We start from the raw sequence: 288,358 nt of genomic DNA on the forward strand, positions 1-288,358 counted from the left end.
CCTCTCTGATCAAAAAAATCTCACTGTGGGTTGTAACAAATTTCTGGTACTGGGAGTTCTAAGCCAGAGCCAAATGTTTTAGGGTTAGGCTTCATTCTGTCTTCTCCAGTGTCCTTCTTAGCAGATGATACTACCATACTCCTGTTGAGGGGTATCTCTCTCTCTCTCTCTCTCTCTCTCTTTTTTTTTTTTTTCGAGGTAGGGTCTCACTCGGGTCCAGGCTGACCTGGAATTAACTATGTAGTCTCAGGGTGGCCTCGAACTCACAGAGATCCTCCTACCTCTGCCTCCCAGGTGCTGGGATTAAAGGCGTGCACCACCACACCTGGCTGAGGGTTGTATCTTTTAGTCTACTCTGCATGAGAAAGGTTTCTGTGGTACTAGTTCATTTTGGGTTTAGTTTTGTCAGTATCTCCCCCAGCCTTTCATTCTCCTCGTCCCAAACTCTTCCATCCCTACTGTCTGTCCCTAGGGTTGCCCATCAGGAATGCCCGAAACTCAGGAACATTTGTCTTTCTGTGCTCATGTGAATTTGCTGAGTATGATCTGTTCCAAGTCTGTCTGTTTTCCTAGAAATTTTTTTTTAAATTTTTTTAATTTTTTAATTTTTTTATTTGAGAGCGACAGACACAGAGAGAAAGACAGATAGAGGGAGAGAGAGAGAATGGGCGCGCCAGGGCCTCCAGCCTCTGCAAACGAACTCCAGATGCGTGTGCCCCTTTGTGCATCTGGCTAACGTGGGACCTGGGGAACCGAGCCTCGAACCGGGGTCCTTAGGCTTCACAGGCAAGCGCTTAACTGCTAAGCCATCTCTCCAGCCCTTCCTAGAAATTTTATTGTATCATTTTTCCTTACTGCTGAGCAGAATTCCATTGTGTGAATGTACCACATCTTCACGATCCATTTGTCTAATGATGGGCACCTGGGTTGATTCTAGTTCTTAGCTATTGTGCATTGAGCAGCTATGAGCCTGGCTGAGCAAATATCTCTGCAGTGAAGCATGGAGCCTTTAGAGTTGATGCCCAATAAAGGAATATCTGTGTCAGTTGGTAGCTCTATTTTTATCTTTTCAGGAGAGTCTCCATAGTGATTTCCATAGTGGTTGTACAACTGGAAGGAAGCCAGCTCCCACCAATAGTGAGTGAGGGTTCCAATTCTTCCTTCTTTTTGTCTTCAGGGCTTATCTGCTGTTGTAGTTACTTGCCTACTGCTTGAAAGAAATACCAAAAGCAACATGTGGAAGGAAAGGGTATTTACCTATTTATTTATTTATGAGGGACAGAGAAGCAGATAGAGAGAGAAGGAGAGAGAGAGGGAGCGAGAAGAAGAAAGAATGGGCACACCAGCACCTCCAGCCACTGCAAATGAACTCCAGATGCATGTGCCACCTTGTGCATCTGACTTACATGGGTCCTGGGTCCTTAGGCTTTGTAGGAAAATGCCAAAACCACTAAGCCATCTCTCCAGCCCCTTAAATTATTGGGTTTTTTTTTTTGTATTTTATTTATTTATTTGAGAGGGACAGAGAAGAGAGACAGAGAGAGGGGGGGTTTATTTTGGCTTACAATCTTATAGTCTCACGGGGAAATTTCATCATGGTGGGGAAAGCATGGCAGAGCAGGGAGGCCAGGGTGTCACATCTTGTCACAGCAGCAGGAAGGAAGTAGTCCAAGTGAGGTATCTCTGAACACCTAGTGGCCTGGACCAATAAACCACAAGGGCCACTCTCAGTGACACACCTCTGCCAGAAAGACTCCACTTCCCAAAGGCTCTAAACTTCCTCAAGTCACCACCATCTGTGGACCAAGCACCCAAAATACATGATGCTATGGGGGGCACTTTATACACTCAAACCACCCTATCCATGTTAAATGTTTAGCACTCCCAGACATATAAGGTCCATTTAGAGAAGAAATTCCAGGGCTGGAGAGATGGCTTAGTGGTTAAGGCACTTGCCTATGAAGCCTAAGAACCCAGGTTCGATTCTCCAGGTCCCACATAAGCCGGATGCACAAGGTGGCACATGAGTCTGGAGTTTGTTTGCAGTAACTAGAGGCCCGGACATGCCCATTCTCTCTTTCTCTCTACCTCTCTGTGTTTCTAATAAATAAATAAAAATAAATCAGAAAAAAATTATAAAAAACGAAATTCCAGAATATCAAGTTGAGCAGTAAGTCAGTAGGTGGAAAGGGGAAATTCTGTTGTTCTGAGATTTGGCAAAAATTGTACACATATATTGTTCTCTTTCAAGTTGGGATTTCTAAGTATTAATTTCATATTTTTTTTCAGAATCTGGTGAAGTAGCCTTTTAAAAATTCCAAACCTCTCTCTCATTCTGTCTTGTGGTTTTTGTAGCTAGCTGCTTGACCACTTCTGAAATTACTCCCCAAAGTCACATTGAGGACCCCACCTCAGACATGACTGTCTGGTGCATTTGCTGAAGACAAAAATTTCTGGCACAAGCAATGTGTCTTCATGGAAATATTATGTTTTCCAAAAGCAAACAAATACACACAGTGAGACCTTGTTTCCTGGGTCAAAGCTTTTGGGCACTTTGTGCATCATTTTTGTGAGTGTGGGTCAAAGACCATCTATGTGAATTGCTCATCTTGAGGTGATTAAAAGCAATCTCCCTGCATGCTGACAGAAGAGAACGCAAACTCACAGAGACTCTCTACACTCAACCTTGGCCCCGCAGCAGCAGCCACGGGTCAGAGGTTGCACTGGAAATGAGTTGTATTTCATAATGCCTCCCATCTGTCCACAGATGTGTGGGCTTGCTCAGTTGTTTTATTAGAAGAAGTTTATTACACCACCATAGAGGCCCAGCTCATCACATTCGACAGCCTATTTATCACTTCTAAGATTTCCTACTGCATTAGCTAGTCAATATATGCAGCTATGTACTGAGATATGTTCTCTGTGCAAGTCCCTACAGCCAGTGAGGTGAGACTAACGCATGTTCTAGGGACATAAACAGAGTTGAGAAAGCAGGCATCTTTGGCCTCATGATGATTGACGATTACAAGTCCGTTGGGATTATCTTGGTTCCAAAGGCTCTGAAGGTGAATTAGCGTTCAGCGGTTCACCATGTTAAATCTCCAATCTGTGTGTGATTTCATCTGTGAGGAGAGAAGACAGCAGAATGGCAATAGCAACAAAACCCGAACAAAGCCCAAACAGTTCACACCTCCTCCATAGGAATTCTTCTTAATAACGGAAATTGTTGGAGCATAATCCTCCTTTTGCAACTACATCCATAGTTTTGCTTTGAGAGAAATGGATCTAAGGACTTTGCAATGGTGATGGCACCTTTTTCTTTTTGAGAGAGGAAGAGAGAGGGAGAGAGGGAGGGAGAGAGAGAAAGAGAAAAAGAGAGAGAGAGAGAATTGGTATGCCAGGGCCTCAGCTACTGCAATCCAACTACAGACACTAGTGCCACCTAGTGGGCATGTGCGAAAGGTTACTTTCTTTGTGTGTCTGGCTTATGTGGGATCTGGAGAGTGGAATATGGGTCCTTAGGCTTTGCAAGGGAGCTCCTTAACTGCTAAGCAATCTCTCCAGCCCACATTTTTCTTTAAAAAATTTTTTTAAAATTTATTTTCAGGGAGCAAGAAAGAGAGAGAGGAAAGAGAAAATGAGAATGGGTTTTGCCAGGGCTTCCTGTCACAGAAAATGAACTCCAGGTGCATGCATCACTTTGTATAACTGGCTTTCTGTGGACACTAGAGAATTGAACCTGGGCCAGCAGACTTGCCAGCAAGCACCTTTAACCACTGAATCATCTCCCCAGCACCTCTTTAATCTGAGTTGCCACTATCACTTACTTATCACATAATAAGAACTTGTGACCCTCCATGAGAAGAGTGCAATGTCTATCTTGATCACACCTCAGCTCCCCACACAGTGTGGAACACATGGTGGTTCCTCCACAGAGATGTATTGAATAGGTGGCCACGTAAATACGGTTTGTGTTGAGAAAGACTTCTCCAGCTGGTTTGTAGCTACTGAATGCCCACTGATGGCAAGTCCACCTTAGCCTAAAATGTCACGGAATTTACCTTTATCATAGCCATCATTTATCATGAGAAATCCATTCTTAGAACTCCCTGAGGTATTAGAACCTTCATGCTATGTGGATCTTCATGACTTTCTTAGACTGAGCTATTCACACACTGAGCTAGAAAGGTCTGTATACTATTGCTCAGGGATTTTCTTTTCTTTCTTTCTTTTTTTTTTTTTTTTAGAGGGTCTCGCTCTAGCTCAGGCTGACCAGGAATTCACTATGTAGTCTCAGTCTGGCCTTGAACTCACGGCAATCCTCCTATGTCTGCCTCTCCAGTGCTAAAATTAAAGACGTGTACCACCATGTCAGGCTGCATCTTTGTTTTTTGATTTAAAGGATTTGAAGACATATATGTATATATATATATTTTAGAGAGAGACAGAGACAGAGAGGCAGAGACAGAGGGAGAGTGAACTGGTATACCAGAGCCTCAACCACTGCAATTGAACTATGTTGAACTACAGACTCTTTTGCCATCTAGTGGGCATGCACGACCTTGCGCTTGCCTCACTTTTGTGTGTCTGGCTTACATGGGATCAGGAGAGTCTAACATGGGTCCTTTGGCTTCACAGGCTGGCGTCTTAACCGCTAAGCCATCTCTCTGGCCCCTGAAGAAGATGACTGTTTGTTTTTTGACTTAAATTGGACAAAGTCTTGGATTTTAATATCCATTTTTGGCAACGCTCTATGAATGAATGGAATCTGTCTTGTTTCCTAATCTCATAAGCAACTGTTCTATTCAGATATCACTTGCGAACATGATACATTTCCAGGCTGTTGACTCTAGTACAAAATGTGTTTCTCACATATTGGAAGGTCAAGAAGTAATGATTATTCTTTTAGATTTTTGCCACGTGTGGAATTCATTGTGATGATATCATATGATTCTTAATTCTGTTTTCATTTTATAAAGAAGACAACGACCACACGGAGGCCGTCCTGACATAGTGATCATCTGGCATGCATCGCCCCTCTCCCATTCCATGCCCTGGTTCTGTGCCAAATCCACTTAGAAGAGGAGGTCCGGTTTTTCAGGTGTCATGAAATTTCGGTGATTTATCTGTAGTGGGTCAAACCAAGGAAAGAGACTTTCTGTGGATGAAGCTACACCATTTTGATTTCCCCAAAGAAAGCGTCCTTGTATCCCAGACTGAAAATAAGATATTTGGTAGTATTAGCAGAAGAGCCCGGCTGTGGGTAAACTGGCGGGAGATTCTCCTCTGAGAAATGGTGGTGATTTTCACATGGAAGAAAAAAAATTATTCAGATGAGTATCGTTTTCAGTCCTCTATCAGACTAAACTCACCAACCAGACACGCATCCACCTACGTAGTCTTAAAAGAAACCCAGCTGGGCTGACAGCGTGGAGCCACTTTCACTGACCTTCTTTTACTAGATGTTTCTCACACTTATGTGGCTCTCTATTTCCATGTTTATAAGATGTGTTCCCAAGCCCTTTAGGATAAAAATTCACAATGGTACCCAGGGCTCCAGCAAAAGGCTCCCAGTGGGAGGGTCTGAGCCTTTTGTTTGGGAAGATCTAATAGAGTGCGAAACTGACACAGAAATGGAGGGATCACTCAGCTCAAATTAAAGTCTTTGTTCCTTCATTAGTTGAACTTGAACTTTGCAATTCTGAAGCTCTGCTAGGTTACTTTTTCTAAAGTTCTGATTTAATCAAGGTGAACAGGGAAGCTCATTAAAATCTGTTCCTCTCCGTGAGCCTCTCTCTCTTTCTCTCTCTCTCTGTCTCTCAAATGAGATTGCAAAAAGTCCAGTTTGTTTTCGGTACAGTTGGCATTGTTAATTCTTGATGATTTTTCCAGGAAATGGACCTAAATCTTATGTGTACATTCTTCTTAATCATTAAAGAAGTTTTGTTCTTTTTTTCTGTATTCTCTTTTTCCTTCCTTCCTTCCTTCCTTCCTTCGTTCCTTCCTTGCTTCCTTCCTTCCTTCCTTCCTTCCTTCCTTCCTTTCTTTCTTTCTTTCTTTCTTGCTTTCTTTCTTTCTTTCTTTCTTGGTGTTGCATAAAACAATATAATTTATAACAAAATAATATAATCCATTGCATGTATTTCTAAAATTTGCCATGAAAAAAATTATGTGTGGGCTTATTTTGAGAGCCAAAGATGTTAGTGTGTCTGCGTGTGGGAGATCTCAAGGGACTCAGGTCAGAACATGGAAAGATCTCTGGACCCTTTCTCTTACACAGATGGTTTATGTTTAGCTGCTGTTCTTTAAAAGGTAATGTAATTTATTGATATTTAAAAAAAAAAACACAGGTTGTGCATATAGAGCCCCGCTCCCCCACCCCAATTATGCTGAGGGTCTTTGGTGGGGTTTTTGGTATTCATCATGGGTACCAAGAGGCCTCAGGTAGTCTCTGCAGGCATGGGGGAGACACGGTGTCTCGGGCTCTTCCCAGCCTCCCAGAGGCTCTCACGGTCTTTCCTCCTCCTCTTCTGCGAGGCTCGCTGAGCCTTGGCGGGCAAGATAGACGCTGATTTAGTGCTGCTTCCTCCGTGGACTCTAGACCTCTATTGTGATGAGGTTTGCGTCACCACAGTGACGGTTGCCACCTCCCTGCTACTGGCTTTCAGGTTAGCCAAGAGAGCGCTATTGGTGTCATTGCTTCCCCTGAAGTGACTTCTGGGCCTGAGTAGGTGAGGTCGGGGTGACCCATCTCCTGGTAGACAGTCAGCTGTTATTTTTTTTACAATTATTTTATTTTTTATTAATTAGTTTTGTATTCAGCAAATACAGTCAGTTTGGTACCATTATTAGGCTCATCCGTGACCTATCCCCTCCCCTTGGCCCCTCCTTGTTGAGGTAAATGGGTCATGCATTGTGGAGTTAGCCCACAGTTATTGGTACAATAAATGTCTCTGCATATCATGACCCAACATGTGGCTCTGACATTCTTTCCGCCCCCTCTTCCGCAAACTTTCCCTGAGCCATATTGGGTTCATTTTTGGTCTGCTTTAGTGATGAGGTGTTGGGGGCCTCTGGGGCTCTGGCTCTCTGATTTGGTAGGAGTTGATTTTTCTCTGTGTTGATCTCTTTCACCCTTGTGCTGGTACTCGGTTCACCAGGAAAACAGCACCCCTGCTTGTTTTGCCAATTTTTCTTAGTTTCAGTTGGTTCCCTTTTGAGGTATGATGGGGTGGCTCTCTCCTTAGGATCTACATCTACCTGAAAAAGAGAAGCACCAGGACAAAGAAGGCCTCGCATATCCAAACATATCCTCAGCAAAAGAAATACCTCTGGAGGCATCACCATACCTGATCTAAAGCTATATTACAAAGCCATAGTAATAAAAACAGCATGGTACTGGCATAAAAACAGGAGTATAGACCAATGGAATAGACTTGAGGACCCAGACTTTGGGTCAAGCAACTATAGCTACTTGATATTCAACAAAGGCCCCAACAATATAGGCTGTAAAAAAGACAGCATCTTCAACAAATGGTGCTGGAAAAAGTGGATAACCATATGCAGGAAACTGAAACTTGATCCACACATTTTGCCATGCATTACACTCAAGTCCAAATGGATCAGAGACCTCAATATAAGACCAGAAATTCGAATAGTACTGGAAGAAAATTTAGGAAGCACTTTCCATGATATAGGAATGGAAAAAGACTTCGTGAACAAAACCCCAGTAGCTCACAATCTTAAACAGTCACTCAACCAATGGGATCAGCTCTGTTTTGATGCATTGGTGTATCCATGTTCTCCCCAGTAAGCTCCTCCACCTGTAACATAGAACAGATTCTCCATGTCTGACCAAGACTCCATGTTTCTTTTTTTTTTTTTTAATTTTTGTTTTTATTTATTTATTTATTTGAGAGCGACAGACACAGAGAGAAAGACAGATAGAGGGAGAGAGAGAGAATGGGCGCACCAGGGCTTCCAGCCTCTGCAAACGAACTCCAGATGCGTGCGCCCCCTTGTGCATCTGGCTAACGTGGGACCTGGGGAACCGAGCCTCGAACCGGGGTCCTTAGGCTTCACAGGCAAGCGCTTAACTGCTAATCCATCTCTCCAGCCCTCTTTTTGTATTTTTTGAAGGCTCATGTGTTCTTTGTATGAAGAGAACTCCATGACTTCACTGTGGATGCACAAATTCTGCTGCTTACAGCAGGAAATGGTCAAGTTTCTGCACTGTTCTTGGTCTCTATGCATTAGATATGTGACAGTCTGTGACTGTCTTATTCCTCTGATCAGAGCAGATGGTTAGGGAAATGACAGTGAGCTATGAACAGAGTACAGTGATGGTATACTTACAAATTACAACAAGCGCTTATTGAGAAAAGCCGAGGAAACTATCTATTTTCTGACACGTTGATTCTAAGTATGAGGTTAATTAATTTTTTTGTAGATTTTTGTTTCTTTTTGTGGATAGGAAAGTTCTCATCTCTTACTGTTTTACTCTTTACCTTTTTGTACCAATCATCAAACTGTGTCATCTCAAGCCGTTCTTTATTCTGTGTTCTAAGTGAAGAATGGTGAGAAAAAGTGTTAGTAGAACTTGATCAACTGAAAAGGACAATTCTTTTCTTATTTTTCAATACACACACACACACGCACATATATATATATATATATATATAGTTTTTTTTCCAAGATAGGGTTTCCCTCTAGCCCAGGCTGAACTGGAATTCACTATGTAGTCTTGGGGTGGCTTTGAACTCCTGGTGATCCTCCTACCTCTGCCTTCTGAGTGCTGGGATTAAAGGTGTGCACCACCATGCCCAGCTCTTTTTTTAAAAAAATATTTTTTGTTTTATTTATTTATTTGAGAGCAACAGACAGAGAGAGAAAGAGGAAGAGAGAGAGAGAGAATGGGCCTCCAGTCACTGCAAATGAACTCCAGACACGTGTGCCCCCTTGTGCATCTGGCTAACGTGGGTCCTGGGGAATCGAGCCTCGAACCAGAGTCCTTAGGCTTCACAGGCAAGTGCTTAACCGCTAATCCATCTCTCCAGCCCTCTTTTTGTATTTTTTGAAAGCTCATGTGTTCTTTGTATGAAGAGAACTCTATGACTTCACTGTGGATGCACAAATTCTGCTGCTCACAGCAGGAAATGGTCAAGTTTCTGCACTGTTCTTGGTCTCTATGCATTAGATATGTGACAGTCTGTGACTGTCTTATTCCTCTGATCAGAGCAGATGGTTAGGGAAATGACAGTGAGCTATGAACATGTTTCTGGGTAAAACAGAATCATGTCTGGATTGTTTAAAACATTTTCACCTACAGGAGCTGAGGAAATGTCCCAGTGGGTAAAGTGCTTGCTATGCAAGTGTGAAGACCTGAGTTTGGATTCCCAGAACCCATGCAAATGCCAGGCATGGTTGTTCATGTCTATAGTTCCAGCCTTTCTACAGATAGCAAGATGAGAGGCGGGTAGAGGACAGGCAAGATGGGCAGTGGATACAGGAGAATCATGCGCACTCTGGGCCAGTTTGTCTGGTATACTCAATGGTGAACATGAGACCCTGCTTTAAATAAGGCGGGAAGGTGAGGACTGACTGGAAGTTGTCTTCTGACCTCCACACATGCCTGTGGCATGAACACACACACGTTAAAAATTAAAAACGGGTTTTCCCATGTAAACAATGACTTATTTCAAGATCCAGAATAAGTACATAAAATAAAAACGTCAGGGCTGGGGAGATTGCTCAGTGGTTAAAGGCACTTTCTTGCAACATCCCCAGGACTGGGCTCAATTCCCCAGCACCCACAAAAAGCCAGCCACATGTGTCTGGATGTCATATGCAGTGGCATGAGGTCCTAGCATGCTCTTTCTATCTTTTTCTCTCTCTCAAATAAATAAATAAACATATTTTAAAAATCTTTCTTTTTGTGTGTTTCTCTTTTAAAATTTTTATTTATTTGAGAGAGAGAGAAAGAGGCAGATGGAGAATGAGAGAGAGAGAGAGAGAGAGAGAGAATTCATGCCAGGGCCTTCAGCCTCTGCAAATAAACTCCAGATGCATGCACCCTCTTGTGCATCCGGCTTACATGGGTCCTGGGGAATTGAACCTGGGCCCTTTGGCTTTGCAGGCAAGTGTCTTAACTGCCAAGCCATCTCTCCAGCCCTAAATTAAAAGAAAACTTTTAAATACTTCAGAAAATTCTTAGAAGTTACCAGTTATGTACAGAGCCCAGGACAAGGTATCGGGGGGCAGGGGTAGTGAAAACGTGGTTAACACAGAGTCTGAGCTCAATAAGCTTATTTTTTAGGGGAAAAAATGGTGTCTTTAAGCAGGTATGGCAGGAGGCAAATAATTCTCTCCTTTTTTTTTTTTAAATTTTTTAATTTATTTGTTTGAGAGCGACAGACACAGAGAGAAAGACAGATAGAGGGAGAGAGAGAGAATGGGCGCGCCAGGGCTTCCAGCCTCTGCAAACGAACTCCAGACGCGTGCGCCCCCTTGTGCATCTGGCTAACGTGGGACCTGGGGAACCGAGCCTCGAACCGGGGTCCTTAGGCTTCACAGGCAAGCGCTTAACCGCTAAGCCATCTCTCCAGCCCTAATTCTCTCCTTTTTCTCTTTCTCCCTCCTCCTCCCCTTCTCTCTTCTTCCTCTTCCTTTTCTCCTTCTTCTTCTCCTCCATTCCCCTTCCCTTACCTCTTCTTCTTCTTCTCCTCCTCCTTTCTTCCTTTTCCCTTTTTCTTTTTTCTTCCTTCTACTTTCCTGTTCTTCCCAGGAGGACACAAATTCAGATACCCTCAAGGAGCAGGAAGGGAGGGAGAAACTGGAAGACCATCAGTGGTCATTCTAATGGGTTGCTGCTGCTTCCTAGCAACAATCATTGCTAAAGGGCCACGTAGCCTAGTATTGTACTTTCTTAAGAAAAAATAATTTTTTTTCTGGGTAGAAACCTTCCAACTTTAAAAATTTTGGAAAATAGCATAATTTTAAAAATTATTTATTTTCATGTAGAGAGATAGAAGAGAAAGATAGACAGAGAGAATGGGCACGTCAGGATCTCTAGCCTCTGCAAACAAACTCCAGATGCATGCACCACTTTGTGCATCTGGTTTTACCTGGGTACTGGGGAACTGAACCCAGGGCATTAGGTTTGGCATGCAAGCACTTTAACTGCGGAGCCATCTCCCCAGCCTAGTGTTTTGGTTTTTTTTTTTTTTTTAAATAAAACTTTGTGGGGCTGGAGAGATGGCTTAGTGGTTAAGTGCTTGCCTATGAAGCCTAAGGACCCCGGTTCGAGCCTCGGTTCCCCAGGTCCCACGTTAGCCAGATGCACAAGGGGGCGCACGCGTCTGGAGTTCGTTTGCAGAGGCTGGAAGCCCTGGCGCGCCCATTCTCTCTCTCTCCCTCTATCTGTCTTTCTCTCTGTGTCTGTCGCTCTCAAATAAATAAATAAATAATTAATTAAAAAAAAAAAACTCTGTGGAGGCCAAATCAAACTCACTTGTCAGCTCTGCCAAGAACCTTCTGCCATTGTGACCTTTGTGTGCCCCCCCCCCCCACCGGGTCTGATTGGCCACATGTGTCTTCATGAGTGTTATCCTGTCACTTACCAATTAGGTCTATCTCAGTCACCTCTGGTGGTGGCTGACCCTCCCACATAGCTTCTGAAGCTGTCTCTTGGCCTCTCCACTGACCTTGCGCCTGCTCTCAAGAGCTGGTTAGTTCAAAGGAGATCGATGTGCCTGTGGCTCATCTGTAGGAAGTGTATGGCGCAGACGAGAAAGAACGGAATCCAGTCCTGGTGCCAAAGCTTTGCCCTCAGCCCCAGTTCCTGCCCACCAGTGACGGCACCACGGCCGCTGCTCAGAGAGGAGAGACTGACAATTCTTCAAGTACCCTTGGACTAAGGCTTGCATTCCTCAATATTAAATTCCTCAATATTAAAGATAACCTCAATATTTTCATGGTTGGAATATATGTAGAACCATCAATTTTCTCTTATATGCCTCAAATTCCACACAATTTATAGTAGACAAATCCCAAATCTTCAGTGCTTATTATTCTTCTGGAGCTTTAGACTGCTACATATACCTATTACCGAATGTGTCCTAAATGGGATTTTATTTATTTATTCATCCATTTATTTATTTGACAGAGAAAAAGAGACAGAAAAGAGAGAGAGAGAGAGCGAATAGCTACACCAGGCCTTCAGCCATTGCAAACAAACCCCAGGCGCATGCACCCTCTTGCGCATCTGGCGTACGTGGGTCCTGGGGAATCAAACCTGGGTCCTTTGGCTTTGCAGATAAACGTCTTAACTGCTAAATCATCCCATCAGCCCCTAAATGGGATTTTTAAAATCTTGCCTCTCAGATATGTTCCTTGCTCTTCTCTCCTCAGTGCTTTTTATTCATTATTTTGTCCTGTTTTCTCATCTTCATACTTAACCAGTCTGTAGGTCCTGATGAATTTCCCATCCAATCCCCTCCCCTTTTGGATGCTTATTTCCCATTTCTCTGGCATCACCTTACACCAATCTTTTCTCCAAGCTTAACCCCTCTGTTCTTTGCCATTGAGACTTCTCAAATGAAATTTCTGTTTTGCTTTTTCTTTACTCAGAAAACTTGGTGGTTGAGTCTCATCTGTTGAAAATGCCAATCCCTAGCATGGACCATAAGGCTTCACTACAGTGACTTTAATTTTCTTCAGTTATTTGTCTCACATGGCATAACTGTGTATCCCAATTATATGCATACAGGGGACATGGAGATGGAGATGCCTTACGCTGCAGTGGGTGAACAGGGCACCTGCAGTAAGGGCTGTGAATTGCTGGCCGAGGCTCATTTTCCTCTTCTTTGCCCCATAGCCCGGCTCTGTTATGAGTCTCTGCTGTGGTGGGGTATGGCCACACGACCGAGTTTTAGCCAATGTCCCTTCCTTTTCATGAATGCAAGTGAGGCAGTGGCCACGCTGACCGTAAGCAGAAGTAGTCTGAGCTTCCTTTACCCCTGGCACAGAGGGCCTGGCACTGCCCTCCTGAGCTCATCACAGAACCAAAACCTCAGCAAGGCAAGACTTCTATTACATTGGGCCCTTGTCCACCTGGTCTTCTATGGCATAATGGCCCACCTAAACAGGCATGGCACCTACAGTGCCAGGGCATTGGTGGTCACAGTCTGCGTTTATGGTCTACACTGGGCAGCAAGGGAGGTATCTGGCATCTTATCTTTTTTTAATATTTTATTTTTATTTATTTATTTGGTAGAAAAAGAGGGAGGGAGAGGGAGAGAGGGACAGAGAATGGGCATGCCAGAGTCTCCAGCCACTGCAAAGAACTCCAGAAACATGGGTCCTAAGGAATTGAACCTGGGTCCTTCAGCTTTGCAGGCAAGCACCTTAACTGCTAGGCCATCCCTCCAGCCTGTGTCTTACTTATCTGGGTGTTTATCCTGTATGAAGAGGAGAAAGAGAGAGAGGGAGAGAGCTGATTCTTGGTCCTTTATCCTGGCAACAGAAGTAAATGTAATTTCTATTGTTCAGCATGTTCTGACTGAACTACTTAATTCCATAGGCTCCTTGGTTGTCAATTTTCCATGAGCAAAGTTTCTGTGTTGTTATCTGTCCCTCCCGCCCTTCCCCCAGCCCTTCTTTCTTTCTTCTTTCTCAGTTCTTTTTCTCCCTCAGACCTCTCACCTGCCCTACCTTAGTTCCCATCCCATTTGCTGTGAGACCGGGCCAGCTGGTCCAGCTCAGATCGGACATTCTCTCTCACAGGGCTTAGTTTTTGCTTGTAAAAAATGTTGCTTTGGTTAGCCTACCCATCACGCTCCACCCATAAAATAAATCCCAAATGTGAAGAGAGCTCCAGTGTGGCTGGTTGGTTGCCACTAAACACCTTCATCCTGTTTTCCTGGCCCCTTCCCCACCTGCCCATCTTCATTTTATATGAACTGATATTAAGCAAATCTATAACCATCTAAAGCAGAGGACATATTTAAAACCAGAAAGACAGGCTGGTTGACAGAATTAAAACAGATGAAAGGGTGAAGCATTACTTCAAATGTTTTCTTAAGGATGGGGAAGTTGGGCCCAACTCCTCTGTATTGCCAAATGTTACACGGAGCGTCGTAAAATCAAATTCTCACATCTCCTCCTCCTCCCATTAGATCACATTAAACTCTGGCAGCCGGACCAGCCTGCCTTGGTGGTTTTCTGATTTGTGGTTTGCACTTGGCTCTCCTCATAGGCTTTTTTTTTTTTTTTAAATGATTTTATTTTGTGAACAGCCAGTGATGGTCAGGCTCCTGAGTCAACTTGCCAGCGCCAACATTTGCAGTAATAACATTTCACATTATCAAGAGTTTCCGGCAAGACTGAGATGAATCAGAACAAGGGCGAGCTCTCCCCGATGGCTTTTCTTTGCTTTTCTGAGGGGTCCCCTCCTGCCTCCTGCCTGGAGAGGCTGTGGATCTGGGAAGGGCGCCTCCCAGGAACCCCTTCTCGGAGGCCTTTAAGGTGAAACAGGAGAACTGGGGCAGGTTGGGAGTTTCTTTTTCCTGGCTTGTTGAATGTGTCACCGACTCTCCCATTTGATTGTCCTGGGTGGCTCTTCGGATTATCTTGTTTGGTTTTCCATGGGACACAGGGCGGAGGCCAGTGGACTGGAAGAGATGGAGTGGGCTCAAGGGAGCAAAAGCTAAATTTAGAAAAGTCCAACCAAATTTACTAAATAAGGCCTTCCTCAGTGCTCTTTGTAGCATTTTCAACAAAACAAAACACCTAGGCTGCTTATATAAAGGAAAAGGAAAATGACCATTGGAACAAACATACAACTGTGTTCCTAGTTTGATGATGAAAATGGTGGCTATAGTTATGATTCAAAACTGAATGGAAAATAATAGGTAAGTGAACTTGTGAATTTAAAAATGAATATTCACCTGATAGGTACACAGTACCTTGAAACATTTATAGACTAAATCTTTTAATGTTCTGACTTTTATAATTTTTTTTTCATTATGGTTTTCTTTTTAAAGTAAGGTCTCACTCTAGCCCAGGCTGACTTGCAACTCACTCTGCAATTCCAGGCTGTCCTCGAACTCACAGTGATCCTCCTACCTCTGCCTCCCAAGTGCTGGGATCAAAGGCATGCACCACTGTGCCCAGCCACACATTTTTAAAATTATTATATAATACACATGATATAAGAATTATCATTTCAAACATTTTACATATGGTTCTGTTGTGTAAAACACACATTGTTGTGGAACCATAAACACCATCAGTGGCTAGAATTTTTTTTTTTTCAAGGTAGTGTCTCACTCTAGCCCAGGCTGACCTGGAATTCACTACGTAGTCTCAGGGTGGCCTCAAACTCACGGAGATCGTCCTACCTCTGCCTCCTGAGTGCTGGGATTAAAGGTGTGAACCACTACACCCAGCTAAATTTTTTAACTTTATAATAATTTTTAAAAAAAAATTAAAATATTTTATATTTATTTATTTGACAAAGAAAGAATGAGAGAGAGAGAGGGAGAGAGAGAGAGAATAGCTTTCAGCCACTGTAAACGGACTCCAGATGCTTGCGCCCCCTTGTGCATCTGGCTAACGTGGGTCCTGGGGAATCGAACCTGGATCCTTTGGCTTTGCAGGAAAATGCCTTAACCACTAAGCCATCTCTCTAGCCCTATAATAATAATCCTTTATTATAGAGAGCAAGTGAATGTGAGAGAGAATTAGCATGCCCAGGACCTTAGCCACTGCAAATGAACTCCAGACATATGTGGCACCTAGGTACATGCACCACCTTGTGCATCTGGCTTATGTGGGTTCTTGGGAGTCAAACCTGGCTCCTTAGGCTGTGCAGGCAAGTGCCTTCACTGCTAAGCCATCTCTCCAGCCCTAGATATTTTTTCATCTTGCAAACCCAATGACCATTCAATAACCCATAATTTCTCCCTCCCTCCAGCTCCTGTCAATCACCATTCTACTGTGGTGCTTATTATTTGACTTAAACATGTGAATGAAATCAAAATGATGTCAGAAAGCATTTGCTCTTCTGTGATCAACTTCTTTCATGAACACGGTGTTTTCAAGGTTTATTCTTGTGCTGTCAGGACTCCTTATTTATTTATTTATTTATTTGATGTAGGACCTTGCTCTAGACTCTGACCTGGAATTCACTATGTAGTCTTGGGCTGGTCTTAAGCTCACAGTGATCCTCCTACCTCTCTGCCTCTTTGTGCTGAGATTAATGGCATGCAGTTCTGCCCAGCAGAACACACTTCTTTTAAAAGCTGGAATCATACTGCATGCACGCATATGATTCATCAATGAAAGACAATGTGTAAATGGAACTTATGATATCAATGTTTAATGCAATCGGGAAACATGGTGAACACTTCATCTATTTGTTAATCTGTGAACAGATCCTGGGATTTGCAGGGTTAATTTTCTCAGGATCCCACCAACAGTGTTGGGATGACAAAGACTGGTGTTTTTGGAGGGAAGAAGGTGAATAGCTATGCAAATTCTTTAAACCGCCCTGAGCCATGGCAGGTGTGTTTTAAGTCTACTTCAGTGATGAGTTCTCAGCAGCTTTGGGATTTCTGCTTTGGTGTCTGTTGAGTACTCTCAGTGTCTGTCTCCATTACCCTGATGCAGGCTGTCAGGCTCCTTGTGGAAGCAGCACTCTTGCTCATCTTATTAATTCCTCTGTGGTTTCACCTGGGGCCTTGCTGATGTGCAAGGGATGGTTCATCTCCTGTCAGGGCATCATCTATCTTTTCTTGTCTTATTGGTAGAGTTTAGTTGTCCTCAGTTCTCATTGCCTTCTGAAAAAGAAAAACTGATTCTCCAATGGAGAGTGAGATCAGCATGGTTAAAGGGGACAGGCATTGTTAATTTAGAGAGATTTTGATTTTGACGAGTGAGATTTTTTCAATGGAGTCCATAATCTTGGTTTCCGTAGTTCCAGCTGTGGGTTACTTTCCATTAAGTGGATCTCTTAGCCCATCAGAGAACCACTGGTTCCCCACCTAGGCTGGGCACCACTATTGCACAGGTGTGTATAACTTGTCAGGCTGGTTCAAACAGATAAAACTTTATTGATCCGTCAGTTTGCTGAATGCCATGTGTCCTCTTGAACTCCTTAAAATAGTGATAGTGGGCTGGAGGGATTTCTCAGTGGTTAAAGACACTTGTTTTCAAAGCCTGACAGCCTGGGTTTGATTTCCCAGTACTCAGGTCAAGCCAGATGCACAAAGTGGCACATGCATCTGGAATTTGCTTGTGGAGGCAGGAGGCCTTGGCATGTCCGTATTTGTTCTCATCCTCTCTCTGTTTGCAAATAAATGAATGAAAATATTTTTAAAGTAATGATAGTATTTTGTTGTTATAAAGACAGATGACAAAGAAAACCATACAATATGGGAAATATGAAAAAGAACGTAAAAAAATCATGTAAAACTGTAGCCCTGTTAACACCGTAAATATTTAGTAATACATTGTACCAATAAATGGTATCAACTTACATATTAAGTACATATCAATTTAGTCAAATGTCTTTTATTTATTTTATTTAATTGAAAGCAACAGTGAGAGTGAGAGCAACAGAGAGAGAAAGAGGGAGGGAGAGAGAGAGAGAGAGAGAGGAAATGGGTACGCCAAGGCCTCCAGCCACTGCAAATGAACTCCAGATGCATGTGCCCCCTTGTGCATCTGGCTAAAGTGGTCCTGGGGAATCAAGCCTCGAACCAAGGTCCTTAGGCTTCACAGGCAAGAGGTTAACCACTAAACCATCTCTCCAGCCCTGGTGTCTTTTATTTTAAATACTTTAATGTATTTATTTGCAAGCAGAGAGAGATAGAGAGAAGAGGATAAAAGAATGAGTGTGAGAAAGACAGAAGAAAATAAAAGAGTGAGTGAGTGAGAGAGTGAGAGAGAGAAAGAGAGAGAGAAAGAGCATAGGCACACCAGGTCCAGGCCCTCCCGCCTTTGCAAACAAACTCCAGATGCATGTGCCATTTAAGCATGTGGATTTACATGGGCGCTGGGGAATCAAACCTGGGTCATTTGAAGGCAAGAGCCTTAACTGCTAAGCCATCTCTCCAGCCCAAATGTCTCTTAAGAGGATGAGGATATACTCTGAAAAACAGGCAGTTAGCTGAGTTCATCATTGTATGGACAACCTGGAGTGTCTACATAAAGCTAGGTGGTGTGGGTAAATTGCTTAATGTAGTTTATTTTTTCAAAATTTCTTATTGACAGTTTTCATATATGTTTATAATTATTTTGATCATATTCATCTCCCTTTATTTTCCTTTGTCTCCTTTCCCATCCCCCTTTCACTGAAACCCTTTTAAAAAACTATTTGATTTTTATTTATTTATTTGAGAGAGAATGAGGCAGATAGAGAGAGAACGGGCACACCAGGACCTCCAGTCACTGCAAACAAACTCCAGATGCATGTGCCCCCCTTGTGTATATGGTTTATGTGGGTCCTGGGGAGCTGAACCTGGGTACTTTGGCTTTGCAGGCAAGTGCCTTGACCACTAAGCCATCTCTCCAGCCGGGAAACCCTTCTTTCCAACTAGTCCATCTTCTACTCTGATGTCTTTTCTTGGATTTTTGCTTTCCTGTATCATCTATGACAAAACGTTGATGGGCCTAATGTTGTGAGGTCTTGTACAAATGACGATGGTGGCTGCAAAGTCATGAGTGCAATCACCATGTCTTGTGTCCTTTTATGTTTTCTTTCTGCCTTCTCTTTTGCCATGCTCCTGGGCCTTGGAGGTCAGGAGAGAGGTGTCTCATTTTAGCTCTGGGCACTCTGCAGTCACTCATTTTTAGCATGTTAATGAGTTTTGAGCCTCCCCAGGAGTTGCTGCCAAAAGAAGCTTCTCTAACCACAGGTGAGGATAGCAGTAATCTGTTGGCATAAACATAAATATTTAGGTGGGAATTTGATGGACACAACATATCTATGCTCAGGAGTGGTAGAGTTAGATCATATGGAAGTTTTATTTTTAATTTTTTGAGAAACTTTCACACTGATTTTCATATTAACTGTCCCAATTTATACTTCCATCAACAGTGAATAAGAGTTATTTTTTTTTCCCACACTCTCACCAGTATTTTTTTTTTTTTTGTTGATAGCCATCTGCCTGGACTGAGATGGAATCTCAAAGCAGTTTTCGATTGCATTTCCCTGATGGCCAAGGATGTTGAACATTTTTTATTTATTAGCCATTTGTATTTCTTCTTTTGAGAACTCTCTGTTCAGTTCCTTAGCCCATTTTTTGAATGGGCTATTTTTTTTCTTGATTTTTAAAATTTCTTTGTATATTTTATTAAAGTTGTCATATGATTTTTAGCCTTGAGTCAATTTATATGGTACATTGTATTTATTGATTTGTGTATGTTTCAAACATCCCTGCATCTCTAGAATAAAGCCAACTTGATCATAGTAAATGATCTTTTTGATGGGTTCCTGTATTTGAGTTGCAAGTATTTTATGGAAAAATTTTTGCATCTATGTTCATGAAAGAGATTGGTCTGCAATGTGTGTGTGTGTGTGCACGCTCACGCGTGTGTATGCATGTGTCTGTCCGTCTTTTTGTATCCTTATCTGGTTTTGGTGTCAGGGTAATACTGGCTTCATAAAAGCTGTCTGGTCCTTTCCTATTTTATGGAATAGTTTGAGAAACATTGGTGTTAGTTCTTTGAAGGTCTGGTAAAATTCACTGGGCCCGCACTTATTTTAATTAGAAGATTAAAAAAAATTATTTCATTTTTTATATATGAGAGAGAGAGAGAGATTGAGAGAGAGAATGGGCATGCCAGGGCCTTCAGCCACTGTAAATGAACTCCAGATGCATGTACCACCATGTGCATCTAGCTCACGTGGGTTCTGGTGAATTAAACCTGGATTTTTTGGCTTCACAGGCAAGCACTTTAGCCACTAAGAAATCTCTCCAGCCCTAGAAGACTTTTTAAATAACTGCTTTGAGCTCATTGCTTGTTATTGGCCCACTTAAATGGTTTATCTCACTTTGATTTTGGTATGTCATATGTATCTAGAAATTAATCTATTTTTTGATATTCCAATAAAGTAGAATATATATTTGAAGGCATGCATCTATGATTTTCTGAATATCATTGGTATCTCTTGTAATGAGCCCATTTTCATCTGCCCTGATATAGGACTTATTTCACTTACAGTTCAAATTTACAGAATTAGATATGTCTAAGAGTACATATAACTTCCCCACATGGGCATTATCCTTGTATCTTCTAAATCTGAAGTTAATTTTAATTCTTATCAAAGAAATGCATGGAGATATTTTTATGCATAAATTTACTTTTTACATTATTATGCCTTTCAACAGCATTTGCATCCAAGTCATGTGCTATATACTTCAACACTATTACTTTTCAGGTTCTTCTTTTGGATTATTTTTCAAAGTAATCTTTTGAGTTCACTTTAGTTGACTATTAGTTAACTAGTTAAATTTATTTTCCTTTTTTAAAATTTATTTCTTTGCAAGCAGAGAGAGATAGAGATAAGAGAGACAGATAGAGAGAGAATGGGCACACCAGGGCCTCCAGCCACTGCAAACAGACTCCAGGCACGTGCACCTCCTTGTGTGTCTGGCTTATGTGGGTCCTGGGGAATTGAACCTGGGTCCTTTGGCTTTGCAGGTAAATGCCTTAACCACTAGGCAATCTCTCCAGCCCTAAATTCATTTTCCTAACTTCCTTTCCTGTGTCCCTGTGTTCATGGGAAATCTTGCTGCCTGAAGTCTTTACATCTCCATGATGCATTGTAATGCTGTGCTTGCTATCAGTCTGTTTTCTTCCCCTGGAGCTACCACTTACTTGTCCTTGCTCTTCTCTCTGTGGACATGCTACCCATCTGTCACTGTGAATTTTCCTTCACTGCGATTTTTGCTTCTGGTATCTTTCATGTTTTATTTATTTATCACTTTTTCTATTTTAATGCAATTTTCAAAGTGCTTTATTTCTTTGCAAGCATAGAGATTAAAGATACACACACACACACACACACACACACACACACACACACGGGAGCGGGGAGAGGGAGAAAAAGTGAGAATGGACACACCAGGGCCTCTAGCCACTGAAAACAAACTTTAGATGCATGTGCCACTTTGTGCATCTGGCTTTATGTGAGTACTGGGGAATTGAACCCAGGTCATTGTTAGGCTGTGCAGGCAAGTGCTTTAACAGCTGAACCTTTTCTCCAGCCTTTAAAAACAATTAATTTGTTTTTTTTTGTTTTTTAATGAGAGAGAGAGAGAGAGAGAGAGAGAGAATTGGTGTGCCAGGGCTGCCAGCCACTGCAATTGAACTCCAGAACCTGGGTCCTTAGGGCAAGGTGTGGCTCTATAGCCCAAGCTGACCTTGTACTTACGGTCCTTCTGCCTTCACCTCCTAAGTGCTGGGCTGACAGGTGGATGGAGGGCCCAGTACCCACCCTGTCTCTCTCTTTCTCCCCTAGGTGACTGCCTTCCTCTCACAGAGTGGTTCCTCCTCAAGAAATGCCAAAGTGGCAGAGCTCCTCTTCTGTTTTAACCTAGCGGGAGGAGTTTTTGTGACATACAGGAAGCATCAGCTAGGTTTCTGATCTTGACTTCTATCAAGTTGAGCAAGAAGTTTATCCAGAGTGATAGTTAACAAGTATCTTTTCATAGGCATTGAGATAATGATATAATTATTCTCTTGTAAGCTGTTACTGTAACAAATTATACTGAAAGATAGCCTTAACCTAGTCTAGCTTTTCTGTGAAAAAGTACTTCCATTTTGTGGTGAAATTGTCCTAATACAGTACTGGACTTCCCAGGTTCCTCGGAAGGCACTTTTGCCTCTATTTGACTTTGGGGTGGTTGGTACATGTGTGTTTCTTTCTACTTTTACCTAGTTACAATTCAATGTGATATGAATAGTGTGAACTGAAAACTTTTCCTTCCTATATTCTGTACCAGTGTAAACACACAGGCATCATCTGCTTTTTGTAGGTTCAACACCACGTAAGCATTAGCTTGTTTAGGCATTATGTATGCCCCTTTCATAATTGTGAATTTCTTTCAATCTTTTAAAACAATTACGTGGCCTTTTCAAAGCTTGAGTTCCTTTGTGAGTCAATTTTGCCCACTCACTCAGTTTTTCCTACCAAGTCATCTGTTTCAAGTAATTTTCAAATTTGTTTGGTATAAGCTTGTATTTGGTCTGCTTATAATTTTAAAACATTCCTACTATCCCTTCAGTTCAAACATTGGTTGTCTTTCTTTTATCTGGACCACATTTGACACAGTTTATTTAATTACTTAAAATATATATCACAGAACCAGATTATTTTATTTTATTTATAAATATTTATTACACACACACACACACACACACACACACACACACACACACACACAGAGGATATGAAATAAGCACACTAGGACCTCCTGTCATTACAAATGAGCTTCACATGCATGCTCCACTTTGGTTTTTTTTATTGGTTTGTTGAGGGAGGGTCTCACTCTGGCCCAGGCTGGCCTGGAATTATGTAGTCTCAGAGTGGCCTTGAAGTCACAGCAATCCTCCTACCTCTGCCTCCCAAGTGCTGGGATTAAAGGCGTGCGCCGCCACTCCTGGCTACACTTTGTAAATGTGGCTTCATGACAATCCTGGGGAATCAAACCTGGACTGTCAAGCTTTGTAGAAAAGTGCCGTTTGCCATGGAGCTATCTCTCCAGCTTAGAACCAGTTATTTTAAATTGTCTGCTCATTTTCCACTTTTATTTTTAATAACTCATTTTTAATTTTGTCATATTTGATTTTTCTCTAGCTTCTTGAGTTGATTCCTTATTTATTTTCAGCAACTTTTACCCTCCCCTCTAAATGAAGAGCATGCTCTGGGTTTATATTCTGGGTATAAGCTCAGTGGGTAGCTCATCAACATAAACATTATCAACATAAATGTTCTTTAGTTCTACTAATGATTTAAAAAATTATCTGAGAGCAGAAAGAGGCAGAGAGAGAGAGAGAGAGAGAGAGAGAGAGAGAGAGAGAGAGAGAGATTGAGAAAGAATGGATGTGCCAGGGCCTTCAGCTACTGCAAATGAACTCCAGATGCATCTGGCTTATGTGGGTACTGGGGAATTGGACCTGGGTCATTAGGCTTTGTAGGCAAGTGTTTTAACCGCTAAGCCATCTCTCCAGCCCTACCAATGATTTTTATGCTTTCCTAATGTCAACACTCCAGCATTCTTTCGATTATTTATCTTCCTGGCTGACAATATTGTCATTGACTTCTACACACATTTCTGAGTGTCATGTAGCTGGTGCCTGACTCCTTTATTAGCAGTCCAAGCGCTTCTATCCTTAATGTGATGATTAGCAATGGTGGGCTTCATTACATTTACTTTGCATTTGCTTTTTGTTCCTGATTTCTTGCCATCATTGGTGCACGTCTGGTGTTGGGGATTAAGATGGATACCAATGCAGTTCTCATTTGCTTGTGAGCCATTCATTTTTTAAATTTTATTTATTTATTTTCAAGCAGAGAGAAGAGAGAGAGAGAAAATGGGCACTCCAGGGCCTCTAGAAACTGCAAACGAACTCTAGATGCATGTGCTCCTTGTGCATCTTTAGTAGAACTAAAGAACGTTTATGTTGATAATGTTTATGTTGATGAGCTACCCACTGAGCTTATACCCAGAATATAAACCCAGAGCATGCTCTTCATTTAGAGGGGAGGGTAAAAGTTGCTGAAAATAAATAAGGAATCAACTCAAGAAGCTAGAGAAAAATCAAATATGCCAAAATTAAAAATGAGTTATTAAAAATAAAAGTGGAAAAAATGGCTCATGAGGGTCCTAGGGAATTGAACCTGGGTCTTTTGGCTTCACAGGCAAACACCTTAACCATTAAGCCATTTCTCCAGACCTTGTGAGCCATTCTTTAAATTTTTATTTACTTATTTATTTATTTGAGAGCAACAGACAGAGAGAGAAAGAGGCAGAGAGAGAGAAAGAGAGAATGGGCTTGCCAGGGCGTCCAGCCACTGCAAATGAACTCCAGACGCGTGACCCCCCTTGTGCATCTGGCTAACATGGGTCCTGGGGAACCAAGCCTCGAACCGGAGTCCATAGGCTTCACAGGCAAGCGCTTAACCACTAAGCCATCTCTCCAGTCCATGAGCCATTCTTTATTGCACTTTGGACACATTTAGGTTTTGTTCTTTATGATCCGCGTTCATGCATTTCCTCAGCCCGCGTTTAGTTGTTAATTGTGCTAATGCTGAGACTTGAAAAACTTATGGATTAATTTATTTATTACATATATCTCTGGTATATGTAAACATGTTGCTATTTTTTTTTTTGTTTTGCTTTGAGTTAGACAGGCATTCAGCAGTAGCATTTTTGGCGCCTCCCCAATGAGTGCACCTCGCTGAGTGAGGCATCACTTCCATTTCAGCGTGGGTCTCTGTCCATTGAAGAGAAAGAGCCATTGCAATTCACACCACACAACTTCTTCCGGTTAGGTCAGGCACTCTGCACTGGGGTCCTTTGGTGAGTACTGAGAGGCACGTTAATGTTCTCCCATTTCCCACCCTTTGAGGAGTCCATCAGCAAGCATTTTTCTCCAGACCCCAAAGCCAGTCCTTTAATCTCATCCCTTTTCTATCCATGACTGCATGACTCACTGTTCGCTCTTGCCCATGAAGTGGTTTTTTCACCACTCCCGGGCTCTCCTTCCTGTCAAAGTAGACAGCCAGACATGCTGCCTCCGCTGTTGCCCATTGAGTTGATTTCTGAGATCGTTTGAATCTGAAAACTCCCCCACGGCTTATGCTTGAGTGCTGACTCCCTGATGGGTGGCACCGTTTTGGCAGCTTGCAGAAGTCTGTCACTAGGGGAAGGCCTTTGACAGTTGTGCCAACGTCTGGTTCTGTCTGCATTATCTGAACACTCCCCGGTTCTCCCACCACCACGGACAGAGAGGCTCTGCTAGCCTTCCCTGCCGGGATGAACTGAAAACCCTGAAACCCTGAACCAAAATAAGCCCTTCTCCCTTGCATTGCTGCTCTGAGGTACTGTGTCCTGGTGGGTAAGAAATGCTTCTATTAAAACTTTTCTTTCTCATCATCTTTCTACCACTTCCTATGGGGTTTCAAGTGCAGCAGTTCTGGTTTTGCTGGTGCTGGTACATCTCTAAGCCAGGGTAATATTTTTCTTTACACTACTGGTAAAAAAAAAAAAAACAACAAAAAAAAACCAGACGTCCTTCTAAAAAAATAAAAGAGGTCCTTCTAGGAAGCCTGTGAGTTCTAGGCCAGCCTGGGACTGCTGAGTGAGTTCCAAGACAGCCTGGGCTACAGTGAGAGCCTACTTCAACCCTCTCCCACCACCCTGTAAAAAAAAAAAAAAAATCTCCCCCTGAGGTCATGTGATCTAATTTGGGAAGAGTCTTCAGTGTAGCAGAAGCATTTGCTATTTTGTATTTACCAAAGAAGATCTAACTCATTCTGAAATGCTCAGGCTTGTGGGGGGCCCACTATATCTGTATCTGAAATGGATTATTTTTAAAAAATTATTGACACCTTCCATACTTACAGACAATAAACCATGATAATTCCCTCCCCTCCCCCACTTTCCCCTTCACAAATCCACACTCCAGAGCTTTGGCAATAGCCTGTAATGTTTTGGGCATCAGGAGCCTCCCTGGCCAACAACTCACTGAAGGTATCCCATCCCTGGCACTGAAATTTTTCTAGTAACAATCTATGGCTTCTGGGTGTGCCATTATCCAAAAGAGTAGGTTTTCATATGGTTTATTCACAATATCTTAAATTTTGATTAGTTCTACCCCCACCCTTCTTTTATTCAATCTCTTCCCCTGACCTCAATTAGGCTATTCCATCCCCAGTAATCTGTTCATCTACTTACATATAAACAATACCATCCCCTCTCCTCCCTCCCTTAAAACCCTTTTCTAGCTTAGTAGTCTCTGCTACCATTTTTTCCTCTAACTCACACACATGTCTGTACATTTGTAGCTAGAATCCAGATATGAGAGAGAAAAATGCCATGTTTGGTTTTCTTGGGGTCTAGGTTACTTCATTTAGCATAATCCTTCCCAGATCCATCCATTTCACTGCAAATTTCACAATTTTGTTTTTCTTTATTGCTGAATAGATCTCCATTGTGTAAATGTACCACATCTTCATTCTTCATTGATCAGTTGAGGGGCATCTAGACTGGTTCCATTTCCTAGCTACTGTAAATAGAGTGGCAATAAACATGAATGTGCAAGTATCTTTAAGATAGTGAGACTAGTCCTTGGGATATATGCCTAGTCGTGCTATAGCTGGAGCATATGGTAAATGTATTTTTAGCTGCCTCAGGAACCTCCACATTGATTTCCACAATGGCTGTACCAGATTACATTCCCCCCAACAGTGTAGAAGTGTTCCCCTTTTTCCACACACTTGCCAACATTCATTGTTATTTGTTTTCTTGATAATAGCCATTCTGACGGGAGAGAGATGGAATCTCAAAGTAGTTTTAATTTGCATTTCCCTGATGGCTAAGGATGTACAACATTTTTTAGATGCTTCTATACCACTTATATTTCTTCTTTTGAGAATTCTCTATTTAGTTCTGTAGCCCATTTTTTAATTGAGTTGTTTGATTTCTTATTATTTATTTTTCTGAGTTCTTTGTATATCCTGGATATTAATCCTCTGTCAGATGTGTAGCTGATAAAGATTTTCTCCCATTCTGTAGGTTGTCCTTTGGTCTATTCACAGTGTCCTTTGCTGTACAAACCCTTTTAATTTCAAGAGGTCCCAGTGATTGATCTGTGGTTTTATTTCCTGAGCAACTGGGGTTCTATTCAGAAAGTCTTTGCCTATGCAATATGTTGAAGGGTTTCCCCTACTTTTTCCTCTAGCAGTTTCAGAGTTTCAGGTCTGATATTAAGGTCTTTGATCTGGTTGGTCTTAATTCTTGTGCATACAGAAAGACAAAGATCTATTTCCATCCTTCTACATATAGATATCCAATTATCCAGTACCATTTGTTAAATAGACTGTCTTTTCTCCAATGAATATGTTTGGCATTTTTGTTGAAAATCAGATGGCTGTAGCTGCTTGGATTTACATCTGGTTCCTCTGTCCTATTCCACTGATCTACATGTGAAACAGACTTTTTCTGCGTGTGCATGCACATATGTGTGTAATGTGGTGTGTGTGTGTACATTTAAGGTATGGTGCCCTATACACTCTCTGGCATTGGCGGTGTTTACCTATGGTGGCTGGAGTGAAGCAATTCCCACTCTATTGCCCTTCTGCGTGGACTTGTTTTGAGCCAGAGTCTCTTTACTAATTCCAGAGCTGGCAGGGCTCTGGCAGTTCTGAGCTCCTTGCTCCCCCGTGGGACTGGGCTTACAAGCACGCGTGACCAGCTCTTTGTGTGGGATCTGGAGATTTCAACTCTGCCAGTCTCAGCGCCTCCCCCCACTCCTTAGGCCCTCATGCTTGTACAGGAAGCCACTGAATTGCTGAGCCACCTCTCAGCCCAAAAGCCGAATCTTTGAAAGTCATTTAAATAGGGCTGGAGAGATTGCTTAGTGGTTAAGGCACTTGCCTGCAAAGCCTAAGAGCCCAGGTTCGATTCCTCAGTACACATATAAGCCAGATGCACAAGGTGGAATGAGCATCTGGAATTTGTTTGCAGTGGCTGGAGGCCCTGTTGTGCCCATTCTTATTCTCTCTCTCTCTATATATATATGCCTCTTTTTTCTCTCTCACCGAAGGAAAGGAAGAAAGAAAGAAAGGAAGGAAGGAAGGAAGGAAGGAAGGAAGGAAGGAAGGCAGGAAGAAAATAAGTATACTGTCATGAGCTGAAGAGATGGATTAGAGGTTAAGCACTTGCCTATGAAGCCTAAGGACCTTGGGGGAAAAAAAGGGTTGGAAAGATGGCCTAATGGTTGAGCACTTGCCTGTGAAGCCTAAGAACCCCAGTTAGAGGCTCGATTCCCCAGGACCCACATAAGCCAGATGGACAAGGTGGCACATGCATCTGGAGTTTGTTTGCAGTGGATGGAGGCCCTTGTGTATCCTCTCTCTCTCTCTCTCTCTCTCTCCCTCTTTCTCTCTCTCTGTCTGTCTCTCTCAAATAAATAAATAAACAGAATTTAATCCAGGAGTGGTGGCGCATACCTTTAATCCTAGCACTCAGGAGGCAGAGATAGGAGGATAGCCTGAGAGGCCACCCTGAGACTCCATAGTGAATTCCAGGTCAGCCTGGGCCAGAGTGAGACTCTTCCTTGAAAAACCAAAAATAAATAAATACATAAATAAACAACAACAAAAATATATCTACTCAGTCATAAGGCCAGAGCTGCTTGACCTTGACCTGCATTCAGGACCAGATACAGAGCCTTCTCTCAATCAGGACCCTACTCAAAGTGAACAGCTCTAAAATTTCTCCAGGTAGGTGATTGCATGAAAGGCGCCAGGTGGGCTCCTTGTAGCGAACATTTGCCTTGTAACTTTGTCGTCTCTTCCTTTTCTGCCCTTGTTCTTGGCATTTCCATGGTCCATGAGATAATTGATGACTCAAGAAGAGGTGTAAGATGGCGCGTGTGCCTTTCATTTCCTCTTCTGAATCTTGTATCAGGCTTCCGGAGACTGCAAAATCACTGGAGGAGACCTGCTTTTACCAGTCAAGAGAATCCTTGAACAGCCACATCCCAGCTGAAACAGAAATAAGAAACAACTCTCCTATTAAGCCATGACATTTGTAGATGGTTTGTTTTGAGCCATATTGAGTGGACGGATAATTGAGACACTTGGTAAGTGGATAGGAATGGGCACACTGACCTATGTATGATTCCAGGCACTGCCCTTTCATAGTGGTAGGGGTTCAGTGTGTGGCCACATATTACCTACTTTGAATAAAAATCTCTATAGGACCTTAGAAAACTGAACTTCTGAGAGTTTTCCTGAAGTATCTTCCAGATTTCCCATCTACTTAGCTGTCTCTGCCAATGCCTTCCTCCTGCTATCCAAAGTCTATGGGGCTACATTGTATTGTCAGAATCTAAGTGCAATCTTTGGCTTTTTTTTTTTAGGAGGGTGTGGTGCTTTCAAGGTAGGGTCTCACTCTAGCACAGCTTGACCTGGAAGTCACTATGTAGTCTCAGGATGGCCTCAAATTCATGGCGATCCTCCTATGTCTGACCCCGCCCCCCCGCCGAGTGCTGGGATTAAAGGTGTGTGCCACAATGCTCACCACTATATTCAGCTTTTCTAAATTTTATTTTTATTATTTATTTATTTTATTTTAGAGAGGGAGAGAGATACAGAATTGGCACCAGGGCCTCAGTCACTGCAATTGAACCCTAGATGCCTGCGCCACCTAGTGGGCATGTGCGATTTTACACTTGCCTCACCTTTGTGTGTCCGGCTTAAGGTAGGATCTGGAGAGCCGAACATGCATCCTTAGGCTTGGTAGACAAGCACCTTAACCACTAAGCCAACTCTCCATCCCTATACTTGGCTTTTTTAGTGCACAAAGGCATATGGCAACAGGACATAGAATAGAGAGGACCATGAATTGAGCAGATAGCACAATCATAAATCATATTTAATATGCTCATAACCTACAGCTCAGAGAAATGCCACAGGCTAAACCTACTTTTACAGTGCTTTAGCACTCATTCCTCTTTTCCCCAGCCTCACCAGGACGACCAGGGCATCTCTGGGCATGCCCTCTCTGTATCCCAGCTCTTTTCAACTCTGTCTGTTGAAATCCTGTGTGTCTGTCAGGGGCTAACCAGAGCACAACTGCCTCTAGCTAGCTTCTACAGATATCTTTGGAAAAAGAAGCTTCCTCTCTCCCTTAAATTGTTTTCATTTTGTAGTTTTCTTATGATACTTCTCCACCCCCTCATTATCACAATCTGTATAGACCCCCTAATGTGCAAGGTGCAGAGTTCTGCTCTCTGCCTGGGGAACAGGGATCATTCCTCAGTCACCTAGATGTTCATGCAATACGAATAAAGCATTTTGGAGGAGGGATCTCCCCATTACATATTAGCCAACTGAAATATATTCTCAGACATTAGGAAATATTATATGAAATGTTTCTGTGAATATACATTGCATCCATCCTCAAGTAGTTTAGAGACTGCTGGAATTTGACCATCTCTCAGTCTTGCACTTTCAAAAAGAGTTTATAGTGTTTACCATCACCATCATCATCATTTGATACCAGAGTCAAATCCATTGTATATACTAAGCAAGTGCTGTACTAATGAATTACACGCACAGCCCATATGCTACTTAGAATAGGATCATAATTAGTGAGCTGGATTCTCTCACCACCCACTGGGGCATGCTTCCACAGAAGTGTGAGAATTAATGAAACTTGTTCCCCTTAAAGTTCTAGTTTACCTAAAAACATTTTTTCCCCCTGTGGGAAGTACTTGAATTAGAAGAAAGAACTAATAAAACAGCTCCAAATTTGCATTGTAACCTAGCCAGCCATAGCTTATGCATTGTGAAAAAGAGACCTTTTGGCTGTTGTTACAGCATATATCCTCTAGCCTTGGTTCCTTCAGGGCATGCAGCTTATCTGGTCCATCTTTTTCTTTTGATTCCTTGACTTGGTGAGTGGTGAGTAGTGATATTCCTCCTCAGATTCTCTTTCTCCCTCTGATGGGAGAGACTCCGGATTGACATTGACTTCAGATGGACCACCTTTTTTTTTTTTAACCCTTTTTAAAATTTTATTTTTTATTTTTGAAAGAGAATTGGCTCGCTAGAGCCTCAGCCACTGCAATCGAACTCCAGACGCTTCTGCCATCTAGTGGTCATGTGTGACCTTGCGCTTGCATCACCTTTGTGCGTCTGGCTTACGTGGGATCTGCAGAGTGGAACATGGGTCCTTCAGCTACACACGCAAGCGCCTTAACCACTAGTCCCTCTCTCCAGCCCCAGATGGGCCATCTTAAATTGAGTTAGTTATTGAGTTGACATTTATGGGATTTTTGCTTTGCTGTGTTCTATTAATAGGAGACAATGGGTGGAGTGGAGTGGTTTGTGTCACTTTCTATTCAGGTGCTGTTGGTGCTTGGGGAAAGGGAGGGAACCAAGGAGGAGGTGAAGAGTGCAGTCATGGCCTTTGATTGTACCACACTGTGGCTCTATACATTTCTCTGCGCCGTGGGCCTCTTGAGACGATGTCTTACAGGCCCACAGAGGATGAGCTTCTCTCTATGAAAAACACGGATGTCAAGCGTTGTATTCAGACATGGGAGATGACCGACCTCTGTTGTTTCGGGGTCAGGAAATGGAGACTTCCAAAGGCCAGGTGCCAGTGGAAAGGCCACTGAGGAGACTCATCTAGGTTTTGTTTTATCCCTTGCAAACCACAACTCACCAATGTGGGGGCTACCTGTGTTTAGAATTAGCAAGTACTGTTTTAGCCTTCATCTCCCCATTGCCCGTGACCCCAGCTCCCGACTCTTTCAGTTGTTGATTTAAAATGAACCTAAGGTTCCAGGTTTCTTGGATGTCACCAAGTCTCCATACAGGTGCAGGAAACAGCCCCTCCACACTTAACCCTTGCAGTTGACCACTTTCTTCCCTGGCTTCTCGTTAGGCCAGGACTTGCTTTCTTTTCTGAGGTCTCTTGTGGACTAAGGGGCTTTTAAGAAACACCTGCAGCAGTTCCAGACTCTACACTGACCCCTAAGTCTTCAGCAAAGGTTAGTGTAGCTCACTGGCGTTGGCCAGTTCCTTGCTCAGAAAAATGAAACTGCAGCCATGAGACCAACTCAAGCCCACATCCACACTCACTTTTTTTTGTGTGTGACTGGGATGCCCTAGCTCTAATTCCTTCTTTTCCTCCTCATTTGCAATAGCAAAGCCTCCTTGACCAGAAAAATAAATGTGCAGTTGGCTGGAGCTGAATAGAGAGGTCAACTTAAATGATTTTTAATTTATGTTAAAATGCTAAGAGCAGTTTTCATACCCCCACTGAATACTTGACAAAATGAAGTTTTTCAAAGCCTACCTTTATAAGGGGAACTAAAAGTTTTAAGAAAACATCCATTTTAATTTTAGCTTCCCCAACTCTGTCTTTTCCTACAGGGATCAAGCAGCTGGTTAGGAGTCTAGTTAGTCTTGGAGCGCTGGTCTGGAAGGCAGGGGTCTACTATAATCTTTTACCTGGCATAGTAGACCACATTTTTGTTTCTTTTTATTTTCTTTTTACTGACACCCTCTGTACATTTAGACAATATACTATGATCATAATTCCCTCTCACCACTTTTGCTTTTATTTCCTTTAAGCATTTTTATTTATTTATTTGAAAGAGAGTGAGAAAGAGAAAGAAACAGAAAGAAAGAGAATGGGCATGCCAGGGGCTTCAGCCCCTGCAAAACTCCAGATGCATGTGCCACTTTGTGCATCTGTCTTATGTGGGTCCCGAGGAATCGAATCAGGGTCCTTTGGCTTTGCAGGCAAGCACCTTAACCTCTAAGCCATCTCTCCAGCCCCATCTCCCCTTCCCTTTTTTTTCATCCCAAGTCTCTCCTCCAATGAATCCATTCTTTCCAACTAGTCTCTATTCTATATTTCATCACACACACACACACACACACACACACACACACACACACACACACACTGTCTGGAACTTAAGACATAGTCTACCCTTGCACAAATGGCAATTTACCTATCTTAGCTAAAAAAGTACTTGGATTACTACTGTAATCCCAGTGTAACTTGGCTTGGTCGACTGAGTTAATTGGTTTAGCCAACACACTCTCCTTGGGACCTGTGAATGTGACTGTGTAATTTGGATGTATGTGGAAAGGATATTGTGCTAACTCAGAGATGTTTCCAAAGACATGGCCAATTTCTGCCTATTGCTACCCGTGACCTTCTTAGGACCCACAAATACAAGAACCTGGTCCAGAGGGACCATTGCTTTTTCCTCCTGGGTCCTGAAGTAAAAGTGCATGGAACCCACTTGAACTTGCCTGAAGCCAAGCAAGACTTTTCCAGCCCAAGTGAGTGAAAACCAACCACTGGTAACTTACAGAGCCTTGGGTAGGAACAGTTGTTATAACACACTTTGGCTGGTGCATTTCTGTACAAACACCGGACTCGTGTGCCTGAAGTGCTTTCTGTGAAGCCCTCCACCCATCTCCTTGGCTCCATTCTGCCCTTCCTCTCATTTATCCTTTATCTTGGAATAAATAAACATTTTTCATGAACTACCATGTCCCAAGAGATAAAAGGCCGCTTGGGACCCTTACCTGCCCACCCTCACCTTCCATAATTCTCTGGCTTGTATTTTACACTCTCTTGTTTTACATTCTCACTACCGCCTGATGGCAAAGTCTTCTGACTTTCAGCCATTCTATTGGACACGTGGATTTACTGATGATGGAGAGTGCTTCGTGTGTGTGTGTGTGTGTGTGTGTGTGTGTGTGGAGTGTAAGGTGTACTATATCATGTGCATGGGTGTGGAGTTCAGAGGAGGATGGTATATTTCCCTATCACTCTTGACTTGTTTCCTGGAGACAGGGTCTCATTGAACTTGGAGCTTGTAACTTTGCAGTTAGACTGTCTGGCCAGCCAGCCATGTGGTTCTTCTTGTCTCTGCGCTCCTTGCTGCTAAAGCTATAGGTGTACAAGGCTATGCCTGGCTTCCTACATGGATACTGGGGATTGAAGTGAGGCCCTTCTGCTTGTATGACAAGTGCTTACCCACTGAGCCATCTCCCTAGCTATTCACAAAGAGGAGAGCCAAATGATTTTTAAATTTTTAAATATTTAAAAATCATTTGGCTCTCCTCTTTGTGAATTCCCGTTTCCTACTGGATTGTCGTCTTATTCTTTTATGTGAATTCCCTGAGATTAATTTGCTAATAATTCTATACATTTGCTGCTGTCTGTCTTCCCAAGAAATATGGACACATAATTTTCCCTTCTGGTTATATCTTTGTCAGATTTTGGATAAAGGAAATTCTGGTCTCATAAGTTAGTTGAAAAATATTTTCTTGTTTGTAGAAAGGCTTATGGTAGGTGACATTATTTCTAATTTCTCTAAGAGACTGTGAACAGAGTTCATATATGTATGGGTTCTGGGATCTGGTTGCTATCAAATCCTGACATCACCATTTAAAAATATATTTTTAAATATTACATATATATTTGGGAGCATGAAAGAAGGAGAGAGAGAGAGAGAGAGAGAGAGAGAGAGAGAGAGAGAGAGAGGGAGGGAGAGAATGGGCACACCAGGGCCTCCAACCACTGTGAATGAACTCCAGACGTGTGGGCCACCTTGTGCATCTGGCCCATGTGGGTCCTGGGAATCGAACCAAGGTCCTTTGGCTTTACAGGCAAGCGCCTTAACCACTAAGCCATCTCTCCAGCCCCTTAAAGATATATATTTTTTTATTTTAGAGAGAGAGAGAGAGCATGTGTGAGAGAAAGAGGCAGATAGCGAGAGAGAGAATGGGTGTGCCAGGGCCTTTTAGCCACTGCAACTGACCTCCAGACGCGTGTGCCCCCTTGTGCGCATGTGCAACTTTGTGCGCTTATGTCGCTGTGTGTCTGGCTTAGGAGAGTTCATAGGTTTCACAGGCAAGCTGCCTTAATCAGTGAACCATCTATCCAGCCCATTACCATTTTTTAACTTTTTATTGGCAACTTCCATAAGAATAGACAACATACCAAGATCTTACTCTCCTCCCAACCCTCTGCTTTTCTCCTTCCCAAATCCCCCCTCCACCAAATCCCTTCTTTCCAACTAGTCTCTCTTCTATTTTGATGCCATCATTTTTTCCACCTGTTATTCAGGCCCTGTGTAGGCAGCATTGGCCCCTGTGAGGTCATGAACATCAAGGCCACTTTGTGTGTGGACGAAAGCATTGTGAGCACACCTCCCCTTCCTTTGGCTCGTACCTTCTTTCCACCACCTCTTCTGCAGTGGTCTCTGAGCCTTGGCGGGTGTGATAGAGATGTCTCACCTAGCGATCAACACTACAGTGTTGTTTCTTAACAGTTTGGCCAGTTTTGAGTCATCCCAGTGTTCGCCGCCATCTGACGAAAGAAGTTTCTCTAACCAAAACTGAGAGCGGCATATGAATTTTGGGGCATAAAAATAAATGTTTAGAGGGCTGTTTGGTGGTCATACTATACCCATTTAGCCAGACAATAAGAGTAGTTTCCATAAGCTTTTGACTAAGTTTTCAGTACCAGGTATCAATTCCCTCCCATGGAGAGGGCTTCAGATTTAATCACAGAGCAGTTGCTTTCCCTCATAACAGATATGCCACCATTGCCCCAGTTGTTACATTTGGTCTGGGTGGCCAGACATAAAGCTTGCAGGATCCACTGCTGGTGAAGGCTGTTGATGATGTTTCTCCTAGTGCCTTGGTGCTGTGTAGCTCTTTCCACCATCCTGACAGCTGGTCAACAGGAGGAGGGCTTCCAGCTCAGATCCAGCTTGATTTCTGGACCTGATGTCCAGCATGTGAAATCTTTAGCAATAGAGTCTTTCCATCTAGTTCTGGTGGGCACCCAAGAGCCTTGGCAATGGCCTATGATGCTTTGGGGGCATTAGGAGCCTCCCTGGTCTACAACTCGCTGGAAGGTATCTCACCCCTGGCACTAAAATTTTTCTAATAGCAATCTATGGCATTTGAGCATACCATTATCTACCTTCCCTGGATACTTCTGCAAAAACTCTGTTTTTCCTTTACCACTTCTTTATTGTGTCATCCTTTGGAGCCATTATCAGTCTATATGTCTCAGCTTCCTCTTCTATAACAGGGGGATAAGAAAAGAACTTTTAGTTTATAAAGTCATTACCAGTATCTTAGGAGTTAAAAGTAGAATTCTTACTATCACTTTTTATCATAGTAAGAATTCAATTATCAGTTGTTAGGGCTACTTATCCAGTTAATTAGTGCTTTTTTTGCTGTAATTAAAAAAATTTGTTCATTTTTATTTATTTATTTGAGAGCAGCAGACAGAGAAAGATGCAGATAGAGAGAGAGAGAGAATGGGCGCGCCAGGGCCTCCAGCCACTGCAAACAAACTCCAGACACGTGTGCCCCCTTGTGCATTTGGCTAACGTGGGTCCTGGGGAATCAAGCCTTGAACTTGGGTCCTTAGGTTTCACAAGCAAGCGCTTAACAGCTAAGCCATCTTTCCAGCCCTGCAATTTTTTTTTTAATAGAAGCCGAAACTGTCTCTTCTTTATGGTGTTGGATAAACAATAAACCATAGATGGCTTGAGGAAGCAAGTGGAACCTTTTAAAGTGATGCCAGAGTTGAGTTCTTCTTGACAATTGGCCTTTCCTCGGGTATAGTTTCAGCTCCTTTTTACTGTTTCGTGAAACTCCAGGGCAGAGACATAAGAACTTTCCATGGAAATAGCTCCAGAGAAAGGCTCGGATCTTAGTCATGGCACCTTCTTGGGGTTTTGGCAGTGTCCTAATTGGGTGTGGGTTCATGTGGTAAACATTCTGGTGGTTAGAGGGGAGTCAGGACATTTGATTTTTTTTTTTTAATTGCCTGTAATGGACTTCAGATTATCAGGTGTTTTTTGTTGTTGTTGTTGTTTTGTTTTTAATAACAAAGGACAGCTCAGGCCTCTCATGGACAGGCTGGTGTTCCTGACTTGGAGATTGTGAGATTGTTGAGGGGCTCTGAGCACTCCAGGCAGTTTCAAAGCACTGAAAGAATCATTACTATGGAAATATTTTTTAAAAATAAATTTATTTGTAGGGCTGGAGAGATGGCTTAGCCATTAAGGCTCATGCCTGCGAAGCCTAAGGACCCAGGTTTGATTCTCCAGGTCCCACGTAAGCCAGATACACATGGTGGCACATGCGTCTGGAGTTCGTTTACAGTGGCTAGAGGCCCCAGTGCACCCATTCTCTCTCTCTCTCTACCTCCCCCTCAGAGAGATACAGACAGAGAAAGGGAGGGAGAGAAAGAGAGAATGGGCGCTCCAGGGCCTCCAGCCACTGCAAACAAACTCCAGATACATGCACCCCCTCATGCATCTGGCTTACGTGGATACTGGGGAGTTGAACCCAGTTCTTAGGTTTTGCAGGCAAGCGCCTTAACAACTGAGCCATCTCTCCAGCCCACTTTGGAAATATTTTTGTTTGTCCTTCAGTTTCATGTTACTAAAATGCCACTCAAAGAAGACTGTGGCAATGGCTCAGTCAGTAAAGTGTTTGCCATGCAATTTTGAGTGCCTGAGTTCGGCTCCCCACCACCCATGTAAACGCTAGGTGTGATGCATTGAAAGAAACGTTCCTCATAGACTTGTTATATGTTTTGAATTGGTCCCCAGCTGGTGGGAAGTTGTGAACATTGTGAGGCCTTTGGGAAGGGGAGCCTTGCTGGAGGAGATGTGTCTGTGGGGGCTGGCTTTGAGGTCATCCTGCCCAGCTCCAAGCCTAGTACTCAGGTCACTTCCTTTGAGCTTCTTTGGAGATTTGATGTCCTTTCCTATCTGCTCTTGCCATGGTTTCCTATCATGGTAAAACCTCCCCTTGAAATTATAAGCTGAGGGCTGGCCAGCTGACTCACGGATTAAAGGAATTTACTTGTAAAGCCTGATAGCCCAGGTTAAATTCCCTAGCACTCATGTAAAGCCAAACTCTCAATGTGGCACATGCATCTGGAGTTTGTTTGCAGTGCCAGGAGGTCTTGGCGAGCCTGTTATCTCTCTGTCTCTGTGTGTCTCTCTAATAAATAAATAAAAATATTTTTAAAAAGCATGAAGCCTTGGTGTGTAACTTCTGCTGGTATCTGGCTAAATGTATATACTATGCTCACCAAACTGCCCGGTAAGCACTTCTCTTAATGTTCATACCCATATATTAATGCTACTCTCACTTTTGGTTAGAGAAGCTTCTCTTTTCAGATGGAAGTGACCTTGGGATGACTCAGAAGGCACCATGGTGCCAAAAAGTGACAGAAGAGTGCTCAACACTGAAACATCTCTATCACACCTTCCAAGGTTCAGGGTCCATTGTGGAAGAGGTGGCAAAAAGAATGTAAGAGCCAGGGCTGGAGAGATGGTTCAGTGGTTAAACGCTTGCCTGTGAAGCCTAAGGACCCCGGTTCGAGGCTCGGTTCCCCAGGTCCCACGTTAGCCAGATGCACAAGGGGGCGCACGCGTCTGGAGTTCGTTTGCAGAGGCTGGAAGCCCTGGCGCGCCCATTCTCTCTCTCTCCCTCTATCTGTTTTTCTCTCTGTGTCTGTTGCTCTCAAATAAATAAATAAAAAATATTAAAAAAAAATGCTGCATCATTTAAAAAAAAAAAAAAAAAAGAATGTAAGAGCCAAAGGAAGGGTAGGACTGCTTACAATGCACTCTTCCAGACACAAAATGGCCTGGATATCCATGACCTTGTAGTGCCTGACACTACCTACACAAGACCATCATAATAGGAGGAAAAGATAATGACATCAAAATAAAGGAGAGACTGAATGAGAGGGGGAAGAGGTATGATGGAGAGTGGAGTTGCAAAGGGGAAAGTGGGGGAGGTAGGGAATTACTATGGTTTATTGTCTATAATTTTGGAAATTATCAATTAAAAATTAAAAATAAGGCCAGGCGTGGTGGCGCACGCCTTTAATCCCAGCACTCGGGAGGCAGAGGTGGGAGGATTGCCATGAGTTCAAAGCCACCCTGAGACTACGTAGTGAATTGCAGGTCAGCCTGGGCTAGAGTGAGACCCTACGTCAAAAAAAAAAAAAAAATTGAAAATAAATAAAATAAAAAAGAACCTCATAGAAGCCAACAAAGTAAAAGAAAAAAAAAATTAAAAAGAAGCTGTAGGCTGAAATAAACCCTTTTCTTTTATAAACTGCTTATGGCCGAGTGTTTGGTACCGGAAGTGAGAAGGGAAGGAACTTGCTACCCTGGGCGTGGCAGAGCTTGTCTGTGAGCTTAGCCCTGGGGGTGCGGAGAGAGGCTGATCCATGGGGAGAGCTTGCTTGCCAGACTACCTGGATTCTAGGGGAACTCTGATGTTCAGTGTGAGAGCCCCCCCCCCCAGTAAATAAGTGGGAAACAACTGAGAAAGACACCTGATGTCCACCTCTGACCTTCAGGTGCCCATGTACTTATGTACCCCCACACAGCGAGCCCACATACAGATGAACACACACAGACATACATGTGCACATAGCACATGCACATAGAGACAAATTTTTTTTTCTCAAAAAATTAAAAAAAATTTTTTTGTTTATTCTCATTTGTTTGAGAGTGACAGATAGGAGGAGGCGAGAGAGAAAGAGAGAGAGAGACTGGGCATGCCAGGGCTTCCAGCCACTGCAAACAAACTCCAGATGCATGTGCCCCCTTGAGCATCTGGCTAACGTGGGTCCTTGGGAGTGAAGCCTCGAACCGGGGTCCTTAGGCTTCACAGGCAAGCGCTTAACCGCTAAGCCATCTCTCCAGCCCTCTCAAAAAGTTTATTAACAACTTCTATGATTATAGAAAAAAAATCCCATATAACACCCTCCCTCCTCCCACTTTCCCCTTTGAAACTCCATTTTCCTCATCTCAATCAGTCTCTCTTGTATTTTGAAGTCATGATGTTTTCTTCTCTTATGATGGTCTTGTGTAGGTAGTGTCAGGCACTGTGAGGTCATGGATATCCAGGCCATTTTGTAGACACAATTTTTTTTTTAAATAAAACTCAGGTGGGAGGTCTGCTTTCACGTGACTTATTTCTGAGACTTAAGATATATGGGCTTCTGAGTAAATCTGAAGCCATTCACAGTACATCCTGGGCTGGGAATGTTGCCCAGGGGTAGCCTGTTTGCCTAGCATGCACAAAGCTGTGGGTTTGAATCCCATCACTGTACACACTGGGCATGGTGGTGTCGTCCTGTAATCCTGGCATCCAGGGTGGAACAGAGGGTAAAGCAGGAGGGTTAAGAGTTTAAGGTCATCCTTAATTGCACAGAAAGTTTGAGACCAGCCTGGGATATATGAAACTCTGTCTTCAAACAAGCAAACAAACACAACAAAGAAACACACACCAACTTACCCAAAAGAACAACAACAAAAGCACCTCATATATTCAGGGAAAAAGAAACAATTAAAACATTAAAAAAAATAAAAAATCTATTGGTATAAATTTGGGGTCATAAATCATTCAAAGCTTTAACTTTGAAGTCTCAAATTCGATTCCCTTTTTATACTCAATTAATGTTTTGTGGTAATGTCTTGTTAGCAGAATGGGGCAGGCTTGGGAATAAAAGAAATTTATGGAGGAAAAAGCATGCATATGTTAATATTGAAAACTGCTATTCTGGCACACGTTGTATTCCCAATAAATGGAATTAGGAAATATCACACATGCACACCTCTCTTTATAAAATCTATTATCTATCTATCATCTATCAATCTATCTATCTATCTATCATCTATCTACCACCTATTTATCATCTATCTATCTATCATCTATCTATCTAAAAACTTTAAAAAATATTTTTATTTATTTATTTATTACTACTTTTGGTTTTTCGAGGTAGGGTCTCACTCTAGCCCAGGCTGACCTGGAATTCACTATGCAGTCTCAGGGTGGCCTCGAACTCTTGGCAATCCTCCTACCTCTGCCTCCCAAGTGCTGGGATTAAAGGCATGTGCCACCACACCTGGCTGAATTTTTTAAATTTCTTATGAAGTAGGAACTTTATATGGTCACATCATATGTTGGTGCCATCATTTTCCTCCTCCCTGCCCCCACTCCACTGAGGGCCCTCCTTAGTGGGATTTCTGGTATGCCCCATGGAGTTGTGGGATATGAGTTTTGAGAGCCGCAGTCAGTCACCTGCGGGGCGGTGGTAGGGGGCGGTGTCTCTGGATATTCCCTCCCAGCCGAGGCTTTTACAATCTTTCCGTCCCCCTCTTCTGCAAAATTCCCTGAGTCTCGGTGGGTGTGTTTAAGTCTACTTTAGTACAGAGCTCTCAGCAGTTCCTTGATTTCTGATTTGATGTGTTTTGAGTGTCCTCAGCGTGTCTGTCTCCATCACCCTGGTGCAGGTTGTCAGGCTCACTGTGAGAGCAGCGCTCTTGCTCATCTCCACAATGCATCAATGTGATTTCACCTGGGCCCTGGCTGGTATATGAGGGGTGGTCCATCTCCTGCCAGGGAGTCGGCTGTATCACTATTTTTATTACCAAGTAATAATATTCTACATTTTATATATCTACTGATCGATAGATATCTGAGTTCTTCCCATTTTTACCTATATTGGTTAATGCCATGATGAGCCATCATGTACAAGACTTTATGGGTTATGAGTTGTTAGAGCAGCAGTCAGGTTTTGGATTTATATGTATTTAATTTTTGAAAGTATGAGCCAAAAATCTGCTCTGACATATATGATTTCCTTCTTTCTGGACTCATTTAGTTATTCTTGCTTTACTTCCTTGGGAATGTAACCTTTAGGTTGTTTGAATTCTTTTGTTTGTTGATACAGGAGTTTATTTCTGATCTTTGTGCATGCATGTGTATGTTTTCTGTTTTCATTTAATATTTCCAATTTTTCACTTCAATGCAACAATATTGTGGATTGTTTTGCTGGCTTCTCAAAATGTTTATTTTGCTTGATGTTTGTTGAGCTTTGTGGTGTTTTTATTTCTCCAAATTTGGAAAATTTGCATCCAGTTTTGCCAATATTCCCTGTGCCTTTTTTTGTGTGTCCATATGTGTTTCTACTGAGACCGTACTTATGTGAATGTTAGCTTGTTTAATAATGTCTGCTTTATAGCAAAGCTCATAGAAAGATCCTTTTTCTCTTTTTACATTCACCATCGCTTCTTCTGCTTATCCTGCCCTAGGTACTTTGATGTTTTGTCTCTGAATGTTCCATTTGGGTTGTCTGTACATCTTATGTTGTCCTCATTGTATTTTTATATTCTTTCAAATCTTTGCTATGCTTTCAATAACTTGAAATATACTTGTAATTCTAATAGCCATATTTTCATTTATATTTGTGCATGTTTATAATATTATTATTTGTGTTTAAGGCCTGTACTACATTAATCATATTTATTATTTCTTTTTGTTTGTTTTTTGAGGCAAGCTGTTGTGTGTATGTGTGTGTGTATGTTAGAGAGAGAGAGAGAGAGAGAGAGAGAGAGAGAGAGAGAGAGAGAGAGAAAGAGGGAGGGAGGGAGAGAATTGGCCTGCCAGGGTCTCCAGCCAGTGCAATTGAACTCTAGATGTGTGTGCCACCTTGTGTGCATGTACAACTTTGCACACTTGTGTCACTTTGTGTGTCTGGCTTATGTGGGATCTGAAGAATTAAACATGGGTCCTTAGGCTTTTCAGGCAAATCCCTTAACCACTAGGCCATCACTCCAGCCCATGTTTGATTGAGGTAGGGTCTTTCTGTAGCCCAAGCTGACCTGGAATTCACTATGCAATCTCAGGGGTGGCATCAAACTTAGGGTGATTCACCTACCTCTGCTTCCCAAGTGCTGGGATTCAATGCATGTGCCAACCATGCCTGGCTGTCATTATTATTTCTTTTTTTTTGTCAGCTTTGTGAGTGTGTATGATATGTGTGTGCTCACGTGCATAAGTGTGGACCCAGGTGTACGTGTGAAGGTTGGATGGCAACTCTGGGCTCCAGTTCTTGCCTTCCACCTTGTTTGAGCAAGGTCTCTTGTTGCTCATCCCTGTGAACTTGGGGCTGGCTGTCCTGTGAGCTTCCCAGGAGTCTCCTGTCTCTGCTTCCCATCTTGACATAGGAGGGCTGGATTCACAGATGTTTGCAACCTCGCCTTTGTCTGGCTTTGCGTGAGTTCTGGGGATCTGAGCTCAGCTGATCATGCTTGCCTAGCAAGTACGCCACCCACTGAGCCATCGCCCCAGATCCCTCCATCATTTCTTGTTCTGTTTCTTTCTATTGACCTTTCTTCTAGATTGCGTCTTAGTCTGATCTGGTTGCTATAACAAAATGCTATAGACTGGGTAGTCTTACTAAACATTAACTTCTTACATTCAGGAGGCTAAGATATCCAAGATTAATGCATCATGCGAAAGCCCTATTTCTGGTTTGTGGGTGGTTGTTTTCCTACTGTACCTTCACATGGGAGGGAGGGAGGCAGAGGAAGTGGGGAGGAAAAGTTCTGGGCTCTTCCTCTTCTTATAAAGTCACTAATCTCATGGTGGAGATTTTACTCTTCTCATCTCATGTATGCCCAGTTGACTTCCAAACACCCTGCCTCCTAATACTACTATGCTGTGTGTTGGAGTCTTCAGATATTGTGCGAACACGTTCTACCTGTAAGAACTTCTTTGCATACTTGGCCGTTTTCTTTTTTTTTTTTAATTTTAAAATATTTTTTATTGATAACTTTCATAATTGTAAACAACATCCCATGGTAATTCCCTCCCTCTCCCCACTTTCCCCTTTGAAACTCCACTCTCCATCATATCCTCTCCCCCTTTTAATCAGTCTCTTATTTTGATGTCATCATCTTTTCCTCCTATTATGATGGTCTTGTGCTGGTAGCGTCAGGCATGGTGAGGTCATGGATATCCAGGCCCGTTTTCTTATTGGGTTCTACATGCTAAATTTTATGTTGTTAAGGATCGGATCCTGTCTTGTTCCTTTAGGGATCATTCTCTTTTATTCAGGCAAGCCCTTAAGCTATGCAGACAGTTGAGTCCTTTCAATTATTTTACATTTTGCTGAGTTATTTTAAATTTTGGGTCTAGACTAGTCTTTGGTGCTAATTTAGCTTTACTCCTTAAAGTCTGACCTTTTTGAAGTCTCTACCAAATGTTCCACACATTATGTCATTTCTCCACTGTCACTTGTTAATTATTCCCAGCCTTGCTTGAGGACTGGTTAGGCTCTCCTCCTTTGAGTCTCAAGGAATCTTTTCCTACCCATGTGTCCACCAGCATGTTCTGCTGAGCTCTCTAAACTCTTGAAGAATTTAAAGCTATCTCTTGGTGGTATTTCCATTTCTAGTATTTTCTCTTTTGTTCTACAAATCTGATCACCTTGACTTTCCTGAGCTCTCATATGGGCGTCTCACTCACAGAGGAGACAGGCCACGTATATAGGAGACTCTTCTGGAGTCGCCTGGAAACGGCCACCAGCCAGAGAGCTGGTGACTCAAGGGGCACCTTCCAAGGAGCCCACTTCTGTGTTGCCTGTTGCCCACGTCTGGGAAGAGTTGCTTCACATGTTTTACCAACTGTCAAGTTCATATAGCCATAATGCTTTTATTTCTCAGTAACACCTTTCAGAATTGCCTTATTTTTCCCTTCTTCTGAGACAATTATAGTCTTTTCTAGACTTTTGTTGGCTTGTGAAATATCTTTTTCTCCTAACAGATGAAGGCTTTTAATATTTACTTTTATTTATTTAATTATTTATTTTTATTTTTTAAATGGTTGACAACTTCCGTAATTGTAAACAATATCCCATGGCAATTCTCTCCTTCCCCACCAATTATTTAATTACTTTGAGAGAGAGAAGGAATGGACACACTAGGTCCTCCAGCCACTGCGAATGACCTCCAGATACATGCGCCCCCTTGGGCATCTGGTTTAAAAGGATACTGGGGAATCAAGTCTGGGTCCCTAGGCTTCCCAGGCAAGCACCTTACCTGCTGATCCATGCCAACTTTTATGTTGAAGGTCATTTCCCTTAAAACTTTAAAGTTATCAGTCCATTTGTTCTATAATCACCTGTGTTGCTTTTGATATCCTGACCAGGTCTGATTCTGTTTTCATTGTGGATAATCTGCCTCTTGTCCTGGTGGGTTTTAGAGCTTGTGGCATATCCTTGATATTCTTAAATTGTAGTGCTGTAATATAAGCTAGAGCTTTTGGAAACACTTTTTCCTGCTTGGCAATCTGATGGATTTTCTGTTTAGAAGATTTTCCTGTAACCTGGCTCGCAACCATCAGGTTACTGCATTTTACTGACTTATAAAATTTTTTCTTATCAAAGTATTGGTGAACAAATGTCAGTACTTGTACATCTGCTTTCCATATCATTCAAAATATTTTTAATTTACAAAACAACTTCCATTTCTTTTGGTTTAGAACTCCCTAGCTACACTTTTCCCACATAGTAGTTTTCGTTATAATTTTGTTCTACTGGGAATTACCCCACCTGATTTTTGTAAAAAAAATTTTCTTTTGAAATAATTTTAAGCTTATAATGTTATAGAGAGTTCTCATGAACTTTGTTCCAGCTCTCCTTAATGTTAATGTTACATATTTTAATGCAATTAACATACTAAGAAATTAATACTGTCGCTGAAGGAATGGCTTAGTGGCTAAAGCACTTGTCTGCAAGGCCAAATGACCCAGGTTCGATTCCCCAGCACCCACATAAGCCTGGTACGCAAGGTGGCATGTGCATCTGGAGTTCATTTGCAGTGGCTGGAGGCCCTGGCATGCCCATTCTCTCCTTCTCCCTTCCTCCCTCCCTCCTTCTCTCGCAAATAAATAAAAATATTTTTTTTTAAAAAATTTTATTTATTTATTTATTTGAGAGCGACAGACAGAGAGAAAGACAGAGAGAAGGAGAGAGAGAGAATGGGCGCGCCAGGGCTTCCAGCCTCTGCAAACGAACTCCAGACGCGTGCGCCCCCTTGTGCATCTGGCTAACGTGGGACCTGGGGAACCGAGCCTCGAACCGGGGTCCTTAGGCTTCACAGGCAAGCGCTTAACCGCTAAGCCATCTCTCCAGCCCTAAAAATATTTTTTAAAAAGAAATGAGTATTAATATAATGCAATTAAGGTACAGACTTTGTTAGAGTTTGGATATGAAATGTCCCTTAAAAAGCTTCACGTGGGCTGGAGAGATGGCTTAGCAGTTAAGCGCTTGCCTGTGAAGCCTAAGGACCCCGGTTTGAGCCTTAATTCCCCAGTACCTATGTAAGCCAGGTGCACAGATTGGCACATGCATCTGGAGTTCATTTGCAGTGGTTGTAGGCCGTGGTGTACCCATTCTCCCTCTCCCTCTCTCTATACCTCTTTCTCTATCTCTCCCTTTCAAATCAATAAATAGCAATATTTTTAAAATGCGCACATGTTGAAGAACTGGTCCATAGGCGGAGGCATTATTTTGAGAAGTCATAGAAACCTTAGGAAGCAGGGAATAGCCAGAGGAATAGGTCACCGAAGGCATGCTTTTGAAGGCCGTGTTGGTCTATGGGCCCCTCCTCTCTCTCTGCCTCCTGTCTGTTGTGAGGTGAAGAGCTTCTTCCCCCACCATGATGGGTCCACCATCAGTGGACCTGAGAGCTACAGGTTCAAATCTCTGAAACCCTTAAGTTGCTTCTGTCCCCATTGTGAGGTGGTGAAACCTTTAGGAAATGGGACTTCTGAAACTGCAAACCAAAATAAATCTCTTTGTCATGTGGCCTCTTTCTCTGTATAATTATTTTATGGTTCATGCATGTTGTGGTCTGGGCTGACAATTCACCCCTTTCTCCTGCTCATAGTATTTCATTGTACCAATATACCACAGTTTGTGTATGAATGCCCTTTCGGAGGGACATTTGATACCGTTTTTAGATACTGATTAAGCCTAACATTCATATTCTGAAATTCATTGCATCAATAGACAAATTTTGAAAGCATAAATTTTTAACAGTCCTCCAGTTTCTGTAGTCTGCCCCATTATATTTCTCTAAAATATTAAATTTATTTTTTCAGTAAGTGTGCTTTTTGTCACATATGACTTTATTAGATTCAGTGCTATGTATTTTTTTTTAATGAGACTGTCAGAAGTGTCTTTAAAGTCTTATTTTTCAGTTATTTGTTGGGTCATGGACCCATCATTAACTTTTGCATGTTAATTTCTTTTCATTTCTAGTGACAACCTCACTTTTATTTGTTCTAATGGTTTGGATATTATCTAGAGTTTTCCACATATATAATTATATTATTTGCAAATAAGAATGTGTCTTCTCTTTTGCTCATTTTCCTATTGAACTGACCTCCACGACTTGATGATGGTGGATTTTGTCATTATTAAGGCACCATTAACTGTCACCTCTCAGGGGAATGGTGCCACTAACATCTACTGTGTACAGTCCAAGAATGCTGCGAATCATGCTGAGGCATGCAGGCCATAGTCCCACGACAATGAACTATCTGACCTACAAGGTCCATGACACTGAGGTCAGGAGGCTTCGGTGTGAGGGAAGCAGTCTGTTTCTAGAAGTCTTATTCTGAGCACTGGACTTCACTGACTAGATCATTTGATCATGCTCAGAGCACCCCAAAATGCAATGTATTCTAGAGAGAGTTTATGCAAAAGTGGTTAATGAATTGCAACCATTTAGGATAAAGATGGGTTTCAACTGTCTGAAACATTAATTTATGTAGTAGAGCTCACTTCCAAACAATACCAAATGCACGAAGAATTATAGAAAGGCAAGACTTTGTTGCAAAAGTTTTATATTGCTCATCAACAATTAAAAAAAAAGCATTTCTGGCTTACTGGTTTAATATTTGCACAAAAAGATTGTTGAAAAGAAAAGTTCTAAAACAAACTGCGGTTAGGTCCCAGAACTCCAGCGAGCATTCTTCCTCCCTATGGAGACTTTGCACAATAGTCAGCCAGACCTCCTCAGCATCTGGCTCTCAGCTGGGAGCTCATTCTGGAAGATTCCTCCTTCAAGCCATCATCCGTTCGTGTCTTCAGGGCTGGGAGACCCTTGGCTGGAGCAGAGAAGAAGCAACTATATTCGGTGGACTTGTAGCAGCTTTCAAGAATTTGCCTGGTTGGGGTGGGTGAGGATATGGAAGGGGGATTATGCAGAGGTTCAGGAAAGGATAAAATGTGCTGGAAATAAAATGAGTAAAGTAACAACATCTGGGCATTGATTGAAAAAAGACAACTGAAAGTGCATCTGGGAAGAGAAAATGGGACCCAGATTCCTATGGCTAGAAGGACTGAGAGCTAGAGAAAGTTCTGTTGACAATAGCCCACTAGTAACAGACCCGTGGCTGGTGATTTGCATCGGGAAGTATGGCTACCTTGTCTTCCTGATGAAGAAATCTCTACTTGTACATAGCATCTTTCTGAGCTGTGAACTATGAGCAGGAAGGAAGCTAGACAAGGCAGAAATTCTAGTGGTAAGAAAAGATGGAGCCGCTGGGTCAAGATGCATCAAGGTACAGAGCTGAGTGAAGCTGGTCTCCGTGTAGGCACACCATTTGGCAGGCAGAGTTCACAAATGTCTTCACATTCCACCCATCGCCTCAGTGAAAGACTTCCTTGGGTTCTGGGTCATGACATAATTAAGCTTCTCCGATAACATTGGCTTGTGATTCAGAGTAAGAAAATGTATTTCTCAGTCTCTTCATAACTTAACACTTAAATAACAGCTGCATTGGACCATTGGTTATAGATCATGTTATCATCACGTTCTCTAATTATTTGGAGCTGGTCATCATTTTCCCTATCTTTCTACAGAATGAAGTGGCCTAGCCTCGTCCACTGGCCCCCAGTGTCCTCATTTAGGTCTTGGAGGTTTGAATGTGTGACATGATCTTCAGGCCCAACATGAGCCTGTCTTGTCAAAACTCCAAGGTGACAGGGTCCCTGCTAGCATTTGATGTGGACACTCAAATCAGATCAGAATGTCTTTTATTATGAGTATGGTGGTGGGAATATTTTCCAAGAATTACCCAGAACGCTCACAGATTTCTTCTTACAAACCTTTAGTTTTCTTTCCTTGAGTTTATTTTGGTGGAGAAGCCTGAGCACACTTGATGCTAACCCTTGCAATTTGAAGAAAGGAGATGACCTTGGAGTCCACACTGTCCTAATCTGTGAGAGGGGCAGGACAGGAGAGTCGGCTGTTCATCAGTACACAGGCATTCAGTGTTGTGGACTAAAACACATCTCTTCTGCATGCTTACAAGCTCTTATCACTTAGAGTGTGACTGTATTTGGTTATAAGACCTAGAAAGGAGTATTAAAGTTTTAACATGAGATCACTTGGGTGGTTTCTAATTCCTCTTTCTTTCTTTCTTTCTTTCTTTCTTCCTTCCTTCCTTCCTTCCTTCCTTCCTTCCTTCCTTCCTTCCTTCCTTCCTTCCTTCCTTTCTTTCTTTCCTTCCTTCCTTCCTTCCTTCCTTCCTTCCTTCCTTCCTTCCTTCCTTCATCCCTCTCTCGCTCTCTGTCTCTCTTTCTCTCTTTCTTTCTTTCTTCTTTCTTAGAGAGAGAATGGGTGCATCAGAACCTCCAGTCATTGCAAACAAACTCCAAATGCATGACCACCATGTGCATCTGGCTTATGTGGGTTCTGGGGAATTGAGCCTGGGTCCTTAGCCTTCACAGGCAAACACCTTAACTGCTAAGCCATCTCTCCACCTCTCTAATTCCTTTAAATGGTCCTTTTAAAAAGTGGAAATTGGGAGACAGATACACAAAGGGAAGGCTACATGAAGACACAGGATGAAGAAAGCTTATCTACAAACCAAAGAGGGACAAGCTTCACAAGGAACCGACTATAAAACTCTGACTTCCAGCCTCCAGAATGGTGAGAATGCTGAAGCCACTTGGTCTGCACAGGGCCATCAGTACAAGAAGGATGTTCCAAGACCCTTTTCACATCTGGAGGCCAATGGAGAGTATGAGTTCACCATGTTGTGAAATTGCTCTCAGTGAGGAAGATGCGCTTTCCTCCACAGGAAATCAGAGCCTGGTTAGAAAGAAGCTCCTGGAATCCACAGTTTGCTTGCTTGCTTACTCAAATACTTGGATGAGCAACGAAAGCCCCTACATTAGATCAATAATTGCGTTATTAGATAGATGCATCTCAAATTTGAATGCATGCATGAGTCTTTTGGGGATGTTGTTAAAAGATGGATCACAGTTCTGTATTTGAACTCTGAGATGAAGGCTTTTCCTGCTAGCCCCTGAACCATGGTGGGAACAGGTAAATTGAGAGGGTATGTGATACTTGTGTCTTTTTTTTTTTAAATGCTTTTTCATTTTATTTTATTTGCAAGCAGACAGAGACAGAGAAAAGTGTGTATGGGGGAGGGTGGGCATGCTAGGGTCTCTAGCCACGGCAAACAAACTCCCAGACACACGTGCCACTGTGTGTCTGGCTTTATGTGGGGACTAGGGAATAAGAACTCAGGTCACTGGGGTTTGCAAACGGCTGAGCCATCTATCCAGCCTGTGCCTTTTAATCTGTAATGCTACAGGTAATTTATTCCTAAAATTTCTTTTGCATAGGGTGGTGGTACATGCCTTTAAATATATTTTATTTATTCATTCATTTATTTGAGAGAGAGAAACAATAGGCATGCCAGAGCCTCCAGCGACTGCAAACAAACTCCAGATGCATGTGCTCCCTTGCACATTGGGCTTACGTGGGTCCTAAGAGTTGAACTGGGATCCTTTGGCTTTGCAGGCAAACATCTTAACCTCTAAGCCAGCCTGGTGCATGCCTTTAATCCCAGCACTCGGGAGGTAAATTGGAGGATCAGTGTGAGTTCAGGGCCAGCCTTGGATTGTGGAGTGAGATCCAGGCCAGCCTGGGATAGAGTAAGACACTTCTTAGGAAAAAAAAAAAAATTCTTTTGTTGAGATAGAAATCATATGGCTCAGACTTCACCTGTTTAGAGTGTATGATTCAGTCACTTGTGATTTATTAACAAGGTTGGGTAATGTCAGCACTGTTGAAGTTCAGAACGTTTTCACCACCCTGGAAGGAATCGCCATACCATTAGTAGACGGTCAGCATCACCCTGCTCCCTCTGTCATTAAGCACCCTCTTCCTCCAGGGATTTGCTCATTCTAAACATTTCATATGAGTCTAATCACACAATATATGGCCTTTTATGTTGGGTTACTTTTTTTAAAAAATTATTTTATTTTATTTTATTTGAGAGCAACAGACAGAGGGAGAAAGAGGAAGAGAGAGAAAGAGAGAGAATGGGCGTGCCAGGGCTTCCAGCCACTGCAAACGAACTCCAGACGCGTGCGCCCCCTTGTGCATCTGGCTAATGTGTGTCCTGGGGAATCGAGCCTTGAACCTAGGTCCTTAGGCTTCACAGGCAAGCGCTTAACCGCTAAGCCATCTCTCCAGCCCATGTTGAGTTACTTTTACTTAGATGAATGTTTTCTCTGGTTTCAAGGTCTATTCACTTAGTATAAGCCTGACACTTTATTTATTTATTTTTTCCAAGGTAGGGTCTCTCTGTAGCCCAGACTGACCTGGAGCTCACTGTGGAGTCTCAGGCTGGCCTCAAACTGACAGTGATCCTCCTACCTCTGCCTCCCGAGTGCTGGGATTAAAGGCATGCACCACCATTCCTGGCTCACCTCATATATTTTTATGACTGAATAACATTTCATTGTATGGATATAGCACATTTTATTTTATGTATTTGAGAAAGAGAGATAGGGAGGGAGAATGGGTACACCCGGGTCTCCAGCCATGGCGAGTGAACTCCAAATGCATGTGCCACCTTGTGCGTCTGGCTTTACGTGGATCTTGGGGAATTGAACTAGGGTCCTTTCGTGGGCATTGGGCAATTGAACCTGGGTCCTTTGGCTTTGTATGTAAACACTTTAATCACTAAACCATCTTTCCAGCCTGGATATACTACTGCATTTGCTTATTAACTAATGGATGTTTAAAAAGCACATATTATTTAGCTATTATTAATAGTGATGCTGTGAATATTTAAGTATATGTTTTCTGTGGCAAAATATTTATTCAGATCTTTTACTCATCTTGAAAATGGACTTATGTTCTTGTCTGTTGGTTGTGAGAATTCTCTTAGTGTACTGCACGTCACACTATTATCAGATATATATGAGTTACAAATATTCTTTGCCATCCATGTAGGGTGCCTTTCCCTTTGTTCACGTTAATAACAAGCGTGAGACTTTTAACTTTGATAGGGGAGATTCTCTTTTTTGAAGGAGAAGGAGGTGGTGTTTTTGGTACCAAAGTTAAGAAACCAAGTTTATAGTTTTCCTTTTTTGAAACTTTAGCTCGAACATTTATGCTTTCAACTAATTTTGATTTTAACTTTGTATATGATATGAAATAGAGGTACACATCCATTCTTTTTATTTTTTTTATGTGGGTAAGGATTTGTACAACCATTGTTTGTTGGTAAAACAACTCCGGTGGGGGGGGGGTGTAGCTAAGTATCACGACATTTGTCTAGCATACATGAGATCCTGCACTGGATCCCCCACTAAAGAAATGAAATAAAAAGTCTATTATTTTCCCATTGGGAAGTCTTGGCATCTTTGGTTTGGTTTACCATATGTGTATGGATTTATTTTTGGACTTCCAATTCTATACTGTTGATCAGTATGAGTATCCTTATGCTTGTCTGTGTGTGTATGTATGAAAAGGATAAGTTAGTTCCTATACTTACAGGGGCTAGAAAATTCCATGATCTCCCATATGCCAGCTAGAGAATTAGCAGAACTGGTGATGTAATGTAAAATCCAAAGGCTTTCGTCTGAGGACAGAGACAGATAAGAACTCATTTCAGGCAATGTGCAAGAGGGAAAGAATAGGCATGCCAAGGCCTCTAGCCACCCCAAATGAAGTCCAGACACGTGCGCCATCATGTGCATCTGGCTTTACATGGGTTCTGGGGACTTGAACCTGGGTCCTTGGGCTTTGCAGACAAGTGCCTTAACCACTAAGCCATCTCTCCAGCCCCTGAGTTTACTTTAGAAGGATCCCCATGCAGTGTTAAGAGTAATCCGGGAAAGCGTTTTTCTTGTCCTTGCTCAGGTACCTCCCCGTTCAGAACAGGAAAGACTTGAGTTAAATACATTGACTCAGGACTTTCTTTTGTTCTGTGACTATGAAAAAGGTGGCGACTCCTTCTTTCGCAAGCTTTCATTCTGTCTAGTGGTTTCTGAATCTCATCCAGAAATGCCTTCTGAGACATAACGAGAAGCAAAGTCTTACCTGGTTAGCCCATAGTCCACTTCAGCTGACATAAACTAACCATTATAGTGTCTATGAAGGCAATCATGTTCTAGTGTGTGTGTGTGTGTGTGTGTGTGTGTAGACCAGACATTGATGTTGAGAGTCCTCCTCAGTTATTCTCCAACTTATTTTTTAAAATATTTTGTTTATTTATTTAAGAGAAAGGCAGACTGAGTGAGTATGCACACACCAGGGCTTCCTGCCAATGAACTCCAGACATACGTGCCACTTTGTGCATCTGGCTTCATGTGGGTAACTGGGGATTTGAGCCACGGCTGTCAGGCTTTGCAAGCAGGTGCCTTGACCACTGAATGACCTCTTTAGCCAGCCATCTTATTTATTTAGTTAGTTCCTGAGAGACTTAGTCCCCCTCCCTGAGCCTAGAACTCCTTGATTTGGTTAGTCTAGCAAAGAAAAGTCTCAGGAACCCTTCTGTCTCCACAACCCCAGTGGGTGTAACCCACCAGATTGCAGGAGCTTGTCAACACACTCATTTTTTTCATGGTGAACAGCACTTTTTATATAAATTACTAGAGTCAGTGATATAGAAAAACATTATTCACTTTTTGTAAAATTTTCCCTCTATATCATGAGAGATATTTCATAGTTTTCTTGTGATGCCTTTGTCTGATTTTGGTTGAAGAGTAATCAATACTGACTTTGCTTCATAGAATAATTTTAAGAAGGATGCCTCTTTTTATAGTTTTGGAAATAAATATATATTTTGAAAGTGTCTGATAGACTTCATCACTGAAGCCATGTTGTTGTATACTGAAGGTGTCTGGTGAAACCACATCTACTTTGAAGAACCTGCAGAGTACGGGACCTTGGCCAAGGAGCAAGCACACTGTGATTGTGGAGAGATGGAACGTTGTAGATCAAGAGCCAATGCTATTTTGGGCTATCTTTCATCCCTTTCAATAGCCATTTACCTCTATGTTGGACCCAACATATCCCTACTAGATAAAACTTTTGGAATGCATTGCAACCTGATAGACTTTTAACTTCCATCATTCCTAAAGTTAAGTACACCATGATAACATCTGAATCTTCTACAAGACATTTTCCCAGCTTGCTGTAGCCAGCCTACCTGGTAACTCCACTAATGTGTTTTTTTAAATACATTGACTCAGGACTTTCTTTTGTTCTGTGACTATGAAAATTCATGTAACTTCTTCACCAGTATGCCATGCTTTTCATGGTTATTTGGGTCTGGATCCACAGGCTATAGTCGCTCATATTTGGCTCAGCATAAACAATTTTCTTATTTAAAAATATTTTTATTTAATTATTTACAAGGAGAGAGAGAGAGAGATTGAGAAAGGGAGAATGGGTATGATAGGGCCTGTAGCTGCTGCAAAGAGTATCCATATACAGGGGCCACTCTGTGCATCTAGCCCCATGTGGGTATTGGGGAATTGAACCCAGGCTGTTAGGCTTTGCAAGCAAGCACCTTTGCTGACTGAGCCATGTCTCCAGCCCATCACTGACTTTTCAACAGGAATTTGTTTCTTAATCTTCATGCATGACTGAATTGTTATTCTTTCTGTTACCAGTTTGTCCTTTTATTCTGTTGTGATTTGAGATTCCACTTTATGAGAGTTCAATCCTATTAAATTCACTGAGCCTTGGTTTGTGTCCTTATATACGATATAATTTGCAGATTTTTAAATTTCACACTTGATCCTAGAATACATTTTATTTATTTGTTATTTATTTCTTTATGTGCCGTGCATGGTATGTGACTGCATACGGGCGTGTGTGTGTGTGTGTGTGTGTGTGTGTGTGTGTGTGTGTGCCATAGTCCATGTATGGAGGTCAAAGGTCAGCCTTGAAAAGTCGGTCATCACACCAGGTCATCACACCAGGGCCTCTAGCTACTACAAATGAACTCCAGACACATGTGCCATCTTGCACATCTGGATTTGCACGGATACTGAGGAATTGGGCCTGGGTCCTTTGGCTTTGCAGGAAGTGCCTCAACTGCTAAGCCATCTCCCCAGCCCCCATTTATTATGTCTTTTTCAAATATTTTTTCAAAATTTTATTTATTTATGAGAGAAAGGCAGAGAGAGAGACAGAGTGAGAGCACCAGGGCCTCTAGCCCCTGCTAATGAACTCCAAATGCATGTTTCACCTATGCATCTGGCTTTACATGGGTACTGAAGAGTTAAACCTGGGTCCTGTGGCTTTGTAGGCAAGTGCCCTAACCATTAAGCCACCTCTCCAGCCCTATTGTTGTGTCTTTTTAAAGTTACTTTTACCAACAGTGCATTTTCCCCCCCTTTGTGAGGAAGAAGCACTCGGGTTCATTTATTGGTATATCATGAACTTCTTTTATTTTTTTTTAATTTTTAAACGTTTTTATTCATTTTTTATTTATTTGAGAGTGACAGTCAGAGAGAGAAAGGCAGAGAGAGAGATAGATAGATAGATAGATAGAGAGAGAGAGAGAGAGAGAGAGAATGGGCACACCAGGGCCTCCAGCCACTGCAAAGGAACTCCAGATGCATGCGCCCCCTTGTGCATCTGGCTAACGTGAATCCTGGAGAATTGAACCTCGAACCGGGGTCCTTAGGCTTCACAGGCAAGCGTGTAACTGCTATGTCATCTCTCCAGCCCATGAACTTCTTTGAGAAAGGAAATCATGTACCTCTAGGAGTAGTTCTGAAAACCATTAGGAGTTATTGATAAAAATGATGAAATAATAATTACCCTTTGTTTAAAATGGGCTTCACATGCTTTGGAAATGGTCCAGCCCTTTTCTTTTGAATGAGTTTTCAAGGTTCCATTGTTTTAAAAACTTTCAGAAAGTTATTATTCTGTAAGAGAGATGGAAAAACCCTTCTTGAATGTAGCAATACTAATAATTAAATTATGAAAAGCACTTTGGCCTTAAATTGTGAAATAAATTCTTTATGAAATCAAATCTGGATCTGTAAACAATGGTGCCTGTTTTAGAAAACTGAACAAATAATGGAAAGTTTGGACAAAAGCACAGGGTATAATTCTTGAATATTGAGTAGTGAGATTGTCTTTCCTCACTCCTTTCAAGGCATTTTATGCATATTAATTTAAACCTTACACATGCTCATCTGCAGATGATTTATCCACGCGAGTCTGCCAGCAGATAAGAGATGGAATTCAAGATTTAACTAACAGATTCTAGAATCCTAATAGTCCAACTACAAGAAAACATTACCTCTCTTTGAATAGCCCTGGACTTACAGAATGAGCCAGTAGACATTCGCTTCCTGCCGTCTGCACTTAGCGGAGGGTGGAACGTATTGTCTAATATATCCTCTGACAACGTGCTTCGTGGCCTATGTTGTAGAAACATGCCCATTCTAAGTGTGCAGCAATCCCATTTGTTTATGACCTGGCCTGTGACAGACCCTCCTGTTTTTTTTAGCCAGGTAGGCAAGGAGGCAAGTCTACTCCTTCAGGCCACCAAGGAATTGGCATCTGTTGGCATCACTGGGGCCAAGCATTGTCACTCTTACTCAAGAATAGAAGTTTGTGCAAAGCTTTTCTGGAGAGTTCCTTGGCCTGACTCATTATGAAATTTTCTCAGGGACATACTGGCTATCTGTGAGGTCTGGCTACTAGTGATCTACCTTCCCATTCATGCAGGATATTTTACCCTCAGCCAACTTAAAAAGCAAAGCAAAACAAAAGACCTCCCACTGAGCCTTTGGAGAGTTAAGTGCCTAGTTTAAGGCCCCTTCACTTGGGTGGGGGGGTAGTACAAACTTGGTTTATTTTTTGACTCTGAGGAATCCATTTTGCGAACTGTCAACCAAAGCAGATTAACAGCGTGATTTCTGGAAACTCTCTGTGCATTGATTCACTGGTAGTTCCCCAGGCTTGAACTCAAGTCTTTCCTGTTCTGAACGGGGAGGTACCTGAGCAAGGACAAGAAAAACGCTTTCCCGGATTACTCTTAACACTGCATGGGGATCCTTCTAAAGTAAACTCAGGGGCTGGAGAGATGGCTTAGTGGTTAAGGCACTTGTCTGCAAAGCCCAAGGACCCAGGTTCAAGTCCCCAGAACCCATGTAAAGCCAGATGCACATGATGGCGCACGTGTCTGGACTTCGTTTGGGGTGGCTAGAGGCCTTGGCATGCCTATTCTTTCCCTCTCTCTCTCAAATGAATAAATAAAAAGCTAACTCGATGTGACTTCTCTCCATCTGGTAGTTTACCCGAGGTCAAGTGTATTTATGTCTGCCACTAGGTGGCGGGACTTTTGAAGCAACGTGCTGTGAAGTGTCCCAGTAAGTCCTCTTGGAACAGAACAATTACAACTGTTGACATTTGATGCTGGTAAAGGAGTTAAACTTTCTCTGGCTTAAAGTTAAAGTCTCTGGCTTTCTGGAGTTTCCTTGCTCTGAATTCCTCTTGGTGATGCACCTTATTTCTCCATCAGACAAGGCACGGAGGGTGTTCTTTCATGGCTGGCATCGTGTCTCCATTGCAGAAACGATTCCACGGGTGACATCTGTAGTCTCTTGTTTTCAGAAGGAAGGACTCTAGACCACTTTGAAATGACAAAGGATATGATCTTTCCTTTCCATCGAATGAGGCAAGGTGTTGTGAAATGGTCAGTGTTTGAGCCTGACTGCAATGAAAACCCTCATAAAGATATAAAAGGAAGGATATTAAGATAGATCAAGTGCGACCCTGGGAAGAGAGAGGAAATTACTTCTGTGGATCATTGAGTCCAAATGATGTTTCGCTAAATTTTTATTCAAGAATGGTCTTTTGGCTCACGGCAGCACTTGCGTGGCATTTGGGGTGATCTTGGCTAATTGAGAGATTAGGCAAGATGCTTTGGAAATCATGTCATCAAATACAAGTGGAAAATATCTTCCCATCTATCTGAAAATAAACCAATGAAAAGGGAAAGGTCAGGTTGCCATAGAGCCTTTTAGATTTTTTTTTTTTTTTTTTTTGTTCTGGGCAGTTGGGAGCAGCTTCCCTCACTCTTGGGTAAGTGGAGCTTGAGTTACATGAAACAACCCTTTGGAATTAAGTTGATGGGTGGTCTTTACTTCAGTTTGTTACTCTGGCACTTGGGTACCAATACTTAATATTCACGACTAAACCCAAGGAGGAAAGTGCACGAAATGATGATCTTTTGTGTTGGAGTAGAGTCTAGTTTCAGCCAAACTTTTCATCTCATCAACATGTTTTGGCCTTCCTTAGTGTAGTTCCAAGTACTGTTAACTGTTTACCCTTTGGTTCACTTGCTATAGAATGTGGAAGTTTACAGATGCATTTCTAACACAAAGAACAAGAATGTATGGCTCTCTCTCTCTCCCTCTCTCTCTCTCTCTCTCTCTCTCTCTCTCTCTCTCTCTCTCTCTCTCTCTCCCTCCTCTCTCCTTAACACCTAATCTCACAGAAGCCCTATGGTAGTGGAGGTACAGGTGCTAGAAAAGTCCAAACAGGGAAGCTTCCCAGCTATGATCTGTTGTCTCCTCAGCTGCTCCCCTGAATGTTTGGCTTTTCATAAAGAGGTGCTTTTCTTTGCAAGAGCCTCCTGCGATGACAGTCAAAAGGGGAAGGTGTACGTCTCAGAGTGAGTGACAGGTACAGTAAGAATCAGTAGACGGATGGTGAACGGTTCAAACCTGAGCTGTTCTGAGATCCTTTACAACAGGACACTGGGAAACTCTTCTTGCCATTCAATAGAAGATTGTGGAGAAAAGTAAATGTCTCGTGTGTTTATGTGGGCAAGGGATGGGGTGAGAGGATGTCTGGGAGTTTAACTCCAGCCAGGGAACTTCAAAAACCCTCTCCTGGTTGGAAGCACAGCCACCAGGAGATGGTTCTCTGAACTTCACTTTGGTGGCCCATACATGTGTGATATACAATTTATATTATGTAACATATGGCTTTAACCCATTGTCCTGACAGCTCCGTTTCTCTGCTCTGCCTCTCTTGCCCTAGAAGCATTCTGAGTTGAGGTCAGGGTCGGGTAGAGAAATGATTTTTGGATAAACATGACTACTGGGAAGTCGGCTCATTTTGATGTCCCAGAGTCTTGGGTGACTTTTGCATCATGGCTTGTATCCTCTGCTGGAGAGAACATACTTTCATTTAACTCACATATGAACTACAATATTCATTTTCTCTCTTATTTTGACTTTATGTCAGTACTCGCCAAATCCAATAGTCGGTGCCTGATAGTGCTTTGAAGGCAGTGTTATAATTGCAAGTTTCTGCAAGGAAACTTGAATTAGATACTCCTAATGAATGAGATCTTTTGCAAGAGGCACAACACTGTCTGCATTGATTGAAGAGAGAAAGTTACGGAGTTAGTCAATTTGGTTTGAATTTGTCACATTTATTATGTATGCGAATTTAGATGTTTATTAAATTCCTTTGTGCTTTGGTTTTCCACCTCTGAAAAAATGGGATAATGCTATCTATTTTTATGTGGTGGGGTGATCAGACGAGTTCATGGGGGGAGGTTAAACACAGAGCACTCTCACAGATGCACAATGTAAGCTTAACACAGGACCACCTTCTTCCTAGCATCCACGGTAGAATTTGTTTCAAAACAAGGATTAACCATGAAGCAATACATTCAAAAAGTAATGTGGGGGCTGGAGAGATGGCTTAGCGGTTAAGCGCTTGCCTGTGAAGCCTAAGGACCCCGGTTCGAGGCTCGGTTCCCCAGGTCGCACGTTAGCCAGATGCACAAGGGGGCGCACGCGTCTGGAGTTCGTTTGCAGAGGCTGGAAGCCCTGGCGCGCTCATTCTCTCTCTCTCCCTCTATCTGTCTTCCTCTCTGTGTCTGTCGCTCTCAAATAAATAAATAAATAAATGAACAAAAAATATTAAAAAAAAAGTAATGTGGGTTAATCATTGTAGATAAGATTTTAAAGTTTCTAGGGAGGCATTTGAGTTTTTTTTTTTTTTTCCCCTGATTATACACTTTCCTGGAAGGAGTGGAGAGAGCTTTGATAAAGACAGTGTTGTGGGTGGAAAACACCAGAAACCTGAGTAGTGTTCTAATCGGGAAAATATTTTTTACCCTTGCTCATAGACCCTGTCACCCCATTAACATCATTTCCTGAGATATAAACCTGTAAGCATGTTCCTGTTGCCACAAATGTGACAGCTATTTTTGAATATATTTATATACTCTGGCTTATTTGGTACAAAGTTAATTTCAGTGATAACAAAATCAAAATGTTAAGTCTGGAATAGACCACCCCTATTAATTTTTTAAAATAATTTTTTGTTCATTTTTATTTATTTGAGAGTGTGTGTGTGTGTGTGAGAGAGAGAGAGAGAGAGAGAGAGAGAGAGAGAGAGAGAGAGAGAGGAGGCAGGTAGAGAGAGAGAGAATGGCCTCCAGCCACTACAAACGAACTCCAGACGCGTGCGCCCCCTTGTGCATCTGGCTAACGTGGGTCCTGGGGAATCGAGCCTCGAACCAGGGTCCTTAGGCGTCACAGGCAAGCACTTAACCACTAAGCCATCTCTCCAGCCTGAGACCATCCCAATTATTAAAAGAGTATGTTGGAGGCCACAAGGGCTTTGGGAGTCTGGAGATGACACACACTGAGTTCATGGCAGAGAAGGGATTAAATTTTAAGTTTTGTGACTTTAATCCAAATCTCTATTTCAGGAGGATTTCTGTTTTTCTCTCACTTTCTTTTTTTTTTTTTTTAATTTTTGTTTTTTGAGGTAGGGTCCTACTCTAGCTCAGGCTGACCTGGAATTCACTATGTAGTCTCAGGGGGGCCCCAAACTTATGGTGATCCTCCTACCTCTGCCTCCCAAGTGCTGGGATTAAAGGTGTGCTCCACCACAGCTGGCTTCACTTGTTTTCTTTGACAAGAAAGACGAAAGCCAACATTAAAAAAGTGGTTTATTTTTTATTTTATTTTATTTTTTTTTAATGTCCCCAGTTCTCTTAGTGCTTTGGAAGAGGACACAGTAAGTCAGAAACAAGAGAATAACCAAGACTGGTTTTCCCTGTCCTGAATTTCAGCACAACACGACACAACACAACACACACACACACACACACACACACACACACACAGAGCAGTTTCTTCGTGGGAGAAATATTGACAAACTGAATCTCAAGTTTGCCATTTTTCCCCCTTACCAATTGATGATAAGTACATACTGACTAAGTTGGGGAGTAATTCGATCAATTTGTGGGGAAAACTAGACGATATAGTCCTTCACATTATATGGGGAACTATCTCTTCTACGGATTTGTTTTGATTACTGTTTAAATCCGAAGCAGAGGGAGATTTCTCAGGCTTTACAACTATGAATTAAAAGTTCGCAAGCCACCTCTGGCCAACATCTTCTCTCCAACCTGTATTCTACGTCTTGTTCCAAGAGCTGCATTTGCTGCCAAGCCTACCGGATGGGGAATCTGCAGCAAGGACTGGAAATGAGAATCCGACTCTGAGTTTGAAGGTGTTATTTTTCCCATGGTTTGATTTGCCTGGCATTCTATGCCTGGCATTTCTCCCCCTCTTTTCCTTTGCAAAGGAAAAGGGAGACATGAGAAGGAATAGTTGCTGACGAAGTCCAGAGGGCGCCGAGGCTGGCTGCGTTTATTACTTTTGGCCCATGCATGGGGCGATGCGGTTTTACTTCCTATTTGTAGAGCCTTTCTAGAAACCTGGGCTCTGATCTTCAGTGAGTCCCCCTTGCTGGCTGATATGTATTCTAACAGAGAGTGAAAGTCCCAAGGAAGGACAGGAATCTTCAAAAGCAGATTCCTGAAGAGAAGAGCCCTCCCCCCACCAAATTAAAGTGATGGGCCCAGAAGAGGGAAGGCATGGGAGCTGCCAGCATGGAATCTGTCCTCTGTCGAGACATAAGACCCTTTGGCTGAAGGCACCGTAAACTGCTGACACAGACCATCAAGAGATATGTTGGAATCTGGAAGGAAGCCAGCTCCCTAATGGCTAGCTCTCACAGTGCTGGAAAGTGCTATGTGAGCTGCTGGGGGAAAATGGCCACCAACATTGTGAACAAGAAAGGAACCCTGCTGGAGACAAAATCCACCACCCAGACAAGATGCACGCACCTCTGCAATAGTGGTACTTAGCCTAGGTGGGTAACCAGTGGCTCTCAGATTGGCTAAAAGACCTGCTCAATGGGAAGGAGCTGATAGCTGGTACTGGGAACCAAGACAGAATCCTATAAAGATGAAGGTCAAGACTATTCTTTAGCCAACATAGAGGATACACTCATCAAAATATCTCATAAATAACTATGCTTATCCCCTTCAACCAATGCTACTCTCACTCTCTGTTGGACAATCTGTTTTCTCTTTTACAGAAGGCAGTGAAAACTGGGGAGAACCCAAATCCACCAGCATGACAAGAAAAGATAGCTGGCTCCCTATCACAAGATAAGCCACCTCTGGCACATGAGCCAGCATCCAGGTGAAACCACAGAGGAATTAGCGAATTAAGCAAGAGTGCAGCTCTCACGGCGAGCTTGACAACCTGAGCCAGTGCTCTATAGACACTTGAGGACATTCAAAATGTTTCGAAGCAGAAACCCGTAAGTTGCTGAGAGCTGAACACTACAGTTTTAATACACCAGTCAGGGATGAGGGGACATTGCGAAAGAGGGAGCAGAAACATTGTGAGAGCACCCCCCCCCCACACCATGACTGACTGCTGCTTTCATAACTCATAACCCGTAACCCTGAGGTGAATAACCACTCTGAGGAGGGCCCTCAGTGGAATGGGGGCAGGGAGGAGGGGCATGGGACCCACCCTTGATTTGGCCATGCAAATAAAGTTTTTTAATTCATAATTAACCACAATAATAATAATAATAATAATAATAATAATAATAAACCTGTCCTCTGGGGCTGAGGATAAAACTCAATAGGCAGAGTGCTTACTTAGTATGTATGAAGCCTGGGTTCATCCCCAGCACTGCAGAAAACCGAGTGTGGTAGTGCACACCCTCAATTCCAGCACTTGGGGAAGGGTAGAGGCAGGAGGATCTGAAGTTCAAGGTCATCCTCATGTGCACAGGGCATTTGTGGACAGCTTGGGCTATGTAAGAACCTTTCTCAAAACTAAACAAAACAAACATACCCTCTGCTCTTCTGTGCCATACAGATACAGAATGGGCATGCATCACTCTTACAGACCAATCAAGATAGGAACCACAGTACCACATCTGAAATACTGTGTGCGTGCTGGACTTCCCAGTTGTCCACATGACTTTTTTTTTTTTAAGAGAAACACACAGAGGGAGAATTGGCGCACAAGGGCCCCAGCCATTGAAATTGAACTCCAGACGCTTGCGCCACCTAGTGGGCAAGTGTGACCTTGCGCTCGACTCACCTTTGTGCATCTGGCTTATGTGGGATCTGGAGAGTTGAACATGGGTCCTCGGGCTTTGCAGGCAAGTTCCCTCACTGCTAACCCATCTCTCCAGCCCCACTTTACTTTGTTCAGGGTAAAGAAGGTATGAGACACAAAGCCAGCTCTTTAGAACTCACGTTAGGATTCAGGCAACAAGCAAATGTAACTGGCTTGGTCAGCTACTACCTCCTTCTGAGCTCCGCTCAGACATTCAAGTCTTGGATAAGGCACAGAGCCCAGGCCTCAGATGTTTCATCTGTAATTAGATAAAGTGATATTAGATGATCTCTAAGAATCCTCCCAGCCCTACTGTTCTCTTTCTGTGGCCCATTTCCCTAGATGGGGATAAATTTTCATCTTAAATAAGGCACCATTTGGATGTTGAAAAGTTAATTCTGCTCTTTGAGGAAGTCGCCTATCGCAGCCAGCAGTTTGGTCAGAGGTTTACACTTGGTTTACAAAAACCATTATCTTTTCAAGCTAGCTCAGAAAAGATTGCTTTCATCACCAACGTTTCTATTTTGAAACAGAAAATTCTCCTTGAAAAGAGTTAGATGGGTGAGTGAGCTGCATGTATTGTGTAACTTGCTCCACAGTATAACAATTCAAACAATGACAACAGCAACAGAAGAATCACTTACTGGCTGCTGTAAGCCCAGTCTTTTTGAATATGATTCTAACCAGCAATATCTATAATCTGTACCTACAAAGGCTTTTTGTGTGCTTTTTTGTTTTTTTCAAGGTAGGATCTCACTGTAGCTCTAGGCTGATCTTGAACTCACAGTGATCCTCCTACTTCAGCCTCCCAAGTGCTGGGATTAAGGGCGTGTGCCACCGCGCCTGGCTGTACCTATAAATGCTTGAGAATTTACTTGAAAAGAAGTTTCTACATGGTCAGTAAAATGGGAAAATGAAATGTAAATTGCAGACAGGGAAGACAAGTTAATTGTGACCTAGGGCATATGTGTGTGTGTGTGTGTGTGAGAGAGAGAGAGTTGGGGGAAGGGGAGCGAAGAGGAGAGAGGAGAGATAGAGAAAGAGGGAGAGGGAAGAGGGAGAAAGAGAGTGAGCTAGGCAAGGTGATAGTGGGCTAAATGTCAGGCATTTAAATTCTGGAACTCAGGTACTGTGATCCTTCTATACAGCTCGTTCTCTTGCACGATCTTGGAACGCATGCAGCAAATGCCAAGTGTCACGGCAGAGAAGAAAAAAATCCAGTGAGAACACTGTCAGTCAGTGGAGTATCTGTTGCGGGCTTTGGGTTTCTACAGCCATGTTTTCATGGTCACAGAAGAGACTTGTAGCCTGTGCATTTCCCATACCATCTACTTGCTTCTGTTTATTTATTTATTTATTTATTTATTTGAGAGTGACAGACACAGAGAGAAAGACAGATAGAGGGAGAGAGAGAGAATGGGCGCGCCAGGGCTTCCAGCCTCTGCAAACGAACTCCAGACGCGTGTGCCCCCTTGTGCATCTGGCTAACGTGGGACCTGGGGAACTGAGCCTCGAACCGGGGTCCTTAGTCTTCACAGGCAAGCGCTTAACCGCTAAGCCATCTCTCCAGCCCGCTTCTGTTTTATTTTAGTAGCTTGCGTTATTCATTTTATGGCTCCCGTTTCACAAGCAGTTGTTGAAAATAACTTGTGTTTTGTTTTGTTTTTCGGGGTAGGGTTTCACTCTAGCCCAGGCTGACCTGGAATTCACTGTGTAGTCTCAGGGTGGCCTTGAACTCACAGCAGTCCTCCTACCTCTGCCTCCCGAGTGCTGGGATTAAAGGTGTGCGCCACCACGCCTGGCAAAAATAACCTTTTCAAAAACAAAACAAAAAAAAAACACAACTTTGTATTCATTTGAGAATTATAGAAAAAATACAAAAATAACAGCAAAGTAAATCACCCTCACCCATTTTCCAGCTTAGCATCTATGTTGCCATGACACATTGGTCAAGTCTAAGGCACCAATATTGGCATAGTGCTATTAAATTTCTAGACGTTGTGCAGATTTCACCTGCTTTTCCATTCATGTCATTTTTCTACTCAAGGATGCCACTTTGCTGTATGGGGACAAACTGAAGCCTTGAGGAAGGACCTATCCACGTCTTTTAAAAATATTTTTACTGGGCTAGAGAGATGGCTTGGCAGTTAAGGCATTTGCCTGCAAAGCCAAAGGATCCCAGTTCCATTCTCCAGGACCCACGTAAGCCAGATACATGCGTCTGGAGTTTGTTTGCAGTGGCTAGAGGCCCTGGTGTGCCTATTCTCTTTCTCTCTTAGATAAATAAATAAAAAATATATTTAAAAATATTTTTACTATGGTGAACTGGGTACCAGCACAAGGGTGAAGGAGATCAACACCGAGAACAATCAACTCCTACCAAATCAGATATCCAGAGACACAGAGGCCTCCAACACCCAATCACTGAAGCAGACCCAAAATGAACCCAACATGGCTCAAGGAAATTTTGCGGAAGAAGAGGCAGAAAGAATGTCAAAGCCACGCTTTGGGCCATGATATGCAGAGGCATTTCTTCTACCTATAACTGTGGGCTAACTCTACAATGCATGACCCACATACCTCAATAAGGAAGGGCCAGGGGGAGGTGGGTAGGACATGGATGAGCCTGGCAATGGTACCAACTTGACTGTATTCACTGAGTACACAACTAATTAATAAAAAAGTAAATAAATTAAAAAAATAAACGAAAAATATTTTTACTAATTTATTTTATATAGAAGAGGGAGGGCGCATGGGTGTGCCAGGGCCTCTTGCAGCTGCACGTGGACTTCAGATGCATGCACCACTTGCTTTGTGTGTCTGCCTGCACAGATAGTGGAGGACGCAAGCAAGGCCAGCAGGCATTGCAAGCAAGCTCCTTTAACCACTGAGCCATCTCACCAGCCCTGCACGTGTTTTCTACCTTGTTCTAGAGGCTCCGTTGCCTAGTCACTAGCTGGACTTTGCTTTTGTGACTGAAAAGTCAGTGAATCCAAGCGATCTGTTCCTCTGTGATGGTTGGGTCCAGGTTACCTTTGAAGCCTCCGTTCATCACCCTCGAAGTTATAAACCCCACCAGGTGAGAGATGGCGTCTGTTTTGGCCACCGTTATCTTTCCAGACCCACTTGGTGGCCGGCTCATAGTGAGCAGGATCTCGTTAAACATTTGTTGAATGACCAAACATGTGGAAAGACGAGAAAAACTGCAGGGAGTGCCAGCGGAGGCAGGGAACACCACGGTTGGCAAAGAAAAGGCCTTTGGCTCGCTCCGTCCCCACCCAGGCAGCCTTGGCAGCATCTGGGAAGGAATCCTCTCTGGTGGGGCAGCTTTGGCCTCCATCGGCTGCTCGGCTGCTCTCCGTTGGAAGTCTCGTTTCTCTCACTACATCACACCTGGCTATATTTCAAAGACCAATGGGCAGCTTCTTGTCAGCTTTAATACATTGCACTTGGGCAGTTTGCTTTGACGATGTAATCATAAATTCCCCGAGCTGCGAATTATACCGTAAGGACTTAAATGAAGTTCTAGTGAGAATTCAAGAAACAAGAATCACCGTAAAATGTAAAAAAATAAAAAAAGAAGAAGAAGAAGAAAAAAAAAAGTGCCAGTTTTGAGAGAAAACTGTAAATTTTCTAGGACATTAGGTTTCAAAAGAAGGATTACACACAGACTAAACAAAGTAGAAGTCATAAAAATTTAAAGACACCACAAAACATAACAAAAATAAGATTCTTTTTAGTTATGACAGAATTCTAAAAGGAAACTTACACCAAATTATGCCACCCAAGCAGAGCCATTAATTAACCTAATGAGAAACTATGTTCCATTTCCATGGCCAGTGTGTGTCAGGAAGCCTTTGACATTTTAAAATGGGAACGAAGAAAATAAAAGAGAGAGAGAGAGAGAGAGAGAGAGAGAGAGAGAGAGAAGAGAGAAGGCAATTGCGGTGTTCTAAACAGCTTTAAATGTTAACTTATCAGCTTAGAAACTCTGAGGTACTTTTGATAATATTCTCAAGAACCCTCTAGGGGGAAATTTTGCAATTGTTGCATAAATAAAAACGTGGATTTCAGAAACAGCATTGGGAAAAAGAAGTCAAGAGTCAAGGGGACCAAGTGGAAAGCAAGGACGAAAGATTTCAGTAGATACTTAGCTTCTAACCCTGACCCCCACCCCGGGGGCAGAACTTCACAAGAACTTCAGCCAAAGGGGAGAGAGAAGGGCCTGGCTCCCATTCACCTGGTCTCTCCAAAGTCCCACTGACCCGAATAAAGACTAACATTGGGGGCTACAAAATTTTGTATTGTGAAATAAAATTAAAACAAAATCTCTGTCCTCTAACCCTGGGCATTGCATTTAAAAGTCAGCACTTTTTCTTAGGAATTTTGTTGTTTGCAAGATTAATGTTGCTGATATTATAAACTCAAGTTGCTTCTTCTTGGGTTCCCTTTTCCCTGAAACCTTTCACACCCCCAAAATCTTTCTCCCTATTCTTAGGGAGTCTTGTGCATGGATCCGAGTTCCAAGTGACCCCCGGGTAATCCTCATGTGCGTTCTTCTTTTTCTTTTTTACCTCTTGAGAAATGGAGGTAATAATATTTCCCATCTATTTCACAGAAGTTGCTTCAAGGATTAGTGAGGTCATATGGGTAGAACCTCTGCTTTGAGGACCCCAGATGAAAAGGGTTATGGTAGTTCTAACATGTTATTAGTCAGTGATCTTCAAACTGCGCCATAGTCTCATACTCACATAGTTACAGTTGGAAAGGTATTAGTCAGGGGTTTATGTATTTCTCTCTAAGATTACTCTTAAGGCTGAAATTGCAAAGTGGTCCCAGTTGTGAAAGTTGAAACCAGAGTAGGTATGAAGGCTCTACGCCTGTTCACAGGCGTCCCAGGTGGTGGTATGTGGCCTGGACAGGTTCCAGGTTCCACCTACTCTGGTGACCTGGGGGATAACCTGCCCTTTTGCACTCTCAGAGGTGACAGGCAGTTAACGTGGTCCTGGAAATTATGCTCAAAGTCTGAGGTCTGTGATGTGTTCCCAGCCTATCCTGGGAAGGCAGCCTAATTCTTACAAGCCTTACTGACCCAATCACTTCAGTAGGGTATCTATGTGACCTGTTCCATTGGAGCCAAAAAAAAATTGACTCCTGAGTCTGCAAGTTTTTAGTGTGGGTCAGCACTGAACTTCCGGTCAACCTCCCTACAGAGCACTGGACATGCTCAGGGATGTGTGTAGACTTCAAGAACCCCAGCGCCCCTTGACTTGAGTATGAAGCTTCCAGCCTCCTCTCTTCTGGACATGGCCTGGCCTTTGCATTCATGGCCTCACAGAGGCCCTTGTTAACCGCACAAGACCTTTACAAGGTTGGGCCCATCAACATTTCGTTGTGGACGGGGCTCCCCTTCCCAAGGAGCTATTATTGCCAATTAGTGGCTGCTGGGGGCTGGGGGAGGGAGGATTACGCGCTTTGGTGGCCTGGCCACTGGTAAGTTATCCAATCACTCACCCCCATTGTATGTAAGCCAACCTAAGTAAAAATCAGTGCATCATGGGCTGGAGAGATGGCTTAGTGGTTAAGCGCTTGCCTGTGAAGCCTAAGGACTCTGGTTCAAGGCTCGATTCCCCAGGACCTACGATAGCCAGATGCACAAGGGGGCGCATGCCCCCTTGGAGTTTGTTGGCAGTGGCTGGAAGCCCTGGAGCACCCACTCTCCTCCCTCTCTCTCTCTCTCTCTCTCTCTCTCTGCCTCTTTCTCTCCCTGTCACTCTCAAATAAATAAATAAAAATAAACAAAAAAAAAAATCAGTGCATCATAAAGAAAAAAGACAGCAAAGTAGATGTGGGACCAGCTGGGGAGAATAAGTGTGTGTGGGGGGAACAGGGTAAGAGAAGATGATGGGAGTGAATATAGTCAGAATACATTGTATGCATGTGTACAAATTGTCAAAACAGGGCTGGAGAGATTGCTCAGTGGTTAAGGCACTTGCTTGCAAAGTCTAATGACCTGGGTTTGATTACCCAGTGCCCACATGAAGCTAGACGCACAAAGTGGCACATGTCGCTGGAGTTCGTTTGCAGTGGCTAGTGTGCCCATTCACTCTCTTTCTGATTGCAAATAAATAAATATATATGTATATTTTAAAAAAATGACAATTTTTTAAAAAGATAATGAGTTATTTAAGATCATATTATTGGATTAGATTTTTTTTAGATGAGGGCCGAGGGGATTTTTAAGTACAAACAGCGGCTATAAACCACCACTAAATTGAGACAGGTTGGAATTCCGAACTCCAGATTTGTGTTAGATGTACCAAACGTTCCCATCCCAGAGCCACTGGAGAGACAGTGGCTGAAATTCTTCCATCCATCCAGAGAGGGTAGCTTGGGCCCATCTTTGTCGACAAATGGCCCTATCCAGAACACCAGATCAGCAGGTCTGGGGCAGGGCCCGATGACTTGCATTTATTTATTTATTTAACTTTTTGTTGTTGTTTATTCTTATTTATTTGAATGCGACAGAGAGAGAAAGAGGCAGAGAGAGAAAGAGGGAGAGAGAGAATGGGCGGGCAAGGGCCTCCAGCCACTGCAAACGAACTGCAGACGCCTGTGCCCCCTTGTGCATCTGGCTAACGTGGGTCCTGGGGAATCGAGCCTCGAACCGGGGTCCTTAGGCTCCACAGGCAAGCGCTTAACCGCTAAGCCACCTCTCCAGCCCGACTTGCATTTGTTGACAGGTAACTGGGAAAAGTCGATACTGCTGCCTGTGAAGCTGTGTTCTGAGAATCGCCGCCCTCAGAAATGAGGTACCGAAGCTGGCCTGCACCCGTAACAGTCCTAGGATCGTCACCATGTCGTGGGGAAGCTTGGTAGATGTGCAGTTTCAGGCTCCCCTCCCAGTGGGTTTTCAATGCACTGTCCTTGATTCTATATGTCACGGTATTGATATGGGCATGATAGTGGAGAAGTACCCTTCTGGAAGCCCCTGCGTGTTTGCCCTTGCCCCACGACCCGTGTTGTGTTCCAGAGCTCACGATGGCCAGCCTGAGCTGTGTTAGTGCATTTTCAGAGAAGATAGCTCGGACTGCATGTGGCCCCTGAGGATCTACTTGACACAGTCGAGCCTGAATTTTAGTCACCTCTCAGGTCTCATCGAAGAGTGAATGGAGACCTGTTTTTTTGTTCGTATGTTTTTTGGTTTTTCGAGGAAGGGTCTCACTCTGGTCCACGCTGACCTGGAATTAACTCTGTAGTCTCAAGGTAGCCTTGAACTCATGGCGATCCTCCTACCTCTGCCTCCTGAGTGTTGGGATTAAAGGCATGCGCCACCACACCCTGCTCTAGACCTGTTATTATTATTATTTTTTTTAAGTAGAAATGGTTGGTGACCACAAACCAATGGTTTCTGAACTTGCTTTACCGTGGGGGTGAAAGCCCCAGGGGATCCGGACCCTTCTCTATTCAGAATGGCATGGCTCCTTTTCAGCCAGCATCCCGCGAGCCACACAGAGCCCACGGTGTCCACATTTCGGCCCACAGGGCAATTCTATAAATTTTATGCAGCAGAAATGTCAATACTGCTCTTGGCAGAACTAGCTGCAGCTCTGTGTGGAGAGGCAGGTGTTCAACATCAAATAACACTGCCTTGGACCTGAGCAACCCGGAGAAAAATGTAAATGAAATTTAAACAGTTATGATAAGAACCAGTCGACCACCCGGGTCCACCCTTTCTCAGCTCATCCACCGGCCCCCACTCCTCCACCTTTCCACCACCCACCACCTCTTCCTTTGCTCCCACAGATGAGAGTCCTGGCAGCATCTTTAGAATTGCAAATGATGTTTTCAAAAAGAAAAGGTAGGGGGGGAAACAGACCCCACAACCCTTAGACATGTGGGCTGATTAATTAAAGATCCTCAGGCTCAAAGCACTCACCTTGAAGGATTCATCAAGATATACAGTAAGACGGGACTAGAAGATTACAGCTCACTAAATGTGCTCATTTTTCTATTAATTCAAACAATTGTGACTATTTTACTGTTTTGCATTGCTCCAGCAAGTCATTCGTGCACCATGTGTGATTCTTGCTAAGATCATGGGGAAATATAAAAGATATAGAAGTGAAACTCCTTGGATGGAACATAAAACAAACTTTGGTCCAGTCTTAAAGGTATAGACACATAGTGTGGAGTGAGTGAGGTTGCACTTTCTCCTAACGTCACCCCATCTCGTTTCGCTATTGCTTCATTTCATTTCAATTTCAATTTCATTTCATTATTTCCTTTCATAAGCCTCTAATTTGGGCTCCCATACATCAAGAGAGGTGCAGACAGGAGGAGACCTTCAGATCCAATGCAAGTGGAGTAATGAGTGTGAATTGACACACACTAGTGGCCCGAGGGCTTTCCGGTGTCCAAACTCCCTATCGGTCCCAAAGAAAGGCCTTGCATAATCGGCTCCTGCCTACGTTTCCGACTTCATTCTTGCCTTTACTGCCAACTCCTCAGCCTTTCCAGATCTGCCCTTCTGTCTTTTCCTCCTTCCTGCTCTTGGTTCCACATCTGCCTGCGACACACTACCTTAAATTCCTTCTCTTGCAGCAAGTTTCTGTGGCCTCCCTCTTTAAAGTGGCTCAGCTCCCAGTAACTGAACTGTCATCACCCTGTTCCTTTCCTTTCCTTTCCTTTCCTTTCCTTTCCTTTCCTTTCCTTTCCTTTCCTTTCCTTTCCTTTCCTTTCCTTTCCTTTCCTTTCCTTTCCTCTCCTCTCCTCTCCTCTCCTCTCCTCTCCTCTCCTCTCCTCTCCTCTCCTCTCCTCTCCTCTCCTCTCCTCTCCTCTCCTCTCCTCTCCTCTCCTCTCCTCTCCTCTCCTCTCCTCTCCTCTCCTCTCCTCTCCTCTCCTCCCCTCTCCTCCCCTCCCCTCCCCTCCCCTCCCCTCCCCTCCCCTCCCCTCCCCTCCCCTCCCCTCCCCTCCCCTCCCCTCCCCTCCCCTCCCCTCCCTTCCCCTCTTCTCTCCTCCCCTTCCCCCCTCCCCTCCCCTCCCTTCCCCTCTCCTCTGCTCTCCCTTCCCCTCCCCTCCCCTCCTCCTTTCTTCCCTCCCTCTTTCTTTCTTTCTTTCTTTCTTTCTTTCTTTCTTTCTTTCTTTCTTTCTTTCTTTCTTTCTTTCTTTCTTTCTTTCTTCTTTCCCTTCTCTCCCCTCCCCTCCCCCCTTCCCTTCTCCCCTTCCTTTTTTCCTTTCCCACCTCTTTTTTTTTTTTTTTGAGGTAGGGTCTCACTCTAGCCCAGGCTGACCTAGAATTCACTGTGTAGTCTCAGGATGGCCTTGAACTCACAGCCATCCTCCTACCTCGGCCTCCCGAGTGCTGGGATTAAAAGCAGATGTCACCATGCCCTGTGCTTTCTTTTCTTTTCCTCTCTTTTCTTTGCTCCCCCCTCCCACTCTCTTTCTTTCTTCCTCTCTGACTTCCTTCCTCTTCCCATGTATGTGTGGTGTGCCTGTGTGTGCATGGGGGCACACATTTGTGTATGTGTGCACAGGTGTGCATGAATGGAGACCAGCAACTGACCTCAGGTATCTTCCTCAATTGCTCACCTCTCCTTTTTGTTTTACGGAGATAGTTTGTTTTTGTTTTTGTTTTTGTTTTTTTTTACTTAGTTTTTAAAAATTAAGTAGAGAGCCGGGCGTGGTGGCGCACGCCTTTAATCCCAGCACTTGGGAGGCAGAGGTAGGAGGATCGCTGTGAGTTCGAGGCCACCCTGAGACTCCATAGTGAATTCCAGGTCAGCCTGGGTTAGAGTGAGACCCTACCTCGAAAAACCAAAAAAAAAAAAAAAAATTAAGTAGAAACTTTGTAAGGACAATCATGTGTTGGTACCATTATTTCCCTTGTCCCTGTCGCCATTCCACTGAGGACCCTGCTTAGTGGAATTGCTGGTGTTCACCACGGAGTCGTGGGTTATGAGTTCTGACAGCGGCCGTCAGTCACGATGGTGAGGGCGAGGGCTCCGGATATTCCCTCCCGTTCTGTGGCTCTTACAATCTTTCCACGCCCTCCTCTGCGAAGTGCCCTGAGCTGTGGTGGGTGTGTTTTAAGTCTGCTTTGGCGGTGTCCTCTCAGCAGCTTCTGGATTTCTGCTTTGGTACGTTTTGAGTATCCTTGGTGTAGAGACAAGTCTTTTTTAAAAAAATACCTTTTTTAAATTTTTTTGAGAGAGAGGAGAGAGAGAGATGGGGGGGGGGGGGGAGAATGGGTGTACCAGGGCTTCCAGCCACTGCAAATCAACTCCAGATGCATGTGCCACCTTATGTGTGTCCTGGAGAATCAGTCCTGGGTCCTTTGGCTTTGCAGACAAACACCTTAACCACTAAGCCATCTCTCCAGCCCCAAATCATGGCTTTTCGCTTGAGCCCAGAGCTTGCAGATTGAGCCAGCCTAGTCTAGCTAGCCAGCTAATCCTGGGTATCCCTTGCCTCTGTCTCCTTCTAGCTAGAATCACAAGTAGGTTGTTACATCCATCTAGCACTTAAACAGACCCTGGGGGATTCAGACTCAGGTCCTCACACTTATAGGACGAGTGCCTTAGTGACCAAGCCATGTCCCTGGCCCTTCGTTTCATTCCCAACTGTTCTGCTAACCACTTTTTCTGGTGTAGGAACAGCCGTTTTGAAATCCAGTTGTTTAAAGCAAAAGCCATCATTTGATGATGTTTCACATTTATTTCTTTGGGGTAGAAATGGAGGAAAAGGTGTGGCCAGGTGGTTTTTCTGCTCCAGGCTGCTGATGCGATTTCAGTCAGGAGGTAAATAGGATTAAAACAGCCTGAGGTTGGAAAAGCTGGGCAGGCTAGAGATGGCTCTTTCTTCTTGAAACTTCATGGTCTTTCCAGGTAGGCTAGTTTTGCCATCTTCAAGATTTCATAGCCTCAAGGTAGTCCAACAGTTTACATGCTAGCTGAAATCTTCAAGACCCAACCCATTCCTGTGGGTGATATGGGCATCGCATCACCTTTTATGGCCTAGCCTTGAAAGTCAGTTAGCTACACCTCTGCTTTTTACTGGCCCACTTCCTGCGTGAGGGACGAAGACCCCACAGTCTTGATCAAGGATGACTCCAAGAAAGTTTAGGTGTTGGTTATATCCAGTGCAGTTCATAATGCCATTTACTACAATCTGTGATTATAGAGTCCACTGTTAATTCCTGTGTGGTGTCTCCTCTAGGACGCATGTCTTCTGAGGGCTGGAGCCACATCCATTTTAGCCATTACTATACCACTAGCCCAGCATTGGTTAGCTGAGGAGGCTGGTGCCAATTCTTTTATGGAACATTATTTTTTTTAATTTTATATATTTATTTATTTATGACAGAGAGAGAGAGAGAGAGAGAGAGAGAGAGAGAGAGAGAGAGAAAGAAAATGGGTGCTCCAGGACTTCCAGCCACTGAAAATATGGGTCCTGGGGAATTGAACCTGGGTTCGTAGGCTTCATAGGCAAGCACTTTGACTGCTAAGCCATCTTTCCAGTCCTGGAATGTTATTTTAAAACAGCCTTTCTCCCTTGATCTACCGATTTTCTGAAAGAGGGAGCAGAGACATCTCCCTTGCCCCTTTTACCTTTGAAGCGGACACTTATCCAGTGTTGGCTGGTTTTTCTTTGAAAGATGGAGACATTCTAAGGCTCTTGCTGTGGTTCTTGGCTTGCTTAGCGCTGTGTGCTTTGCACGTCTGCATCTCCCTTTCCCCCTCTTCTGCCCAGTCCTGTGCTCTGCTACTTCAAGTTCTCCAGTTCAGGGCAATAACCGTATAAAACAAATTCTTGCGCTGGAGGGATGGATTAGTGGTTAAGGCGTTTGCCTACAAAGCCAAAGGACCCAGGTTCGATTCCTCAGGACCCAAGTTAGCCAGATGCACAAGGGGGCCCATGTGCCTGGAGTTCGTTAGCAGTGGCTGCAGGCCCTGTCACACCCATTCTCTCTCTCAATAAATAAATAAATAAAAATGAAATAAAATATAAAGAAATTCTCTGCCACTGGTACTTAATCCACTAATTACTGGTTATTGATTGCCCAACCAGATACTGCTACGGTTGGCCAGGGGTTACATTCCTCATGTTGGGTAAGGACAATGTTATGAATATATCCTCAGCCCATTTAAGCTCTTTCCTTCAATTAGCATGACTTGCTACTGCATTTGCTTCAAGTGTTCAACAAGTGGAATTGAAAAATGAATAAGTCTAGGCAACATTTTCCAAAGGGATTTTTGAAATTGTAGTTGGGAATCTTCTGAACCATTCACAGGAACGCTGTGGAAAGTGTACTTTGATCATCTCCTTAAGGGACAGCGAGGAAGCGTCTTCACATGGAGGCCTTCAGACGAGGGTTCCTCACAGAGCCTAGCGCTGTGGTTTGTCCCCCAGACTGCGTGCAGACATTAATTGGATCATGAAGTCAGGCTGGCAGTATAAACAGCTGATCCTGAGAAACCACATGTTCTAGTTTTTCATCTGTGACAGCATTCACATGTACCCTTTCATCAGAGAATGTGACTTTGTAGGAAACGAACTGACTATGCTGTTTGCAGCAACATGCCAGTGCCGTCCTGTGATTGGCCCAGACCCCCTGACTGGAAGTGACTTGTGTTTGCTTTTGCAAATCGGAGTATTTATCTTGTGTTGTTCATAAGCAAAATAGACAACAGAAGAGCAGCGGTGATGAGCTGGGGCTGAAAAGACAAGAGGCTGAAGTTGAAATTTTTTTTGGCGGTGGGAAGATGTTACTTGGTTGGCCCAGGAGTCCAGCAAGCCTGGCTATGGAATATGGCAAAACTAGAGAATCTTAACAATGTCCAGAGTGACAAATGATGCTGGTTTCATTTAATGGACTAAGTGAAAATCTCACCTGGAATCCTGATCATGACACGAGAAAGAGCTCACCCTTTTCTCTTGACCCAGGCCCCAAACACAGGACTTAAGTAAATAACCAAAGTGGGGCTGGATATAAGCCAAAACTTTTGCTTTGCCTGCTAAGTACTTTTAGACGCTAATAATGTTATCTTTTCATGTCTGGATATTGTTTCTGCTTTCAGGAAAATGAAGGGCCTGCTGTCGACATCTTTACCTTCCCAATAAAGCCCAGCCCAGTCCACAGTCATCATTTATCAATTGAGTGGTGGGTGGGAAAATGTCCTTCACATGAGTCTGCGATGACATCAGTGTTTCCTGGTCCTGATGTTAGGTGCTAGTGTGTGAATGAAAAGACAGAAATTACACAGGGAGGAAACCTACAAAGTTATTCTCCCTCTCTCTTCTTCCCCTTTTCTATTCTTCCCCAATTTTCTCTCAATGCAGAAATAAAGGGCTGTGTTCCTTTTGCTTGTACTTTCCCCCTAAACTCCTTTGACATTTGCAGTGACTCTAGCACATTCATATAATTTCTTTTTAAATCTGGCACAATAGAGAGAATAATCAATGAGTGGGAGTCTGCTAATGAGATCCTAAGACAATGTAAGTGTAAGTGAGATGCTTTTAAAACAAGATTCTATGAGACCAACAGAGGCGTTTTCATGAACTAAAAAATAAAATAAAATAACATAAAATGAAGGACATTCCTCACATACAGGGAAAGATATTGAAAATAAATATGAAAAAATATGAATGCGTTCTGCCTGGAATGCTATAACAATGCACTGTGATTTAAATGCAATACGCTTTCCACGTGCCTGCTGCGTGATTCTCAGCATGCCTTTGGGCAGCCATGTAGACTGCTTTTACCAAAGCTGGTAGCATAGTGAATTCAGCAAGATGAGAGCAACTTATCGACCAGGTGTGATTGCATGGTTGTTTATTAAACTCATCATCAGAAATAAATGTTTGAAAACAAGATGAAAATAAATATTATTGTTAACTTGGCAGCCCTATTACAGGAGGTGCCACAAATACTCAGAAGTTTTGAGAAATTAAGTCATTGTAACCTCAGTTATCTTTTTCAAACAGGCAGATACACTTAAAAAAAACTTTAGACCTCCTTTCACCCCTTTCTCCTTATCATTAAAAATCCATGTTAGGGGCTGGAGAGATGGCTTAGCGGTTAAGCATTTGTCTGTGAAGCCTAAGGACCCCGGTTCGAGGCTCGGTTCCCCAGGTCCCACGTTAGCCAGATGCACAAGGGGGCGCACGCGTCTGGAGTTCGTTTGCAGAGGCTGGAAGCCCTGGCGTGCCCATTCTCTCTCTCTCCCTCTATCTGTCTTTCCCTCTGTGTCTGTCGCTCTCAAATAAATAAATTTAAAAAAAATTAAAAAAAAATCCATGTTAGTTCTTAGGGCAATGAGTTCAAGGGCCATCTGATCTGTCAGGATTTTAGCAAATTCTATTTATGTGGATGGAATACCATTGTCAAAAGTACTTTCAGCGCTGGAGAGATGGCTCAGCAGTTAAGGTGCTTGCCTGAGAAGCCTAAGGACTCGTTCAACTCTCCAGATCCCACGTTAGCCAGATGCACAAAGGTGAAGCAAGTGCTAGGTTGTACATGCCCACTAGGTGGCGCAAGCATCTGGAGTTTGATTGCAATGGCTGAGGCCCTGGCAGGTCAATTTTCTCTCTCTCTCTTTCTCTTAAAAAAATACTTCCACTGTGTTTGGTGTTGGGAAAAATGTAACAGTTATTTTTATTTTGTCCAACATGAAATAAAGCACAGGTGATGATTTCTTCCAAATGTTGATGTTCCAACGCCCCGAGTATGACAGAGGCCACCAACCAGTGAGAACTGAGGCTCTGGCTCATTTCCACTGCCGACCATGGAATTCTCTGCCTTCCCATTATCTAGTCCACATTAAACTGCAGACCCTGTAGTTAAAGAGGTCAACATTCAATCACAGTGTGGCACATGATCTTGAGTGACATTCAGAGTCAAAGGCACAGAAGCAGTGCCACACCCCTGGTGTCTCTTGCTGTAAACTTTTCCTGAAAGAACTTCTTCTCTTGAAGAATCCATCCTTGGGCTGGACAGGTGGCTTAGCGGTTAAGGCGTTTGCCTACAAAGCCAAAGGATCCCGGTTCAACTCTCCAGGGCCCACATAAGCCAGATGCACAAGGTGGCACATGCATCTGGAGTTCATTTTCAGTGGCTGGAGGCCCTGGTGTACCCATTCTCTCTTTCTCTCTCTGTCTGCCTCTTTCTTGCTCTCAAATAAACAAATAAATAAATTATATATATGTGTATATATATATATATATACAATTTATGTATATATAAATAATATATAATTTATAGTATAATATATATATATATTTGGGGGGGGGGGTTGAGGTAGTGTCTCACTCTAGCCTAGGCTGACCTGAAATTCACTCTGTAGTCTCAGCGTGGCCTTGAACTCACTGCAATCCTCCTACCTCTGCCTCCCGAGTGCTGGGATTAAAGGTGTTGCCACTACACCTGGCTCAAAAAAAATATATTTTTAAAAAGAATCCACTCTTAAAATTCTGGTGTAATGCGCTGCCAAGGTGCACCCGCTTCAAGATGGCCTGAACCATGGAACCACTGGCAAAGAAGATCTTTAAAGGAGTTTCAATAACTGAACTTGTGGGTGTTTTTGGAGCTTATTTTTTGTTTAATAAGATGAACATGAGCCAAGATTTCAGGCAAACAATGAGCAAGACATTTCCCTTCATCTTGGAAGTCTATTACAAATCCATTGAACAGTCTTGAATGCATGGAATCAGAGAACACGGTCATGAAAAAATGGTTGGATAGCAAAAATTAGGATTTCATCACTGATTATTTAATACACACAAGTACCACAGGACAAAGCAAGATTAAAATTCCAAATGTTGTGCTGGTAGAATTTGGAAGGTTTAAGGCAAAATGCAAATTTTAATTCAGATCTTATTCTTTGAAACTGAAAAAGTTTAGGGTATGTTTATGTTACCAATGAATTTTTTGTTTATGCCACTGAAAATAAAGATGTGTTCTATTTTCAAAATAAAAAAAATTCTGGTGTGTTTTGACACACACACACACACATACTTTCTTCAGGGCTTTCCTGTGTGTCTACAAGAAAAGAAAGAAGGCATCAGAGCCCTTAATTCTGCATCATTTCCCTATCCTAGGAGTCTGGCATTTCCTTTAGGAAAGGTTTATCTGACAAATAGAATTTCCTAAAACACTCCTACCCAAAGAGCGTCCTGTGGCACCCTCCTTTAATCCCAGCACTCGGGAGGCAGAGGTAGGAGGATTGCTGTGAGTTTGAGGCCACCCTGAGACTCCATAGTGAGTTCCAGGTCCGCTTGGGCTAGAGTGAGACCTTACCTTGAAAAACCAAAAATGAAAAAAAAAAAAAAAAAAAAAGAGGGTCCTATGGTGCAACAGATAGAATTACCTGAGAACTTCAGATGGACCCCTCCACACTTGAGGAATGACGCTAAAATGCATTTTAACCTGATCCCCAGATAACTGGTAAGTGAGGATGTTAAATCCCGAGAAGCACTGGCATCAAAATGGTGAGTACTAGTTTACTAGTTCATGGAACTGGGAACTGGGAGTTTGGGTCCCATAGAGCGTCTGAGGTTGAATTGGTGTTCTAGTGGGTTGGTCAGCGCTGCCTGCTGTTCAAGGGTTTTGCCACTAGAGGGCGACATTGGACTGCACTGCTCAGTGAACTTGCCGGTCTCCAGAAAGTAAATGCCATCTTGAACTGGCCAAGGATGAAGTTTTTGTCGGGCATTCATGTTAAATTTACTCCAGGTCTCATTGATAAGTAACATTTATTTAGCATGAACTATGTCCCAAAGCTTTACATGAATCATCTTATTTTATCCTTTATCTTATTGGTTAGATATTAAGAGAGCTGTCTCACTCTTCCTCCTACCAATAGATAAACTAAGATGAGGCCTGGAATTCTGGAGTTTTCTATTGTTAGAGTAACTGAGTAAGCCCCAGTGAACCTGGGCTGAAAGGAGGGAATGCTACCTGCCCCCCCCACCTCAGTCAGTCACTTCCCACACAAGGCGTCCCCCCCTTGCAGTGTGAAAACCCAACCCCTCTCCCCCAAACTTTCAAACCTGCCACCTCCTCATTTCCAGCATTCTAAAGCCTCTTTCTCTTTGGCTTCAGATCCCGCCATTCTCTCCTTCCATTAGATAAAAATCTTGGGCCCAAGAAACAGCCTGTCTTTGGTCCTCTATATTTAGAACCATGAACCTGATTTGAACATTGCTTTTCTTAATGATGAAGACATTAACTGAGCAATCAGGGGGCTAAGCTACCCAGAAGCAAACACCCAGACAGGATGTACATGCCAGTGCAATAGTGGCACACAGCCTTGGTGGGTAACCAATAGCTTTCTGATCAGCTAAGAGATTCACTCAGTGTAAAGGAATCCATATCTGGAATTGGGAACCAGATCAGAATCCTATGTAGATAAAGATTAGGCTCTCCACTGTCAAGCTCTCAGTAGTCTTTGACTGAAAGAAGGGTTACATACATCAAATTCTCCCTAAATTAATAATGCTTATCCCATTTAACCTATGCTGACTTCATTCTCTTTTGGAGAATCTGTTCTTTTTTAGAAGGTAGCAAGATTGGAGGAGATAAACTACCAAGCCAAGCCACAGCTGAAACCACAGAGGATTTAGGGAGACAAGCAAGAGCGACAGGGTCAAGGAGACAGGCCCCAAGGACACTGAACATGTACGAAAGCAGAGACCCAGAGGCTCCTAAGAGCTCATCACTGAAGTAGACTTAAACCTCACCCACTGTGGCTCAGGGAATTTTGCGGAAGAGGGGGCAGAAACACTGTAAGAGCCACAGATTTAAGATATCATGCCCAGAGACATTCCCTCCCCCTGCCAAATAACTGACCTCTGCTCCCACAAATAACTGACCTCTGCTCCCACAAATAACTGACCTCTGCTCCCACTACACATAACCCACAGCCCCACAGGGAAAACCTGCAACCCCACTGAGGAGTGTCCCCAATGACATGGGAGCAGGGATGGGGGAAAAGAGGGTACCAACACATGCTATATGCATGCAAAACATGTTCATAATAATAATAATGATTTTAAAATAAAAGAAGATGAAGTGATTAGGAGGCTGAGGAGATGTCCTAGAAGTGGGTAAAGGGCTTGCTGCACAAATATGAGGACCTGAGTTTGGATGTGTATCCCCAAACATAGGGACATGTATAAATGCACGGATGTACACCACACACACACACACACACACACACACACACACACACACACTGAGGAAACTAGAGCTTAGGGAGGCCAGGAAATAATGCTTAATGATTACACATCCAAGAAGAGACATAAGTATAGGAACATGGATGAAAACAGGTCTGATTGACCATATGCCTGGCCTGTACTTTTCCTGTTCATAGCGTCTCCTGTTTACTTCTGTTAACAACCTTTCAGGGCAGAGATACCGAAATAAGCAACTGTGACTCTGATAAGCAGAACAACAAGGACTGGGGTTCAGTTCGGCACTTCCTCAATGTACGGTCTCTGGAAAGCCGATGATCTGAGATTGGGCACAGGCCCCAGAGCTGTTCCGGCCAGTTCATAACTACTCGCCACATGTAGCTATTGTGCCCTGGGGATGTGGCTACAATGACCGAAAATTGAACATTTAAATTGGTTCGTTTTTATCAGTTCACTTGCAAAAATAATTGGGGCTGGAGAGATGGCTTAGCGGTTAAGCGCTTGCCTGTGAAGCCTAAGGACCCCAGTTCAAGGCTGGATTCCCCAGGACCCACGTTAGCCAGATGCACAAGGGGGCGCACAAGTCTGGAGTTCGTTTGCAGTGGCTGGAGGCCCTGGTGCGCCCATTCTCTCTCTCTCTCTCTCTCTCTCTCTCTCCCTCTTTCTTTGTCATTTTCAAATAAATAAATAAAAATAAACAAAAAAATTTTAAAAATGATAATTGATTCAGTTATTAGAAGGCTTTTACATGTGTTTGGAATAATTTGGAAAGTAGTCTGTTTTTAATTGACTCTTATGCAACTAAATAAGCATTAGGTATTCTGATGAAAATTTCGTGTTTGAATTGGGTAGTGTTGTAGATGTAGAATATACACCAGTGTTTAAAGACAGCACATAAAAATATAAACTGTTTAATAGCTTTTTTTGATATGGTACATATGCATTGATTTTACAAAATATACCATTCAAATCGGTTTTAAAAATTTTATTCATTTATTCATTCATTCATCCATTTATTTATTTATTTTATTATTTGAGAGAGAGAAAGGCAGCTAGAGAGAATGGGTGCACCGAGGCCTCCATCTGCAAGCAAACTTCAGATGCAATGCACCACCTTGTGGTGGCTTTATGTAGGTTCTGGGGAATCGAATCTGGGTCCTTTGGCTTTGCAAGTGCATGTCTTAACTGCTAAGCCATCTCTCCAGCTCCGGTTTCGATTCTTTATTAAGGATCTAGTCTGTGGTATTCTGTAATCGCAAGACAAAGTGGCCTAAAGCAATCAGCATCTTAAATTTAAATTGAATTAAAACAAAATATTCAGCTCCTCAGTTGCACAGGCTACATTTCCAGTGCCGTACTCACAACTTGGGTGATGCTGCCACACGATATTTTCACCATCACACAAGCTTATCGGCCAGCCCTGCTCTAAAAAGTGCACAGGTGTTGGAACAGGTAGTAACTGTTGTTCTTTAGAGATAAGCACTAAATATGCATCTGGGCCATTTTTTTTTTTTTGACATTGCAGATAGATATAGACACAATTCTAAGCAATATATCTTGGAGTTAGAGCAAAGTTATAAAACTTCATTTCTGAAACGTTGGCACCCACCGGCAAATCCAAATGCTGGTTAGGACGTGGAGTCACAGGAGAGGCAGTTCAGCACTGCTGGAAATGGAAAACGATGCAGCTGCTTTGAGATTTTTGGCAGTTTCCTATAAACCTAAACATACTCTGGGCTTAAGGCTTAGCAGTGAAGACGTTTGCCTGTGAAACCTAAGGACCCAGCTTCAATTCTCCAGGACCCACATAAGCCAGATGCACGAGGGGGTTCATGTGTCTGGAGTTGCAGTGGCTGGATGCCCTGGTGTGCCCATTCTCTCTCTCTATCTGCCTCTCTCTCACACTCAAAATGGATTAAAAAAACCAAACCAAACAAAACTGAACATACTCTCTATATATTGTGTGTGTGTGTGTGTGTGACATGTGTGCATTTGTGCATGAGTGTTCCTAAGTGTGTGGGTGCACTGGGTGTGCATGAGTGTGGAGGTTAGAGGTTGATGTTGGGAGGGATCTGTCTCAAAAACTTTCCACTTTATATATTGAGACACTTGAACCTAGAGTTCACTAATTTGACTAGTCTAGATAGTCAGTTTACCTCATGGAGCCCCTGTCTCTGTCTCCTGAGCGCTGGGATTCCAGGCAGGCTGCCACGAGCTCTTGTCATTTGTGTGGGTAATGGGAATCTGCATGTGGATCCTCAGTCTTGTACAATAAGTTCTTTACCAACGGAGCCTCCTCCCCAGCTTCCAAACCAAACATATTCTTATGAATGCGATCCCATGACGGTGATGCAACAATTGAGTGCCTTGGTATTTACCCAGAGGTGCTTAAAACGTGTCCACACAAAATCCTGCTCCCAGGTTTGCAGCACCTGTGTTCATAACTGCTGTGCTTAAAAGCAATGAAGATGTGCTCCTGTAGGTAAGTGAATGAATAAACGGTGCTACATGGCTGTATACTGGAATACTATTGCGCACTAATAGCAAATGAGCTGTGGAGTCATTCAAAGAAACACAAGAAACTTAAATGGACATCACTATGTAAAAAACAAAAAAGCCAGCCTGGGCTGGAGAAATGGCTCAGTGTTTAAGGCACTTGCCTGCAAAGCCAAATGACTCAGGTTCAATTCACCAGTACCCATGGAAAGCCAGATACACAGGGTGGCACATGTGTCTGGAGTTCATCTGCAGTGGCTAGAGGTCCTGGTGCTTCTATTATCTTTCTCTCTATACCTGGCTCTCTCCCTCTCAAATAAATAAAGTATTTTTTAAGTTTTATATTTATTTCTATTTATTTATTTGAGAGTGACAGACAAAGAGAGAAAGAGGAAGAGAGAGAGAAAGAGACAGAGAGAATGGGTGTGCCAGGGCCTCCAGCCACTGCAAACGAGTGTGCCCCCTTGTGCATCTGGCTTACTTGGGTCCTGGGGAATCGAGCCTCGAACTGGGGTCCTTAGGCTTTACAGGCAAGCGCTTTAGTGCTAAGCCATTTTTCTAGCCCTAAAATATTTTTTAAAAGCCAACCCCAAATAGTTATATGCTGCATGGTTCCAAGTATGTGAAATTCAAGAAAGCAAAACCATGGAGATAGTACCATGGCTGGCGGGTACCAGGGCTCATAGGAGGAGGATGGATGAACTAAACACAGAAGACTTTTATAGCAGTGAGACTATTCTGACAGTGTAGGAATAGCCAATGTCATTTTCCACCATCACAACCCAAAGAAGGTCTAACACCAGAGGACGCCCTGACATAAACCATGAAATCAGTGCATGTGATGTGTCACTGAAGACACAAGATGTCACTTGTGTCAGATGAGTTTTGATAAGTGAGCCAATTTTGCAGGCACGTTGATAATGGCAGAGGTCATGCATACAAAGCAGAAGGGCACAGTCTGTAACTTCTGCTCAGTTTTGCCCTATTCTAAAAGCCAGGTTTATTAAAAATGGTCAGTGGTCAAAATGGACTAATATTCGGAAGCTCATGGTCTTTTTTTTTTTTCAGCATCTATGTATTCGTGTAAGCATATTTGTCCCTGGTAATATTTTCCACTTTGATTTCTTCTTGTGGTTGTGTATGTGTGCGTGGTGGGACGTGTCTGATATATGCATGCGTATGCGCCCTTGCAGTGCCCCACGTGCCCACAGCAGGGGGCGCTCCCCCGCAGTGGCCAGAGCAGAGCGTAGGGTGTTCTGATCCATGACTCTTCCACTTGGTCTCGTTCTGAGCTGGAGTCGCTTACTGATATCAGAGCTTGCTGTTTTTCAAGGACCCAGGTGATCCCTTCTTCTCTGCTCCTATTTGAGGTCCTGGGTTTTACGGGCACACATGGCCATCTCCATAGATTTCTGTGGGAGGTGGGGATTCAAACTTGGGCAGTTTCAGGCTTCATGTTGGTACAGGAAGCACATTTGATCACGGAGCCATCTCTCCAGCCCCATTTTTGGTTGGTTCAGTCTTAGCAGGAATCCTTGTTACTACACACGATCTTTTTACTGCACACTCTTCTTACTACACAGTATCTTGTTAGTACATGCCACCTTGTTACCACACATTATCTTTTTACCTCATTGTATCCTGTTACTGAATACTCTCTCTTCTTGTGATACACTATCTTGTTACTACAAAGTATCTTGTTAGTACATGCCACCTTGTTACCACACATTATCTTGTTACCACTTAGTATCCTGTTACTGAATACTCTCTCTTCTTGCTATACACTATCTTGTTACTACACAGTTTCTTGTTAGTACATGCTACCTTGTTACCACATGGTATCCTGTTACTGAATATTGCCCCTCTTGTTACTACACAGTATCTTCTTATTACACACTATCTTGTTGCTACATTTTGGCACAGTTTACATAGCTTGATGTTAGTCTACGTTTCATTTGTTGCACATACTGTTTAGTATCCCAGCTTGTCTAATTGGGACCGACAGATGAACCCAGCACAGAGAACTGGACTTGTCTGTGATTCTGATGCTGCTGCTGATGAGCTGCTGGTATAGTGGCAACAGGCAGAACCAGCATCCCAAGAGAAATGACTGTGCACCCACGTCTACCTAGTCCTACTGAGTACGTTATATACGACTAAGCCCAAGCCTAGAACATTATAGTTTTAATCTAGAAAAGCACATAAGCTCAAATGTTGGTTCGCAGTCTGGCTCTATTGGGAGGCTGTGGAAGCACTAAGAGGTGGTAGGTTTAGGAAGGTTTCAGGTGATTGATTAGGGGTGTGGCCTCTTAGGGGATTTTGGGAAATGGGCTCTTTCACTTCTCGATATGAGCAGCTTCCTCTAGCACAGATCTCTCCCCACGGTGTGTTATCTTTCTACAGGTTGAGAAGCAGGGAGGCCAGCTGACCGTGAACTGAAACCTCTGAAGCGGTGTTCCAAAACATGTAGCTAGGATGCTATTTGCTTTTGGGCACTGTGCCCACAGCAACCCTCTTAGGGGCATAGGTCATGAGAGAAACAAAGACGTTCCTGACAGTCACAAACCAGACACGAAGGACCCAGCAGAGCGGGGCGCTGTCCTTGTGAAACTGCTTCCCTCCGGCATGGAGGAAGTGAGGGGCAGAGAGCACGCACTGTTTAAAAGTGAGAGGGAGGGCTGGAGAGATGGCTTAGTGGTTAAGCGCTCGCCTGTGAAGCCTAAGGACCCCAGTTCGAGGCTCGGTTCCCCAGGTCCCACGTTAGCCAGATGCACAAGGGGGAGCACGCATCTGGAGTTCGTTTGCAGAGGCTGGAAGCCCTGGCGCGCCCATTCTCTCTCTCTCCCTCTATCTGTCTTTCTCTCTGTGTCTGTCGCTCTCAAATAAATAAATAAATAATATTTAAAAAAAAATAAAAAAAATAAAAGTGAGAGAGGCCTAAAAGGATTCAAGAGTGGGATAGAACAGAGCTAATTGAGTAAAAATATCCTTCATAACAATGTAGGTACCACTAATTGGTGAGATGGTGTAATTGATGTATTTCTAGCTAAGATGTATAATTTCAAATCCCCAATTCGCATGGTTCCTGAATTAGTAAAATTTCGTTATGATTCCTGTCAGAGTTGACGCTGACTCTCTTATTTTATTTATTTATTTATTTATTTTGGTTTTTTTGAGGCAGGGTCTCGTTCTAGCTCAGGCTGACCTGGAATTCACTATGCAGTCTCAGGGTGGCCTTGAACTCATGGCAATCCTCCTACCTCTGCCACCCAAGTGCTGCGATTAAAGGTGTGTGCCACCACACCTGGTGGTTGACCCTCTTATTTTTTAAAAAAAATATTTATTTGCTAGAGAGAGAGATGAGAGAGAGAGAGAGAGAGAATGGGTGAATGGGTGAATGGGTGCACCAGGGCCCCCAGCCACTGAAAATGAACTCCAGATGCATGGGCCCCCTTGTGTATGTGGCTTTTATTTGAGTACTGGGGAATCGAACCTGTGTCCTTTGGCTTTGCAGGCAAGTGCTTTAGCTGCTAAGCCATCTCTCCAGCCCAAACCCTCTTATTTTTAACACCAGGAAGCTGATCAGCAGTGCAGGGAGAAATGTGCTAAGTTCTAGCTACCCAGTGATTTGGAGACTCAGACCTGGCACCCACAACTCTGTTCTAGATGAGGGTCCTTGCCAGCGTAGCTGCCATGCATGGCTTTTGGTAGCCATAGATCATAGAATGGGGCGTCTATGATAAGCTAAATTGCTTTACATGAAGCACATGGATTTTGCATCAAGGAGTTTTAATTATAAGGCTATAAATATGTCAAAGGGATCTGGCGACATCTTATTAAATTACAAAAGTGAGCTCAAGTAGTTTCTGAGACTGGCGTCATCCCAAAATGAGTGTTTTATAGTCAAGACCAGCCCAGCCTTTTCTGTTCTTCTCCCTGCCTTTCTGTTTTCCCTTCTCAATTCTGGTTTAATCATATAAAATGTCACCCAAGAATCAAATATAAATCACTTGTGAAAACGAACAAGGACAATTTCATTCACAATGGTTTCCTTCCTTTCATCTTCTCATTTCTGTGAGGGACAAGGGACTTAGTCTCCAGAGAGACCTCTTTGGAGCACTGGACAGAAAAAGCAAGATTTATTTTCTGACATGCTACTAAATCAAATCAGTTATACTAAGTGTGGCTAATACTTTAAATTGTATTTCTATCGCATTTCCTCTGGAAATAGGGTGGGGGCTCCAAATTTTCTGGGTTTAAGGAGAGAGAGTGTGAGACGCTCGTATCTACACTTGTCACTCTGGCGGGCTACGAGCGGGAAAAGCTAACAGCTGGTGCTTATCGTAGCGCAAACGTGAGCTTTGAAACCTCTGTGACAGCAGTGGAAATGATGGTTTTTTCCCTTAGTTGCTGCCTCGGAGACTTACAGGTTCCCTGTCAAGTTCAGAAGGAAGATTCTCTCCAGCCCCGACTTTCTGTGTTCATACTGGGGTCCAAGAAAGGCTTATTAGTGCGTTCCCCTCAAGAGCATTTCATCGTGTCTCCTTTTTGCTTTGTTTTCACTATTTTCTTTCTCCATTTCACTGGTGTCTTTTTGTGGTGCTGAGGGTGGAACACAGAGCCGCGCACGTGCTACGCAGGCACTGTACCCCTGAACTGTGCACCCCGCCCCGTGCCCTCATGCTTCTTGTCGCTTCTACCACATCCTTCTTTATTTCTGAATTTTAATTTATGTGTTTGTGTGTGTGTGTGTGTGTGTGTGTGTGCACGTGCGTGCACACATGAGCACACCAGGGCCTCTTGCTGCTGCCATTGAATGTCTGTCCAGCTTTACCACAGGTGGCTGGGGAATTAAACCCACGGAAAAAGGCTTCCCAACAAGCACCTTTAACCATCGACCTTATTAATGTATGTAGCATTTGGGATATAAAAGGGAGACAAGGAGACCACTTAAAATATTTACAAGGGCTGGAGAGATGTCTTAGCGGTTAAGCGCTTGCCTGTGAAGCCTAAGGACCCCGGTTCGAGGCTCGGTTCCCCAGGTCCCACGTTAGCCAGATGCACAAGGGGGCGCACGCGTCTGGAGTTCGTTTGCAGAGGCTGGAAGCCCTGGCGCGCCCATTCTCTCTCTCTCCCTCTATCTGTCTTTCTCTCTGTGTCTGTCACTGTCAAATAAATAAATAAATAATTTTTTAAAAAGTCTTAAAATATTTACAATACAGGGAATTTTGAGCAGGAATTAATTTAACTGTGGACAGCAGAGCTGAGAATTCACACCAGAGACAGCCAAGAACCCAGAGAGATGGGCCAGAGGGGGAAGCCACCTCCCTTACTAGACTGTGCCTGCGTGCGCGTCGTTGACTCTGGACTGCAGTCGCTCTGCTAAGTCTGGTAGGGACTCAAAGAATAGAAGAGGTAGAGGAGAGAGTCCAGTCTGTAACCTGAGATCAGTCTTTAGAACTCATGTGAAAATGCCGGACAGGGTGGGGCACACTTGTAATTCCAGCGCTGCGGAGATGGAGACAGGTGGATCCCGGTGACTCAGAAGCCAGCAAGTCTAGCCTAACTTGGCGAGCTCAGGTCTAATGACAGACCTTGTCTCAAAGAAAAAAAAAAAAAAAAGAAGGACTATGCTTGTGAAATGACATCTGAAGTTATCCTGTGGCCTCAACATACACACAAACACAAGTGCAGGGACATTGCACACGTGTGTACCCACACACATGAATACACACACACACACACAAAATCACATACATACAAAGTAGAAGACACATCCAGGAATCAGAGGGTGTTCCAGGCTGGGTCGGGGGGCATATTCTACCACTTATAAGGTCAGTGTGTAAAGGAGCACCCTGGTACTTCCGAGGCCGTTATGGCATGATGTGACTTTGCCTGAACTACTAAGGCTCTGGACCACTTTGTGAATGATCTTTGTCATACGTCATATCCTCTTGGACATAATAAGCTGTTCCAGAAAGAGAGAGCTTTCTAGCCAGTCAATGAGGTGATTAATCATGAAGAAAGGGAACCGGGATGGAAGCAGACTGCTCTGCTAATGCATGCACAGATCCACGTTGTGAATGGCAGGTCAGACATCACAAACATGTTTGCTTGGATGAACTGGAATCCACAGAGCAAGGTCACAAAGTTGTGGGGTACTATAGTCACCATTTTCCTCACTGTACCCCACCCTACACCTTTCCCCCTCTGTTGATGCTTGATATTCCATGTGTTCTTTTTTTTTTTTTTTTTTTTCTGAGGAAAGGTCTCACTCTAGCTCAGGCTGACCTGGAATTCACTCTGTAGTCTCAGGGTGGCCTTGAACTCTCAGCGATCCTCCTACCTCTGCCTCCCTAGTGCTGGGACTAAAGGCATGCGCCACCACACCTGGCTTCCATGTGTTCGTATACCCTCTTTATCTGTTTTTTTTTTTCTTTTTTTTTTTTTTTACTTGAAAATCAGGTTTAAGTAATTTACAGCTTAGAACAAATGTAAATCAATGGGATAGATTCATGGCTGTCTAATACATCCACACAATGACACTGACCCTGGAATTAGCATGCATTTGGGGGGGGGTGTTGTATTAAAATTAGAACATGAGTGATGACAAAAGACAATAATATGAGGAAGTAGCTTGAATATAGAATATTTTAAAATTAGTGCTTATATAATCAGTGTGAACACTTATGGAAAGGCTTTTTAAAGTTCTAAAAATAAAAACAAATTTTAAAATAGCACATATACAACGTTATAAGATAAAGTTTAATACATTTGATCACGTTAAAAGACACAAAACACAGCCAATCTAACCAAATTTCAGGCATGCATTTACATAAATATATTAAATTAAGAAAAGAAATTATACACTTAAACATCCTTTTCACCTAAACATCATTAAATCCACAGATCAACAATAAAACCAATTCTCTGCATTTACCACTTCAAGATACATTTGTTCTATTTTAAAGATAACACAAATACACTTGTTAGAATTTATATGCATTATACATATATTATATATTACATAGATAGTGTGTATACATATGTAGTGTTTGTACAGATAGATAAATATATATATATACATGGGTGTGTGCACGCATTCAGATACACACAGATGTACTTTTGGCCATCTGTACTACTTATTACTTATGGATTCTAATGTTGAGCTGAACTGGGGCTATTTGGGCGTGAAATTGTCTTTTGCTTCAAACATGTTCATATCTAGCAAACTCACAACCTTGTCCTTGTAGATGTCTTTGCCTTTTCTACAGCATGTGATCATGTGAGACACTTCAATATGTTTTTTTTTTTTTGAGTTAATGAATGGATGGATGGCTGAACAGTAATTAATAAGTGAGCACTACATATTATATATCTTGATTAAATAAACCAGATTAGTTCACACACAGATATTATGTGAACCAATAAGTTTGCCTTTTATTAATTTTTAGGAGAGCATTTATATGATATGTTCATATCATAACTCTGATCCTTTAAACTCGTACCTGGTTTGACTAACCATTCATATAGTCTTCTGCCTCTTATTAATATATTAATCAAAATCCAAGCATGGATTGGTTCTAGACTCTTTAGGATTACAGGTAAACTATACCTTACAACAGCCTGAAGGAAAAGGGATAGTTAAAAAAAAATCAAAATACGCTAGAAGAATAAAACATAATTGTTCTTTAGAACTGTACAAAATTCATCACCGATGAAGCCAAGGACAATATAAAATTTTTCCACTAGGATCCTTTCATTCTTTTAAAGTATAATGATTTAGTAATCTTTTCCTTACAACTAGATGGATTTCTTTTAAATAAGTAGTCTGTTGTGGCATGTTCTAGGGAACCACGTTCCAAACATTTCAGAGTGCTTCAGTATTTATCTTACTTCATGGATCTTAGTGACACGCATGTCTAAACACATCTTGTGAGTATGGTGAGATTTGGGAAATATCTGGTATCTCATAAGCTGTCTCATTTATTAATAACACTATTATGAAATGAACTCTTTTGTACATGAAGTCTTAGCTTATTTATAGGAAAGTCACATGTCAGATTTTGAGACTATGAAGTAAAGAGACATACAACATACACTTTGGCACACATCATACCAAACCAAACCTGATCATACCTTGTTCACGTGAATGGAAATTACTTGACTATTTATGTTCTGGTAGAGAGGGAAGTACTCAAGAAGGAGCTTCTAATTTTTAAGAAAAAGCTTATTTTATATTTGACAATTATGATTTGACCATCTCTGTCTTTGTTCAGTGTTTTCCTATACTACATGTACTATGTGCTAAAATGTTTTTCCCACTTAAAAGAGTGTAGCCAACTGAAATAATGCATTATATATGTATGTGATTTTCCTGTATATGAATATATGTATGCATTGAATTTAAGTATAAATAATCTACATAATCAAGAAGAAAAGAAAATGAAAAGCTGAATGATAAATAACGTTTGACTGGATGTACATAAACCTTAGAATTACTGTTGAATTGATACTTTTTTTTTGAGGCAGAGTCTCACTCTAGTCCAAGCTGATCTGAAACTCACTCTGTAGCCCAGGCTGGCCTCCAACTCACAGTGATCCTCTCACCACAGCCTCCCAAATGCTGGGATTAAAGATATGCATCTCCACTGCTGGCTGGTACTTTATTTTTCTTATATCACTATTTTCTGGCTAAAAGAGAATGACAGGTTTTATGTTTTTTGTTGATATACGGGATGCATTATTTATTTTCATCTTTTCAGCTGGATGATATATGTCCTATACTAATGATATGGGAAAATAGGGAACATTTTGATTTCACACTTAATAAAATGCTAATTCAAAGATGAACAATTCTCTCCAGAGAAAGCAGGGAAAAACCTCAGTATGGTCAAAAAGAAGACATCTGTCCAACACACTCTCATACTCCCATAAAGACATCTCATTCTCTTTAATAGGCATTTGAAGTCAATTTCTTTCTTTTTAAAGAAATATTTATTTACTTTCTTATGAGAGAGATGGAGGCAGATAGAGAGAGAAAGAGAGAGGGAGAGAAAGAGAGAGAGGGGGGAGGAGGATGGGTACACCGGGGTCTCCAGCCACTGCAAACCAACTCCAGATGTATGCACCACCTAGTGTATCTGGCTTATGTGGGTCCTGGGGAATTGAACCTGGGTCCTTTGGCTTTGCCAGCAAACACCTTAACTGCTGAGCCATCTTTCCTACCCCTGAGCTCAATTTCTAGAAGCTACTCAGAGGGATGAAGCATTGAAGTTGGCTGGGAATTGTATTTCATGACCATGTTTTAATATCTGAATGCATCTAATCTTAGCTTTCCCATTTTGTTTGAAATATTAATTTTGGAGGAGCAAGCATATGTCTCACGTATTCTAAAGATACTTTCTGGTGGTATCCCATCAGCATTTCAAGAAACAGGCTCATATTAACGTCCTGGGAATGATAGAAAAATGTGTACTTTTTTTTTTGGTTGGTTTGTTTTTGGAGGTAGCATCTCAGTCTAGGCCAGGCTGACCTGGATCTCACTCTAGTTCTCGGCTGGCCCTTGAACTTGCAGTGATCCTCCTACTTCTGTCTCCCAAGTGCTGGGATTAAAGGTGTGTGCCACCACAGCCAGCTCAGAACATGCACCTTTTTGGAGGGCATTGGATTTTGCTCCGAGTTCTCTATAAGTTCAAGTTTCCTTCCCCGGGTAAGGGAAAGAAGATTCTGAAGTCATCTTTGAGGGACTACTGATTTGGAATAATTGTTTCTAAAGTGCAGTGCACAGAAATGGTTGTTGCTGCGGGAGGAAATGACTACTGGTGTTTCCTACTGCTTACACTCTGTGCTGGGTCACTTGTCATGGGCGGTCACATAGCCTTCCCATCATTGTTTTAGTGACTGTTGGTAGACCAGTCTAGTATGCTGTTCCTTTGCTATGTCAGTGATCAGGAACGTGAGTCAGTGTGACACCAGAAGAGGGTATTCCTCACGAAAATAGAGAGGAAGTCACAGCCAGCCAAGTCCACCACCTGCTTCAGTATACCTTGCTGGGCACGGAGATGTGTCTGTTTAGTCAAAACCAGTGGAAAACATAGAAGGAAAGGATTAAACAAGAGGCAGGGAGAGCAAGAGAGGTGGAGATGACAGAGAGGACAGAGGGAGAGGCTACAGGTATTTTAGGTAACATTCTACGCAGGTGCATGGAAAGTAGTTTTTCCTCCTAAAAGCTTGTTGTGGTTTCTTTAATGTGTTAAAATCAGGAGACAACGGACAGCTGAAAGACTAATAAAGGTTTGGACTAACGTGCGCTTTGAAAGACTCTAGTTGCTGCATCTGGCCTATTTTATACCTGTCAAGCTTGGTTTATAATTTATGATGCAGAGATCAAAATAATGCCAAAGCAAATGGGTTGCAACCTGTTAGTTCCTTATTCAGTAATAACTTTTCTTTTTTCTTTTTTTTACTTTTTAACATTTTTTTAAACTTATTTATTTGGGAGAGAGAAAGAAGGAGAGAGAGAAAGAGAGAGAGAGAGAGGCAGAGAGAGACAGAGAGGGAGAGAGAGAGAAAATAGGTGCTCCAGGGCCTTTTGCTGCTGCAAATGAGCTCCAGACACATGACGCATGCACCACCTTGTGCATTTGTCTTACGTGGGTACTGGGGCATCGAACCTGGGTCCTTACGCCTCCCAGGCAAGCCCCTTAACTACTAAGCTATCTTTTCAGCCCAGTAATAAGTTTTCAAATAAATGGATAGGGAAGCAGTAATTATTTGGAAGCATGATAAACAAACTAGCTTTCTAGGCACATTGAACAGATAGGAAAAGTAAAGTTTTTTTTTTTCTTTTGCTTTATGAAATTGATCCATTAAACTGAGAAAACTTCTGTGTCTACTTGGTGACATATAATACACACACACATGTATATATTGAAATTCTTACATTAAAAGAACATTCCAAGACAAAGGGTATGATAGAAGCTTTTTTGCCATCACTTAACTTTCTTAAACTGTTTTTCCTTTCCACTATAATGTTCTATGAACCTGGGCAAAAATGTGCCAGCAAGAGTGGTAAGGGAGTTATTTCTGGCTATTTAAAACAACCCTAGCATTATTTCATATACAAAGTTGTCACCAAAGCTTAAGTTCTATAATGGGCAAGGGATAATAATATATATGTGTGTAGCTTTTATTTCTTACATATGTATATATATACATTTATATATATACATATATTATCTTATACACAAAGACTCAGTAGGGGACATCTTTCTTCCATTTTTGATTGTATGTTTTTTCATGGACTCCTTAAGATAATTCCTCAATCACGCATTGGAAAAAAAAAAAACTACTCAAAAGAAAGGTCGAAGAGGTTCCCCCCCCCCCCCCGGAATTGGCCACTTAGTTTAGAATATGTAGCTATCAATTAGCCACTACTCTCTACTTTTCTCCTGAGACCAGAAAGAAAGGAGGAAATGGCTTCACTTTGTTTGCTTGGGTTTAATGTCCTTGGGTCTCACTATCTTCTTTTTGAAATGATTTGGTCTATTCTAATGACTCACTATAGAAAAGGTAATGACATCTGGGGTACACATGCTTTTCTAAGTCCCTTGACACCTTTTCACTTGGGAAAGGACTGGTTTTTTTTTTTTTTTTTAACCTGGGTCTGGTCAGCTTCATCTAGAACATTTTAAATCGGAGAGCTCATGCCAACAGAACACCTGTTCCTTGTGGGAAGAGACAGAAGGGTTAAAGATAGAAGGAGGCAGCACTTGGTTTGAAGATTTTGCTGAATGTATGGTAGCATGCTGTTGGTTTCCACTCCAACTATGAATGGGTGAGCATGTCATAACCCCCCACTCTTTGATAGATTTGAACAGCTGGCTCCCTCAAAGATGTTCACATTCTGCTAATGTCACCCACATGGAATACAGGTTGATTGGATAATAAGGTCCATTTACAAAAATGGCTGTCAGGACATTTTATGTTATTGTAATTATCAAACTTCCTGTGATGGAATCAAGTAAAAGGAGGAAGCAATGGAGACAAAAGATTGCTATTAACCTACAGAGACTACTGCAGGGTTCACTGTAAGATTTATCACACTTTTGGGCCAAGGATGTGTTAGTGAGACGAGAAGGGACCACCTCTTTTCTGGGCCAAGAGGGCAATTTGGTCTCCATGCTCATTTAATCCTGGGACTTCTTTGAATAGACTGTCAATTGAATCTAAATTGTGTAAAATTATGAATGCACCTTTTAATGCAGGCTATTGTACCCTAAGCAAGCGCTGTACCAGGACTTCTTTCTCTTTTTTTGAACCAGGATTTCTGAACCCATTTCCATTTAGTATGAGGTCTCTAGAAACCCAAGTAATCAGACATGGAAGTCAAGGGCAGTGGACTTAAGCAATCTTTCTATATTGTGGTTTTTATATAAATGCTCACTGTGCTTTCATTATACCCCTCTCACTTTAAAACAATAGAGAAATCCTAGTTACAAGGCTTTTATTTTTAAATTAAGGTTCATTTTTATAAAGATCAAGGAGCAGGTTTGGCAAGTTGGCCAGTACATCATCTATATGGTTCTACAATTTAGAGACTGGAGGAAATAAATGAGGTTCACAGGAGGCCATACAAAAGATGGGAACATGTCCTGGGTAGATGTGCTATATCAGTAGAGCAAAAAGGCCTTATAATTTGTCAAAATCCAAACGTGGAGAGATGGCCTGGAAAACCATTCAGAAAAATGTCTGCCAGACTTTGCAACTTTAAGCTAGAACATGCCATGTTTTTTTAAAAACCTGCAGAGAACAGTTAGAGAAAACTTATCGATACATTCACCGAAGCGAATCTGCATGGACTTCTAAGGAACAGATACATTTTAAGTCATCATTGTCAAGAATGAGGATGTTCAAATTTTGCACCAGTGACAGTTTGCGCAGCTAAAAATTGACTGGGCTCTTCACTGAGATTCAGCTCAGTGGGCACTCAGCAACATTCTAGTTACATGTGTGGTGATCTTGCTGTGGTGAAAGGCACTTTACAAATGATTAATGCTGGGATTTTTTTTAAATGATGGGCTGTTTTCTTGCTTTTTCATCTATCGTGAATGATTACATGTTGGCAAAAGAATACATGCTGGTAAGGGGAACATTAAAGCTCATTTGCTTTCTGACTCTCCTTCTTTCCAATTAAGGTGGTGAAAAATGTAACTTGAGTATTTTACAGGACAGGGTAAAGGTATTTCATCTAGGTGATGTCTATATTATAAAAATAAAATAAAATATATAAATATGTAACACAAACCCAGTGCGTATTGTTACATAAAATATACAATAAAAGCAGACCTTTCTGGAAGACTGATTTTTCAAATAGGTTGTTATGATTTAATTATAAAACATTTGCAAACAATCTTGAGATTAAGCTGAAGAAACCAGACTGCTCTCCAGATAAACAGGTAAGCCTGTAATGTTCTGTAATCGGATACATTGGTACGAAATGAAGATCACAATTTCATATCAAGTTGCTCATTTAGAAATTCATCAAGGAGTTCTGAAACATGCTCTCATATTATAGACCTTTAATATAAAAATATTTCCTTTTTTATTCAATCCATCAGATTGCACAGTTAACGTTTCCAAACTCCATTCAAGTTGACTTTAGTCATTACAGATAGAAAATTCATGGAGAGTCAAACAGTGTCTTCTGATGACATAGAAATTCTGCTATCAATTGACAGTGGAACTTCGGTGTAAATTATTCCACACAAGGAAGCATATATTAAAAAAAACCACATCTGTTATGCAACCATGCGTATAGGGGCTGTGAGTGTGGGCGTGTATGCGCGTATGTGAACAAAGGTGCCAACATACACACAGAGGATCTGCACATTTCTGGAAACTTTTTTTTTTAAATTAATAAAAGAAAATGAGATCACAGGAGTGTATAGCAGGATAGGAGTCTTTCTTTTTAATGACGGGATTAAAAATAAATGCCCATTGGAAAGGAATAGTCAGACAGTCCCGGAGAACTATACAATGTAACTTGTTAGGTCCAGCAAATAAGATGTCATGTCAATGATCTGGTCAAGAATACCTGTCCTGGCCACTCTGCGGATGTTCCTGTCCACTTGTTCGCACTGAGGACCCAGGTAGCCTTTTTTACAGAGGCACTTGTTCGGTCGGATGCAGACACCTCCGTGACGACACGCTGGCTCACACTTTGCTGCAGTAAAGAAACGACAATGTCACACTCTAGTTCTTTCTGCTGTCATTGGGGATGTGTATGGCATCCACAACTGGGTAATGAAAGGGGGAAGAGGATGGGCATGGAATGAGCTGCAAGATGACCGTACAAGCAGGAGAGAAAGGACTTATGTGGACTTGGGGGAGAGAACCAGGCAGAGCACAGCACCCAGTTGCAGAGGATGACAAACAATAAATCTTGTTTTCTCCAAAGTGGCTCCAGGGCTGGAGAAATGGCTTAGCGGTTAACGGGTTTGCCTGCGAAGCTAAAGGACCCTGGTTCAATTCTCTAGGACCCACATAAGCCAGATGCACAAAGGGTACCTGCATCTGGAGTTTGTCTGTAGTGGCTAGAGGCCCTGGCACTCTCATTCTCTCTCTGTCTGCTTCTCTTCTCTTTCTCTCTGTTTGCAAATAAATAAAAAAATTTTTTAAAAGTGGCTCCAATGTGAAGATTTGAGGCCTTTTGAATCTCCTCTCTGTAAAGCATTTCAACAGAGGGTCTTCCAAGCTCTGTGATCCATTTTTCCAGGCTTGGGGCCTGACTAGGGAAGAGGTCTATCTTGGGAAGGGGGCCGCACAGGCAGCTCCAGTGTGCCACTGAAGTAAGGCAGGCTGTGACTTTGGGTTGGATGGAACATCTGCCCTCCAGTCTTCCTCTGGCTCCTGCTTCCCTTGCTTCCAGGGGATACCTAAAACACATCACTCTCTGATGATGCTGGAGCCCTTTCCTGGGCAGAGTGCCTGAGGCTGGCAAATGAGTAACCCTTCTCAAGGCTGTCCTAAAGCAGAGCATCTCTTCATGAAAGGATCTTTACATGAGGTTATAGGCAGAGCAGGCAAAGATTTACTGCTGAATTGCGACAGAGATATCCAATAAGATGTAGAAGTTAAGTGCTGTTTACTGCTAAGTCTGGTGCATGCAGCCACCAAATTCCTTAAGCATCAAATTCCTTAACTATGGCACCTTATATTTTGAGGACCAGGGTCATTTTCACCTTTTCAAACACATTATTCAAGACCCATGGTTTGGGCTGGAGAGATGGCTTAGCGGTTAAGCGCTTGCCTGTGAAGCCTAAGGACCCCGGTTCAAGGCTCAGTTCCCCATGTTCCACATTAGCCAGATGCACAAGAGGGCGCACATGTCTGGAGTTCGTTTGCAGAGGCTGGAAGCCCTGGCGCGCCCATTCTCTCTCTCCCTCTATCTGTCTTTCTCTCTGTATCTGTCACTCTCAAATAAATAAATAAAAAAAATTTAAAAAAGACCCATGGTTCTATGACTGACCCATGGAAAATAGAGAAAATAAGGTGTATTTTTCAAATTTGTAGAAGATGAGTAAACCATGTGGGTATATGAATAAAGCTTCTGCTTGGGTTATCCCAGATTGCTTTGATAAAATGGCTTTGGGTTATTATCACATTACAAATAGTTCAGTTTAATTAGGAGGAGGAACTTACAACTGAAAGACTACAGTATTTTACTGAAGTAAAGACTAAATGTTAAGTCAGTGGACATCCATTTCCATTTATATCAGACATTGTCATTAGTATCTATTAAGATGGATAATGCCCAAGTACCCAAAATAGTTGGCTCATCCTTGGTTGAAACACACTGCCACCAGAAGACAACATATATCTGTTAGTTGATTATTTGAGGTGACTCAGAGGGAAGGCAAAGTATACAGTGAAGAATCAGTGGGAATGGCTGCCGGGTGATAGAAACAGAGAGAGCCCATATTGTGAGATACCAAAGGAAGGGGAGGGATGATGTAACAGTCATTTGGATATCATTATATTTGAACATTGATTCCTGAAAAGGAAACAGAATGGGTCAATAAAATGTGTGCACTTCTTACAGATGATTACTGAGCTTCTGTTGACTTGTAATTATGCTAGCTTTATTTCCAGATAGGTGCCATAAAATCAGTGATTATTTAATGTCAATAAATTGTGGAAGCAACTTAAGCAGAAAATCTATTTTACATAGGTGGTTCTAAGTATTGGCTGTTTTGTCAGGCAATATATAAAGTAGACAAGTTATGACTATGCTTTTTAAAAAGATTTTATTTTTATTTATTTATGAGAGAGAGAGAGAGAGAGAAAGAGAGGGAGAAAATGGGTGTTCCGAGGCCTCTAGCCACTGCAAATGAACTCTAGATGCATGAGCCACCATGTGTATCTGGCTTATGTGGAACCTGGAGAATCGAACCGGGTTCCTTAGGCTTTGCAGGCAAATGCCTTAACCACTAATCCATCTCTCCAGCCCATAACTATGCTTTTTAAAAAGTAGATGCTGGCTTAGACCAAAATAGCATTTATGAATTAAGAATAACATTAAATATTAATTTGGAGTGCTGATTCTCATTGACAGGGGTATACTTTATTGTGAAATAGGGATTGATATCATTTGTAAGCAATATACGCCATTTGTTGCATAGACATTTATTTTTTTTTAATTTTTTAATTTTTTTACATTATTTATTTATATATTTGAGAGCGACAGACAGAGAGAAAGACAGATAGAGGGAGAGGGAGAGAATGGGCGTGCCAGGGCTTCCAGCCTCTGCAAACGAACTCCAGATGCGTGCGCCCCTTGTGCATCTGGCTAACGTGGGACCTGGGGAACCGAGCCTCGAACCGGGGTCCTTAGGCTTCACAGGCAAGCGCTTAACCGCTAAGCCATCTCTCCAGCCCAGACATTTTAAACATACACATCTTACACTCTAGGTTTCTAAATGTATCCAATATTCTTAGTTTATACCAATTAGGACTTACACATTGCACAAAATTAAGGCAATCTCATGTGCATGGATAGGAAAACTCTGAATAAATCTCCTTTGCTCCCTTTGAGCAGCTGCACACTTCACTGATGGTTCACAAGGCAGGGGCAAGCAGAATTAAAAATTCTCATAATATGTCTCTAGATAATTGCATGTTCCCCTTTTATTTAGCGACACCCACTGAAAACCACTCTTTTTAGTGTGCCACAGCAAAAAAAAAAAAAAAAAAAAAAAAAATCAAGCAGTAAAACCAGGGGCAGCATTTATGGGGTGTCTGGAAAATGCCGGCAGTTGGTGAGGGGCTTGGCAAACACTAAGTCATTGGTTGGTGTGAATGTTCAGAATGCAGGGCTGAGCCCCACAGGGATGACCAAGGTGTGCGGTTCGCATCTGCTAGACTTTTTGAAAAGACTCAGTGGTTTAGAGAGCTTTTCAGAAAATGGGAAAGATTTAATTGACAAGTTCAGAAACAGATATCATCATAAAGTGCTGAACACCATGGCACACTATGCGATTCTAGAAAGGAGCCAGCGATGCTAATTTCTCAAATGGGCCAAGACCACCCCCATTCCCGGGGTGTTCAGGTGACAGCAGAGATACTCACCGATTCTGCAGAAGTCCCCTTCCCAGCCTGGGCTGCAGCAGCACTTTCCAGTGGGGGTGGAGTAGCCATTCCGACAGAGCCGGGAGCACTCGGAGGTCAGGGGCTGGGCAGGTTGGACTGTGGTTTTGCATTCCTCAGGCATCAAAGGTCTGCACCCAAAGACAAGAGTTGAAATTGCATTTTGGTTGAAAATTGGTACTGGAATGAAATATGATTTTGAAGCTTCAAGAGTGTGTGTTGCTTTCAAAAGAGACCTCGCTCTCTCTTTTTTTTTTTTTTTTTTTTTTTGGTTTTTCAATGTAAGGTCTCACTCTAGCCCAGGCTGACCTGGAATTCACTGTGTAGTTTCAGGGTGGCCTCGAACTCATGGCGATCCTCCTACCTCTGCCTCCCGAGTGATGGGATTAAAGGCGTGCGCCACCATGCCCAGCTTGAGACCTCTCTTTTTAAGGGACTGGGTCAATTCATAACTTCAGAAGAATAGGAAAATGCATACCAAGGTGGAATCAAACACAACATTCTAAGAAACTTCATCACAATCAAAATTCATTAAGAAAAAATGTATTTAATTATAACAATTATGTCTGCTAGACTTTCCAGCAACTACAATTTAAAGTAACCATAATGGAAAAAGAATGTGATTTTAACCTGTTATGAAGAAAGGAATATTAATAATAGCAAACAGAAATGCTATCTGTAATGTAAAAGTCATAGATTTAAAAAAAATTGGTCTACAACTGTCACCATGTACAGAGTGAGTGAAGCAGTAAGTCTTGAAAGACTTTTATGATGCTTTCTGTCTTTGTAAGGCTGTCATCCAAGCTGGCCCAGGCTGGCATCATGGTGGCAACCTGTCATTACCCAAGCACAGTGGTCTTTCTCTATAGTTTCCTATAGTCAGTAGTCTTGGTGCCACAGTGTGGTGAGAAGCCCTTTCAGCTAAGGAATGTCAATAAACATCTTCCCGTCAAGTCGCTTGCATTAGGATGGCAAAGTGGTTGGGGTCCTTAGGAACCATAACAAAAGAGGGGGTTGTTATGGGTTAAACCACTAGAACAGCTAAGTTACAGGAGTTTCAGAGATAAGCAAAGAATTAAGCCTTAGACCCTCAGTGCTCTTGTGACTGCTTTTGTTCCTGTGGCAATCTAAGCAATGACAACCAACAATTAAGCCCTGGGGACTAAGGAGATGGCTCGGGGGATAAGGTGCTTGGAAGAGGACTGGAGTTCAGACCCCCAGCACCTATTTAATTGCATAAATGCAGGATAGATGTGGCAATTGTATGTAGCCCAGTGCTAGGGAGGTGGAGAGAGGGGATCCCTGGGAGAGCTGGCTAACTAGACTCGCTGTAATGGTGAGCTCTGGCTCACAGGAGAGACCTTGCCTCTGTAAACAGAGAGAAGAGTGATTGAGGAAGATGTCCCATGTCAACCTCTGGCCTCTGTATGCACATACACACTAGCATGTTCACCTGTTAACGTGTGTGCCCATGTGCATATGCATGCCCACATACACGGACAACACACACACACACACACACACACACACACGCACATGGTAGGCCTGTTTCTTTAATGACTCAAATCCATATATGTTAAAAGCCAAAATCTGGGCTGGAGAGATGGCTTAGCAGTTAAGCACTTGCCTGTGAAGCCTAAGGACCCCAGTTTGAGGCTCGATTCCCCAGGACCCACGTTAGCCAGATGCACATGTCTGGAGTTTGTTTGCAGTGGCTGGAGACCCTGGCACACCCTTTCTTTCTCTCTCTCTCTATCTGCCTCTTTCTCTCTGTGTCTGTCACTCTCAAATAAATAAATAAATAAAAATAAAAAATAGTTTTAAAAAAGCCTTAAAATCTTAAAGTCCAACAGCAACTTTTCTAGCTGCTCTCCCCCGTAGAAGCCCTACTTTATGTTTAAAGCACTATATGTTGGAGGCAATGTGAGTAATTCAGAAAACCTCCTTTAACCCACCCAACTTCTTATTTAAATCTGGAAACAGTCAATGCATGTGAAAGGTCCTTCAGGCATCCCCTAGTTTATTTCTATCCAGACAGCATTAACAAGTATTTTCCATGTGTTCCCCAAGAGAGTCTTTCCGGGAATAGAAGTTGGGTGAGAACAGGTAGAGAACGTTCGATGGTCATGCCAAGAAGAGTGAGGACATGTCTTCTTCACCGCCTTGCTGAATAATATCCTTTCTACTTCTTTCTCTTGTACACTTCTTAATGTGTTCTTGAGACAATGCTGGTATTTCTGTAGCCACAAAGCTCACTGGATCCTTAGTCTTTATTATTGAACACGGAATTCAGGGAGCAGGGATGGTTCCAGTTTGGTGCCTGTGGATGGCTGCTTCTCTAACTGGTCTTGGTTAGAGCTTGTTCACTTTCTTCCTGACTCATCCAAAGGCAGAGCCCCAGAATCAGAGTGTGTCCAAAGACTTCACAGATTGTAGGCAGCACAAGGTAAAGGCAGACCCAGTGCCTGTGGGCCAGCGCACAGAGTGCTGTATTGTAGACCACAGAACTGAATGGAGAACATGTCTTGTGGATGAAGAAATTGGTGGAATTCAGTTAGGGAACTAGGAGACGTTGCTGGCTTCAGCCTATGTCTAAGGATACTTATTCATGTGCACTGGGAAAAGGCAAGAGGACAGGACAATCAGGGGTCCAATCCTAAGGGGTTCTTTAGGGTCAATATCTGACCTTTGGTCCCTGGTGATTCTCCAGCTAGGTACTTTATTTTTTCACCAAGCACCCAGATACATGGAAACTTGGATTGTGGACAGAATTCTATTTATTACCCTGGATTTAATCACTGCCTATCTGAGGATATTATTATTTCATACTCAGGCTTATTTTATTTATTTAGTTCATGTAAGACCATGGGACTGTCACCTATGAACATTATGATTCTCTCAAGGTTTAATCCGGATACCTGGGAAAATTATCTTCATTTTTCTCATGCAAAGTTAGTAACTCACAACTGCTAGCAAGTTAAATAAGTCTTCTGCCTCTCTTTTAAGCTCTTGTTTTGTCAAGATAAGAAAATTGCCTCTCTCTTACAGTACGTTACTTCAATTAAGGAATGGGTGATTCTGTCCTCTTCCTCCTCGGTCGGAGTGAAAGTTGTCTGAGAGCAGAAGCTAATCACCCAGTGATCTTCAAGTAGACAGACTTCTTCCCCATTTAAATGCAATGCGCTCAACATAATTTTTCTAGTAACATATTTGATAACGTCTAACAAAAGAGTTGGTGACCCCAGACATTCCTCCTCTGCATGATGTTGGTTCTGGTTATATTCTCTTTTGTAATAAAAAATAAAGAAGAGGACCTCCTCATACAGAATGAGGAGTACAGTGCACTTGACCTTTATAACTCTTGTCACATTGAACTAGACCATCTTCAGAATGCACAAGCATTACCTATACTACCTAGGTGACTCCTAAATGAAAAATCATAAGTATGCATTTGGGATCGTTTTAACTCCTCTTAATACTTACTGGAAAATCTTGTGCTTAGAGTATGGTGTTAACAAGAAATCAATGTAAAAGTTTGGTTCTGCTTTTAAGAAATCACTTTTTCACTTTTGACACCCCCCCCACCCCAAGCTCTATTGATTGGAGTCAGAAGTAACTTTCAAAAAAAAAAAAAAAAAAAAAACTTAGCCAAGAGGATATTTGAGTTTGTAATAAAGAGTATATTGAGCCTATTTGTTGACAGCTATCCCCTCAGCCCTTAAACTTAATTTAAATCAGAAAAGCCCATTTCCTAATCTCCTCACACGACACATAATGAAACATCGAGGGGCTAGTACAGAAAAATTGCTCAACATTCTTTAACACATAAAGCATTGTTTTGAGAAAGTTTAGCACATTTTCTTAGAAACCTCCTTTGGCTGGCTTTGTGTGGTAGTCAAAACGTCTGTGAAATAAAAAGAGACACTGGGAAGTGGGAGTGATTTATATCATGCCTCATATGTGATGACTTTCCGAGAATAGGAAAGGTCAGTAGTGAATGTCTCTGGATAGTGAGTTTCTGGGTGGTTTTCATTTAATGGAATTTAATTTAATCAATCAATCAATCAATCCACGGATGAGAAGACTTCTTGCAACTTGTGTTGAAGCCCAGGCTAAATCCTGTCCTTTTGGGTGAGCATTACTCACATCTGTCTATTTTGTTTTTCACACTCAAAAAAGGGCTCATTATTAATTTTTTGTTGTTGTATACCAATGACAATTTTATTTTACTGTAAATGAGGTACACAGATCACAAGTAATGCTTATTTATAAACTTCTGGCTCATGTGAACGTTTTAGAATGGAGTCATTGTAAAGGTTCTCTCTTCCTCAAGAGGAAGGCGATGGAAGAGCTAGCTATCTTACTCCTTCATCCACAGAGAAAGGGGTCTTCTACTGTTACATTTATAAAAACTATTTCTCCTTCATGCTCCCCCCCCCCATTTTCATGGGTTAGGAAAAAACCATAAAGTCTAAATTTTCATGGCTCACAGTGTGGTCCAGAGGAGTGGTGCTAGCAACCGGGGAGAGTTTAGAAATGCAGAATCTTGGGTCCTACCCAGGCCTGCCGAATTCTGATCTGGATGGCACAGGTTTGCCAGGTGAATCACATATGTACACACTCTCAGGTTTGAGAGGCATTGTTCTAATGAGGGCCATTTCCCAGCCAGGAGCAATTAATGTGGCCACTAATTAGCGTGTTCAGGAGCTTCCAAGTGCAGAAAGCTCTGAAATCCTATACTGGGTGGAGACTGCCTGTGCTCTGCCCAGGAGACGGCTGTCTTCCTGTGCAGCAATGGCAACTTCTAGGGTTTAATGGATTTCCTCACATAGTAAGCAATGTGATGCACAGAGGTCATGGTGAATCACTTGTCATTTTAAAACCAGTACTCAGCACTTTTACCTTAAAAAGGGTAAGGGAGTAGGACATTTCTCATGATGGGATTGACCAATTTCCCATGGGTATAGACCAAGGCAGAGAAATGAGACCTGGCTATTACCTTGTAGGTAAGTACTCATTTTAGTGACTTTTCCCAAGATGAATACACAGATTGATGTTGTAACTCTTCTGTTTTATTTTTCAGCCAAGCCCAACAGACTGCTTTTTTTATGAGAAGAAGAAGAAGAAGAAGGAAGAGGAGGAGGAAGAGGAGGAGGAGAAGGAGGAGGAGAAGAAAGAGAGAGAGGGAGAGAGATAATTGGCATACCAGAACCTCCAGCCACTGCAAATGAACTCCAGACATATGCTCCCCCTTGTGTGCATGTGTGACCTTGTACACTTGGGTCACTGTGCATCTGGCTTATGTGGGACCTGGAGAGTAGAACATGAGTCCTTGGGCTTTGCAGGCAAGTGCCTTAACGACTAAGCCATCTGTCCAGCCCTTTTAATTCTTTATTCTGGTTGCTCACTAATTTCCCCCCCATCTTCAAATTTTTATTTTTAAAATTTATATTTATATTTATTTATTTATTTATTTGAGAGAGAGAGGCAGAGAGAGAGAGAGAGAGAGAGAGAGAGAGAGAGAGAAAATGGGCATGCTAGGGCCTCTAGCCACTGCCGATGAACTCCAGACACACGAGACACCTTGTGCATCTGGCTTACGTGGGTCCTGGGGAGTTCAACCTAGATCCTTAGGCTTCACAAGCAAGTGCCTTAGCTGTTAAGCCATCTCTCCAGCCCCAAATCTTCTCATTTTTCTAGTTCAGTGTTTAATCATGAGACATAGCATTCCAGAGTCTGATGGATTGGTGGAAGCATACTGAACACAATGGAGCTGAGCTAGTGTTAACTTCTTGGACCAACAGTGCCTTCATTCTGAGGGCTCCTGAGGTCTCAGTCCACACCCTGGACCTCCCTGCTCACCTACCGCATGCTCACTCGGGGCGCTGAGAGACTGACACCTGGGTGGTTTGACATGAAATGAACAATGAATAAAATGATAACGGACGGCTGCAGAGACAAGACACTGGCATGGAGCTCAAAGGCCACGGGAAGTAGAGCTGTGTGAGCTGAGCTAGAGGTCTGGCTGCCTCATGCTAAGATCCTCAGAGAGTTTACAAATACCTGTTTAATTTTGTACGTGGTTAAAGACGCAACCATGGTAAAAAACAAATGGTGCAGCCACTTACTTTCTTTGGTAGCTTTCACATGTTTAGTTTTATCCCCATGGTAAAGGTCTGGCTTTGTCATTTCCAAATTTGAAAGGTCAGGAAATAAAGAGAACTACTGGTCCTCTATCTTAACTCAATATTCTCCCCACTCAGCCCTCCTTACCCTAGGAAAAAAATAGCAAGGTCCTCACATTTCAATCCCTGTAATGTGACTATTCAATCATCAACCCAATCTATAAATACCTAAAATAGAACAGGAATCTCTTGCACCCAACTTTCTTGCTTTAAGCAACCTAAATATGCCCATGGGAAGATCAAGACATGAAAAGTTTTGAGACTTTTTAACCTGGGTAAAGGGGAACAATGAAATCAAATAATAATGGAGGGCTGGAGAGATGGTTTAGCAGTTAAAGCGCTTGCCTCCAAAGCCTGATGACTTAGGTTCGATTCCTCAGTACCCGCATAAGGCCAGATGCACAAAGTGACACATTTATTTGGAGTTCATTTACATTGGTTGGAGGCCCTGTTGTGCCCATTCTCATCCTGTCTGTCTGTCTGTCTGTCTCTCTTCTATCTCTCTGCTTGCAAATAAATATTTTTTTTAAAAAAATGATAGAGTTGTTACAGACTGAGATTTTGTGTCTTTCCAAATTCATACACTGAGTACTGAGCCTCAGTGTGGCGGGGTTGGGGAATTGGGTATTAATTAGGCTTGCATGGCATCATAAGGATGTCCTTTCTCCATTCATTGCCTTGAGGACTATGCGAAGGCAGCTGTGCTCGGTTAGGGAGTCTGGTACCAGAACTTGGGTTTCCCAGCTTTCTGAATGATGACAAATCTATTACCTGTTACGTAAGCCCCCAAGATATTTTGTTATAGCACCTAAGATAATTAAGGGAATCATGTGGATGAGGCTGACCCCTCAGATCTCGGCAATGCTGTCACTGAGGTGCGAAACAAGACAGAAAAGTGGTAATTTGGAGATAAGTGGGGAAAGTCAGGCTGATGCTTGGCACAGCGAGAAGCTGCCTTGGGGAGAGGAGACGCTCACACCACAGCGGGTTTGCAGTAATGCTCTGAGCTCAAGAGCAAGTACAAATCTGACAGCCTTGCCATGCAGGTCCCCCCTGGTGGGCCAGAATGGGTACTTGTCTTTTGTCTGATCCCTTAGGCAGTATCTGGTGGTTCATTGCTTCACACACAATAAAAGATATTCAGAAGGTTTAATATCAGTCTTATAGTACTGAGCCAGGGGGTACTGGTGGAAGTGGACAGGGGTCTTAAAAGAAATGTTTGTAATAGTTTTTGACTCTGTTTTTGGGGTATATGTGTGTGTGTATGTAGTGTGTCCATGAGTGTGTGAAAATGCTCCTGCCCATGCCCACACATAGGTAGGCCAGAGAAGGGTGCCTTTTGTCTTCCGCTATCATTCTAAAACTGTGTTTTCTTAGGACAAAGTCTCTTATTGAATGAGAAGCTCACACCACTTTTCAGTTAACAGTACGCTTCTCGCTGCTGGGGTTGCATGCATGCAGGTTATGTGGGTGCTAGAGATTGAACCCAGGTCCTCATGTCTGAGCAGCAAGGCCTTCTATCTGCTGAGCCATTTCCCCAGAATTTTTGACTCTTAATAGGTGAAAAAAAATATGGTTTCATTCTTTATATTCCCCATTTTCTATGTTTTTTATTTTTAATATTTTAAAATATATTTGCAGAGAGAGAGAGAGAGAGAGAGGGATAGAAAGAAAGAAAGACAGAGAGAAAGGGGGAGGGAGAGAGAGAATGGGAGTTCCAAGGCCTCCAACTACTGTAAACAAACACCAGATGCATGTACCACTTTGTGCATCTGGCTTTACGTGGTTATTGGGGAATCAAACTAGGGTTGTTAAGCCTTGTATACAAGTATCTTAACTACTGAGCAATCTCTCTAGCCCCATTTTCTATGTTTTTAAGTAAATGCCATTTGTCCATGGCAATTCTTTCAAGTTGTCATGGCAGTCTGTATCGTTAGGACAGAGGTTAATATTCCAACATTCAAAATTGATTGGTTAAATGAAACTGTCCTTAACATAAAATTCCTTTGATGTGGTCATATGTCACATCTCCAGGAAATAGGGTATACATATAAAAATACTTATATATGTTCTCTCCATAAAAAAACCTATGAGGTGATGATAGATATGTTCATTAGTTTGACTTACACATTTCATTTCATATACTTTTATTAAGTATTATGTTTATGGTTACTCTCCCTGATAGTTTTCTGCAGTTTCAGTTGGTTATGGTTAATAACTATGGCCCAAAAATATAAGTGGAAAAATCCTAGAAGTGAACAATCAATATGTTTTAAAATATCTTATTACAGTATATGGATAACTTTTATACTTTACTGTTATTTCTGTTATAATTCTGTGCCTAATTGATAAGTTAAACTTCATACCATGTATTATTGGAAAACCACCCACATATAGGGTTGGATGTCATTGATAACTTCCGGTATTCACTGTATTGGGGGAGAATCTTGGCAAAAAATCCCCCAAGGGCAAGGGAAGGGGCTGTATAGTGGAAATGCATACAATTCCTTATTGGTCAATTATATCTTAAAAATCTAGGGACACATAGTTTAGTCATTGTTATGGTTATGGAAAAGTGGTAAGGGATTTAAAGAGCTGAATAAATAAAAATAATTTTGAATTTTATAAATATACATTATTAGAATTTTGAGTAAGTTATGATTATTTTCAAAATATGGCATAAACATATATACAAATAGCATGGTCACAGCAATTTTTAAAAATAATTTTCTTTAAAAGTATTTTGATTTGTTTTGGGCTGGAGAGATGGCTTAGCAGTTAAGTGCTTGCCTGTGAAGCCTAAGGACCCCGGTTTGAGGCTCAACTCCCCAGGACCTACGTTAACCAGATGCACAAGGGGGTGTGCACGTCTGGAGTTCATTTGCAGTGGCTGGAGGCCCTGGCCTGCCCATTCTCTCTCCCTCTCTCTATCTGCCTCTTTCTCTGTCTGTCACTCTCAAATAAATAACTAAAAATATTAAAAAATATTTTTATTTATTTATGAGAGAGAGAATGGACATGCCAGGACCTGTAGTCAATGCAAATGAACTCCAGATGCATGTGCCACCTTGTGAATCTAGCTTTATAGGGGCATGTACTGGGGAATTGAGCATGGGTCTTTTGGCTTTGCCAGCAAGCACATTAACTGCTAAGCCATCTCTCCAGCCCAACAATCATTTTTAAAATAAATTATATGGCTCTATGTAACATTGCATGCCATACCTGAGAATGTTTCCGTGTGCCTGCAAATACATGTACGTACACATATACAAATCTTGCCAAAGTGTGAGTAAAATTGCAGTTATATTAAATTCATAACAATATAGTGATCACCCATTCATTAGAAGTTTTGACTCTGATCTTTACCTAATTCTTTTATAAAACATCTTTCAAGTTTCAGATGTTATGTGGCAGCTTAGGAGAGATTTGTCAATGACAATGACATGCTTTGCCACACATGAAATGCAGTATGTGAAGAATGAAACAGGGGTAAACAGATAGGTGTACATCCAGTTTTAGTTGCTGGATATGCAAAATAATAATAGCAAAAAATGTGAAACATGCTTGCCTGTCCTTTAGGGTTCAAATCCACCATGCGGAATGGATTTTTATAGGACATATACTTCTTAATGACCTCTAGTGTTAAGAAATTCTGTCCTGTTTGGAAACTAGCCCCTTGTGGAGCCTGTATCCTTGTTAATAGCTAGAAGGTCAGTGGAGCCGCTAAACAGTTTGTATTACTGTCCGGGTGGCCATGAAACCAGCACCTGCTGCAGGAGGACTTGGCAGCTGGGTCAACAGGCACTGTGGGAATTTATCAACTTAGGGGGGCCACTTGCATAAAACTTTGACTGATGAATTAGGACTAGACTGGCTTATTGGGCTAAAGCTGTTCTATTATGTATGACTTTCTTGAAGATCATATGCAGCGGGTAAATAGAACTGGTTTCCCCTTATGAAGTGATTTTTTTTTTTCCTTTGAAAACAAAGCAACCCTTTAGCATCAATCACAATAAGGAACAGGATGAAGATATTAAGAAAAAAACAAAACAAAACCGGGAGTAAGTGGCACCTAGTGCGGGTGGAGAAGTGGCATCAGGGGCTGTTTTTTGGTATTGGTCAGAGAGGAGCTTGGGGACACATCATTACTGAGGAATGACGTCTCAGGCCTGGCATTGGCTTTGTTAATTTACAGACTTCTTACAGGAAATGTCTGCGTGACATGGTTGGGTAACAGATAAGCAATACACCGGTCAACGAGGCAGCATGTTAAAGGGCATCCTTGTTTTACAAATTCCTGGAGAACTAAGCCCGGGGAACATTTCCAAGTTAAAAAAAAAAAAAAAGTCATTGGCTTTAAGTTAATCTGAAACAAAAATTAAAGAGTCTCTGTCATTATTGACAGAAAAAAAAAATTGTGCTCCATGGGGACAAATAGATGGAAGCCACAACCCCAAAAGCATTTGGTTAATTCTGGTACAATCTGGTGCAAAGCAAGATTAAAAGGTAGGGGCTGGAGAGATGGCTTAGCGGTTAAGCGCTTGCCTGTGAAGCCTAAGAACCCCGGTTCGAGGCTCGGTTCCCCAGGACCCACGTTAGCCAGATGCACAAGGGGGCGCACGTGTCTGGAGTCGTTTGCAGAGGCTGGAAGCCCTGGCGCGCCCATTCTCTCTCTCTCTCTCTGCCTCTTTCTCTCTGTCTGTTGCTCTCAAATAAATAAATAAAAATAAACAAAAAAATTTAAGATTAAAAGGTATCACTGGAATATTTGAAAAGTAGGTATTAAAAGTTCTTTAAAACTCCATAGATAACTTCATCCTCATTTTGGAGTAAGAGAACCTCAAAAATCCAGAGATCACCTGAAGATAATTCTGGAATGCAAAGAATGAGCCAACAATACCAGATAGTTGAATATATATTTTAAATATGTTATTTCACTCCCTTTAAGGTCCCTGGATAAAACGAAGCAGGAAAGAATGACATCGGACACTTTTTGGGGGAACCAAAGTGCACAACATATGGAATTAACATGTGTGGTGCCCTACACTAAGCTAGAAGACTCCAGGCCACACCAAGTGACTGTCCCACCAGTCAGTCCAACTGACTAGTTTCAGATGGCATTACTGAGTGACACTCAAATCACTGTCCAAATTGGTGCCCAGTTTAACTAAACCTGTTTCTTGGACTGCTAGCTGGCAGAGACCCCAAGATGAGGGCATGCTGAACTCAGCACTAGAGGGACCCTGACCCTCTTGAGCAAGACTGTTATTGACTTGATCTAAATTCCACTCTAGCATTAGAGGTGACTTCTGATGATATTCCTGAAGAACGTTCAGTGTTCTGACAAGAGACAAAATCCACTCGTGTGCTGTCTCCCTAGGGAAAGTTTTCCAAACCAACTTTACACTTTTTTGTATGTGTATTTATTTGTGTGTATGCATGTATGTGTGTGTGTGTGTGTGTGTGTGTGTGTGTGTGTGTGAAAGAGAGAGACTATAAGTGTGTCAGGTCCTCTTGCCACTTCAAACAAACTCCAGACACATGGGCCACATTGTGCATATGGCTTGATGTGGGTAAAAGGAATTGAACCTGGCCTGGAAGGCTTTGCAAGCCAACACCTTTAACCACTGAGCCATCTCCAGCTCTCCAGCCCCTGAATATCTTTTGAGTTCCATGTAAGCTTGTGGGAAACCTGGGCTGTGATCTTTTAGTTTTGAATTTTCATTATCAATAATTACCAGTGAGAAGTAGAGAGGAAGGGACAAGAGGCAGTAATTGGGGTGTGCATATGAATATGAGCAAAGTACAATGACTATATAGGTATATATAAGCATATATATATGTATATATATTACATGTTATATATAATGATTGTGTATATATATATATATATATGCATACATTAAAATGTCACAATGAAATAGTTTACATGCTACCTGAACAAAAACAGTAAAAAAAAATCAATGACCCTTGACACTTATAAGAGGCTATCTAACCATACTTTCCTGAGGAGGTTACCCCATTGTGATTTGAAACTCATGTAACTGATTATGCAATTTATAGCCTTAGACCAAATTGTCTTTATAGATAGATGTGGCAATGTTGGAACCTCGTGTGATTTTGCCAAAATGACTTAAGATATGTTACATATGACTTCTAAATTTTCTCATCATGTGCCCATAAGGAAACATAAAAGACATAAAATCCTGGGGTAATAATGCAACTTCTATGACACTTCATTTAGAAATAAATACATTATGGTCTATAAATACATCATGACCTTCTATTTTTCTCTCCCAGGGCCATAAGTTAATAGACATTTGAAAGTCATTATGAAAATATTATTCTAACAAGAGTAAGGACTTCTCCACAAGAATATGATTAACTTAAGTGTTTAATTTGGGTTAGATTCTTGACATAACAAGAAATGTCTGTATATATTTTTATTATTTGATAAGGTTCTTTCTTCAAGTTCTGCCTGCAAAGTTTTAGAGAAACAATTCCTTGCTGACGCAGACATCTTGAGCAGTCCTTTGCTAGCAATTAGCTTATGTTTCCAAATACCTCTGCTCATACACTAAAGTGTCTGCTTATACAGAACTCTAACTCATCGAGGGAGAAACACTGTAATAATAAACGCTGGTGCCCCAATCGAAACAGACTGAGGCTCCCAACAAATGTTTATGAAAACATTTGTTTTCTTATAGTCAGTTTAATTTTGAAATTTATGTCTCTGCCCGTGTATGGTGTCTTGGGGACTCTGTCACTTCCCCCACCTTCTGAAAAGCAAACACAGCTCTTAACCCTGGCCTCACACATGACATGACTCACCACAAACTGGCCCCATAATGAGAAGCCAGGCCTTCAGGTATGTCACTGTGAGACCACCCTACTAGAGGCCCCAAAGATCACAAAGCCAAGGTCGCTCACGGCAACCCTGGTAATTAGACACTGATAATGGACTAAAGGTGTAAAATTAACCTCTATTCACCAACAGACTAAACAACTCAGATGAGGAGAGATTTTTTTTTATGCATGTGTGTATGTGAGAGAGAGAAAGAGAGAGAGAGAGAAAGAGAGAGAAGAGAAGGAGGAGAGAGAATTCATTACAATGCTATAGGGAAGCTTGTGAAAACAGCAATTTGGAGTGACAATGGCCATGTTGGAGCTAATTTCTTAGATCTGAGTGAAATCATGCCCTCATTATGGGTCATCCAAGTAGTTCTAGATTATGAATTAACATTAGTTTGATTTGTATTTCAATGTCTCCAACTTCAACAATTATCTAAGCATTTAATAGCATTTTCTTTTTTCATTTTGTTGCTTTTCTCAAAGAGGACAATGATTTCACATTCAGAGGGGGGAAAAAAGTCTACAGTGGGCTGGAGAGATGGCTTAGTGGTTAAGCGCTTGCCTGTGAAGCCTAAGGACCCCCGGTTCAAGGCTTGGTTCCCCAAGACCCATGTTAGCCAGATGCACAAGGGAGCGCATGCATCTGGAGTTCTTGTGCAGCGGCTGGAGGCCCTGGTGCACCCATTCTTTCTCTCTGTTTCTCTGGCTCCCTTTCTCCCTGTCTGTCACTCTCAAATAAATAAATTAAACAAACCCCCCCAAAACAAACAAACAAAAAAAAAAACACCTACAGTGTGTCACCATGTACTTTTTTCATTGTGAAGGAAAGCACATACTATATAAACAAGGGATGTGACCAGACTGTACCACAAGACAGGAGATAGTGCTGAGAGAATGCCCAACATTGATTCTTTCTGTTCAGTATTAACCAAAGTCAACCAATATTTCGCTCGGGAAAGAAAATGTGTTGAAGCATGAGAAAAGGGAATGGGAATTGCTGGTTTGTTACGTCAGTGACTTTCCCAGGGAAACACACACAAAGGGACAATTTATAAATGACATTTTAAAAAATTGAACCACGTTCATGCCGTGATTAACGTAAGGCAAGCACCTTAATCACTGAGCCATCTCTCCAGCCCCAGCCACGATTAACTTCAGTTGCAGAGAATTTATTCTCTTGAAAGAAACAAATTCAAAGAAGTTGATGTAGAAGCAATTTGAAATTGGTATGTGTAGGGAGGTGTGTTTGTGTGTGTGTGTGTGTGATGTGAATGAATGTGTGTGACCTGTGCACGCATGTGCGTGCATGCACAGGTAACAGTAGAATACTGGCCTCTCTCCTCTATCTGCTCTGTTGTTTCCTTGAGCTAGACTCTCTTGCTGAGCCTGTAACTGGCACTTTACAGTTAGCTCACCAGGGAGCCCCAGTGCTGCTTCTCTGCCCCCCACCCCACCTCGGGACTGGAGTTACAGGTATGCATGGCCACGCTCTGCTTTCTACGTGGGTGCTGAGGTTCTAACTGAGATTCCCCACGATCCTGAGGCAAGGACACTTACCTACGGAACCATCTCCCCAGCCCTGGATTTGAAATTTGGAGTGGGACGTTACTGGGGGAAAGTACCAGTGCTCCATACCACCTGGTTGTATTTGTGATGACAACCGGAGTTTTGGGTAGTCATTTCTGCCTGTGTGACTAATGTCTATGCGACAACGTATAACTTGAGCAGTTTCTGGACGGTTTGGTGTCATGCCTGAAATTAACCACCTAGCCATGATTCAGGGTGACTGAGGGTTGTGGAAGTGATGTTGGATGAGCACAAAGGAAAGAAGGAGCAGTGGTGGAATGGACTTTTTTTTTTTTTAACTGTTTTATTTTTATTTATTTGAGAGAGACAGACAGACACAGAGAAAGAGGCAGACAGAGATAGATAGATAGAGAGAGAGAGAGAGAGAGAGAGAGAATGGGCACACCAGGGCCTCCAGTCACTGCAAAGGAACTCCAGATGCGTGCTCCTCCTTGTGCATCTGGCTTACGTGGGTCCTGGGGAATCGAGCCTCTAACTGGGGCTCTTAGGCTTCACAAGCAAGTGCTTAACCATTAAGCCACCTCTCCAACCTTTCTTTTTTTCCAAGGTAGGGTCTCGCTCTAGCCCAGGCTGACCTGGAATTCACTATGTAGTCTCAGGCTGGCCTTGAACTCATGGTGAGCCTCCTACCTCAGCCTCCTGAGTGCTGGGATTATAGGTGTGTGCCACCACATCTGGCTAGACATACTCTTTATAGCATGAGAACCACCAAACCTTCCCTTTGCTGAGTCAACTAGCATGATTATTTCTTAAGTTTTCACTTTCTTGGTCACAGCAGTCTTCATGAGCGGTGCAAGCTCCCAGATTGTTTTGAAACGAGGCTCAGATGTGGATCTGCCCAAATCACTTATCAGATTACCTGACAAAAGTCCCATTGAGTGGGTAAGGGAGATGGCTCAGCGGATGAGGCATTTTCCACCCCAAAACAAGTCTCTGAGTTCATGTCCTCGGACCACACGTAAAAGCTGTGGCTGGCTTCTGTAATCCCAGCATGCTGACAGGAGAGAGGAGGCGGAGACTGGGAGAATTTCCCTGAAGCCCGGCAAAGCCAGCAGTGAACAGCAACAATGATGAGAGCCCTTACCTACCTCCACGTGAGGAGCAAGGTGAGGACCAAGCCTGGAACGTTCTTCCCTGACCTCCACATGCCAAACACCCTACTCATAAACGTGAATGTGCATGCATGCGTCCACACATGGCACATACACAAACCAAAGAAAAATTTAAAAAGTAAAAATTAACCTGAGCACTAAACTCCTGTGTTGCTCATTTTCTCAAAGCCAAGGGTCTGTTGCTTGCATCACCAAAACCCAAGCTGTTGCTTCACATATGGGGGGGGGGGGGTTGTCCTCTCCTTGGCTTTTAACTGAGACCTCTGATTCCACAAAGCCACCCTTATTCGGAGGGGACAAGAGGGATACAAACGAGCTTTTTCATCTAAGAGTTCAGGTCTAGCTCTCACAGCCTAGAGTAGAATGTGCCATGAGGACAGCTCTCATCATCTGGAAAAGACTAAAGTTCTCACCTCCGCCCGTTGCTGATGTGTCTCTTCTATCACCCCTTGGAATGAGCTCAACTTGAAGGTAAATCTTACGTTGACTCCAATCTTACCTTTTTGGGTCTATGATCTTGTAGAGTTTTCCACTGTGAGTCTGCGCCATACTCTTACTGCTTGATAGAATGTAGACTTCGCCTGCGGGGAAGAGAAATGACAAGAAGCTAATTCCCTGCATTTCGGTGTTGCCGATATGACTTGATCTTCACCTATTTTTCAGGAAGATCAATTGTTGCAGCCATGTCTCGCAAGTCCACCTTCTCAGAACTTCCGGGTTCTAGTGACTTCTTCCACATCCTGCCCCACTGGCGCCTATGCAAGTGGATCCCGCCCCTTGCCTGGGTGACAGCAATGACATTCTCCCTGAGAGCCTTGCTCTGTGTTCATGCTCAGTGTTCCCATCTCAGTGCCTCTTTTCCCAAGAGCTCAATTGTGCAAGTTGGATCAGCCTCCTTGGTTGCAACACCCTCCGAATGGCTTCTCATCTCTGAGCGAAGGTTCTGGCGTGTGCAGTAGTGCCCTGTTGCCGGTTGGTCCTCATCTGCAGTCTTCTGTCCCCTTGTCCCTCACTCTCCAGCCTCACTGGCTTCTTGCCTTTGAACATGGGAGGCGGATCTTCAACTCAAAAACTATCCTTTTAAAAATATATTTTTAAAAATATTTTTATTTATTTATTTGAGAGTGACAGAGAGAAAGAGGCAGAGAGAGAGAGAGAGAATGGGCGTGCCAGAGCCTCCAGCCACTGCAAACGAACTCCAGACTCGTGCGCCCCTTTGTGCATCTGGCTAACATGGGTCCTGAGGAATCGAGCCTTGAACCAGGATCCTTAGGCTTCACAGGCAAGTGCTTAACCACTAAGCCATCTCTCCAGCCCTTAAAAAATATTTTATTTTAATTTATTTATGAGAGCGAGAAGGGGCGTGCCAGGATCTCCAGTCATTGCAAACAAACTCTAGACACATGTGCCACCATGTGCATCTGGCTTATGTGGGACCTGGAAAATTGAACCTGGGTCCTTTGGCTTCACAGGCAAGTGCCCTAACCCCTAAGCCATTTCTCCAGCCCTCAAGAACTAACTTTATTTTTTAATTTTTGAATTTGTTAAAAATATTTTTATTTGAGACAGAAAGAAAGGGAGAGAGAGAGAGATAGAGAGGGAGAGAGAATGAGTGTACCAGGCCTCTAGCCATTGCAAATAAATAAAGTCCAGACACATGTGCCACCTTGTGTATCTGGCTTACATGGGACCTGGAGAATCAAACTTGGGTCCTTAGACTTTGCAGGCAAGTGCCATCTTTCCAGCCCAAGGACTATCTTTCTAGAGGTCTTCACTGGGTTCTTAATATATATTAAAATAACTTTTAATGTGTAAGATATGGAGAGTGAGAGAGGAGGATGGGAGAGAGAGAGAGGGCAAGAGAGATTGATAGACTTAATCTCCACTTTAGGTCTCAGGGCCAATTGTGCTGGTGATAAAACTACAACAGAAGATGATGGACCTTTATAGGAGAAAATCACCCTTGTTTGTCACCATGACTTTGATAGCTTAAGAATGGATTACCCATACAGGAAATTAAAATGTGTATTTATTATTATATAATTATAAGGTCTTAAAATGTATGCTCAGTTTTTACAGATGAAATAGTCTTGGATTGAATTTGTTTCTCTCTATACTATTATTTTTCACCAAGTACGTCAAACTGCTATTTTTTTTTTTTTTTAAACTTTTCGAGGTAGGGTCTCACTCTATCCCTGGCTGGCCTGTAATTCACTATGTAGTCTCAGGGCGGCCTTGAACTCATGGTGGGCCTCCTAACTCTGCCTTCCGAGTGCTGGGATTAAAGGCACGTGCCACCACGCCTGGCCTATTCTGTTTTTGAAAAAAAAAGTCACAAGGTTCAGATGAAAATTATGAATACAATGGAAAAAATGCAGTTAAAAAGTACAAGGATACAAGCAGAAGGATTAGTATTTATTATGTCAAGTACTTTATAACTTTACCTTATTTAGTAAACAAATCTATACTGATTTTATGCTTTAAAAAGGCACATGTACAAAACACAAAACTAGCAATACTTTTTGTCTCAAAAGGTGTGTAAACAACACATTCTCTTCTAAGGGTCTTCAGAGAATGCGCGAATGTTTCACGTTAAAAATTAAAGTATTTTATTTATTTATTTGGTTTTTCGAGGTAGGGTCTCACTGTGGTCCAGGCTGACCTGGAACTCACTATGTAGTCTCAGGGTGGCCTCAAACTCATGGCGATCCTCCTACCTCTGCCTCCCGGGTGCTGGGATTAAAGGCGTGCACCACCATGCCCAGCTAAAATTAAAGTATTTATTTATTGAAAATATATTTATTTTAATTATAAGACATATAAAAGATTGAAGTATTGGTAGGGCTTAGATGGTATATGCTTTCCTTTTTGCTTCTTTTCCCAACACAACACAGTATTAAGTGCACACAGGCATTGGGGATGTTTTATCCAGTGGCAGTGAGGCTCTGTGACTTCTGATAAATGTGCCAAAAATATGTTACCTGATAGCTTACCAATTTGAGAATTTGAATATTAATGGGAAGAATAATAGTTTTTTTTCTGTTTTTTTTAATCAGAAAGAAGTTCTATAACTCCGGGTATCTTTCATAAATTTTATGCCTCAATAAGTAAATTAAATGAATAAATAAAAATAAAAAAGCATACCTAAACTTGAGTCCTCCAACCTTTTATTTATTCTAAGAGACAGCAATAGTGAAGGTTTTTAGTTAGGGAATATAAACAAACTGCTTTGGTACATATTCAGAACTATTGGTTGGCATTTAAAAAATTCTCACTTTGGGACTGGAGAGATGGTTTAGTGGTTGAGGCACTTGCCTGTGAAGCCTAAGGACCCAGGTTCAATTCCCCAGTACCCAAGTAAGCCAGATGCACAAGATGGCACACGCATTTGGAGTTCATTTGCAGTAGCTGGAGGCCCTGGCACATCCATTCTCTTTGTCTATTTGCCTCTTTCTTTCTCAAATAAATTAAAAATACATATTTTTAAAAAGATAAAAAGAAACTTGAAACTTCATGTTTCTCCCTTTAAAAAAATTCTCTTTTGCTTTAAACATTTTTTTTCTAATTTCTAATTCCATTTTCTAATGTTTTATTATCTGTACATTCCTAGAATGTAACCGAGCTGTGAAGACCTCCAGGGGAAGGTGACTGAGAAGGGCTGCGTAACTGGACCACCTCCCATCTCCCCTTTTCTTGATTACATTTCCAACCAGTGGAAGATGAGTCTGTTATTCTTCATGGCACAAGAAAACTTCTTGAACAAGGGAATGAGATCGGAACTTAATGGAAGTCATTTATACTGTACCTGATTCATCTTCTCCAAATCCCAGGATGTGACCTGAAAAGTAGCCTCGACAGGAGCCAGTTGTGCCAAGACAGAGTGGCTTCTCTTGCCATTGCTTGGTCACAGGGCTTTGTTGGAGAGTTAAGAAATTCCTACAACAAAACACAGTGCAAATCTCTAATGAAAGCATGCTTTCCCTTCACGAAAAGATTTCAAAAGAAATTTACAATGAATAATTATTGTGCCACAGACCTGACTTCTCAAGGAAAAAAAAAAAGTATTATATATGGGAATAGTGTGAAATTCCCAGAGATGATATTATGTTGCTAGGGCTGGGCAATGAAAGTACTGGACACTGAGAAGAGCCCTGCTCTTCATCCAGAAAGGACACTTCCCAGCCAGGATTCAATTCTGTGCTGTGCTATTGGGTCACAGAGGAGCTTGGAAGAACACAAGGTCAGAACAATTTCCTGGATCCTTGAAGCAGCCCAGCATTTCAGCTATCCCATGGCTGTATATGCCAGCAACTGAGTTAGGTAACAAGATTCTTAACGTTCATGTCACCATTTTCTTATAATTATTCACTAAGAGACCTCAAAAACGTAAGCTTAAATGTTTGCAGTTGTCCCTATTTATGTAGACAGATTATGTTCTGCTGCTCAAAGTCCTGAAAGTTTTGTAGAACCAAAAGATGATTAGTTATCTAAGATAGTTTTTATTGTTACTATTCTTATTTTGAGGTGAGGTCTCACTCTAACCTAGGCTGACCTGGAATTCACTATGTAGTCTCAGGATGGCCTCGAACTCACAGTGATCCTCCTACCACTGCCTGGCTAGTGTTAAGATTAAAGGTGTGTGCCACCATACCCAACATAAGACAGTTTTATTTATTTATTGGCCATATATATATATATATATATGTATGTGTGTGTGTGTGTGTGTGTGTGTGTGTGTGTGTGTGTGTGTGTGTAGAGAGAGAGAGAGAGGGCGAGAGAGAGCATTCCAGGGCCTTCAGCCACTGCAAATGAACTCCAGATGCATTTGCCACCTTGTGCTTGGTTTATGTGGGTCTTGGGGAATCGAACCTGGGTAATTAGGCTTTGCAGTCAAGCACCTTAACAGCTAAGCTACCTCTCCAGCCCCTAAGATTTTTTTATAACTCATGGAAAGCATTAATTTCCAAATGATTCATTGCAAATGGAAAATCTAGGCTGAGAATGAAGGGAAAACCCTAAGTAACATGGAAAGCCCACCTGAAGAATTATCTACCACTAAAAATTATCTTATGGACTTGATCAAGCCTGCTGAAAAGCCTTGTCTGAAGTGCTTTAATTAAGCTTCCATATATGGAAGAACACAGAAAGCGATAACGTGTGAGTCCAAGGTCGCACTTATCAGGAAGACAGCCTCTGGAATGTTCTCAGGCAGGGTGCCAGCAAAGAACGGCAATGTCATCTGGCATATGATTGTGGTATATCCCATAACGCACCCATTGCGATCTCCAAACACGTAGCTTCCATACAGTCTTTCAGACTGACAGCCTCGGTAAACAAATCCACCAACCAAAGGACCGTTACTGAATGGCTTGAATTCTAAAAGTGATGGCTCACTTTCTAGAAAGAAACATAGCATTAGATCAAATGAAGCACATATGCATTGAATAAAAGTAACAAAGAGCGAAGGATGAGGATGACAGTAAATTCTGAATAGCAGTTCATGATGCAAGAGATGGATCCCTGTTATAGACACTGAATGAAAATAGTCTTTATTTAAACTATCACAATGTAAGCTTAATTCCCTGCTATAAACACTGAATGAAAATAGTCTTTGTTTAAATATTTTATTTATTTATTTGCTGGAGAGAGAGAGAGAGAGTGAGAGAGAGAGAGAGAGAATGGACACACCAGGTCCTCCATCCACTGCACAGGAACTCCAGATGCATCTGCCACCTTGTGCATCTGGCTAACGTGGGTTCTGGGAGTCAAACCTAAGTCCTAAGTCTTTTGCAGGCAAGTGCTTTAACTGCTAAGCCATCTCTCCAGCCTGAAAATAGTCTTCATTTAAGCTATCAAAATGTAAGCCTAGTGAAATGAAAATGCGCTTCACATGTCTGCTGTGTTTTCCCTGACAGGACTCAGTGAGATAACAATGAAATTAGAATCTGAATATTTTGAAATATTGTGACCTCCTTTAGAATTGAAATACTAAAACCATTTTAGTATTTACTCTTTGTAGAAACGGTACTGCTTATGTTTAGTAAACCAAACCAGACCTCTGTCAAATTATATGAAACATTTAAAAGTTCACAGTTTAATGAAAATAAAAGCACGGTGCATAAAAGATCATTAAAACCACATTTGTTGTATGCTTAAAAACACTGTCACTTAGTCAAGTAATATCTTCACTTAAAATGTTTTAATGGTTTTGTTTATAGGGTTGCGTGGTGAACAGTCACTCCAGTAATTCCCTCTGAATCACATGCGTTGAGTCACGTATCTGTCTTCCCATGCCTGCTGCTTAGTACTTGAGTATGCCTATGCTAAGTGCAGTGGAAAATCTTTCCAGCTAGTGACAACTTCTTTTGAACATTGCATCTTAGGCATTTAATGTCAACTAAGTCACCATCAGTAGGCAATAGTTTGTGCAAAAGCTCTTATATTTTGTGGAAATATAATAATTTTAAAGCCCTTTGCTTCTCCTGTGTGATTATGATGATGACCTAATGGAATTAGAAAATAATAAGTGTTTTATTTATTTGATAGAGAGTGAAAGAGAGAAGTAAGCAGAGATGGGGAGAGAGAGAGAGAGAAAGAGAGAGAGAGAGAGAGAGAGAGAGAGAGAGAATGGGCACTGGGGCCTCTAGCCACTGAAAACAAACTCCAGATGCATGCATGACCATGTGCATCTGGCTTTACCTGGGTATTGGGGAATCAAACTTGGGTCCTTGGGCTTTGTAGGCAAGTGCCTTAACCACTGAGCAATCTCTCTAGCCCAGAAAGTGTTTTCATATTTACTTATTTACAGAGGGAGAAAGGAAAGGAGAGAGAGAGCAAGCAGGCATGTGTGAGAAAATGGGCAAATTAATTCCTGATGGCACCATTTTGTGCTTCTAGTTTTATATGGCTAGTGAATTGAACCCTGGCCATTAGGCTTTGCAAGCAAGCACCTTTCATTGCTGAGCCATCTCCCTAGACCCCAAAGAAGTTTTAAATGCCCAGCCCTCCAAGAGAAGGCATGATTGTATAATTGCTATGATTGTGAACACTAGTCAGGTTGCTCCAATGCAAATCCACCCCTTACCACTTGATCTTGCATGACAATTAACCTTTCTGTGCCTCATTTTCCTCCTGTGCACAAATGTGGCCAGTGACCGTGCCTGTCACCTGGAACTGTTGTGTGACTGAAATGAGTCAAATTCACAAGTGCTATAGAGTCTGGCATGTAGTAAGCACCACAGATGTGATGGGTGTGTATGTAAAATTTTTCATAACCTAACTAGTTTTGTCTGAAACTCAATTGATGTGATTGTAGAATTTAAGGTACTCTAGATATAGCTGAAATTCCATCAAGCCACCTAGTGGTTCAGCAGATTTTTTTTTTCCAAACCACATCATTCTTTGGTTTGGCTTTCATAAGGTACATAATCACACACACACACACACACACACACACACACACACACCCACAACACACCATAAAAAACACAAACTAACTGAATGCCACATGAACTCCAAGCTATTTTATTCCTCATGCTCAGTAAATATCACAATTGAATGAGTAAATATAAAGTACAACCAATTTAATAATTTTAATCTACCATGTTCCCCAAATTGTAATGTTTAATAAATTGTGTCCTTCAAAAGGAACATATGCTAAAACACTGAAAAAATGTTAAGTACTAAGAGTTTTAGACTTCATTATCCAACTTTATATTTTTATGTTCTCTCTAAATATTCTAGTAATTGTGGTATTGAGAATAATGTGTAAACATCCCATTCCCGTGAGTTGTTTTTACAAGCCGATTACTTAGTTTTCTGTAAAATCAACTCCTTTAAACATTATTATTAGAAACACATTATTTTCCTAATTGCTGAGACTTGCATGTTCACTAACTAGAAATTTATTGCCTTAAAGAATTGTTTCTCTGTATATAAGCTCTTAGGACAAGTTTTTCCTATATTATATTAAATAAATAGATGTTATTCACCTTGATTCTCTGGTGAGCAAAGTATACCAGCTGGTGACTTTTGAAGCCATTAAATTCTTTGGGCCTGCAGAGACCCAGTCGATTCATGGAAAAGGTAATTAACTAGATGGAACCCTCAGGGTTTGTAGGACTCCATGAGCCTTCAAAAACTGTAATTTACTCACTGGCCTCTTATTGGGTCAATGTTGCTATGCGTTTTGAAATGCTCATTATGCAGAAACCCATTTCAATCAATATATTAAAACCCATCGCGGGCTGGAGAGATGGCTTAGCAATTAAGGCATTTGCCTGTAAAGCCAAAGGACCTCGGTTCAATTCCCCAGGACCCACATAAGCCAGATGCACAAAGTGGCACATGTGTCTGGAGTTCCTTTGCAGTGGCTGTAGGCCCTGGCGCACCCATTCCCCCTCTCTCTCTTAAAAAAAAAAAAAAAAAAAAAAAAACCGTCGCAAATCTGGGTGTGGTGGCACACGCCTTGAATCCCAGCACTTGGGAGGCAGAGGTAGGAGGATCACTGTGAGTTCAAGGCCATCCTGAGACTACATAGTAAATTTCAGGTCAGCCTGAGCTAGAGTGAGATACTACCTTAAAAAAACAAAAAAGAAAAAAAGCATCACAAAGGAAAGCCAAATCAGTCAATTATACTTGACTTACCATAATCTTTCCCCTTTATTATCTGCAGGATTCTGGCTGATGATCTGTTTTTTCCATTGGAATCTGAACACAGTATTGTTAAATTGATGTTGATATCAGTGGGATGTCGATCCACAGCACATCTGCATGGGAAAAGAGGCAGAGGCCCATTAATTCCTACCAGGGTGTCTTCTCAGCTCAACCAACGTCGGGCGGTACTCATCCTGGACTGGGAAGGACCCTGTGAGCAATTTAATCCGGATTTTCTAGAAACCACCGATGGCAGCATCCTGATGCATTTTTGTTTACTGTGTTGAAGCTCAATGATCTCTGGAATGTATTTCTTTTAAAAAATTGTTTATTTATTTGCAAGTAGAAAGCGACAGAGAGAAGTAAGAGAGAGAGAGAGAAAGAGAGAGAGAATGGGCACACAAGTGCCTCTAGCAGCTGCAAATGAACTTCAGATGCATGCATCACTTTGTGAATCTGGCTGTGTGTGAGCACTGGGGAATCAAACCCAGGTGGTGAGGCTTTGTAGGCAAGCTCCTTAACCACTGAGCCATCTCTCTGGCCCATGGAATGCATTTCTTAATTTCTCTTACTGTCTCCTGCCTTATGCGAGTGAGATTGTCTTAACCCCTCTGTTAGTTAGCCTGTGGTAAACTTCATGGGTAACATGCTGGCAATGTCTGGGAATCAGTCAATGTCACATGACTCACACTGCACCCCACAATGAGGCACTGGTTAGAGCACTAATTGGTGTTTCACACGTGGAATCATTGCATTCTAACGCTCGGGATGCAGTTGTCAAAGAAACCACGTGTTCCAGTACAGGGAATCACATCAAGCTGGTTGTTGTAGGCACAGAAGCCCTCTACATTGACTGATGGTTTCATGTGCCCACCTCAACTAATGTGGAGGTCAAATGTCACCATGGTCCCAACCATCGACTGAACTGCATGAGAACCACTTCCCATGTCCATCGCTGGATTCCTGTCACCTGGTTTTAAGCTGAATCTAGGAGGGGCTCAGTATTTGTTGAGTGTCTGTCAAGAAGGAACTGGGGGCTGGAGAGATGGCCTAGCACCTAAGGTACCTGCCTTCAAAGCCTAATGACCCACGTTCAATTCCCTAGTACCTGCATAAGCCAGATGCACATGAGGGCGTATGAGTCGGGATTTCATTTGCAGTAGCTAGAGGCCCTGGTGCCCCTCTCTCTATCTGCCTCTTTCTTTCAAGTAAATAAATAAAAATAAAAACTTTCGCCTTTGCCTTTAATCCCAGCACTCGGAAGGCAGAGGTAGGAAGATCACCGTGAGTTCGAGGCCACCCTGAGACTGCATAGTGAATTCCAGGTCAGCCTGGGCTAGAGTGAGATTGGGGAGCAGAATAAGGTTGCATAATGTAATGTTTGAAGTACTCAAAATGATAAGAAGTAGTCTTGTTGATAGTTTGGGCTAGGTAAACTCTGTTGGGGGGGGGATACAGATGTGTCAATTATAGGAGGCTTATCAGTGACCTTGGATTTGATCCATTCAGTGACTGCGGGTGTGTTCCTCTGCCCTTGGCCCCATCTCACTGCAGTTGTGAAAACCAAAAATGTTTCTAGATACTATAAAATGTTCCGAGGGCAAAACTCTTTAAATCAAGAATGGCTGTTCCCCCCGCCTAAACATATTAACTACTTAAAAATCAAACCACTGGGATATTAAATAAGTTTAAGGTGCTAGGTCCTGAGAGATAGAAGAGTCATGTAACTAAACAACAGCTGTGGGCTCCAGAGGATCTCATTCACAATCAGAGAAACTGCATGTTTGACCTGCCAAGGATGGGGTGGCTGCTCTGTGGTAACAGTCCTTCGACTGTCCTCTTTAACTCAGTGAGTCACAGAATACAATGTCTGGCAGGGATCACGACACATACATGCTGTGACTTAAGGTGGAACTAAATCCACAAAGGGTGACCAAAAAAGAGGTTTGACTTGTTTATAATGAACAGCAAGGGCAGAAGAAGCAGAGCTCTCCCCGTGGTCATGTTGCTGGGGCCTAGGCACTAGTCACAGCGAGGCGATGGGGGTAGGTACATACATGTCATTCATTTGTCTAAACCAGAGTGTGTAATGCCAAGGGGACATCATGGGTTCCTGGTGACGGTTGCTCCTCAAGAATTGCTCACAGAATGGACTCCTCTACCAGGGAGGATGATAACGGGAGAGGCTATGCTATTGCGAGGGGTAAAGCTTAGACCTATTCATAAATGTCCCCTGGGACTATGATGAAAACAACTACCCCATTAAGAAAAGGGGTGTTGGGGCTGGGAAGAGGGGTCAGTGAATCAGGTTTTTGCTGTGTAAACATGAGGAGCTGAGTTCCTATCTCTAGTACATGGAAAATGAAGGCTGAGACAGAACACACTTGTAATCCCACAGCTGGGGAGGCAGTGATAGCGAATCCTTGGGGCTCAGTGGCTAGCTTGGCTAGCCCAATTGGCAAGTCTTAGGATGAAGGGGACAGAGAGAGAGATAGATGATAGATAGATAGATAGATAGATAGATAGATAGATAGATAGATAAGATAGATAGAGAGAGAGAGAGAGAGAGAGAGAGACCCTGTCTCAAAGAATAAAGAGGATAAAGTGATTGATAGAAGAGCTTGACATCAACCCGTGGCCTCCACACACATGCACAAACATGGGCACACATACCCTCCCCCACATACATATAGAAACATGAATCCACCCATGCACGCATGCCACAAACATATACACACAAAAGAAGGTACGGGGGACACAATTATCTGAGAGAACTACTGTGAGGGTACTTAGTCCAGCACCTCATGGTGAGGTGCTTAATAACAGTTGGTTTTACTTTTAGCTAATCATTATGTTACTTTCTCTTCTTTTTATTAAAGCTCTTTTTTTTTTTTTCCTGCTTAAAATTCTCTTGGAGAGAGGAGGCAGAATATAAACACAGATTTTTCTTTCAGCTCCCGGCCGCCAGAGGAGGTAGGGCTTCACGGTGCAGGCATCTTGCCACACGAATGGTCTGGAAAAGCGCCTCATCTTGTGTTTTTACACCGAGGCTCAGACCCCCAGGAAGGTTGCGAGAAAGCTCCGGCGGGACTGCGGTGACTCGGGCCGTTCCACTTCAAAGTGCTGCCTTGTGGCATCTGCATGTTCTGAGCTATAGGAATGGAATGTGACAGTTTCCCCCACATCCTGAACTCACCTTAAGTATTCCCTGTCGAACAGATTTTAAGATCTGTGGAGATGCCAAAAAGGAAATGAACTGTAGACTTGGGCTTTGAAGGAAGGGAGATGAAGGGCACGAGGGATTATAAAAGTAAAAAGTTTGAGAAATATTCACCTTGCACATAGTGAACACTCAATAAACATTAAATAGCAATAATAACTAAGCTAGTGCATGAATGGATGTGGCCGCATACCCCTTAGTATGAATACCAAACCACAGACTGGATGGGGCTTTCATCATAGAATTTCAATGTTATACTTCATAGAATTTCTAAAGTGTGCCTACAATTTCTCACCCTACATAGTTCTTAGCTTTCCTTTCTTTACGGCTCACGATAGCATAGTAAGCCAGCAGCTGGCATAAATTCCTTTAGTACTTGTAATTTCTTTCAAGTATAAAAAAAAAAAGTTAACATTTACCTCAATTCCTTACAAATTAACCTATATTAAATGAAATGGATGTAGGAAGAACAACTTGTTAGACACCATGCTTTGTGCTCTGTCTATAGATTTTCATGTAATAATGACGGCACGCTTACGGTATAATTACAATCACTACTATTTCATGTATGTGCAATGGTTTGAATGTGTCTGGTAAAGTTCACGTGATGGCAACTTGATCCCACTAAATCCATCAAATGGAAGAGGTGGGACCAAGGGAGTTGATTAAGTCATAAAAAATCTGCCATTTGTGAAAGAATTCATGCTGTGATCATGGGAGAAGGCCCGTTACTCCAAGAGTGAGTTCTGAATAGAGGATGAGTTTGGCAATTTCCTTCGCCCTCTTTCATTCATCCCTTCCACCATGGGGTAAGGATTCTAGAAGTTCCACACCAAGGCACCATGCACGACCTTGGAACTCCCAACATCCAGAAATCTGATCCAAAGGAACTTCTATTGTTTATTACTTAATCAGTACATGGTATCCTGTTATAGCCACACCAAACAAGACTATACCAACAAGTAACATAAATATAGTGGTGTTTACGGATTATCCCAGTCCACCCATTTTTAGATAATAGTAAGCCCCTCAAATTTTGTGGTCAGCTATTCTCCATGAACTTGTACATTTTTAAGGAATTAAAAAAATGTTTTTTGTTGTTTCTTTTTATTTATTTGAGAGCAACAGACAGAGAGAGAAAGAGGCAGGTAGAGGGAAAGAGAATGGGCACGCCAGAGCCTCCAGCCACTGCAAATGAACTCCAGACGCGTGTGCCCCCTTGTGCATCTGGCTAACGTGGGACCTGGGGAATTGAGCCTTGAACCTTAGGCTTCACAGGCAAGCGCTTAACCTCTAAGCCATCTCTCCAGCCCAAACTTGTGCTTTTTTTTTTTTTTTTTTTGCATAGTCTGTTTTCTCAGTCTGCTTCACACATTCATAGATGGAGAGCTATAAATACTTAGTTAATGACGCAGTATGATTTTAAAGGTACAAGTGGATTCTACCCAGGCCATCGCATCTTTCTCCTCTTAGGCCCCAAACCTCCTCCCTGTTGTAAGCAGGAAGTTGGTGCTCTTACCTGCCTGGGTCATGAAGTCCGTGTGCGAACACTTCTGGAGGCTGGTTGGTACTGTTGAAATGAGGGTTGCTCCGTGGGATGGAATAAGGCGCACTGCACATGTCTGTGTCCACACCCAGCCGAAGCACTGAGCCTGTGAAGTCACTGAGAGATCGAAGGAGCCATGAGGGGTCTGGCTGGTTCTCTGGCCTGCACTAAGTGGAATGTGTTGCTAAGAAGAAAATGACCAGGGCTGGAGAGGTGGCTTAGTGGTTAAGGCGCTTGCCTGCAAAGCCTAAGGACCCAGGTTTGAGTCCCCAAAACCCATACAAGCCAGATGCACAAGGTGGTGCATGCATCTGGAGTTCATTTGCAGTGGCTGGAGACCCTGGTGTGCCCATTCTCTCTCCTCTCAAATAAATTAAATTTAAAAGAAAAAATTTTGTAAGAAGAAAAGGACCATCCCCTCATTTGAGTCAAAGTTATTTTCTTTAATTTTATTTATTTATTGGGGAGGGGAGATAGAGAGAATAGGCACGCTAGACCTCCAGTCACTGCACGCGAACTCCAGATGCACGTGCCACCTTATGCATCTGGCTTTATGTGGGTACTAGGGAATCAAACCTGGCTCCCTTGTCTTTGCTGGCAAGCACCTTCGCCACTAAGCCATCTCTCTGTCCCTGAGACAATGTTACTAAAGTTCCAAAATTTACATGTTGGTGTATTGAGACCAGGGACACTTGGGCTGTTGATGGGGCACTGGGCCAAGGCATAGCTTCAAGGTGGCCCAGGACTGCATCATCAGTAGCACACTGTTTTGTTTGCATCTGTCCTTTTTAATTTTTGCCAACCCATGTGTTTTGCGTCCCCCAAGATGTCAGTTGATTATGTGGGGGGGGTTGCTTCTGTCCAACAGCTGTGGCCCAGAGGAGGAAACATGCCTTCCTTAGCACTGCGCAGGGAAGGCAGCTCCCACAGTGCCGAGCCATCCAGCAGCAATTATGACAAAACAAAGCATTGCCTCAACATGAAATCAGCCCAAATTACACCGACGTTAAGCCCTTCTGAATGTCATAAATATATTGACAACACAAGTGTACTATTTCAATCTTTACACATGGCTCCTAGGCACTAAGTCAGACCCCGGGTCTGTATCTCGGGATTGACAGCATGTTAATATCAAAAGGCACTTGTTGGGTGGTCAGTTTTTTCTTTTTTCTTTTACCTTAGTCCGTCCATCTCCTCCATATCATCCAGAGTGATCATTCCATCTCCGAGGATGATGTACAGAAACCCATCAGGACCAAAAAGCAACTGTCCTCCGAGATGCTTTCGGTGCAGTTCAGCGACTTCCAGAAACACTCTGGCTGTCCTCAAATCCACTTGATGGGGATTTTTTCTACAGGATGGGAGGATAAATATCAAGATTATTCAAGGTTCAAGGTGAATCCACTAGAGAGAAAGTAGCTCACAGACAGGGAAACAGACATCTGACACACACTTGAGACGGAGCTAATCAACAGTATTCGGAAAGTAGGTGAATTTCTAAACTTTAGGAACAGCATTTAGGCTGAAAGACAATTGAGGAAAAGTACTAATGCCATTCATTTTTCTCAATTTCTCTTATAAAAACATTTCTCTTACAAATTTCTTATGACAAGTTCTCTTACATAAACATTTCTCTTATAAAATGGGGTTCTAAGAAAGGGTTTTGCTTAAATTACTATCACCTTAGAGCTAATTATTTGTAATTACTAAAGAAAAAACATATGAAGAGAGGAAGAGAAAATAAGATTGCAAAATTCATATGCTTCAATGCACGTTTAGTCAGTGATACCTGGATACTGTGTATTCCACAACCCTAAGAATGTGGTCATGAGGCCCGATAGCCCACCGCTCTTGGTTAGTGGTATAAGACACATATAGCTTTCCATTTTTCTTGTAATTGGGATGGAATGCAAGGCTTAGTAGCCCCCTTTCATCTCCTCCCTGCAGTCAAATGAAAAACACAAAGAATCGCGAAGTTAATTATGTTCTTGATTGTGTTTCAACTGGACCCCAAGAGTCTCTTTCTTTCTTGTAGATAATCTTTGCCCAACCTCTTTTCTTTTCTTCCTTGCCTACTGCACAAAAAAAGGATTAGAAAACATTTCAGTGTGGGCAACCCTTTAAGGGTTAGAATAAGACAATCGTCTTGTGTGGCTATCTGTGCGTTGGGGTCTTACACCACTGTAGTCAAGTAATTTGTGTGTGTAATCTTGGGAAGCTAGGAAGGCAAGTTTAAGGGCTGTGAGGAATTCTCCCCCCCTTCCCCCCCCCCCCCCCGGGTTACTAGGTTGCTGGTCGTTCATAGAAGAAAATATAAAGGTTCACATTCAACAGCCATTCTAATCCAAGTCTCCCAAACCTAAAACAGCGTGGGCTGCCAAACTCCCACTGTCTTGGCAATATGTTTAGAAAACAGTTAAATTGCTTGTGTAATATGTAAACCTTTGTTTCACCCGGAGGCATTGACATCAGTTGTCACAACGATGGTGGTCTGTACATCATAGCTAGGTAACAGGCAGCCTTGGTCCATCTATACAGAGAGGGGGTATTTTTACATGCATCCCTTCACTGCATAGAAGAGGAGGATGATGAGGTGGAAGGAAGCGAGCAGGAAAAGACCAGAGCTGGGGTGGAGGTGGGGGAGGGGGAGAAACACTACAGAAAGAGGACACTAGGAAATAAAAGAAAAATCCCAAACAACTTTCTTTTGTTATTATATGAATGTCAAGGACTGTATACGTTAGGCATGCCAAATGCTAAAACAATTAAAACCTCATCATGTTCTGAAATAGAAAGGCATCTTATCTTTATTTTCTGCTAATTCAGCTTGCTGAAATTCAATATGGTCTCAGCATTTGTTTTATCCCACAAGTAGTCTAGGAATTTCTATAATGAAATCAAAGCATTTAAAATGATCTAGATCAGAGACTTAAGTTTCATATTCGAGGAAGCCAGTGAACATGAACCCTGCAGTCTGATGAGTTACCCGCAGTGGAGAAAACATGGCACTGAAATTGAAGGCTACAACTGCCTGTCATTTATGCTCCAACATCCCAGCTGCTTCGGCAAAAGCTATGAAAAGTTACTTTTGAAATGTTAAGTGACGGGAAAAAAATCTGTAATAGTTCAAGTTCTTTGCAAGGTCACAGTCAGTGAAGGATGTAGTCTTAGACCCCACTGCAGAGCAAATATAGAATTATTTATACTTATATCCTACAGCAGTTTAAGAACTTTTAGGTGGTAAAGTTTAATTTTAATAAATATTGATTTGTTTCCTGGCTTAGAGATAGCTGCTTTGGATATACAAACTTGGTGAATATGTCAATATTACAATCACCGGAATAACTTGGAACTAACAAATCGCTATTCAAATGTCAAAAATGTCACTTTTTTGCACATGACAATATGCTTAATTTTAATTTTAATCAGGCTAAGGCTTTCTTTCATGCTTATGACTTATAAATGAGCCTCAGGGTTTTTTTTGGATGATTTTATGCTGGTGATTTTAATACCGGCTTGATATTGCTGGTTTTCTTGTCCTACTATTATTAAATAAGTGTCCCTTGTTTTTCTTAGGAGAGTTTAGAAGCTGGGATCTGTAACCAAGATAAACCATTGAGAAGTCTCTGCACAGCTACACTTCTGTGAGGTATTGCGTAAAGGAGACGCAGAGGTGGGATTTCAGTCTGTGGTTAATTCCCCTTCCCCACGCGTTTCTCCCTGCAGCTGCCGAGTGGCGGAGAGCACGCCCGCCTCGCCAGCTCACTGCGCGGAGCTTTTGTTGAAAGCAATTCTTGGTATTTTCTAGTCAAATCGTCAGAAATACCGTTTGAAGAGGATAGCCAGGTGGTTCCAAATCGTGCTGGGTGCTTTTCAGGAACTAGGGATGTAGAACTAACATGTGGTAGGAAGACAGATGTGAACACCTGTGCAAGTGGTCGTGGACAATTGTGCACTTCGGAGCTATCAGGGCTCACATGGACGAATTCCAGAGCGCCGCTGACATTTAGTGGATGCCCAAATATAGAAACGGAATGAGGCATGTGAGTGACAGGGAAATAAATCAAGAACACAATGTAAAAAAATGTCAGGAATCTTGAATGTTTTCAGTTATAGGATGAATACATGATTAGTTGAGTAGTATAATCTGATTTTTAATACCACTTTCCAGGTATGAAGCAGTGTTCTGACTATCTTAGAAACTTGACTGTATTCCATTCATTTCAATGAGAAGCTTTACAATTATACTGAGGAAAAAATTAACATCTTATGTAAATAGCCTAGATTGTCTCTCTTTTATCTAAAGGACATCTTTGTGCTTTGTTTTGTTTGATTTTCATTTTCATCTTATTTAATTTAATTTAATTATGAGAGAGATGTAATGGGCGTACCAGGATCTATATGGCCACTGCAAATGAACTCCAGACACATGCGCCACCTTGTGCATCTGGCTTACATGGGGGAGAATTGAATCTGGGTCCTGAGGCTTCACAGGCAAGTGCCTTCACTGCCAAGCCATCTCTCCAGTCCTTATTTAATATTTATTTGTGTGTGTGTGTTAATGTGCCAGGGTCTTTTGCTGCTGTCAATAAATTTCAGCGCCTATTCCACTTTGGTGTCTGGCTTTATGCCGGTACTGGGGAATTAAATCTGGGCCAACAGGATTTTCATGTACCTTTAACCGCTCAGCCATCTTCCCAGTCCCTGGGTTGTCTCTCAAGATCAGACTTTCAATTGTCTAGGAGGAGCCTAAATATTCAGTGATCAGGAAGGGCAGATATCCTCTTACTGTGCTAGGGGCTGAAATGTTAATGGTTGCACATTTCACTTGGTTTCATAGTTTCACAGTTATGCTGTCTATTAAATTAAAATATGCCACAGACAAGTCATGATTTAACTCTCAAATGCAAACCTACCTTTGAGGTCTGGTTCATTTTTTAAGGTCTATATGGAGAAATTTTTTAAAAAAAGTATTTAATTCATTTATTGATTCGTTAATTTATTTTAGAGAGAGAGAAAGAGGAAGAGAGAAAAGAAGAGCCGCACACCAGGGCCTCTAGCCACTGCAAAGGAACCCCAGGCACATGAGCCATTTTGTGCACCGGGCTTTACGTGGGCACTGAGGAATTGGACCCACGTCCTTAGGCTTTGCAGGCAAGCGCCTTAACTGCTCAGCCAAATCTTCAGCCCAAATAAATATTTTTGATTGTGCACTGAGTGTACCAGGGTCAGTTAGAGGCCATTCCATCAGGACACCACCCAGCATTTAAGATTCCCGTGACTTTGAAGGTTCTCACTTTGGGACAAAGTCCTGGAGAAAGCTAGAGCAGCCTTGGAGGTCATGGGCCGGACCTCCCAGGCTGGCTGCATCTCTCCTGCTTTCTTGGGTCCCTTTCACCCTAGCTCTGGCTGTGTTGACAACCTTATTCTGTTGTCCCCCAAAATCCAGAGGTTCCCTTCTCTTCACTGCGTTTTAAATTGTGCTAATGCAGTTTTAGAGGCTCAGCAGAAAGGAACAACCGAGCACCCAAGTGAGCCAGATGCACGAGGGGGCGCGTCCGGCTGGAGTTCGTCTGCAGTGGTTGGAGGCACGCCAATCCCCTCCTCTCTCTTTCTCTCTCTCTCTCATAAATAAATGAATAAATAAATATAAATAAAATCTTTTTTTTGTTTTTTAAGAAAAAGTAAGGGCTGGAGGGATGGCTTAGCAGTTAAGGCCTTTGAGTGCAAATCCAAATGATCTCGGTTGGATTCCCCAGGACCCACGTTAGCCAGATGCACAAGGGGGCGCACGCGTCTGGAGTTTGTTTGTAGTGGCTGGAAACCCTGGCGCGCCCATTCTCTCTCTGTATCAAATAAATAATCTCTCTCTCTCTCTCTCTCTCTCTCTCTCTCTCTCTTTCTCTCTCTCTCTCTCTCTCTCTCTCTCTATATATATATATATATATATATATATTTTTTTTTTTTTTTTTTTTAAGAAAGAACCAAGTCTTTTTGTTAAATCAACGTCAATGACGTCTCCTGATTCCCGTTCTTTCCCCTTGTGATGGGTGGCTTTGTTGGCTCAGAGTGGATGGAACTGTAGTCATGCATTTGACCCAGAAATGTCAACGCTAGGAACTAATACTGGGGAACATCGGAGGAAGATGAGTCTTTTAATGATTGGTTGAGTCAAGCTGGCCAAAAAGGGAGAAAAAGTTCATTACCGGAGAATGGCAAATGGAACAAAGACTGAGTCTTTTTAAAATGCTGACTTGTGGGGCAGGAGAGATGGCCCAATGGTTAAAGGGTTTGCCTGCAAAACCTAATGACCCAGCTTGGAGTCTCTAGTACCCACACAAAGCCTGATGCACAAAGTGGCCCATGCATCTGGAGTCCCCCTGGGTCATGCATTCTCTCAGCTTTCAAAAAAAAAAAAAAAAAAGCTGACTTGCGTTTTGTAGGATGGAGCAGGACTGAACTGGAAGCTAGAAGCACCATTGCTCTTTTCTGTTTTTTTAAAAATAAAAAGTGTAGGGCTGGAGAGATGGCTTGGCGGTTAAGCGCTTGCCTGTGAAGCCTAAGGACCCCGGTTCGAGGCTCGGTTCCCCAGGTCCCACGTTAGCCAGATGCACAAGGGGGCGCACGCGTCTGGAGTTCATTTGCAGAGGCTGGAAGCCCTGGCGCGCCCATTCTCTCTCTCTTCCTCTATCTGTCTTTCTCCCTGTGTCTGTCTCTCTCAAATAAATAAATAAATAAAATGAAAAACAAAACAACAAAAAAAACATTTAAAAAAATAAAAAGTGTAGCCTGGCGTGGTGGCGCACGCCTTTAATCCCAGCACTCGGGAGGCAGAGGTAGGAGGATCGCTGAGAGTTCGAGGCCACCCTGAGGCTACAGAATGAATTTCAGGTCAGCCTGAGCCAGAGTGAGACCCTACCTTGAAACCCCCCCCCAAAAAAAAAAAAAGTGTGCGCATGCTCACGCGTGTGTGTGCACAGGTACCACTATCACGCGTGTGTGTGCACAGGTACCACTATCACATGTAGAGGACTGAAGACAACCTCAGAGTGTTCTTTCCTTCCGCTTTGCTTCAGACTGAATCTCCCCTACTTTTATCTATCTGCCTATCTATCCATCATCTATCTATCTATCTATCTATCTATCTATCTATCTATCTATCTATCTATCTGTCTGTCTATCTATAATCTATCCATCATCTATCTATTATCTATGTATCATCACTCTATCTCTATTATCTATTATCTATCTATTTATGTATTATCTATCTATCTACTATCTATTATCTTTCTATCATCTATCTCTGTATCATGCCAATGTATGATTTATTTTTGCCACTGAGTGTGTGCGAGCCTCACTGGCCTGCAGCTTCCAGATTCTACTGGCTCTGCCTCCCACTGCCATGGGTATGTGGGCACTCACAGATGCACATGCCGCTTTTTGCCCAGCTTTTTGTGGATGCTGGGGAACTGAGCCGTGGCCAGCAGGCTTACGAGCAAGCACCTTTAACCTTTGAGCCATCTCTCCAGCCCCCCTATTACTCGTTATTGCAGTTTTTCTTAGTGACCTTTTCTCTTTTTTTTCTTTTATTTATTTATTTGACAGAGAAAGAGGGGGAGAGAAAGAGGGGGAAGGAGGGAGAGAATGGGCATGCCAGAGCCTCTAGCCACTGCAAATGAACTCCTTGTGGATCTGGCTAACGTGGGTCCTGGGAAATTGAACTGTGTCCTTTGGCTTTGCAGGCAAATGCCTTAACCACTAAGCAATCCCTCCAGCCTTCTTAGTTACCTTTTAACACCTGACTGACTTCAAGTTCAGCCTCAATTCCATGTCTCCTTGGTTGTCCTTCACAATCAACAGCAACACATTTGCAATATCTAAGGAGTTACCAAGGAATCTTTTGGACAGGGAGATTATTGTGCCCATTACATGAATATGTGTGTGTGTGTGTGTGTGTGTGTGTGTATACATATATATATATATATATATATATATATATATATATATATATATATGTATGTATGTATATATATATATTTTTTTGAGGTAGGGTCTCACTCTAGCCCAGGCTGACCTGGAATTCACTATGGAGTTTCAGGGTGGCCTCAAACTCAAGACGATCTTCCTACCTCTGCCTCCCAAGTGCTGGGATTAAAGGATTGCGCCACCATGCCAGGCTGTGAATATTTTAATCCAGTTTTTTAAAAAGGATAACCAAAGCAGCATGGTGTCATGTGTCTGTACTCCCAGGAAAATTAGGGGTGGAAGGAAAATCTCAGCTAAATAGTGAGTTTGAGGCCAGTCCAGGCTACATGAGATCTTATCTCAAAACCCAAACCAAACCACACATCACAAAAGGATCCACAGCCCTGTGAGACAGCCAGTTTGGCCCTTGCTTCAACTCCATAACACAGCTCTATGGTCACAACAAAGGAATGAAATATAAATAATAGTTTTGTAATCAAGAAATCACCCATTATTGACTTACCACTTAAAACATAGTCACATTTATTGTGCAAATATTTATTGAATACCTTTTAGGCATTAGGCATTGCTTGGTAGTTGGGATAAAACAACCAATAATCTTTGTGGGCTGGAGAGATGGCTTAGCAGTTAAGGTGCTTGCCTGAAAAGTCAAAGGATCCAGGTTCCATTTCTCAGGACCCACATAAGCCAGATGCACAAGGTGGTGCGTGCATCTGGAGTGAGTTTGCAGTGGCTGGAGGCCCTGGAATGCCCATTTTTTTTCGCTCTCTCTCCCTTTCTCTCTCTTTCTCAAATGAATAAAATAAATTTTAAAAAATGTCATAAATACATCTTTTTATCACTGAGTAGTTCTCTAGTGTTTCATTCTTATCATACTTCTTCATGGTGCTGCCTGGGTTTTTTTTGTTTTTGTTTTTTGATAGGTTAAGTCATGCTGCAGCATTGGGTATGTACATGACTGACAAAGCAGTGTTAAAAAGAGGAGAAAATTATTTTAGCCAGGTGTGGTGGCGCACGCCTTTAGTCCCAGTACTTGGGAGGCAGAGGTAGGAGGAGCGCCGTGAGTTCGAGGCCGCCCTGAGACTACATAATGATTTCCAGGTCAGGCTGGGCTAGAGCGAAACCCTAACTTGAAAAACAAAAACAAAAGAAAAAGAAAAAACAGTGAATAATTATGCTGGGTAACTGACCAAAAATTTGTTTGTATATTACTACCTGAGTTTACACTACTCAGGACTTTACAAGAGAAGGAAAATAAAATGCTCGGTTACCTGAAATTAAATTCCATGAAGAATCAGGCAGGTTTCTACACACACAGATCATCTTCCATATGACACAGAGCACAGGTATGAAGGGCAGCCTCTGGTATTAAAATAGTGCTGGTTTCTTAACACTGAAGGAATTTCTAACAATTAACCTAAGGACAGGATAGTGGTATTTTTCTCCTAAAACATATTTACTATTAAGACAGACTTTTTCATTTCATCTTTATTACTAATATTCATTATTGTTATTAGCTATTATTAGTGTTATTATTATTTTGGTGGTGCTGCATTTTGAAGCAGGACCTTGCACATGCTATGCAGGCCCTTCTACTGAGCGACATCTCCAGTCACTTAATCATCACTCACTTGTCAGTGCTTCGCTGGTATATGACATTAAAGAAAGAAGGAGTCTTAGTAACTATTAGGATCCCTTGTGCAAGCTTTTACTTTCTATTAGCCTGGAACCTTCTGCTCTTCACAAAAGAGATAACACATTGATTGGAAAATTGTCTTTCCAGCCCAATACCAGATTATACTAGTCTTTTGTATTTTTTTTTTTTCTGTTGTTTTTGTGGCTTGAAGCCCCAGATTCATTGATTCATTGTCTTGGGTCTGTAAGTTTGGGTACAGTACGGCTCTCACGTGTTAAAGTAAACGTCAGCATGGCTGGGTCCTTTCCTCCAGACTCCAGGGGATGATCTATTTTCTTTGCCCTTTTCTAGTTGTCTGTCTTTTCTCCCCTCCACTCCCAGAGCCAGCAGTGATAGGCTGGGGCCTGATACTATGTCAGCTGGACTCCCTCGGTCTTCTGCCTTCAAGAATTTGTGATGACCCTGAACCCACCTAGCTTATTCATGATAATTTCCCTACTGATATGCTAGCTTGTTTTATTCTATTGCCACCAATTCCCCTTTGCTACCTATAGTAATGTATTAGGGGGTCTAGAGATTGGGGTGGGGGCATATTTTTGGGCAGGGGCATTCTTCACCTACCACAGGAATAGTTTAATCTGTATTTTAAATTTTTATTTATTTATTTGAGAGAGAGAGAGAGAGACAAGCAGAGAGAAACAAAGGGCACGCCAGGGCCTCTAGTCACCGAGAACGAACTCCAGACACATGTGCCACCATGTGCATCTGACTTATCCGTGTGCTGGGGAGTCAAGCCCACATCTCTAGGCTTTGCAGACAAGTGCCTTAACTGCTAAACCGCCTCTTCAGCCCTATTCTGTCTTTTGAGAGGGATCCTAAACACTTAGGACTTGAGCTTTTTCTGGCTATGGCCTCTGCTGATGAAGTTCATCTAGAAGGTCACTTGGAGGTAGACATACATTAGGAAAACTCAATCACAGCACAAGCAGCACTACAGCCTTCACTACAGAAAGAATATCCCGTTGTGTTGGAATGAACTGAAAGACCCCACTGGAATAATGGAGAAGGAAGAAGCAGACTGATGATGAATAGTGGGTAAATGATGTTGGAATGCGTGAATTCAATAAAGAGAACCCCCCCCCATATTGATTATAAGATGCAGGAGGCAAAGTTAATTAAGAAAAAGTCTGCTTGATGGACCAGCTTTCCAATTTGCACATGTAGAACCATATTTTATTTTTTCTTTGGAGGCTTTTAAAAAAGTTTGTTTTCTTGAGGTAGGGTCTTGCTCTAGCCCAGGCTGACCTGGAATTCACTATGTAGTCTTAGGGTGGCCTCGAACTCTCAGCATTCCTCCTACCTCTGCATCCCAAGTACTGGGATTAAAGATGTGCATCGCCACACCCGGCTGCTCACAGGTTCTGAAATACACTGTAGGGTACGAATTTCTTTACACTGCTTTTCTACAGTTCCAAAAGTCCAACGTGGGTCAGAAGAACCTACCCCCGAGGACTGTGAGTGAAACCCATGGAAGGGTGTACAAAGTTGGGGTCTTATTTCATAAGAGCGAGAAGATGTCTATGTCCATAGTTCCTGGCCCTCAGCACTATACAGTTTGCTGAGGGGTAAGATGTCTTTCCATTTATAAGGAACTCTTTCAACTACACCAAAGTTTGTGCTAATAAGCTCACTATTGATGGACTATCTACCAGGAAGAGTCTGGTAGTCAGAGAGACCAACCACCTGGTAAGAGAATTGGAACCTTCAGGTCTCCTCTTCCTCTCACCTTAGAGGAGAATCTCAAGGCTGAACTTGATCACTCATATGCAATAACTACATCCATCATGCCTACGTAGTGAAACCTCCACAAGAACTCCTAAAATCATGGAGTTAAGGGCTGGAGAGATGGCTTAGCAATTAAGGCGTTTGCCTGCAAATCCAATGGACCTTTGTTCGATTCCCCAGGACCCATGTAAGCCAGATGCACAAGGTGGTGCATGCATTTGGAGTTTGTTTGCAGTGGTTGGAGGCCCTGGCATGCCCATTCTCTCTATCTCCCTCTCTTTTCTCTGCCTCATTCTCTCTCTCAAATAAATAAATAAAAGTAAAAATCATATAAAAATATCATGGAGTTGAGAGAATGTGGTGCTCCAGGGAGGGCCAGAGAAATCCATGAAGCCCTTCACCCCAGTTTCTATGCATGTCTTCTGTTAGACTGTCCCTCACTTGACTCCTTTATATTAATCCAGCCATTGCAAATACAGTGCTTTCCTGTGTTCTGTGGGTCATCCTAGTAAACTTCAGAGACTGATGGAGGGGATCAAGGAATCCCTGAATTTGTAGTCATCTGGGAAGAAATGTGGGTGGCCTGGGTACCCCATTTGTGGCTGACCTCTGAAACAGGACTGAGCCCTGCATCTGTGTGGTCTGAGAGAAGCCTTCACAGAGTCAGAACTGACCTGAAATGTTGGACTTCATGACTGTTGGGCCACAGATAGTGCGAGAAACAAAACAAAATAAAATCATTCTTATTTGGTATCAGGAAATAACCTAAAAGTTCTCCGTGTGTCTGCCTTATCTGTCCTTTCTAGGGAGAAAAGAGATCATGATTAAACCTACAAAAGGAGATAAAGATAAAATCAAGGAACATTTGGAGTTATTAAGTAATTTGCTAGCTTTCCTTCCAGACCAAAATCTTCCTCTGAAATTTATGCTTTCTAAATTTAAGTTTGGGAATCACACAAGTTATCTTTGCTCATCTTGTTATTCATCCTTCAGGCTTTTTTTTTTTTTTTTTTAAATTGCTCTCTGATGATGAAACCTGCCACAATATGGCAGGGGACTTATCATGTCTGGAACTAATTCTCCCCTTGTTTTCTTAAAAGCATTTCTCCACCTTTTCAGAGTTGACCCATCTTTTGGGTCGCTCTAACTTCTCTCATCTGACTCACTGTTGATGGCCCACTGGCCTCTGAGGCTTCATCCTATTTTCACACTAGTCCAGTTTCTTGAGAAAATCTATACCATTTACAAATGTTGGTGGAACATAAGGACACCTCAGTCACACTCACCTACCCAAGAACTCTGTCCTTCCCCCCCCCCCCCCCAGTGAAGGTGTTGGGCTTTTAGGAGTTCACACAGGGCATATAAACTCAGTGATATACCAATGCCCATGTCAAGCTGGGTTTAGGAATATATATCACATTTTCTCAAGATAGTAAGGGAAAGACAGATTAGAAAAAACCAAATGGAGAAGGGAGAGAGAGGTATTTTACCTGAGACCAGCTACCTGAAAACGTCAGTAGCTATCCTGAACCATTCCCTTCAGTACCTCTTCAGACATGTATGTATGAACAAATACATAACTCATCTTATATAAAACTTATCTTGGCCAAATAAAATAAGATGAATTCCATTTATAGCCCTATTTTTTCCCTAGGCTTTTTATCTATTTGAACCATGACATTTACTATGTTATGGCACATTATATAATGGATTCATTTGTACCTTGGCCAAACAGTGGCCAGCTACTCTAGTGCTGTTAGTATATGTGTGCATGAGCTGTAGAGATGGCTTAGTGGTTAAGCACTTGCTTGTGAAGCCTTAAGGATGCTGGTTCGAGGCTCAGCTCCCCAGGACCCATGTTAGCCAGATGCACAAGGGGGTGCAAGCATCTGGAGTTTGTTTGCAGTGGCTGGAGGTCCTTGTGCACCCATTCTTTCCCTCTCTCTCTCTCTCTCTCTCTCTCTGTGCTTCTTCCTCTCTCTGTCACTCTCAAATAAATAAATAAATAAGAAAAATAAGAAAAATTTAAAAATATATATGTGTGCATGAAACCTAATACTAGGTCAGCAAATAGCTTAAGCACTAGGGGCTGTGTGCTTCAATATAGGTCACATATTGATCATTCTGTGGCATTCTAAAGTTTGGTTTTCTACAACATCCCCAAAAGACAGCCTTCAATTAAATTAAACTGTGTGAAACACCTAGTTGAAATGACAATAAAACAGTAAGCTTACAGAAGTAACATCCTCCCCAAAAGCAAAGTCTTAGCATGAAACATTCTTCTAATTAAAAAGTGTGTAGGAATATTGGTGAAATTCAAAGAATATGAAGACCTTATTCTACGCCTTTAGGCTAAATAAAAGTAAGCAAAGGTTTAAAGAAAAATATAAGAATATCCACAGAAATGAAAAATAAAAATAAGAGGAACATTTTTTAAAAAAGCATTGTACTTCACCAAATTCTATTATTACCTACAGTCTGAGAATTGTTGGATCTTAGAGTTTGGAAGTTATGCATTCCTTTCTCCTCCTCTTTCTTCTTTTTTGAGGTAGGGTCTCACTCTAGCCCTGGCTGACCTGGAATTCATTCTGTAGCCTCAGGGTGGCCTCGAACTCACAGTGATCCTCCTACCTCTGCCTCCTGAGTGCTGGGATTAAAGGCATGCACCGCCACACCTGGATAAATTATACATTTCTAAGGAGTTAGCTTGGCAGTGGTGTGTTGAGCATGCACAAGGCTCTGGGTTCAATATATGGCATGTGTCCATTCATACATTCCTATATACCATGCACTGTAACATGGAATTGTAAAATATCAGATAATTGCATTATTGGACACAACCGAATGTCAGTTATCTAAAATAGGCATCGGAATAATTCTCCCTTAGGCTGAAAACTTCTTGATGATCTGCCTCTTAACCTCCAGTGGAAGGCCTGATGGAAAAGCGACCTGGGGTTGGAGAGATGGCTCAGTGGTTAAAATCACTTCCTGTGCAAGCATAAGGGCCTGAGGACATCTGAGGAGCCCACAGCTCACATCCACAGCTGGGTGTGGCCACGCGCATCTGTAACCTAGGGGAGCAGAGACCCAGAAATCAAAGCTCATGAAGAAATGGCAAACTCTAGCATCAGCAAGCCCTGTCTCAAACAAGTACAGTGGAAGATTGATGGAGTCGCAGGATATCTGGCCTTCTGCTCCAGTCACTGTGGGAGACAACACCCTATTGCAGGTGTGCACATGGATGCTGCATGCACACATATATGTGCATACACACACACACTCCACACATACCCTCCACATTACACACACATACACACATTCCACACATACACACACACACACACACACACACACAAGCAAAAAGGAAAAATAGTCTTTATTGTGTCGCAAAGGAATCTCTATTTTTAGTGTTTACTTGAGCGTTTAATACTATTTTTATTGTTACCCTTGTTTTCTGGATAAGGACTTGGAAGCATAAAGGGATGAAGAAATTTGTCCAGACCACACAATGAGAAGTGACAAGGTAGAGGTCTTCTGGGAGCGTCACACTGTTATTTGTTTAGAGAGGACATGTACACACGACAATAGCTTTCCTGCCTTGGCGCTTCTTATTCAGGAACTGAGGCAGCTTTGAAAAAGTTTTACTTTTACTTTCTGAAGTTCTGGGGGACTGGGGGACTGAAACCTGTATCTTAGTTATTTTAGCTTATAAGTGTTACTTTAACTTAAATGACTCAGTGATTTTTAATTTACATGCATGTAATCAAGCATATGTCTTAGTTATCTTAACATAAAGGTTAACTAAGTTTTTTCTTTTTTTGCTTTATTTATTTATTTGCTTATTTTGGTTTTTCGAGGTAGGGTCTCACTCTAGCCCAGGCTGGCCTGGAATTCACTATGGAGTCTCAGGGTGGCCTTGAACTCACGGCGATCCTCCTAACTCTGCCTCCCGAGTGCTGGGACTAAAGGCGTGCACCATGTCCGGCTTTGTTTTTGCTTTTTATTTATTTAATTTAATTTTTTCTCAATTTTTAAAAACATTTTCCATGATTATAAAAATATCCCATGGTAATACCCTCCCTCTCCTCCTTTTCCCCTTTGAAATTCCATTCTCCAGCATATCTCCTCCCCATCTCAATAAGTCTCTCTTTTATTTTGATGTCCTTTTCCATGTTTTTGCTTTTTGAGGAAGGTTCTCACTCTCGCCCAGGCTGACCTGGAATTCACTATGCAGTCCTCAGGCTGGCCTCGAATTCCTAGCGATCCTCCTACCTCTGCCTCCTTTGTGCTGGGATTAAAGGTGTGCTCCACTATGCCTGGCATCTGAGGGGGTTTAGGGTAATGTTGTGCTGGTATGTGGGCCATGGGAGGAAAAAAAACAACAACAACAAGTCCTCAGTTGTATAAATTTCTGTGATGAGAATATTGTCACCATGGCTGGCTTCAAATTGGCCCCTTGATATCATTACTTGTCATGGTGTGGGAACATGTATGCAATCAGCTCTTGAAAGCCCATGAACTCCCCCCGCCTCCCGACCATTCTCTTCTGGACTTGCTGTCCCTCCACTATTACTGTATTCCTTCCATTTGTCTCCCATCTTAAAATTCTCCTTCTGGGCTGCAGAGATGGCTCAGCTGTTAAGGTCTGCAAAGTCTTATGACCCCTGGTTTGATTCCCCAGTGCCCATAGAAAGCTGGATGCATGAGGAGGTGAATGCATCTGGAGTTTGTTTGCAGTGGCTGGAGGCCCTGGGGCACCCATTCTCTTTCTCTCTATTTGCAAATAAATAAATAAATAAATAAATAAATAAATAAAATATTTAAAAAATTCAATGTTTCTCAAATCTTTTTGTGCTTGTGTGTGAATCAGGCCCAGATTTGAAAGAATTAAATAATGGTTGGCAGTGGCTCAGTGGATAAAGTAATTGCTGTGAACACGTGACTGCCTGAGTTTGGCTCCCTGGATCTCATGGAAAACTGGACATTGTAGCGTTGTAATCCCAGAGAACCTGGGGTAAGAAGGGTTGTGGGGACAGAAGAATCTTCTGGAAGCTTGTGGGCCAGTTAGCCTAGCGAAATTAGTGTTGAGCAAAGTACGATGACAGACCCTGCTTTAAACAGAGCAGAAGGCTAGGACTCACCCCTGAAGTTGTCCCCTGACCGCCACATGCATGTCACAGAGGCCCAGTGCCCCCCCCCCACATAAACATGCTGACCCACACCTTCACCTACAGAAAATGCCACCCCCCCACACACAAATAAGCATTAGATAATCCATGAAACATGAGGGCAGAGGTATGCTTTACTGGTTTTTAGACATCACATACAAATTAGGAAGTCACCTCCCAGAATAAAGAACACTTAGAGAATCTTTCATGGAATTTGTTATGTCCCCCAACTGATTCAGTTTTATTTGAGCTTGTAAGTCGGTGTCAGTGTGGGTGGATCCTAGGGACCAGCCCTGAAGCGTATTTGGCAGTGTATCTGCAATTCCAACCGAAAGGTCTGTGAAGTGCTAGGGTTCTTGGGGTAACCCTACTTATGGCGCTGGCAGTGTATCAGTCCTCTCAGTGTGGACCTGTGAAAGGAGGCCAGCTCTTCTACCTTAGAGATCTTCCCCTGGCCCTATGAGCTTCAAATAAATCCTTTGCTCCCATGACTGAGTCTGGTCTGGAGGTTCATCCCAGCAGCATGAAGCTCACTGCGGCATCTATCTTTTATTTATTTATTTATTTGAAAGAGAGAAAGAGAGAGAGAAAGAGAGAGAGAAAGAGAGAGAGAGAGAAAGAGAGAGAGAGAGAGAGAGAGAGAGAGAGGGAGAGAGAGGGAGGGAGAGAGAGAGAATGGGTGCTCCAGGGCCTCCAGCCACGGCAAATGAACTCCAGATGCATGCCTCTCCTTGTGCATCTGGCTTAAGTGGGTCCTGGAGAATCGAATCGGGATCCTTTGGCTGTGCAGATGAGTGCTTTAACTGCTAAGCCATCTCTCCTCCAGCCAGGCATGGTGGCGCACGCCTTTAATCCCAGCACTCGGGAGGCAGAGGTAGGAGGATCGCTGAGAGTTCGAGGCCACCCTGAGACTACATAGTGAATTCCAGGTCAGCCTGAGCCAGAGTGAGACCCTACCTCGAAAAACCAAAAAAAAAAAAAAAAAAAAAAAAATCTACCTTTTAGATTGCTCAGATAGTCCAGGAAGAGCACAAAGGTCAGATCGCTGAACTCCAAAGCAGTATGTAAATTCAAGACAGAGCTATGACAGGGTCAGGAAGGGAAGTAACAATACACCCGATTGTTCCCTAAAATAAAAAACGATGTGGAAGATGGGAATGTGATTCTGAAGTAAAGAATGTGAAGGCCTACAAGTTAATCTGATGAGAAATGCATCTATCCCACAGAGAGGAAGCATTGTCTTGCTCCCAGCCATCTGAGGAACTTTTGGACTTCGGAAAATTGCAGGCATGGAAAGACCCGTTTCTACTTATGTTTAGCACCAGGCTCACCACATAGTTTTGATAAAGATCTATGGATGTCTTCTCAGAAGATTTAGGTGGTGTGCGTGACCGGTAGTTTATTAATATTTTGCAAGGCTTAAAGTAATCTTAATTATTATTCTAGAACTGAAGCATACATACTAGGACATTGTAGGAATTCAGTGTTTTTTTTTAATTTGAATTCAGTTAAAAATAGACAGTATCTATTCGAAAGTGAAACATAAGGCAAGATACTTTGTAACTAGAAACAAGTGTTCAGAGAAACAAATGGACCCTTATATTTGTAAGTTTTCTACTAAGAGTGTTGGCAGATCAAAATGTTTCTTTTATGTCAAAATTGTTCTCTGTGATGGCTCAGTTAACACTCTTGCCTTCAAAGCCTAGTGAGCAGGGTTCCATTCCCCAGTACCCACATAAAGCCAGATGCACAAATGGTGCATGTGTCTGGAATTGATTTGCAGTGGTAGGAGGCCCTAGCATGCCTATTCTCTCTCTCTCAATGCTCTCAAATAAATAAAATATTTTCTACATAAAATGTACTTCAAAGATATGAATGTATATCAGAATACATTCATATACATATATTTTTATATATGAATAAAGGAAAAATGTATAAATGCACCCTTCTGATATGAAGATAGCTCTGAAAAGTAGAGTGATAGTGACTAATATAACATATTTTTTAAAAAGATACCAAATTTAGATTCAAATTTGGATCTTCAATTATATACTAAGGAAGAATATAAGAGTTTTTAATGCATAGGTGATAAAATATACATCATCCTCAAAAATTAGATGATGTAATAAAATAAAAGGAACTTTATTTATGATTAAATAGGTTCAATTTTTCCTTCTGTCACTCTCTCAAGGATTCTCCTTAGGATTTTTTTTTTTTTTTTTTTTGGTTTTTTGAGGTAGGGTCTCACTCTGGGCTGACCTGGAATTCACTATGTAGTCTCAGGGTGACCTCAAACTCACTGGGATCCTCCTACCTCTGCCTCCTGAGTGCTGGGATTAAAGGCATGCACCACCATGTCAGGTTTAGGATCATTCTTAAAAGTAGTTAAAAACATTAAATTCATAAATAATGGGTAAACTATATCAGAAAGGTAAATTATTCCTGTGAGCAAAGGAGGAAAGTTGGAAAACATTAACTTTTTCAAACTTCCTTATAATTCTATTTTACTTATTTATTTGTTTGTTTGTTTAATGAGTTTTGTTGAGGCAGAGTCTAATTCTGCAACCCAGACCAGCTTGGAGCTTGTTTTGTGGTCCAGGCTGGCCTTGAATTTGTGTTCCTTCTAACTCAGATTCCAAGTGCTGGGTACAGGTGTGTGCCAATGAGTTCAGCTTCAAATTTGTTTACTGAATAAGCTGTGTTATTCTATTGTCTTACAACTTGGAAGTATCTTTCTTAAAAAGAAACAAAAACTGTTCATGTTTTATTAGCAACAACTTTATGAACATCAGGACTTTACAATAACTTTCAAAAGAATGACAATTTTGTGGAATTATATGGAATTTCAAATTTTTATAGTGGAAACGGAAAGGGATTTTATGATTTCATTTACCATTTTGATGCTAAAATCTCTGAGGCAATAGTCTATTCTGTTTCCAATGTTAAACTCAGAAACATAAAGTATAGTCCTTTCAGAGTTTCAGGAGATTTATTTCTCTGTAATTGGAAAAATAATTTTTTTTCTTGTCAGCAAATGGAAGATTTACAGCCTTTCCAATAAAGAAAAAATAATCAGAATACTAAGATAAATGCTTAACTCTAGCAAAGGGTAAAACTTTGTTCCGAGTGAATTTGACCTCTTGCTTTTATAAAGTTTGTTTTTGATGATGTGTGGCTAATATGGTGGTCCTGCAGCTAAAAGCATTGTTTTCCCATCATCATGCACAAATCAAATGCTGGGGGACTTGTTTCCTAGTCAAGTTTCACTACTCTTGCCCATTCTGCACTTCCTATTGTGATTCTAAATAAGAACTCTTATTGACTTATATGAGTTACAAACATTAAGCAATTAAAGAAGATTATTGCTTTGAAAAGGAACCTTGACAAAAACCCCAGCGTTCAGACCACCAAGGAACACTAATTAATTTAAGGAAATATGAGGTTTCCTTCATGTGACTTCTCTTGAAAAGTTATGCAATAGGTTGCTGGAACTTCAAGGCCACATAAAAAATTATGGTACTTTTAAAATTATTTTCTGAGTTTGAGCTTGGATGAAAATGATTCATATGTCAATTAAACTTTGCAATTTGCCAAAGGAGCAAAATCAAATTCTTTGAATTTTTGATATTTTTGAATTAAGAACAATTTTATTAAATGTCCAAGTACTGAATTCTCATAACACAGCAACTAAGAGACTGAAATGTAATCATTCATTTTACATAAATCATTTCTTACTGTTGTAGTTGCCAATCAATATTTAACAAGTAAACCTTTGTTATGGCTCAGATATCTAAATTAAGGAATACCTGATTGATTTTGATATCATATATATATATATATATATATATATATATATATATATATATACTAATTCTGTTTTTGGTGAGTTTTTATTTTTAAAATTCTTTTAATGTATTTATTTATTAGAGAGAGAGAGAGAGAGAAAGAGAATGAGAGAGAGAGAAAATGGCACACCAGGGGTTGTAGTTACTGCACACAAATTCCAAATGCACCACCCTATGCATCTGGCTTAAGTGGGGACTGGGGAACCGAACCTGGGTCCTTACGCTTCGCAAGCAAGCACCTTAACTGCTAAGCTGTCTCTCTGTCCCTGGTGATTGTTTTGACACGATCTCCTTGTGTAATCCAGGCCAGCCTTGAACTTGGGATTCTTCTGCTCTATCTGTATGCCACCACACCTGCCTTCTTACTCATTCTGAATTCAAGCAATAGGTGCATGTCTGTAAGTACACATACCTTCAGTGTAAAACTGCAAAGCAGCATTTGTCGGTTTTCTATTATTAGGAAAGGCGTGATGCTATTTCTATAAAAAAAAAAAAAAGATTGTGGGAATTGCATGCATGTTATGGATAACTGAAAAAGTTGGATTAAAGCTTACAAAATTATTATGGGGGCTGGAGAGATGGCGCAGCTGTTAAGACGCTTGCTGAAAAGCCTAAAGACCCAGGTTTAATTCCCCAGTACCCACATAAAGCCACATGCACAAGGTGGTGCATGCATCTGGAGTTGGTTGGCAGTGCCCATTATCTTTCTACCCCTCCCTCCCCCTCTCTGCTTGTAAATAAATAAATAGAATATTGAAAAAATAAAGAACAGAATTCAAATAGAAAGACTAAAGGCAGGAGTTAGATTCATTAAGCTTTGAAAAGGAAACCATGTGAAGGGGCACACAGAACCTTTACTATGTACATTAGGATTTAGTCTAAGGGAGACATTGCCTGGCTTTCTAGTTTCCCCACAATTTTCAGTGGGAAAGCTCTGTTCCTCACAGTTCTCCACACAATAGAAGTTGTACTTTGAGGACATAGAGGCAATATGATTTTGGACCAACGGGCACTTTAGAGGGAGAAGTTCATGAGTCTGTGCTCTCATTAACTGCGGAAGAATTAATGAAGGATAGCCAGTGCTTTCTCAAATATTCATAATACCATACATGAGGCAAAGCTTTTACAAGATGGAGGATGAATGGATGCTTTCTACTGTTTTGTTTATTTTTGGTAAGTGTGTATGTCCCTGAGCAAAGATCAGAGGAGAACATCAGATGTCCTCCTGTATCTCACCTCCTTGTTTTTTCTTGAGACACACTCTGTCAGTAAGCCCGGAGCTGCTGTTTCTTGTCAGACTGGCTGATCAGTGAGCCTGCATGATTGTCTGCCCCTCACGGTTCAGGGTTGCAGGGGGTCATGGCCATGCCCAGCTATATACATGGGTGATAACTAAGGAACTGAATTCAGGGTGAATCTGGCTCTCTCTGGCTCTTATGCTTGTTCAGCAAGCACTGTTCCCTGTTGAGCTCTCTCCCCAAGTCCTTGGCTTCCCATCTCAATTCCCATAATCACTATGGGCAGTCAGACAAGGTCCTGATTCTAAACCACTGGGCAGGTGAAGTGTTCATTAGGGGCTCCACTTTCCCATCAGGACCCACGCTCATCCATATCTACAGTGTCATTGACATTTATCCTTGCTCACTCACAGAGATTGTTCTGGAATTCCAGCCTTTCAGTCAGTCATCAGGAAGCAATATGGTTAACCAGTTGCTTCTACAGCCTTGTGCATCATATTTCTATGAATATATTGTCACACTGAGGAACATTAGCCTCAGGGTTTAGACACCAAGGTCTGCAATTACGCTTCTCACTTGCTGGTCTCCGACTGCTGGAAAGTTCCTTACCATCTCTGTAGTCACTTACAAACAGGAGGCTTTCCCTACCTCATAGGTTGTCCTGACTATGGAGTGGCTTTGATGCATTCTTTTGTTTTTGTTTGAGGTAGGGTCTCACTCTAGCCCAGGCTGACCTTGAATTCACTATGTCGTCTCAGGGTGGCCTCGAACTCACGGTGATCCTCCTACCTCTGCCTCCCAAGTACCAGGATTAAAGGTGTGTGCCACCACACCCAGCTTACATTCTTTCTATTAAATCAATTTTATTTATTTTCAAACAGAGAGACTTAGAGAAAAGAGAGGCAGACAGAGAATGGGTAAGCTGGGCCTTCCAGCCGCTGCAAATTAATTCCAGATGCATGCGCCACTTCAGGCATCTGGCTTTCTATGGGTACTGGAGATTCAAACCTGGGTCATTAGGCTTTGCAGACAAGCACCTTAATGTCTGAGCCACGTCTCCAGCCCTTTGACACATTCTTAATGCTCAATACAAGTCAGCATTATTCCGAAGGCCACAACTTGGGCTCTTGTGTTGTAGTTGGGAAATGAGGTCTTAAGGAATTGTGGCTACAAATAAATACATACTTCACTTTTGGAGAGGATTCTGAAGGAAAAGAGCTGTTAGGAGAGTTTAGGGGGCATAATCTAGCCTGGGGGTTCAGGAGAGGCCTTCCTGCAGATATGAATTTAAGTTGAGACTTCCCAGGAGGTGAAGAAGCCATGGGAGGGGCTGCAGAGGAAGAAGACACAACCTTAGTCCTGGGAGACACTTGCTGAAGCACAGGTGTGATTCTTTTGAAAAGAAATATAAAAGCTGGGTGTGGTGGCACATGCCTATAATCCCAGAACTCAGGAGACAGAGGTAGGAGGATTGTACTGAGTTTGAGGCCACCCTGAGACTCCATAGTGAATTCCAGGTCAGCCTGGACTACAGTGAGACCCTACCTCGAAAAACCAAAAAAAGAAAGAAATATAAGGGAAGGCACAAAAATCTTATAGTCTCTCATTCTGACTCTGCATTGTGGCAAATCTCAGGTATCTGAGGGCATGTGTATATACATTGGAAAGAACATTGTTTCTAGCACATATTACTGGGTGTAATCTTTGCTATATGATTTATAGGCTGCCTGACTTTAGGGAAACCTACCATTCCCCCTCTCAAGCTCTAAGGGCTTTATTTCTATTGTAAAGGCATTATAATAAGCTTCCATTTCACAATACTTTTTTCCCTAGGTGAAGAATATAGAAAGTAACAATAGAAAGTTACTGGAATCCATTTGGATCTCAGTGTGGTGGCTCACTAGCTGCTCTGTTCCTCAGGTGTAATAGGGGTTTCCTTGTGTCTACAGCCCTCGTGAAAAGCAATATCCTTAAAGGCATCAAGGATTGAGAGATTATGATTACACCGGAGGATGAATAATCATTGCTTATTACTGGATCATTCCACAAGAGCTGAAACCCCCAAACAAGATGCCTTCCCTGTAATGTGAAAGGTCAGTTGGAGCAAAAATAATTCAATTATTCCTGAGTACTTATACATTGTTTTTTCCATTTTAACTGAGGGGGAGGGAGGGAAAGAGTTTCATTTTGGTGGTTTCAAGTATAACTGGATAAATGTTTGCTTTTTTTTTCTCTCTCTCTCTCATTTGGTGCCCTACATGATAAAGTAACTGTTGGGGGTAAGGGCTTTGGAGTGGACATTACTGATGGGACTATCATCTCTTTGTGGCATCCAAAGTAAGGCTGATCATTCTGGATGGCTGGAGCTGATTTTAAAGAGCATCTTCCTTCGTGTATATGAAGTCTAGACTTACATACTTCATTATAGAAATAAAATTATTGTGTTTGCTATATTATGGGAGTTATGTTATGTGAACACATAATAAGAAACTACCAACACAAGTGCATTAGCAAAAATATACAGGCGAGGGCTAGAGAAATGGCTTAGCAGTTAAGGCACTTGTCTGTGAAGCCTAAGAACTCATGTTTGAATCTCCAGGTCCCATGTAGGGAGATGTAGTGACACAACCACGCAATGTTGCACACGCGCCACAAGGGGGCGCATGCACTTGGAGTTCGTTTGCAGTGGCCCTGGAGAACCCATTCTCTCTCTCTCAAAAATTATATATATATGACTATGTATATATAATTATATATTATAATATACATATTATAAAAATCATCATTTAGAAAAGTCAAATCCAGAAGCAGTCATTTATTGATGAGATTATACATACAACACCACCACAAAAATAACAAACAACAACACAAGAAACTGCCTCATTTTAATCTTTCTTACTTAGAGATGCAAAATATATGGTGTTTTTCGTTGTATCAACTAAGCCAGTTAAAAGGATTAATCTAGAACAGGTGCTTGAGTGAGGCTTTTACTAAAACAGAATGCCACCAACTTCCACCCGGTACTAGGAGAACACAGAAGTGATCAGCAGTCATCAAGAGTGTTTCTGTGAGATGAATTAGACACAAGTTCACTTTTCTTAGGTTATAGATAAATCCAAGGGATTTCTCAGACAAAAACTAAAAGGTGATCATTTCCCATTCTGAATTTTGAGAAATTTAGGGTTTTACCACTATTTCACGATAGATGCACAAAAGCAAACTCATGTGGTGGAGTTGTTCTGGAAATACTTCCCAGGATCAATGTCACCAGAAGACATCAAAGAGAGCGTGAAGGGGTAACGTTAGACGATTTGTTTTTCTTTGACTCCTTCTCCAGAGCTTCAGAGAAAAACACTCATAAAAGTCAGTCACCATCATGATGTCATTTTCACAATTTCCTTAGAAATAAACTAGCAGGTACAAAAAATATTTATAATGCACGACATCATCTATGTGCCTTTCCACTGCTCAGACTTTTGGATCACATTTAGTGAAGTTTGTTGTTTGTTATAAGGAACAAGTTTGGTATGGAATAAGATACATTCATCAAAGCTCTGTGAAGTCAAACTCCCTTTGCAAACTGCATGTGTGTAGATGTAGTTTGGTCACTGCATTGGAGAGAAACAATTGTATGACCTTACCCAGAAATTTATGAAAAGATCTTTTCTATATATATATGTGTGTATACACACACACACACACACACACACACACACACACACATATATATATGTATGTATACACACACACACACTCATATATTGCAACTCAAACCCTTGTAACTGAAATGGATTTTTTATGTCTTAAACAAGCTCAAAATGATACCTGCCTCCTGATATGACATGGATCGCAGATCACATTTCTAGCCACGCTTATGGAAGAAATGTACATTCCACTGACATTTGTTGTCATGGCTACAGATGGTCTTTAAACCCCTATGGTGTCTGTGACAAGTAATGATAAGACAGGCAGAATGACGCACATAATATGGGAGAACTGAGAAGGGGTGTGTGTGTGTGCGTGTGTGTGTGAGAATGAATTCTCGGTCTCTTCATTGTTACACATAACTTCCGATGTGATGTATTTACTCATTTGTCCTTATCTGTAACTATTGAACCAGGCAGCATGCACCACTTCTACCATTTGGCTACACAGCTTCTTGGATGTTTAATGAATTCCCCACAACAAGTGTCTTTTGGGTTTTTGTTTGTTTGTTTTGCTTTCCAAGGTAGGGTCTCACTCTGGCTCAGGCTGACCTGGAATTCACTAAGTAGTGTCAGGGTGGCCTCAAACTCTTGGTGATCCTCCTACCTCTGCCTCCTGAGTGCTGGGATTAAATGCGTGCACCACCACGCCCGGCAACAAGTGTCTTTTGGAATACACAATTAACAAAGAAAGGGAACAAAGGAGCATCAAATCTCTTCAAACACATTTATGAGAAGGGGATAACCCTTCTAAGTCCTGGTACTTACACTTTCAACTAACTCTGGCAGAAATAACAAACTTGCTATTCATTTAGGATGGGAAAATCCTTATCTGGGCACAGGTGAAACTTTCCCCCCCAAGACTGAGATGAACTATGCAATTGACCTGTTGGCTATTTGGGACTTAAAAAAAAAAGGCCAATTAATTTTACAGAAGGTCACCCTGTCATCCAGCACCAAGCCTGGGTTCTTATAGCGAGCTCCTTTTAACTTCCTAGGCAATCCAGATTACTACTCAAGGCCAAAATCAAGCAGAGCTTCCTTTCTGCCTTAGTGAGAAGCGGTTCCAAGATTGATCTGCTTGTTTCTGGGAACAGAGACTGCCTGGAAGAGAAACAAGGTCCTCTGCGTCTCCCTTTGTGACCGTTTACTCTGTAACGCGCACAGAAGGCAGAAGCATCGAGAACCGGTGCTGGCTCTGGAGCAAAAGTCCTCCGATTGTGTGTCACAGGCTGGATGTTGGATGGTTACTGGACGGGTTCTACCTGATGGGCTGAAGTCAGACAGGCATGAAATTTAATCCTGGTCCTGCCAGTTAAAAAAAATGTATAATTAGGAAGATTGCCTAACTTTTCCTGAACATTAATTTCCTAGTCTATGAAATAGGGAACTAGGAGAGGACCATAGCAAAGATTAAATGAAGTATATCTTATAAAGCCCTTGGAATGCAGCGAGACTTCACAAAACGTTAGTGAAAAGATGCCAAAAGAAAAAAAAAAAAAGAAAGAAAAAAGGTTATTAGACACCTTTCACCTCTACACTGGGCCAAGTGAGTTTTCCAGCATTTTGGTGGGGACCCGAGACAGCTGATGGCTTGAGGAACGTAGACAAGGTGCTCCTGCTTACTAGGTAGGCCAACGCCACACAGAACAGAGTTGGAAGCTTCTGGCTTCTCTTCCCACTGAGCTACATCTAATGAACCTTCTTGGTTTCTACTTATAGGAGACTGAAGGTACCAAACTGACGCCATGACAGACTTCAGTCAGGTGCCAGCCTAACTAGGCCAAAAGAGAGACAAGACTTCTGAGAAAGGGCGGGCTGATAATCAACAGTGATCCCGACATGTGGCCCGAAAAGATAACCGCCCTGGAGACATGTCCCTTTCGCTCCTTTTTGCAACCCTTCTGCCCCAACGGATCCGAGAAGCACAACTGTAATTACTGCTTGCCTAGCCAATCATTCTTTAAAAAATTACCTCAGTTTGCCAAAATTCCCCTCACTGTGCTTGAAGGGAGCCTGCAAGCTCCTGTCGGGGTCACCATTTTGCATGACTGGTCAACCCCCACATGTGGCTGATTCTGCGGCATAAACGCTCTTTGCTTTTCCATGCTATTTGAGCCTGGGGTCTTTCTTCAGAGATTCTCGGACCCTTACAGAGACTAGAGCATTCTTTGCAAGGTTGGCAGAGCACAAAGCAGGGAGTGTCACTGAGTGTGAAGTGGCCCTCAGCTCGGACCACCCTAGGGTTGACGTATTTGTGTATATTCTCAACCAAAGGGATGGGGAGGAATGGTTGTACAAAGATGGATTTGTGGGCTGGAGAGATGGCTTAGTGGTTAAGTGCTTGCCTGTGAAGCCTAAGGACCCCGGTTCGAGGCTCGGTTCCCCAGGACCCACGTTAGCCAGATGCACAAGGGGGCCCATGCGTTTGGAGTTTGTTTGCAGTGGCTGGAGGCCCTGGCACGCCCATTCTCTCTCTCTCTCTATCTGCCTCTTTCTCTCTCTCTCTCTCTCTGTCCATCGCTTTCAAATAAATAAATAAAAATAAACAGCAATAACAACAAAAAAGAGATGGATTTGCCTAGTGCTATATCCAGCCCTTTCATTTGCTCTTGTGGCATTACCCATGAGGTCGTACTTTATAGATTGTGTGGTGGTTCATACTTGCTATCTTGGGAGTTCCTATATGGACAGCTATTGTCTAGATGTTAGAGAGCAAGACCCAATACAGCGAGAGTTGTAATCAATGAGACGCAGACTGGCCGAATATAAGAATAACAGAGAAGGAAAGCTGTTCTGTATGTTACAAAAAGCACAAACGGTTCTTGCGCTGGAACCTACAGAAGCTACTTTAAGAACATCTGCTATTGAGTCCCAAAGAGATAGAGTAAAGCCCTGAACAGCAATAATTTGGAACAAAATATGGGCTAAGAATCTTTCTGTTGGGTGCTTACGCTCTCGTATGTTCTCCGAGCCTTTTTGTTCCCACGTGTTTAGCCTGACTAGAGCCATATCAGAAAGTTCTGGCAATCAGTTCAGTGGCTAATTTGTAGCTGGTGAAAAAAGCTCTACTTTTTAATTCCTTTTTCCTACCCTCCACAGAGTCTTGTATTTCTTTAACAACACTTTAATAGTCTACAGTGTCTTAGTACCTTAAGTTATTCTTCAAAAGCATTTAAAGGGGGCTGGAGAGATGGCTTAGCGGTTAAGCGCTTGCCTGTGAAGCCTAAGGACCCCGGTTCGAGTCTCGGTTCCCCAGGTCCCAAGTTAGCCAGATGCACAAGGGGGCGCACGCGTCTGGAGTTCGTTTGCAGAGGCTGGAAGCCCTGGCGCGCCCATTCTCTCTCTCTCCCTCTATCTGTCTTTCTCTCTGTGTCTGTCGCTCTCAAATAAATAAAAAAAATAAAAAGCATTTAAAGGGGGATGGAGGGATATCTTTGCAGTTAAGGTGCTAGCTGCAAAGCCAAAGGACCCAGGTTCAATTCCCTAGGACACACGTAAGCCAGGTACGCATGCTTCTGGACTTGGTTTGCAGTGGCTAAAGGCCCTGGTACGCCCATTCTCTCTCTTTCTCTGCCTCTTTCTTTCTTAAATATAGGTAAGAATAAATGTAAAAAAAATTTAAGCTGGAGCCAGACGTGGTGGTGCACACCCTTCCCAGCACTAGGGAGGCAGAGGTAGGAGGATCACTGTGAGTTTGAGGCCACCCTGAGACTACATAGTGAATTCCAGATCAGCCTGTACTAGAGTGAAACCCTACCTGGAAAAAGCAAAAAGAAAATAAGTGAGACCCTAATTTGAAAAAAAAAATTAAGCAGGGCATCGTGGCACACACCTTTAATCTCAGTACTTGGGAGGCAGAGGTAGGAGGATCACCATGAGTTCAAGACCACCCTGAGACTACATAGTGAATTCCAGATCAGCCTGTACTAGAGTGAAACCCTACCTGGAAAAAGCAAAAAGAAAATAATAAGAAATAAATAAAAATATATTTAAAAGACAAGCTAATGTGAACAAACACAGGACAGAAAATGGCTACTCATACTTTCTTTTAGAACATTTTTCTATTTTTCCCTTATTTTCAAAATTTCTAAAATATCTTTAATTCTCTATCTTAATTCCAATAGCAGCTTTAATCCCAAGCACTTCTTTTTCATTAGAAATACTGACTTAAATACAAAATTACAGATTATAAACTCTTACATTTGAACCAGCTTTTATCTTAAAAAAACACTTTAATTTATTTCTACTGATATTTAAAAAAAAAACTATAATATCTCACGAAAGACCGCTTCTCACTAATTTCCTGGCTCTTAAAAAATTCCTCTTCTTTAAGTCGTGTGACATAGTGATACTTCTTAAAGCCTCCAGGGAGGATACGGAACTTAATTATATTATAGCCACTGTAATTTCGTGGGTTAGCCACACGTACTTCCTTAACCAATTCATACGCTACTCAAGGCGAATCCAAGAGCAACCTCCACGCTCCAGCAACAAACCGTTCCAAGAAAGCAGTTGTTTATAGTGTTGAGAAACTTCTCCTCCAAGCCACATCCCAGTGTAATGTTCAGTTGGCAAAAAAAGAAACTTGTATGTTGTTCAACAGGGAAATCTGTCTCATTCGACCACCCAAGAGGGCAGCAAAAATAAGTCACCTAGTAAAGGTGGTCTTTACACAAAGGTCAAACAGAACTTTACTGGAAACTTTGGGCGGACTGGAAAGTCTTGGCTTAATATAGTGAGCTGCATAATTTAAAATGTGCTCAGCTCTTACTGTATAAGTAGAGCTTATTGAAAGATCAATGCATGCCCATGATGGTAAAAGAAATATAGTGAATGGAAGGGAGAAAATGTAACAAGGTGGCAAAATATTGTTTCTTTATTCGGATGCAACCCCCTAAGTGAGCTCCTTCTAATTCCCTTCCCTTCCCTTTTCCCCTTATTTCCTTTCAAATTGGGATTTGACAGGCACTTGCACTTGATAACAGGTACTGTGTGGAGGTTAGAGGGAGAAGCAGCCATGGTAACTGTGACGCTCCTAACAGGTACTCATTTCTCAGTGCAAGTTACCTGAAATCTCTCCATCTTAAAGCCGTTTTTGGTTTTGATGATTTCACTGCCACCATCAAGGTCATTTTAACGATCCGTTGTGGTACCATTATGGAGACCTCATAATTTTTAAATAGACCAAAAATTAGGGCAACCATATGGCCTGGCTTTCCTAATAGAATTCTGGACCATGTTCAAGTCAAGGCTCTCTTGCAGTCTCAGAAATAATCTGAATTCAATTAAAAAAAAACAATTAAGCAGACATTTTTACATTAATACATACTTCAACTATCGAGCTTAGGCAGAGAAATTTCAAACTATATTAGAGACAAAAACGTAAGGTTTTGTATAGCAAAGATGCCCAAGGCTGGCATGCAGGTAAATGACACTGGTGTGGACCTCTGGAGAGAGCCTAAGACTGTAGCTGCCTATAGATGGTGGTGGGATGGCGTTATTGGCTCCACGTTACTCTTTTCCATTTAACATAGTAGGATATCCAGGGGCCAAGACAGTGAGTTTAGGATTGTAGATATGCGTACAATATGTGGGCTGGTGGAAATGCTACCCACCCGGCTGAGAGCTGAGACTTACAAAATGCAATGGAAAGTGCTTGTGCTGCTTTCTCTTCGACAGCCTCCTGCATGGCATTCTTTCTTTTATTATTTAAATATTTTAATTTTTAAAATTAATTTGAGAGAGATATATACAGAAATAGATAGGTAGACAGAGAGAATGGGCGCGCCAGGGCTTCCAGCCACTGCCAACGAACTCCAAAGGGGCATGCGCTGGGTCCTTAGGCTTCACAGGCAAGCTTAGCTTAACCGCTAAGCCATCTCTCCAGCCCCATGGCATTCTTAAAAGAAATCATTTGTAGTGATGCCCTGAAAGTTTTAGAGCCTTATGGAATATGAACGATAAAAAAACTGGGAGCTGGTGAGATGGCTTAGTGGTTAAGATGCTTGCCTGTGAAGCCTAAGGACCCAGGTTCGATGCCTCAGGACCCACGTAAGCCAGCTGCACAAGGTGGCACAAGTGTCTAGAGTTTGTTTGCATTGGCTGGAGGCCCTGGCATGCCCGTTTTCTCTCTCTCTTTCCTTCTCTCTCTCAGAATAAGAAAATAAAATATATACATTTTTAAAAATTTGGATTCTCTCAGATAGTACTAAAATATAGAGAAATTTCAACATTTTAAGGATGTTTTTTCCAATAAAAAACTACGCCCCAAAAGTCATATTTTAGTGCCTTCCAAGGTTCAAGACAGGGCTAGACAAGATGGCTCAGGGGGTAAGAACACAGCCTACACAAGCATGAGGGTCTGGGGGGTGCATTCGGGCTTCCTGAGTTCAATTCTCCAGCACAAGCAGCTGGGCATGGCCGTGCATGCCTGTAACTCCATCTAAGACCACAGCATCACTGGGGTTCCTGGAGCCAGCAGGATCCAGGATCAGTAAGAGACACCACCACAGGGAAATATGCAGATGAACAATGGAAGGGGTCCCCCAACAGTGTCCTCTGGTTTCAACATGTGTATGAGTGGGGTATACTCTACACTCACATATATATAACATACACACCAGACATAAGCCATACCACACACGTTATATACACAGACATACATAAACATGGTTTAAGGTGCCATGACTTCCAAGAGAAGTGGATTGAGAATCACTAACTGGTCATCCAAACCTTAGGCCACTGAAGGGTTTCTTAAAGGGCCAAATAGTATTAAAGGCTTTGTGACCCATATAATTAATCTCTATGGTAAGAACTTACCTTTGCTGTTGGGGCCCAAATGTTCCCACAGATAAGACATAAACAATTTGTCTGTGTTCCAGTAAAACTTTACTAATAAAGATAAGCAGTGTGCCAGGTGACAATGCATGGTTTGTCAACCTCTAAGCCAAATCATTACCACATAGCATGTCTTAGGTATGCATGACTTTGTCTCACAAGCTGTATGACATCCACGTATGAGGAAGCAGTTGCCATAACTGATTGTGAATCCTACAATTATTTCCAAGAAGCAATCATTGTAATACAGTAATAGTTTGTTAACTTTTGGCAGTCCTAAAACAAAAGGCAAGTGCAGTTAGCCTCATTGCTTTAAATCAGGGTTCAACTTTTATTTTTTTAAGTAGATTTTATTTATTTAATTATTTGTGAGAGAAATATGTAGAGAGTGAGAAAGAGAGAGAATGGGCACAGCAGTACCTCTAGCCACTGCAAACAAACTCCAGATGTGTGTGCCCCCCTTGTGCATCTGGCTTATGTGGGTCCTGGAGAATCGAACTGGGATCTTTTGGCTTAGCAGCCTTAATGGCTAAGCCATCTCTCCAGCCCCAGGGTTCAACTTTTAAAAGATATTTAATTTATTTATTTATATTTTGAGAGAGAAAGGAGAGTGAATGAGTCATCCAGTCATCCAGAGAGAGAGAGAGAGAGAGAGAGAGAGAGAGAGAGAGAGAGAGAGAGAGAGATGAGGGCAGTAATGGTACACCAGGGCCTCCTGCCACTGTAAAAACCTCTAGATGGATGTGCCATTCTGTGTATCTGGCTTTACATGGATACTGGAGAATTGAACCCAGGCCATCAGGTTTTCTAAGCAAGCGCCTTTAGCCTCTGAGCCATCCCTCCAGCCCTAGGGCTCAACTTTTATATTAAGAAATGCCTCAGAAGTATACCACCACAAGTGATCATAAGTATTTTCATCTCTATTCAATCTCATCCATGTTTCTTTATTTTACAAGAAGAAATTAAGCAGCATTAACTTGTCTACAGGCAGTCTAAGTTCCAAAGTTCTCAAACCAGAACATAAAATGTTAACCCAATGATGGACCTTGATTCTAGAAGATAATTGCTTTAGTTTGGGCTGGGTTGTGTTCTTACCCTTTGAGCCAGCTTCTAACACTTGAGACTTTTTATTTATTTATTTGAAAGAGACAGACACACAGACAGACAGACAGAGAATGAGAGACTGGGCAGAACAAGGCCTCCAGCCCCTGCAACAAACTCCAGATGCATGCATCACTTTGTGCATCTGGCTTATGTGGGTTCTGGGTAATCGAACTGTGGTCCTTTGGCTTTGCAGGCAAGTGCTTTAACTGCTAAGCTGTTTCTCCAGCCCGAGACTTTTTTTTTTTAAGTTTAAATACATTGTTTGTCCTTTGAGTCCATCCAATGTATTAAAACTATGTTTTATTCTTACTACAATAAGAAAAGAGTACCTATTAAAAAATTTTTTTTTCGAAGTAGGGTTTCAATCTAGTTCAGGCTGACCTGAAATTCACTATGGAGTCTCAGATTGGCCTCGAACTCACAGCAATCCTCCTACCTCTGCCTTCCAAGTGCTGGGATTAAAGGTGTGTGCCACCATGCCAGGCTCCTATTAAACACTTTTATGTTGCAATCTGGAATAGTTACTGAACACCTGGTAAGTTCTTTAACACACATGCTTACTTCCTTGAGACCGAATCCAAAACAGTCTCAAGGAACCAGAAACTCAGCACTTTTCCTGTCCCTCTTTGGACTTGGGTTACAGGCATGCGTGGTTTATTTATTTGGGTACCAAGGATCAAACTCATGCTTATATTAAGCATTCTTAGCCACCGAGCCAACTCCTCAAACCCCCATAGACTTTAAAAAAAATATTTTATTTTTATTATTTGAGAGAGAGAAAGAATGGGCACACCAAGGCTTCCAGCCACCGCAAACAAACTCCAGAAGCATGCGCCACCTTGTGCATCTGGCTTACGTGGGTCCTGGGGAATCAAACCAAGGGCCTTTTGCTTTGCAGGCAAGTACCTTAATCACTAAGCCATTTCTCCAGCCCAGACTTTTTTTTTGTTGGAGCTGTTTTAAGATCATAAGCAAATGGGGAGGGAGATACATTGATTACCCAGGGATCTGAGTGTGTTTAAGCAGATAAATCTAGTCTATCATGAATGGATTGGTAAAAATGTGGTGCTGTGAACTTTTACTTTAGTTTCATGGGAAACCATCATATTGGCTTTGGCTCATGGCATCTGAATATCCGTCGGGTACTGGCATCCTGGCCTGAATCGTAAGAGTGCTGTGTAGCTTGCAGACCATGTTACGATGACTCTTCTGCCCTGTGAAGTTGCTGCCTTCTCCTCTACTTTTACCTGTTATTTCTCAGTAACCCAAGTCTCGTGAACACCTTTCATCTCCCCCCATGATTGTAATCACTGCTATCTCAAGAGAGCCCTGGGCATTCTGGGAAGACTAACTACAAAACATAAAGCCTTTTAAATAATAAAGCTTAACTTTATAGGAGGCTGGCCAGAGAAATACCAGAGAAATCATTTTATCTTTCCAAACTTTAGTTTCCTCAGTTGTGAAATGTAACATCTAGGTGAAATGGTGACAAAGCTCCCTTCCACTTTCAAAAATTTTGATTTTAGGATGAAAGCACATGACACGTACAGGCAGCTATTTTCTTTGAAGCCTAGTAAATCATTTCTGCTTAATCTTTTTTTTTTTTTTTTGAGGTAGGGTCTCGCTCTAGCCCAGGCTGCCCTGGAATCCACTATGTAGTCTCAGGGTGGTCTTGAACACATGACAATCCTCCTACCTCTGCCTCCCATGTGCTGGCATTAAAAGAGTGCACCGCCATGCCCAGGGAATTTCTGCTTATTTTGCTTTCTCAACTCTGACTCCACAAGTTGCTATTGAGATATGATTGCCAATACATGGGATACAAAAGTGCTGTGCTGTGACCTCAGAGGTCCACAATCTTAGAAAATTATCAACTTCAAAAAACCCTTTGCAAAGCAAAAGTTGTTTTTTAAGTTCAGCATAAATTCATTTGTGAACAAAACTGTTTCAGAATGATTGTGAAACAATTTATAGTCATGATTCTATATAGGCTGAAAATTTGAATGTTTTTCTGCAGAGCTGTTAATGTTTGAATATGAGATGTGACCCCAGGACACAGTATGGTTGTGGGTAATCAGTAACCCACAAATCATATTGACAATACAAATCTGAAAAAATGCATGGATCTGCAAACTTATGTAGTCTCCAAGGGCTTATTATAAGGTTGATGAATGGAAGCAAACCTGTTTGTTGTGATGACTTGAACATTACAGAAGTTCATATTTGCAACAAAAAAATAAATACTACAGGAAGGGTGGCATAGGTGTCTGGAGTTCATTTGCAGTGGCTGGAGGCCCTAGCATGCCCATTCTCTCTCTCTCTCTCTCCCTGTCTCAAATAAATAAATAAATAAATATTAAAAAAAACAAAAAATCCATTTGATTAATGAGAATTTCCTCTTCTTAGAGATAAATGGAAAATTTTATGCACAGCAGTATTTTGCAGGTTAATATCAGAACAATGAGTCAGTCATGTCCTCTTTAAGGAACAGTCATTGAGGAGACATTTGAATCTGTTTACAAAATACTCCTGGGACCCAAGTCCAATATTCTCATTGCTTTCTCCTAATCCTGTCCATCATCTCTGTTTAATTGCTTGCAGTTAATTTATCATAATATATCAACAGATAAAGACAGGCTTTCTGAACTTTCTCTTGTTCCACACCTCAATCAGGAATGCCCACTATGCATTTGTCGAATGAATGAATCCATCAAAGAACAAACAATAAACCAGTGAATGGCAACCCCATAGCATATTGCATTTACAGCTTTATAAAGCCCAAGGAAGAGAGTAAATTCCTACACAGAGACTTTGGAAAATAGATTATCCCTCTGAGGTGTATTCCACAAATCTTATCAATATTCGTTCAAACATTAAGTGGTTTTATAGCCATCTATAGTAACTAAGCATTGGCTTGATCTCACCTCCAACTTCCGTGGACGCAAAGACAGTTTTAAAGAAAAGTAATCTCTTCACCACTTGACATGATCAAGAGACAGAAAGAACGGGGTGGCAAGAAATCTAGGTAATGGAAATAAATCAGAAGGTCAAGTTACTTCAGCTTTTTAAATGAGCAAATTAATCACTGCTTTTCGAAGGAATGGATTTGACAGATAATAAAACATAAAGATAACAGTAATTTTTAATACAAACTTTATATTTTTTTATTTTAGAGAGAGACAGAATTTGTGCACCAGGACCTCAGCCACTGCAATCAAATGCTAGACTCTTTCGCCACCTAGTGGGCATGTGTGACCTTGCACTTGCCTCACCTTTGTGCACCTGGCTTATGTGGGATCTGGAGAATCAAACATGGGCCCTTAGTCTTCGCAGGTCAGTGCCTTAACCGTTAAGTCATCTCTCCAGCCCACAAATAAATATTTTTAGTAAGTCATCATGAGCAAATAGGTTTGCTTTCTTTAAACAAAAAAGACTAAGGGAAAATATCTGTCATCTACACACACAATATCACTCCTATTTAAAACTCACCCATATAAGACATAAACTCACCTTCATTTTCATTTAAATGATATTAGATTTTTTTGAGTACTTATTTTATAGTTAGCACTAATTTCTTAAATGTGATAAAGACTGCTGATGAGGAAATAAATGCTAATTTAAAGTTTTTTTCCTTATTGTTAGAGATTAAAACATACACATACCTTGAGCAAACAGGCATGATTCGTGTTTTTCAGGCTTACTCTTACTTTCACTTAAATGAATGGAAAGATCAGACTCTAATATGTGCATCACCTATGTAGCCAAGGCATGCTAGTGGACTTGGGAATATTTGGAAACTAACTGCATACTTTAAAATATGAAGAACTAATTAGCATGTTGCACTTTAAACTACAACTCATCAGTCATGCTATTATGACTTAAAGACGAATGAAAACATCACAGTTGTGTACCAAACTTAATTAAATTGCACACAATGGCACTTAGCATCACTGGCTTGAAAATGGGTAACTTAAAGCCATAGAGAGCAAAATATTCCAAGATTATGTTATAATACTAACAAATAATAGAGGCAGTTCTCTTCCTGTTATTCTTGAAGGTTCCGATGCAAATTCTATAGTGACTTACTAGGAAATATGATTGGTGGCTGGAAATAAAAACCAAAACTTTCACTAAAGCTTTTCCAAGCCATAAGACTGGCTTGTGTAGATATCTCATGTTCAAGGCCTCAGCTACCTTAGTTTTGGGAGATGAAGCATTTTTTTTTTTTTTTTGTAAATGAAAAGTCAGTTTTTTTTTTTTTTTTTTTACTTCATTACAATGCTTCCTGATGGATATTTTATTTACTGGCACAGTAGATGTGAATGTCTGGGACCACATGACTGAATCATGGGTCTGATCGACACATGTAAGGAATGAGTCGTGGGTGAGCTCTAAGAAAACACCACCTAATCAGGTGCACTAATCAGGTATGCAACTGAACCCATTAGAGGGTTGTTTTATGACCTTTGAATGTCCCTGAGCTGTGTCTTAGAGGAAATCTCAACCATGAGAGGCGGAGGAGAAAGGCAGGACTGAGTGTCTAGGGCCCAGGGCTCGAACGAGGAGGAGGGTCTTATTTGCCCAGTGCATGGAGAAAGGCCATTGTTCGGTCCCCAGCTTTTTAAATGAAGGTCATGACCCCTTACTGGGTTGAAACCTAATTTTGGCCTCACCAAAGAGCAAGAGAGAGAAAAATTGTCAACAGCAAAAGGTCTCTGAATGCACAATAACCAAAAACGAATTCAAAATCAGTTGCAGAATAAATGTTTCTGTCGGGACTCACTTGTGGTGTGCCAAACAACATCACCATAGGCTTTGTTGTGGGTGTGCATATATAGTTGACAGTGGTGCCATCACAAATGCCAACAGGTGCTGCCCAAAATACCTCAGCTAAGGTTGGACACTATAGTATGTTATGAAATGCAATATTTTTGCTATAAATATGAAGTTTTCTTATAGAAACACACTGGCTTAATTATAGAAGACAGATATTTTCAATATTTTCTTACCATTACTCCTCAATATGTATGTATCAAATTAGGCTGGACTGTATTATGTCAGCACATTTGGAATTTTTTTTTTTTTGAGTTAGGGTCTTACTCTAGCTCAGGCTGATCTGGAATTCACTATGTAGTCTCAGAGTGGTCTCATACTCATGGTGATCCTCCTGTCTCGGCCTACTGTGTGCTGGTATTAAAGGTGTGAGCCACCATGCCCAGCTTGCACCTTTGGATTTTAAAACTGTTGTTTGAATTGATGACTTGAGTTTTAAAATATTCTATCTATCTGTCTGTCTGTCTATCTATCTATGTATCTATTTATCCATCTATCATCTATTTGAGAGATGGAGAGAGAGTGGGAGAGACAGAGAGAGAAAGAGAGAGAATAGGTGTGCCAGGGTCTCCAGCCACTGTAAATGAACTCCAGATGCATGTGCCACCATGTGCATCTGGCTTACGTGGGTAGTGGGGAATCAAACCTGGGTCCTTAAGCTTCGCAGGCAAGCATCTTAACCACTGAGCAATCTTTCCAGCCATGATTTGAGTTTTATAAAAGAAAAATTACTCAATCCATTTTGGCTTGGGATTAGAGCAACTTCTACATACTTTGTCTGTTTGGTACAATGTATTTATGTGACAAGGCCTTCTCAGCATTAACAATTCTAAAATCAAAATATCAATCGATTCTGAAAAAAGCATCAAAGATGCTCAACACTGGGCAGCATCAAATCAATCAATATTTCTTTGATTTTTGTTAAATATTTTATTTATGAGACAGTGAAAGAGAGAGAGAGAATATGAGTGTGAGGATCTTCTGCCAACACAAACAAACTCCAGATGCATGTACCACATTTGGCATCTGGCTTTCTATGGGCACTGGGTAATCAGACCCAGACTGTCAGGCTTTCCAAGCAAGGTCCTTCAACCACTGAGCCATCTCCCAAGACCTGAAATCTATTTCTTTAGATAGAAATAAACAAGTATATCCATCACATTAGTATGCAAACTTGCTTTTGTCTTTAATAAATGGTAAAATTATATACATGTCAAAATTATTTAAATTTTTATTTATTTATTTGAGAATGATAGACAGAGGGAGAGAGAAAGAGGCAGAGAGAGAATGGGAGCGCCAGGGTCTCCGGCCACTGCAAACAAACTCTAGATACATGTGCCAACTTGTGCATCTGGCTTAGTGGGTCCTGGGGAATTGAGCCTCGAACCGGGGTCCTTAGGCTTCACAGGCAAACGCTTAACCACTAAGCCATCTCTCCAGCCCTTACATTTTTTTTTTTTTTATGATTTAGTATGAGTAAATGTTTGATTTGTGTACCTATTTCCTATATCTTTATACTTGTGGGTCCTAAAACTTTCCTGCGTAAACAGGGGTTGTTAGTGGATAAAACTTAAGAATTCTTGATTTAGGCTGCCCAGCATTCATTCCCTCTTCTCTGCTAATGATTTCACCCCCAGTTTTTTTTTTAATATTTTTTTAAATTTTTTATTTATTTATTTGAGAGCGACAGACACAGAGAGAAAGATAGAGGGAGAGAGAGAGAATGGGTGCGCCAGGGCTTCCAGCCTCTGCAAACGAACTCCAGACGCGTGCGCCCCCTTGTGCATCTGGCTAACGTGGGACCTGGGGAACCGAACCTCGAACCGGGGTCCTTAGGCTTCACAGGCAAGCGCTTAACCGCTAAGCCATCTTTCCAGCCCTCACCTCCAGTTTTATCTCAATAACTTACTCTTTTACACTTGTGGTTCACAAGCTTTGTTCCTGGCACAAGGGAACATGACACAGGCCCAGCTAATCATGGTAGCACACGCCATGTGGTTCAAAGTGGCAGTATGACCAAGATAAGAGCATGGGTCATGATGAGGCTTGTTTTGGCAGCCTCAGTGAAAAGCAACTCTCATTTACCAAGATTTGCCAAAAAATAAAACAAAACAAAAAACTATTAGAATATAAGCTTGGAACGTCTACAATCTATACCAGGGCATGAATGATGCTAATTTAGGGGGCTGGTTAAGTAAAATCAGGAAGTATTTTATTTTATTTTGATTAAGCCCATTGGAACTGGGTTTCTGTTTTTCCTAGGATCTTTTCCCTGTATATTCACTGTTCAATTCCGTTATTGAGCTGCCTTACCCTCCCAGGTAAGGAGACACTATAACATCTAATTCAAAGGCAATGGGGCAATCCCAACAACACAGTGATGTCTGCCTCATGAACCAGCAGGGTACAGACAGATCTGCCACTGTACTGGGGTGGCATGCTGTTTTGGCTGCCCACTGCAGAAAGGACTTCAGGGGGCTGAGGTGATAGCTCAGTAGGTAACATGCTGGCCGTACAAGAGTGAAGACCTGAGCTCACATGCTGGGTCAGCTAGGGGTGTGTGTGTGTGTGTGTGTGTGTGTGTGTGTGTGTGTGTGTGTGTGTAGTAGAGAACAGCAAAGAGACCCCATCTCAAGAAAGATGGAAGGTGAGAAATAACACTTCAAGTTGTCCTCTGACCTCCACATGTGTGCTGTGGCACATGAATACTCACACTCACATACACAAATGTGCACATATGCAAAGTTACGGCGGGGGGTGGGAATTCAGAATCCACAGATCCTTTGTAGCCTCTTACATCTCTGGCCTCCATCCCCATGGGCAGCCTGGTCCCTGATTGCAACCCAGTGTCTTCTGAGTCAAAGGCCCTCCCTTTCTCTGTGACCATCTCATGGGATGGAAGGAACTCTTTCCTGGTCCAGGTCTTCTTGCTAGTTGGGTAACAAGTCTCAAAGAATGGTACCATGGACCGTGGTGTAATGGGTCAAATCATCAAGATAATTTTCACTTGAAGGTTTTGACAAGAGTGCCAACGAATGAAACAGCTAGCTGGCCATATCTCATCCAGGCATATACAATAACACATGAACACATTGGGCAGGATATTAGCAGGGAGCCTAAGAAGGCTTGGATATTGGGGTGTTGGTGACCCAGTTATTTTAATGATTGTCTCCATACCCATTTTAAGATTTTGAGTTGGTTTGACATTTTCTCAAGGACAATCCCCCTCGGGTTATGAAAGAGTCATGCCTATGTTTTTACCTTACTGTTATCTCTAGCAGATTCAAAGATTAACCAAAGAAAGAAACTGGAAAAGGGTCATTCTATGCTGAATATTTGGAAGCACACTGAACTCATAACATTAATGTTGCCAATTTAATGTCTTTCCTGTCATTTAAAGGTTACTTCCAGTCTATTGATGACTCTTTGGGGTTCTCATGGATGGCACATAGACTATGCTGAAAACTGCAATCTTGCTTCCCTGATCCAGAAATGTTCATTTGTAGGGAAGTTCTCGCTCATCTTTCCTTCCCCACCCCCTGCAGAATTACTGAATTACTTTATGGCCTTCTCTGAAGAGGTACTGTTATCTTTGCAAAGAGGTTGATCTCAAATGGCAAGCTCAGAGTGCCTGGCTTTGCTTATGCTGCAATCTGGAACATAAACCAAGCCATTATAGGAATAGTTGACATTTAGTCTGCATAATCATATATCTAAACATTGTCTGATTAAAAATTAGGTGGTAATTGTATTGGAAAAAGCTTACTTTTAGCAATATTTCCTTGAGTCATGCAGTGGTGCATATATAAATACATATTGCTTAATCAGATGATGTACTTGTGGAAAATGAAAATAACCTGCAAAATACCTTACAAAAGAATGCGAAATACTGGACCATTGAATGTCAGCAAAAATGGATGGAAAAAAAAAAGAGATAGAAATTAAATATTCCTGGAGCTGAAATAGAAATTTGGGTCTACATATGTTATTTCCCTGAAAAATTAATGGGAGTTTACTAATCAAGCAAGAGTACTATTTTATAACATTTTTTACACATAAAACTGAATCCACGTTCCCATGTTGCCTACCTCCCCTGCCACCATAGCACCTTTTTTGTAATGGAGACACCGACGTCAAAACCTAACAAGTCTGCCAAAGACTTTGTGAGAGAAAAGAAGTTCTGATGGGATATCTTCATTCAGGGCTACTCGTTCTAAGTTTCAAGTGCCCCCATAAATTCAAATTAGCAAAATGAGAGCGATTGAATTTTCTACAGTGCTCTCCAAATGTCACCAAAGGCATAATTTAACTATGGTCTGTTTTGAACTCATTTCTATTTCAATTCATTAGCTTGAAAATTCAATTGTAGAAATCAAATGCTTACTGGCAGGCTCCATCTGGAAGCTAAGCAACGAATGTGTGGTTAACACAGTCTTCTGGGCCTAGAAGTCTCTTTTAATATGATATCCAGCAATGCAGCTAACTGCCTCCCAGAAATTTAGAATTAGCAGTGCAAAGGTTAGATAAAGTGAAAGGTCATTCCCCTCCAGGCAAGAGGGGGCCCACTCCCTACCAAGCTTCTCGCAGACCTGCTTCCCTAGGGCTCGTCATAAAAGTAATTTACTGACAACTCACCTCACCAAGGGTCATTGGGAGCTTCTCGTTTTCTGGAATTCACTTTTAAGAAGCATGATTAAGTGGGGGCAACTATGGGCCCCAAAGTATTTATGCTGAGAACAAATGTCTGTCAGAATTAAATTCTTGGTGTGTGGTGATTCTAGACTTAAAAAGATGTGTGCCCTGACGAAAAACACATATATTCTATTCACCAAATTAAATCTTAGAATGAATATTGGCTAATTGATTTATTGAGTTTTTTTTTTAAAAAAATACCCCAGAAACCCTAATAGACAACACAGTCTAATAAAATAAGAGAATGCATTTACTAAGTTGATTATACCCTAGGTTTTTTTTTCCTCTCACACTGGGAAAAATGCATTCACATTATTTCAAAGGAACATGAAGATGCCATTTAAACCAAGCCAAGAAGGCTGACTTAAAAAAATATTTGCAAGAAAAGCTATTTTGTGACAAAACTACTTTCCTGCCTTGAGTTTTTTTTTTTTTAAACAAAACTAATTTTGACATGAACTATTTGGTTTAATATTAGGCAGAGATGGTTTTTGCACATTCAAAAACTTGTGAAAAATTAAACTGTGTGCACTGGATGAAATTAAAATGGATTATTTGTCACTGTGTGTGGGATTTAGTGATAATCTATACAGGGCATGGAAACGAAGCGGGTACTCAATTGCACAGCACACATCTCTGTAATAACAGGGGATGAGGCATACAATTTCAAGGAACACCCACAATGAAAATTATTCTTCCCAAACAGAGAATTGTTTTGGAATAAGTTAGGTTAATTGGCACCAAGGGAATTCTCTCAAGGAAACACAGAACACGAGACTCCTTGCATGTGCAAGTGAAATAATCAAGCATAACCCTCTTCCCCGTTCAATTTTTCACATGTAATTGACTCTGTCCACAACTAAATTAAGTTCTGGACAGGTAGGAAAGGAGACAGATCTCAACTAGTTTAAAAAGAGCTGGGAAAGCCTGATTTGTTAGACAAGGGCATGTATTCAAAAGGCAGCAGTAAAGAAGTCTACTAAGGATATTTGCAAATACTCTCCTTTTTGAGTGGATTTTGAGGACGCCAGAAGTAGCTTTAGCATTGAAACGTCAGAAATTCCTTACTACACCTTGTCTGCATCTTCGTCAGTTGGTAACTATATTTTTATTTGAGAGAAAAAGAGAGAGAGAGAGAGAATGGATGCACCAGTTCCTCCAGCCACTGTAAATAAACTCCAGACACACGTGCTACCTTGTGCATCTAGATCATGTGGGTCCTAGGGACTCAAACCCGGGTCCTTTGGCTTTGCAGGCAAGAGAGCATTTTAACTATTAGGCCATTTCTCCAGCCTTGGTACCTATATTTTTATATTCCACTATTATTATTTTACTTTTCACTGACTTCAGTATAGCTGAATTTTGACCTTTATATGCTAAATCTGAGTACAATTTTCCTTTTATAGAGTAATCATATGACCTCTTTTCCCTCTTTGTGCATTTCCCCAGGAGGAACACATGTGTATATCACTCAAACAGTCTTTGGTTGTGGTTAGCATTTTCATGAATTAGCATTTACAACTGGCATAGAGTGAGCTCCCTTCTTTACCACAGCTGATATTTCTCTGTAATTTACAATGTTTCCCTGGGTCCCATTAACTATTCTAGGTTCCTAATGTACTGAGTTTTGAATTTTCTTCCTTAAAAGTATCAGAAAGGAGGTATAAATTCAGTTAATACTATATGCAAAAAAATGCTTAACCAGGAAAATTTCTAAATATTCCTCCAAGTATTGACACAGTGAAAGGAGAAATTGACAAGAACCTTATATGTTACTGATCTTCTTATTTTGACCATGAATAATTGAGGCTGGAGTTAGCTGGTTGGCTCTGGGCACATAGTAGGGGGAAATTGGTATTTGACCCCATAACCTATTTTCCCCCTTGCCTTTCCCCAGTCTAGTTTGAGTGTGGCACTTGAACTTGTTTTTTAATTTTTTTGCTTTTGTTTATTTATTTAAGAGCAACAGAGAGAGAGAGAGAGAAAGAGAGAGAAGGGGGTAGATAGATAAAGAATGGGTGCATCAGGGCCTCCAGCCACTGCAAACAACCTCCAGATGCATGTGCCCCTTGTGCATCTGGCTTACATGGGACCTGGAGAATTGAGCCTCAAACTGGGGTCCTTAGGCTTCACAGGCAAGCACTTAACCACTTTGCCATCTCTCCAGCCCTTGAACTTTTTTTTTTTTTTTTTTTTTTTTAAATTCTGGGGCTAGAGGGAGGGCTTAGTGGTTAAGGCATTTGCCTGCGAAACCTAAGGGCCCAGGGTTGATTCCCCAGAGCCCACATAAGCAAGATGCACAAGGTGGGATATGTGTCTGGAGTTTGTTTGCAGTGGCTAGAGGCCCTGAGGTGCCCATTCTCTCTATCTGCTTCTCTCTCTCTCTCTCTCAAAATGGATAAATAAAAATTTAAAAATGACATTTATATTAAAAAGTTCAGCTCATATCATGTCACTCTTCTGTCCAAAACCCTCTGATGATTCTCACCATGCCTCCACCCCTCCATTTCACTCCAAGTAAAAGCCAACGACCTTGGCACAACCTGATGTGGGTTCTCACCCCACTAACCCACCACTGCTCCTCCTTCCCTCTGCCTTCACCCTGCTGCGAGCTGTCCTCTCCCCCAGCACACAGGCAATGCCCACTGTGTGCCCGTACCCTCAAATCCAGGTTTTGAGATTGCAGCGTTGCTATCGTGAACATTCCAGACATGACCTGGCTGTTTGCCAAAACTGTAAGCCTCAGACATGCTGAACTACTGCGGCTTCGATACGTTGACTTAGAGCAATGATGGCACAATTATCTGTCACTGTGTGAGGCACCCAGCGGGCTCTGGCTTGGGGAAAGTTGCCTGGGCTTTTGGATCATTACAAAAGGAGGGGGGTGAATCAGAAGAGAGCAAAGTCAATCTCATATTCCCTGATCCAGGGCAAACACAGTATGGGCATGCCAAGGCCTCTTGCCACTGAAAACAAACTCCAGATGCATTTGCCACTTTGTGCGTCTGTCTTTATGTGGGCATTTAGAAGTAAACAGAGACCGGCAGACTTTGCAAGCAAGCACCTTAAACTGCTGAGTCATCTCTCCAGCCCCTAACCAGAAAATTCTGATCATTCTTCTCTCAGGAAGAAACTCCCTTAGTCACATCCACTAGATGGTTTTTCTACCTGCCTATTATTTTGCCCAGAAGTTGGATATATAAACATTTAATCAAAGTCAAGTAACTTCAAGTAAGAAAGACACGCCTCTCGAGACAAGAACACAGTGTCTGCGGGTTGCAATGAAGGAATTATGCCAACTATTAGGTAAAGTCTTTGGGGGAACTAGACACACCACAAGTCACAGAAGCCTGACTAAGGTCAGCCCCAGGGTGATGGGTGTAAATACATTATTAACTTCCAGCAGTGATCTGACCTTCTAAGTCCCTGGAGATGTAAACAGAAGCTATAATAGTGACACAGGGAAAAACCACAGACTGGAGAAGAAAATGTGCTACATGGCTTTTCCAACCTCGGGTCACAGGCTGAATCCAGTCCGGGGTAGTCATTGATGACTTATGACAGATGTTTGGTGACCTGGGTGTACGTTGGTGGGGGGAGGGTGGGCTCAAGTTTTGTCTCACTTTCCCAGAACAGGTGTGTCCGCATCCATCCACAAAAAAGATGTTTGCCTCGTCCCCAAATCTTTGTCCGGAAATGCAGCATTTAGTGAGAATTAAGTTCTGCTACCTTTTATCCTCCTAAGAGTAGCATTTGCTCAATTCCAGCCCCCCCCACCCCGCAACCTCAAGCATCTTGCATTCACACTGTGTATACAGCATTTTTTTTTTAAAAGAAATTCTGAGCAGTTTTAAACTGCTGGCTCAGGGCTGTTGTGCAACAGATGTGTTCCCCTATCTGGAAATAGCCCAAGGACAGATGTCTCTGATTTAAGTTTTGTGATCCTGTTTGGATCAAAGGTGCTTTAGGCTAAGAGGGTGGTTTAGAAACAGCTTATTAGAATTAAAAAGAAAAAGTAAATAATTTAGCCAGTCTTAAAGAGAAAGGCAGACTATTCCACAGTTGAATATTTGAGTTCTGCAACCATATATAAATACTTCTCTGTGATGTCTTATTTCTGTTAGCTTCCATTTTCTTAACTCAGTCCTATGATCAGATTAAGCTATTTCATCTGCTAGCGGTAAAGAAATTAGTTCAGCTCAATTTCTAACATGTTCCCCGCTCTTCTTTGTCTTTGCTGGACTATATACAGACATGATACTTAGTATGTATTTTACCCTGAACCGATTTTCCCATGACTTTAAGTTGAGTTCCGTACACCATTTAAATTGAGTGACTGAGACGTCCGCTAACTTGTATATGGCTTGGCCAGGTAGAGTACCGTGGAAATTTGTTTGTTGAAAGGCACTAAATGTTAGCTGATTTTGGGTGGTGATTACTGAGCACTACTGAGACCCTATGCACTGTCCCTTGTGGAGCCATAAAGTCACATGAGGGTTGAAAATGGCAAGATGGAGAACTTTTCTCAAGTGTTCTGCCTGACTGTCAATACAAAACGGTCTTGATGGACAGACATCTGATTTTTTTTTTGAAACCGCAAAGATTTAATTTAATTTAATTTCTAGCCAATGACTCAGTTTTCAAAAACACCTTAGATACATCTTCAGTTCTGACTATTTTGATAATGGCTTGATAGAAATAACTAAATACCAATTGAAGAAGATTACTAAAAAAAACTAAAACAATATTTTGTGTATTTACTATATATAACAAAACATTGGTAGAATATGCATATAGTATATAAATAAACTGTAAATATAAATATAAGGATTGGAAAACTTAAACACCACATGCTGGGCTGGAGAGATGGTTTAGCAGTTAAGGTGCTTGCCTATGAAGCCTAAGGACCCAGGTTCAGTTCCCCAGTACCCATGTAAACCAGATGAACAAAGTGATGTGTGGGCACAAGGTCACACCTGCACAAGAGGGCACACACATCTGGAGTTCGACTGCACTGGCTAGAAGCCCTGGCATGCCAATTCTCTCTCTCTCTTACTCTCTCATAAATAAAATAAGTTTTTTAAAAAAACAACATGGTATAGAAACAAACTATGAAGTTGGTCATAAAATGAAAAGAAAAAAAAAAAAACCCAAAGTTGTCAGAGATGCCCTGTAACCAAATGACTCAAAGTGACAGGAAAAGGGTCTTCTGGGCTGGAGAGATGGCATAGCTGTTAAGCGCTTGCCTGTGAAGCCTATGGACCCCGGTTCGAGGCTCGGTTCCCCAGGGCCCACGTTAGCCAGATGCACAAGGGGGCGCTCGCGTCTGGATTTCATTTGCAGTGGCTGGAGGACCTGGCGCGCCCATTCTCTCTCTCTCTCTATCTGTCTCTTTCTCTCTCTGTCACTCTCAAATAATCAAATAAATAAATAAAAATCTTAAAAAATTTTTTTAAAAAAAGGGTCTTTTGTGCCCTGGGCTTTAGGACAGAGGTAGTTGAGGGGACTTTTCCTATGTACTCTTGCACACTAGATGTCCGCACACTTCACTACATCTATTATAGTCGCTCTTAACGCTTAGCTTAGAACCTTCTCCTCTTAATGGTTCTATTATGTTATATCGATCTGCTTAAAAATGACTTGTTGAGTAATACCCTCACTGTAACATGACATTACCTATTAATTTTACAGCAAGTTTACTCAATTGCCTCCCTTGCCAGCTTCTGACATTCTAAATCTGGGCTTTGAGAAATGGCTGCTCATGGGAAAAAAAAAAAAGTGCCTTCTTAGTTTTCAGTCCTAGTATATTTCCTTTGCAAATCCTATAATTTATTAACTCTATGGCAGATTGACACAAACCATGATCCAAAATAAACACAAAAAATCTACATTACTGTAATATCCAGGTTGAGAAAAAACTACTTTGAAAGCAAGCAAATGTTGATGAAAATCTAGACTCGGGTCAGCTGTGTGGTATTTAATCATGAAGTAGGCGCTCTGAGGAAGTCCAGAGCACAGGACTTGTGCCTTGAGGTAGGTACCTATACCATCACTGAATGCTAAAAGGAGATACCATAAAAATGCAAAGATCTTAAAGTGCCAAAAAGAAAATGAGAGAAAGAGAGGGAGAGAGAGAAAATGAAAATATTTAGTGGTGTAGCTACTAGATAGTTGTATGCTCGTAAATAACTTCCCATCCATGACCATGAGAACAATTCCAATTTAACTCAACAGGTTACAGATAAACAGGCAAACAAAAGACAAAACGCGGCGTGCAAGCAGGATGGGTTCTCACTGGAAGAAGGATAAGACAGGGTAAATGAGAGGGATAAACTCAAACTACATTACATGCATATATGGAAAAGTAAAACATGAAAATTAAACCAGGCGTGGTGGCACATGCCTTTATTTATTTATGAGAGACAGAGAGAGAAAGGGAATGGACGCACACCAGTGCATCCAGCCGTTGCAAACAAACTCCAGATGCATGTGCTACCTTGTGCATCTGGCTTACGTGGGTCTTGGGGCATTGAACTTCAGACTTTTGGCTTTGCAGGCAAGTGCCTTAACCATTAAGCAACCTGTCCAGCCAAGCACATGCCTTCTTTCCCAGCACTAGGGAGGCAAAAGTAGGAGGATCACTGTGAGTTTGAGGCCACCTTGAGACTACATAGTGAATTCCAGGTCAGTGTGGGCTAGAGTGAGACCCTACCTTGACTCCCCCCAATAAATAAATAAGATACGATAGTATTGCTGGGCATGGTGGCATACACCTTTAATCCCAGCACTTGGGATGCAGAGGTGGGAGTATCATCATGAATTCAAGGCAAGCCTGAGACCACAGAGTGAGATCCAGGTCAGCCTGAGCTTAAGGGAGGCCCTACCTCAAAAATAAAAAAAAAAAAAAAAAACTCAAAATACCAAAAACAAACAAGCAAAAAATAAACATCCCCCAAACCTAAAAAATACTGAAAGAAAGGAAGAAGGAAAGAAAGAAAGAAAACAAATTTGAAAGTATTATGTTTTCTCCAGTATATATTCTAGGTTTAAGTTTATCTTTTTGAGGTAAAGAAACCTCACATGCATTCATATAGTTTTGTTTCTACGAGGCTGTCATATAATTGTGTGTGTGCGCAAAGGTATGTGTGTGTGCAAGTTATGCCTCCTACTTTTGACAAGGAAATTGTTCTGCTTTCTCACTTCTGCTATGACTCCTTTCACTCAAGCAAAGGCACACCAACATGTCACAGGCTGCTACAAGACTGCCATTCTGCAATCCAGTGAAAGAAAAATGGTGAGAGGTTTTGTCTCTGACAAGGTCCGGAAAAATATAGACCATCACTGCAGTGCCTTGACGGGGGAGCGCTTGAATTTCCGCACAGCCTGCATGTGAGTTAGGAGCGTGTGGGACCCGAGCCTGGCCAGGCGGGCTTTCGGCAGACCGTGCGCTGCTCTCCCCCACATGTTGCTGGGACCGCCAGCCACTGGGACAGGCTCTCCAAGAACCCACCTCAATGGATGCAGTCACCCGGACAATCGGCAGCTTTCAGCCTTATGTTCTCTTCTCCCCCCCCACAAAAGGTCGGCTTCAAAAGCATCGTTTGAAGTGAGGATCCAAGTGGACAGACAGGGACAGGGGTCCGGTGACACTTGCTCCAATGACACAAGTCTTTTAGCTTTGTGCGATGCATGCTGCGAACCCGGGGCTCTGGGTGTGACCCTCTCCGTCCTCTGACCACTTCTGAGGAACAAGTGGCAGAGGGCAAGGCCAGCTAGCTTCCTGCAGGAGCTGGTCTGTGGGGTCAGGTACAGCGTGGTCCTTCTGCGTGGCTAAGGCAAACTCCTGGCTCCTTAGCAGTGTCAAATGCATGGGTGAGATTACACTAGAGAACTTTCCAGTGTCCAGATCATTGGTACAAAGATTCACAGGTAAAACAGCAAACTATGTGGATATGAACAGCAACAAATCTGCCAGGTAGCCAGGTTCCGATGTGGGGAAAACAAATGAAATGAAAATGGGAAACACTGGAGGTTAGAGACATGGCTAAGTGAGCTAAGGGATTGCTTAGCAAGCATGAAGACCTGAGTTTGGTTCCCCAGCACCCAGGTAGGAGATAGATGTGGAGGTGCACACCTGTAATCTCAGCATCAAGAGGATTCCTAAGGCTTGCTGGCTAGCTAGTCTAGCTGAATTGGTGAGATCTAAGCTCAGCAAGAGATCCAGTCTCAAAAGATAAGGTCCAGGCTGGAGAGAGGGCTCAGTGGCTAAGGCGCTCGCCTACAAAGCCTAATGACCCTGGTTGGATTTCCCAGTACCCACATTAAGCCAGATGCACAGCGATGCATGCATGTGGAGTTTATTTGCAAATAAATAAATGAAAATAATTTTTAAAAAGATAAGGTTAAACGTGATGAAGACACCTGATGCTGACCTCTGGCCTCCACATGCGCACACCTGCACACACGCATGCACACACACACACATCTGCACGTGTGTGACCCTGCATATGTGTGTACACCACACATGCACACAGAACAAAAAGACAGGAAAAACTGAATGGGTAAAGCCATTTTCCCAGGAAGAATTAACTGTTCAAATACTATTTTCTACACTTCAAGTGCCTTTAAGTTACTAGAGTTGCTTCCTCACTCACATTGCCCAGGTAATGTGGAGTTTCAGCCATTTGTTCTCAGTGGTCATGTGTTGAACCTACGGGTAGACCAGGCAGAGATAATGAGTCTCTTTCCTGTGAAACTGACCAAAAAAGTGTGGTGCAGTCCACGTGGGGGATTTCCCGATGGGCTAACACGTTGAACGAACAGAGAAGGCATTCTGTCTGGAGTCCAGCCCCCGATATTCTGACATAATTTAACTTGGGGGTGTCAGTTTGGAAGCTCCTGGGGTGATTCTATGAGCAGCCATTCTTGCGAACTACTGGTCTGCCACCCCTGGGACCTCACTCAGATAACACTGGCTTAGAACTTCCAAAGCTGATTCAAACCAGACAGAAGAAGCTCAACATAAGGATTTCATAAATCACGTGTGGACAGATTTTCCTGCTGGAGGCAGATGGCATCGTTTTTTGCATTTTCTCCCTGAAATGAAGCAGCAACAGCAAGTCTTCCATGTGCACGTTCACACACACACGCACACACACACGTGCACTTGTGTACATGCACACACACACACTATTAAGACTTTAGTGTTTGCTCATCAGCTTCACACTTGGACCATGTGTGGCGTCAGTTTTAGTAGTGAATGTATATCACATACTTTCTATGTTCTTTTTGTCTTTTATTCATGTGTATGTGGGGTATGTGTATGTTCATGTGTGATCCCCTGTGTGTGTGTGTGTTTGTGTGTGTGTGTGTGTGTGAGAGAGAGAGAGAGAGAGAGAGAGAGAGAGAGAGAGAGAGAGAGAGAGAGAACATGTGGAAATCAGAAGCGGACATCAAGATGCCCAGGTTTTTAAAAAAATTTTTTGGTTTATTTTCATTTATTTATTTGAGAGCAACATACAGAGAAAGAAAGAGGCAGACAGAGAGAGAGAGGCTGAGAGACAGAGAGATGGGCATGCCAGGGCCTCCAGCCATTGCAAACAAACTCCAGATGCATGCGCCCCCTTGTGCATCTGGCTAACGTGGGACCTGGGGAACCGAGCCTCGAACCGGGGTCCTTAGGCTTCACAGGCAAGCGCTTAACCGCTAAGCCATCTGTCCAGCCCAAGATGGCCCGTTTTGATGTGGGTTGTGGGATCTGATTCAGGTCCTCGTGTTCATGTGGCAAGTGCATTACCCACTGAGCCATCTTCCCAGCCCTTGTTATGACATGCATTTAAGGTGTACAATATGTTTCTGAATGACTGTCTTATTATAACTCCCTAATTTCTTTGCCATAGCCAAGAGCCTATGCCTTAGATCGCGCTTTGTGTGTTTATAGGTAACTAGTCTCATAGGAACTGGACAGAGTCAACCCTCCAGGAGACTATGATCCCTTATATTTTTTGCAACATATTCTTTTGTTGTGGTTGTGCAATCCCTAGCTGCCTTCCGTTTTTGCCTTGGTTTCTGACTGAAAGTGTAGACTTCATGAAGGCAGGACTGGCGAGAGCCATTTGTTTTCATGTTTCCTTCCCTGGGACACAAGGAAGATTCCTGTCTACCTGGTGAGCTGCTCGAAGCACTCTGAGATAATATCCACTGGATGCTCAGTGGCTTAGGTGATTTATTTTGCCTTTTCTAATTTATTTTAAAAACTGTTTAAATATAGCACCTTTTATCTATTTTATTTTTTTAAAATTATTTATTTATTTGAGAGCAACAGACACAGAGAGGAAGACAGATAGAGGGAGAGAGAGAGAATGGGCGCGCCAGGGCTTCCAGCCTCTGCAAATGAACTCCAGACGCGTGCGCCCCCTTGTGCATCTGGCTAATGTGGGTCCTGGGGAATCGAGCCTCAAACCGGGGCCCTTAGGCTTCACAGGCAAGCGCTTAACCGCTAAGCCATCTCTCCAGTCCAACACCTTTTATCTAAATTCATTTACTTTTTTTTCCAGTTTTTTGTTTCCCTTTTTATTTTTAGTTACATATTAACTATACATAGTAATGTGTTACATCACGACATCTTCATACATGTAATATACTTATTTAAATATACTTATTTTAAAATAAGACACCATAGTTTGAGCTCCAGCCAGGACCCATAGAGGAAGACATTGTCCAGATTCCTTAATGACTGGCTCATTGTGAGTGACAGTGCATATAGATAGTTATAAGAGTAAAGACTAAGTCTGGCATGGTGGCGCACGCCTTTAATCCCAGCACTCGGGAAGGAGGCAGAGGTAGGAGGATCGCCATGAGTTCGAGGCAACCCTGCGACTACATAGTGAATTCCAGGTCAGCATGGTCTAGAGTGAAACCTTACCTTGAAAAAGAAAAAACAAACAACAACAAAAAAAAGAGTAAAGACTAACAGAAGTTTAAGACCAACCAACTCCAGCTTGCTTTTACCACGTGATAGAAATCATTGTTTATTCTTAGCTGACAGTTTTCAGATAAGACACTATAGATTTATTCATAGGCAGCATTAGCTTTCAGAAACTCTTATAATAATCAGGGATTATACTCTGTGTCTGATTTGACTTACTCTTACAAGTTATTAATTAATGTCCTAGGTGTGGGAACTCCACTGTAGTTTGAAAAATTTTCTTCTTGCCAGGCATGGTGGCTCAGGACTTTAATCCCAGCACTCGGGAGGCAGAGGTAGGAGGATTGCTGTGAGTTTGAGGCCACCCTGAGACTCCATAGTGAATTCCAGCTCAGCCTGGGCTAGAGTGAGACCCTATCTCGAAAAACCAAAACAACAACAACAACAACAAAAATTTCTTCTTAAACATGTAGGTGATACATTTTACTATGTGTTCTTAATTTTGTGATCTGAGGATTGTAATAATTACTTTGGTGTGTTAAAATAACTCTTTGTCCTCTCTTAGGCTATTAAATTCTAAATAATAAAGAAGAAATATGATGCATAATAACTTATGAAAACTCTTACACCATTTATGCAAAACAACTATTGTCACACAAAATACTTCCATGAACGCATTAAATATATCAAAGATGCTGGAACATTTGCTGTGAAATGCTTTCACCCAAGTCTTTGTGAGGCAAACCACTCAAAACAGTGGCCTCAACCTAACCAACTCACAAATGCCTTGGCATCTGCCTCATGACCCTGGCACTGTCCACAGACAATGAGATAAAGGTCACATACCACATAAACTACTCTATCAGAATGCAATCTCATTAAACACACTCATTAAACACGCTCAAGTATCTGCATGACAGATTTTTATCTTAGTGACATCAAGAGTGTAAAACACTAAGAGAGTTGAAAATATTTCCTTGAAATATATTATTGCAGTCAGCTTCACATTGCTGGCAGAAAACACCCAACCAAAAGCAGCTTGTGGGAGAACAGGGTTTATTTTGGCTTACAGGCTCAAAGGGAAGCTCCATGATGGCAGGGGAAAACAATGACATGAGCAAAGGATGGGCATCACATCCTGGCAAACATCAGGTGGACAACAGTAACAGGAGAGTGTGCCAAACACTGCAAGGGGAAGCTGGCTAGGACACCCTTAAATCAGCCCGCAACAATACACCACCTCCAGGAGGCTCCAATTCCAAACTGCCACCATCTGGGGACCCAGCGTTCAAAACATCTGAACCAAACCACCACATAAGTTCATTAGAACAGGCAATCTTGAAATTTGTTTTAAGTCACAGGGGCTCTGGAGTTCTAGAAACAAGGATATCAAATGCTACTGATGTCTTGCAAGATGTTCTACAGAACGGCTGGTAGTCTCCAGTAACAATGCACTGTAAAACCATGGCAAGGTGACATCCTGGCTCATCCAGTTGTAGTGCATGACAATACACCTCCATGGAAGAACAGAATACCTCAGTGGACCTTTTATTCAATGTCTCATTGAACTGGTGTAAATTGAAATAGAGGAATTCCAAAGTATTTCTGATTTAAATGGGAACCTTCTGTTCTCTAGTCAGTTAGATTGAGGTAGAAGTAAGATGATCAGTTTTATTACTTCCTATAGTAAAAATTCTAGGATTCCCACCCCTTTTTACATTTACTCAGATTTATCTGTTTAATGTTAACATTTTTCTTAAATAATATTTGAAAGGTATATATTGTTTCTGTAAATATTTGAAAATACATTTGAAAGCAAATTGGAAGTGTGTATTATTGTATCTATCATTCAACTCAGTAATGCTCTTTTTATGAATAAATCTTAAGAAAATGATTCATCAGTCAGGTTCAATAATATAGCCCAAAATGAAAAATAACCTTAATTGCATCGGTAGAAAGAAAAATGATCATCTTAAATATCTCATACTATGAAAATGGACATCTAAAATATATAAAATAAAAATTTCAGAAGTTTACAAATCTTAGAAAGGTCTCAATATATATATAATTTGTTTGTGTTTTTCTTCTCAAGATAGGGTTAGGGTTAGGCTGGCTTTATTTTATTTTATTTTTTTAAAATTTTTTAATTTATTTATTTGAGAGCGACAGACACAGAGAGAAAGACAGATAGAGGGAGAGAGAGAGAGAATGGGTGCACCAGAGCTTCCAGCCTCTGCAAATGAACTCCAGACGCGTGCGCCCCCTTGTGCATCTGGCTAACGTGGGACCTGGGGAACCGAGCCTCGAACCGGGGTCCATAGGCTTCACAGGCGAGCGCTTAACCGCTAAGCCATCTCTCCAGCCCTAGGCTGGCTTTAAATGCACAGCAATTCTCCTACCTCTGCCTTCCAAATGCTGGAACTAAGGGCATGCACCACCAAGCCCTGTGAAGTTATATTAAGTAGAAGAAAATAAGGGCCTGTGTATGCACTTGTATGATTCTATCTAAAAGCTGCTTTGGAAAAAGGTTTTAAAAACTATGCTTCTTATCTGTCCTCAAGTTGATTAATATGGACTTAACTTTATAAGAAAAAAATTCATTTGGTTTTACTATAAAAGCCAGGAGAAAGTATATCAAATGTCAATAGTGGTGTTTTCCTCTCATCACTGGCATCAGAGGATACTTTTTAAAATATTTCCCCCACTTTTCTTTTTTCCTTCCCAAGAGCATGGTCCAATGTCACAGGAGGAAGTGAAGCCCTGCTCAGTACAACAGACTTGCTTCACCTCCACCTTTGCTCATCAGTTAACACCGCAGGGAGGTAACCAGATGTATTTCAGAGTAACTTATCTGATATTGGTGTACAGAGCCATGCAAGCTTGCTTCGGATTATCTGCTGTGAATTCTAGTGAAAAGGTTCATCAGCAGAAAATGGAAACCATCAAATTAAGAAAGAGAAAGTTTTTCTTTTCCAAATGATCTGTGACTGGTGCCAAAGTCCATCTTTCCTTCCTCTCCCCTGCCTTTCTCCTTCCGTCTTTTCCTTCTCACCCCATACTAAGCCAGCAGTATCCCATTAGATCTCAAAGGTTTACTTCTGTTATCTAGTGTATTTCGGCTACATCCTGAGCTTGAAGTTGAGTGGTCCCAATCATATAGTATTACCTGTGTTCTGACTCATTCAAATTTTCTTATTAATCTGGAGGCCCTGGATACATATTAGAAATGTGATTTTTTTTTTTTCTGAGCTGTTTCTTCTGGTTTTGGTGGATTTATCATTGATAAGAGCGCAATATGCAAAAAGGAGTTCATTTTAATATGAGTAGGAAAATATAAATCCTCCTGTGGCAGTTTTTCCCAGTTAAGAAATGAAAACAGGGGCTGGAGAGATGACTTAACAGTTAAGGTACTTGTCTTCAAAGCTAAAATACCCAGGTTCAATTCCCCAGTACTCATGTAAAGCCAGATGCACAAGTTGGCACATACATCTGGAGTTCGTCCTGGTGTGCCCATTCTCTCTCTATATAACTGCCTTTCTCTTTCTCCAATAAATAAATAAAAGAAATGAAAACAGTTATTAGTTCAGCTCAACTCATAGTATCTCTTTGCTCTGTTCTAAAAGAACCACGAGCTATTAAATGGGTCTCAATTTGAGATGTTATAATGTTAGCCTTCTATTGCTAATATCTACTTAGCTATGGCTATATTTAACATGAGAATGTAAATTGGAGTTGGGAAGGAAAGTGACAGGTCCACTATTCTATAGATGACTGGTTGAATATAAAAACATTTGACTTACCTGTTAAAACATTGTACAAGGAAGTCATGGTGTAAGACCTGTGTTTTGACACATACCCCAACATGGTAAGAGAATTCTAAACAGTTTACAAAATAGCCAATGAATCTCTTTTGTTTTAAATAGATGCATATACACAGTAGTAAGTGTTTTGCCCACTAATTTACACCTAAACACTTCATAAAACCAAAAGATGTTTTAAGCAAAATCTCAGTCTGATTGCATTGTTCAATAGTAAACAAATAACGTAAAAATCTAACTTCATTGTTCCTTTTAGTCCCTATAATTACTGTTCTCCTAGGTGACCTCCTTATTTTCCCTGCAATATTCTTTCCTTCCATACCTTCAGGGAGGAACGTAAGATTAAAAAAAAAAAAAAAAAAGCAACATGGTGAGAGCAAAGAAAAATAAAATCTAAAAGGCCAACCTTTATTCCACTTTGAACAAGTTTGTGAATGTCCAAATAAGGCTCCTTGAAAATTTCCCCCTCTGGGGTAAGGATCTTCACGTATCCCTCCTTCTCCAGGATGAAGAGCCGGCGCGAGCCATCTCCACTATGCACAGCCCCGACCGGCTGCCGCAGCCCGCTCACCACCTCCTGGACACAGAAGCAGTTGTGTTTGTGCTTTCTAAACAAATTAAAAACAAAAATACAAAACACACAGTGAGAGGAAGATGGGAACAGATGACCTTCTTCATCATCGTTTCCAAACTGAAGTAAAGTCATGAAGAGTGGACTCTAGCATGCTAACACGATTCCTTTCAACAATTCATTTCAACTCTTTTCAATGGAAAACAATAAGACAGCCTTCTCTCAGAGAGAAAAAGTGAGAACCTAAAACAAGTGTTATAAAATTTCACAAGGTCATTATCTCATCTTCCAGGGACTGTAATTAAAATTTTCTTTTATTCACAATAATGAGCTCCAGTGAGAAGGCACTCAGAGAGTTCTAAGATCTATTTGTACAAGAAAAAAAAAATCTGATTTGCTAATAACAATTGCGCTGAATATTTTCAGTGTCATAAGCTAACAGCGATCATAAAATTCAAGCTTAAACTCTGCTTATAAAATTCACATGAGTCACAGAGAAGCCAAGCTCATAACAGGAATAGTAGTCCACATATTAAAAGCATTTAAGCTATGATTTTAGAGGAACAAACTACCAAAAAGCAAAGAAGGAACAAAAAGAGCTGGAGATGTTATTGAATACGCACACAGATAGGAAAGTCCCTGCCCAAGGCACACACAGTTTTGAGAAAAGAACATGTATCTCTATGAACCTGCTGATCTCTTCAACTTTGTCATATTCTTCCATCTGGTCCAAGTAGTTGGACGCTGGACCTCTGACTTGTTTTCTTGGAAAATCTGGGAAGCACAGTCCACCATCTTTTCTTGCATAGTAAAAGCAAAACTCATCAGCAGTTGTTTGAAGAAAACCTTTAAAAAACGTAAAAAGATGCATCACATACATGTAGAGTTGTAACCAAACCATCTCATTTGAAAGCTGCAATATGACCAAAGGGAACTTTTAGAAACTATGTGGACGTTCATAGGAGATAAAGAAAACAGAGGAGGAACGGGGGACGAGGTTGGGATTCCCATTTCTTCTGTACCCCAAATTTAAGAATTGCAGTAAAGTGAAATCACCTTGCACTGAATATTTTAAAGGCTTGTTTGAAATAAATGTAATACAAACCAAGCATTAATCTCCTTGGGTTTTTAAATCTTAAAGGTACTGATTCTTTTTAAAAAAAAACTTATTTAGATGCGAGAGATAGACGAGAGAGAGAGAAAGAGAGAGAATATGAGTGTGCCAGAGCCTCTAGCCACTGAAAACAAACTCCACCTTGTGCATCAGGCTTTATGTGGGTCCTGAGGAATTGAACCTGAGTCCTTCGGCTTTGCAGGCAAGTGCCTTAACTGCTAAGCCCATGGGATGATTCTTCACAAACCTCCTCACTGAGTATTGATTATACCTGTGAGTTTACCACATACCTGTGAGCTTACCACATCACTAATTGACATTTTTCTATAGTATTAAATAACTTCCTGAAAAGAAAAAAAAATATAATCTAGAAAGAGATAAGACTGTCAGTTGCCAGTTTGGGTTATGTATTAATTTATTTGCAAGCAGAGAGAGATAGAAGGGAGGAAGAGTGAGAAAGAGAGAGACAATGAGAAAGAAAGAGAGAGAGCATGCTAGGGCATCTAACCACTGCAAATGAATTCTAGATGTATGCGCCACCTTGTGCACTTGCCTTTACATGGGTACTGAGGACTCACACTCAGGTCCTTAGGCTTTACAGGCAAGTGCCTGAACCGCTAAGCCATCTCTCCAGTCACTTACTATTATTTTTTAACCAGAATCAGCCTTGAGCGCAGTCCTAAATGTCTGCTTATTACCTCACACCTTTATATTTTTAATTTTTATTTTTTATTGACAACTTCTCTACTTACAGACAATAAACCATGATATTTCCCTCCCCTCCTCCATTTTCCCCTTCACAACTCTGTTGTCCATCATATCCCCTCCCTCTGTCCATTAGTCTCTCTTTTAATTTGATGTCAGCACCTTTTCCTCCTATTAAGAGGGTCTTGTGAAGGTATTGCTAGGCACTGTGAGGTCATGGATATCAAGGCCGATTTCTGTCTGGACAGTTGCATTGTAAGGAATGGCACCCTTCCTTTGACTCTTACCACCACCTCTTCTGCACCTTTATTAAAGTTTTGTCTTTTTAATATGAAAATTAGATTTATCAGATCCCTTCCCAGTTTTATGATAGAAGCACCAGGTAACTTAGTTGAAGTTTAGAAGTTATATAAGAAATTCAGGTTTAGGACTGGGAAAGTGGCTCAATAAAGGAATTTGCTTAGGAGGCCTAGTGACCCGGATTCTGTTCCCCAGTACCCACATGAAGCAAGATGCACAAAATGCAGCATATGTCTGGCGGTCGTCTGCAGTGGTATTAGGCCCCAGTGGGTCTCACTCTTTCTCCTTGTAAATAAATAAATAAATAAATAAAATATTTTTTTAAAAAAATTCAGGTTTCTCAGGGCTGGAGAGATGGATCAGCAATCAAGGCACTTGCTTGCAAAGCCTAACAATCTGGGTTTGATCCCCCAGTACCTACATAAAGCCGGATGCACAAAGTAGCACATGCTCTGGAGTCCCTTTGCAGTATCTGAAGGCCCTGGCACACCCATTCTCTCACTTTCTGCCTGCTTGAAAATAAGTAAATAAATATTTTTAAATTCGGGTTTAGGGCTGGAGAGATGGCTTAGAGGTTAAAGCACTTGTCTGCAAAGTCTAAGGACCCATGTTCTACTCTCCAGATCCCACATAAGCCAAACACACGAGGTCATGCATGTACAAGGTCACACATGCACACATAAGGTGATGCACGTGTCTGAAGTTCAATTGCCCTAGTTGGAAGCCCTGTCATTCCAATTCTATCTCTCATGAAAAAAAAAAAAAATCAGGTTTAGCATGGGTTTTTAAGAATGGGATTTTGGAAAAGATCGTGACATCAAAATAAAAGACAGACTGATTGAGATGGGGAGGGGATATAATGGAGAATGGAATTTCAAAAGGGAAAGGGGGTGGGGAGGGTATTACCATGAGATATTTTTTATAATCTTGGAAAACATTAATAAAAATTGAGAAAAACGGGCTGGAGAGATGGCTTAGCAGTTAAGCGCTTGCCTGTGAAACCTAAGGACCCTGGTTCGAGGCTCGGTTCCCCAGGTCCCACGTTAGCCAGATGCACAAGGGGGCGCACGCGTCTGGAGTTCGTTTGCAGAGGCTGGAAGCCCTGGCGCGCCCATTCTCTCTCTCCCTCTATCTGTATTTCTCTCTGTGTCTGTCACTCTCAAATAAATAAATAAATAAAAATATTTTTAAAAAAATTGAGAAAAAAAAAAGAATGGGATTTTGGGATCTGTCAAATGCCACTTATCAGAGGAGCTTGAAAAACACTGAAAACTTATTTCCTGTGAACTTGACCTTGATCTTCTGAAACCTAAAACCAAACCAGCAGGTACATTTGGACCTGTCTTCTGGATGAAATGTATCACACATTTTTTTCAGAGACTCAGGACAATTTCGGTCAAGACTATCGGGAAAGATCTTGCCTCTGAGAAGCAGGCCAGTGAGGGTGGATGCTCTTGTGCGTCCAGGCGTGCATGTATGCCTGGAAAAGGAGGTGCAGCAGCTGGAGGAATGCTCCTTAGGAGGGGTCAGTGATTGGAAGATCACCTTTCTTGAAAGTATTCAAAGCCTGGACATGGAGAGGACTGAAGCACTGGCCCATCTTCAGGCACTCATTACAAAAGATAACTTTTCTAGGGCTGGAGAGATGGCTTAGCGGTTAAGCGCTTGCCTGTGAAGCCTAAGGACCCCGGTTCGAGGCTCGGTTCCCCAGGTCCCACATTAGCCAGATGCACAAGGGGGCGTACGCATCTGGAGTTCGTTTGCAGAGGCTGGAAGCCCTGATGCGCCCATTCTCTCTCTCTCCCTCTATCTGTCTTTCTCTCTGTGTCTGTCGCTCTCAAATAAATAAATAAATTAATTAATTAATTAAAAAAAATAACTTTTCTCACCTTAGTCTTCCATGGCAAAGCACTCAGTGAAAATAACCACATTGGGTGAAAAGCAGGAAAATTCATATTTGCTTCCAAAGCAATTTGTATTTTCTGGGATCAGTTTGCAAACCAATACTATCTTTTTAAAATATTTTATGTACTTATTTATTTGAAAGAGAGAGAATGGGCATGCCAGGGCCTCCAGCTACTGCCAACGAATTCCAGGCACATGTGCCCCATCGTGCATCTGACTTACATGGGTTCTGGACAATCAAACCGGGGTTCTTAGTCTCCTCAGGCAAATGCTTTAACCACGAAGCCATTTTCCCAACCTCCTATCTTTTTATTTTATTTTGCTAAGAACATACTGTGGATGGCTACATCATGTATTGTTACCATCTTTTTCCTCCTCCCTGCCCACATTCCACTGGGGACCCTTTTCAATGGGGTTGCTGGTATGCCCCCATGGGTTTGTGGGTTATGCACTGGGAGAACAGCAGTCAGTCATTGCGGGGGTGGGTGGGGGGAGGAAGCAATGCCTCTGGGTACGACATCCCAACCTGAGGCTCTTACAGTCTTTCTGCCCTCCTTTTCTGCAAAATTCCCTAAGCCTTGCAAGCCAATACTATCTTAAGGGGAATTTATGTACAAAGTTGATGGCTGACTTCACATTAAAAGAAGTGATAAGGGCTGGAGAGATGGCTTAGCGGTTAAGTGCTTGCCTGCGAAGCCTAAGGACCCCAGTTCGAGGCTCGGTTCCCCAGGTCCCACGTTAGCCAGATGCACAAGGGGGCGCACGCGTCTGGAGTTCGTTTGCAGAGGCTGGAAGCCCTGGCGCGCCCATTCTCTCTCTCTCCCTCTATCTGTCTTTCTCTCTGTATCTGTCGCTCTCAAATAAATAAATAAATAATTAATATATATATATATATATATATATATATATATATATATATATATATAAAAGAAGTGATAAGGAATAAGTAGCTGTTGCTATGTTCTATCATGCTGACATGAGGAACTGGCTTTGACCTCCAGGACCCACACAAAAATGCCAGGCATGGTGGTACAGGTTTGTAATCCCAGCTCTGGGGAGGCAGAGACAGGCAGATCCATGGGGGCTTGCTGCCCATCAGGTTTCCCTAAGTGACAAGCTCCATGCCAGGGAGAGACCCTGTGTCCAAGAAAGTAGAAAATGTTCTTGAGGAAGGAAATCTGAGGTTTTCTTCTGACCCCTAAATTCACCTACATACACACACATACACACACGCGCACACACACATACACACACACACACACACACACACACACACACACACGAAAGAACTGATAAGCTGGGGACATGAGGAAATGAAAACTCATTTTTAAATAGAGTACTCTAAGGTTATATCACAACATATCTTCATAAACTTTGGGTCTATTATGCCCTTTTGGTAAATTAACAAAAAGCAAAGGGCTGTAGAGATGGCTTAGTGGTAAAGGTGTTTGCCTGAGAAGCCTAAGGACCAAGGTTTGATTCCTCAGAACCCATGTAAGCCAGACGCTTAATGTGGTACAGGCATATGAAATTCATTTGCAGTGGCTTAGAGGCTTTAGTGTGTGCATTGCCTCTCCCTCTCTATCTCCTTGCCCCCTGCCAAATAAATAAATAAGTAAAATATTCTTCTAAAGAGAAATATTATCAATGAACTCCCCCTAGCTTCTTGCAAGATATAGGTGAATTGATTAAGCAAAATGTGCAGGAGGAGGGCTGAAGAGATGGCTTAGCAGTTAAGGCATTTGCCTGCAAAGCCAAAGGATACTGGTTCAATTCCCCAGGACCCACGTAAGCCAGATGCACAAGGCGGCACATGCGTCTAGAGTTCATTTACACTGGCTGGAGGCCCTGATGCACCCATTTTCTCCTTCTCTCTCTCTCTCTCTCTCTGCCTCTTTCTCTCTCTCAAATAAATAAATAAATAAATAAATAAATAAATAAATAAATAAATAAATAAAACATATATTTTTAAAATGTGTAGGAGGAAACCTACACAGAAAACTTTTGCATAAAATAGGGGCATTTTCTTATAACCAAGACATATGAAATACCTAAAATATCCCTATTAATATTTGTCTTTGATCCTGTTTTGCTGGAGATAGTGATAAATATTATGAATTTTGTGGCAAAGAGTCAGAAAGGACCTGCTCTCGGGGCACTGACATAACACTTATTTCAAGAGAAGACATAATTTACCTCATGATGTCCTTTTGTTTAGAAGAATTCACTGAAGAGCATTTTATTTTCTAAAATATTTTATTTATTTAATTATTTGAGAAAGAGAGAGAGAGATGGAAGAGAGAAAGACAGAGGGATAATGGTATTCCAAGGCCTCCAGCCACTGCAAACAAACTCCAGACACATGCAGCACCTTGTGCATCTGGCTTACATGGGTACTTGGGAGTCAAACCTGAGTCCTCAGGCTTTGCAGGAAAGTACCTTAATTGCTAAGCCATCTCTCTAGCCCTGAAGAGCAGTTTATTGAAGGTGTGAGTTCACCCAGCTTGGATGACCACAGTATCGTCAGGTCTAACTAATGACGGACATTCATTGAGTGTACTGAGTTTCCAACTCCTGATTATTTATTACGTATTTGGGGCCTGTTAACTGGGTGGTGAATCCAGCTCCACTATACCACAGAGAGCTTTATAAAATACTGACCTAGAAAACAAATAATTCCTAGAGAGTACTCTGAGCTCTAGCTGTATTTCTCATCACATATTCCAGAGAAGTTAGGTTTCCTTATGCAATGTGCATTTGTCAGGAAGAGTGGGGAGAGAAGAATATCTGAGCCTCTAAAAGGAAAGCCTCCACTCGAAAGTATTTTCTAGAAGAAGCCATAGTACCTTCTGCTGAACCCATCCACTGCCTTCCTTGGGACTAATAAGACACATGTGTTAGGTATCTGATGGAGTAAGGACTGAAGAAACTCAATGGACTCAAATCCTTGACCTTGGCCTCATTAGCCACAGGATTAAATCAATTGAACTAATTAGGTGCAGACCTTTCATACCACTATGACCTACTGCTGGGAGAAGACTGTCTAGGAGTGATAAAAATCATCATGATAAAGGGTACAAGGAATGAAGCAAGGCCAGTGCACGTCCACTAACATGCCTTCCACATAGTGTATTATGTCATCTTTTAGTGAACCTCAGAGGCATCTATTCTGTTTATTCAGGCTGAAAGGAAAAAAAGAAAAGACTTGTGGAATTGAGAGCTCAAGTGAATGAACGTAGTGTTTGCAGTTGGAGAAAATTTAAGTATTTACCTCCCTAAAAACAAAAAGCTCACAAGTAAAGAATACAGTGATTAATAAAACTCTCTTCTCTCACTTGCTATTGAATTTCTTTTCCTGTTTTCAGGGAAATTAAGTAGACTATGATTATTCCTGAAATAAAATTTCTGGATTTCAAAATTTCTGCTACCTTTTAGGTTATTAGAATATTTCTAAATTAGCCATGCTTTTGTATAGCCATGAAGAGGAAGCAAATATTCCTGAAATTACTTTTTCCCAATCCTTTTCAGCATCTTTTTTTCTTTCTAAAACACATTCATTAGAATAAATCTTTCCTCTATGAGGATTTGATTTGTAGAAAGGTGAGGTCATAATTGGGATCAATTGAGTTGGGTTGACAAGGTTCTTATAAAAGGGGACATAAAACTAAAACCTAGTGGGAATAGGACCAATAAATATGTTCAAACTATGAAGTTCATAATAATAAAAGAGAATCTCAAACTAGACTTTTTTTAAAAAAAAAATTTGCACTTCAGAGAAAAGTAAACCATAAAATAGACTTAAGATAAAAATGTGACAGACTTGCTCCTGCAGTCATTTAAAACACAAACGAACCAGAGAGCTAGAAGGCTAAAGACATTGTGTGTTGATGGCAGGCGCTAACAGAAAGATGTCCATCTTATTCATCTCTCTTGAGGAAATGGTATCCTACCTGCCAAGGATCAATATGGCTAATAAGTCCATAAGTGTAAGGGATGCAGAACGTGTTATTCCAGCTCATTTTGGAGACAAGTATTGAAAAGGATTATTAGCATCTGGCCTAGCAAGGGACAGCCCTCCTCGGGTTGTTGCAAGTCTTCCAGGGTCTCCAGGCAGCATCCTCGCCGCTCTGTGCACCTCTGGAGTCAAGCTTTCATCTGGCTATCTTTCAAAACAGCCTGGGTGGCCACCAAAAGCACTTGACATCTTGATGCACTTCATCAGTTTTACATATACACAATCTTTGTAGGAAAATAAATTTGTCATTCATCACCACCTCGCCTGATCTGGGAAGTGACGCACTTGCCGCTCTGGCTCTGCTGGGCTCTCTCCTTCGGTTGCTATGGTGGATTTGTTTTATGGTCTTTGCATGCTAAAATAACTTCAAATAAAAAAGAAAACCTCTCCCCATAGATGAGTCTGCAAATCTGGTGGGTTGCGTTTGTTTAATGATTAAATGAAGATGTTAAGTGCTAATATCACTTTCAATTTATAGTCGTAAAGGCAAGAAATTCGTAGCAAATACTAAGATTTCCAATCTGTTATCACTTGTCCCAAGGGCATCTAGGCAACTGTGACCTGGTTCCCTTTGCTTTGAGGAATGTGATAAAGAGGAAGAAACGGCTAGTTTAGGAAAAGTCATAGAACATGCTTATGGTTTATAAAAACAATAATATTTTCACATCAAATGGGTTGAGGTAGATGTCATGCTATACCCAAAGGGGGTTAGCAACCCTAGTTAAAGTGTTTCTCTATCATTTGTAGAGAGTTCTATCAAAACATCTTTAACGTCTACACTTCTGTAAGTCACATTCTCTGGCTCTTAAAGATGGCCTTCTCTCTGAACACCATTTGGTTTTATAAGCTACTAACTCCAATAGATTTGCTTGAATGACTCAATCTGTCTCATTAAATTCTGTTTTTACTTCATGTTGGCTCATGTTGGTTAAGACAATTATTACCCAAGTTAGAAATTAGAAACTTAAAAAAAATTATTTTATTTTATTTATTTGAGAAAGGAATGGAGAGAGAGAGAGAGAGAGAGAGAGAGAGAGAGAGAGAGAGAGAATGGGCACGCCAGGGCCTCCAGCCACTGAAAACCAACTCCAGATGCATGTGCCACCTTGTGCATCTGGCTTATGTGGGTCCTGGGGAATTGAACAGAGGTCCTTTGGCTTTGCAGGCAAACGCCTTAATCACTAAGCCATCTCTCCAGCCCCTAGAAACTTTTTTTGTTTGTTTGTTTGTTTGTTTTTGTTTTATTTTTTGAGGCAGCATCTTACTTCAGCCTGGGCTAACCTGTAATTGACTATGTGCTTTCAGGTTGGCCTCGAACTCAAAGCAAACTTTCTACCTCTGCCTCCTGAGTGCTGGAATTAAAGGTGTGAACCACCTTATAGTTAGTAACTTTAATGGTCACCTTAGTATTCAGAGATCCGTGTTTATGATAGCGCATAATGTGAGGTAACCCTGAGTGCAAAGATTCTAGTCCCTCCTCATTGCTCATCTTGGGTCACCCCCAATGCCCAGAGGCGCTTTCCCTCCTATATCCAAAGGAGAGGACTCTCCGCTCTCCTTTTCACTTCCCATCAGTCTTGAGGCTTCAATTGCTGATTTTATATATGTGAAAGCACTTGGAAACGTATTACTTTTGGGGATTCCTAGTCACATCTTATTTAAAGGGATATCATAAGAGTCACTGGAGGGCTGGACAGATGGTTCAGTGGTTAAGAGGTTGCTTGGGAAGCCGAATGACCTGGGTTCGAGTCCCCAGTATCCAAGGTGGCACATGTGTCTGGAGTTCCTTCACTGTGGAAAAAGGCTGTGGGTGCCCATTTCTCATTTTCTATCTCTTCTTGTAAATGAATATATATACATATATATTCATATATAAAGTCAGCAGACATTCTCTAATCTTGTATCAGCTGTGTAGAACTTCCCTGCTAGTGAAGCTAGTACTTAAGAAGACTTCAAAAAGAAGTCTGCACTGGGGCTGGCATGTGGATCTGTGGGAGGACATGGAGAAGGCCCTGAACTCCACTCCCAGTTCAAAAAAAGGAAAGAAATTTGCAGTCAAAACCTGATGTCAGATGAATATCAAGTTTTACCACTTGTATTATTAGCTTAACAAGAAACACAGGACACTACAACAAAAGAAACCTATGTACTCGAGCTAGAGAGAGGCTTAGCAGTTAAGGTGTTTGCCTGCAAAGCCCAAGGACCCAGGGTTGATTCCCCAAGGACCCACGTAAGCCAGATGCACAAGGTGATGCATGCATCTGGAGTTTGTTTGCAGTGGCTGGAGGCCTTGGTGTGCTCATTCTCTCTCTCTCTGCCTCGCTCTCTCAAATAAATAAATAAAAAGTAAATTAATTTTTAAAAAATGTACTGTTTGAAGACTACAATTTTATAATACTTTTTCAGAGCAACCAAACATGACTTTGCAAAAGTTAATTATGAAGAATAACAGGTACATTGAAAGGCAAAAATATACGTTACATCTCTTGGAAACAAGCATTTAAAAACAGGTATTGTATAAGACTAATTTGCCATGGTTTATTTAATGTGCATGTTGATATTTTTACCTGGTATATGGCCCCGGCAAGTGTAGAAGAATTCTTTGCAATAATCTTGGCAGAGCAGGGGGAGGACGAGATCTCTGTCCAAGACTTCTCTCTCAGGTGAATTGAACAAGCTCTGGGAGTGTGGGGAGCAAGGTGCGCATTTGATTTCTTCTAGCAGCTTCCCGCACTCTGTGTTGTTCGTAGCAGAAAAGATCTGAAAGCCAAAAAAATAAATCACGCAAATGTTACATGGGTGTTTCTTATTCTTTTTTAGAAATTATTTATTTATTTATTTATTTTGAGAGAGAGGGAGGGAGAGAGAGAGAATGGGTGCACCAGGGCCTTCAGCTGCTGCAAATGAACTCCAGCATCTGACTTTCTGAGGGTCCTGGGAATCAAACCTGGGTCCTTTAGCTTTGCAGACAAGTGCCTTAACTGCTGAGCCCTCTCTCCAGCCTTTATTTTAGGCTTGTAAGTAAAAATGTCTAATTCAGATGGAATAATTACTGTGCCACAATATAGAATGCTCTGGATTGTCTCTGAGTATCTCCTTCTTTCTCCTTCTCTCCTCTCCCCCCCCCCCTCATTTCTGGTGGAAAAACAAAGATCAGGGGATACTACACAAAAGCCTTTGCTTCTTGCCTTCATAAATTAAGAGTCTAGGATTCTGTCATTCAGATGTGAAAAGCTAAGACAATTACATTTAGACTGTTTAATGCTTTATTGTTTTCTTGTGCTTCAAAGCACCTATTGAATCATATTTTACTTAAAAAATTTAAATATCTTTATCGAAGTGCATCCAAAAATATGACTCTTAAGACATGGCATACATGTGTCATAGGTGAAAATCCATTTCATTTCTGAAATTCCTAATATTCTAAAAACTTAAATTAAAAAATTGTAAATTTCTATTAATTTTCTATCTGCAAACTGTGCAGGGAAAATTTTCTAAACTGCCTTTCATGATTCATAAAAATATCCAAAGCTGAATCAAATAAGTTTAAGACCCATTTTTATTATTCATTATATCTTAGCCAGGAAAAACTTTCTAACTAGCTCCTTAGGTATGTTATATGCATGAATAAACAGAGTTTCATGAAAGTACTTTTGTATAGTAGTGAGTTTTAATGAAAAAAGGCATACTTTTATTATTCTTATAATGAGATGTCTTTCATTTCAATAAGACCAACTCAGGACTTAATGATTCAATGGAGTTAGAAATTGATAGAATAGATCTTGATGTCTAATATTAACTTTAAAAACATGACTTCTGGGCTGCAGAGATGGTTTAGCAGTTAAGGTGCTTGCCTGCGAAGCCTAAGGACCCAGGTTTGATTCCCCAGGACCCATGTAAGCCAGAAGCCCATGGTGGCTCATGGGTCTGGGGTACATTTGTAGGGGCTGTAGACCCTTCTGTGCCCATTCTCTCCCTCTCTCTCTCCCTCTCTCTCTCTCTCTCTCTCTCATACATAAATAAAAATAAAGTAGTTGAAAAAACATGACTTCAGGAGCCTCTTTAATAAGTGTAGGAAACAATATCAAGCACAATATTTGGAAATGAAATGTAGTGCTAATTCAAACATTATTATTTTTTAAATATTTTTTGTTCATTTTTATTTATTTATTTGACAGTAATAGAGAGAGAGAGAGAGAGAGAGAGAGAGAGAGGGAGAAAGAGACAGATAGAGAGAGAATGGGCACGCCAGGGCTTCCAGCCACTGCAAGCGAACTCCAGATGCATGCGCCCCCTTGTGCATCTGGGTAATGTGGGTCCTGGGGAACCGAGCCTCAAACTGGGGTCCTTAGGCTTCACAAGCAAATGCTTAACAGCTAAGCCATCTCTCTAGCCCTCAAACATTATTTTTATACTACAAAGTGCATAACATGAATTAAATTTATACTACTGCTACCTATATTTCTACTTAATTATTTGGAAGAATGTACTAAAAGTTTTAAAGTTGAGAGCATTGTTATAAAGTAAATATTTTACCCACAAGTGGATCTGTTAGTTTGATTAAGTCACATGGTCTATTTTTCAGGATTATAACATTGCAGGGATCATTAAAAAGACATGAATCTAAAGGAACAAGGCCACTTTAAAAAAGCATTGATGACAAGCACACTGAATTTTAGCATGCAGTATTTAAAATAAGTTACCCTATTTCAGCAAAAAAGGCAGTGCTATGTCATAACTACTTACAAATACTCAAAAAGTTATTAATCACAGTTATGTTTACATTTTGTTTTTATCAATTTGTTTAAATGGCAATTGCCTAAATGGTTGAAGTTTTCTAAAAGGAAACATATACCAGACACTTAGAACTCACATTCCAAGAATGTTTTAAATGTCTTTTATTGTCTATACTCCAGCAGACCTCACCAGATCCCATCCAATATTAATACTGTCCAACTTGGTTCTGTTTATTTATCAGATAGCAGTCCATGAAGAGCTAAACAACTGCAAGGTGCTGAAGTCACCTTTTTTGCTGGCTGAAAACTGGGTTGTAATTACCTTTGGTTTTATGGAGACCATGCCTGCTTATATTTTTTTTTTTTTTTTTTTTTTACAGCTGAGACAGAATGATCCCTATGTATCTTCCAGCTGCTCCTCAGGAAGCGCTTTCTCTCAGTGCCTAAAGAATTCTTCTGTCTTTTACAATTTTTGGAATGTGTTCTGCCCACAAGATCGCTCATCAAAAGTTTCACAAATAGGATTCAATAAAGTATCTTAAAACATCAAGTGCAATATTATTCTTTTTAACGTTTCATGCTGTTCCAGCCCAGCAGGATGCTAACATTTTGCTCCGTGTGGGGTCTCCAGTGTAAACACCTATTTGAAGATAGATAGAGCCATCATTCTGGCTTTGGTTTCAATGAACCAATAGTCTTACTGAAGTCAATTAAACTGACTCAACCCAACTGCAACACTGGTTTAGACAGATGAGCATTGGTGTGTGTGTGTGTGGGGGGGGTCTCTTTCTTTTTTATACTTACTTGTCTGTGGTCCTTAACTTTATGCCTGACCATGCCATCAATCTTAAGAAGACATTTAAGCTAATTTCCTGTTTTGATTTTTTTTTTTAAGCCAAATGACAGTGGTTTAAACTAAATAAACTTTGGAAATCATGTAAAACTTCGAGGCATTATTGCCGCCTGCCCAGTGAGGACTGTGGCTGTTGGTGACTAATTTGGAACATCTGGGCAGTTCGTCCTTTAATCCTTGGCTATGTGAAAGTGAAATCCGCAGGAGAAAGGTAAGATAAATGCTGGAGTACTGAATAAAATGTGGCTGCAAGTACAGTTTATCAGCAGTGAAATGGGCCACATAGACCTTTGGTATTTCTCTTTATTTATCATGTAACTAAACAAAGACGGTAAAAGGCACCCACGTGGGTTTGATGATGGGACAAAAGGGGAAAACACATGACAGTATATTAAGATGTCGCCTTAAGATCATTTGGTCCCCAAACAGTTATTTCTAAAAATCATATGCCTACAAGGTTGTTCAGCTGTTGGGTAGAACATATGCATCCCAGGACTACAGGGCGGGATTATGTCATTAAAGAGTTCAGTTTCAATTTTAGGCTAATATGTAAATAGATCATTGTACTAAGGCAGCTGTTAAAGGGACCCCAGGATGAGTTATTTGTTTAGTTGGATGTGTTCAACAATAGCCTTTGTCCCCGCAAGAGCCAGAGCAAACAAATGATTGTAAAAGAGCACACTTGAAAACAATTACTTTTCACCCATTCCTTGACAGCTTTGGCTGTGAAACCAACCACCCAAGGCAGAGAGAGCTTGTATGCCTCTGTGGCTACAAGTTAAATTTTAGAAATGGGGTTATTTCAGTTGGTTACAGATTCAATCTGGCTAATGGGAATTAGATCCTTTTAGCATTCTGTACTTGGAACTGCAGAAATTTTGCTTAGACAACATTAACTGCCTGAATGTTGGAGTACTCATGTGTGATGGTAGTTGACAATCTCATTAGAGCACATGGCATTATTAAAATATGCACAGGTCTCAAACATAAGAACAAAGCATCATGCCTAAGGAATTGAACTCAATGATAGCTCATGAAGGGAAATTTATCCAGAGACTGGATTTAACTGCAGAGCTGAGCATGTTCATTAATACACCCTAGTTGTTGCTATCTATTTGTCTAAGAAATTTCTTTTCCTGAGGAAAAAGCTACCAGTGTAGTTTCTTGAAAAGCTACAGAAATGCAAAAATCTTTCCTGGGGAATTTTTTTTTTCATAAACAAACAAAAAAGGGGGGGCCTTGTCAAGTAGCTATCATCTCTCCCACATACACATTATAATAACACCATAACACATATTTTAATCCAGGAAGGCTTATAGGGAAAAAAGAGAAACGCTGGTGTTTATTATAAAATAACATGTTTTAAAAACTATTAAAACTTGAGAACTCATATGGGTCAGGGACGCAGAAGCATAGCTGTATCAGATCTCTGTCTTAAACAACTTGAGTATTGATGGTTTATAAAGCCCAGGTACCCAACTTCAGTCACACACGTTTTCCCAATGAGTAGGGGTTTGTTGCAAGTTGGAAGCGCATAAAGGGAAAAGGAATGTGCATACCTAACATGGCACTTGGCTTTCTAAGGAATGATTTGTTTTTTTAAAAAAATGTTTTAATGTTGCTTCTCTTAAGGGTTTCTCATTGCCTCAGTCTGCCTCCCTGCCCTTTCTCCTCACTGTATTTAAAGACAAAGATTTCATGCCACAATTTTCTGGAAGAGGTCAATACGGTAGCTGGGGTGGGGTGGGGGGGGGTGTTTGTGCATCATTGGTATACTTATAAACATGCATTGTACCCAGGGATCCTTCGTGACTAGTAAATATTTCTACACTTTTCTCTGAATTTCCTGTTCCTGGGGGCTCCTAGTAAAACCTTCAAGATGCTCTGAGTGAGGCTTGTTTTGCAGTTTCATTCAATTCCAAGACTGGAGCTTAATGACATTGTTTCGAATAAAATGCTGGAATATCTCCCCCCCCCCCCCCACAGACACCACCACCACCACCACCAACCTCAGATTACTGCTGCATATGGTTAGAATAAAGAGCGAGCTGCAGCGAGACAGTTCTCACTCATCTGGGAATAGAGCGAGTTGGACAAACGCTCCCTCAAAAGGCATGAACATTTGGACAGAGCTGGGGACTGAAAGAGAATGATGTTCTCTAGTTTCACCCATTAGTGAACCAACTAACAAACACAATGGTGTTGTTGTTACTCTTTAGCCATAAGCAACAGGACGCTGTGTGTGGGCAGCAGTTTAGTGAGAAGGAGGATAAGTCGACCCCTTTTTGTCCTATTGATTTTTTCCTATTTGCATGACTTGAGCAAATTAAATGATGCAATATGGCTTTTTTGTTACAAAACAAAGTGAGAGGTACCACCCAGACACATATGTTGATTCGCAGGAGCTGTTTACATGAGAATAGAGTGAAATCTACCGTGAACTCAGCATAAAAATTAGATTCAGCCAGGGCATTTTTTTTTTTTTAATGCCTGGGCCAACAAGACTGAAGCACAAGTTTTCCAAGTCTCGCAGACCTTGACAACCGAAGGGCTGTTAACAGTGGAATTCTTAATTAAACCTAAAATGGGGAAGGGGAGGGGGAGGGGGAGGGGGAGGCAAGGACACCTGATTGTCTGTTTCCAGGGCAGTGATTGCTAATGGTGCCATGCAGCAGGAACTGGGCGGGGTACAGTAGATCCACATCACATCACGGCGTCTCGGGGAAAGAAACTTCCACTTGGTTAATATAAGTTTATCGGCTCATGACAAATGTAACTGTCATCACTGTTGCAAACGAGTGCCCAGCCAGGCAACATCTTCCCAGCTGCCTATCACAAGATTATGGAGAAACGACTGGGATTGAGAACTACTACTACTAATCCCCTCGAGCAAAATCTCTCTTCAGCTTCTCCAACCCTTGACAGGAGGTACCTGGAGTTCTCTTGTCACGCAAGCCTAGCCCCTCGGCGACGGGGCTGGAGGGGGTGGGGGAATGGATCAGAAAGCCACCATGCCTATTCAACCCTCTCTCTAAACTGAGCACGTGGAGAAAACGGCATGCATCTTCCCTACCCTGGAAAATAATCAACTGGATGGAAACCGTTCCGACCACCTTCACTTACAGTCCACCGCAGACACTGCCCCCATTTGATCCAAAATTACATTCTTTTTAAAACTAGCCACCCGGCCCCGGGACGCAGGTACCACAGCAGCGCCTCTTCTCTGAGATAGGCAAGCTGGCCCCGCACCCCCACAAGCAGACTCTTGGGGGGCTCGAGAGCGATCTCCGAACACCCCAGGCGGTCACACTGCGGAACGGCCCCGGCGCTTTCGAGAAGTTATTGCCCACAGCCACGGGGAACCCCAGCCAGCCAGGATATACCCACGTTCGCATCCGTGAGGTCTCTGGAGGAGATGCCTACCTTGTTCTCCAGACGTCCCAGCCCAGGGCTGTCACTCTGCCGACAGCAGGACACCCGGGGGTAGAAGCCTCCACACAGGACCTCTCCTCCACTCGGCAGCTCCAGCTGGGACATCACGCGCCTGTCTCTCCTTTTCAGGCGCTTTGGGGGGCTCCCGTTCAGGCACTTTCTCCTCCTCGCTCCGCTGCCTTCAATTCTTTCCCCAAACTTAGCATCTCCCTCAAAGAAACCCAGAGCCACGGCCAGCAGCAGCAGCTTAAAGTAGAGCATCTTCAAGCTTGGAGCGAGGACAGGGGCTGGGCGCGATAGGGGCGCGGGGGCACCTCCGCTGCCCAAGCAGGGCCACCGGGGCGCAGCTCCGGGAGAGGGCTGCGGGGCGGCCGGACACTCTACAGGCAGAGGGGGAGGTGGCAGAGAGGGACCAAAGGAGGTAGAGCGATGCAAGTCTGCAATAAAAGAGAAACAGTCAAAAGTGGAGGCGATGGGTCCGCTAAAGTGCCGGTGACCCGGTGCCCAGTCGTGCCAGCGTCAGTTGGATTGGGGGGGGGGATGTATGGGGGGGTGCTGCTTTCCGATGCTGCGGCTGGGGAGTGGGAGGAGAAGGAGTTGGAAGAGGAGGAGGAGGAGGAGGAAGGAGAGGAGCAGAAGGTCATAGAGGTTCACTTGTCCGTGTAACGGGAGTTGTTTAGGTGAGACAGTGGCAGGAACCGAACCGGCGGCGGCGGAGGCGGAGGTGGTGGCGGGGATGGTGGCGGCGGGGCGGCCGGAGGCAGGGCCAGCGCCGGGCTCTGGAAGATGCTGAGAGGTCTCCTCTGCGGGCGGCTGCAGCTTCTCACACAGCCTCTCATGTTTCGCTCTCTCTTTTCTTCTTCTTTTTAACTAGCGCGCGGGGAGGTGCTGCCACCGCGCGCCCCTTGACGTCACCGCTTCTCGCGCGCCCCCGCCGGGGATGGGAGAGAGGGGAGGGGACCGCCCCGGCGCGAGCGCTTCCTCGGCCACCCCTTCCCTCCCTCCCACCCTTCCGCCCCCCCAACCCCCACCCCACGGTGGCCTAGGCCCGCGACGGGATGGGGGAACCAAGGAGGGGTGGGTGGAGAGAGGAGGGCTTGGCCGAGCCTTGGAAGCCAGCCTCCCCGGGCCAAGCCTGCAGCCCGCGATGCCCGCGCCCCGGGGCGTAAAGCGCAGCGTGGTGACCGCGGCCACCCAAGACTCCGGGAGCCGGTGCGCGGAGAATCGAACCTGCCGCGGGAGGTGAGCCTGGGAGGCGACACTTCCACAGGGCATCGCTGTCGCTTCTCCCGGGAGGATCTCCAAACCTTGGCGGCGGCGGGGGGGGGGGGAACCCAAGAGGAACCCCGTGGACTAGAGCGAGCTGGAGAGAACTTTTCAGTCCTTTTCTGACCCCCGACCCCCCCCTCCCCATCCCCCCCCGGCTGGCACGACCCTCCCGTCCCTGGTCCCCAGGGAGCCTTGAAGGAAGTCCTCGGCTTTTGAGGCAGCGCCTGTGAGTGGTAGGTGGCTTTCCCTGATGCTGCGGGGGTGGGGGTGGGGGTTCCCGATAGGCTGAGATGACTTGGGGACTTTTGAGTAGGCCATCAGGCTTTGCTGAAGTCCTCACTGGCTACTGAGGGGAACAGATGACTGTGTGCGGGCACATAGAACAGGGTGTCCGCGAGCTGGGTGAACTTGAATCTGCCTCCCAGGGGGTTGCCCGGATTTGAGCAGATTGTCCCCTGGCGCGGGAGAACCCCACCTTTACAATGGAACTAGGAAGACCCCCTGCAGACAGCTGTCTGGGAACTCGGGCTCCTCCGACCTAGGTGGGCAGAAGGATGCTGGCCATTCAAGAGTTCATTCTCTCTCCCTCTCCCTCTCTCTCTCTCTCTCTCTCTCTCTCTCTCTCTCTCTCTCTCTCTCTCTCTCTCTCTCTCTCTCTGTCTCCCTCTCTCTCTCCCTGGTATGCAAGTGCAGAGGGAGAATTAGTTGCACATGTGAGGTGCAGAAGCCTGGAGCCCTTCACAGCCCATATGTACAAATGCATTAACCTTGCTTTCAGCTAGACAAATTCCGCCCAAAGGTGCTTCTAAAAGGATGTCCTCGACATTATTAAGAGCCTCGACATGATGTTTCTTGCATCCCTGCAAGTTGGCCTGGGGACCAGTCTCTAGGGAGTTGCAGGCAGAATGGTTTTATTTATTTATTTGTTTGTTTATTTATTTATTTATTTTTACCCATTTGGATGTTTAACAGGGGAACCCATTTCCTGATGGATGGTGTTTGAAGAGTGGATAAAGCCTTTTTTCCCATTTTGGCAATAGAGGAATGGTCACCATATTTGGATTTGCTTTACCTCTCTGACACAGATTTCACCCAGCTCCCATGGAAAGTTGGTGGTGGCTGAGGTGAGTGACTGATCAGTAATTCTATTCAGAGTGCTGGCAGTGGCTACATGATTTTTGGTTCCTTCCTCTCTCTGGACCCCGATTTACGACTTATGAATGAAGCTAAGTTTTTAGCAAAGGAGATACTGGTTAGAGTAAACTGAAAACCGTCTGGGTATGTTTTGGCTGGTCCCCTGCTAAAGCTTAAACTTTCTTACAGGGGCTGTTGTACGCTTCTAAGTGTATGCCATTGAGAAAGCTACTTTGGTTCCCACGCAGTTTATCTGCTGGTCTTTCTGCTTGGACGTCTTTGAATATAAAATAAATCACCATAAGGTCTTAAACATTTTTAAACTCTCTCCCTGTACTAGATGAAGTGATGTCTATCAAGTTGAATCACGGGCATGAGTTCATCTCATTAGGTAGCTGGGAAAAGGAACCCAGGCCAGAATACTTTCTGTTATTCAAGGCTTTGTTGCCACTAACCATCTTGTTCTTTTTCTCAAAACAAAAATCCCTCTAAAATCATATCTCAGTGGTTCAAGCTCCCATTCTCAAATGATAATATGTCAGTAGTTTTTGGTGTAGGCCTTTCTATATCTTATTCTTTGCAAGTAAGAAAGCCTCATGTGAATTAATAGTGGTTTTACAAAAACTTATGTACCTCTTATAAAGTATGTCTCTAAGTGTCATGATACAGAACACTTATAAAAGATTACTTGAAGGAGGTAAGCTTGATCTTTTTTGGTTTCTCAAGGTAGGGTCTCACTCTAGCCCAGGCTGACCTGGAATTCATTATGTAGTCTCAGGCTGTCCTGGAACTCACGGCGATCCTCCTACCTCTGCCTCCCAGGTGCTGGGATTAAAGGCATGCCCGGCGTAAGCTCAATCTTTCTTCGCACATGGAAGCTAGAATTGTGGTCCATCATGAAAGGTAAATAAATCATTAGGTCATTTGAAGTGGAGGTTATTCTTAGTGCCAGTGATGGAAGCCCCAAGCAGTCACTAGGTGGTGTTCCACGGGTGGGCTAACTTCTGATTGTTTTATTCCAGGGAGAACGTTGCCAGCCTCACCCGTGGTAGATCAACAGTACAATTTCTTAGAAATCCAGAACCCAGACTGGGTTATTTCCTAAAATTAAGGTCCTAGTGGAGGCTGCAACAGGAGACCCAAAGCCATCCACCCCCTTGGACCCTCCATCTCTGAAGCCTTCCTCTTAAGCCACATCGCTGGAGGTGGAAAGAAGGATACCTTTCTGACCAAGCTCATCCAGATGAATCCTGTTGGACTCCAAGAAATGGGGTGTCACAGGGGTGACTGGGTCACTGTCTCCTGCTCATATTACCACCGAACAAGTCCCACCAGAGCTGCCACCTATGCGTAAGGTTGTGACCTGCTCAAGTCCACCTTGAAGAGGAGCTGAAATCCTGCTCTGGCTCCACCCACCAAGCAGTGGTCACTGGGGTGTCATTGTGTCTACCCAGTGTACATGGTTTCTTTTTCAAATTTGTTCCTGGTCACCTGGTAGGGGCTAGGGCCAGCTGTGATTGTCCAACCAGCATAGTCTAGGTTATAAGCCTGATTTTTGGATGAATAAATGATTCTCATGAACACGTTGGCTTTACTACGAGATGGAGGATTTGGTATGCATTAAAATTAACTTTGTAAAGTTCAAACATGACTATATGCCAGGTGTGGTGGTGCATGCCTTTAATCCCAGCACTCGGGAGGCAGGGGTAGGAGGATCGCCATGAGTTCAAGGCCACCCTGAGACTACATAGTGAATTCCACGTCAGCCTGAACGCAAGTGAGACCCTACCTGGAAAAGAAAAAAACCAAAATATTACCATGTATTTGAATTATATATGTATATATACATAGATTTCTATATAGATACATATATATATATGCATATAGTTAGAAAATATATAGAAATATTTATATACAACAAATGTTAGGGAAACTTAAAAATTAAACTAATTTTTTGGGCCAGGGAGATGGGTAGTAAAGTGCTTGCTATACAAGTTTAGGGACCTGAGTTTGAATCCCCAGCACCCATATAAAAGGTGGGCATGGTAGTGTGTGCCTGTTCTACCAGCACTGGGGAGACAGAGAAAGGAGAATGCCCAGGACCTCCTTTCTAGTTTGTCTAGCCAATCAGTGAGCGCAGAGTTCAGTGAGAAACCTTGTTTCATAAATACAAGGTCATATATGTGCATGGTCACCCCCCACACATGTGTACCTATATGCATACAAACATGTATACATATATACATACTGCACACACATATGCGAAATAAAGAATTTGGAGTAGCTTAAATTGGGTCAATATTTAAAATAATACTTTTTATATATGTCTGACCTTCAAAGAAATATGTGTTTTTCATTTAATTCCAACAACTATATATCAATGCCAGATCCTGTACTAACAGAAATACAGCAATGAAAATGGGTACAAATACCTTGATTCTAGGTAACGAATAATCAATTACAGAAGACACAGGATGAGGTCACAAATAACTTTAGACATCTGAGCTGAGATCCAAAGATGAATTAGAAGGAGTTTCTGAAGGGACTCCACCCTGCAACTTATAAGTGAAGGAAGATTTGTGTTCAGAATAGAATTTGGCACATCTAAGAGAGACCACAGGCCAAAATAAAAATGTTGTCATGTGTAAACTTCAGGTAAGTAATGAAGTCACACCCGTGTAGTTTCCTTTGCTTTTGCAAATACTCCTTCTCCTTTCCTGCACTATTCTGTTCTTCTTTCCCTCTATTTCACTCCTCTATCTCTTCTAGGAGTCATTGCATTTTGATTGTACCTTATGTAATAAACATTTATACTATGTTTATTTTATTTCTTTTAAAAAATATTTTATTTATTTATTTGAGAGAGGTAGATAGAGAGAGAGGGAAAGAGAATGGGCATGCATCGGGCTTTTGTGGGTACTGGGGAATTGAATCTGAGTCCTTAGACTTTGCAGGCAAGCACCCTCACAGCTAAGCCATCTCTCCAGCCCCTGTGTTTATTTTCACCCATGCATTTCCTCAGAATATTTTTCTTATGCGTGGACAAGATGGTAAGTGCCAGAGGTAGGAGATGCACGCTTCCCTCTTTGGTCACGCTGGTTATACCATGTTCCTCATACAGTGACCAGACTCTTAGGAGGCACTCCTGTTTGAGTTGACACTTTTTTGAAAGTCTAACATCGAAGAAATAGAGGCTGGTGAGATAGCCAAGTTGCTAGAGTGCTCGCTTAGCATATCTTGGGTTTGATCCCCAGTGCCACCTAAACCAAGGGGGGTGGTGCAGAGCCTGCAATCCCAGTTCTTGGGAGGTGAAGGCAGGAGGATCAAGAGTTCAAGACCATCCTCAGCTACATAGGAGCTTGAGACCAGCCTGGGATAGATACCCTGTCTCTAAATTAATAAAATGGAAGAAGTCTAGTATAAAAATCTTTTCATTGTCAAATAAAAGGTAGCACACACTTGAGACTTCCACTGGGAGAAAGTGTGGGTGACCTTGCTACCTCAGCATGATCAGAGAGGGAGAGAGAACGCACAGCTTTTAAAAATTACAGATCAGGGCTGGGGAGATGGCTTAGCGGTTAAGCGCTTGCCTGTGAAGCCTAAGGACCCCGGTTCGAGGCTCGGTTCCCCAGGTCCCACGTTAGCCAGATGCACAAGGGGGCGCACTCGTCTGGAGTTCGTTTGCAGAGGCTGGAAGCCCTGGCGCGCCCATTCTCTCTCTCTCTCCCTCTACCTGTCTCTCTGTGTCTGTCGCTCTCAAATAAATAAATAAAAATTAAAAAAAAATTACAGATCATAGGGTTCAAGTGCACTGATGATCACAATACCGGGACAACTGGAGGGCTATCTCTGTCTTTTTTCGTCAAAGTCAGTATGTGTGTGCCAGACCATGTTGTGGCGCTGGGGACACAGGTGAACAATCTCATGGAACTTTCTCTAACAGGGAAGGCTCAATATAGTGTACCAGATGGCTGGGAGAGCTACAGGGTAAAATGGCCACAGAGAAGGAAGGCACAGGGATTGAGGGAAATATTTGGTAGACATTGTCAGGAAAGGGAGATATTTGGGAACACTTAAAGCAGCCATGTACATAAGGCATAGCAAGCCAGCATGGAGCAGGAATGCCTGAGATGGGTCAGGATTGACCAAGAAGCCCTTCCAGTGTGACTGAGAAAATGGTAGGAAGGCCAAGAAGTAGTCAGAGCCCAGATTGTATAGAATCTTTTAAGTTTTTGCTTTTTTTCTGTCTTCCCCCACCCTTCATGCCTCCCTCCCTTCTTTCTTTCCTTGTCTATTATTTTTGTACTAGGGCTAAAACCTCCTGGATGCTGGGCAAGTGCTTGACTCTGAGCTATATCCACAAACTCTCATCAGGGGTTCTTTTTAGAACTGTTGGAAGAAAGCCACTCACTTCATTAGGGAAGATCCCGGGTTGGCAGAACCTAGAAGCTTGGGGAGAGCTCTCGTGGGGCTGTGGAGACAGTCAGCTGTGGGCTGTTGGCAGAAGACTTGGGATAGCCATTTACCACTGACTAGAGGCCTATCTTCTCTAGGGTGGCTGTCCCAGGCACCACGGCCTAGGGGCCTAAAAAGCAAACACAGAGATTTACTATCTCTTACTTCTGAGGCTACCAACCCAATAGAAAGGTGTGGACACCGTCGATTCCTTCTGAGACATGTGAGAGACAATCTGTCTAAGTCTTTCTCTTACCTTTTGATAGCTTTCGGCATCCCATTTCCCCACTTTGTAGGGAATGTGCCTTGTGTCTTGCCCCTGTACATGGCTCTCTGTGTCCAAATTTCCTCTTATCTTATGAGCACCAGTCATATTAGGGCCCATTCTAAGAACATCATGGACATCATCCACCAAGACCCCATCTCGCAGTAAGGTGAAAGGCATATATATTGGCAGTTAGCACTTCAATATCATATGAGAGAAACCATTTGAACCATAGCACAAGATAAAGCATCATAACTGGGTGACAAATTCAGAAACAGCAGGTCCAGATGAAGGAATACACCCCAAACCTCTTCCTTTGGCCTCTATTACCTTTTTTTCTCCTTTGCTTCCTCCTTCCCTCCCTCCTCTCCTCTCTTCCCCCTTTTCCTCCCTTCTTTCCTGCCTCCCTTCCTTTCTCCTTCCCTCTCTCCTTCCTCTTTGCTTCCTTTCTCCCTCTCTCCCTTCCTCTTCTTCCTCCCTCTTCCATCCCTTCATTCTTCTTTTATTTCTTTCTCCCCCTCCCTGTGTCTTTCAAATTTAAACATGGTTATTAAATTTAAACATTATTAATTGCTTTGATCACACCCCACAGATTTTTGAACCATTGGACTTTTCAGCTCAAAAGATTTTCTAACTCACCTCTTTGGGTTCTTTGACCTGCAAGTTCCTGAAAACTGTGTTAACTTCCAAATACTTAGGGATTTTTTTTTTTCCCTAAAGCTTTTGCTTTTGTTTGTTTGTTTGTTTGTTTGTTGTTGTTGTTGTTAATTATAGCTTGATCTGACTGTAGTCAGAGTATATTCAATATGAGTTGAATTCTCAAATGTGTGAAACATTTTCATGGGCAGGAAAGTGGTCTATTTTGGTAAACATTCTGGGTGTATAATGTATGTTCTGTGATCATAGAGAAAAGGGTGCTATAAATGCCACTTTAGGTTAGTTTGGTAGATAGTGCTAAAATCTTCTTGTCTCCCATTTTCTATTTACTGGTATTAGTGATACCAGGAGGGATACTGGCACCTAAGGTTGGATTTTTCTATTCCTTCTTGCAGATCTACCATGTACATATCTACATCTTTTTGTTGTTTGAAGCTCTACAATAAATATTTACTACTATTATATCTCTCTTGATGATTAACACCTTGCCATTATAAAGTGTCTTTCTTTATTCTTAGGAATCATTCCTTTTGATTAGCATTCATGTCATGCATCTTTCCCCATCCTTTTACTTTGAACCCATTTCTGTTCACCTATTGAAACGGGATTCATTGTAGATCACATACAGTTGAGTTTTGCTTATTTTTGCTAACGTAACAACCTAGGACTCAAAGTTGAGATGTTTAGACCCTTCACAGGGCAGTTATCGTTGAGTCCTTGGGTGATAAAAATCATCATTCTTTTGTTTTACATTTGTCTCTTTTGACCATTTTGCTTTTTGTTTTCTGCATCTGTATGTGTTTGTGGTGTGTGAGCATGTGTGCATGCATTTTTGCATGTGTGTGGGTGTGTACAGGTGCATGTGAACATGTGTGGAGGCTAGAGGTTAATACTGCCTATGTTCTTTGACAGCTCTCCCACTGATTTACTGAAGCAAAGTCTCTCTCTTGAACCCAGAGCTCACTAATTCTGCCTGTTTAGCCAGCCAGGTAGCACTGGAGATCTCCTCTGTCTACCTCCTCTCAAGCACTGGAATTATAGGAGGCCAACATGTGCACCCAACATTTAGTTGGGTCCTGGGGTTCCAAACTCCAGTCCTCACACTTACGTGACAAGCACTTTGCCTTCTGAGCCATCTCCACAGCCCCCAATGATTTTCTACTCTTTTAACTAATTTGGATTAATTGAATATTTATTATTCCATTTTGTCTCTGTTAGTGGCTTGGACCTTCTTATTTTTCTCGTAGTGATTACTTTAGAGTTATCTTTTCACATTGTATCTTCAGTGAATATAACACCACTGTTATTATATGAACCTTAAAGCAATATATAGAGCTCAGTGGTTAAGGCACTTGCCTGCGAAGCCTAATGACCTGGGTTCAATTCCCCAGTACCCATGTAAAGCGAGATGCATTGTAGCAACATGCATATGGTGTTCATTCACACTGCCCATTTTGTTGTTGTTTATTTTTATTTATTTATTTGAGAGCAACAGACAGAGAGAGGAGGCAGAGAGAGAGAGAGAGAGAGAGAGAGAGAGAGAGGGAGGGAGGGAGAGAGAGAGAAAGGAGAGTGGGCGCACCAGGGCTGCTTAGCCACTGCAAACGAACTCCAGACTTTTTGTTGCTGTTGTTTATTTTTATTTATTTATTTGACAGCATCACATAGAGAGAGAAGGAGGTAGCACACTGCCCATTTTGTCTCTCTTTCTTCTCTTTATCTCTTTCTGCTGTTACACACACACACACACACACACACACACACACACACACATATGTATATATATACACAATACACACACATATGTCAATATACAACTGTGGGGATTGGGTTCCAGAACCCCCAAAGATACCATATCTGCACTTGTTCAAGTTCTCGCTATAGAATGGGGTACCATTTGCATGTAAACTATGCACATTGGGCCATATACACTTTAAATCACCTCTACATTACTTATAATAGCAATGATAATGTAAAGACAGTACAAATAGGTGCATTGCTATGTTGTTTAGGGAATAGTGATAAGAAAGGTGTCTGTACATTGCAGATTTTCACATGCTTTGGATCTGCAGTTGAATGAATATCCAGAAGTGAAAAGTATGGATTCAGATCTCTGGCTAAAGTGGGACCTGGGGAACCGAGCCTCGAACCGGGGTCCTTAGGCTTCACAGGCAAGCGTTTAACCTCTAAGCCATCTCTCCAGCCCTGGATTCAGATCTCATAGCTGTGGAAGGCCAATTACACTTTCATTTCTCCATCCCAATCTTTGGGTATAAGAATGAACACTATAATATGTATTTTGCTGTATGTTATAATACATAGAATATGTTATTTTTCTGTACGGAGATATGTGTCTTTTAGTAAGATTAAAAATACAAATAAAGAGTTTTCTTTTTAAATTGATCACATGCAATCTTCTGTTGGTGCTGTTCCTTTATTAGTGTAGATCTAGTTTTTATTTTCTTTTATGAGAGTGAAAGTGAGAACAAGAGAGAGAGAGGGAGAAAATTGGTGTGCCAGGGCCTCCTGCCCCTGGAATCAAACTCCCAGATGCATGTGCCACCTTGTGCACATGGGCGACCTTGCTCATGCACCACCTTGTGCATCTGGCTTCCATGGGATTTGGGGAGTTGAACCTGGGTACTTAGGCTTCACAGGCAAGAGCCTTAACCACTAAGCCATCTCTTCAGCCCCAATCTAGTTTTTATCAGCATGATCTCCTCCTGCTTGAAGGGTGTATGTTAATAGTTTTTGAAGTAAGGGTCTGAGGGTGGATGATCTTTTCATTTTTTCTCTATCAGAAATAACTGTATCTTATTTTTATTTAAAATTTTTATTTATTTTTGCATGCATATATGTGTGGACATGTTTAGTCTTATGCTTGTGGGGGGCTGTGCATGCTTGCCACAGTGTGCAGGTGAAGGTCAGAGGACAAATCCTGGGTCCATCTGCATGGTTCCTCCTGGTTTGAGTGCAAAAAACACTTATTACAAAAATTTAACATCATGTAATTATGCCTTATTCTTTATGCTATATGCATTGTATTTGCTTCTTGCAGTCAACCGAAAATAAAAAATATCACGAGATATAAAATCCCTAGACCAACAGTAGCATCCAGCACATGACATGCGCATGAGCTTCTCCCAGCTCACCCCATTGTCCACAGTTGGGCTCACGGTACATTGTGATGGAATATGCTGTGGCAGGCGCCACAACCTGCCACGTAAGACCTCAGCTGTCTTGTCTATCTGGCCCCATATCTTGCAAGCATTTTCGAATCTCCAAGGTTTTATTAATGTCCCTGCTGAAACGATCTGTTCTCTGAAAACTGACCTGGGGTCTGTGTCTGTGAAAAGGACAGAGCTGGGATGAGACATGTGGCACCTTCATTAGTAGTTTCTCATGTAGATTTCTTGGGGATGGCCAGAGGTTGTGTCATCCTGTCAGTTCATACCAATTGACTTATTTAGTGATTGTGACTCAGTGTGTGATTTTTTTTTTTAATAGCACATGCTAGAGGTTTTCTTTAGTAATGTCAGCTTCCTATAGTACCCGAATCAGTTACAGTACTGTTATTTTCTAATACATTTTCCTTCAATGCAATTGCAAGGGTGAGCTAATGGTACCAGAGGGTGTTCAGAAATGGTGCTTAACTATAAAATAATGGAAAACAGTCTATAGCATGAAATGACCTCATAAACAGAATGATCACAACTGGGCTGATTCAGTAATTAATGATTACATCAATTCAATTAACTCAATTTGTATCTCATCCCCACAGAAATGATACCAGAAAGTATAATACCTCAACTATATAGACAATTACTAAAATATGGGAGATATGATATGTGCCCATAATTGAAGCCCACACAGCAATAGGATCAATTCCTTTTGTATGCATTAGGTGTTTTGGAAACTAAGCATTAATTTCCTGGCTTCGACTCATATCAGGACCACCCTGTAGTAAGGCTTAATTTCTCAATGCATACCTATTTATCACTTAGCCAAATGTGTGGCAACTAACCCACCGTAACAAAATAAGTCAATGAACATTTACTTTTGATTGAATGACAGCATGTTTTATTTCAAGGTGTTTTTAATTAAAGAGAGATGTAGAAATATTAAGACTTGTTTATTCAAAACAGGATACCTCATTCAAGACAATACACAGTTAATCCTCAAAGACACTAACCTGTGTAGAATTTTCGCAATTTGACAGTCTGGTGAGATATTACTTTGGAAATAGGAAAGATAAGTATAATACAAGCCTATCAGACCTAAATATCCAATCACTTATACACTGTTAAAGACTTAAAGAATCATGTAGAATTAATTGGTCTTAAGAAAATGCTACACGAAACAAATCTATATTGTATAGTTAACCCATGAATGGATGACTGCATTTGATTATTTGCTCTAGAAAGGATGGACACATTTCAGAAAGATTGTCCCGACAAACTGAAATAAAAACTGAGCAGTTATGTTTTTAGACCAGAGAACTAATCATTAATAACTGATTTAATAAAATGTGGCATAGCTAAAAAATTATTTGCACAGCGAAGTTCAAGATCACAAAATGTGCCATATTCTAAAATGCAGGAATTGTACCCATTCTTTTATTTTTGGAGTTTGTGGCTTATTTAAAAAGAAATCCTTCACTTTTTTGTTGAAAATAGGTATAGATTTTTTTTTATATACTGCTCTAGGGCATGAAGTCCTGCAAACATTCTCATTTATTAATGGTTTCAAACACCTGGAAAATTTGTAGACATGAAACATATTTTATATGCATCGACTTAGAATAAGTTGTATTTCATGAGTACAAGTCATACTAGAGTCAACCCTCTGGTGCTTGGACTGGGTTGTCTTACAGAAAATGCAATTAGGTTAGTGGTAGAGGACTTGACTTGGACACATGAAGCCCTGGCTTTCATCCCCAGCACTGAAAAAAGGTGATTTTTCCATTCAAAGTATCAAAAAAAAAAAAAAAATAGATCCTTAAATTCAAGTTATTGAAATGCATTTGGATAGGAATAATAATAAGTCAACCCAAGTATCAGAATTCTAGTCTTTACATCTAAACTTTTTTATTTTTTCTTAAAAGATTGAAGAATTGCATTGTGGATTTTCCCCCTTTCAGTATAAACCCCAAACCCACTAAGCCAGTTTTTGCTTTCCTGTGAAAACCAAATCTATCATAATCATCATATGCACATTCATTATTGCCTTAAGACGATAACGTGAGGGCTGGAGAGATGGCTTAGTGGTTAAGGGTCTTGCTTTATAAAGCCTAAGGACCCAGGTTCAATTCCCCAGTACCCAGGTAAGCCAGATTCACAAGGGTGTTTGTGTCTGAAGGTCATTTGCAGCGGCTGGAGGCCCTGGTGCACTCATCCTCTGTCTTGCTCTATCAAATAAATTAATTAAATGTTTTTCTTTTTTTTAAAAAAGAAGATAGCTTGAGATGATTACTAAGTCTCTGAAGAATAAGTTTATTATCCTGGACATGAGGTCAACCCCAGTGCCAGCTCTCTATCTGGAGATAGGACTGTCCTCCAAGCCTTCACTCACAGATGGAAGAAGGATCTTGTAAAAATGTTCTGACGTTGGGAAAGATGGAGGTCAATTTAGTACTTCCTCAGGGGAAAAATGAGATCACAGTTATAAATTTAGTGTTGCATGCATTCTGTCAGTTTGCAATCGTCTTGCCTCATTTATTTTATAACTGGGATTTTCCTCTTTCGCATTGCTGGAATATAGTGAAATGCACAGATTCTTTGATTATTCTACATATGGGCTTGGATGGATTCTTTCGTGGCTGTCATGTCAGGGTCTTCTAAGAGATTCCTCTCTGTGACATTTCTGTCCAATCTGAATCTATTTAACCAATTATTTTTAAAGTTTTTTTTTTTTATTTTTTTTTTATTTTTCGAGGTAGGGTCTCACTGTAGTCCAGGCTGACCTGGAATTCACTAAGGAGTCTCAGGGTGGCCTCGAACTCATGGCGATCCTCCTACCTCTGCCTCCCGAGTGCTGGGATTAAAGGCATGCGCCACCACGCCCGGCTTTAAGGTTTTTTTTTTTTTTTTTTATTAATTGGAGACAGAGAGAAGAGGGAGAGGGAAAGAATGGGTTGGGCAGGGCCTTCAGCCACTGCAAATGAGCTCCAGATGCCTGTGCCCCCTTGTGCGCATGTGCAACATGGCGTGCTTGTGTCACTGGGCGTCTGGTTGATGTGGGATGTGGACGTTGGAACATGACTTCCTAGGCTTCTCAGGCAAGCGCCTTAACCGCTAAGCCAACCCCAGTTATGTATTTTTTTTTAATTTTTACTTATTTATTTGCAATGAGAGAGAAAAAGAGAACCGGACAGAATGGATTGCCAGGGCTTGTAGCTGCTGCAAACGAACTCCAGATGCATGGGCCACTTTGTGCATCTGGCTTTATGTAGGTACTAGAGAATCAAACTCGGGTTGCTAGGCTTTGCAGGCAAGTGCCTTATCCACCGGACCATCTTCCCAGCCCTGACCAATAATTTTTGTGAAACAAGTTCCACCAGTGAAAAGTGAAGAGCTATACTTGAGCTGTTTCTAATGCTGGCTTTAGTGGTAAGAGTTGTGCATCTATTATCTCACGTAACCATCATGCAATGATTTTTTTTTTGTTTATTTTATTTATTTATTTTTTTGAGAGTGACAGAGAGAGAAAGAGGCAGATAGAGATAGAGAGACCGAGAATGGGTGCACCAGGGCTTCCAGCCACTGCAAACGGACTCCAGACACGTGCGCCCCCTTGTGCATCTGGCTAACGTGGGACCTGGGGAACCGAGCCTCGAACCGGGGTCCTTAGGCTTCACAGGCAAGCGCTTAATCGCTAAGCCATCTCTCCAGCCCGCAATGATTTTTAATATGTTCTATAGTTAAGAAACAAAAACAGTGGAATGAAGAAAATGCCCCATGGTCACATAGCTTATAAAGCCCTACAGTTACGATGAACACAGATGTCTGTGCCCACTACGCTGTTTCCAAAAGAGCTGGCCTGTGATTAGTACTTGATCCCAAGCACAGATGTCCTTCTCTGTTGCTCACTTTACAAAAGTATTTTATTTGAAAGGAGAGAGAGAGAAGGGTTTCTAGTCACTGCAAATGAGCTCCAGATGCATGCACCACTTTGTGTGTCTAACCTTACGAGAGTACTGGGGAATAGACTCAGGTCGTTAGGGATTGCAGGTCAGTGCTTTAACCACTGAGTCATCTCTCCAGCCCCTCATGCTCATATATGTTCTTTTTTAATTTAAAAAATATTTTATTTATTCATTTATTTGAGAGAGAGAGAGAGAAAGAGAACAAATCACATGGAAAGAATGGCCAGAATTTCTAGACACTGTAAACTAACTCCAAATGCATGCACCACCTTGTGCATCTGGCTTTACATGGGTACTGGGGAATTGAACCTGGGTCATTTGGCTTTGCAAGCAAGAGCCTTAGTCACTAAGCCATCTCTCCAGCCCCTCATGCTCATATTTTTTTATTACCTGTCTAATACTGTATCTTTTCATCTATGCACTGCCAACAGTTCTCAGTACTTATTTTGATCACTTGTCTGTGAAATCTGAAGTTTATTGTATGTATCACTTCTTGGTTATGGACAACACAGCGTGGCTCAAGTAGTCATACCAAACCCAGCAGTACTTTCAAACAAGGTACAATCGTGTTCTCACGACTTCTGTGAATTAGGCAGACACAGGACTAGGGTGACCGATCTGAGTCGCCATGCCTGGCTATTTTACACGGGTGCTGGAGATTCAAACTCGGGTGGTCTCAGGTCCCCTTACGTTTGTGCAAGAAGTACACTTGACTACCGAGGCATCTTTTCGGCCCATTAAATACATTATTCTTGTTTGATATTGGTTTAGGGATGCTTTGTGTTGATCTTCTTTCTGTCATTATTTTCCCAGTACCTAGCACAGGACCTGGCACTTTGTAGTGATTGGTGCATATGGAGTATGAAATAACTGTGGCTGGTCCAGTCAACTTCATGCTGGTTCAGAAGAAAGGAAGGCTAGTTTGAACCACTTTGTTGTCTACACTGTTTCTTAATTTTATATGAACAGAAAAACAGCATTAAAATGTGGATCACAAATTAAGACATGGTTTATATCAAGTAAGAAGTTGTTGAAAATACATAATTCTCTATCCTTAGTAAAGGTAATTCAAATAAATGCTTGAGCATGTGATGTCATGTGACTTAATGAAATGAATAGAATGGTTTCAACAGCAATGCTTACAAACAAAAGAAAACAAAAATATTCCCAAATGATTTTTATTAGAATGTGTGAAACAGAGATAACTTCTGGATTACAGAGTAAATTTGAAAAAAAAATCTTATTTCTGTACTTTTGGAAGCAATTTCATAACAGATATTACCCAGGAAAAGTAAAAGGAAATTTTGAACATTTCACACTTTTTTTGTTAAACAAAATGATAATAGTAACACTCATTCAGTGGTAATTTTCACTATTTAATTGAGAGAGAGCGGCCTGTAGCCACTGCAAATGAAATCCAGACGTGTGCCACCATGTGCATGTGGCTTACATGGGTCCTGGAGAATTGAACCTGAGTCCTTCAGCTTTGCAGGAAAGTGCCTTAACCACTAAGCCATCTCTCCAGCCTCCAGTTTTCACTATTTTTAAATGCCTTTGGATTATTCTCCCCCACCAGATATCTACTCCTTTGAGGAACCAAGGAGTTTGTGGATTCATGTCCTTTTGTTGTTGTACACAAAAATTGGTGGCATTATTATAACATGATCATGTTAACTATTTTTAAGCTACATGAGTTGAAGGTTATTTCCCTTTTCTGGTTTTATCAAAATGATAACCTCATAAAATTTGTTTGGAGATATTTCCTCTGGCTCTATTTTTTGAGGAAATTTTAAGAAGTTTTGGTAATAATACTTCTTCATTGGATATTTAGTTGAATTCAGCCATGAAGCCATCTGGTTCTGAGTTCTATTGTTATTTGAAAGCTTTTAATTAGTTCTTCAATCTCTTCCTATGTAATTGGTCTGTTCAAGCTTTCTGTTTCTTCCTAATTCAACCATAATAGGTTGTATTTTTCTGTAAATTTATCCATTTCTTCTCAGTTATATGGTTCATTGGCATATAATTGTTCATTATAGTCTCCTATGACTCTTTTTACTTGTGAGACATCTGGTGTAATGTCTCCACTTTTGTTTCTGGTTTTATTTATTTTCATCTTCTTTTTTTTTTTTTTTTTGCACTTGCTATGGGTTTGTTTATTTTATTTACTTTTTCAAAGAACCCATTCTTGGTTTTATTATTTTTTTGCCTATGGTTTTTCTGGTCTTTATTTGATTTATTTCTATTCTGATCTTTATTAATTCCTTCCTTCTCCTCTCTTTGGACTCAGTTCTTTCTTTCACTAGCTCCTGAGGCATACTGCTAGGCTTTTGACTTGGATCATTACTCTTTTTCTTTTTAAAAATATTTTACTTATTTATTTGCAAGCACAGAGGGAGAGAACAGACAGAGAGGATGAGTGTGCTAGGGTCTCTAGCTGGTGTGAACAACTCCAGATGCATGCATCACTTTGTGCATTGGGATTTATGTGGATATTGGGAAACAGAACATGGGTTGTTAGGCTTTGTGGGAAAGTGCCTTAGCTGCTAAGACATCTCTCCAGCCCCTGTTATTCTTTTGCTAATGTATAAATTTGTGGGTATAAATCTCTGACATTTATGATCATAAGACTCTATCTTAGAATTTTTCTGCTTTAATTTATACATGTCTGATGTGTTATATTTCCATTTTTATAAAATTCTCAATTTTATTTGTTTCAAGATATCTTTAACATCCTTTTTGATACCTTCTTTGGTACATTGCTTTTTCAGTAGCATATTGTTTAATTTCTCTATGTTAATTTCTCTGATGAATATTGAAATAAACAACTTCAACAAAATATTAGCAAACTGAATCCACACTACATCAAGATAATCACACACAATGCTCTTATCAAGAGAGACCAATCACTGGCATGCAAGGCTGGTTTAACATGCAAATAAAACAGTGTGATCATGCTGTCAGTATGAAAGTTAAAATCAATATAATAAACTCAATTAGTGCAGAGAAAGCATTTGACAAACTTATGGATCCTTTTTAAAATACGACCTTTAATCAGCATAGATATAAAAAGTTCCTTAACATAACAACATTTATTTTAAAACTAAGCTAAAATCATAATCAATGGACAGAAACTGAAAGCATTTTTTATTTTATTTATTTACTTATTTGTGTGTGTGAGAGAAAATGGAACTAGAGAGAGAGAAAGAGGAAGACAGAGGGAGAGAATGGGTGTGCCAGGGTCTCTAGCCATTGCAAACATTCTTCAGACACCCATGCCACCTTGTATATCTGGCTTATGTGGGTACTAGGCAAATAAATCTAGATCCTTAGTCTTCGCAGGCAAACGCCTTAACCACTAAACCATCTCTCCAGTCCATCATTATTTTCTATATGAATATTTACATGCCCATTAGATAGTATTTAAATTATAGTAACTACGTACCTATGTACCTATTAATGAAAATCTTTGGAAGTGAGGCCCCAAGGGAATTTGTGCCAAATGAATGGTGCTACTGGTCATGAATTCTTTTTTGTTGTTGGTTTTTCAGAGTAGTGTCTCATTCTAGGCCAGGCTGACTATGTAGTCTCAAGGTAGCGGCAAACTAAGGGTGATTCTCTTACCTCTGCATCCTCAGTGATGGGATCAATTAATACCATTTCACACTTTCTATTAAGCTGGAAGTTAATGTCCTTGCAAAGAAAATGAAATGATGGTGAGTTTTCCCTAAAACATAGCACAGTGAAACCTAGCACAGGGGTATAATCAAGAAGTAGAGGGGAGAGAGCTGGAGAGATGGCTTAGCAGTTAAGCACTTGCCTGTGAAGCCTAAGGACCCCATTCAAGGCCTGATTACCCAGTATCCACATAAACCAGATGCACAAGGGGGTGCCTGCATGTGGAGTTCGTTTGCAGTGGCTGGAGGCCCTGGTGCACTCATTCTCAATCTCTCTCTCTCTCTCCCTCTTTCAAATGAATAAATAAATAAAATATTAAAAATAGAAAGATTTAAATTTATTTATTTATTTATTATGAACTTTACCCTGCAGCCTAGGCTAGCTCCAATCGCATGATGATCACCTTACTTCAGCCTCTTGAGTGCTGGGATTAAAAGTGTGCACCACCATGCCTGGCCAATTATAAGCTTTAATTACTGTATGAACAAATTGTGTGTTGGCCATATTTCCATTGGCTTATACTCTCTTTTTTTACTTTTTTAAAAATTTTAATTTATTATTTGAGAGAGACAGAGAGAAAGGCACAGAGAGAGGGGTGGGAGAGAGAACAGGTGTGCCAGAGCTTCCTGCCACTATAAATGAACTTCCGATGCATGGGCCTCTTTGTGTATCTGGCTTTATGTAGGAACTGTGGAATCGGTCCCAGGCCATCAGCCTTTGCAAGCAAGTGCCTTTAACCACTGAGCCATCTCTCTAGTCCCATAAGTATACTATTTTTTAAAATTTCATTAACTATTAAAAAGTTTAAAAGATTATTTCATTTGTTTGAGAGAGAGATAAAGAGGCAGATAAAAAGAGAGAGAATGGGCATGTCAGGGCCTCTAGCCACTTTAAACAAACTCTTGACACATGCACCACCTTGTGCCTCTGGTCTAAATGGGTACTGGGGAGTCTAACTTGGGTCCTTAGTCTTTACAGGCATGCACCTTAACTGCTAAGCCATCTCTCCAGCCTCTTTTAAACATTTTTTTCATTGACAACTTCGATGATTATAGACAATAAACCATCATGGTTCTCTCCCCTCTCCTACTTTCTTCTTCACAAATCCACTCTCTGTCATATTCCCTCCCCCCTCTCAATTAATCTCTCTTTTATTTTGACATCATCATCTTTTCCTCCTATTCTGAGGATCTTGTGAATGTGGTACCAGGCACTGTGAGGTCTGGAAGAAAGCATTGTAAACAGTCCTACCTTTCCTTTGGGTCTTACATTCTTTCTACCACCTCTTCCACAATGGACGCTGAGCATTCTTATATCCCTCTGTCCTGCCCCATTCTGCTGAAGGCCATCCTTTGTGGGGTCATTGGTATTCACCATGGCCTTATGAATGTATCAGTCAGTCTTTATGTGGGGCCATTGCCTTGGGATACTCCTATCTCTCCTGTGGCTCTTACAGTCTTTCTGCACCCTCTTCTGCAATGTTCCCTAAACCTTGTCAGGTGTATTATAAGTCTACTTTAGTGTTGAGTTGTGAGTGTCCTCAAGAAGCTTTTAAAAATATTATATTGTAGAGGCCGGAGAGATGGCTTAGTGGTTAACGCACTACTGGCAAGCCTGATGCCTCTGGTTTGAATCTCATGTAAATCCAGGTGCACAAACTGACATATGCATCTAGTATTCATTTGCAGTATGTCCATTCTCTCTCTCCCTGCTTGCAAATAATAATACATAAAAATTTAAAAATATAATGCAGGGTTAGAAAGATGGTGTAGCTGTGAAGGCACTTGCCTGTGAAGCTTAAGGACCCAGGTTTTATTCCCCAGTAATCACGTAAGTCAGGTGAACAAGGTGGCATATGCATCTGGAGTTCATTTGCAGTGGCTAGAGGCCCCGGTGTGCCCATTCTCTCTCTCTCTCTCTCCTTCATCCATCCATCCATCCATCCATCATCCATCCATCCATCCATCCATCCATCCATCCATCTATCTATCTATCTATCTATCTATCTACCTACCTACCTACCTATCTGCCTCCTTTGTCCCTCTCTCAAATAAATAAATAAATAATGTAAATATTTAAAACATATATTGCAAGCATGTGGCATCAATTTTTTGGAACTTTTTAATTGACAACGTCCATAATTATGGACAATAAATCATCATAATTCCTTCCCCTCTGCCACTTTTTTCTTCACAAATCCACTCTTCATCATATCCCCTCCCCCCTCAACTAGTCTCTCCTTAATTTTTCCTCTTATCATGAGGGCCCTATATAGGTAGTACTGTGAGGTCATGGATATCCAGGCCATTTTGCATCTGGAAGCGTGCACGGTAAGCAGGCTTACTCTTCCTTCAGCTCTCACATTCTTTCCACCACCTCTTCTGCAGTGGACCCTGACCCTTGGAAGGTGTGATATAGATGTTTCTGTGCTCCTCTGTCACTTCTTCTCAGCGTTATGGTGCTTTTTGAGTCATCCTAGAGGTCACTGCCGTCTGAAAAGAGAAGCTTCCCTAACCCAAATGGATATATACTTAAAGGACCCTCAAAAGTAAAAGTAAGCTCATGCATTTCTCAAGTTGGATGAGTGGCAGGACTTTGCGTGTCAGACACAAATATGACAAATATTTTTGAGTAAATCTTATTCAGTATATTTGAAGTCTACAACATTATGTTGTGAGTAAAGCTTGATATTAAAATGATTCCTATAGTGAAGTATATTGACATGTCAATTACTTCACATTGTTTAGTTTATGATAAAAGCAGTTGAAGTCCACTGAGGAGTCAAGCTACAGATGAGCTGAAATTTTCCCTGTGGGCTAGCTGTCCTAGGGTTGGAAAGTGTTATGTGGGCTGCGGGGAGAGAAGACCCATCGTTAGTCTTAACCAGCCCTGGACCCTTCAAGTTAGACAACTGGTCAGCCTGGCAAGATATACCCACTGGTACAATAGTGGCATGTCTGTTATGGTAGTAACCAACTGCCCTCTGATTGGTTTTGGAACCAGCTCCATGGAAGGGAATTCATGCCTGATGCTGAAAACCTAGTCAAGAGCCTATGGCTGACTGGGAATGCCCTAGGTCCAGGACAGTGGATGGAGAAACTGCTACTTTTACTGTTTGGCTAAAGTGGATATCAATTTGCCTTCTAGATATTTATGTTTAGACCCATAGATTAGAGATGGCCTCATCTTTGGTCAGAGTAGTTTCTCTTTTCCAATGGTGATGACTGCTGGGCAACTCAAAACTCATCAAAGTATGTTAGAGATGGCTTAGTGGTTAAGGTGCCTGCCTGCAAAGCCTAACGACCCCAGCTTGATTCCCCAGTGCCCATGTAAAGAGAGATGCACAAAGTGGCACGAACATCTAGAATTTGTTTCCAGTGTCTGAGGGCCCTGGTGTACCCATTCTCTCCTCTCTCTGTTTCACTCTCTGCTTGCATATTAATAAATAATTGGGCTGGGGAAATGGCTTAGCAGTTAAGAAATTTACCTGTTAAAAAAAATAATAAAAGCTTAAGGATCCTGGTCCGATTCCTCAGTACCCACATAAGCCAGATACACAAAGGTGCATGCATCTGGAGTTCATTTGCAGTGGCTTAAGGCTCTGGTTTTCCCATTCTCTCTTTCTCTCTGTCTGCCTCTCTCTCTCTCTCTCTCTCTCTCAAACAAATAAATAAATAAAATATTTTCATAAATAACTAATTTAAAAATAGAAAACCTCATCAAAATGCTGACAATAAGTAGCTACTGTACACTCAGCACTAAATGAGTCATGTCTATCTCCCCTCCCTCCAAGGCTCAGGGGACATTGCAGAAGAGGGGGGTGGAAAGAATGTAAGGGCCAGAAGGCTAGTTTCTGGACATGAGCTGGCTGTTGCATTCGTGACCTCACTACTGCTGTCTTTACCTGCACAATATTGGTCTGGTCAGCATTTCACCATGAATAATGAAGGAGGGCAAAAAAAAAGGCATCAAGTTAGGAGAGGTATTAGTTGGAAAGAATGTATTCCATGGAAGAGGATGGACGAGAAGGACCAAAAGAAGGGAGAGGGAAAGAAACATATTCCAAACACATGATGTACATGTATACAAACTGTCAATAAAAGTGTTTTTTTTTTTCAAAAGCCGTCAGTCTCCTTGCTTAAACAAAATCCTGACTCCAGTTTTATTAACTTTAGTCTTTATATTGTACAATATATCAAGCTCTTCTTAACTACTTTTAAAAAAACGTGCTTTGCATTATTAAACTCCACTGCATGCGTTTTCTATAAATGAAGTCCTCCTTAATTTAAACCCATGGGCATTTGAAGGGAAATTTAATAAACAAATGCTTTCTCTCAACCGTCTCCCAAAATATTCTGTGCTGTGCAAACAATGAAGAGAACTGTGAAGGAAGATGTTAATTCCTGCTGGATGCATCTGAGTTCCTTCCCAGGAAAGCTTATCCACCCACAGATCTGGAAGTCAATGAGAGGAAATTAATGTGCCCCCCTCCCAGGGCAGAGAAATGAAAATGTGCTGAATTAATATTTTGGGTTATAAAAGTCACTCAAAGAGCATTCTTTCAATAGGAATCCAACTAGAGTCGGTTATATAATTCATCTATAAACTAATTTGTTTTTCCTTCTGAAAGAGAATTTTGGTTTTTCTCAGAAAGGATAATTGTGCAGCTTAACACCCTGAGAGCATAATGTGAATAAACTTACTTTATTAATAATTCTCACATTTTTTTCCTGATTACAAAAGAAGTACATTCTCCATGTTGAAAATGTGGAAAATACAAAGAATATGAAATCACAAAAACCTCCTCTGAGATAAAAAAAAAAAAACATGATTATTTTTTATGTAAAAATTTTATATTGCTTTGAAGTCAATAAAACGGCCATCTATCTACTGAAAATACTCAAGTATGTTTTACACAATGAAGTATGGCTAATGTTTTAAAATAAAAAAGTGTAGTGTGCATATGCATGCATGTTCATGCATGTAAGTGTGTGTGTGTGTGTGCACATGTGTAATGGTATGTGTGTGTGTGGCGGTCAGAGGAGAAGTTGTGAGTCAGTCCTTATCTTCTGCCTCATTTTTAAAATTTATTTATTTATTTATTTGAGAGAGAGAGATGGAGAGAAAGAGAAAGAGAGGGAGAGAATGGGCACGCCAGGGCTTCTAGCCACGGCAAACGAACCCCAGACGTGTGTACCCCCTTCTGCATCTGGCTTATGAGGGTCCTGGGGAGTCAAACTGAGGTCCTTTAGTTTTGCAGGCAAGCGCCTTAACCGCTAAGCCATCTCTCCAGCCCCTTCCACCTCATTTTGAGGTAGGGTCTCTTGTTCTTCACTGTTTTCTGCACAAACTTCTAGGAAACTCTCCTGCCTCCACCTTCCTTCTTACTGCAGGGTTGCAGAAGCACACCATAGCTTCTGGCTTTGACATGGCATCTTTGGATCTGAACTCAGGTTCTCGGTAGTGTGACAAGCATTTTATCAGCTGAGCCATCTCCCCAGCATGAGTATGACTCTTTTCAGTGGTATGATTAGTTTATTAAAATTATTTTATTTATTTACTTGCAAGGAGAAAGAGAGATAGAGAATGAGGATGAGTATGGGCATGTCAGAGCCTCATGCCACCACAAACCAATTCCAGATGCATGCACCACTTTTATGTGGGTACTAGGGAACTGATCCCAGGCCATCAAGCACCTTTAACCATTGGGCAATCAATTTCTCCAGGCCCCATGATTAATTTTTTGTTTTGTTTTGTTTTGTTTTCAAGGTAGGGTTTCACTCTAGCCCAGGCTGACCTGGAATTCACTATGAAGTTTCAGGGTGGCCTCGAGCTCGCGGCGATCCTCCATCCTCTGCCTCCCAAGTACTGGGATTAAAGGTGTGAGCCACCACGCCTGGCACCATGATTAATTTTTTTAAACTGGCACTTAGCATACCTGTGAAAAGAACCTGACATTGCATGTTTGAAGCTATGGTTGCTTCATGTGTTCATCAAATTTTAGTCTTTCTTTTGCAGTTGCCCTCAGAACCAGCTTAAGGAGGTGTGCAGTGTAAAATAACTCTTTTAAAAGAAATCAAAACAGTTCATTTTGGGACAAGTATGAGTGACTGTGACCTAGGAACACAAGTTCATGTTACCCTGAACGGCAGGTATCCTCCATGAATGACATGGTTAACTTCGGAAGAGGTTAAAGGAGTTGTTATGGTCACAGACCAAAGAAAAGTTCAGTGGGTAGCACATAGGTGAGCGACAGGAAAGCAGGGAGATCAGTAACACTCAAATGTTACCTTAATCCAAGAAGGTAGGGACTTTTTTGTTTCAGGATTCCGGTGTTATGCATATCAAATTCTTAGCTTTAGCGTTTAGGCTTAGCATACACTCCAAGAGTTGTTCCTAGCAGTCATAAAGATGCCACCTCATATACAGAGGTTGATAGAAAATGGCCTGAATGGGGCTGGAGAGATGGCTTAGCGGTTAATCACTTGCCTGTGAAGCCTAAGGACCCCGGTTCAAGGCTTGGTTCCCCAGGACCCACGTAAGCCAGATACACAGGGGGCGCATACATCTGGAGTTCGTTTGCAGTGGCTGGAGGCCCTGGTGTGTCCATTCTCTCTCTCTCTCTCTCTCTCTCTCTCTCTCTCTCTCTCTCTCTCCCTCTTTCTCTTTTTGTCACGCTCAAATAAATACATAAGAATAAACAACAACAATAAAAAAAAACTTAAAAAAAAAAGAAAATGGCCATTCAAGATGGGCATGGTGGCGCACACCTTTCATCCCAGCACTTGGGAGGCAGAGGAAGGAGGATCACTGTGAGTTCAAGGACACCCTGAGACTACATAGTGAATTCCAGGTCAGCCTGGGTTAGAATGAGACCCTACTTTGATAAACCTAAATAAATAAATAAAATAATCATTCAATAAAACTAAGGATAGCCAAAGATGATTTTGCCTCTTGATCTGAGGCATTCCTTCTCTGTGAAATCACAATATTCTTCTCAGCCAAGGTCAAGTGATCTGCAGGCTCTTTCATACAGATGTGGATTCTTCAGAGAACTGCAGTCCACATGAGTCAAAAAACTCATGTTACAATATTTATGTGTGCATGTATGTTCACACATGTATGGGCCCACATGTGCGCATGCACGTGTGTAACGTGTGCACGTAGAGGCCAGAGGCCAACCTGGAGTGTCTGCCTCTGTGACTTCTCCACCTTATTTTATGAGACTAGGTTTCTCGCTGAACTTGGAGCTCATTGATTTGTCTAGACAAGCTGGTCAGCCAACTCCACTGGTCCTCTTGTTTCTGCTTCCCCAGTGCTGGGATTACAGGTGCAGACCATCACATCTGACATCCCGTGTGGGTGCTGAGGATCTGAACTCAGGTCTTCCTGCTTGTGCAGCAAGTATTTCACTCACTGAACTATCTCCCCAGTTCCTTCATCTGATAATTTTTTTTAATATTTTTAAAATTATTTATTTATTTATTTGAGAGCGACAGACACAGAGAGAAAGACAGGTAGAGGGAGAGAGAGAATGGGTGCGCCAGGGCTTCCAGCCTCTGCAAATGAACTCCAGACGCGTGCGCCCCCTTGTGCATCTGGCTAACGTGGGACCTGGGGAACTGAGCCTCGAACCGGGGTCCTTAGGCTTCACAGGCGAGCGCTTAACCGCTAAGCCATCTCTCCAGCCCTGATAATTTTTATAACCTAGATACTTCTTTAGAAGTTCCCTCTTCTTCCTCTTCCTTCTCACCTTCTTCCATGATTATTTCTTAGCTCCTCTTTATCTGAAGAAGTTGAGGAACACAAAGGCCTTTGGATACATTACTGTGGTTCCTATGAATACATTTAAGGTACATCCGACCTCAAATGTTTTGCTGATGTGAAGTGATGTCTTGCATGCATCAATACACCAAAATTGTGTATTAGTCACCAAAGAGTAACTTAGCACTTAAACTTTAAGTTTAGTTTTCAATGATCTAATGAGTGAGACAGGAATTTCCCTTCAGTCTTGACCTTTTCTCTTTGGTAGTTAGTCTTTGCAAGCTCAGAAGCTCAATGACTTCTTGAAAACCTGAGATGCCAGGGCCATGCACCCGCAGCTCTTAGTTAGTAGCTATGATCCACTTGCCACTGTGACAGTGAAAAGATGCAACATGTATGGACACAGTGTAGATGGCCTCTATTCATAGCCACACAATGTACTAGTGGCCAATGGATATGGTGGTGGAATATGAAACTCATGTCTCTTAATAACTCAGGGCATGGGAATGGTGGACACAAGAAACTTAAGACTTGCTTATAGAAAGAAGGCATGGGTCAATCCAGCATTCATCAGAATTCCATTACCATCCTTCCCATTATCCATTCTCCAGTTACATTAGAGATGACCTTATTGCCTGAACCAAGAATCTTCAACTGGTGTTCTTCAATGTTAACTGGTGAGCCTTGTCCCTGCTTTCTGAATCGTGATTGTGTTCAAGGGGATGTAGCCAAAGGAAGGTCTCCAAGGGCAAAGACTGACAAGACTCCCACTTTGGAATTACTAAAAACTCACCTGATGGACAGGATGTCAGTGCTTTTTGAAAGAGTAAAATGTCTTGGCACACCCTGTACTTGTTAACAGAGATTTCTATTTTGGGAATCCCATAGGTTGGCCTACTGACCTTGGGTATCTTTATAACTTCACCTTATTTTATGATACAGCAAGTTCCTCTAAAATGAAACGTTCCCACCTGAAGAGAATGGGGAGGCCCCAGGGGACTCAGGAGGTTGAGTCTTGGAGAGCTGAAATTAAAAGGTCTCATGACCACTCCCCAAGGTTACAGGGTCAGTCTGTTGAGGGACAAACTGACCTATGGGGTGTAGCAGTTTTCCCTGACTTGAAGTATTCCCCCCTGATGGGAGGAGTGAGGCTTAGGAGGTCAAATCTGGGAGAGCCACAACTTAAAAGAAACCTCCCTAAGGGTAAATAAAGGGTTAACAACTACTTGGGGCAGGAGGAGACTCTCCTACCAGCCAAACTGTCTGCAGGACAGCTGCACAGTGAGCTCCAAAGAGGCAATGTCCGTGAATTGTCACCCCCCACTCTGTAAGTGACCCCAGTGAAACTTATTGGATCACCACAACCAACTGTGCTTTGGTCTGTTGTCTGTGCCCCATCTGGGGTGAGTAGATGTGGATGCATGTCTCCCCAAAGGAAACATTCCATGTGATAGACACATTTATCTAAAATGCCAACACTACTTTTATCACCATGGAAGAAGATTCAGGAACACATTTGCAGATACATGGGTCATCTTTGCTTTCTGGAACTTTCTGGAACTGTGAGAGGAACAGTAGAGGTAAGTGAGATGTTGAGGTCTGGGGAGGGGAGGAACAAAATGCCAGGACCCATAGGAACAGTCAAGTGAGTTACATGAACTGAGAGGACAATAGCTACAAAGAGTCGTTTGCTTCCCTGGGACTGCTTGGTTCTGTCCCATCTAATCTAGTGGCCAGTTGCTTTGTGGGAATCACATTCTATACCATTGATCAAAAGTCTCCACTGTAGGGCCTACACTGATTAAACTCTCTCTAAAATAATCATGGTTATCCCATTTGCCTAGTGCTGACTTCACTCTCCATTGGAGATTCTGTTTCTCTTTTCCAGATGGACGCAGATCTTGAGGAGGGAATCAGCCCATCGCACCTCAACAGGGCCCTAGCTGAAACCAAGAGGAATTGGGGAAATGAGAAAGAGTGCTGCCTTCTTGGTGAACCTGATATCAGCACAGGATGAAGGAGATAGACTCAGAGAACACTCAACTCCTACAAAAGCAGATATTCAGAGACACAGAGGCTCCCAAGACCTCATCACTGAAGCAGACCTAAAATGAACCCAATATGGCTCAGGGAAATTTGCGGAAAAGGGGGTGGAAAGATTGTTAGAGCCACATGTTGGGACATTATGCACAGAGACATTGCCTCTTCCCCATAACTGCTGGTTAACCCCACAATGCACGACCCACATTCCCCAACGAGAGGTTCCCTGAAGAGGGGGAGGGCAGGGAGGAGGCTAATGATGGTGCCAACATGGCTGTGTACACATGGTGTACATAACTTAAAAACAAAAAAGGAAGACGGTCTCCACCCTTACAGAGACAGAGGACCGAGCTACTGAGTCCCAGAGGGTGGAGAGAGTTCTTTCTCTTGCTTGCCCCAAATCAGAGCCTTGAGCTTCTGTCTGGGAACCTGGTCACCCTGCAACTATCTGATTTTGACAGTGCCACCTCACAGGAGATTGCACCAAACCATAGCCTCACTGGGTGGTTAGCACACAGCTCTACCCAACAGCTGTGCCAAAGCCAAAATATCAGGAAGGCTGCCTTACTGCTGTGATCGTGAGGACATCATTTGAACTTCAGGAGACATCGGACCCTAGATATAAAACAGAGAACCCTACCAGTTCCATAGGTAGATTGTCAGGAGTAAAGAAAACTTGAAACTTGGCCTGAAACAACTTAGTTTAAGTCTCTTTGGTCCCCACCTTAAATTTTCTTCTGGTTATAACATCACAGCCAAGGTTTTTACTTTGGGAATTTTTTTTATAAAACTTTTATTTTATTTTTTTAATTTATTTGAGAGACAGGAAGAGGGAGAGAGAGAGAGAGAGAGAGACAGAGAGAGAGAATGCGTGTGCCAGGACCTCCAGTCACTGCAAAAGAACTCCAGATGCATGGCTCTCCCTTGTGCATCTAGCTTAAGTGGGTTGTGGAGAACTGAACCAGGGTCCTTTGGCTTTGCAGGCAAATGCCTTAACCACTAAGCCATCTCTCCAGCCCTTGAAATTTTTTATACCTGTGGATTCCCTTTGGAATCAATTAGCTAATTCCTTGGAGATGGCTTATAGTTCTCTGTAATGCCTGCTCTGTATCACGCACAGTATAAGCTCTCAGTACCTCGGTGTATACTGATGTCCTCTGTTCTACTTTGCCTTTGCTATTAGTCAGAGACCTGCTTGTATGACTTATAGCCACTGCTTCTCCAACTGCCAGAGCATCTGGAGGAATAAGAGTCAGCTAGCCCAGCTTTGCTTTCTCTCTTCTTGACTGCATGATTCAAGCGTATGTTGTCATTCCCATTAGTGACCATTCCACATGACGCAAAGGGAAAGACAGCCATGAGACTCACCCACGATGGCACAGAAGTAATGATAATGCAATAAATCAAAATGTCTACTAAAGCCACTAAGCAAAAGCGGTGATTCCAAGAAAGACAGATGTTTGATTTATCACAGCTCACGCCTATTACTTCAGACCCGCTTCGTCACTAATGTTCTTGTCCATCTAGAAGCTGTTTTTCTCAATGAAAGGGCAGAGGTCTTGGGGTGGTCTTGGTGGCATGATGGCTCTGCAACTGTCACGCTGTCACTGCTGTACAGTTGTCTTCTGGAATGTCCTTTGGAAAATATGATGCCATTTGCCAAGAATCTGCTAGAAATGCGAGCATGTCGTGTGGGGGGTAGCTCATCTTGTTTATATTAGCAACACCTTGACAAAGTAAATTACTTTACGGACCACATTATTGCCAAACACGAGTATTGAGTATTTCTGGTTAATTTACACTTAACTCACTCAAAAGATGGATCATTAAATTTTGTTATTAAATGAACCAAAAATCATCTTCCCATTTAAACTTGGAAAGAGCACTAACACTCCCGTCCTTTTAACAGGGCTCTCTTAATTGTTTTTCTTTTCCACGGGGTTCTTTAATATGCAAAGAGAAAATTCAATCTTTCAGTCACAAGTCACATTCTAGAAAAGCCATTTTATTTAATTACCTTTCATTTCGCTCCCTTGAACTTTGTGTATTTTATCCACACAATGCCAAGAGCTCCTGCTTTCCCTTTGATGCATTCTCCGGATAATGGATCCCATCCCGGCCCCTCCCCAAAGCATTAGCACGGGTTTGTGATTTCTTCTTTCATGCTGCCCCCCTTTCCACCATGACTGTACTCAACATTGCTTTGATATTTTTTTGTTTGTTTTCTTTCTTTCTCAAGAAGTTGTGGGGGGGGGTGTATGTGGCCATATATTATTTTGGTAATGTTTCACTGCTAGAATAGCTCCTTTCTTGACAAGCTGGAGGAAAGGGAAATAATGCCCACTTTCTTCAATGTCTAAATGAAGACAGGAGGGTTAGGGTGTGAGGAAATCCCTGCTCTAGCTAATTTGGAAGAAGGAACTAAGAAAAATCCTAAGTGGGTGGGTGGGGGCTGGGGAGATAGTTCAGTGGTTAAAGGGCACTTGTTTGCAAAGCCTGTTGAACCAGAATTCAATTCCCCAGCCATCCACTTAAAGCCAGATAGGCACTGACTTGCAGCTGCAAGAGACCCAGGTACACACACACACACACACACACACACACACACACACACACACACACACACAGAGAGAGAGAGAGAGAGAGAGAGAGAGAGAAATACACACATGCAAATACTTAAATAAAAATTTTTAAAAATCCAAAGTAAGACTTGAACATATTTTATCTTGCCTCTCCATCATGAGGGGAGAGTTCATGAAAAGGATTACCGATTCCCTTAAGTTTGGGCTGGTAATGGAGAGTAGAAAGTCTTCTATAAAGGCACATCTATAGTAACCGTAATCTCTCAGATTGGAACACTCAGACTGTACCTCCCCCCCGGCTCAGCCACTCCTCAACTGGGCCACGGTTGACTGGGACGGGCATGTGAACGAGAAAGAAAGGAAGAGGAATGTGTGTAACCCAAGCTGGACCAGTTCCATTCTCTGCTAGACTCAGAGTTCGCTGGGGCTGTAAGCCGCAGGGTGTGAAGGCAACAGCTCCCAGGAAGCCATCTTCAGCACCCGCTCAGACAAAGAAGCAGGGTGTCCTAGAGAGAACAACAGTGAGTTTGTAAAGAGAGGTGACCCACTGACAGAACACTGTCTGGGATTCTGGAAACTTCCCAGGTCCTGGTTTGTTACCACTTTATAGAACCCACTACCTTGTGTTCCCCAACATACGTCTGTCTCATTTAGTCGCGGATTGTTTCCATGATCATGTGGCTAATACGTTTTCTTTGTGAGAGGATGAGGAAAAATGATAGGCATGTTAAAATTAGAAAGTGATATGCATATTGGAAATGGGTAAGTACTACAAAAAACGGGAGCATATAGCTCTCACAAGAATGTGGGGTGGATACAGAATGTGAGTAAAGATGCTTACAATAAGATGCTCTCAACAAGATAGTAGGGTTAGAGCAAAGATTTAGAAAGGTGAGGGTTTGTCCGTGAAGATCATGGGAAGATGACAATGTGGGCTTATGTGACAATTCTCAAGGCTCTGAGGCAGGATGGAAAGTAACAATATTTTCCCATGGTGCAAAGGGTTCTCTAATAAAGACAACATCTCCTCTGGCACAAGAGCCTCTGCCCATTGTAAAGAGTTGGGTTTTCTGCTTTCCTGTAAAAAGCACCCACTCTTTTTTCATTGCTAATGTAGTCTGGGGGAACTATGATTTGACTAGGCAGAAAGACACAAATAGTCCAGTTATTACTATTGATATAAACAACAAACTGCCCTTGGTCTAGATCCAGGAGTCACTTGCTTCTGACAGTGGCAACCACAGCAAGCTACTTTGTTGGCTTGCAAATGTAGTAAAAAAAAGAAAGAAAGAAAGAAAGAAAGAAAGAAAGAAAGAAAGAAAGAAAGAAAGAAAGAAAGAAAGAAAGGAAGGAAGAAAGGAAGAAAGGAAGGAAGAAAAGAAAAGAAAAACAATCCTGGTATGTATTTTCCTATGAACACAGCAATATCAGTATCAACATGAACCTTCTTCCTTCATTTCAGAAGCAACGTGCGCATGCCTTACTCATTATATTCTTGGAAGAAGGTAAACATTTCTATCCACTAGAGTGGGCAGTTCAGTTCCCAGACCAAGTGCCCACGCGCACTAGATGCATCAGTGGCGATTCTTGGATGCCAGTGGAGAAGCTAATTGAAATAAAGGAAAAATGTGTTTGTTGATATGTACGTAGAGAGGCGTGGGTGGCATGGGCATCAGGATAGCCCCTGCAGAGCCGTGGTTTGAGAAGTGGTATGGCATGCCAACATTTTGCATCTGCTGCCAGACTCTGGCTTGCTTCCTGTGCCTTGTAATGCTCTCCTCCTCTCCATGGTGCGAGGAATGTTCTCCAAGGCAGATTTCGCTGAGCAGTCTGAGCAAAAAGGTAATTTGTTTGGCATGATTGATTGGTGGAGATGTTGTAACATGTATTTTTGGTGCCAGAGAAACCATTGGAAATAGATGAAATGTCCACGCTGCTGAGCAGGCAGAAACAGCTCATGTCCATCCCGGTGATGTCTCAAGACTATTTAATTGAGATTTTCCTGGAACTGCCTATGGGAAGCCCAGTCTGTCCGTATGTCAGCATCCGCAGGACACTTGAGATCCCTAGCACACAGCATTAGTAGAGAGATTTACTAAGCAAAGCCTTCATGGTCCCTTTCAAAGTACTGGGTCCGGTTATCTGACTACCTTATACTAAAACAGCAGAGGCCACTGAGCTTATTTTATTTTGTGGATCATTATCTGAGCTACCCAAAATTTGGTAATGGCGAAGACTACAAGGCAAGTCACAGAAAGGACGAGCACTTGTAATTTCTTGTTTCTGGCGCTGTGCACGTTCACTTAGGCCAGATGAAATTTTTTTTCTTTTTTTTTTCAGCTTCTTTTTAAAAACTTTTATTTATTAGTTATGTACACAGTGTGTATACAGCCATGTTGCGTCCTCCATGTCCTCCCCCCTCCACAGGAACCCTCCTCGTTGGGGAATGTAGGTTGTGCATTGTGGGGGTAGCCATCAGTTATGGGGAAGAGGCAATGTCTCTGTGCATAATGTCCCAACGTGTGGCTCTGACAACCTTTCCGCCACCTCTTCCGTGAATTTGCCTGAGCCATATTGGGCTCATTTTAGGTCTACTTCGGGGATGAGGTCTGGGGAAACCCTGTGACTTTGGATCTCTGGTTTGGTAGGAGTTGAGTATTGAGTATTCTCTGTGTCTGTCTCCTTCACCCTTGTGCTGGTACCAGGTTCACCAAGAAAGCAGCACTCTTTGTTTCTTATACAGGGTCTCACTTTGCAGCCCAAGCTGGCCTTGAACTCACAACAATCTTATTGCTTCAACATTCCAATTACTATGATGATAAGAATGAATCACCATGCCAATATTAGGGTTGAAATTTTGAATGTTGAAGCTTAAGAATGACATTACAACCTTTTTCCTTGGGTAAATATTATCATTATATTCAGTACAGAGATCATAATATAAGAAAGAATAATAACATTTCTCACATAATATAGATGACTAGAAATTCTATGTAACTATATGAAAATTGGGATGAATGAGCGAAATTTTCATCATCATCCAATGATGCGTTTGTGTTAATATTTGCTAGTGGTGACTGAAGTGCGATTCATGTGCTTTTTAGTGTCACTTTGGGAACTGGCAGGTGAGACCATCTAGCATGCTTTTGATTTTCAGCTGTACATTTATTTATTTGCCCAAGAGCCTTTTTCTCCTGTTTGATTCTGTGCAAGTATTTAAATCATTTTTATTCTATTTTTATTTATTTGAGAGAGAAAGAGGTATATGTGTTTGTGGAGAGAGAGAGAGAGAGAGAGAGAGAGAGAGAGAGAGAGAGAGAGAGAGAGAATGGGCACACCAGGGCCTCCAGCCACTGCAAACAAACTCCAGATGCATGTGCCCCCTTGTGCATCTGGCTTACGTGGGTCCTGGGAAATCAAACCTGGGTCCTAGGGCTTCGCAGGCAAGCGTACTAAGCCATCACCTCAGCCCCTAATATTTAAATCTTAATGACCACATATCTCTTACTCAAGAAAATAATAATAATTAATAATAATAATAATAATAATAATAATAATAATAAGAGTAGTCAAGTTAGTTTGGGACATAACCTCAAAAACACGAGACCATGAAGAAGAGTTCAGGGCTGAGCTGGAGCCAGTGGTTACTGACTTGTGATAGCCAACTGTTGGTGGAGTGATGTGCTTCCAGGATACCCAGACCCCATTCCCTGGAGCCTATAAATATAGCACCTTGCCCGGAAAGGGGACATGGTGGACCTGATTAGCTTGGGTCAGTCAGGTGGCTCTCATTTAACCACATGACCTGTGCAAGTGGAGACCTTTGCTGAGTGAGAGAAGAATGTGGTAATAGAACTTGCTCAGAAGGGAGCATGGGAAACAGGCTTGGCCCTCTGTGGCAGACCAAGAACATGAAAGGGGAGGCAGGGACATGAACCAAGGAATATGGATGGGTTTTAATAGAACAAAGGAGTGATTTCCAGGAAAGAAAACAGCCTTGCCGCCATCTTGATTTCTAAGTAGTGACCTACTAAGCTGTGTAAGTAGAAGACAGTAAATTTTTATTGTGTTACCTCACTGCATTTGTGCTAAGTTTTCATTTCCCTTTTACATATTTTTCAGTTTTTAAGCCAGGCGTGGTGGCACACACCTTTAACCTCAGCACTCGGGAGGCAGAGGTAAGAGGATCCCTGTGAGTTCAAGGCCTCCCTGAGGACTCCATAGTGACTTCCAGGTCAGCCTGGGCTACAGTGAGACCCTACCTCAAAACTCCCCAAAAAACAAAACAAAACAACAACAAAAAAGGATAATTTTATCAGTTTTGACTGACAGTTTCTTACAATGCATTTTGATTCCCCCACTTACCCTCTCTCTTCCTTTTCTTCACCCACTGAAACCCTTCTTGCATCGTACTTCCCTGCTTTGTTTATCTTCTCTTATCTTTGGCCCCACTGGTTTAGATTAGGATCACTTGCATAATCATGGGTGGGAGGTTATTTACTGGAAAACGGGTAACCCTCCAGTGGCTACCCCCTAATAAAAGACATAACTTCTCCTCTCCGGAAGTGATCAATCTCTACTCTTTACTTTGAGAGTCATAGGGTCTGATGGGCCCCTCCCGGATCTATGTTAAGATATTGCGAGCTCAGTCATGTATGGGAAACCTCATCTGCTATGAGTCCATGAGTGTGTAATGGGTTTGTCATGTCCAGAAGACAGCATTCCACAACTCCACGAGTGTGTACACCTCTGCTCTTACCTGTCTGCCTCCTCTGCCTGGGGGAATTGCCCTGAGCCTCGAAGGGTGTGGTTTAGGTGTCATGTTTAGGACTAAATATCACATGCACCAATGTATTCGTAAGTTTTTTCATTGCTATGACCAGATAACTGACTGACACACGGTTTGAAGAAGTACAGTCCATCATGACAGGGTATTAGGAGTGGCTTGGATCTATATATATGGCAGTAAGAGCTTCAGGGAAGGGCCACATCTCCATAGGCGACCAGGAAAGCAGGGCTTGAGCTTGAATGGGGCAGGGCTGTAAGCCATAAGGCCCTCCCCACTGCAACTCATTTGCTCTAGCTTGGCCTCACTTCTTTTACTTTTATGTTTTATTTATATGTTTATTGGAGAGACAGAGAGAGAGAGAAATAGAGAGAGAGAGAGAGAATGGGTGCGCCAGGTCCTCTAACCACTGCAAACAAACTCCCCTTGTGTATCTGGCCTTAGGTGGATCCTGGGAAATGGAACCTGGGTCCTTTGGCTTTGTCAGCAAGCTCCATAATGGCTAGGCCATTTCTCCAGCCCAGGCCTCACTTCTTAAAGGTTCCCCAACCTCCAAAGTAGCACCACTAACCAGACCCTGGCTGTTCAAACACACGGCTCTGCGGAAGTCATTGCACATTGAAGCCATGGCAAATTCTTAACCCTAGCTTTGATGCTATTCTACAGGAATCTCAAGTTTGACCAGCATACTTTGGGCTAGCATTTTCTGATACTAAATGGCTATAAAATATTTTAACCTTTGCCTTCCATTTCATAATCATGTGATAAATGCTAGCCCTTAAGCAATAATCTACTAAGACACCAAGTATGAAAACATGTGTGTAGAGTCATATGTATGTGGAAACAGTATGTGTGTGTGGAGACCTGCATATGGCGAATCACTATCCACCTTAGATTTTTGTTTGTTTGTTTTAAGGTGGGGTCTCATTGTAGCTCAGGCTCACCTGGAATTCACTATGTAGTCTCAGACTGGCCTCCAACTCATGGTGATCCTCCTACCTTTGCCTCCCAAGAGCTGGGATTAAAGGTATGTGCCACCACGCCCAGCTCCACCTTAGATTTTGAAGGAAGGACTCTCATTGAACTTGGAGCTCAAAAATTTGGCTAGACTAGATAGCCAGCGACCTCCCCCAGGAAACATCTAAGCCTTCCAGTAATGAGACCCCAAGCATGTACCACAGCATGCGTGTGTGGTCAACACTTTGCTGATCTCATTTCCACGAACCGTAAATAAAAATACATGAAATTTGATTCCTGGACCTTAGGTGTAACTTAATATCTCAGCAATTTTTCTCTTAATTGATTTTACCCATGTTTGTATCCATAAAAATCAGCCATTCTTTGGCCCCTTAATGTTTTCTTTGCCTGTGTGATGAATCATCTGTAAATGGGTCCAATTTATTAAATGTTGGCAAATTTGCATCTTAGTTTAGATAGTATATGCACTTAAATATAATGACAGAGCAGGCTAAATATTCTGTTATTGTTTCTTGTATTAGTAATAAAAGGAAAAGTTAATACATACAATTGTTTTTTAAATATAAGAGGAAGAATTCTGAGCATGGAGATAGGTTAGACATGCCAAGACTCGGAGTGGGGGCTTGTTTCTTTGCATAAAAAGATAAAAGGAGCTGGAGGTTAGTGGCCACTCTAGGAAGGAAGGTCTGGACAGCAGTAATGGTAGTGTGGTCAGAGGCTGGTGCTTATAACAAGGGAGGTAATAGGGAGACTGAGAGCTTTGCAGAACAAGATGGTGATAGATTACAAATCAAGATGGTGGGTGGAGGGTCCCCAGAGGTTATTGAACCTTAAAGCCGTAGCATATGTACAATGCTGTGGTTTGGTTCATTGTCTCCAAAGGCTCATGCATTAAACACTTGGTCCACAGCCCTTGGAACTATTGATAGATGGTAGAAACTTTAAGAGATGGGGCCTTGTGTGTGTGTGTGTAGGGGGGTGTCTTACATTGTTTAGGGTTTTCTTTTAAGGGGATTGTGAAATGGTGGCTTCTTCCTCTATTTTCTGGGTAACGGGAGGTGCGGGGATTCCGGTGCCTCGAACTTCTGCCGCTGTATACTGCCTTCGAAAGCAGTCTGACCACAAAGTCATGAACTGAAAACTACAGAAATGTAAACCCAAATAAAATTATTCCTCTTAAGTTGATGATCTTAAGCATTTTTTTTAAGGCAAGCCGAACAGACTGGCCTTTCCTTATGCAAGAGAGTTAGAGTGAAGAGAGAATTGGCATGCCAGGGCTCCCAGCCACTGTAATCAAGTTCCAGACGCATGCGCCACTTTGTGCACATGTGCAACCTTGCACACTTGTGTCACCTTGTGCGTCTGGCTTACATGGGACCTGGAGAGTCGAACATGGATCCTTAGGCTTCACAGGTAAGTACCTTAACCACTAAGCTATCTCTCCAGCCCTCAAGCATTTTTGTTATGGTAACAGAACACTGATTAATGCACTTATATGCATAGCTGGACACACACAATATACCTACATATACATTTATGCATGTGCATCATATAAAATATCCAACTGATGAGCAGCCTTTTCATACCTTTTTTTTTTTTGGTTTTCTGAGGTAGGGTCTCGCTCTAGCTCAGAGCTGACCTGGAATTCACTCTATAGTCTTAGGGAGGCCTCGAACTCATGGCGATCCTCCTACCTTTGCCTCCTGAATGCAGGGATTAAAGGCGTGCACCACCACGCCCGGCTACACACCTTTTGACATATAAGTAAAGTATAGCTCAAGGACATAGAGTTTCACCCCGTGGTGGTTTAAATGTAAAATGTCCCCCCACAGCCTCACTTAGAGACAGTTCGGGAAGGCTGTGGAGGCTTTGGGTGGCAGAGCGTTGCTGGAGGGGTGTGTTGCTGAGGGCAGAGCTTGAGCCTACCAGCTGAGTCCGCTGATGTCCAATCGCCAGTTCTTTCAGTGCTTTGTCTAGGGTGATGTATGTTGCAGGTGCCCCTGCTGTGCCCTGCTTTCCTCTCCAGGATGAAACACCCCCTGGAAACTGTAAGCCAAAACAAACCCTTTCCTTTCCAAAGCTAGGTCTGGCTGGGTGTTTTGTCCCATCAACAAGAAGGTGACTGTGGGCCACCCACATGACTTATTACTAACTCTCCAGCTCATTGAAAGATGAGAAAACGGGGCTGGAGAGATGGCTTAGTGGTTAAGCGCTTGCCTGTGAAGACTAAGGACCCCGGCTCGAGGCTCAGTTCCCCAGGTCCCACGTTAGCCAGATGCACAAGGGGGCGCACGCTTCTGGAGTTCGTTTGCAGTGGCTGGAAGCCCTGGTGCGCCCATTCTCTCTCTCTCTATCTGCCTCTCTCTCTCTCTGCCTTTCTCTCTGTGTCTGTCTCTCTCAAATAGATAAATAAAAAAAAATGAACAACAACAAAAAAAAGAAAGACGAGGAAACAACAACAACAACAAAAATCCCAGTTTCCCCTCCTTCTCACTCTGCTATAAAAACATGCACAGTGAACTGGCAAAAGATGCACACACAGGATGAGGAACCAGGAGACCTGAAATCCAGAATTCTGCCACCATCTGACGTGACGTAAGAAAATATCCCCAACATATACTGAATGTTTACCTGATGCCTGATGCTGTAAGAAACTCTGGATGAACAAGGAAAAGTCTGCCTCTTAAAGGGCCCGCGTTTCAGAAGCAGAGAGGCACGATTAGCAGCGAACGTGGTAAGTCGTAGGACCGGATGGCAAGAGAGCAGGGTAAAGGGTGACCGGGTGCTGGCAGTAGGGGTCATTTGGTAGCAATATGACGTAGAAGGGTCTGCGTGGGTCTCTTTGGGCAGGAGACCTGTGTTTAATGCCTGTGGTTATGTGGGAGAAGAGCACTCTAGAAGGAAGGACCCCACCCCAGTAAAAGACCCCAGGTTGGGCATGAAAAAAAAAAGAGGCCACTTAACCTCCCTGAATTCTAGCCAAGGTTGCCAGTTAGATTCAGCAAACCGGGGGGCCCTTGGAGGTACTACAAGCTCATGGTGTGACCGATGTTAATCCCAGTGGGTTGAGCTGTAGTCTCTCCTACTTCTGACTAGGACCAAGGAAGGCGAGCCTGCCTCATTACTATACCTGGCTCCTGTGTGTGATACAAGTTACAGACAGAGTTTACATTAATAATTAATTAATTAGAGAGAGAGAGAAGCAGAGAGAAAGAGGCAGAGAGAGAGAGAATGGGCACGCCAGGGCCTCTAGCTACTGCAAATGAACTCCAGACCCATATACCACTGTGCACATCTGGCTTCACATGGGCACCGGGGAGTCAAACCCAGGCTGTCAGGTTTTTGCAAGCAAGTGCCTTTAACCACTGAGCCACCTCTCCAGCCCCGAAGAGAGTTGTTGTTTTTTTTTTTTCTTTTTTTCAACTGCCAAAAAGAAAAGGCAAAGTTCACAAACCACTAGCTAGATGTTGCTGGAAGTCCCTCCCAAGCTATAGCATTTTCGTTTTCTCTAGGGAAATCAGTCTTCACAGTGCAGTGGGAGTCAGAGTGTTCGGCAATAACAGGAGATACTATCTCACCCCGTTATCACTGACTCATTTTGGTTGAGGCACTCAGCAGAAACTTGTCAAAAGAAATTCTAGCCTGGAAGCACCCAGCTTTGTTTCCCACTGATCACTAGAGAGTGGCTTCAAGTCTAAACTCTTGATGAGATCTTCCAGGGGATCGAAATATTTGGATGAGAAATTCTGGGAACAGTTTTATGAGAGTCATGTTTCCTGAAAAATATTAAAAAACACTGTTTATGGAAATATTTTAAATGTTTTGGGTTGGAAGAGGAATTCTCTAAAATATCAATTTTATTGAAATATAACTTACATTCAGTGAAATGCACTCATTTTCAGCATCCTAAACCCAATGGTTTTTGATGCATGTGTACTATCAAGCAATCAAGATAGAATAGTTCCTTCATTCCCCCAAAATTCTCCTTCCTTTCACCACTTCTAAAGCAATCACCTCCTCGTTCCTGTCTCCAGGCAAAACTGGCCTGCTTTCTGTCATTGGAGATTAATTTGTCTTTTTTTTTTTTAGAGTGATATAAATGTGTGTGTGTGTGTGTGTGTGTGTGTGAAATTATACAGTAGCCAGTTGTTTGTGTCTGGGTTTTTAATTTTCTTTTTTTTTTTTTTTAAATTTAGAGTAGCACTCTGAGCTCTATTTGCGTTGTCCTGCCTCTCCACGCTTTGTGGTGGCTGAGAAGTCTTTTCACTATGCACATACATCAGGTGGCCACATGGTCGTGGGTATTATGAACGGCTCTGCTGTGAATAATGTGTACAAGTCCTTGTGTGGACGTATCTCCATTATCTTGGGTAAAATCCTACACTTGAATTTCTGAGTCATAGGAGAAGCACATACTTAACTTTTATGAACCATACAAAGGAATTATGGGTTTTACATTTCCACCAGCAATATGTGTGCACGCCCATGCTCATCTTATCCACTAGTGCTCACTGCTAGCCTCTCCCCTGGCAGTCATGCCACGGGGTGCATAGAGTTATCTCATTGTGGTTTGAATTTGCATTTCCCTGCCCCTCTCTTAAAGGTCAGGAGACATTTGTGGGTTATTTCTTTTTGACTTTGACTTATGTTCATTTACCTCTTCACCATTTTTTTATCATGGGCATTATGAAATGTCCATTCTTTTTTCTAAAATTCTTTTGTTCATTTTTATTTATTTATTTGAGAGTGACAGAGAGAGAAAGAGGCAGGTAGAGAGAGAGAGAGAATGGGCGCGCCAGGGTTTCCAGCCTCTGCAAACGAACTCCAGACGCTTGCGCCCCCTTGTGCATCTGGCTAACGTGGGACCTGGGGAACTGAGCCTCGAACCGGGGTCCTTAGGCTTCACAGGCAAGCGCTTAACCGCTAAGCCATCTCTCCAGCCCTGAAATGTCCATTCTTGTAAGCTGTATATAAGCGAGTTCCTCCAGATCAAAATTTTAATTTTTTTGTTGTTTTATTTACATGAATTAATCTTTTTTTTTTGAGACAAGATCTCACTGGCACTAATTTTGTAGCCCAAGGTCACCTTGAAATTGCGTCAGCCCTCCAGAGTCAGCCTCCTAAATGCTAAGATTATAGGTGTTTAAAAGTCTCAATACCTGGTTTTCAACAGATTACCTCCAATTTTTGTGATATAAGTGGCAATTTTATTATATTGAAATGTATTTTTTAAAAAATACTTTATTTTTGTTTATTTGAGCCAGAGAAGAAGAAGAGGAGGAGGAGGAGGAGGAGGATGAAGAAGAGAGAGAATGCATACACCATGGCCTCCAGCCACTGCAAATGAACTCCAGACACATGTACCACCTTGTGCATCTGGCTTATGCAGGTCCTGAGGAATTGGAACTGGGTCTTTTGGCTTTGCAGGCAAGTGCCTGAACTGCTAAGCCATCTCTTCAGTTTTGAAACCTATTTTTAGTACATATAATTTCTAAGATGTAAGGCAACTTAGAGAATATTTCAATTTAAATGACCATTTACATGAAAACACTACTGTGAAGTTTATTTATTATTTTTGAAAACAACAAATTCTTGTAATTTGAGAAAAAAAAAATCCCCCTTATTTTGGGCATAGGATCTTGCTATATAGATTAGCCTGCTGTTAAAATCTTCATCCTCTGGCCTTGACCTTCCAAACCCAGGGATTACGTGCATACCTCACTGTGGTGGTTTGATTCAGGTGTTCCCCCCCCCCATAAACTTAGGTGTTCTGGATGCTAGGTTTCCCAACTGATAGAAGTTGGAAATTAAAGCCTCCTGGAGGCAGTGTATTGTTGGGGGGTGGGTTTGTGGGTGTTACAGCCAGTTTTCCCATATCAGTGATTGGCACACTCTCCTATTGCTGTTGTCCACCCACTACTGGTCAGGGAGCGATGTCCATCATGAAGTTTCTCCTCGAGCATGTAAGCCAAAATAAACCCTTATTTTTCCCAAAAGCTGCTGTTGGTTGGGTGATTTCTACCAGCAATGCAAACCTGACTGCAACAGTAATGTGGTACAGAGAGTGGGGTTGCTGTGAGACACGTTACTGTGTGGCTTTGGCCTTTTGGAGCTGATTTTTAAGAGGAAAGTGGAAGGACTTGAAACCTTGGCCTAAGAGATGCCTTGCAGTGCTGTAAGTACAGCTTGATGGACTATTCTGGTCAGAGTTGAAAGACCTGAATGCAGTAAGAACTATGGACTATGATGTTTGGCTGATGAGGGTGAGAAAGAGCTTTGCTTGGTCTGGGCTAGGAGCAGTTTGCGTAAGAGGCTCGCTGTCATGCCCGTGTCCTGAGAAGTTGTGCAGTGTTGCACTGTGTAGAAATGGACTGGTGTGAGAAGATGTATATGACACACAAAAAATTAAATCTTTGGGTGAACTGCTGCCTGTTCAGCTGCAATTGAGATTACAACCTTTGAGATGGGGCCAGCTGACCTGCACCAGGGCAACAGGAAGAATGTAGACTCTTGAAGGGGCCTGAGTGCTCAAGGAATGTCCTGTTCTTCAAAGTCTGCTTTATTCCTCCCTGGATTAACAAACTGGCACCCTACCTGGTATTGTGGAGTATAAGAAATGCAAGAAAGACAGGGTCATTGATTGCAACATGGTCTTGTGTTTTGGAAATGGCCATGAGCAGTGTGAAGCAGGTTTGCTGGTTGCCTGCATGGAGACCCCGTGGGGCCATGAGGATGAACCATGGATTGCAGTGGAGACCCAGTGGAGATGCCAGGATCACGATATGGCTGCTGAGGACAGCTGCTGGCCTTCTATGAAATTTTCCAGGACTTAGTAGCCCAGCTGGAGGGGAAGAATTGGAACTCCAGAGACTTGTTGCTGGTTAGAATTATTGGACTTGGAGACTCGTCACTGGTTAGAGTTGTTGGATTTGGAGCTACAGAGTTTGGTCTTTGCCCTGCTTAAATCATGTATTGCTTGAGTATTTCTTTGCTATGCCCAATGCCATCTTTTGCAGTATGAATATTTATTATGTGCCATTATGAGCTTTTGGGGGGAGTTTTGGTATTATGGCTCACTTAAAAGATCTTGAGCTATGGGGATGTATGAACATCATCGGAGTTGATAAAAACTATGGGGACTTTTAGAGTTTGATGAATGCTTTGCATTTTACAACATGTATGATTAACAGTTTATGGAAGCCAGGGGCAGAATGTGGTGGTTTGATTCAGGTGTCCTCCATAAACTTAGGTATTCTGGATGCTAGGTTCCCCAGCTGATGGCAATTGGAAATTAAAGCCTCCTGGAGGCAGTGTATTGTTGGGGGTGGGCTTATGGGTGTTATAGCCAGTTTTCCCTTGCCAGTGTTTGTCACACTCTCCTATTGCTGTTGGTCACCTGATGTTGGTCCACCCTCTGCTTATGCCATCATTTTCCTCTACCATCATGGAGCTTCCCCTCAAGTCTGTAAGCCAAAATAACCCTTTATTTTCCCTTCACAATCTGCTCTTGGTTGGGTGATTTCTGCCAGCAATGCGAACCTGACTGCAACAACCACCATACAAAATTGAGAGAAAAGTTATTTTGTATGTGTCCAATGTGTTACATATATTCCTAGTCTTAATATTTGAACTCATTTTGAAAGTTGCTTCGTTTTCAGTTTAGAGTGCCCATTGAAGATAAAAAAAAATACAAGAATCATAGGTGTTTATTGAAGTATATGTTGTGACAGTAATTTATATATTTATTTCCAAGAAAGTTATTTTATGCAATCATATACTGGCTAGTTCCTTTCAATTATTCAGTTACTCAATTGGTTTTCTTTGCCAGATGCTTAGAGGAAGCATGTGCTAGAGGCTGTACAATAGTTCATTAGAGAGATTTCTTCTTTGGACTTTTCTATACATGTAAAATATACATCACTTTTTCATGTGTTCAGTAAGTATGATTGTTACACTGCATATATTTATGGTGTCATCAACATTCCATCAATTTGACTTGATGTTGGTGCAGGGACCCACAGAACCCAGTGCCTTGCCCACGTGAGTCAAGTCCTCTGCTATGGAACTGTATCCCCAGCCTTGGGGGGAATCTTAAAAGTGACAACTTCAACTCAGGACAGTGAGCAATGACTGTTTCATTCTCGGCTGACTCTTAGTTCTGGTGGTGGTCATAGTCACTGAGCGGGACATAAAGGTGGATGTGAAAGATACCATGTTTATTTTGGCTGTTTTACATTTGGAAATTGCACAGAAATATTTTCTCTTAAGTAGTTTTATTTCAAACCCATCATTTTCTGTAAGCCAATGAACTGCAAAATATCAAAGATTCTCACCCAATGTGTTTCACATTTCACCTTGGAGTTTTGCACAATACCAAAAGGAAAAAAAATGGTGTTTTTCTGTAGCCTGCTTGCTGCACTATACCTGTATGGATAGCGTATATTTTCTGAATGTGTGCAAAACAGTCTGAGATGTGGGAGTGTAAGTGTGGCACAGTCACGTTCTGATGTCATCTAAACCTCTGCTTCATGCCATAGTCACTTTGTGAAAAGAGAGAAGCTTGCCACCTACGTAACAATAATAATAATGTCTGTGAAGGTTACAGACAGGCACATTGCTCCAGGACAGGGGGCAAGGACCATCAGGACTGCCAGCTGCCATGTTATCATTGAAAGCTTTTGTGGTCTGGGCCTATATTTTTCTTTTAGGAATTCTTTAAGATAAGCCTTTTAAAAACAATTGTTTATTTTTATTTGTTTATTTGAGAGCAACAGACAGATAAAGAGGCAAAGAGTGAGAGAGAGAGAGAGAGAGAGAGAGAGAGAGAGAGAGAGAGAGAGAGAGAGAGAGAGAGGATGGTGTGCCAGGGCCTCCAGCCACTGGAAACAAACCCCAGATGCATGTGTCCCCTTGTGCATCTGCCTAACATGGGTCCTGGGGAATGGAGCCTTGAACTGAGGTCCTTAGGCTTCATAGGTAAGTGCTTAACCACTAAGCCATCTCTCCAGCCCAAGATAAGCCTTTTGACTCTATTTTATCCTTCTAAACATCTATGGGCTACCTCATTAGTCTTAGTTTTTAAAAAATATTTTTATTTATTTATTTGAGGGAGGGAAAGGGAAAGAGAGAGAGACATAGAGAAAGAGAGAGAATGGAAGTGCCAGGACCTGCAGCCACTGAAAACAAAGTCCAGATGCATGCACCCCCTTGTGCAAGTGGCTTACATGGGTCCTGGGGAATGAAACCAAGGTCCTTTAGCTTTGCAGGCAAGCGTCTTAACCACTGAGCCATCTCTCCAGCCCTAGTCTTAGTTTTTTAACCAGAATTTCAGATCACCTTCCCCCAAACTTTGGTGTATTATGAGACCCGAAATGCCAATTTGGGTTTTCTAAACTTAGTTGAGCCATCACATTCTTCTAGAATGAGGAATTCTGGGCTTTCTCTCCTTCCTCTATCCAAGAAAAATTATACCATTAACAATTTATCTTAATGTAATCAGAAATGTCTGACTTATACAAGAAAAATCTCATTTTTTTGTCAGGTTGGGAGCGCATGCTACTGTGTCCTTGTTCATCGAATACATGCAGTCATTAGGAAATAATTTAATCTCTTTTCATTAAATGTCACCGCCCAGCCATACATCTTAGAGGAAACTTTTTATCTATGCAGAACATGCACATAGAAAGATCAAGCGCACAGCTTCATGGATTTTCCCCGTGTGAGCATGTCTGTGTATTCACACTCCAAACAAGAAAGAAAATATCAACACAGGAGAAACCCTTCCCAGACCCTTACCAGTTATTCTGTCTCTATCCTTCCAAAAGGTAACTGCAGTACTGATTTCTAAGTCCAGAAATTAGTTTTACTTGTCTAAGATTTCATGTGGTCATTAGTTTTTGGTATTAGGCTGTCTTGTTCTGTATTATTATTATTTTTTCCAGATTCACCCCAGCTGTTTCTTCCAACAGTAGTCTGCCTGTTTCCATTGTCCAGAAACATTCCAGAATAGCCATGGGCCACAAATCAAAGTTTTAGTCACTGATGGACCCCTTTGTGGTTCCATGAAATTATATAATGAAGTTGCCAACATCTGTACCTGGTGATGGGACAGGCATCGAGGCAATATAATCCTTGTGTCTGTGGTGATGCTGGTATAGACAAACTTACTGTTCAGTCAATCATATGAAAGGATAGGTTAATGATACATTTCTCAGAATGCAGCTCCACACTTGTACATAAATATGGAAGGTACATTATGTAATTGTACAATTATCTTTAATAAATCGAGGTGTCTAGAGTTTGTTTGCAGGGGCCAGAGGTCCTGGTGCACCCATTCTCTCCTTCATTCTTGCTCTTTCTCTCTGTTGGGTATACTGTTGCCTACCTTTAATCTCAGCAGCTCGGGAGGCTGATGTAGGAGGATTGCTGTGAGTTCAATGCCTGTCTAAGATGCCAGACATAGTGTAATCCAGGTCGGCCTAGGCTAGAGAGAGACCCTACCATGAAAAATAAAACAAAACGTCCTTATTTAATAAAGACAATTTTACAATTATACAATGTACCTTCTTTTTTTTAAAAAAAAATTTTCATTTATTTATTTGAGAGCGACAGACACAGAGAGAAAGACAGATAGAGGGAGAGAGAGAGAATGGGTGTGCCAGGGCTTCCAGCCTCTGCAAACGAACTCCAGACGCATGCGCCCCCTTGTGCATCTGGCTAACGTGGGACCTGGGGAACCAAGCCTCGAACCGGGGTCCTTAGGCTTCACAGGCAAGCGCTTAACCGCTAAGCCATCTCTCCAGCCCCAATGTACCTTCTTTTAATCAGGGGCCATTCCATCTTATAGACTAGTAGAAGACTTTAAATGCTGGTAAACTCACAAAACTTTGGCTGTTTCTAAGCTTAGAATTAACCTGGTCATCTTCTCTTCCTCTCATAATTCAAGTTTGGGACAAGATCATAGCAATTGGGAGCAAGGGGAATTTGGAGGGGCTAGAAATTAGAATATTAAAAAAAAAATTTATCAGAAAAAGGGAGGAGAGAGAGAATGGGCATACCAGGGCCTCCAGCCACTGCCAATGAACTCCAGATGCATGTGCCACTTTGAGCATCTGGCTTTATAGTAAGTGCCTTTAACTGCTGGGCCATCTCTGCAGCCTGAAAGAAGAAGATTTTAAGATTAAGCTAGAAGTGGGATATGGAAGCTCTCTGTTACATATAAGAGCCAGAATTAAGGCACAAATGAAGAAAGGGTTTGTGTCCCTTTCACACGCTAGTGGCCAGGAGATAGACTATCTTATTAGATCTCTGGGAAGCTTATTAGGTGTGTACACATCTCAAACAGTCCAAGGTCACTTTCTTTTTCTTTCCCATTCTAAATTTGGTAGGGTATTTCCAATGCACAGCAATCTCCTAGCCTTATTTCCTCCTTGTACAGACCAGGACCAGAGAGAAGAAACAGGTCACAAAGTAGTGAGAAGGCTATTGCAGAAGGCATCCCAGCACCTGGCCTATGAATCCAGCTCAGCTCTAAGCTCATATAAAAATAAGGTTTAAACCACTTTATTTACTGAGCTCCTTTTTTTTTTTTTTTTTAAATAAAGGGTTTTACTGTATAGCCAAGGCTGACCTTGAACTTACCATTCTCCCACTTCCACCTCTCAAGAGCCAGAATTACAGGTGTGGCCACCATGCCCAAGCCAAGCCTCATTTTGATCACTTGTCAAGTGAGAACAACGTGGCATTTATGGTCCCTTTAGTTCATGGGTTGATGATGATGGTTTTCTCCCCACTTCCTTCCCAGTTACATCCAACCACGTTTAGGACTTGGCTCTGGGTATTTCATCTAAAGGATTTCTTTCAGGGCTATGGTGGTGCGCAGCTGTCATTCCAACCCTCAGGGGGTCAAATCTTGGGGGAGTTTCTATAAGATTGAGGCCTATGTGGTCTACAAACAAGTTATAGGCCAGCTCAGGCTACCTAGAAAGAAAATTTAATTCATTCATTAGTTTAAAATAAATAAAGGGCCTTCTTCCACACAGTGCCAGGTGTTGAGATTACCAGTCCTACTTCAGGAGCCTGTCATTCCTGGATCCACCCTGGCTGGTCATAGGGACACCCTTAATGAAGGAAGGAGGGCTTCAAAGTGAGAATGATGGGGAAGACTTTGGGAAAATATATCCTGCAAAATTTTACAAAGAAGTAGGGAACATCACATGCTGTGTTCAATCTTTCTGTTTCCTCTGCCAGTCAAGTGTTTTAAGAAACACACTCGACTTCTTTGAGTCTTAACATCCCCATCTATAAAATGGGATAATCGCCCTCCTCATCCTCGGCTATACCATAAGAGGTATAATTAATGCTTGTAAGCGTTGAGGGAGGCTTTGATGAGAGACACTGTGGACGTGTAACGTATTATTAGACCCAATTACAGAGCACGCAGGAGGAACTTGTACACACTCAACACGACAATGCCTTTACACAAAGACAAGGTAAGAGGAGTGAGGAGGAGACAGACTAGAAAAGATGCATAGGGAAGGGTAAATAAAGGGAAAAAGAAACAACAAAGCGGAGTAACAGAATGGCCCAAGAAAATCATGCATTTTAAGTCAAAGACAAAGCATATATACATATTGGAAAATAAAGGGACAAGTTGCTTGGGTTTACTGGGAATTTGTAATAGCTTTAACAGCTATGACCTCACTGTGCCTGATACTACCTACACAAGACATAAGAGGAGGAAAAGACCATGATATCAAAATAAAAGAGAGACTGATTGAGATGGGGAGGGGATATGATGGAGAGTGGAATTTCAAAGGGGAAAGTGTGGAGTGGGGGAGGGAGGGTATTACCACAGGATACTTTTTATAATCATGGGGAATGTTAACAAAAATTGAGGGGAAAAAAAACACAATACTACAGGGCTGGAGAGATGGCTTAGTGGTTAAGGCACTTGCCTGCAAAACCTAAGGGCCCAGGTTTGATTCCCCATGTAATCCAGATGTACGAGGTGTCTAAAGTTCATTTGTAGCAGCTGGAGGCCCTGGTGCGCCCGTTTTCTCTCTTCCTTGCTCTCAAATAAATAAATAAAAATAAAAAAGTAATATAATTGGAAAGAAGAAAAAGCATGAGATCCAGTGGTGGGGGAATTTGAGAGGGGAAAAAGAGAGGATGGCAGGAGGTAATCATGATCATGCTGTATTATCTGTATTTATGGAAGTCATCAGTAGAAAGTTAAAAAAATGATATCTAAAAAGCCAATAATGCAAACACAGGCTAAAAGTGACTATCTGGTACAGTGCAGCTCTTAGCCTGTGTGGTAGGCAGAATTCTCATATGGTGTACAACCTCTGCCTTACCCTAGTCCTGTGGTTATGTGTTATTTCACATGGTCAATGTTATTGATCAGTTAACGTCAACATGGGGAAATTACCTGGATAGACATAATATAATCATATGAGCTATTTGAAAGCAATGGGTTTTCTTGGCTGGTCGTACAATGGGGAGCCATAACAGTGCTCTCTGGTTGGCACACAAGAAAGCACATATATTCTGGGCAGCGTCAGGTCTGCCAGGACAGAGCCTGAAATCCACCACTAGGAGATGGAACGAGCCAGCGAGACAGGACAGACCTCCATGCTGCAGCTGCATGGACTTGAACTCTGCCAAGACACAAGGAGCTTGGAAATCTGTCTTGCTCAGAACTGCCAGACTCATCCAGGCCAACAACTTGATTCCATCCTCAAAGTATCCTGAACAGAGACTCAGTCATACTGTGTGGGACTGGCAGACAGAACTGTGGGGCTTTCAAAGCAGCTGTTAGTGATCATTTGTTACTTTGTGATGAAAAACCAACATACTCTGTGTGTTTATATGGAAATAGAAATGACTACATGATTGCAATGCTCAGTTGGGCTGAAATTCGTATTGATTGGCTTCTGGGCCACACATTCGATTGAAACTTAATAGTCCTAATAGCAAAACTGTCAGTTCTATAGTACTGATAACAGCAATCCAGGAGAATAATGCAGTTCTTAATATGCAAATAAGAATAGAATGGCTAATAAAACATATAGGTAATACTTTTTAGGTGAATGTTTATAAAGTGAGAAAAGTTTAGAAGGATTATTTTTAAAAAAGCTTTGAGGTTAACTGCTTTCAAAGGAGAGACACTTTTAATAAATATATTATCCTTACCTCCTTATTTTTGTGAATATTAATTTTATTTATTTATTTTTAGAGAGAGCAAAAAAAAAAAAAACAGAGACAGAGACAGAGAAGGAGAGAGAGGGGAGAGAGAATTGGCACACCAGGGCCTCAGCAACTACAATCGAACTCTGGACACTTGCACTACCTAGTGATCATGTGCGACCTTGTGCTTGCCTCACATGTGTGCATCAGGCTAATGTGGGATCTGGAGAGTCGAACATGGGTTCTTAGGCAAGTGCCTTGACCATTAAGCAATCTCTTCAGCCCTTAATCTCAATTAAAACAATTTTTTGTCTATTTATGAGAGAGAGACAGAGAGAAGAATGAATAGGCATGCTAGGACCTCTAGCCACTACAAATAAACTCCAGATGTATGCTCTGTTTGTGCATCTGGCTATATGTGTATACAGGTGTATTGGACCCAAGCCGTCAGGCTTTGTAAGCAAGTGCATTTAACCATTGCACCATCTCTCCAGCCTCTCATTCAACCTTCTAATAGAGCGGTTCTTATACTATGAAAGGACCAAGGAAAGGAAACTGAAGATAGATTCTTTAAAATTTTTATTTGTTTGCAAGTAGGGTGAGAAAGAGAGAGAAAGGGCACTCCAGGGCCTCTTGGCACTGCAAAGCAAATCCAGATGCAAGTGCCACTTTGTGCATCTAGCTTATGTGGATACTGAGGAATTGAACTCAGGCCATCAGGCTTTGGCAATAAGTGCCTTTAAACCACTGAGCAATATCTTCAGCCCTGAAGATTGATTTTGAAAGGTAGGAAAACATAGTTAGTTAGTGCCTTTCTCTTTCTTTCTTTCTTTCTTTCTTTCTTTCTTTCTTTCTTTCTTTCTTTCTTTCTTCCTTCCTTCCTTCCGTCCTTCCTTCCTTCCTTCCTTCCTTCCTTCCTTCCTTCCTTTCTCTCTCTCTCTCTCACTCTCTCTCTGTTTCTTTCTCTTTTTTTGCAGTGAACTTTCTGTTTGGTTCTTTCACCTTGTTCTAAATGTCAATTTCTGGTCGAGGACTGTCAGTGGCAATGTCTTTCCTGACTTCATATAAGCTAACCAACTGCTCACCTCAATGTCCTCTGACAAGGATAAAGCTACCGTTTGTTCAGCATCCAAGACTTCAAAGCTCTGACTCACCTTCCAGCCCTCACTTTTCCTCATTCTTTATATCCTACATTCATTTGCCAAATTCCTAAGAAATTCATCTTTTCTTTTCCCTGGGCCCTACTGGTATTAACTTAACTCACGTCCCCCTTGTGATCTGTCAGATTCTTGCCATAGTCTCCTAGGTCATGGCATCCCATCGTAACCCATTCTGAAAACCACATACACTCCTACATACTCCCCAGTTCTAATCTTGACCCCTTTTCACTCAAAGATTTTTTAATATCTACTTTGGCCCACAGAATAAAGCCCAGATTCCTTACTTTGTTATTAAATTCCTCCAGAATACAGACCCAATTATCTTGTAGCCTTTCTTTTTTTTTTTTTTTTTCTCCAGAGCATTCTCTACATATAGTATATTTCCTTGAAATAGGAATCTGGGTATCAAGTGAAAATGCAATAAAATCCTCTGTCTACAAATTACTGGCTATATGAACTGGGACTATCTGTGAAAATCTCCACCAGCTTCAATCTTGTCATCTGTGAATGATAGAAGTACTATCTCTCACAAGGAGCCACTGTGAGGATGAAGCATGAGGATATATATAAAGTCCTGGGCACAAGTATTGAATAAATGATATGTTTTACTATTATTTTTCCATCTCTCCCTTCACCATCACTTTCTATCTTTCTGCATCTTAGTTGTGTCCCTATTCTCATGCCTGGCGTTTTCTTCCTCCTAGCTTTCTTTATAGAATTATATATTTTTATTGTTACTTTCTAAAATTATTATTATTGTTAACAAGATATTTCTTATGGATACATCATGTGTTGTTACGGTTTTTTCACTCGTCTCTGCCCGTTTTGATTGTCATGCTCTTTCCACTGGGAATTCCTGGACAAAAAGGCTTAGTGGTTAAGGCACTTGCCTGTGAAGCCCAAGGTCCCAGGTTGGATTCCCCAGTGCCCACGTAAGCCAGAGGCACAGGTGGCACAGGCATCAGAAATTTGATTGCAGTGGCTAGAGCCTTGGAAAGCCCATTGTCTCTGACCCCTGTTTCTCAAAATAAAGAAATAAATAAGTAGATAAGTAAAAAGTTTTCTGAGCCTTGGAGGGCATGTTATAAGATCCACAGGGTGGGAAGAAGCATCCCAAGGCATTTTTCCTCTGCCCACAGAGACTGACCAGAACCCCCACAGTGAATACCAATAGCCCCACTAAGGAGGGTCCTCAGTGGAATGGGGGCAGAGGACAGGGAACATTAAAAGTATAACCTGATGTTAATATGACCAATATGCACTATGTTCACATAGACATGTGGTCCCCCTAAACTCCTGTTGAGGGTTCAACCTTTTAGTCTATCTTTAGGATATGGGATTCTATGGTACCAGTTCCATTTGGATTTAGTTTTCTCTCCCCGCCTCCCTGTATTACTCTCCCTTCAAGCCATGCCCACTCTATTGTTCAGGCCTTGAGATGCCTATTAGGTATGTAAGCATCTTGGGCTGATCCAGGTTAGGAGCCACAAATGAGTGAGACCATGCAACGATTGTCCTTCTGTGACTGGGTGAGTTCGCTTAGAATGATCTGTTCCAAGTTCAACCATTCTTCTACAAATTTCATTGTGCCATTTTTTTTCTAACTGAGTAGAATTCCATCATGTGGATATACCACATCTTAGTTATCCATTCGTTCAATAATAACCTCCTGGGTTGATTCCAGTACTTAGCTGTTATAAATTGAGCAGCTATAAACATGGTTGAGCAAATATTTCTGAACTGAGGTGTGGAGCTTTTAGGGTAAGATGAAGTCTAATCTTAAATTTCTCCTCTTCCTTCCTTCCTTCTATTTTCTTTCTTTTCATTCTTTCTTTTCCCTTGGCACTGGCCTGTAACTCCCAGTGCCAGGATGCAGTTAACACCCACAATAAGCTGTTGATCAGAGAGACCTGCAAGGTTTTCCAAAAGAGGAATTCTGTCAGAGTACTTGATTACTCACCAGAGGTTAATAGTAAGACCCTACAGCTAAAGACACCATATGCTATTGGTACGGAACATGGAGAGACGTGGCTGGAATCTGAAAGAGAGCCAGTCCCCAGACAGTTAGCCTATCTACTGACAGGAGGTGCTACATGAGCTACTGGGGGAAAGTGGTCAACATGTGTCTGAGCAGCTCAAAGTCTAAACTACTCAGAAGCAAACAACCCAATGAGATGCTCACAGAAGTTCAATAGTGGCACATAGCCATGGTGGGTAACCAACTGCTCTTGGATTGGCTAACAGATCTGCTCAGTGGAAAGGAACCCATAGCTGGAACTGGGAAAAAAGTCAGAATCATATCAAGATAATGATTCTGTTTTCCAATACCAAGCTGCCACTAACCGGGCTACAAGAGGATCTACACCCATTAAATTCTCTCTAAATTAACAATGGTTATCCCATTTAACAACTGTGCTGACCTCACTCTCCATTGGAGAATCTGCTTCTCTTTTTCAGACAGAAGCAGGACCTGAGGAGAGAAATGACCCATCATACTTCACCAGGGCCCCAGCTGAAACCACAGAAGAATTGGGGAAATGAGCAAGAGTGCTACTTTCTTGGTGAACCTGATATTAATCCAAGGGTGAAGGAGGTAGACACTGAGGCCAATTAACTCCTACCAAACCAGAGATCCAGAGGCTCCTAAGAGCCCATCAATGAAGTAGACTTAAAACACACTCAACATGGCTCAGGGATTTTCTCAGAAGAGGGGATGGAAAGATTGTTAGAGCCACAAGATGGGTCATTATTCACAGAGACATTGCTTCTTCCCCACAACTGATGGCTGCTCCCACAGTGCACGCCCCCCAATTCCCATGGGGTTGACCTGCATCCCCAATGAGGAAGGTTCCTCTGTGAGGGGTGGGCAGGAATGAGGGAAAGGATGGTACCAACACATGCTGTTTACTTACTGAGTATGTCCATAACTAATAAAAAAAAAATAGACATGTGGGAAAAGATTAATAAATTCCCCATGTTCAAAACAAAGAAAAAGTAGGTTTCCCTTTTTGAGCTGGAACCCAGCTACAGGTGCAAACCTGAGATTCACCTTAGCACTCCTCCTTCATTCCTGTGCAGGTCACTATTATGCACTATTTGAGCTGGGACCTGTGCATGCATTCGGGGACACAATTATCTCCAGAACCCCTCCTTTCCTCCCTCATGGGCACCTGTGCCATTTGAGTTAAGATACATGAGTGAATTCAGCGACTCAGATTTCCCTGAGCACCTCTTCTTCTTTCCTGCACCATGGGCAGCCACTGTTTTTGTTCTTATAGCCAGGAACTTGCATATAACTTCAGTCACAGCTGCAGCTATGGTGAAATCACCTCCATTATCCAATCCAAGAGGCAGCACCAAGTGCCTCCAAGACTGAACTCCAAGCGCCAGAGGGGGAGCAAAGATGAGAGAACATATTGAAGCACCAAGCATCATGCCAAGTATTCACTAAGCTCAGGTGTGCCTAAAAGACCCGATCAATGCCCAGTTTCTAGATGGGAAGTGTCAATGCACAGCAAGTCATGTGAAACATCAAGTCAATGTGTCTCCCTGAAGAAATACCGATTCTATAGTAGGAGAACCCCCATGAGACCTACTTAGAAGAAACTCCAGATAAAGTGCTCAAAAGAATAATTATAAATATGTACAAAGGGCTCAAAGAAGACATGGACATATATGAATGAATGAAAGCCTGAATAAATTCAGCGAGGACACAAGTACATGCCTAAATGAACTTGATAAGTCTCTAGGTTAAAGGTCCCAATTTCCCAAACAAATACCAGAGACTAACAGGCTGGATCAGAAAACAGGATCTTTTCTTTTGTTATCATCAAACAACTCATCTTACCACCAAAGACAGATACTACCTTAGTATTTAATAAAAGGAAAAAAGAGAGATAGTCCAAACAAGAAACAAGCAGGTGTTGTTAATCTACTATTAGACAAAACAGACATCAAACAAAAATTAATCAGGAAAGATAAAGAAGGTCACTTCATCCTGATTAAGGGAAAAATCCACTAAGTGGACATTAAGATTCTAAATATATGCACATCAAACACAGGAGTATCTCATTTTATCAAACCAATCCTGGGCTGGAGAGATGGCTTAATGGCTTAAGGTGTTTGCCTGTGAAGATTAAGGACCCATGCTTGATTCCCCAGGACCCAAGAAAGCCAGATGCTCAAGGTAGCACATGCATCTGGAGTTCATTTGCAGTGGCTGAAAGCTGTGGTGTGCCCATTTTTTCTCTCTCTCTCTGCTTCTTTCTCTCAAATAATAAATAAATCAAATAATAATAAAACAAATTCCACTAGGCATAAAGTCAGAGAGAAATCTCAATAAAATAATAGTGTCTCCCACAGCCTCATATGTTTGTGATCAAGGCTCCTACTTCACCATCAGCTAGCGGAGCCATTGGGAGGCCGAGACTTGCTGGAGGTGGGGTGCCACTGGGGCGGGTCTTGGAACTTTATAGTCCATCCCTCTTGACAGTGCCATCCAGCTCACTCTTACTGCTGCCTCTCAGCTGATATAACAGATAGGATGCCCAGCCTTTGCTCTGAAGTACCATGATAAATGTCTCCCCAGGTATGTAAGTCAAAATAAATCGTTTCCTTACATATGCTACTTTTGATTGGGTGCTTTGTCCCAGCAACGAAAATGTAACTGCTACACTTAGCCAAATTAACATTTATCTTTGGCAAACTCACTTCTTTATTAGCTAATTTTAAAAATATGAAATTAAGGTTTTTTAAAAAAAGAAGTTTGGGCAAAAATTCCCAGTAGGGTGGGTATTAATACTCTCTGAAGACATAGGTTGTTGCAGAAAGACCTCAGTACCAGGGTAGGATACCACCCAATGAGTGGTCAAGAAAGATCCCCTAAGAATCCCCCAAACAATACAGACTACTGCCAAGGTTGTTGTTTGCCCAGGGAACTACATAGTAAGACTCCATTACTGAAGATACCTACCATGAGCTTTGGTTGTAGGGCACTGAGTAGTCAGGCTGGAACAGGGCTGGAAGCCTCTGCCTTGAGGAGTAGCTGGTATAGTGCTACAAAGCGCTACGTTGTCTTCTGGGAAAGAAAAGTCGCCTTCAGTCTTACCCAATGATGGATCTAACCTGTGTGTGACCCAAATGACCAGCAAGCCAGGATCTATCTATTTGTGTAATAGTACCATGACTGCTCTGGGTATCACCAAATATTTTCTCTATTTTTTTAGTTCCTTTTCTTTAGACTATTGTATTTATTTATTACAAAGAAGGAGAGAGAGGGAGGGAGGAAGGAAGGGAGAGAATGGGAGCTCCAGAGCCTATAGCCACTGTAAGCATTCACTATGTTGTGCATCTGGCTTTACATGGGAATGAAACCTGGGTCCTTAGGCTTTGCAGTCAAGTGCCTTGACTGCTAATCCATCTCTCCAGCCCACCAAATACTTTCTTAATTGGACCTGAGTCCAGCTCGATAGAAAGGAATATACACCTGATACTGAAAACCCAGTAAAAAGCCTACGGCTGGGAAGGCCCAAGACTCTTACAGGTAATATCGTTTGACTAATTGGATGTGTTATGCCCATCAAATTGCCCTCTAAATATCTGTATAATATTTATATACATAGATTAGTACTTCTCTCACTTTTGGTTAGAGAAGTTGCTTTTTGTAGATGGCAGTGGACACTGGGTAGACTCCAAACTTGTCAAAGTGATGAGAAAAACTTAGCACTATGAGACATCTTTCATGTCCTCCCTGGCTCAGGACACCCTGTGAAAGAAGGGCAGAAAGACTGTAAGGACGTTGGGACACTGTCCTCTAGTCACAAAGTAATAACTTCATATAATGGCTATTGTTACCTCCGTATCTGCACAGGACTGGGATCATTAACACTTCAACATCGATGATGGAGAGTGCAAAAAGAGAGAGAGAGAGATCAAATCAAATCAAATAGAAAAATAGAAGAGGGATTTGTTGGAAAGAAGGGCTTCAATGGAAGTGGGCTCGGGAGAAGGATTAAAAGAAGTTAATGGGAGGGGACTATGGCCAAACTACAATATGTTCATGTTTGAAATTTGTCAATAATAAAAATATTAGAGAAGAACATGAGATCTTTATGATAGCCTTAAATAACACTGTGGTGGCAGATTCTCATATTGAGAAACTTGTTTTAGTGTGTCAGTGTCTGATGTGCTTGCTAAAGGTCAGCCTCAAACTATCTCTCAGTGTCTCCTTCCGACCTCTGAAGGAGGTTATGACAAGCATATCCGCATGGGTTTGAGAGGAAGCTTAAAGGAATTAAGCATGAGGAAATTTTGACGAAGGGAGTGTGATGAAGTGGCAAGATGCCCTGGGATGCCCCGGGGGAGGTGGGCGCACTGTGTAGACAGTTCTCTGAGGTAAGGTCTGGCATGTAAGTTTTGAAGGAGCAAGGCCGTCTCTTCTCACTGCTCCCAGCCTGGGTGGTGTCCTGCTCCTCCACCCAAAGGAGGCCCATGGGACTATGAAAGGAAGAAGGGTGTTGACCTCAGTTCTGGGGAAGCAGTTACAACTGGGCATGACTGTGGGTGATGACCACATCTCACCAGCTGTTCTGCTCTGTGGAAAACACTCTTTCCTCAAGTCCTACATGCAGAGACTTCCACATTGGGAGGACAAAACATGTCCTTCAGGTGGAAGGCCTCCAAGGGCTAATTTTACTGCCTCCATAGTCTTTAAGAAGTTCTTGATCTTCTTAGGCTGTTAGTCTCCCATTCCGGACTTAACATTTCAATCATTAGCTACCTGACTTTATTTTTAAAAAATATTTTATGGCTGGGCGTGGTGGTACATGCCTTTAATCCCAGCACTTGGGAGGCAGAGGTAGGAGGATCGCTGTGAGTCCAAGGCCACCCTGAGACTACATAGTGAATTCCAGGTCAGCCTGGGCTACAGTGAGATCCTACCTGGACAAACAAAAACAAAAACAAATTATAAATTATTTCCAAAGAGAGATAGAGAGAATGGGCATGCTAGAACTTCCAGCAACTGCAAATGAACTCCAGATGCATGTGCCACTTTGTGCATCTGGCTTTTATGTGGGTACAGGGGGAATTGGACCTGCATCGTTAGGCTTTGCAGGCAAGCACATTAATTGCTCAGCCACCTCTCCAGTCCAAACCGGCTTCATTTTGTTATGCAATGATTTTCATTACTTCAAAAAGCAGCTTTTGAACATGTACTTAATAGCAGGTACCTCTGTCTGCACTTGTCACCAGTGCCGGGAAAACAGCAGTTCCGGAAAGGGATGTCTGTGGGTATAATAAATGTCACATGCTTCCTCTCGTATGAGGAATCTACCATTCGGACATGAAAATAGAAGAGGAACTATGAGAGGGGAACAGAGCGTAACATGGGAGAAGGGCCAAAGATAGTATAGTTAGTTTTTGTGGGGGTTCTAAATATAAATATATGTGTAAAGCATATGTATATATGTGTGAAGTGAAAGCAGAAAAGAGACTAGTTGAGGGGACTAAGGTAACAGAAAGGGAAAGGAAGAGGGATGAGGGAGGGTAATGGCAGGTAATTATGGGTATGTGTGTAAAATGTTATAATGTCGCATCACTTTCTACACTAAATAATATTTTTAAAATATTTTATGTATTTATTTATTTGAGAGAGGAAGAAGCAGGTAGAGAATGGGCTGGCCAAGGCCTTCAGGTACTGCAAAGGAACTCCATGCACCACGTTGTCCATCTGGTTTATGTGGGTCCTGGGGAATCAAACCTGGATCCTTAAGATTTGTAGGCAAGCACCTTAACCACTAAGCCACCTCTCTAGTCCAACACTCAATAAATTTAAAAACATTAGAAAGTAAGTGGCAGAAAAATAAAGAAATAATTAGTTATTGGTTGGGAAATAAGCAAATGAATAAGTAATTAGTAAACAAGAGAAAGGAAGGGAGGAAATTCACAGTTCTTCATCTGGAAGGTACTGCAAACTTGTAATCTCAGCAGGAGGATAGGTTAACTCTTTTTTTTTTTTTTTTCTTAAGGTAGGGTCTCACTCTAGCTCAGGCTGACCTGAAACTCACTCTGTAGTCCCAAGCTGTCCTAGAACTCATAGTGATCTTCCTACCTCTGCTGGGAGTACTATATATATATATATATATATATATATATATATATATATATATATATATATTTCATTTTTTATTTATCTATTTAAGAGTGACAGACACAGAGAGAAAGGCAGAGAGAGAGAGAGGGAAAATGGACACCACACCAGGGCCTCCAGCCACTGCAAATGAACTCCAGACGTGTGCGCCTCCTTGTGCATCCGGCTAACGTGGGTCCTGGGGAATTGAGCCTTGAACCAGGGTCCTTAGGCTTCACAGGCAAGCGCTTAACCACTAAGCCATCTCTCCAGCCCACGTAAATTTTTTATATGTAGCAGGTTTCATGCCAGTCAGGACTACACAGTGATACCTGGCTCAAAATACAATAAACAAACAAAAATCCATTAGAACTAGATGTGTTTTAAAATTCAAGGTGTCTGAAGTTTAGAGAGGCTGTACAGAGCTGCATCAGCTGGATTTCCACACGTTAGGCTTCTCAACACCTTTCAAGGCTCAGCTCTGTCTTTGCCTCCTGTTGTAGCCAGGTTCATGTTGGTGGCAGAAATCACCCGACCAAGAGTAGCTTTTGGGAAAAAAGGATTTATTTTGGCTTACAGACTTGAGGGGAAGCTCCATGATGGTAGGGGAAAAATGATGGTGTGGGCAGAGGATGGACATGACCGCCTGGCCAACATCAGGGAGACAACAGGAACAGCAGCCCCATAGAAAACAATCAGTTTCATGGTAAAGACTGTAGAAAGCAGAAAATTTTTTGGTGATGTCACCATCATGAACTAATGCCTCCTAGAGTCTGTCTGGGCCAGCGGAACCATGAAAACTGGGTCTCTGAGTACGCTGGTCCCACAGGCTCGACACAGCTTCTGTCTCCATCAGCAATTATAAGAATATGATCATGAGCCAGGCATGGTGACACACGCCTTTAATCCCAGCACTCAGGAGGCAGAGGTAGGAGGAGCTCCATGAGTTCGAGGCCACCCTGAGACTACATAGAGAATTCTAGGTCAGCCTGAGCTAAAGTGAGACCCTACTTTGAAAAAAAAAAAAAAAGGAATATGATCATGAACGAATGCCTTAGCTGCAGATGGGACAAAGGGTGGGGAGGCAGGGCACAGGGCACAGGGCACATCTGGCTGTGTGAAATGAAGCATGCATGGCTAAGCCATGGCATTCAGGTGGTATGAAAGGTGTGGGACATTTGGTGGGCACACTCAGATGTATGGAGCAACTAGAAAGCTGGTACGAAGTTAATATTGTTAAAAGTCATGTTGATTTCTCCACACTCCTTCACCTTCTTGTTTCTTAATTTTTTTTTTTAAGGTAGGGTCTTGCTCAGCCCAGGGTGGCCTGGAATTCACTATTCAGGTTGCCCTTGAACTCCTGGCAATCGTCCAACTCTGCCTCCCAAGTGCTGGGACTAAATGCATGCACCACCACGCCTGGCCTCCGTGACCTTCTTTATCACAGTCCACTGGCCTTTACTTTCTGTCTTGTGAACTATAAGAAGCCATCCTGAAGAATAACTTGTTCTAAATCTACTGATGATGGAGCTCTGGCAAAAATGGCTACATTTACTGGATGTGGTGGCGCACGCCTTTAATCCCAGCACTCGGGAGGCAGAGGTAGGAGGATAGCCGTGAGTTCAAGGCCACCTAAAAGAAAAAAAAAAAGAAGGCACCATTTTATATATTTATCTTAGGTATTTTAATCTGGTTTAAAATTTTAAGTGTTCATGTTCCAAAATTGTGAATATCCATAGCAGACATTTACACAATCTTCACTGTGCCTTTCAGGTGCATAATTGCATTCAATCCTCACAAAATCCCTGAGGTATATCTCATCTCATTGTGCAATTAAAATCAAGTCACAATTGGAGAGATGGCTCAGTGGTTTGGTTAAGAATATTTCCTCTGCTAGCACAAGAGTCTGAGGAGGCCTTGGAGACTTATGGAGTTCAATTCCCAGAACTCACATAAATAGCGGCGCACAGCCACCCAGCAGAGACCATAGGATCACCAGGACTTGCAAACAAAACGGTAAGTTCTTGGATCAGTAAGATAGCTGGAGGGACAGCTTAGTGGCTAAGATACTTGCCTGCAAAGACAAAGGACCCAGGTTCCATTCCCCTGGACACACGTAAGCCAGATGCACAAGATGATGGCACACGTGTCTGGAGTTCCGTTGCAGTGGCTGGAGGTCCTGGCATGGTTATTCTCTCTGTCTTTCTCTGTGTGTGTCTCAAGTAAATAAATAACTAATATATAGTTTTAAAAAGATACTCCAGCTCAGATAAGCATGAGCTGGAAAGTGATTGAGTGGGATCTGATGTTCAGCCCCAGCTAGGCGGGTGCACATGGCCCATCACAGTTAAGTACACAGGATGCCACATAGGCCAATTCATGGGAAGACACCACACACATACACACATGTAAAATTCATATTGGCTGACTTCATGAAAGCTCCCACGAAGGCTTGGACTTGAACTCCATAAGTGATCAGGACAGTTGCATTATTCCCACCCACACGTGCGCGCACACACTCACACACACGGGGTCTGGCATTGTCTCCCTGTACTTATACTGAGAGCCCACCCTTTCAGAAAAATAAACAGGAAATAGACTGCCTTCCCCCAAAGGTCTTTATAAAGACTTAGAAAGGAGCTGCCTGCAGCTTGATGGCGGCACTGTGTCATAGCCATGGCACTGGTTTGGCAGTCAGAAGATCATGGGCTCTTGGAAGGGTAGCTCATCTCTTTGAACCTCAGTTTCCCCACCTGCCAGTTGTATGACATATACCTCAGGCATGTTGTGAAGGTTGAATGTGATTATACACCTGAAGGGTACAGTGAAAGTATTGTGCCAATGTATGCTATGAATATTCACAATTTTGGAATATGAAAACTTAAAAAAGTTGTAGGTCACGGATGAGCCTAATAATCGTACCAAACTGACTATATTTGCTGAATACAAAACTAATTAGCAAAAAAATAAAAAATTAAAATAAAAAAATCGTTAGGACTAGAGAGATTGCTTAGCAGTTAAGGTATTTGCTGGATGCACAAGGTGGCACATGCACCTGGAGTTTGTTTGTAGTGGCTAGAGGCTGTGACATGCCCATTTTCTCCTTCTTTTTCTCTCCCTCCTGCTTTCTCTCTCAAATAAATAAATAAAACCTTTGGAATATATGAGTAACTTTAGGTGAGTTTGGATGGTTGAATGGTGGAAATCGACTTCGTGGACTCTGGAAGGATTTCCACTCTCACCTGCACAGGTTTATGAAATTGTGTCATGAGAACAGTTAATTTAGTGAGGAATTTGAGTAAATGATAAAAAGTGTTGCATAGGAGAAACACCCTTAGAACAAGCAATGCTATTTAGGCACCACAGTGTCAGATATCGTGTTTGAAATCTTTTAGCTATGTTCCCTGGAAAGTATTGCCACTGTTAGCCTAGTGATTTGAATTACTGGGAGATGTCACACTGCGAGACTTCAAGCATAGCCAATTATCGTGAGGTTTGGTCTTGTTAAAACTGTTAGCAAGGGATGGGGAGATTCTCAGCGTGTAACGTGCTTGCTGTGCAAACATGAGGACCTGAATTCATATCCCTAGTACCCCATCAAGGCATGGCTTGTGTCTGTAATTCTAACACCAGTGAGGCAAAGACAGGAGAGTCCCTAGGGCTTACAGGCTATTTGGTCCTAGCAGCCTTGGTGAGTTCTAGGTTCAGTGCAATTTATTGTCCACACCCTCCCTCCCGCCAAGAAAAGTTGGAAGGCTGGGGATATGGTTCAGCAGTTAGAGGGACTTGCTTGCAAAGCCTGCTGATCCAGGTTTGATTCCCCAGTACCCATGTCAAGCCAGATGTCTGAAGTAGTGCATGCATCTGGAGTTCCTTTGCAGCAGCAGAGACCTTGACATGGCCATTGTCTCTTTCCTTCCCTCTCTTTCCCTCCTTCCCTTCCTCTCTCTCTCTCTCTGTCTCTTTCAAGTAAAAAAAAATTAAAAAATAAGTTGGAGTGCTGGAAAGATGGATTAGCAGTTAAAGCCCTTTCCTACGAAGCCTAAGGACCCAGGTTCAATTCCCCAGTACCCACTCAAGCCAGATGGACAAGGTGACACATGAGTCTGGATATTATTGGCAGTGGCTAGGGGTACTGGCCCCTCCATTGTCTCTTTGCCTCTAATCATCTTTATCTCTCTCTTCTCTCAAATAAATAAATAAAAATAACTTGGAGAGAGACTGAAGAATACACTCAATGTTGAGATCTGTCCTCTGTGTGTAAACACAAGGGAACCCACATATGTACAAACACACATATACACACATACACCATGCATGCATACATACATATTAATAGTTTAGAGTTATGTTTTTGAAATATATATATATTTAATTTATTTATGAGAGAGAGAGAGAGAAAGAGAGAGAGAGAGAGAGAGAGAGAGAAAGGGAAAAGGAGGTAGATAGAGAGACTGGGCGTGCCAGGGCCTCCAACTACTGCAAATGAACTCCAGACGCATGCACCACTTTGTGCATCTGGATTGCATGGGTTCTGGGGAATCGAACCTGGGTGCTTAGGCTTCACAGGCAAGTACCTTAACCACTAAGCCATCTCTCCAGCCCTAGAGATATGTGTTTTTTTTTTTTTTTAAGAAAACAAAATACTGGCTGGTATAGTGCTTTAAATTTTAGTCAGTGCTCTGACCATTTGGACAACTCAGTTAATAGAGGTTTGTCATCAAGGGAGGATCTTTGCAGGGAAATGAGATTCACAGGTTGTGTATGTAGTAAGACTTCTCCTACTCCTGCTCTGATTCCTGTTGGCTGACACCTTAGCCTGAGCTCATTTACACATCTGTAAAAGGTGATGGAGCGCCTTCTTAACCTTGTTGACGTGATTGATGAAGTCAAGTATGTAAGCCTGTAACCAGAGCCTGCAGTGCATTCTGAAATGGCCATAATGTTGATAGCATATTTAAGACCTCTGAAAAATTTATTTTTAAAACATTTTTATTTACTTACAGGCAGAGAGAGGGGGATGGGCATGCCAGAGCCTCTTACTGTGCCAAATGAACTCTGGACATGTGGGACATCAAACTTGGACTGTTTAGGCTTTGCAAGCAAGCGTCTTCAGCCCCTCAGCCATTTCTGTAGCCCCTCAAAACTTGTTTTTAAACCTATTTCTTCACCATCCTTTCCCCAAGAAAGAGAAAGAACTAGACAGCCAGATGTAAGGCCAATGCTATCTTGCACCATGTCCATCCCTCTCCCAGATCAGAAGTAGATTTCTGTTTCAAGACTGTAGAAATACAACCATTGCAGAACTGGTGCCACAGCCTTGTGAAAGCCCAGGCATGGGCAGGGCTTGGGCTGTATGTACCAGAGGCTTTTTGCAAAGGCTTGAACTCAAAATGAAATAAAAAGAAAAATCAAAAAACCCTCACATTGTATGCCATCCAACAACACTTCTTGCGGTGTAGTGCTTTTTGGAAAGAACTCCTAAGTGGAGAAAAGCAACATAAAAGCTATGGAATTTTACCAAACCTTTGAGAGTGTGGAGGAAATTCTTTGTTGGTTGAAGAGATGACACTCTTTACATTTGCAGCAATGAGAGCAGAGGCCAGCAGAAAAGAAGAAGGAAGGAAGGCTGTGGAAGTACTCAGAACCTGCGGGCCTCCCACAGGAACCTGCTTGCTACCTGCCAACAAGCAGCGGCAGCAACGACGGAGACCTTTCCATCACAACCGACCCATTGACTGCGCAGTGGGTGCAGCTGGAGAAGACTGCCATGTGGACTGAGTGCAGAGACAGCCCAGCGGGGCCTGTGAATGGAAGAGGTCCAAAGAGCTCCGGGGCCGGAGGACAGTGAAACGCTTATGCTCCGAGGTGGCTCCACTATAGTTCTAGGCTCCATTCCCTGGGGAGGTCTGGTGCTTCCAGAATCCTGGCCTGGACAGAGACCACAGGCTTAGCTGTTGTGGAGAGCTGCACTCTCTTGCTCTCCTGCTTGGCTCTGTGCATTTATGGATGGGCAAGAGGAGAACACAGCTTTGTACTTCCTGGCTCTCTCTACAGTGCTCAGGGGTCCAAACAGGACACAAATGCTCCCTCTAGAGATGAATGGTGTGAAACTTTGAAGGCAAATATGACTGGCCCTACCTCTCCTGGTGTCGAAGAGTCAAAAAACAATCTTATAAAGAGGGCTTTATTGTATAACAGCACCAAAGAAAGGTCAGGAGCCTCTAGGGCCCAAGCACACACAGATATTATTCTTTTTTGATTTTGCTCTATAGGGTTTTGCTATACAGTTCTGGCTGTCCTGGAACTTGATATGTAGGCCAGGCTTGCCTTCAACATGCCATATTCCTCCTATCGATGCCTCTGTCCTGAATTCTTGGATTACAGACATACTCCATTGTGTTTGGTACATTATTCTGAAAGACCTGTACCATCGCTATTACTGAATTCCAGGAGGATAAACAGCTTTCCCTCTAGCATGTTTTATGGGAGGGACCAAAGACAACTGTGGGACTAGGTAGATGGCTCAGTGATTAAAAAGCTTGCCACACAAGCCTGAGGACCACAGTCGGAACCCCAGTAAAATCCAGGTGTGGTGGTGCCTGCCTGCAATCCTCATGCTGGGAGGTGGAACAGAAAGATCCCTGATGCTTGCTAATGAGCTCGTCTAGCCAAATCAGTGAGCTCCAGACCCTGCCTCAAAAATAAGTAAAAATAAGGCTGGAGAAATGGCTTAGCGGCTAAGGCACTTGCCTGTGCAGCCTAAGGACTCACGTCCTACTCCACAGATCTCACGTTAGCCAGATGCACAAAGGTGAGGCAAGTGCAAGGTCGCACATGCCCACTAGGTGGTGCAAGTATCTGGAGTTCAATTTCAGTGGCTGAGGCCCTGGAATGTCAATTCTCTCTTGTGCTCTCCCCCTTCTCTCTCTCTCTAAAATAAGTAAATAAATAAATAGTGACTGAAAAAAACACACCTGGCAATGACTTCTGGTCTTTACATGCATGTGCATACACATACATATGCCCCCACACATATGAATACACACACACAAGCAAGCACCCCCCCCCCCACACACACAGAGGAAACTTTTTTTTTTTTTTTTTTTAGGAATTCTGGCCAGGCATAAAGTCATTTCTGAAACAAGCAAAACAGCAGAATGAGGTTGACAGTCTTGGTTTTTATGCTAGGCATTGCCATGGGAACCAGTGTTGAGGAAGGCCTGGCCACAGATGTGGGGGTGCAGAAAATCCTGTCCTTGCCCCTCAGTCTGCTGGGTCATGGGGTCTGAACAGGGATAGGTGAAGAGCCAAGGAAAGGGACATGAGGATCGGGAAGAGGGGGAGGTTGACAAACGTAAAGGAGGGCACTCTGAAAGCATTTCAAAGGCAGAGATGTAGTAACAGTCAAGGGCCTGGAATGTTATTCTTCCTCTCGTTAGTCCACTTGAAGCTTTGATATGACTGCTCTGTGTTGCAATCGAAAGTTCTAGGACACCTTTGGGAGTGAATGATTGACAGGGTTGGAGCCAACCATGGCCTACGGGGCGGAGAGCCATGAGCAACTGAGGTCAATGACTCTTTCTCTTCATCTTCTCTCCCGGCCCAATTCCCTCCTTCCCTGCCTTGTTCTCTTTGTGCTGGGGCTTGAACCCAGGGCTTCATGCGCTCCCATGAAGCATACCCCTACATCTTCTGCTCAAAGGCACACTTTTTCTCTTTGCTCTCTCTGCTCCCTTCCCCTGTTCCTTTCTCTTATTGATGTTGGCTTTCTACTTACGTTTACTTTAACCACCTCCCACCCCCGACACCCAGCACCAGGGTGACGGTCATTCAGTTGCAAGATCATTATATAAGGAGGCGAAATCCTCTAGCTCCTGGGCCTTGGAGAAGTCACCGGGCAGCTGAGATCTTACCTGAGCTAACCTCTTAGGCTACCCTGTATCCTTTGCTGCCTGCCCCTGTGGCCTCCTCTGGGGAGGCCAGTGGAGGTATCCTTGAACATGTGGGACACCAGGCCAAATGCTACACTCTTTGGCAGATGTTGCCTTAGGAACAGCACAGTTTTTCTTCACTTACCTTCCAAACTGCTAGAGAAAGGGATACAGAACACTTGAATTTTAGGGCACTGGGGGAAATAAAGACAGTTAAGCAAATATTAGTTCATATGTGGTGATCCTCTCCTTTATGTATACTTCGAATTAAAACAACAGCCTCTTAGCAGAGTGGCTGAAGTTAAAGTGATCTTAAAAATTAAAAAAAAAAAAAAAAAAGCAGGAGAATGAAACAGAACATTTGAAACAGTGGCCTGCCTCTGTGCTATCCAGAGTTTCCCAAAGTTTCAGGATGAAATGAATGTGTTCTCATGATGTGTCTACTTTTCTTGCAGTAGAAAATGAAATGGAGTGTGATCAGCTGTTTGGTGACAGTGGAGTTTCAAAGGTGATAAAAAGACAAGGAAATATACCAGTCTGGCCTTTGCCAGGAAGTTAATACATTAACGAAGAAATAGTGGATCTAAACAGAGTAAGGTTATTATATATATTTTTTTCTGCTCCTTCTAAAATTTTGTTTGGAGTACTAAAGAAGATGAAGTAGAAAAAGGAGACATTCATGTCTCACATGGAAGGAAAGACCTGGTTGGGTTTGATATTGGAGAACACATTTTTTTCTGGGGCTATTCATTCTAGTGAAAATATTACGTTTGTGTCTCTGCCAATGGGCGTGCTCTCGTTTGTGATCCGGGATTATTTATCCTGTTGTGGTTGTTTGATTCTCTTTTAAAATTCTTCCATTTCTCCTTAGCCCTTGTTTGGCTTTCAAACTCCAGTGGACGTACATGGCTGAATCATTTTCTAGCAGATGCAACTTAAAAGTCAGGCCTTGGCTTAGTCTCCAGGCTTAGCCCTCATCTACATGCTTCTTTGTTTCAAGGTTATACACATCACATCGTCTCATTGGGAGACAGATATATGCATTTCTAATGGGGAATTAGGACGTGCATTAACAAGGTCTTTGATTTTGGAAGGAGGCCATATCACACTGAGTTTGGTTGTACATCAAACGGAGACATGGAAATGACACCCAGTAATAAAGAAATGTCGATCTTAAGGCAAGTGGAGGGCCTGCCATAGAGTGTGAGGGTCTGAAGGCTGGGTCAGTGGGATATCTGCAGTAATCCCAATTGCTGAGCTCCGTGACATGCAAGCAATGTCTGCACCCACCAGAAATGTGCTGGATCCTTGGGGCTTCACAACATACTGGTGGCTTTGTTTTGACCTTGGGGTTCTCTTTTCCTAAAACTGCTTTGCAATGCATGGGAAAGAATCCAAGGATCTGCAGGATTGCACTCATAAATACTGCTCCCCCCTACCTGCTTTAGATGCTGATGGAAATTTAGTTTTATGCAATTCTTTTTCAAAAAAAAAATGTATTTATTTACTTGAAAGAGAGAGAATGGGGTGCTTGCTTCAGCAGCACATATACTAAAATTGGGACAATACAGAGAAAATTAGCATGGCACCTGGGCAAGAATGATACGCAAATTCGTGAAGCGTTCCGTGTTTTTGAGGCTTTTCTTCTTACCTCTAGAAACTTGATTACTGACTATCCTTCCCACGATCTCATTTGCTCATCAACCCCAACATCCACAGCTCGGAGAATTTTGTAGAAGAAGGGGTAAAAAGATTGTAAGAGCTACAGGTAGGGGCAGCATGCCCAGAGGCATTGCCCTTCCCTCCACAGTGCGTGATTGACTGTTGCTCTCACAACTCATAACCCACAACCCCATGAGGAATATTTGCAATCCGACTGAGGAGGTCCTTAGTAGAATAGGGCATGGAGAAGGGAAATGATGATATCAACACACCACGTGTCCATACAAAATATGTACTTAATAAAAATTTTTTTAAAAAAGAGAGCGAATGGGTGTGCCAGGGCCTCCAGCCACCTCATACGACCTCCAGATGCATGTGCCAACTTCTACATCTGGTGTTACATGGGTACTGGGGAATCGAACTCAGGTCCTTAGGCTTAGCAGGCAAATGCCTTAACCGCTGAGCAATCTCCCTAGTCCTGATTGTCCTTTTCATCTGTAAGCAACCTTGACCTAGCACCAGAGTCCCATAGACAGGGACCACATTTTGCATGTTTTGGGGTAAAATTAGTTCTATATTCGGAATAATTTCGGACAAATCTCATCTTTCCATAATATCAGTAATCTATGACCTAGATTTAAAAATACCCCATTCACAGTAAGAAATAAAAATAGTGTAACATGCAATGGCAGATGGCTACAGCAAAGGAAGGCAACTGCTTTTACTGCATTGTCGTGATTATTTAAATTGAGATGGTCTACCTAAGCATTCCTTCTAAGCGTTTGGTGTTATCTTGTCATGGGCTCACAGGTCCTGGGTTTTGGACTCTGAGATTTGAAGTCAGCCTTTTTCTTTTTGCACACCGATTTGGGTAGACTGCCTAGTCAAATAAGTCCGAGGGAGCCTCTTGTCTCTGTCTCCCCAGCACGGGGATTACAGGGGTGTATGCTCCCATACCTGGCTTTATGTGGGTGCTGGGGATTGAACTCAGGTCCTCATAGTTGCACACCAGGCCCTTTCCCCATTGAGCCACCTCTCCAGGCCCTCGGGTAGGAATTTAGTAACTGAGTGCAAAGCAGAACCCAGGTCTATGCACTCCATTCCATACCTCTTTTCTTGAAATTGTACTTTGTCATGGGTATTTTCAACACTGCTATTTTAACTGAAATCTTATACTTTGAAATAGTTCCCTATCAGCTCATGGTTATGCTACTTCGTATTGAATATGGCTATGTCTGCAACAGAGCCCAAATATTAGTTATGTTTTCATAGATAAGACCCGTGAAGATAACACTTCCACTCATGGGATTCTGTTCCAATGGAGATCTCAGATCAGCTTCTTTGTTGTGTAAGTGGAACAATGACTTTAGCATCTACGGGCTGAAAATTCTGCGACCAATTATAGAAGTGCCCTACATTCATAATTCTGGGTAGACAGAATTGTCTAATTCTGTTTAGAATTAGACAATTTGCAAAGTAGTCAACTTTAATAAAAAAATGTTGATAAACACCAAATGCCATATTATTGAAAGAATGAATATAGACGCCCTTGTCCATTAATAATATATATTCGGTTGCAAAATATAGCAGAGTTTTCCAATTCTCACTGCGTTGATGCATCCCACACACGATCTGTTGTTTGGCAGTAGAACTGCATGCTGGCCAGTCACTCCCAATGGGGTATATAGCAAAGGCATGCTTAGCCTGGTCAGCTCTGCTAAGTGTCTTACAGTCTAAATAAACTCTCTGCAGTGATTTGGAAGACAGTCTGAGGCAAAGTTTATCATTTTTGGTTCCTTGAGAAGAATCATGGAGAACATTCTGTTTACTTCTGCAAAAGAAGTGTTTTTGATGGGCCTGGGCTCATGAAAGCAGTGAAGCGTCCCGTATCTTATATTGGGGGCTGGAGGATGTCCCCTCATTTGCACTTTCTTCCTAAGGTGCTATTCTTTCCTGCTCTTTGCCTCTCTATGAATAACAGCTGCATATACATCTTTTCACCTTACACTCAGAAAACTGACCAGTGGCCTGTTCTACTCCTGCAATAAGTGGCACTCAGTGAACCAAGCACTAGGTCATGTTCATGTGCAGTGCAATCTTCCTCCGTCCTGGGCTCCAACCTCACCTTCATATTGCCTGGAGCCTGATCCATCCTTCAGAGAGCCCATTGCTGCCCACTTGGGCTTTTGGCTGCTGATAAGTACAAAGCCATTGTTTTTCAAGGAAGCACATTATACATACATGAAATTTGCAGGTTGGAAAATTTTGTTAGCCAGGATCAAATTCAATTAATACAACTAAATTCTTCATCATTTATAAGAGAGCATTTAGTCATGGAAAGTAGCCTGATGTCTTTATTTGCTAGTAGAGAATATAAATGCCTCTAAGAAGCCCATCCCATAGAGTCTTCCGCTTTGCATGTGTTCCTAACAAAAATCCGCATTCTCTTCATAGGCTCTGAAAAGGGCAGGTTATGGCTCTCACAATGCTGACATCATGCAAAAAGATGGATAGACTTGAAGATAAGCTTGGCCATCACTGTAAACAGAATTCATATTACAAAACACATCAGTTCTTCAATTCCTTTGCTACCCACCAGTACTATAGAAATAAAAGTATAAAGAATGTAAAGAAAAAATACCAGCAGATGTCTCATTTTAAAAGGTGGCCACATCCTATCATCCCAAGATTAGGGCTTATTCTATTTCTTTAAGCATTCAGCAAACCATACCCAAAGTTTAAGTGGTCCATCTCCCAGTTAAGTTTAGACAGAAGGACATGGGTCAGGCGAGCATACTCACTATGCCAGGGCAAGAAAGCACTTCTCTTTGTATGGCAAGCTGCTCTCCCATGATTTTCATCTACTAGACCAGTTGCAGTGGCACACACCTTTAATGCCAGCACTTGGCTGGCTGAGGTAGAAGGATCACCATGAGTAAAAAAAAAATAAATTAAATAAAGAGAGCCATGAATGCTGACTCTAAGAATTCCTTTCTTTCTATAGAAATCCGTTCTGAGGGGTGGGGGATGTAGCTCAGTGGTTATAGCATTTGCCATGTGTGCACAGAGCCATAAGCTGAGCCAAAACATCCCATAAAACTGGGTGTGGTGGCACACACCTGTTAATCCCAGTGCTTGGATTAGAAGTTCAAAGCCATCCTTAGTTATATAGCAGGCTTAACACCAGCCTGGGTTACATGAGATTCTGTTTTGAGACAGAGAGAGAAGAAAAAGAAGAGGAGGAGAAAGATGAAGAAGAAGGAGAAGAAAAAGAAGAAAGAAGAAGAGGAAAAAGAGAGGGAGGCAGAAAGATAGAGAAGGGAAGAAGAAAGGAGAGAGAGAATCCTCATAGGCCCAGGACATAACTGTTGATGAGTTGATGAAAGGAATAAGTGAGCAGACACTCCTGTTTGACATAGGTTTTCCTTCGCCTGGAAGAAGGTGCACTCCACAGTGAGACTTGGGGTTTCCTCTCTGAAATTTCACTGAGTGTCTCTTCAGCGTGAAACATGGAGAAAAATCCACATCACTGCATGTAAAGATGCTGACAATGAAGAGAAAGTGCCTCGGGACCCTCAGGCACACCTCAGAGCCCCTGACCTCATCAGCTGAGTCTTCTCAAAGTTTCTTGCTTGCCCTCATTTATAACCAGGGGCTGCCAGTTCCTCCTTGAGAATAGCAGTATATGGAATGCCATATTTAAAGGGTTTAAGCATAGCTGGGCGTGGTGGTGGACACCTGCAATCCCAGCACTTGGGTTAGGAAGATCACCACGAGTTCAAGGCTAGCTTGGGTTACCCAGTAAACTCCAGGACAGACTGGGCTAGAGGGAAAGCCTGCCTAAAAAGCAAATGAAGACAAACAAACAAACATACCCCCAAACCCTTCCTCTAAGCAAAAAACAAACAAACAACAACAACAAAACAAAGCAACAACAACAAAAAAAAAACATTAAACCTAAAAAATGAAAAAATGTAACATTCTTTCTGGGTCTCAGCAGACACAGGATACATTTACTATGATGCTAATTTTGCATGTGTGAGAAAGCCCCACTTTCTATAGCTTATTTTCACCAGACTTTTGATCCCTAAGATCTTCCTAGCTTCCTTTCTTTCCAGAGAGGTGTGCACAGAGAACAGTGGCTTTAACTCTCTTGGTTCTAACTAGTGGCTCAGAGTCCCTCTTTCTTATAACTATCTCTTCCTAAATGCACTTTTTCTGTTATGCCTAAGCTATAGCTCACCTGGTTATTTGAAGGTGTCATTTTAGAAATCACTTCAGTTTTACATTTCAAGTCAAAAAAATTTTTTTTTCCTAGAACCATTAAATTGCACTTTCAATGCTAAGGATTTTGTGACAATGTTAGCCATGATCAGAACTACTGACAGGCGTCCAGTAAACTCCCCTTTTTGCTTTTGGTCTTGAAACCTGTTCCTCAGTGAGGTGATTTGGATGAGTGTCTCCCAGAGGCCCATGCAGATTTAAAGGTTTGGTTCTCAGGTCATGGTGCTATTGGGAGGTTGTGAAACCTTTAAGAGGTGGAGCCTAGTGAAAAGAAGTTAGGCCATGGGAAGCATGCTTTTGAAGAAATTATGTGGCCCTTCCTTTCACTCTGTCCCTGGTGGCCTTGAGTTGAGGTCACCATGTACCCCCCACAAGGAAGTTCTACCTTACCACACCACCACAGGTAAGAAAGGAGCAAGACAATAGACCAAGACATAAAAACTTCAAAGATGTGAGCCAAAATAAACCTCTGTTCTTTTTTAGGGAGATAATCTCAGGTATTTTGTTCTAGCAATAGAAGGCTCACACACACACGCGCGCACACACACACACACACACACACACACACACACACACACGAGCCACAGTAATGAGAGTCTTTTATTCTTAATAAATTTGTATATGGAAAGATTATTGATGATTTGTGATCATATTTACTACAAATTTACTTTGTTGGCTTGGCTTTAATTTTCTGGTAAATTTTTGTCCTATAGAAATTCTATGTTTTTATTTACATAACTCTTTAGAGACTTTTTTCCATTTTAATAATTTCATTTGCTGCTGTTAAACTTTGAAATGCTAATGTACTGTGTGCATATAAAAATTCAGCAGCATGCCTATCTTGATATGGAGAGTGCTCATTAAAAAAATCTATCACATATTAATTGCTCTGCATATGTAATGGCAAATATGACTTGAAATAATCAATTATCTTAACACTATTGATTAACTATTTTTTTCTTCACCATTTGGTTTGTACAACCAAAGTTATCTGTCATGTACTAGGTTCAGATAAAAAGCTACTGTTATCACATTAGCAGGTCACCTTCTTATATAGGTTAAGTTACTGATTCCTGTATTGCAATGTGTTCTGTTGTATTCTTTGTGGTTCATGTTTTCAGTATAGCTTCCTCTACTCTCCATGAAATCCTTTCAGCTCCATATTCAATATAAATCCAGAACCCACCCCTAATATGCTCAGAACTCAACTATTCCGTCATGTCTACTTTTCTTTCTTTTTTTTTTTTCTTTTTTTCAAGGTAGGGTCTCACTCCAGCCCAGGCTGACCTGGAATTCACTATGGAGTCTCAGAGTGGCCTCAAACTCACGGCGACCCACCTACCTCTGTCTCCTGAGTGCTGAGATTAAAGGTGTGAGCCACCATGCCTGGCTTTGTCATGTCTACTTTTTACTTGCTTCAGACACCATAACCTCTAGCTGGGATTATAGCCATAACCTCATTATTTCTACCTCTTTCACCTTCCACCCTATATTCACCATACCACCACATAGTGATAATGTCAGAGGCGGACATTGTGGCAGCTCTCCTTCTTCCCCAGAATGCAGTGCCCCTAGGTATAGGAACCTGGGTTCCGACACCGCGGCACTGGACGTTTTTGCTTTCTGGTTTGGTTGGCTGCTCAGCGAGTCCTAGAAATCCTTCTGCCTCTACCCCGTACCCCACAAGACTTGTCACAGGCATACATAACCATTCTGGGCTTTTTTTAATGTAGATGTTGTAGTTCTGAACTCTTTTTTTTTTTTAATGTATTTTATTTATGTATTTTACTTGAGAGAGAGACAGAGGAAGAGGCAGTGAGAGAGGGGGAGAATGGGAATGCCAGGACTTCCAGCCACTGTAGACGAACTCCAGATGCATGCATCCCCTTGTGCATCTGGCCAACGTGGATCCTGGGGAATCGAACCTGGGTCCTCAGGCTTCACAGGCAAACGGCTTAACTGCTAAGCCATCTCCCCAGCCCTAGTTCTGAACTCTTATTCCCATGTTTGCTTAGCAAGGACTCTTTCACACTGATACATCTCCCCTGTTACTCTTAGAAAAAGATATTTATTTATTTATTTATTTATTTATTTATTTATTTATTTATTTATGAGAGAGAGAGAAAGAGACAGAGAAAGAATGGGTACACCAGGGCCTCTAGCCACTGCAAACAACTTCCAGATGCATGTGCCACCTTGTACATTTGGCTTTATGTGGATACTGGGTCCTTAGCTTTCCCAGGCAAGTACCTTAACCACTAAGCCATTTCTCCAGCACCCCCTTACATTATCTGCCCTTTTCCATGTATAGTTTTGATGATTGCTTAAATTTTTTTATTTTTATATTTTAATTATCCTCTAATTTTATTACTAGTTAAAGCCAGCATGTATTCAGTGTGTCTGGAGTGCAGTAAATGACAGAGATTAGTGGAGTAGTGTAAGAGAAAGAGAGGTGATTATTAATTCATATGCATTAGTTATATTATCCCACAATTCCTGGCAATGTACTATTTGAAAAACGAACTTGCTCAAGTCAGAACCAGGGAGAGCACTGGACTAGAGGACCATGACTACCACATTTCTGGGGATGCACATAGGAGTCTGTGTTCCATTCCAAGAGTGGTGGGAAGCTGTAGGAAAATCATCAGGACTGACTGATCCAAGAAGCTAGAGGATGAACACAGGAAGACGGAGATCAGTGAGGAGGCTGTGGAAACTGTCAACACATGGGCCAGGTATATGACAGTGGAGAAGAGCAAACCACGTAAACCAAACACTTTCAAAGTTAAGATTTCTGTTGGCTTATGAAGGAAAAGAGAATAATTAAAAAATAATTCTGCTGGGTGTGGTAGTGCATGCCTTTAATCCCAGCACTTGGGAGGCAGAAGTAGGAGGATCATTGTGAGTTCAAGGCCACTCTGAGACTGCAGAGTGAATTCCAGGTCAGCCTGGGCTAGAGTGAAACCCTATCTCGGAAAACTAAAAAATAATAATAATAATAATTCCAAGTGAGCTAGGCATGGTGGCACATGCCTTTACTCCCAGCACTCGGGAGGCAGAGATAGGTGGATTACCACGAGTTCCAGGCTACCCTAAAAGACTACATAATGAAATCCAAGTTAGCCTGGGATAGAGTGAGACCCTATGTTGAAAAATAGGAAAAAGAATCCCCAATTTTTGGCATGAGCATTTTCGATAAACTGTTCTTTAATGAGGAGAGCTGGAAAAATAAGTCTTGTAGGTATATGAGATTTTAGCCATATTTATTTGAATTTTCCATCTGTTATCTATAATAATTTTCTCTGTACCTGTCAAATATCCAAATTAAAAATAATTCTTGGGCTGAAGATATGGCTTAGCACTTAAGGCACTTACCTGTGAAGCCTAAGGATCCAGGATTGATTTCCCGGTACCCACGTAGGCCAGACCCACAAGGTGAAACATGTGTCTGGAGGCCCTGGTGCATCTGTTGTCTCTCTCTCATCTGCCTCTTTCTATCTCATAAATAAATAAATAAATAAATAAATAAATAAGTAAGTAAGTAAGTAAATAAAATTGTAATTCTTGGATTTGTAAATTCAGGCTATTATATCCAAAAGCAGTTTACTGAATCACTCAAGTTTCTCATTGGGAAGTTAAGTGTTGAATTAGTATCTTTCTTGTGAATTGTATTGTTGAGAACCATGAGTTAGCATAATAAGTGAGAATCTGGCACACAGAAACCATCAGTGTATGCTATTGTTACTATTGTTAGTTTATACATTTGATCTTTGTAATTTTGGAAATTTCTATTCAGTTTTTGACTTCTTTTTGATTACTTAAATATCTGTGTTGAATACCTTTCAGAGTGTTGTTCTACCATTTTTTTGTAGAAAACCTTCAAATGTTAGGTCACTATTTGCAAATAAATTGTTTTTGTTTTATTTTGTTAGATACTCCTCTGTAGCCCAGGATTGCCGGAACTTGCTGTGTAGCTGAGGCTGGCCTTGAACTCCTAAGTGCTGAGATTACAGGTGTGTGTTACTGAACCTGCCTTTATTTTTGAAATAAATTTTGATCCCTGTCTCTTATTACCATTTTTCTTTTGCTTTAAGTATCATTCTTTTTAAAATTTATTTGCAAGCAAAGAGACATGGAGAGGAGAGAAAGAGAGAGAGAGAGAGAGAAAATAAATAAAGAAAGAAAGAGAGAGAGAATGAATGGGCTGGCCAGGGCCTCTAGCTGCTGCAAACAAACTCTAAATGCATGTGCCACTGTGCATCTGGCTTTAAGTGTGTACTGGAGAATCGAACCTGGGTCCTTAGGCTTTGCAGACAAGTGCCTTAATGGCCAAGCCATCCCTCCAGCCCTTATTACCCATTTCCATTTTCTAAGAGGTCATATGATTGATGGGTCTATAAGGCTGAGTTCCAGAGACAGTCATTCGGTTTCCTTCTGACATTGAAATATCTCAGTTGTGCGATGACACTTTCACTTCCCCAACTTTTTCTGCAAGGTGGTGTATAACTGGCTCTATTGCCTTTGAATTTTTCTGGTTTGAAAGAAATCCAACTTTATTTCAGCTGCCTGATTGTTGACCTTTATTTTCAACCTTGCAATGTAATGGGCATTTTCCCTTTTATCCTTAGATTTCAATACTTTATTAGCTATGGTTCTTTGCATATCTTTCTTCATTTATTTTATCTCCATCAAGGGAGCTACCAGATTCCCATATCTAAGCACTGGTCTTTGTCACTCTACATTGATGGCACATAATGCCACTGGCTTTCCCTCACCTCTGCCTACCCTAGTCATTGCTCAGTGGTCAACCACGAGAACATCTTTACGTTATTTCTCCTTTATGCTCTTCTGCAAGACAAAGCCTTCAAATGGATGTGAACAGCTCAGTTGAGGACACAGTGCTTGGCGTCAAGTACACTGTCCTTCCTGGCTGATGGGTACAGTGCCCTGCATCATCGAGGTAGCTGCCAGTGGAAGGGTTTTCACCTGTGCATCAACAGGTCAAGCATGGGTAAGTTCAGGTTTGCTTTGGTTCCAGTAGTAAAAATTCTTCTCCAACTGTTACAGTGGGTTACTGGTCTTTGTCTCCATGTTGTCTGTCTTCACTGGTCTTGACTGGGAGCCTAGAAACCTTCTGAGTCGGAGAAGAGCTGTTTCCTTTTGACACACCATTTTAAACTAAAAAAACCTAAAAAAACTCTGATGTTAATTTACATTTTAGTGTCTCTGTTGCCTCATCCCACAAAACTTTTGTGAGATTTTGCATTCCATTTTAGGTCTCTATATTTTTTTTAGACTAAACATGTTTTCTGTATTATTTTAGGTCTTGAACTGCAATTTACATTATCTGAGTTGTTTGTCTACTTAGATCACATTCTCTAGACAGTGTTCAATTCTTTACTAGGCTGTGGATAAATAGGGTGATATACAAAATCTATTTATAAAATCTCTCTTCGGGCTAAGAGAGTGCCTTTTGCAATTCATAGACTTTGAGCTTGGATGACTAACTTTGGAAAACCTAAATCACAAACATAAATGCTCTCCTAAAAAAATTACCAAGGGGCTGGAAGATGGCTCAGCCGTTAAACATGCTTGCTTGTAATGCCTGATGGCTTGGGTTTGATTCCTCAGCACCCATGTAAAGCTAGATGCACAAAGTGGCACGTGCATCTGGAGTTCATTTGTAGTGGCAAGAGGCCCCAGTGCACCCATTCTCTCTCTCTCTCTCTCTCTCTCCCTCTCCTTATAAATAAATAAGTTAAAAGCACTCTTTTAAAAGCCAAGCTTATAGTGACATATAACATATACATATTCTTTTCTGACTTTTATTTTCATCTTTAGTTGCTCTAAAATTTGATTGTAACTCTGGTGTCAGAAATTCTTTAATATTATCAGGATTTTACTGTAATATCTGTTAGTCATATTGCCTTTGTCTTTTTTTGTTGTTTATTTTTTATTTATTTGAGAGTGATAGACAGAGAGAGAAAGAGGCAGGTAGAGTAAGGATGAGCATCCCAGGCCCTCCAGCCACTGCAGAGGAACTCCAGATGCATGTGCCACCTTGTGTATCTGGCTTACGTGGGTCCTGGGGAATCGAGCCTCAAACCAGGGTCCTTAGGCTTCACAGGCAAGTGCTTACTGCTAAGCCATCTCTCCAGCCCTTGCCTTTGTCTTTTGACACTGTTGTACCAAAATACTTTGGACTAGGTATAATAAATAAATAACAGGGATTTATTTTTCACAGTTCAGGAGGCTGGGTGGTCTGTGATCAGGCTTGTAGGCAGATACAGTTGGATAAAGACGCCATGCATCATAGCTGATCCCTTGCTGCATCATGACATGGCAACTCAGGTTTCTCTGGTAAGATGCTAATCACATTTACAAGAGCTCCACTCTCAGGATGGAATTACTTCCTAATGACCCACTTGTTAATATTTTATTTATGAGAGAGAGAGAAAGAGAAACAGAGAAAGAATGAGCACATCAGGGCCTCTAGCCACTTCAAACAAACTCCAGGAGCACTCCAAGACCCCCTTCTTAATACTATTACACTGATTATTATATGTCACCATGAGTTTGGACAGGGACACTCAGACCAAGCACCTGCCCATTGTATGTCTTTGCTGTGTGTATAACCATCAAGTACGGTCATTCAAACTAGGCAAATTGGTACATTCAGGATCTTAGCTCTTTCCAAAACAACAATAACCCACCAACAAATAAAAGGTGTTCCCTCTAACAACAAAATAATTTTAAAAAGGCAGGGCTAGGCTAGAAAGATGGCTTAGTGGTTAAGGCACTGATCTGAGAAACCTGAGGACCCAGGTTCAATTTCCCCAGTACTCACATAAGCCAGACGCACAAGGTGGTGCATGCATCTGGGGTTTGCTTCAGCCCTGGTGCTCGCTGACCCCCCTCCAAGAAATAAACAAATGAAATATATTTTTCAAAAGGCAGGACTGAGGGAGGAGTAGAGTCCAAAGCAGAAGGTCTAAAATGAAGAAGAATGGCCCAAGAGAAGCCTCCTCTTTTTCTCTGTCTTCCTTCACACTATTACACGTATTGCCATCTGATTAAAGGCATATGCATTGTTGGCTCTCTTAAAAAACTTATTCTTCAGGAAAGTATCCAGTCATTTTTTCCTCTTCTAAAAGTTCTGCACAAAGTGTCTTCGTTGATTTTTTTTTCCCAGCCTAAAAAAAATGTAGGCTTATGTCAGTGTCCAACTTCCTATTATTCACTCTTTCTTTCCTTTGATAGATATTTATCCATCATTTGTAACTTCTGGATGAGCCTTTGGATTGGAAGCTTAAAGATGTTTGAGATGCCATGCTAGAACTGGAAGTCTTTATTATTATGTTTTTAAAATTTCAGAGGTGCAGGGATGGAGAGATGGCTTAGCGGTTAAGTGCTTACCTGTGAAGCCTAAGGACTCCGGTTCGAGGCTCGATTCCCCAGGACCCATGTTGTTAGCCAGATGCACAAGGGGGTGCATGCACCTGGAGTTCGTTTGCAGTGGCTGGAGGCCCTGGCGCACCCATTCTCTCTCTGTCTCTGTCTGCCTCTTTATCTCTCTGTCACTTTCGAATAAGTAAATAAAAATAATTTAAAAAAATTTTTTAAATTTGAGTGGTGCAAAGGACAGAATCCAAGACTGTAAACATTCTAAGCACTCTACCACTGAGCTCTTTGCTAGCCCCTAAAACTTTATGTTTTTAAATTTTGCTAATTTTTATTTATTTGAGAACAACAGACAGAGAAAGAGGCAGATAGACAGATAGGTGTGTGTGTGTGTGTGTGTGTGTGTGTGTGTGTGTGTGTATATATATATATATATATATAGAGAGAGAGAGAGAGAGAGAGAAAGAATGGGTGCACCAGGGCCTCCAGCCACTGCAAATGAACTCCAGACGCATGCGCCCCCTTGTGCATCTGGCTAACGTGGGTTCTGGGGAATCTTGCCTTGAACCGGGGTCCTTAGGCTTCACAGGCAAGCACTTAACCGCTAAGCCATCTCTCCAGCCCAATCTTTATATTTTTAATTAAGAACAAACATCTTAAAATTAACACAGTCACCTACATGACAAAATATCACAAGAACTATAACCGA

The 288,358-nt window shown here is 42.0% G+C and overlaps 1 protein-coding gene, 1 long non-coding RNA gene, 1 other non-coding gene and 1 pseudogene across 4 annotated transcripts; 3 read left to right on the forward strand and 1 right to left on the reverse strand.

The window, feature by feature from the left end:
• The first annotated feature begins 78,948 nt into the window (after window positions 1-78,948).
• Window positions 78,949-79,192, forward strand: LOC101615151 (annotated as a pseudogene).
• Window positions 79,193-97,494: 18,302 nt separating this feature from the next.
• LOC101602001 (hedgehog interacting protein) lies at window positions 97,495-206,657 on the reverse strand (the record flags this gene model as incomplete). Its single annotated transcript, XM_012948184.2, has 13 exons — window positions 97,495-98,355; window positions 101,760-101,908; window positions 118,013-118,094; window positions 121,319-121,449; window positions 122,787-122,910; window positions 126,160-126,281; window positions 130,908-131,051; window positions 132,112-132,285; window positions 132,724-132,875; window positions 188,917-189,118; window positions 189,771-189,927; window positions 199,688-199,880; window positions 206,133-206,657. Coding segments are annotated over 13 exons (2,349 nt in total), but the record flags the coding sequence as incomplete, so codon positions are not given.
• Window positions 206,658-207,214: 557 nt separating this feature from the next.
• LOC123453738 lies at window positions 207,215-210,190 on the forward strand. Of its 2 annotated transcripts, none has more exons than XR_006632944.1 (3): window positions 207,215-207,383; window positions 209,367-209,447; window positions 209,567-210,190. It is a non-coding gene; the product is annotated as an uncharacterized LOC123453738 (long non-coding RNA). The 2 variants fall into 2 exon arrangements; XR_006632945.1 differs by lacking the exon at window positions 207,215-207,383 and adding an exon at window positions 208,426-208,534.
• Window positions 210,191-275,829: 65,639 nt separating this feature from the next.
• LOC123453846 lies at window positions 275,830-275,936 on the forward strand. Its single transcript, XR_006633024.1, has one exon. It is a non-coding gene; the product is annotated as a U6 spliceosomal RNA (small nuclear RNA).
• The last annotated feature ends 12,422 nt before the right edge of the window (window positions 275,937-288,358 follow it).

Source organism: Jaculus jaculus, chromosome 12 (genome assembly GCF_020740685.1).
Source record: "Jaculus jaculus isolate mJacJac1 chromosome 12, mJacJac1.mat.Y.cur, whole genome shotgun sequence".
Taxonomy (NCBI): domain Eukaryota; kingdom Metazoa; phylum Chordata; class Mammalia; order Rodentia; family Dipodidae; genus Jaculus; species Jaculus jaculus.